The following is a 288,358-nucleotide window of genomic DNA, read 5'->3' as shown; positions in this document are numbered from 1 at the left end:
TGACTAGATACCTTCCCTCTGGCCTTATACTGCTAAATTAGGGACGACTAGCGCAGATAGCCCTCGTGTAGCTTTGCGCGAAATTTAAAAAAACAAACAAACTTTCGCGACTTTATAAGCAAGAGATATTAATTAAAGTAGAAATGGAATCTGCTAGAAGCCGCTTATTTAAGTTTGAATTTGTTATTGTTTTTGTGCAAAGTTACACGATGAGAGAATTACCTACGCCCTGTCCACCACAGAGAATCGAACCCTAGATGTTGGCGTTGTAAGTCTTTAAACTTACTGCCAGCTCACCACGAGCTCTTGAATTTAATAAACACCTGTGACGTTATCAGAATAAATACTGCTTTATGGAGTTCGGTTGCTTAAAAACTAGCTTGTAGTCCATAAAAAATTCCGTTGACTTTATAGTCCATGAGAACGAAAGAACGAAACCTCGGCAGGGGTTTAGTTTAGAGAGAGAGAAGTCTGAGAAATTCTCTCCCCAACATCAGGAACGCTGTAGTTCATCTTCGTCCCTGCTAGTGGAAGTTTATTTATCAATAGTGGGGTTTTTCCTGTATTTTAATTTGACATTGTTTGGGGAAATGAAGTGAGGTGGGACAATATGAGAATGATGGGTGAGCGAGATAAAGGCGGCACAAGGGAAGTAAGCCAGGCTGGAGCCCGTAGTCCAAAAAGCCGGACGGCAGACGAGACGAAACATCAACTCAAACGGCACTATTCGGGGCCGGGAAAGAATGTTTCCTTGGCTTGGATCTAAAGATCCAATGCCTCAGTCTATGGAAAACTGTAGTCGCCTTTATGGTCCACAAACAACAGTCTTTCATATTTCAATACATGTTTCATTGAATATATTTTCAAAACATCAAAATCGCAAATTTAAGAGTTTTTAAAAATATTTATCTCTGTAAGTTGTTTGTTGTCATCGATTTGAGAATGGTTTGCTTTGAATTTCGCGCTAAGCACGAGGGCTATCTGTGCTAGCCTTCCCTAATTTAGCAGTGTAAGACTAGAGGGTAAGCAGCTAGTCATCACCACCCACCGCCAACTCTTGGGCTACTCTTTTACCAACGAATAGTGAGATTGACCGTTACATTATAACACCCCCCCCCACGGCTGAAATTGAGAGCATGTTTGGTGCCACGGGAATTCGACCCTGCGACCCTCAGATTACGAGTCGAACACCTTATCCCTCCTGGCCGCTCTTACTCAGATTATGATCATAATTTCTTCACCTATTCGTACACATCAGGCCTCAGAAACAAGTGAGGTTTTTAATTTTTGACATCCACAGTTTATTAGCTACTTTTGTTCTCAACCCACTGACCGCTGTCCTTTTTAAAGATTGTACATCTAGCTATGGTGGTATCTGAAGAGATCTGATGATTTGACGAACGTCGAGTCTAAAGATTTAATCTTAAGCGTTCAACTAGAAAAGACAACTTATTTGTGTAGTAATACCTTCAATTTCTTAATATCCTGTGTCAGCAGTTAAAAGTGACGCATAGTGTCACCGAAAGCTGATCGTGATTTATTAACCAGCTTGATACATGAGCACACGCGAGGTTATTTGATATATTTGTGGAGAAGCACATCACATCGTAACGTGTAAATAAGGAACCTTAAACAATGACATTGTGTAACATAAACAAGCTTAAAGTATATAAGAAATACGAAAGCTATATTAGACTTTTTTACTTTCAAATTCCGTTAAAGTTTCGAATGCGATTTACTTTGTGAAGACATGATTAAAAACAGGTATTTTTGAGTTCGTTTGTTTGTTTGTTTTTGAGTTTTTCGCAAAGCTACACGAGGGCTATCTGCGCTAGACGTGCCTAATTTAGCTGAGTAAGACTAGATGGAAATCAACTAGTCCTCACCATCCACCGCCAAATCTTAGGCTACTCTTTTACCAACGAATAGTTGGATTGGCCGAAACATTAAAACGTCTCCACGGCTGAAAGGGTGAGCATGTTTGGTGTGAGGGGTATTCGAACCCGCGACTCTCAGATTAAGAGTAGAGATTTTCCAGTGAAAAACGAAATAAAACTAATTAAAATGAAAGTTTATGTATCGTGCTTAAAGCACGAAGACAATATGATAGGAAGTAAACCTGTGTTATTCATATTGTCAGGAGGACACGCCACACCAGAAAGAATTAAAGAAAATAGTGATGTTTATGGTAAGTGGTGGATCTCAAACTTCTATAGATAAGACAGAACCAGATTAACCCTAGATATAACAAACACTAGAATATTTATCTGTCGAACAATAGTTTGAAAACTCGGAAGTTGGACACAGCTCAGGTATCTAAAAATAAAAAAATATTTACTTTACCGATACGTAAAATAAGACGCATCTGTACAAGTTTACATACGAACTAACATGATATACACATGTATTCGTACTTTGCAAGTATTAAAGAGCACATATACAGTTAAATTATTAAGAACCGTTAAGGTTATACATAGAAGCTTTCCATTCCACAGTGGTGTGTCTGCAGACTTTACACTGCTAGAAACCGGGTTTCAATGCCCCCGGTTCGAAGAAAATATAGCATGTACAATTACTTTTAAAAGAGTGAATTGTAGAATATGTATCTATTTAAAGAATGAAAATAATTAACATAATGTTGTATGGCAATAAATACAATTGCAATATGCACAATGTTATTTTGGGCAATAATATTTTAATATATACTCTTCAAAAAAAGAAAGGCAAAATTTGAGACACATTGCTAACAAGTTTATTCCTGGTAGTTCTATATGACATGTGTGAAACTTTGCATATTCACTGCTGAGCATCCAAAGTCTGCAAAGGCGAAGTCCACGCTCACTGGGTGAATTTTAACGTCACTCAACGTCAATAACGAGTATGCCCCTCGTGAGCATCAATAACTGCTTGGCATCTCCTGCCCATGGAAGCGATGAGATGACGAATCACATCATGTGGAATGGCTGTCCACTCAGCCTGCAAAGCTGCTGCAAGCTGAAATAGAGTCTGCAGTTGAGGTTGTCGCCGTCGCAGACGTCGGTCCAACTCGTCCCAAAGATGTTCGATGGGGTTTAAATCTGGTGATCTCGAGGGCTAGGGAAGAACGTTGATGTTGTGGTGTCTCAAGAAGACAGTGGTGAGTCGGGCTGTGTGAGGACGGGCGTTGTCATGTTGAAAAACGTCGTTGACGTTCACATGGGTTGCACATGGGACCTAAGAATCTCGTCGACGGTTGCGTACGGTCTGATCGGAAATCCTACGCAGCCCTGGTATGGTTGAGGCAGTAGACGTCGCAGTGGTGGTTCTATCCCGAAGGTGACGTAACCGGATGTTGCGATCTTGTGCGGGCGTGGTCACACGAGGTCTGCCAGATCGTGGACGGTCACGAATTGATCCATGTTGTTGGTGACGATTCCATCGCCTTGTGATGGTGCTTGGGTGGACATTCACAGCTCTGGCAACATCTGATCGAGAATCGCCTGCTTCCAAACGACCAATGGCGTTGTTGCGTTGTGCTTCAGTCAGTCTTGGCGTAACTGTATTGCGTGTCGGTGGCTTAACACTGAGCTATGGAAACCGAGAACCCGTCACTTTTATAGGGATTTTGCACATGTTGCACTTGCAGAACATGCAGATCTCTCAAACAAATTTATTGGACACGAATGCGTTTTGGCGAAAAATCCGATGTTTTTCTCCGTTTTCAAAGTGCACAACTTTTATTGTCATTTTGGTTTGACAATCAGTGCCTTAACACGTGTAACATCACATACTCTGAGCTTGTAACGTTATTACATATATTTCTCTTTAAAATAACAAAAATATCCCTTTTGCGTTTCTTGTTTTGAAGAGTATAATTTTCATGCACATTGTGGTAATAAAATTGTTTTATTGTTTAATCACTGTATTCCAAGAAATATAAATCACGAACCACAATAGTGGTTCATAATAGGGATTGTCCATTTGTTCTGCTTCTTTTTAGGGGCTGTTCTTTGATCAAGATTTCGAGGTGTTGAACGGTGTGCCTTTTTGTCATGAAATTTCTCCTTTTTCTTTGTAAAAGCATCTCAGCGAAAAATTTGATGTACTTCTGTTTTTCGGATTTATTTCTAGCTTCCTCTCATTGTATCTTGCCTCATAACTTACTGAATAAGTCTATATCTTTGTTACTCTTTCAAAGATTGTAAAGGAATGACAAACTTAGTATACTAGCACAATAATAACTGCATCACGTTCAGAGGTTATAAACATATCATTGGTATAAATATGATTACAAACCATTGTTTCTTATATGAAGCCCGGCATGGCCAGGTGATTAAGATACTCGACTCATAATCTGAGGGTCGTGGGTTCGAATCCCCATCTCACAAAACATGCTCGCTATTTCAGCCGTGAAGGCGTTATAATGAGACTGTCAATCCCACTATTCTTTGGTAAAAGAGTAGTCCAAGAGTTGGCGGTGGGTGCTGATGACTGGCTGCCTTCTCTCTAATCTTACACTGCTAAATTAGGGACAGGTAGTGCAGATAGCTCTCGTGTAGCTTTGCGCGAAATTCAAAACAAACAAAGAAATCTTGTTCTTTCTCTCTGTAATTTACTTCCTGACGTTCCATTTTCTTTCTGCGTGATAAGTCACTTTTTCTTCAGGCAATTTTTAACATCGTGATTCCCGATGTTTTTCGTCACTTTATACTCAGACTGAAGTAAAAATAAAAACTTACGAAAGATCCAAAGATAGACTTACTACAAATAAAGAACTCCCGAAGAAGAACTTGCGATTCCTTCTATCACAGAACAATTTAATTATTGTCGTGACGCGGATTCTCCAGTGGAAAAAAAAATCACTTTTCTTCTTAAATATCACCTTGATTCTCCACGAATTTAAATTCTGAGGTAAATTCACTTTATCACAGCTTTAGAAGTTTTATTACAAAAAATCAATTTAATGATTAAATGTACAAAATTAATGTACATTACTGGAAAGGAAAGAAGTTTCATGTTTCCATTAAACTGTTCAGTGCCTAAGACGAGATAACTCGTCCAAGCCGATCTATAACACAGTGCCATGGACGAGTTAATGCGTTCTCAATAATACCTAACTTCAACGCTAGATGTCAGCACCATACATGCATTTGACCTACTTACAAATTGTTTCACTTTCGAACTAAAATGGCGTCACGAAAAAGTTACAAAATGAAGAAGCATTAAAGTTGTATTAAGCAGCTCAAATACGTGGCAGTCAACAGGTTAAAGAAGCGATTTAGGGGGAAAGGGTTATAAAATAAGATCCTATTATTTTTTAAATTTTTGTCAGACTTCATTTATAACATATTTTATAATATAAAGCTATTATTGTCTTATTTCTTGAAAAGAAAGTGAATACATGCATTAAATATTATTTTATAAGAGACCCAATTATAATAAAACTTTGTTAGGAAGTTTCATTCAGAACCGACTCTAACTATGGGGGGAAGTTCTGTTGGCAGAAGGATATTAGCCTGTTATACATATATATATATATATACATTACATGGCCAAAAGTTTGAGGACACCTTTTCTAATTAGTGGGTTCGGCTATTTCAGCCACAACCATTGCTAACAGGTGCATAAAATCAAACATACAGCCATGTAATCTCCATAGACAAATATTGGTAGTAGAATTACTGGTATTGAAGAGCTCAGTGACTTTCAACATGGCACTGTCATAGGATGTCACCTTTCCAGTAAGTCAGTTCGTCAAATGTTTGCCCTGCTAAAGCTTTCCTGGTCAACTGTAAGTTCTGTTATTGTGAAGTGGAAATGTTTAGGAGCAACAACAACTCAGCCACGAAGCGGTAGGCCACACAAGCTCACAGAACAGGACCGCCAAGTGCTGAAGCGCGCGTAGCACGTAAAATTCGTCTGTCCACAGTTGCAACACTCACTACCGAGATCCAAACTGCCTCTGGAAGTAAGGTCAACACAAGAATTGTTCGTCGGGATCTTCATGAAATAGGTTTCCATGGCCGAGCACCCGCACTGAAGCCTAAGATCACCATGCACAATGCCAAGCATCGGCTGGAGTGGTGCTAAGCACACCGACATTGGACTCTGAAGCAGTAGAAACAGGTTATCTGCAGTGCTGAGTTAGGCTTCACTATCTGGCAGTCTGACGGAAGAATCTGGGTTTGGTGGATGCCAGGAGAACGCCACCTGCCTTAATGCATAGTGCCAACTGTAAAGTTTTGTGGAGGAGGAATAATGGTCTGGGGCTGTTTGTAATGGTTTGGGCTAGGCTCTTTAGTTCCAGTGAATGGAAATTTCAATGCTACAGCATACAATGACATTCTAGAGAATTGTGATTTTCCAATTTTGTGGCAACAGTTTGGAAAAGCCCCTTTTCTGTTTCAGCATGACAAAAAACCCGCGCACAAACCATAAAGACATGAGTTGCCGAAGTTGATGTGGAAGAACTTGACTGGCTTGCACAGAGCCCTGACCTCAACCCCATCGAACACCTTGGGATGAATTGGAACGCCGTCTGCGAGCTAGGCCTTCTCGCCCGACATCAGTGCCCGACCTCACTAATACTCTTTTGGCTGAATAAGAGAGAATTCCCACAACCATGTTCCAAAGTCTAGTGAAAAGCCTTCCCAGAAGAGTAGTGGCTGTTGTAACGGCAAAGGGGAGACCAGCTCCGTATTAATGCCCATGGTTTTTGAAATGAGATGTTCAACAAGAACATATGGGCGTGATGGTCGGTTGTCCACCTACTTTTGGCCATGTAGTGCATGCACATATTTATAAAATAATTAGTTTCATATAAGACAAGAAGCAGACAATGTATATTATTACAATGAGCTCATAATTGTTAATTAACACGTGTTTGACTTTGTAAAGTGTGAAGAATGTCACTAAGAGGAAATGTGACAGTTAAACCATAACCGTCTTATTATAACCAGCAGAAAGAGGAGTAAGAGTAAGAGAAAATATAACCATAAGAAATATTAAAAGATCTTTATTCATATCTTATAATATTATGACACATTGACTTATATTTACATTGAATATACAGGCATATAAATTGGAAACTGCATTTGTCTACTTACATATACTGCTTTACAACTATAAAATAATATATATATTGTTTGTTTGTTTTTGAATTTCGCGTAAGGCTATACGAGGGCTATCTGCGCTAGCCGTCCATAATTTAGCAGTGTAAGACTAGAAGGAAGGCAGCTAGTCATCACCACCCACCGCCAACTCTTGGGCTACTCTTTTACCAACGAATAGTGGGATTGATCGAACAATATAACGCCCCTCACGGCTGAAATGGCCAGCATGTTTAGTGCGACGGGGATTCGAACTCGCGACCCTCAGATTGCGAGTCGAACGCCTTAACCCGCCTTAATGTTATTGAATGAAGAATTTTTATTTTTTGTGATAGACCCTTAAGAATATAGGACCACAACTTTCAGGAACTTCCTGCGAACTTGAAATCACGAAATTGAAGAACTCATGCGAGCTAGTTGAGTTTAATTTATATCCATATGGCTCGAAATGTTTTACAATATAATATAAATATACAATGCCTGTTTGAACAAACACAACAATCTATCGTTACAAACGTAATTATAATAATCCCCTCGATCATACATTTTATCTTTATTATTTTCGTGATGTCACTGTCTATTTTAATTGGTTTTTTTTCTGAAAATAGGTCCCAGTTTAATAGGTTTGCCACTTAATTAATGTACAAGTTTGTTCCACTCAGTGAATTCACGTGTAAATGGCATTTGATTATAATTAGGGAAATTCAGCTTAATCAAAGAAGTCGTTGGCTATTGGCTGGTTTATATCCTCAATTTCTGAGCTTTTATTATAAACAATGTGATTTTTGTACTAATATATAGATTTTTATTGTTATTATTTTAAAAGTAAAGGTGAAATGTATGGCTGTAACAAGTTAGACAATGGAATTTCAAATCTTTCATTAGTCTGAATAGTCGTGCACAATTTTCTTTATACGTTTGCACAACAAAAAGTCACATCAGACTGGCTGATATATATTTATTATAAGGCCCGGCATGACCAGGTGATTAAGGCACTTAACTCCTAATTTGAGGGTCGCTGGTTCGAATCTCTGACACACCAAACATGCTCGCCCTTTCAACCGTGGGGGCATTATAATGTGACAGTCAATTCCACTATTCGTTGGTAAAATAGTAGCCCAAGAGTTGGTTGTGGGTGATGACAACTAGCTGCCTTCCCTCTAGTCTTACACTACTAAATTAGGAACAGCTAGCGCAGATAGCCATCGTGTAGCTTTGCGCAAAATTTAAACAAAAAACAAATTATTTATATATGAATGGGGTAACATTGGCTTTTCAGTGTTTATCGACTCTCTCAAAGCACAGAAACAAAACTCTAAACCCGAAAATGTTGAACAGACAAGGCCTAGTTGTTAGCATGCCTGGACTTTGAATCCAAGGGTTCATGACTCACGTCCCGTTGTCGAAGTTCTGGGTTGTGAATGCGCTTTGGTCACGTAGATGTGACATAACAAGTTGTCAGTTAGTAATGGGGGCTATATGCCTTCCCTCTAGTCCATCAGTTCAAAATTAGGGACGTCTATGCACATTTCACCTTTGTGTAACTTTTGGCGAATGTTCTGAAGAAACAGTTTTTCCAGAGTTCCGTTTTCAGGTAAATTCTTGTTCATTATCAAAATTGTTACGTGCAAAATATTTTGAATTTATTTTAATGTTTAACTAATAAATTCCATGAAACGTTAACAAATAACACAGTTGCGCAGCGATATGTCTGTAGACTTTCAACGCTAGAAACCAGGTTGCGAAATCCGTGATGGGCAGAGCACAGTTAGCCCATTGCGTAGCTTTGTGCTTAACTTAAAAAAAAAAACAAGTATCGTTCTAATATTCTAATAATAATAATAATGAACTTGACATGGTCTAGTGATCAACGTTCCGGACTGTGGGTCCAAGGTTCCAAGTTAGCTTTTTTTCGTAGTTCATTGCTATTATTATGTTGTAATAACAACGGTCAAATCTTATTCTTTGATTAGGACAGTTCAAGACTTGGTAGTGGGTCCTGGTAACTAGTTCTCAAGTTCAAAATCAAAGATGGATATTTCTTATATTCCTTGAACAATGTTTCACGAATATCAAAAACGAACAATAACAATCGTCAGTTGTTATGTAGCCTTGCATGCTGATATTGTAGATTTTTATAATAAAGAATGAACTGATTTTTTTCCGATAGAGAAAGTAGAAAAAGAGCCTTAAAAGTAATTAAATATTTTAATTGTTTTTATCACATGATAGGAGGACCCGGCATGGCCAAGCGTGTTAAGGCGTGCGACTCGTAATCCGAGGGTCGCAGGTTCGCATTCCCGTCGCGCTAAACATGCTCGCCCTTTCAGCCGTGGGGGCGTTATAATGTGACGATCAATCCCACTATTCGTTGGTAAAAGAGTAGCCCAAGAGTTGGCGGTGGGTGGTGATGACTAGCTGCATTCCCTCTAGTCTTACACTACTAAATTACGGACGGCTAGAACAGGTAGCCCTCGAGTAGCTTTGTGCAAAATTCAAAAACAAACAAACGATAGGAAGCTATACTTCCAATTTACTGTTTTTCAATGATTGCTGTGTAAAATAGAACCCATAATATAATGTTATCTTCATGGAAAAATGTATTTAAAACTGTATCCAACCTAAGTGAGAAATGTAAATAAAATTCTATAGATGTTATAAACCAGACGTAATAGCTTTGTATGAATTAACCACCAACCACTTAACCGTGTGTTTAACAGAAGTTTAGTTAGAAACAATTAGTTAAATATTTTACACCCTCCTACGAAAGTAATAACGAATGTAAGGCTATCTATATATTATACGTTTTATTTTTACTCACGTTTAAGTAAGATGACTTTTGGTTTAAGGTTTCCATTCAGTGAAAATCAAATTATTTCTGAGCCAAATAACATACAACACACAAACACGTGGTTGGGTTTTTAGACTCGCGTTGCACTTATTGTGGGTTTAAATCCAGTCCTCAACCTTTCCTCGTCCTTTCAACCATAAAAATATAATGCTGTGTCGTTCAATTTCACTTTTCTTTGGTAAGAAAGTATCCCGAAATCTGACTTTGGGTGGAGTTGATTCGCTGTCTTCCCTCTAGTCAAGTACTCCTAAATTAAATATGGTTATAGTAGACAGCCTTTGAGTTGCTTTCTGCAAAGTTCAACTAAAACAAACAAAACATTTTTGAGATTCTAAATATATATACAGACACACACACGTTTAGACATTTCTTTAAAAGAAAACTTCGAATTTTATGAACCATTTATATTAAGATAATGTATTTAAAGTACATCAGTATAAATCACTTTTAAAGAAACAGTCTTCAGTACATTTATTTGGCTTAGAATATTTTTACTTTGTCAGCAGGGTAGCTATCGTTAATAAGTGTCATCCAAGGCCTTCATTGGCTTGAATTTCGCGCAAAGCTACTCGAGGGCTACCTGCGCTAGCCGTTCCTAATTTAGCATTGTAAGACTAGAGGGAAGGAAACTAGTCATCACTACCCACCGCCAACACTTGGGTTACTCTTTTACCAACGAATAGCGGGATTGACCATAACATTATAACGCCCCTATGGTTGAGAGAGCGAGCATGTTTGGTGCGACGGGGATTCGAACCCGGTCCAGGGCGTTCATTGACAGAAATATAATATTGTAGAACGTTTAACCGCAGTTTAAGAAGATGTTAAGAGTAATTCAGCTCCAAAGCACATGCAGTTTACGAAGCCTGGGCCAATTCATCAACATGCAGCCCGCGGTACTAAAAAAGCGATTAGATCATCAGTGCTTCGAAGGAAAGGGAGATTTATGTAACTTTTAGTTGCTTAGATCCATATGCATGAGGTATCGAAAATTGAGCTAATGTTGATCACTTTTCGGTGATATCTCTCTCTCTCTCTCACACACACACACACGTACGTACACATATATATGCATATATATATATATATATATTGTTTGTGTGCATGTATATATGTGTGTCATTTCATAGACATAACCAACATCTAAAGCCCTGATATGACTTAGAAGAAATTTCAGGATAGTCAATTCTAAAGGTCACAGACTCTGGCAATAACTGTTTAAACAATTGTCGCTGAATTCGGCAATCTTCACAACTGGTTCTATCTCCGCGTCTTTACATTAAAGTTTAATATGAGGACGCGGAAATAGAACCATTTTCACTAACTTAAAATTAACTCAATTTCTTTTTTTCAGCAAACCCCCATATGAACAAACCGTTGAAAAGTAGATGTTGAATGTCGAGTGTTCCAGGAAATGTAGACAGAGAATTTTTTTTGTCTTTGTGGAACACTGTGGCAAACCAGTATGACTAAATTGGACCCGTAGCTATTAATAAGCAATTTAATGTTAAGCATCACCACGAGACAAAACACCAGAAATACAGTGATTTGTATAGACAAATAAGAAAGGATAAAAATGATAAACCGAGGAAACGTTTGGAAACACAAAGTTTGGTATTTACAAAACAAAGTACAGAACTGGAGAGAAATACGCACGTGCCGCCTATTCTGTAAGCTCATTAATAGCTAAACATATGAAACCTTTCAGTGAGGGAGGAATTGTTAAGGAGTGTTTGATGACAATGGTAGACATTGCATGTCCAGATAAAAGGGATTTATATTCTAATAATAGTCTCTCTGCACGAGGGGTTAAGAAATGTCTGCTGATGTTAAACAAATCCAACGTGTCCATCGTGACAGGCTCCAGTACTTTTCAATTGCATTCGATGAAAGTGCATATTTAAAAGATACTGCAAAGCTCACAGTACTTTTGCACAGTATCAGCTTACGTTTTCATACTGTTGAAGAATTCGTTCACCTAGTGTCCATTAAGGACACTACTACTGTAGAGACCTTCTACACTGTATGAAAGACATGAATTTAGCTCTCTCAAGGTTAATTTCTTTGACTACAGACGGTCCACCAGCAATGGCAGGTGGAAAGAAAGGTGTTGTGACACTTCCTGAAAAACACGTGAAAGAAGATGAAATTCAAAGCAAAACTGTCAAATTGCACTGCACCATTCATCAGGAACCACTGTGTGCTAAATCTTCAGAAGTGCAAGAAGTAATGGAAGTCGTAGCGAAAGCAGTAAACTTCATACTGTCTCGAGGATTGAATCATCGACAGTTTCAACGACTCTTATTGGAAGCAAAGGCAGATTATTCCGATTTATTGTAGTTCTGTGATGTTTGCTAGCTCAGCCGAGGTGCCACGTTAAAAAGAGTTTATGAGCTCCGAGAAGAGACTGTTGTATTTCTGGAAAGTAAAGATACGAATACCTCAGAGTTTCGTGATCTTGAGTGGCGCTTGGATCGTTGCATTTTTAGTGGATACAACTTCCTACTTAAATAAACAAAACATGCTCGCCCTTTCAGCCGTGGTGGGCGTTATAATGTGACCATCAATCCCACTATTCGTTGATAAAAGAGTAGCCCACGAGTTAGCGGTCGGTGGTGATGACAAGCTGCCTTCCATTCTAGTCTTACACTGCTAAATTAGGGACGGCTAGCGCAGATAGACCTCGAGTAGCTCTGCGCGAAATTCAAAACAAACCAAACCGAACTGTTCATCTTAATTTAAAATATAAATACCATTTTTCTAATTAAAATGTAATTAAGTAGTTAGATGTTAGACTACATAATGCGGAATACCTTAGGCACCAATAATTTATCATGACAAACGCACAGACATTTTGTATTTGGGATTTTCATGTTGAGATCAGTGACAGTTGTATTAGAAACATTATAAATCATTGATTTTTAACAGTTGATATATTGTTATCTCAACATCATCACTCGTGATGCACTATGAAAAAAGATGACGAATCCATTCAAGATTCTGTTATTGTTGAAGGAAGACACCTTTCAAAGGAAGAGCTTTATCAACACATGGACGTATTATTTGCTTTTTAGCAGCTTAGTGCGTATTACACGTTTCTTATTTCACTGCCTGTGCTTCCAGTTTTTGTTTTCAAATAATATTTTGAGAATAACAAAGTCGAAAGTGATATTCAATTTAAAATAAGTTAGTTTCGGGTATAAGTGTTATGTTCTTAATGCTTTTCAAAACAAATATCGATTTTTAAACAGCTATGTTTAATACAACTTTTATCGTAACGTTTTATAAGAAAATAAAACTTGAAGGTAATAAAAATATATTTATTTATATGTAATTCTCATATTTCACGTTTACTCTCGAACTCAGAGAACACTATCTTGAGAATATTTTACAGAATGAAGGTATGAGATGTACGGGTAGGCTGTTCTTTAAACAAACATAAAAATGCATTACTCGTCTATAACATCCCAATCTCACTAAACATGCTCACCCTTTCAGCCGAGGGGAGTTATAATGTGACGGTCAATCCCACTATTCGTTGATAAAAGAGTAGCCCAAGAGTTGGCGGTGGGTGGTGATGACTAGCTGCCTTCCCTTCTAGACTTACACTGGTAAAATACGGGCGGCTAGTACAGGTAGCCCTCGGCTAGGTTTGCGCGAAATTCGAAAACCAGGACAAAACATCTTTAATAAATATATGATTAATTTGAAAAATAAGAAGTTTCACTTATCTCGAAATACGATGGTCATAATATTAGTTGAGCATTTATATCTCAAGTGGTTATGTTCAGATCGCTGAAACATCTTGGTTTGGTTTGTTTTGAATTTCGCGCAAAGCTACACGAGTGCTATCTGCGCTAGCCGTCTCTAATTTAGTAGTGTAAGACTAGAGGGAAGGCTGCTAGTCATCACCACTCACCGCCAACTCTTGGGCTACTCTTTTACTAAAGAATAGTGCGATTGACAGTCATGTTATAACGCCCCCATGGCTGAAAGGGCGAGTATGTTTGGTGTAACGGGGATTCGAACCCGCAACCCTCAGCCATGCCGGGCTTCATATAAGAAACAATGGTTGCTAATCATATTTATACCAATGATATGTTTATAATCTCCGAACTTGATGCAGTTATTATTGTGTTTGTATATTTGGTTTCTCATTTCTTCACAATCTTTGTTCATCTTCTTACTAAGGTACCTTTAAACACAAAAAAAAATATAGGTATACTAGAAATCTCTAATTCTCGGTGTCAATTTGTTAGCTGTATTTGAAGTAGAGTTTGTTTGTTTTTGGAATTTCGCACAAAGCTACTCGAGGGCTATCTGTGCTAGCCGTCCCTAATTTTGCAGTGTAAGACTCGAGATAGTCATCACCACCCACCGCCAACTCTTGGGCTACTCTTTTACCAACGAATAGTGGGATTGACCGTAACATTATACGCCCCCACGGCTGGGAGGGCAAGCATGTTTAGCGCGACGCGGGCGCGAACCCGCGACCTTCGGATTACCAGTCACACGCCTTACGCGCTTGGCCATGCCAGGCTTGAAGTAGAGAAAAAGCGGGAAATATTTGCATAACTTATTTAAATGTTTTAGCCAAATAGTTATTCACAGTCAGTTTCCATGAACCAAGTGACGCGTGAATCAAAATACACGTGCTATGTAGCACGAGGAAAAGTTGATAATCAAAGTTAACAGGGTAAAAAGATAGAACAAGAAAGTAAGATGTGGATAAAAATTAAAATTAAGGAGAATTAAATTACGATAAAACCAAAAAATTAAAATTATGAAAACAAAAGAACATATTCTGAATATGAATAGAGAGAAATAAGACAAGTGTTAGATTCAACAGTAATGATATTGGTATTGAAGTATTCTTGGTACCTTTTGAAACAAATTCTAATTTCTATTTTTAATTGTTTCATTAAACCTTGCGAGTAGGAGATTATCACTGTTGATAAATAATTTATAGTTTTTAATGCAATATATTTTAGCTTAAAGAAATGCTCTTTTCTCAAAATCATTGTACTACAAGTTAATTTGCAATTTTTAGGTTGAGGAATAATTCGTGAGCGATTTTAAATAATTTCATTCAAGCATTACATGCTTTGTTTGTTTGTTTGTTTTGGAATTTCGCGTAAAGCTACTCGAGGGCTATCTGCGCTAGCCGTCCCTAATTTAGCAGTGTAAGACTAGAGGGAAGGTAGCTAGTCATCACCACCCACCGCCAACTCTTGGGCTACTCTTTTACCAACGAATAGTGGGATTATACGCCCCCACGGCTGGGAGGGCGAGCATGTTTAGCGCGACGCGGGCGTGAACCTGCGACCCTCGGATTACGAGTCGCACGCCTTACGCGCTTGGCCATGCCGGGCCTGCATTACATGCTAGACTATACAATACTTCAATGCATGAACACATTACACCCAAAACATTTATTATGATACTTTATTTCATGTAATACCTAGGTATATAGTATGCATTGTTTTAAACGAAATTGCAAGAAATTAAATGCGAAAAGCAGATGGTGTCGAAAATGCTCGATTTTGTCCACTTGACATTCCATTTAATGAGCTGAAAATGAAAGCAAAAATTAAAGACATATGAAAATCAAACACACCATCTATTAGAGCAAAAAATTATCTACCAAATGACATGAAATATTTTGCGAAAGCGTTTCATTTATGAATATATTTTGTTAACTTGAAAAAACGCTCACGAATTATTCCTCAACCCAATATATACATGTAGAGGCGATTAACTGTAAGAAAATTAGTAGCAGTCTTTTGGCGTGTAATTTCTTTTTGTTTTAAATTACGTTGGTAAAATTCATTAAATGTATAACCTCGTGAATGAAGTGTCATAAACAATAGTATCAGATTTTTATGGTCAAATATCTTATAAAAATTTCTTTACAAAACTAAACATTCAAAAAAAAATTCAATATAGTACGTTACTTAACATGTGACGTCATAAAAATATATCTCTACTCTGTAGTAACAATAATGAAATGCAGAGTCTACTCCACGTTTTGTTTTTATTTATACTTACAATTTTTCCAAAAAAAAAAACAGAGCGTAGATAACCCTCGTGTAGCTTTGCGCGAAATTCAAAACAAACCAAACCAAAACAACAATTTCATTTTGTAACCGTTTCAGTTATTCCCTGGAATTTAATTAACGTTTCAGCACAAGTCATTTAGAAAATGGACTATTGCAGAAATGATTGCAGAACATATAATAAGCACAACTAAACATTTGCCCTATTTTCTATCAACCTATCTAACTAGTCATCCATCCACACTTGTGGCTCATATCATTTTAATTTCCTCGGAATATTAATCAGAATAGCTCTAAACGAGTTCAACAAATGTTCGTACACCTATATTTCATTATTTGTTTGTTTTTTGGTACAAAGTTAAAATAGGCAATCCTTGATCTTCTCAACACAGGTATCGAAACCCGATTTTTAACGTTATCAGCCTGAAGACATGGGGGCTCTATATATTTCCAGCTCTTCTCCTCTAATCTCATATTCATCTTGATACGTCTACGGATTTACAACGCTAAAATTAGGGGTTCGATTGCCCTCGGTGGCTACTATTTATCAGCAAATAGCAGGTTTGGCCCTCGTTATAACGCTGCCACGGCTAAAAGGATAAACATCTTAGGTGACGATGCTCGAACCCTCGACTTGTACATTACGAGTTGAGCACGCTAAGTAACAGCTATGAAAGACCAAATTTAGGCTTTGATACAAACATTTCTACCCCAAAGAACATGCAACAATAATGTATTAATTAGTAAAAGTCAAATTACTTCGACACGAAATGTATTTTAAACCTTCCAAATAAGTTTAGAACAAAAAATTTGAGTTTAATTACGAATAATTAAAATAAAAAAAATCAGATTAGTTAATCAGTCATTCAATATGAAATTAATGAAACTGAAGTAAAGCTCGAGTCCCCTCGGTGGACTCAGCAGATAGCCCAATGTGTCTTTGCTGTAAAAAAAACACACACACTTATCTCGATAGATAGATATCTGCTTCTTAGCAGGGTCTTGTCCTAGCCTCAAGATTCGAATATTTTTGGACACATTCGTCTTAGTGTCTCGTGTGTACTTCCTCGCGCAATACCAAGCGCACTTTATTGTATTATTGGAGTCTTAAAATATATAAAACCGTGGAGCTCTTTACGGACGCTTAAGCCTCGTTAATTAATGCAATTTTTATACATTTAAAGTTTCCATAGTCAATACACAGACTTTTAACGATAGTTTGTTTTCAGTTAAGGATAAAGCTACACATTAGGCTATCTGGGCTCTGTTCATCACAGGTATCGAAACCCAGTTTATAGCGCTGAAAGACCGCAGAGATACCGCTGTGCCACTGGTATTTGCCTCCTATATCTGCAGGAAAATAGTTTTTCTCGTTTAAGTAGTAAAGAACAACATTAATAAGAGGGCTTATGTTAGTTTGATATCTTCAAGTATCAAAAACAGTTAGTCTGAAATGGTGTTAAGATTTTTCTTGTAGAATTCAAACACACAGATACACGCTTATTTCTGTTAATAAATTAATATCAAATATTAACAACATTATAAGTAAGTGAAAGAATACATGTGCTACTAAAATGTAATTAAAGAGTCATTTATACCTTTGCGGTTAACGGAGATCAAACAAAAACTTTTATCAGGAGATTTATTAAATGATTAATAGTTTTCAGATTATTATAAGGCTTAATTAATTTTAAGAAGGCAATGTATCAAGATAATTAATTTTTGGATTAAAGAGGTCAATTAGAGTTTTTACATATTAATCACTAATTAAATGTTAATAAACAGATAATAATGAAAACTAAAATGCTCTCGTGTCCAATCAATCTTATATTAGAGCTAAGAATATATATAAAACTTAGACTTTATTTAGACTTAACACAGCCTTAATATGTTTAATTAACACGAAGGGACCATCATTGATTTAAATAACTGAAAAAAGAAGTGAAATTTGAAATATAAAACGTAATTATTTTATAGTGGATATTAATTTTGTCTGTTTGTTTGTTTTCACGCGCAAAGCTACATAATGGACTACTTATGCTGTCCCCACAATGAATTTAGAAACCCAGTTTTCAGCGTTATAAGGCCCGGCATGACCAGATGGTTAAGGCACTCGACTCGTAATCCGAGAGTCTCGGGCTCGAATCCCCGTCACACTAAATATGCTCACCCTTTCAGCTGTGGGGAGCGTTATATAGTGACGGTCAATCCCACTGTTAGTTGGTAAAAGAGTAGCCCAGGAGTTGATGGTAGGTGATGATGACTAGCTGCCTTCCCTCTAGTCTTACACTGCAAAAGTAGAGACGGCTAGCGCAGATAGCCCTCGAGTAGCTATGTGCGAAATTCAAAAAACCAAAAACAAACAAACTCAGCATCATAAATCTCTAGACTTACGACTGAGCCATTGTGTGTGTGGGGGGGGGCGAAGGTTGGCATAGACGTTAGTAAACACTCATTAAGAAATTATAGTAAAAAACCCAGCTATCATTCGCACCATGTCTTCTAATTTATCCACACTTTTGTTACGAATCGATAAATTTGACAAGTAAATGTATGTTTACATTTATATCGTTATTGTAGTAATGTAGATGTTCTCGCCAAAGATTTTAAAGAAATTTCGATATAAGTATAAGAACTGACACAAGTTTATGAAACTAGAATAACCCATCATTAACACCTAATTCAGGCTTAGATACATGTTCGATCCTTTTGTTAAAGTAAAATGGAAGCCATTTGCACGATTTATTTTAATCCTCTTAATGACATCAACAGATTATCAGTAGCACAGCAGTATGTCTCCGAACTTACACCGCTAGAAACTGGGTTTAGATACCCGTGGTAGGCAGAACACAAATAGCCCTTTGTGTAGCTTAGGGTTACGTATCATAAAAAAGTTAAGAGTTCATATTTACTGCGATGAACATAACAGGTGTGGTTTTACTAGAAAAACTGTCAAACAGACCAAACAAACAAGAAATGAAAAAGTAAAATGAAAGAGGCGCATATATTGATCCCAGCCTAGGTAATTTATGAAGTTACCAGAGAAAATCGAGGAAAATAAAATATTGTAAAGTTCATTATATATATGTATCTTTCCTATTTCACGAAAGCAAGAAAAAGTTGTTGGGTTAAAAGTCACGGGAAAATTTAATTATTGAAAACTCTGTCGAAAATATGTGTTCTGAAATACGCATTCGTTTTGAATCGACTAGAAAATAAACTCGTTGTACAAGTAATAATCTTTCCGAAAGCCTAACCAGATATGTGAGTAATTGAAACACTAATGCGTATCTAATCGTCTGTGAATAAAGTAAAAAGTTTGTAAGTGAGATTAAAGCGAAACGCGTAAAGAAGCTACGTAACGTTGTAATAAAAATTATGTTGTACTTATGTACACTGGTATTACATGACTCGAATAAAATTAAAATGTTGTACTTATGTACACTGGTATTACATGACTCGAATAAAATTAAAATGTTGTACTTATGTACACTGGTATTACATGACTCGAATAAAATTAAAATGTTGTACTTATGTACACTGGTATTACATGACTCGAATAAAATTAAAATGTTGTACTTATGTACACTGGTATTACATGACTCGAATAAAATTAAAATGTTGTACTTATGTACACTGGTATTACATGACTCGAATAAAATTAAAATGAAAACCCATTTGTGTATGTTTTGAATTCTGCGCAAAGATACACGAAGGCTCTCTGGGCTAACGGTCCCTAATTTAGCAGTATAAGACTAGAGAGAAGTCAGCTAGTCATCACCAACTGTTGGGCTACTTTTTACCAACGAATAGTGGGATTGACCGTAACATTTTATAACCCTACGGCTGAAAGGGCGAGCATGCTTAGTGTAACGGGGATTCGAACCCGCGACCATCGATTTACGATTCAAGCACTTTAACCACCTGGCCATGCCTGGTCTTACAGTTTGTCAAAATCAAAATATATCCTAGCGTCTTAAATGACTTTGTCGTTATGGGTACACGTGCAGCAAGTTTACCATATCTGTCCAATTATTAAATCATATTCTGCATCGTGAGCTTTGAGTGGTTGTTTATTGTTAAGCATAAAGATACATAATTGGCTACTTGTGCTATGGCCTCTGCGGGTATCAAAAACCGGGTTTTAGCGTGATAAAACCTTAGACTTACCATTACCCTGAAGCTAGCTCTCACTGTTTGTCAGTAGTGGGAATTGATTATTCTGGTAACATAAATATTTTCCGCACTTGAATTTCACGTGAGAATTAAAACCTCTTTAAGTTTATTGTACAATATTCATATCATAAATTATCAGAAACGTTTACTATATAAGGCTCGTCTGCAATACGTTTCACATCGTAACGATACCGCAGGGTTTCCTTTCTGAAAGTTAATAATTGTAATTACCTAAATTAAAGTCGCGTGTTCATCTTTTTCGCTAAAAAAAGAATAAAATAAACGATTTTCAACCGAATATAACGTTGGGGAAAAATAAAATATTTATTGGAGAAGTTTATTGAAACGTAAAGTAATATAATCAAAATTAATATTGATCGGTGAGCACTGTGCCTTCGAAAACCTTGGTATGGTTTTATTTAGTAATGAAATAATGAACTGTATTACTAAAAACCAAAGACATTATAGAAATATAGAAGAAATAGTCATAAAAACTTTTGTAACTGTAAAATTGAAAACAAAGATTTCCAGAAAAACGTGTTGATTTTTCTTGAATCACTGAGCTCTTAAGGTTTATCGTCGTAACATTGAACTAAACTGAACAAATGGTTTGGAGTGACGTTGCATGATTTTGTCGATCTAATTGGCTAGCCTGTCCATTCTCTCTATCTCTCTCTTAGTCCAGGTTTTGGTTTCTTTTTCTTGTATAAGCTTGGGTTGGAAGTTTCTAAGTCTAACGATCAAGATTGAAGCTTATTTACTTGAAAAGGGGGGTGGGAAGCCGTCTGGAGAAGTCACCTGTTTTAATCACTTGCACCACTGTAAAGTAGTGTTTTGTCTGCCAGTTAGTCATTATGCAATAAAGTGACGTCATATAAGAACATTAATGATGCTGAACGTTGCAATTTATATTGTCGTAGCATCTGTAAAACGTGCGCATTCCATGAATCACGAGAAGAATTATGCACACTGTAGATTACAACACAACATAATATATGAATTTAAAAAGCAAGAACTAAAAATATTCGTTTGTTTGTTTTGCTATTATGTACAAAGCTGCATAAAGAGTTATCTGTGCTCTGCCCACCACGGGTATCGAAACTCGGTTTCTAACACTGTAAGTCCGCAGATATACTACTATGCCACTGGGGAGTCAAAAACGTTTATTACACTTAATTTTGATGTAATCCTGATCGATAACTTTTTCTGGTACCCTCCAGGCTACATTTAATAACTTACTGCACACAGTCTATATTTATAATAAACTAGTCTATTTAAGGACTAACTCTTATATTACGATAGTATTTAGGTGAAGTTTTGAAATACTTAAATACATTATTCGCATTTCTTTGCCTTCTTCTCTGTTATTTACGTTCAACTGAAATTAAAACGAAAACAAAATGTAGTTTCCTTTAGATCTACTGTACCAAATTACAGCCAAAAAGCGTAAACCAATAACAGTTGAAGATACGAACAACCAGACTCCACGTCTCAAGTGAGACCTTGATTTGAACATCTAGTCCTATGGTAAAGCTTTGGTTTTCAGAAGTGATAAGTCAGATTCGAATCCGTATGACACATCAAATTATTTCAGGCACTTTAGGCTATAGGTACGTTATAAGAGTGGCAGTCAATCCTTTAGTTTGGACAGTGAGTGAGCATTAGGGTGCTACTGACTGTGTATGTCTTTCTCCTAGTCAGTATTTCAGAATTAGAGCAGATGGTCTTGGTAGCTTTGCTGTAAATACAAACCACAGATCCAGTTACTTTATATATTCTCCATTATTTCATAAGCCTTATCCTTCCAATTCATCTGATTTAAAAACATTGGTTACCTTGAGGTTTTATCAGCAAAGTCGTCTCGAGAGGAGTAAAATATTGCAGCCACAGTGCAATAGGTCATTGCATTCTTTCAGTAGTGCAATGAATCCAATCAGATTTTCATTCTTTTTTTCCTTAAAATATTGTTTGCGTTGCTTGGAACCAGTGCCACTAGCAACTGTTTTTTTTTATTTGTAATTTTATAACCCATAACCTGTGACGCTTCAAGAAGTCGGTTAACACTGACCTATCAGCATCGCTTCACTCGCATCTCAGCGGAAAATAAAATACTGTTCGTTTCTGATTGTCCCTCGGTTTTAGAGCCATCGGGTACTAGGTGGTACTTCTACAATTACACTACCCAGGTATATCACTATCCAATAGCAGGTATAATTCGATCTGCAGTAGTGGTTTACATTTTCCACTCATTATACTAATGGTCTTAATATGATCTGCGTTTCTTTAGCAATTATGTTTCCTTTTTGTGCGTCCTTAATGAGACTGCGCAAACCAAAATGTTAAAAACATCAACTGTTCGAAAGAATTTTGTTACTCGGATTATTACTAGTTGCAAAAAAAAAATATCTTTATGTCTTTCTAACTATATCATTCAAATATGTTCCCATAGGATATGCAGAGCCCCTATAAATATATGAAAAAAACAAGCTGCGAAACATTCACTGTGTGGCAAGGAGAAAAAGAATGTTTGTTTCCAACCATATCTCTGTTTGTCAATTTTAAGCCTAGAAAGTTTGAGCAAACATTTATTTGCAAATAATATACCAGCATAATGTTAGTTTTAAAAACAAATCTACATAGATGAAATGAAGCTTTCTAATCGTGAAATGTTCTATAATTAGAAGATTTTAGTTATCAGCAAAGTAAATATACCACCTATTAATAGCAAAAAATAACTTACTTTAATCAATAATACATAGACAGTTATAATTAAAGAGCCTGAACAAAGATAACAACAAAAAAAGAAACGGTTTTATTTGCTTGTACCACGTTGAAATGTGTCGTTTATGACACGAAATAACTTTGAAGATTTTATCAGCGAAATCGTGTTTGTTTATAAGCTGGGTATCTTGAAGTGAGCGTATAAAAGAGAAAATAGACAAACAATGAAAAGTATTAAACGGTTTGTGTAAAATATTTTTATCTTTTACCATTCAGCGTCACAGAAATGAACAAATAATAGCAGATGATTAATGTAATATAATTACGTTTGAAGCAGCTTCTATCTGAAATGATTGAAACAGGTAATGAAATAAAGCCATCCCGCCAGCTCAGTTTTTTTTTCTTTTCATGATCTTCAATAAAATATGAGAAATAAAGTGATAATTATTAAATCAGAGAGTGCGTTGTTTCCAAGTTTAATCAGAAAAAAGGTTGAAGAATGAAACGTGGACGTAATTGTTATCACTCTGTTCTAGTGTAGAATGGTCTGAAAATATAAGATTGGTTAAATTCGAACAAAAACTGAAAAAAAAAAAAACGTTGTTTGATTTACTGATTTCTTTAACTGCAAAACGAAACAAAATTTTTTGATCAAATAAAGGAATGATTTTTTTTGTAAACCTAAAGAGAAATATTTAGTCGTCATAAGAACGTCGAATATAATAGGGTTTTTTATTACTGTTGCTTCTTCTGTTTGAGAACAACAAACTTGGATGTTGTGTCCTGTTTTTACAAATGAACAGTAACTCCTCTTGTTATCAACTGATGTTCAAAGTAACACCCACACAATCATGAAGCAAAATAATAACTTATGTTACAAAACTGATACTCCAACCCACGCATGGGGGAGTCTTAATCTTGGATGATTATTCAGTTAAACTAATAAACTAATTCCTCAAAACCATTCGTAGAACAATTTAACCGTAGATTATTGTTAAGCTATGTGTATTACAAGTTCCAAGAAACAGTAATTTTAGTTTCGTACAACAAAATATTAGACTATTAGAATTCACCCCTAATAAATTTGGTCATTCATTAAAAACATGCTTTTTTAAATACTTGTAATTAGATCAAACTTTTATTAATTTATTTCTCTTTAAGCAAGTCTCGCGTACGCTAAGCCTTGTTTTCATACTTTAAAGGGCCTGGCATGGCCTAGCGCGTTAAGGCGTGCGCTTCGTAATCTGAGGGTCGCGGGTTCGCGCCCGCGTCGCGCCAAACATGCTCGCCCTCCCAGCCGTGGGAGCGTTATAATGTGACGGTCAATTCCACTATTCGTTGGTAAAAGAGTAGCCCAAGAGTTGGCGGTGGGTGGTGATGACTAGCTGCCTTCCCTCTAGTCTTACACTGCTAAATTAGGGACGACTGGCACAGATAGCCCTCGAGTAGCTTTGTGCGAAATTCCTAAAAACAAACAAACATACTTTAAAACCAATAAAATATTTAATCAGAAATAGAGAGAAAAATTTTCTCAGAAACATACAGTATGAATTACAAAAAAATAATTATAAGAACCATAAAGATAAACCGAGTTGAAGTAGAGAAGTTGTTTTATTCGTGTTCGTTAAACGTATTATTTTCGGAGACCATTTAAAACTTAAGTTATGTGAAGGGGTAACTGTAGAGATTTTAAGATATTTAAAAAGGAAAGACGAAAATTGCTAATATAAACGCAAATAAAATTACTGAATGTTCTTTACATTGTCTAAAGCTGAACATTAACTTAGCAAATTGATAATGTTCTTTTTTTTCGTGAATTATTATCAGCTATTTTTTTTTCTATTGCGATCTAATAAAACGTTATAATAATGAAAAGAAATATTAATTTTCATCCTGAATGAATACGGAACAGTCTAATGTTCGTTCCTCGCGACTGGATCCTTTCATAAGAATAACAGAAACTAATGAAGTTTACCGAACAAAGGTAATACCATTTTATATACGCTGAAAATCTTTTGAAGTTGGGATTGATATATCTAATTACTTCGTCAAAAATATAAGGGAGCTCTGATTAATCATTCATATGGAATTGATTACTTAAGTGAAGAACGCTGAGAACAAATAATTTCTCATTAAATGACATGTTGCATAATAAAAACATACATTTTTCATTAATAGAATGCAAGTCTAATCAGAACTTTATTAATGAAATACAACAGTCCTGTAAGAAAGTAAATAAGTCATCTAGACCTTACTAGGACTCTGGTTTAATGAGATTCTTTTTAAAGACAAAAGTAGAAAGGTTAATAGGATATAAAAACACTAAAAGAAATAATAAACATGGCTCTTCACTAGGCAAATCCTACCTAAAACCAGCAAAATACTAGAAATGTAAAATCATTATAATATAATATTTAGGTTTTGTTATTTAAGTAGAAGCCTAAAATAAAGCACGTATTACGAAGTACCATTTTCATGATATTAACGTTTAATACTCGAAAAGAGTAAACCACGAGCTGGCGAAGGATTAGTTTGTTTTGAATTTCGCGCAAAGCTGCATGAGGGCTATCCAGAGTTAGCCGTCCATAATTTTGTAGTGTAAAACTAGAGGGAAGGCAGCTAGTCATCACCACTCACCGCCAACTCTTAGCCCACTCTTTCACTAGCGAATAGTGGGATTGACCGTCACATTATAAAGTCCCCACGGTTGAAAGGGCGAGCACGTTTGGTGTGGCGGAGATTCGAACCCGCAACCATCGGATTACGAGTCGAATGCCTTAACCCTCTTGGCTATGCCGGGCCTGTTGGCGAAGAAGACTGTTTCCTTTGGTTTGTCACTTTAATATTAAAGATGGCTAGCAGCAGACAAACTTTAAACTTGTTTTACCTTTATTGTATATTGAATCTAAGCCGAAACCAATTAGTTCAAAAACTTGTCTGTAATTTAAATTTTGAATTTATGAACCGAATAGTAACACAGATGCAGTTGCCAACTGCTTAGTAACTCTTACAAAAGACTGCAGTAACTTTCCATAATGACAAAATAAATTCGTTTCTCTGAAAAGCTTTCAGATACAGTATATTAAAAACGCAAATTACCAAACACGCTTTTCTTACGTGAACATTTCAATTTGCGGTTAACTGACGAAAACATTACTTTCATAATAATGATTAAACATATATCATTCCTCCTAATTGTTTTAATTGACAGAAGTGACGGTTACCAGTAAAATGTTAACCTCATTAATTAAAGAGATTTTCAATCCTAAAAAACATAATTCATTATCTTTTGTGTCATTATGCTCTATATTTTCTGTGCATTCAGCTGGGAACAACCAGCTAGTTTACTTTGAATTTTGCGCAAAGCTACACGAACTAACGAATCCTAATTTAGCAGTAAAATACTAGATGGAAGGCAGCTTTTGCGCTATTCTTTTACAATCCAATTTTGGTAGTGACCGTTGCTTTATAACGAAAGCTCCAGGCCTAAAAGGGCGAGCATATGTGGTGCGACAGGGATTCGAACGCGCGACTCTTACAATGCGATTCGAGTACCCTAATCACCTTGCCAATAACTAGTCACTTTTTAAATCATCAGAATTCTCTGGTGGGAAATAGTATCCTCCTAAAATATGTGATATATTAGCCTAGCTAGAAAATTTCTCAAAGGGTATGTTAAATACACGTCACTAACCAAAGGTAGCGATTTTTGTTATTACCATACCTCTATCTCCCATCCCCATGTGGCACAGCAGTATGTCTATGGAGTTAGACTGCTAGAAACCGAGTTTCGATACCCGTGGTGAGCAGAACACAAATAGCCCTTTTTGTATCTATGTACTTAAATACCAAATAACAACAACAACCATAGCTCTGAAAGTAAGACAATTTCCCCTTCCTTCTGGAATAGCTATTCCACTTATTTTCCGTGATATAAAAAATGAATTTTGCATTTACATGCTATTGTGTCCTATTCTAAGGTGTGTACGAACTATATTGGATACCAAAGCTGGTATCGAATATTTCATCAAACATGATAATTTGTTTTACGAATTCGAAAACTACACGGTTTAAAGATTAATGTGTTTTTTTTATTAGGTAAAAATAAACAAGCTATCATTAGGTTCAGGAGGTTTGTAGTTAAGCACAAAGGTGTGCCAACCACGAGAATCAAAACCATGTTTTTACCGTGGTAAGTTTATAGAGACACCGTTTAGCCACGTTTAGAAGTTAAAATTCCTTCAAGGTATAAGACTGGACAACTAACAGCTATAGCTTTATCTCCATTGTGTTCAGAATTTATGCAGCTTACGCAAACAACAATGTACGTACGCTGGCAAAATTCAATGCATATCTAAAACATTGGATTATCTGTTGTGTCCACTTCGGGGAATCGAATCCTGTGTTTTAACGTTTTAATTCCCTAAACTTAATCCTGGACCTGGCATTGCCAGGTGGAGAGGGCGCTCGACTAGTAATCTGAGGGTCGTGGATGCGAATCCACGTTACATCAAACAAGCTCGTCCCTTTTAACCTGAAAAAATTATAAAGTGACGGTCAATCTCAGTATTTGTTAGTAAAAAGAGTATCCTATGAGTTAGTAATAGGTGGTGATTACTACCTGCCTTCCCTTTAGTCTTATACTGCTAAACTATGGACAGCTAGCGTAGATAGCACTCGTGTAGCTTTTCGCGAAATTCGAAACATACAAATAAACAAACAAACTTACCGTAGGACAAGAAAAAATTATTTTGTTTATGTGTTGTTGTTAAAAGCAGAAAATTTATGTTTCTATGTCTGAGACTTGCCGTGTGCGTAATATCCAGGCAGACAACTAGATAGATATTTCTCAAATGTATATTTCTTTTTACTTTCCAGGTGGTGATAAATGTGGTCATATTAGCTGCATTTTAACTGACGAATATATTTTTTTTCTGTTAACGTAACTAATTCTTTCAGAAATGCATTGCTATTTTTTGTATCCCGGTTTATGGTAGCCCTAAGTTACAAACACACGACTTCCATTTTCTTATATTCTATGAGATATTCGAGTCATTCGAGAGTAAATGGTACTCAGATTACATGTGCATTACATTGAGGATATCCTACGAATACAATTTGAACATTGAAGAAAAAAGTAATCCTTCCTCTGTAATTCGTATGTACCTTTAACCAAATATAACCATATGAACGTATGCACGCTCTTCACCCGATACAACCTCCTGTAGCGCATGTCCTTTTCCATGGAAATTCTTTGTCAGAATCCCATTTTCTTTTTATATATTTGATTAGTTTTTCCAGTAAATCAGGTTAGACTAAAAGTGGCCTGGTATTCGAAGCCAGCGCGGCTTCAAGATACATGTAATTACTATATCTGACAAGCCAATCGTCTTACAGGGTTGACCACACAGAGCGAGTAATTTCCAGGCAGACCTTTTTTCTAAGATTGCTGGCTAGTGGATGCTTTTATGTCGAGATAAAGACCTAGCATCCTGTCAGGTACGGCTGGAAATAAAAAGCTCGGATAATATATTAACGCATTTTTCAATAATATATGATAAAAGACATATATTATAAGACGAATAAGAATGGGAGAGCCTCTTCTGTATTGATGTAAAATTAGCTAGGGTATTCGTTCAGTGAAAGAGGAAGACACCGTGGCCTCGAGGGGAGACATATGAGGAGTTAGATTCGAAGATTTTCTCCCGCATTCTAACTCCCCTTGGGATCCTAAGGGTGCATACCAGCAGTTCGTCAGTTATAAGCAGACTCCCACACACACATATTTATCAAATAAAGGTTTAGATTAGTAACCTAACATTTAATATTTAAATTTATGACAGGTGGCTGCAAATTAACCAAATATGCCAGTATCATGTACAGCTAAAGACATGCTTGATTTTTTACTAGGAGCATGATGAAGTAAAATGTGGACCAAAATAATTTATCCTATACAGCTTTAGTCCATAACGAATCTTGAAATAGGACGCTTTTATCTTGTAACCTAAAGCTATAAGAAAAATGTTTGGTTTATAGCAAAGCCACATTGGGCTATTTGTCTATTTGTTGTATTTACCACAGGGAATTGAATTCCAGATTTAAGTAAACGTACCGCTGAACCACAGGAGGGGGTGACGACAGAAGAAAGACTTGATAATATATTTACGCGTTATATTTTCTTGTTTTAGATGAAGCGTAATCGACATAATGAATATAGACACAAAATGGCGGTGTTTGGTTGTCATTTGCACATTTTATCGTGCTTGAGAATTAGACTTAAGTAAATATTGTTCTTTAGTTTGTTTGTTTGTTTTTTGAATTTCGCGCAAAGCTACACGAGGGCTATCTGCGCTAGCCATCCCTAATTTGGCAGTGTAAGACTAGTGGGGAGGCTGCTAGTCATCACCACTCACCGTAAACTCTTGGGCTTCTCTTTTACCAACGAATAATGGGATTGACAATCACATTATAACGCCCCCCGGCTGAAAAGGCAAGTGCCTTGATCACATGGTTATGCCAAGCCAATTATGTTAAAGAAGGGAAAAGAAATGAATGTTCATACGCTAGAGGAACTCAAGAGGGAGTGAGGGAATTCGTTCACATCCCCTTCCAACTCTCCTCATTACGGGCTTGTAAAGATGAGCAAAGCAAATACAGACTGAATGCATTTTTCAAGTTTTGAACATATTAAGATTACAGTTTTGTTACCTATTATAAAAGAAGAATCCTTGATGAAATTTAGAGGAAAATATCCCTAAAAAGATCTCTAGTTATAAGGCTGAAATATTCTCTGTATGAAATTCTATCACGAAGTTCGATTAATGATTAGGACATAATGAAAGCATTTGATTGGTGCTTCGAAGTAAATTAATCATTTTGTTCTTAATTTCACCAATGACTTCAAACTTTCAAGATAAATATATATATATGTATATACAATATCCTACGCATATACAAGTTATATGTAATACTTTCTGTGTAATCAAAAAAGTTTTAAAATGAAAGAAATGTTCAAAACCGTTCAGTTTTGACTACAGAATAACATACTTGTTAAAATATAATCTTTTGCAACTCCACCAGAATCACGTCTCAGCTTCCTTCTTCCAAAATCTGGACTTTTTGGATAAAATAGGTACGAATTAATTAGTACGTCACAAAGTTCTATGGCACTCTTCTCAAATGAGGGCTGAAAAAAAAAAGAACATGAGAAACTGTTTCTTTAATGAACACACTTCCTAGCAATAGCTGCAGGGATAAACCGAACTTGGTTATTGTCCACATACGTGATTACTGGAACACCAATCATTTTTATCATTTTATTTCATTAGTCTGGTTTTCTCCAACCCATGTTTTTTATGTGAGGTAAATGTATTGGACAGGAAAAGCAGAAGTCAGTCCTCTTTTCTGTATTACTTTATTTTATTAAAGACGAAAAGTAGAAGTCAGTCCTCTTCTCAGTATTACTTTATTTTATTGGAGAGGAAAAGTAGAAGTCAGTCCTCTTCTCAATAGTATTTTATTTTATTGGAGAGGAAAAGCAGAAGTCAGTCCTCTTCTCAGTATTACTTTGAGTTATTGGACAGGAAAAGCAGAAGTCAGTCCTCTTCTCAGTATTACTTTGATTTATTGGACAGGAAAAGCAGAAGTCAGCCCTCTTCTCAGTATTACTTTATTTTATTGGACAAGAAAAGTGGAAGTCCGTCCTCTTCTCAGTATTACTTTATTTTATTGGACAGGAAAATTAGAAATCAGGCCTATTCTCAGTATTACTTTATTTTATTGGACAGGAAAATTAGAAGTCAGTCCTCTTCTCAATATTACTTTGTGGATTATTTAATGGTTTTAGTATTCATTGATATGACAGAAGAGTATTATAAATAATCATATGGATAGGTGGTTCTTGTTTTCTAACATTTTCAGTAATATGGGAAAGTAAAATAAATAAGAAAAGAAGACTTACATATGAATATCAATGTAAGAAAGAATATAAACAATCTGGAAAAAAGTGTATTGTTTTTACGTATAATTAAGTACAATACGCGAGTTAATTGTTTAATTGAATAAGAAAGGTAAACACTTCTTCTTTCGGATACTATTTCAAAAAACAAAGTAAAATCTTATCAGGTTTACAGAGACATTATTGAATAAATAATAATTAAACATTTTGTGCTCAACACACAAAGAAAAAATTAATGAATTTTATTCACATGTTTATGGAGTGTTGTAAGATTCACGTCGTTTGAAAGTAAGCGAGTTCTATTATTTTGTGAAATAAACAATTAGATACACTGCATGGTATATATTAATTAATAACAGATACGGCCCGGCCTGGTCAGGTGGTTAAGGCACTCGACTCGTAATCCGAGAGTTGTAGGTTCGAATCCCCGTTGCACCAAACGTGCTCGCCATTTCAGCCGTAAGGGCCTAATAATGTGACGGTAAATCCCCACTATTCGCTGGTAAAAGAGTAGCCCAAGAGTTGGCGGTAAGTAGTGATGACTAGCTGCCTTCCCTCTACTCCTACACTGCAAAATTAGGGACGGCTAGCGCAGATAGCCCTCGTGTAACTTTGCGTAAGGTTCAAAACAAACCAAACCAATAACAAATATATAATGTAACGAACACAAAGTTTGCAAAATCACTGCAAGGAATGAAAATTATAAAGAACAGAATATATTTTAGTTAAAGATTCGTTGGAGTAATGAATAACAAACAGGAAAATACAACGTCTCACATAGTTCGGGTATGATTTTGTTATTACATGGAATCAAAATAACGAATTTCAATATTAAAAAAAATATATGACTATTAACATTCATATAGATACTGCTGGGAAAATGTACCTAACAAGATAAAGAACCTCATACTGTGTAGCCTTAATGAACGAAGTTCGGTTCAATTCTTACTTTGTGCGGAATTTGATTATTTACTTCGAGAAAAATATAACGATAGAAAGTAATACCAATATCCGTAAATGTTAATGTCCTAGTGACATTATCTATTTATTTTCATGCTCAACGGCGAGGATAGTAGGACTAGGGGATATAAATATAATTTTGGGCAAAATAGGAGTCATCCTCAACCAAGACGGTTTTACTTTTCTAATAGGGTGGTTGGTCTCTGAAATGGGCTGCCTTGGGATGTTGTGAAGGCAGTAAGTATAGGTGAATTTAAGAAAAAGTTTAGTAATTACATGAATACTAAGAGATGGCTTTAAGATGTTTTCTATCTATTTATTTTTCGTCTATTTATTTAATATTTTTACCTTAGCTCAAGGATGGGACAACCGAGATGAACCAGTAGGTCCTTGTTCTCCCTGAATATTACGTTAACTTTAATGTCTAATATACAAAAACAAAGACTTCACATTTCACTTATTACCACTCAAAAAAGCATACCAGAAATCCATTTTTCCGGCCGTATGAGGGACATTTTTTTATTTAATATTGAGATCAAGCAGTCATTGATCTATATCCATGACTTGTAAAATGTTTACCTTGAAGATGGCTTATGGCAAAATGGCTTTTTGTTTCTTAAGAGTTTGGGTGATTATCACTGATTAAATACGAAAATAAGGATAATATTAGGTCATCTCACAAGTAATATTCGAAAACTTAATAGAGAAAGTGCATAATCATTTCTGTCTTTGTAGAAGACTTTAATGACTAAAATGTGTAGTAGGACGTGTATAAAATGTTCAGGCAAATAAAAGAAACTAACTCAACTCCACCTATTCAGATCATTAATCAAGTAAACCCTTATGAAGATGGATGTGTCCGAGAAGCACATTAGACATATAATGCTTAATGAGTTTAAAAAAGATAATGGTGCAGCAGAACCTACACGTAACATTCAAGGTGTTTATGGTGTGGAATCTCTCATTGAAAGAAATGTCGAAGGTGGTTTCAGAAGTTCAGATCAAGTGACTACAGCTTAAGTGATGCGCCACGTTCAGATCGTCCTGTTGAGTTTAATGATGACTTGCTGCTGGCTGCACTTGATGAAGATTGTGCTGTAACAGTTGAAGTACTAGCACATAAGCTTAAGTCAACCTATTCAACAGTTCACCGCCACCTGCAGCAGTTTGAAAAGGTGTCAAAACATTAAAAATGGATCTCTCATGACTTGACAGAAGCCAATCTTGGAGCAAGAGTAGACATTTGCACTTCTCTGCACTCTCATGAATGTAACTCATCTTTTTTGAACAGGTTAGTGACTGGAGATGAAAAATGGATATTTTTTAAATATGTTAAGCGCCGCAGACAATGGCTCAGTGCAGATAAACTGTTTAAAGCACATCCCAAAATGGACCTCCACCTTGAGAAAGTCTTGTTAAGCGTTTGGTGGGATATTGTTGGTGTGATACACATTGAGATGCTGGTGTCTTGCCGCACAACCTGTCGAATCCTCCTGCTCAACGCCGGCGAAATGTTCTTGGGCTGACCACTTGAAATCCTCGTTCCGCATCCCTCAGGGTCTTGTAAAAAATTTGCAACAGCAGTTTTACTACACCCAATCTCACCAGCGATGACACGTTGAGAGAGACCTTGCTTTTACAGCTCGACAATTCTGCCACGTTCAAACTCTGTCAACTTTTTAACCTTTACCATGTTTTTACCCAATGTAACACAGGAGATGTCAGTGGGAGATGTTGACAACGATAATGCTTGAACACAAATGACTAAATTTCGTTACGTGTTTACCGATTAACGCATCGTTTCAGTATGGTCTTAAACTTTTGACCAACTAGTATTTAGGCTAATTTCATAGTGTTCACATTTTCACTATTAAATGCTAAAAAAGTTTTTTATTTTTATTTTTCGTTTTCTTATTTTAATCTTTCGAAGCTCTACTCAAATAAGTGGTTGAGTCTAACAACGCAAAACGCAAATTTTTTATTTATGTTCATTGACCTTAAGATTTTGGCCAGCAGTGTATGTACATAAAAGTAAAAGCTAACGAGAGAACTCTACAGATTTTACTTTCAACACCATTTGTTTGTTGAAAGTTAAACACAAGGCTACACAATGGGTTATCTCCGCTCTGCCCACCATGGGTATCGAAACACGGTTTTTAGCATGGTGAGTCCGCAGACATGTCACTATGAAGCTCTTAACACGACAATAATAGTACAATCAGAGATGTAACCTCTGGCACGAAAATAAAATCCAACACGTAGCAACACAGATAAAAAAATTTATGTATTTATACGAGAAGAAAATATGTATTAAGTGAATTGTTCAGAACAGTAACAATTACGTATTATTACTGTAGAAATTCATCTAAATATGTATTAAGTGAATTGTTCAGAACAGTAACAATTACATATTATTACTGTAGAAATTCATCTAAATATGTATTAAGTGAATTGTTCAGAACAGTAACAATTACATATTATTACTGTAGAAATTCATCTAAATATGTATTAAGTGAATTGTTCAGAACAGTAACAATTACATATTATTACTGTAGAAATTCATCTAAATATGTATTAAGTGAATTGTTCAGAACAGTAACAATTACATATTATTACTGTAGAAATTCATCTAAATATGTATTAAGTGAATTGTTCAGAACAGTAACAATTACATATTATTACTGTAGAAATTCATCTAAATATGTATTAAGTGAATTGTTCAGAACAGTAACAATTACATATTATTACTGTAGAAATTCATCTAAATATGTATTAAGTGAATTGTTCAGAACAGTAACAATTACGTATTATTACTGTAGAAATTCATCTAAATATGTATTAAGTGAATTGTTCAGAACAGTAACAATTACATATTATCACTGTAGAAATTCATCTAAATATGTATTAAGTGAATTTTTCAGAACAGTAACAATTACATATTATCACTGTAGAAATTCATCTAAATATGTATTAAGTGAATTGTTCAGAACAATAACAATTACATATTATTACTGTAGAAATTCATCTAAATATGTATTAAGTGAATTGTTCAGAACAGTAACAATTACATATTATTACTGTAGAAATTCATCTAAATATGTATTAAGTGAATTGTTCAGAACAGTAACAATTACATATTATTACTGTAGAAATTCATCTAAATATGTATTAAGTGAATTGTTCAGAACAGTAACAATTACATATTATTACTGTAGAAATTCATCTAAATATGTATTAAGTGAATTGTTCAGAACAGTAACAATTACATATTATTACTGTAGAAATTCATCTAAATATGTATTAAGTGAATTGTTCAGAACAGTAACAATTACATATTATTACTGTAGAAATTCATCTAAATATGTATTAAGTGAATTGTTCAGAACAGTAACAATTACATATTATTACTGTAGAAATTCATCTAAATATGCATTAAGTGAATTGTTCAGAATAGTAACAATTACGTATTATTACTGTGTAATTATTTGTCACTACTGTATAAATTCATCTTTCGTTTATAGGCACAGAATTGTACTTCTACAAAAAAAAAAATATTACTAGTAAAGATAAGCCTAACATAATTCCTGTTATTAAAGATTAACCGAAAACTTTCGCTAACTATGGTAGAAAAATGCACTTGAAAAAACAATGGATAAAACTGTTGCATGGTATAGTATAAAGAAAAATATGTAGACTGTGCCCTCTGAAAAAATAATCAAATAGAATATAATAATTTTTTATTTTAAATTGTGTGACTTCAAACAAATGAAGATTCGTTTTAATTTGTTAACACACTTGTAACTTCAACACTGTTCTATATGTTTTGATTTTAAACACACACCCATTATCAGGACACTTGACTCGCAATATACAGGTCTCGGGTTCGAATTCTTTTACCGGACATGCTCACTTTTGCAGCTGTGGGAGCGTTGTAATGGGATGGTCACTATTAGTTGATACAGAGTAACCTAGGAGTTGGCGGTAAGTGTTGTTGACTAGCTGCCTTCCCTCTAGTCTTTCACTACAAAATTAATTACGACTAGCACAAGTAGCCCTCGAGTACCTTGGAACGAAATTCATAATTAAACAAACAAATACACACAAATTATTTAAAATGTTGCTGTTATTTGATTTTCTTGCTACACAATGAACTGTGGGTGATCTACCTGTAGTGGGGATCGAATCTCATATTTCAGAGTCACGAGTCTTAAAACTTATCGCTAACTCACAAGTAGACAATGATAGTACAAAATAACTGATAAACTTCTTGTCCGTTGTAAAGCACGAAACTACACGATAGGCCACCTTTTCTCTTTCCAGTGCTGGTATCGAAATCCACATTTTAGAGTTATAAGTCCACTGACTTACCGCTGAGCCACAGAAGGGCAGTAATTGATTGTACCGAACGCAATTACAAATAACAATGCCAGTTTTTTTTTTCTCTATTAATTTGATAGGTAGCCCAGGTGGTATGATTTCTATTCAGCAAGCAATTTCTAAATGGACGGATGAGGTAATTTATATGCGGTAATAAGATACTGTACTTGTACTTTTCATATAAAAACTAATCTTAACGAGAAATCCCTCCAGGCTCTCAAGATAAGAGTTACAAAAAAAATATGTTCTCCAATTCGTTGTATCATCATCAGACCTCCTGATCATTAAACTTCAGACCATCTAGTTCTTGGGAGATAGATTTCTCATTTCATATAAATAGGATTAGGGAACTCACGATAAGATGAATTTAACCTTGTTCTGATTACAACACATTTTTCTTTGGCGTAACTTTAACTCGACAGCTGTGAAAAAAAAATGCTAGTTTGAAAATAATTTAACAGTAAGAAGTTTTCGAAATTTATGAATATTGTGAAATAAAATCGAACATTTTTTTTCTGAAGCCAAGATATATCAATGCTTGTTATAATAAAATCTACATATCTGAATTTGTGCAATTCTTAGAAGTACGAGATTATATAATAAATGTAAGAAACTGAGTTCAAGTACAATGCAAGTCGCTTTGCAAATTTCGCTTTTCTTGTTTGTTAAATGCAAGTCTGTACAATGAGATATCTGTGATATGCCCACTGCTGGTAACCAAATCAGCTATTTAGTTTTAGAAATCTTTAGACTTACCGTTGAGCTACTAGGGATTCTATTTTATTACGTGTAAGAATTCTAATTTTACTTTCCTCCCGCATAAAATCTAACTCTTAATAACTGACCTCATTCTGAAATTTTTTTTTACAATTTTGACATAGGTGCCAGAGTGAATAGGTAAAACTGTAGTTCAAATGTCGTTCGTTGCTATGTATATTAGTTCTCAGTCATTACAAAATTGCACGTTTTTAACAATGCTGCAAAATGGGTCAACCACAGAGATCTTGTTCATTTCCAAACCAATCAACGTTACATGAGCTGAGAAAAAAGTATAAATATAAAAGAATATTAACCTCAGATTCCAGTTTCTAATACAGTTACTTAATCCTATATATCATAAGCTAATGACATGTTTACTATTTTGTATATACTAGCGATAGACATTCCTAATAAGGAGTGTCAGACTAGGAAAAGAGTTACGTCATCCCAAGAGTTCGTTAGAAATAATTTTATCATTGTTTCAATTTAATTTCTTTCAAACCACGAAATAAATATTTACGAGCACATTTTAATAGCTTCTATGCTTGGTATATTTTTAAGAACGGTCAAAGAGCACAAATGAACTAGCCATTAATTTAATAAGAACAACTAATCAGTTACTTAATTGTAAAGTTCTGTTTTACTGGTTCATAGCTATCGCCTGTTAAAGACCTTTCCTGTCTTATTACATAATGTACACACTTCCAACCCCTCAGGGATTTCTGTTCGATTGATTGTTGATGTTGTTGAGCGTTTTTATTATTATTTTGTTCTGTAAAAAAATATCCTTAACTTCCCCCTTCTTGTTTTGTGTTTATTCTGTTTTTAGCTGGACAATTAGTCAAAGTTCCCAGTTTTTGTTCTTTTTACTCATTTACGCATTTCAGTTGTGTATTATTTATTTATTTCGATCCCCTTTGGGACAGCGGTAAGTCTACAGATTTTCAACGCAAAACACAGGAGTTTGTTTCCCCTCGGTGGACATAGCAGGTAGTCCGACGTGACTTTGCTATAAGAAAAACATATTTGTTTTGTTTCTGCTGTTCCCTGAGGCGTCACACAATATCATAAGAACAACTCTTGTACATTTTGTTACTTCCCAGATGACCTCTGAAAATAAATCTTCAAACCTTTCGTGGATTACAAATAACGACGTTTTTTTTACATGAATCCGTGAGAATACTTACCAAATATTTCCAGTTTATCTCTTGTACCGTATTTGTATTTTTATGTCATTTTAACCTCCTTATGCTCTCGTAAGCTTCTTGACCTCTGACCTTCGTCTTTCAATTCTTCTTCAGTGTTTATTACTCAGAATTTTTTTTATTTCATGAAGTTTTTTATAAATATTTGTTTTCTGTTAAAAAAAACTAGTGGAAACTGTGGTTTGGGCGTTATAGTGAATTACCAGGAAATATTTTTCAGTGAAGGGTTTCAGTTTATCATAAAAAATACTATAAAATCACAGTATCACAAAATTCATCATCAAGAGAATGAAATATGCAAGATGGTTTTCAAGTGGGTGCATAAAAATGATACCAAGTTATGTTGTGGTGAAAGAGAGACGATTTAAACAGCCTATGACAATATATGATAAAAAGAGTAAATACTTTTGAAGAAAAGATACATAAAGAATGCAGAAGAAGAGAGATTGGTCAAGGATAGTTGTAAATTAAAGTAGAAAGTTGGGATTGGTTAAGAATAGTTATAAATTAAAGTAGAAAGTTGGGATTGGTCAAGGATAGTTGTAAATTAAAGTAGAAAGTTGGGATTGGTCAAGGATAGTTGTAAGTTAAAGTAAAAAGTTGGGATTGGTCAAGATAGTTGTAAATTAAAGTAAAAAGTTGGGATTGGTCAAGGATAGTTGTAAATTAAAGTAGAAAGTTGGAAATCTTTAAATGTTTGTTAATTGCAAGGTAAGTTTTGTATTTCACAACCAAATCAACAAAATGGGTAAATATTCAAGAAATTAGTTTAAACACGAGATAGAAAAAATAAATAAAAAACGAGAGAAGGAGAATATGTTTGCCTTATAGCAAAGCCACATGGAGTTATCTACCGATCGCACCGCGGGGAATCGAACACCTAATTTGAGGGTTGTAAATCCGTAGACTTACCGCTGTACTAAGGGGAAAGCAGATGGATAGACCAGTAAGTATAATAATTAAAATAATAATATTTTCTAAATAGATATTCGAGTAGAAACTTGACAATAGGAAATATGTGACGAGGAAGGATACTTGGTGACAGTAAGGATGATGCTTGTAAACACGAGACAGGATAATGGAGTAAGATATAAGAGATGGTGTAAAGTGATAAAGAGAGAGAATGGGATCAACAAGATATTTATGGAGGATAAAACTGGAGCGAGCAGAACAGATAAACATAGCAACATTTCGATGACACGGTTAGATAAATGGTTACAAATATTAGTTAAATGAAATAAAAAAATTAGTATCGACTGTGTAGGACAAGAGCTGGAAACGATGGAGCACGTGACATGACAGCTGAGGAAAAAACAAATAAGGAAGTAAGAAGTGTGATAAAGAAAGAAATAATACAAGACGTAAAACAAATATCTGACGAAGATGTAAAAGATACAAGGTGTCTTAGAGGAAAACAATGAAATGATGAACTATACATATATATCACATCTGTATTTTATTATTAATAGTTCATTTTATATCATTTGATCTCGAGCAGTGTTATGCTTGAGTTTCAACTTCATTTATTATTTATTAGATAAAATTAATCTATTATATAACTGCCTTATTATTTAACGTAAAATATTGTTTAATATAAAGGTAAGGGATGGCAGGTCCTCACCAACCTTATAAATCTATATAAAGGAATTTTTTACCTTCAATAAAGTGGTCCAGTATACTCAAAAAAGTTTTTATAATAATCTTGTCTGAAATGATAAAATATCCGTTTTTTACAGAAGGACACTTTCTCCGAACAAAATTTAAATGTAAGTCTTTCCTTCGTGTTTTTTGACAAAGGTTTCCAACTTTGTGCAAGTAAAGAGGAATTGGAATAATTGAATTTATTAACATTTGAACATCTCCAATTACTTTCGTCGTAATAGGCTCAGAGGAACACCTAGGAAAGCCTAACAGTTCGAACCACACCCTCTCTAAGTATAAAACGTAAAAAGAAAAGCTCTTTACGCTATCATAAATGCTATTACTAATTATGTTGGTTTGGTTTGTTTTGTTTTGTGTGTTTCTTTTAAATTTCGCGCTGAGCTACACTAGGGCTATTTCCGTTGGTCATTTCTAATTTAGCAGTGAAGAACTAGAGGGAAAACAAACAGTCATCATCAACCACCGCCAACTCTTGGGCAAATCTTTTACTAATGAATGTATTGGGATTGAGCCTTACATTATAACTCCTCCCCGGCTGAAAGGGTGAGTGTATTTAGTGTGAAGGGGATTCGAACTCACGAGTCGAGCGCCTTGGCTACCTGGCCATGCTGGTCCCAGGTCGCAGGTTCGAATCCCCGTCACACCAAACATTTTCGCCATTTCATGGGGACCTTATAATATGACAGCCAATCCTACTATTTGTTGGTAAAAGAGTAGCCCAAGAGTTGGCGGTGGGTGATGATGACTAGCTGCCTTCTCTCTAGTCTTACACTGCTAAATTAGGAACAGCTAACGCAGATAGCCCTCGTGTAGCTTTGCGTGAAAAACAAAATAAACAAACAAATCTAACCACTGGCTATGCCGGGGCAAATAATTAAGAACTTACAGACATTATTAGGCCTAACTGAATGTTTTTCATATGGTTTAGTGCCTTTACAAAATCTTTTTAGAATACATTTATTGCGGCCATTATTTAGGTGCTAAACACGTGTTATTTAGTTTAGTCCTTTTAGCATTAAAATATTTATAATCACCAGGATTGTACACATATAAAGTAATTTATCTCAACTGTTAACCTATTCATTTGTATAAATAGAGTTTAACGTTGTGTTATCGTACAATTGTTATGTGTTATAAAAGTTTTATTTTTTTAATTTGAACAGGGCGTGGCTATTATTGTCAGTACGAATATATACGGTTCGAGTTACCCTGCTGCAAAAATGCATTCCGCAGACTGAGACCATGGGTGTGAAACAAAGATATGACAGTGAAGTTTAACTATTTTATTACGCACCAGAAACAAACAAAACATACAAGCATTTTATTTAACCTGTCCACCGCTGGGACAACGATAAGACTTCGGAATTACAACGCCAAAATCAGGAGTTCAATTCCACTCAGTAGACACAGCAGATATCCCAATGCGGTTTTGCTATCAGAAAAGCAAACACACTTTAATACGCGTAAGTAAGATATAACGTGCGATAATTTCAAAGTTATTTGAGTTTGTTTTTTTCACTCCGATTGACAAATTAGTTGAAATACACAAGAACTCGAAACAGGCAAAATGAGCGTCCACAGTGGCAGACACGACCTGGTGGTTAGCGCGTTCGACTCGTAACCTGAGGATCGGGGATTCGAATCCTCGTCACACCAACCATGTTCTCCCTTTCAGCCGTGAGGGCATTATAATGTAAAGTTATTTCCATTATTCATTGGTAAAAGAGTAGTTGCCCAACAGTTGGCAGTGGGTGGTGATGACTAGCTGCCTTCCCTCTAGTCTTACACTGCTCAATTAGGAACGGCTAGTGCAGATAGCCCTCGTGTAGTCTTGCACGAAATTCAAAACGAAAAACAGTGGTTGGCACGACCTGATGGTTAGAGCACTCGACTCGCAATATGCGGTTTCGAATTCCATCACCGAACATGCTCACTCATCCAGCCGTGGAGGTCAATGTAATGGTACGGTCGATCCCGCTATTCACTATTTTTAGCGAAAGAGTGGCCTAAGATATGGCCTTCGAGAGAGTTAATTAGTTTCTATTCTATCACTTCAGTATAGGGAACGGGTAATCTAGATAGTCCTGGAATAGTTTCATGCGAAGTTCGATAAAGAAACATAAAAATCCGTTCAGATGTTCTATTAAAAAAAAGAGCAAATACATAGCACTCAGATAAAGTAACTTTAAAATTGGAATTAAACTGTTCAACTCGAATAATACCAATTTACACACGTGGAATAAATGGCCGGGTCAAAGTCCAAATAAAGTATATTTGACTGTCACTTTTATTACACGCTCACAGTTTAAACTACAAAGTCTCAAGTCCTAGCGACATCCAGATCAAAACATTATAATGCCGCTAGCAAATCAAAAGGGAGATTGAATGGAGATTAAAATTCCCAAAAGAAGCGGGTACCCCTTGCGTCTCTTTTATTTCCTTTTAAAATAAATTTGCTCGAATTCATTTCTAGTTACTAATTTAACTTTTCTCATCTCACGGGAGCTACTGATTGATTAAAATGCGTCGTCAGTGTCACAATTTCCTTTTCCCAAGAAAGCATAAAAGTGGTTAATTTGTGTATAACAGCCAATTCTGTGCGTTGCGTTTACAAATTTCGTTAGGAGACCACATTTTACTCTCAACGTGTCATTTTCGGGCCTAATAATTACTTACTCAAGTTTAAACTTGTCACTTACGAGTTACGCACAGCAAATGTTCCTGCCACGTACCTTCCCAACAAAGTACGCAAAAACATCTACACGTGAACTTAGTTGCACCTTACGTCTTATTGTAATTTACGTGTAATTTAAAAAGTAGATTCCGTTTCATTGTTTTTTATATGATTAATGAATTTCTAGGCGCATTCTAATACTTTTGAATACCAAGCTTTATATATTTTCTTCTCCTAAACTGAGAAAACGATGCAAGTGAAAAAACTCATTATAATATTTATGAACGTGTGTTCAATATAAAGGAAGACACTCTGCACCACATTTATTTTAATGAAGTAAAAACTCTTATGAAGCCATTTTAGATTTTTGAATGTTAATACTTCAAACTAAAGATGTCAACATAGAAGACGTGAAAACTACTCACTGGATCTTAGGATCTTTTAAAACTGTTATTAGCCCGGCATGGCCGGATGGTTAGGGCGCTCGACTCGTAATCTGGGGGTCGCAGCTTCGAATCCCTATAACACCAAATATATTCGCCCTTTCAGCCTCGATGCGTTGTAATGTGACGGTAAACCCCACTATTCGTTGGTAAAAGAGTAGCCCAAGAGTTGGCGGTGGGTGGTGATGACTAAATGCCTTCCCTTCAGTCTTACACTGCTAAATTATGAACGGTTAGCGCAGACAGCTCTCTTGTAATTTTGCGTGAAATTAAACAAACAAACAAAACTGTTATTCTGAATTTATTAACATCCGAATAAAGATACTCTTTGTGATGCCTTTATTGACCAAGCTTCAAATTTTGACAAACGTAATTTAATAAAATGTAAAGAGTGTTACTTCATTCAATATTGTTCTGAACTCGAGAGCGAGTTTCTCTTTTATATTTTTATTTGTCTTTATATATTTCCTTTTGAGCAGGGCGTGGCCTATCAGTGTAGCAGGCTCCGTTGGAAATCGAATTTCTTAAGTTTTATTAGGTTAAGAGCCACACAAGGCTATTAGCTGAATGGCTTCTTTCTGGTCGTTACTTCAAAAACCATAAGGTGACCGTTTTAGGTCACCAAATGGAGATCAAACTAAAAATATCAGTACAAATATCAGTACAAATAACAGTACAAATATCAATACAAATATCAGTACAAATATCAGTACAATTATCAGTACAAATATCAGTACAATTATCAGTACAAATAACAGTACAAATATCAATACAAATATCAGTACAAATAACAGTACAAATAACCACTTACTACATAGTTCTGAATAGTTCAAACTGCGTTTGTTCAAAATAACTGTTTGCACGGCAAATTAGTGATCAATTAATATTTTCATTATTCGAGTCTTTTTTTTTGAACGCAAAGTGACTTTTCTTAGAATACAATTTAACTGTATTTGATTTAATGGGAAAAAACATGTATATATGTATATATATATTTACATGTTCATGAGATTATTTCGTTCTCTCATAACATATTATGCCCAGCATGGCCAGGTGGTTAAGGCATTCGACCGTGGATCGAGGGTTCGAATCCACAGTCACACCAAACATGTTCGCCTCTTCACCCATGGGGGGAGTTTTAATGTGACAGTCAATCCCACTATAAGTTGGTAAAAGAGTAGCCCAAGAGTTGGCGGTGAGTAGTGATGACTTGCTGCCTTCCCTCTAGTCTTACACTGCTAAATTAGGGACGGGTAGCGCAGATAGCCCTCGTGTAACTTTGCGCGATATTCAAAACAAAACAAACCACACTACTCATGATAGATTAGGGAAATTTACGACTGAAACTCACTTGTGTGCATTATACCCAGAATAAAAATCTGATATGTGTTTATATTGAGATGTTTCCATAAACGAGCTAAATCTTTACTAACATTTCGTAAACAGTCGGTGGAAACGAGGTGTGGATCTTTTTTCATTAGAGCAGACAGTAGTTACTTCTGTTATTTTGGCCTAACTAAGCGTCAAAAGCATTTTTTGATTACCAGATGGGTGTGTTTTCTTATAGCAAAGCCACATCGGGCTATCTGCTGAGCCCACCGAGGGGAATCGAACCCCTCATTTTAGCGTTGTAAATCCGAAGACATACCGCTGTACTAGCGGGGGACATTACTAGATGGAACGTTTTGTTTTTTGAGCAGCTAGAAACAGTTTCTCAGGTTAATTTGTTCGTATTTCACGAAACTGTTTCGGAATTTTAAATAAATCCTCAACTGTGTGTTTCTTCCTTTTACTAGAAACAGGTTTAACGGATGCTCATGTAAAATAACATCGAAGTAACCATGGTGAATTTGACAAGAAAAGCTCTTGAACTAGGAACAAACATAAGTCAGCCAATATCATACATTATAATTCTATACTATGTTTTTTACACAGAAAATAAAATTGCCTCCAAAGGAACAATTATGATGAAGCCAGAAAGAAGCGAGAGCTATTTGAGAACGTGACGTTGAAGAACTGAAGGTCGGCTACATGCGTCTATACTGCTCATAAGTAAGAGGTTCTATTTTTAAAGATCCTGGTTTTCAGAGATATAGAGTGGATTCTGCCATCATCCCTAAACTTTTGATTCTTAATGGATTCTTGTTTGGGTTCATGCAATGTATGCATGTATGTTTTCTTATATTTCTATTACTGTTGTTTTTGTACTCGTGGGTTGGTTGTATAAGTTTGGTTTTTTTATTCTATGTTAGGCAACTAGAAATAGCATCACAGAGAAAAGAAAAAAACACATAAGTTCCACTGTCTTAAATCTTGAAGGAAATCTGTCATCTTTTGTACATTATTCGTTGTTCGGATGAACTGTTTGTTTTGTTTGTTTCATTTTGCGACGTACTTTGAGCTTATATATATTCGCATGTATGTGGTATACATTTAGACATCTCGTTGATTATTTTCGTACTTGGTGAACAATGAAGAAGACACTTAGGCTGATGTGCTACGTAACTTTCGTGATGCGAGAAGTTTTACGAAGAAGAATAAATAGTAAAAAAAAAATAACAAATAAAATCGGAATGAATAGTAAGAAGTTCAGTAGACTTCCCTTAGGCCTGGCATGGCCAAGCGCGTAAGGCGTGCGACTCGTAATCTGAGGGTCGAGGGTTCGCGCTCGCGTCGCGCTAAACATGCTCGCCCTCCCAGCCGTGGAGGTGTATAATGTGACGGTCAATCCCACTATTCGTTGGTAAAAGATTAGCCCAAGAGTTGGCGGTGGGTGGTGATGACTAGCTGCCTTCCCTCTAGTCTTACACTACTAAATTAGAGACGGCTAGCACAGATAGCCCTCGAGTAGCTTTGTGCGAAATTCCAAAACAAACAAACAAACAAACAAAGACTTCCCTTATACAAGATAAAGATACGTACTATGGCAACGATTTTGCAAGTGCCATCTGGTGGTGAGATATTGACTCACTTAAAATTTAAAAAAAAAAAGTTTCGGTACTGATTTTCTTTGCTACATTTGTCGTGGTATGCTTAGACACTTTGCAATGAATGGTGATGCCATGTATCATTTAGAACGTCTGTGAACAGGTATGTAAAAACAAAAGGATTTTGCAGGCTAACAATTTATTGTAAGGTTAGTATATTAGTTCAAAACATGTTTACACAAAGTTGTTCCATTGCTTACTCAAGAGAGTCTAAAATCAGACTTTAATAGAATAAAAGTAAATGAAAATTATTAGTTTTGGCTCAGTGTGTAATAATCTATTATAATGTTCAGTCATTCTAAAAAGAAAAAAAATAGAAACTAATTTAGGCTTACTTCATATTTGTTTGTTTTTAATTTTCTAGCAAACATACACGAGGGCTATCTGCGCTAGCCGTCCCTAATTTAGCAGTGTAAGACTAGAGAGAAAGCAGCTAGTCATCACCACCCACCGCCAACTCTTGGGCTACTCTTTTACCAATGAATAGTGGGATTGACAGTCATAGTATAACGTCCCCTCTACTGAAAGGGCAAACATGTTTGGTGTGGCGAGGATTCGAACCCGCGATTCTCGGATTACAATTCGAGTGCCTTAACCACCTGGCCATGCCGGGCCCATTTGTTTGTGACATGGTTGTTAAAATTGACTGAGGCCAATCCAATCAGTGTCAGTGTGGATAAACTAACAGATAAAATATGGAGCTTCAATGAAAAGCGTTTAGTATTAATTTAAGAAGTTTTATAGGTAACGTCAATGAAAACTGAAAATTCTTAACACGAAACTGATCCAGTGAAAACTTTGTAAGTTCATATTCTTACCTAAAAATACTTTACTAAACATTCAATAGAATATATATACACGCTGCTATATTCATCATTTCATACACAAATATAGCTTCAGGCGTTTGGTACAGTGTATGTGTACATATATTACTGTAATAATACCTTTATACGTTACCAAAAACAAGTCAGCTTAAATATCTGTTTATTTTCTTATCATATAAAGTTCATACACTTCGCGACTAAAGTGTATTAAGCTACAAACGCCCTATTTTTATTTTTGTAATGCATGTTATTGCATTTACGAAACAGTCCTCCGCCGGGACAGCAGTAAGTCTACGGATTTACAACGCTAAGATTAGGGGTTTGATTCCTCTCGGTGGACACAGTATATAGCCCGATGTGGCTCTGCTAAAAGAAAAACACACATACACACATTTAAAATACGCTTTGTATAATTATACGTGTAGGTATACAGGTTTGAGAAAACACGGTTAACTATTTAGAAGCTGTATTTTGATTATGTAAAAACAATTATTGCTCGTTACAAATCTGTCATAGCCAACAAATATATATATATATTTTATGTTTTATTTTATTGGTTCAACCCCTCGTGCTGTACGACATTGACATACTGTTTACAGAAATAGAAATAACCTTCAGAAATAGTTACTTGTGTGTAATGCTACAATAATTATCTCAATGCACTTCTAAGGTTTCAGTGCATTTCTCCGTTCTTACATTAGCAGAAGGTATTTTCACAGTTGACATCGCATGACATTTTATTCCTTCTAAAGAATTTATACGTAAAAGCTGAACCGCATCACGTACTCGACGTGACCCAGATGTATAGTGTGAGGGTAAAACGAACTTAACATCACTGACGCAATCTGATCTGTTTAAAGCTTTGCCCTTGGTCGTAATTACGTTGCACTTCTAGTCTTAATGTAAAATTTGATCGCATAAACGTTGTACTAAAAGCATGTCTAAGAGTATTTTTCTTAAGTGCGGTTATAAATACCGGACAAAAGCACAAACGTTCACAAATACACGACTATAAATACGTTGAAAACAAAATTGCATTACCGCGTGTTCAAATTAAAATGGAATATAATAAAATAAGACAATCAAGACTTAATTAAATAAAAATAATTTACTTGTACAAAGCTATAAGCTGAGCTTCAGTAATTATATATATAAATCTATAGCGTTTGTGAAGGGGTACTTCTGAACTTAAAAGGACCACTTCAGATGTAACTTCTGTTTTCCTAAATTAGTTTCTCTTTTAATGAGTTGTCTTCGGCCTTAACAGTTTTTCATTTATCGAAAAAAGGAAAGTAAAGTGGACTCAAGTATCATCTACTTCAGAAGTACTTACGTCCTTTGTTCCTAATGGCAAACGAATCGACTGCAGAAAACAAACACCTCGACCTTATAAAGACCATCGGCTAATATTCATTAATTTCACAGGAGAATAGAATTCCTTATGTGTTCTGAATTTCGCCTCTAGCTAGATATAGATTTATGTTGATAACTTGCAAACAAGGTCAGCCATATTGAAAATCGTTTGTTTGTTTTTGAATTTCGCACAAAGCTACTTGAGGGCTATCTGTGCTAGCCGTCCTTAATTTAGCAGTGTAAGACTAGAGGGAAGGCAGCTAGTCATCACTACCCACCGCCAAATCTTGGGCTACTCTTTTACCAACGAATAGTGGGATTGACTGTAACATTATAACGCACCTAACGCAAATCTCTAAACTTTAAATCCTTAGTTAAGAACGACAGCTATCGAGTCATACTCGGCGATATTATTTTACTTTTGCAATTGAATTAAACAACTTGTGAATGTTTTTGCAGTTAAACGCAATTAGTCAAAAACAGCGTGTTCTGGTCAACGCACATGCCAGTAAAAATAAGACACAACTTCGTCTAAATAAATAACTACTTCTCATTGCAAGCGCAGCAAGCCAGGTTTTAAATTTGTCCGTTCTTGGTATTGAAGACAGACATTATTGTGAATGGCAAAGATGTTTTCCTTAGAAAGACTTGATTTATACTTTTCATAACTGCTGAATTTTGTTCATTCCATATTTTTACTCGCTCCCTTCAACGACTGAATTATTCGATGTATGACAACCCGGCAACGAGGTATTTATTCTCTCTGTTTCTTTAACTTATTTTCTGTTTGAGAATTATCCAGTCAAATGAATCTCTGACTACATTAATACTGTGCGCGTTAAGACGCATAGCTCAGTGAAACAGCTAATTGCGCCCTGAAAAATAGGGCCGGAGGATGAAGTTTTCAGTACTCTTCCCACCTCAACAAAATGTGCTGTTGCCATGGAAAAGCTGGTGCCGTGGATTAACTGTAATCCTCTTTCTAAGATTGTAATATTTCCAGCCAGAAGATTACCAGTTAAAAGGAGTGATGATTGGCTAGATTAATCTGTTCCCTCGTGCTCAACCGTCGGACATAATTTGAAACACGAGAAAATAAAAGAAAAAGAGAAATGGAGAAATTTTATCGGCTGGTTGGTCTAATGGGAATGGCTAGTTTTAACGAGATTAAGGCTAAAAAGTAACTTAGGCGCATCTAAACTAAGCGATTTTGTTTTCTTTATACAATGCTTTTGCAGCTAATAAAAACAGTTTGTATTATAATTAGTAAATACATTTTCTGATGCGAAATATGTTACAAACGTCTACGTGGCACACCATATTGTCAAATAATTTTTTAATGAGGTATCGTGGTTTTCATTAGTACAACTATTGTGAAACGTTTTCTTTATGATGGTTGGCGGGAACAGCACAACAACGTCACGTACGGTACATGTAGGCCATATTTTTTTTTTGTATAGCATACTACAACTTTTATCTACTACTTATAGTTAGGGATGGTTGTAAGTGTTAGAAGCAACCAGGAACTGAGAGAAAAAAAACCAAAAAATATTAAAATTCAGCAAGTAAACAATTAGCAGCAAGAACCATCTTCAAGAACACTACTGTTTTTACTTTACAGAACACCATTGTTGTTGTTGTTTTGAATTATGCACAAAGCTACTCAATGGGCTATCTGTGCTCTGCCCACCACGGGTATCGAAACCCGTTTTTTAGTGTTGTAAGTCCGCAGACATGCCGCTGAGTTACTGGGGGCCCAGGACACCATTCACGTTACGATTTTCAATGGCCCGGCATGGCCAAGCGTGTTAAGGCGAGCGACTCGTAATCTGAGGGTCGTGGGTTCGCATCCCCGTCGCGCCACACATGCTCGTCCTTTCAGCCGTGGGGGCGTTATTATGTGACGGTTAATACCACTATTCGTTGGTAAAAGAGTAGCCCATGAGTTGGCGGTGGGTGGTGATGACTAGTTGCCTTCCCTCTAGTCTTACACTGCTAAATTAGGAACGGTTAGCGCAGATAGTCCTCGAGTAGCTTTGCGCGAAATTCAAAAACAAACAAAGATTTGCCCCTCATTCCCATGGAAAGAGAAAATAAAAAAATACTTGCTTCATGCTATGCGGCAGTATGTGCGTTATAAGAGTGACGGTCAAATCCCACTGTTTGTTTAGAGTAGCTCAAATTTTGTAGTGACTAATGTTGACTAGCTGTTTTCTTTCTAGTCTATAAATTCAAATAGCTCTGAGCTCCCCAGTGGCTCAGCGGTGTCTCTGCGGACTTACCACGCTAAAATCCGGATTTCGATACCCGTGGTGGGCAGAGCACAGATCGCCCATAGTGTAGCTTTGTGCACAACTAACTCTCAGTGCTTGCGCAAAGTTAAAAAAAGCTGTTTCGGCGATGTAGTGTTTTTAATTACTTGCTAAGCTTATTTCTATGTAAAATAGATTTTTCAAAGTAATCCAGGAAACTTTCAGAATAATCGCATTTAAAAAAATATATATATTTTTTTTTTTTTTTTATGTGATAAATTACAAAATATAATCACTTGAAATTTCGACATTACTTAAAGTTTAAAATATAATATTTATAAAATTCACCGTATAAGACATCTATTTGTGCTTATTAAGGAAATATGAGAATTATTATCAACTGTACAGAGGATTTCATTTTAACATTTCTTCATACTCTGAAGTTGTCGTATTTTCTGTATTGCGATATTTTTTTTTTCAGCTTTGCTCGGCATGAACTACGGAAATAAATAAAAACCACAACCTAACAGAGAGTGAAGCAAAATTAACATGAACTATACTTATACAATTAAGAGGTGTTTATTTATAAAGACACAATGCAAAAAAAATCACATTTTATGTTTGGTTTTTTTATCACAAAGCTACACAATGTGTTACCTGCCCAATGAGGGACACGAACCACGGATTTTTACTTTGTAAGTCTATGCCCGGTCTGCTGACCTCCATCGCGAGGCGTCACTTTAAGTCTTTGGTGCTTCTTACAAAACTGATTCCAACTCATGGAGATTCTCATCAAACGTTCACTTACGATCCACAATCTCCAGAAACAATGGTATATATCACGTAATACAATTTTGAGATCTTTCTTTAGACAGAAAACAACCAAAACATTCGAAATTTTAACGTCCCAAACAACGGATCTCTGAATCAGAATCTTTCCGAACCAATCCAAAACAAAAATCGTCTCCAAGCAAATATGTTTGAGAGATTTCAATCACACTGCACGACAAAGTTTTTGCTTCTTGAACACTGTTGTTCCTTACAGATTTTTGGCTGCTGATCACGGAAATCACATCCAAATTTGCCCATCATGTACCGTTTATTCGAAATCTTCAGTTTCACCAGGACATTTCTACAATGGAAAAACAACATCAGAGCAACTAGAATCCGTCAATGCTTGTTGACTTCTGTTGGACACTGCAACGCGATGCACCGGACATTGAATACAAACAAAAATCAGGAACAAAACACTCTTAATTATGTTGAACTTAATAACCGATTAGAAACATAAACGCAATTAAATACGTTATTACCGGTAAACAGTTAACTGTCTATTTCTCAGAGTTCCTACGTGATGAAGCAAAACCAAAACTATATTTGCACACACACACCAGGTACCTGTCACAATCAGCAAAAACTTTTCAAAAAAATTTTTGTGCAGTGTTATCATTTTCTTATTGTCAGCGTTATTTAGAAAGACGTATTGAATTGTCACTAGAACACAAACAACTTGTCTGTTTACTTTGATTTTCTTCGTTTGCTTATGTAAGTCAGTTATTAATGCTGGATTTGTTTAAAAGAAAATGTTTGTACTGACAGAAAGAGAAGGGACACGTGTCATAACATAATTCAATCGGGCGTGGCCCGGTGATTAACGTGTTCGTATTGTAAGTTTGCTAGTTTGTTTTGAATTTCGCGCAAAGCTACACGAGAGCTATCTGTGCTAGCCGTCCCTAATTTAGCAGTGTAAGACTAGAGGGAATGCAGCTAGTCATCACCACCCACCGCCAACTCTTGGGCTACTCTTTTATCAGCGAATAGTGGGATTGACCGTCACATTATAACGTTCCAACGGCTGAAAGGGCGAGCATGTCTGGTGCGAAGGGGATTCGAGCTCGCGACCCTCGGATTACGAGTCGATTACGAGCCATCCCGGGCCCGTATTGTGAGTACAAGAGTTCATGGCTCATTGCAACGTTAACTTAAGAGACTTTGGGTGTTTTGTAGGAACAAATCCTCTAATTCTATCAGACAAGAAAGGCCCAAAAAACTGACAGTAGCTGTTGTTTATTAGCTTCTATCGGCTCAACATTGGGATACGATTATACGCAAACCGTCACTAATTTTTAATTCTGTAATAAACCCGTAAAATCCACGACCAACTTATTTGTAAAGGTTAATCAACCGGTTAAATGTACATTTTCGCGACGTTTCTTTATGTTGCAATCTCTACCAGCTCGTAAATTGTGTCATACTCTAAAGGTGTTTTATGAAACAAAGTTTGGAAAACAACAAACGTGTTTTTCTTTAAACATTTTTAAACTTTTTGTATAAAAAAATGCAACAGAACCTATCGTATATAAGCAGGAATGCACGCGAAACTGTCATCACAATCAATATTTTTTCATCTTTTTTACTCAATTTCCGCTGGGTTCTCTTTGGTTCTTATTTTAACGGACGCAGTCTCCAGTAATCCCATATGACACGAAGGAACGAGATATCGTTATAGGGATCCTGAAACCTTGTACATGTCGTAACAAAAATGAAGACTGCTATGCTATTGATGTCTTTTTAGAAACGTCATTCTATGGTCATGTGATATTCACTGCTGTCGCTAAGGAATTTCAGTAGTTCTTTAAATTATAAGGTCACGACAATATATCACCATCTTACAGCAGGTTACTTGTAAAATCTGGCAGAAATTGTTCTCACGGGAAATATACTTTGCTTTCACTTGATCACCAAGTGATTTTGACAAAAGAATTCTAACCTATTGAAAGGTTAACGTTCACTGAAAAACTTACTCGGAAAATAAAAGCAATGAACGTGAAAAACGTGAAATCTATTATGTCTAAGCAATAGAAACATTTTCTGTGTTTTGTTTTTGTTTGTTTTAAGACATTGATTTCTAAAATCTTCTTTCAAGAAAGATTAACAGTATTATAAGTTGTGTGCTTAAATATCTACAGAAACTGGTTTCAACACTCTTATCTTGTACTAATTTTTAATTCAAGTATAAAAATGAACAATGCTCATATTTTGTACGTGTAACAGAAAAACTTTCTGCGAACGAACTTGTTTGTACATTAGAATATAAATGTTGTTTGTGTATAAGCGAACACATAATTGTATATAAATATGTCAACATCATTAGTGTAACAATGCTACAACTCTCTCGATTTTGTCCTTCGATGAGTTGGTAGTAATTGTGCAAGATAGCATTCTAACATTTGAGGTTCGATTTTCCGCGATGTTAACATGTGTTAAGAGAAATTATGTTAAGCCACTACCCTTTCAATTCTCACTGTGTATTTTGGCTTTCTTTATCTAGGAAATTTTTAAGTGCATGACGAACATAGTTTGATAGATTCACAACGTGTTGTTCTTGTCTGCGTTAACCTTTTCAGGTTTTAGTTTTTTCCTTTTTTATTGGTTCAAATGATTTAAACAGTTGCTTAAAAATTGGAAATTATAAATATTATACACTCATTCTACTTAGTTTATATATTTCTAATTCAAAATAAGAGGCGTGTAAGTGTCACTTCAGATCTTTCATCTCCCACAAATCATGTTCTAAGAGGCCTTTCGTACGATACCAGAACTCGTTAATTGGTTTGGAAAACGAAAGACAAAATGTTCTTTGGAACTGGAAATAAGTTTTCATTTCTAATATTTCCTATGACACTGGCCGTTTCGTTCAAGAATGATAAACAACTTTGACGTAACGGCGCTTGTTAATCGGTTAATAAAAATTTAACAGAATTAATGACACGTGGTTCGAGTTAAGTAAAAAACAAACTTTTGTTACCTGTGTGCATATTAATCGTATAGTAAAGTTGAACCACAGCTGACGAAAATATTTTACACGTACAAAAACAGCTAAGTTACAATAAAGGAGCTAGCCACATAAAAACGTGACATCACAGACAAAAAGACAGTTATTGAAAAGATCAAATCCTGTAAACATGTGATGTAAAATAGGGTTAGTTGAAATGAATATGAAAAGTACTTTATCTCTTCTTTATTACTACTAAAATAAGCAGCAACATAAATGTGAAAGCAAGGTCAGCTCTTTTCCTATACCACTTTATAATTCTCTCATTTCAGACTCTCTATGTGCTACTAGATTCTTAAGCCACTAGTTTTGAGCTTCTACCTGTAGTGAGCAAATCACCGTTAAAATTAACAACAAATATTTATGTATGTGTGAAAACATTCACATTTCTTTGTTCAGGTTAGTATTAGGTTGTCCAGAAATAAATGTCGTTTTTGAACTGCGAAGTTTGGAAAAGTATAAACCAGTGTTGTAAAAAATGCTTTAATCAAAGTAAGCACCATTTGCTTTAACACGCTTTTGCCAACGTGTAACGATACTGTTTATGCCCCTGTTATAGAAATCAGAGTTTCTATGGTCGATGAGCTCCCTGAAAGCTTCTTCTGCAGCTCTATAGTTTTGAAAGAGTTTGTTGTTCAAAAAGTTGTCAAAGTGTTTGAAATAATGAAATACCGTAGGGGAAAGGTCTGGTGAATAAAGTGGATGAGGCAGAACTCGATTCCCAATTCGTTCAATTTATGGAGCGTCATCCTTGACAGGTCTCATAACGTTGATTTTGTTGATCTTCAGTCAGCTCATGCGGAACCCACTTATCTAACTTTTTCGTCTTTCCAATCGCACTCAGGTGGTTAGCAGTGCTTGATTTGCTTGTCCCTAGCTTTTCTGCACACTCACGTGCTGTTATACAAGTGTCTGTCTCAACTGCTTCCCATAATGTGTTTTCATCTAAGGATGGCTTCCTTCCACGACCTTCGTGGTCTTCAAGACGTTCATCTCCATACCGAAACCTTTGGAACCAACGCTGAACTGTACGTTCAGTAACAGATATATCGCCAAATGCCTGGTTGTTATTCCGTATAGTTTCGGAAGCTTTTCGTCCAAGTTTGAAGTCGTAGAGGAAAGTCAGACGAAAGTCTTTTTGTCCATGCTGCCTTGGGAGTTGTGTAACTTAATCTGAGTAGAGTTGAAACAGCAGACAACTAGGACACCTTGTAAGCGAGAAACGTTGTATTAAACCAACCAACCAACAATAAGTTACTCAATATTCAGCTTCTAGATATCATTGTAAATATTCTGACATTTATTTCTGGACAACTTAATACCTACCAATAAAAGACCGAGTGTTTTGTGTGCATGTAGTCTAACAACTAATTAAACGAAAACAAAATATTAAATGCTTACATTTTGAGCTTTTTATCTGAGTGTTGCAGTTTGTGAACTTGATCGGTTATTTATAAAGAACAAGGTAAGTAAGGCAGGTAAGTATGATCATTTATAAACAACTGAGTCCATAATCAAGGTAAGTGTGACCATTTTTGCACAACTGAATCCATAATAAAGGTAAGTGTGATAATTTATGCACAACTGAATCGATAATAAAGGTAAGTGTGATAATTTATAAACAACTGAATCTTTAATAAAGGTAAGTGTGGTCATTTATACACAATTGAATGTATAAACACTTGCATAATTATGCACAACTGAATCGTTAATAAAGGTAAACGACTTCACCTTTATAAACAGACGGATCTTCTTTATCGTTTGTGAAAACATTTATACACAATTCAATGTACTAAATTGAATATTAAACATGTGCGCGCTACACCGTTTTTCTTCTATTAAACACACTGTACTATATTGAATTCTTAAACACACTGTAATACATTGAATATTAAACACACTGTACTACATTGAATATTAAACACACTGTACTATATTGAATATTAAACACACTGTACTATATTGAATATTAAACACACTGTAATATATTGAATATTAAACACACTGTACTACATTGAATATTAAACACACTGTAATATATTGAATATTAAACACACTGTACTATATTGAATATTAAACACACTGTAATATATTGAATATTAAACACACTGTAATGTATTGAATATTAAACACTGTAATATATTGAATATTAAACACACTGTAATATATTGAATATTAAACACACTGTAATACATTGAATATTAAACACACTGTACTACATTGAATATTAAATACACTGTAATATATTGAATATTAAACACACTGTACTATATTGAATATTAAACACACTGTACTACATTGAATATTAAACACACTGTAATATATTGAATATTAAACACACTGTACTACATATATTAAACACACTGAATATTAAACACACTGTACTATTGATATTAAACACACTGTAATATATTGAATATTAAACACACTGTACATTGATATTAAACACACTGTACTACATTGAATATTAAACACACTGTAATATATTGAATATTAAACACACTGTACTATATTGAATATTAAACACACTGTAATATATTGAATATTAAACACACTGTACTACATTGAATATTAAACACACTGTAATATATTGAATATTAAACACACTGTAATATATTGAATATTAAACACACTATTATTAATATATTATTAAACACACTGTAATATATTGAATATTAAACACACTGTAATATATTTAATATTAAACACACTGTAATATATTGAATATTAAACACACTGTACTACATTGAATATTAAACACACTGTAATATATTGAATATTAAACACACTGTACTATATTGAATATTAAACACACTGTACTATATTGAATATTAAACACACTGTAATATATTGAATATTAAACACTGTAATATATTGAATATTAAACAAACTGTAATATATTGAATATTAAACACACTGTAATATATTGAACAGCTTTGAGTGAGTCTATAGATATTCGTTTTAAATACGATTTTCAATTATTTTAGAAAAGAAACGTGTCGCTGAAACTTTCCCACTTGCAGTAAATTTCATCGTTTCGAACAGCTTTAGCAAAAACTACCCGTAGTGTTGGAATCCTCGTGGCGGTGAAGTCTCTATGGTGATCTACGTACACGTTAACAACTCACTACAGTCCATCAGAAAATGTATTGCTTAAATATACATTCAGAAAACAAGTATTTATATATATGAACTTATACCCAGGAGAATCACTCTAACACAAGTATCCATGAGTTAAGTTAAAACAGCTTTCTGCCATTGATTTAATTATTCAGTGTGCCTCTCAGTTACAGAGATCTGTAGAGAAATGTTTCAGATGCTGTATTCGTTGAAAGCGATGCTGCAGAAAGTCGTTTCGTGAATATTGAAAACTTCCCATCACAGGTAGGCCTAAGACGCTATAAAAAAATTCCCATCACAATTAGGCCTAAGACGCTATAAAAAATTCCCATCACAGGTAGGCCTAAGACGCTATCAAAAATATAAACTTAATATTTGATGTAAGTAGCAATGACAGAGTAAGTTTTAGGCTTTGTCGATAATGTAATCACCCAATAGGTTCAACTTGTAGATAGTTCTGAATAAAGATTTTTGTGTCACTAAAATATCTAGAATTCTTGCTTATCTTCTTTATGGTTTTATTCTCTCTGTCTTGGTAAATGAAGAAAAACAGTAAAAGTTGTTTTCCGAAACGCAGGGTGTTTAGGTGTTTACTAGACATCAGATATCACTAAAATACTGATGCTCATTACTCGAATCCTTCCGTAAGCACAAAGGGTGACACAAAATGTTCGTTCAGAATCGCTTCGTTTTTCGGTAACTTTAAAGTTGTTAGAGGCGTGCTTGTTTTCCATCTATTTCACGTAAATAATATGATTCCTTGTTTCAAACATGCAGTAACTTCTTTTGTTTGATGCAGGTCACACAGAAGTTGTGGACTATTATACAAACATATAAGGATTTCCTATACAAGTCGCACAGAAATTGTGTGTTATTATACAAACATATAGGAATTTCCTATCTTACTCACACAAAAGTTGGGGGTGATTGCATAAACATACAGGGGTTTCCTATACAAGTCACACAGAAGTTGTGGGTTATTGTACAAACATATAAGGATTACCTATACAAGTCACACAGATAACATTTACGTACCTGTCCCTCGAGCGTTGGGGTCTGTTATTCATTTCCCCTAAATTCAAAGCTTCCTTGTACAAACTATCCAACGTTATGATTTCTTAGTCAGACACATATTAAAACTTCTTACATAGATCATGCAGATTTTGTACTTGACTAAACATAACTACATTAAACAAATACAAAGGTTTTAATTACTGTTATGTTTCGGCTTCTCAACCCGATAGCTGTTCGTGACCCAGATACAAAACAAGATAGTCAACAGCGTTCTGCACTCTTCGTCTTTCCAGGTAATAGTCTACCTCAGGTGCACGTGCTTTCTTACTTAATGTCATTAGAACACTTAATGTTGCCTTTTCCTCGTGGCTGTTTTTGTTTTGTTCTTTCATTTAAATACACATGTGGCGAATATCTGAGCTAACGGATCCACCTTAAAGGTTAAGTGCATCATTTTAACTCGAAGATTAACCATGAAAGCTTCCAATGGAAGAATATAGTCATCCTGGACCTAACACGATAAAACACACTAATACACAAACATGGAACCAAAGTAGAACATTGGATTCTTTGAGGTTACCAGCTTCAATATTAAAAATGCTCTGAAAGGCATTTTGCTAATAATAATGGTGATTTGTTATTTGATATTATTTTACTGATATAGGAATAATTGAGTTATAATTATGTTCTCGTCTAATGTAATTAATCAGTTTAAATACGATATTGGTGTTTTTAGTTTTAATTGCTACACATGTATTATGTTGTGACTTGTCTGTGTTTGTTGGCGTAAGGAATATTTAAAAACATACAGTGTGAATACAACAGTTTAATAACATAACGTTTCTGAGCGCTCAGTTTGTGTTTGTTCCTGACTCGAATGTTGACGTTGAGTTATCTGGTATATTTTAAAATCAAAACGTGCGATTGAGAACGAACGTCGTTTTCCAAGATATACCCAACATTCTGATTTGAATGCATATGTTTTCTTAATACTATACGATACAACTGTAATATAAATTAAAACTAATTCAGCTCGTCATTGCGGAACTTGATAGAAACACTTAATATATTTGACTCATAATCATAAATATGCAAAAACATGTGCAAACAACTCTGTGCCTATCTAATATTCTGATTTTATTTTCCACAACGCGGCCACACTGATAATAAAATCGGGCCATTGTGTCGTCATAAAACCGCTTCAGATATGTTTAACCTCCGCTAGGACCCATAGATCATCGGAAAAGTGGGCATTAAGCTTATGCTAAGCACGCGAAAGTCTGTTTAGAGAATGGAGAAACTGGAGTACACGACTCCTTTCCATTCGTGTGGCCATTCTTTATCATTGGCTGTGGAAGACAATAAAGTGTATTTGATATATTTATGAATGTTTTCGCTCCCTTCAACGAAAAGAAAAAGATATTTTAATGACTGACTTCGGTTGTTAAAGAGTTCTTAGAATTGTTTTAAAACTATGACAGTACGGTAATTGAAAACGAAAACATGCTGGTGGCTTTAAATCACTCAGTCTTGGATTATTGTGAAATGAAAGGTTTAGCTGTTTCACACACCTCTAGACTTGAAGCTATAATAAATACATTGTGTTCGTTACGTGGATTCTTCGGGCGTTATAAACTTAAAAAAGTATGTTTATCCTTCTAATTATTATTTCTTCGTCTTTGTTTCACCCCACCTTACATTTATATATTTTTCAAACAAACTTTTTAGAAAAAGTAATATTTTATTGTGTAATTAATAGATATTTCTTGGACTTTTAAGATATAATCAAAATTAATAGCGTTGATAAACCTAGTAAAAGGTTTGTCTGTTTGTTTTTGAAATTCGCACAAAGCTACGTAAGGACTATCTGCGCTAGTTCTCACTAATTTAGCAGTGTAAGACTAGACAGAAGGCACATAGTCATCACCACCCACCGCCAACCCTTTGGCTACTCATTATACCAACGAATAGTGAGACTGACCGTCACATTATAACAAGCCCAAGGCTGAAAGGACGAGCATCTTTGGTGCGATGGGGATTCGAACCTGCGACCCACGGATTACGAGTCGAATGCCTTAACCCACCTGGCCATACCGGGTACCTAGTAAAAGGAAGGTTCGTTTCGAATTAACAGTAAAGCTACTGAAGGGACTACCTGTGCTCTGCTCATTATGAGTATCGAAACCAGGTTTCTAGCGGTGTGAATCTGCAGGTATACCGTTATGCCACTGGGAGCTAAAAGGAAGGAAAACTGGAACTTCTTGTGATGTTAGAAATAGTGATCATAATACATTTGCTGTTTTAAAGATGTTTTTTTTTAATTCTACCTAAAACCATCAACATTGTTGAAATTACTTTTTCGAACTGTGGTTTAGCTATTAAGAAAAAAACATTTTCTCTTACTAAAGTTACCTGACAATTCAATATTAACGGTAGTTATATATTATAGTTGATTTAATTGAGCATTTCAACAGTACACAAGGTAAACAGAACAAAGAGAAACTCTCAGTTACATTAACTCTTGTTAACTTGGTCGGTTGGTTGGCACAAAGTAGCCAGGCTATCTGCGCCACTCTTGTTAACTTAAACCTGTTACAGTTCAAAACATTTTGGACTTATTTCAGTTTTACGAAATGTGCTCTTTTAAAAAATGTCATATCTCTCGTTACACGTTCAGATTTTATTTTATAATTTACGTCCAACGTAATAATTAGATATGAGAAGTAAGATAATATCATAGTGAACGTCATATGTAACGAAATAATCAAATCCGAACAGTGTTTCTAAATTCGAAATGGTCATGTGTGTTAGTAATGTCCTTAAGCTCGTTAGTTTTATTCCACACTACAAAACTTTGAGATTACAGGCACTTTCTAGGTTATTTTGCATATCTCTTTTTCAAATCATACCCACTTCATTAATGTTGTTATTATACAAAATAACTTTAAAACAACATTTATCTTCGTTTTATTTAGTAACATGTCCTATCTTCAAGAAAGTGCGTAATTGATTTAGATATATTTTAGCATAACATTTACGATAAGCGTTATTTGTTATTTTTGAATTTCGCGCAAAGCTACTCAAGGGCTATCTGCGCTAGCTGTCCCTAATTTAGTGGTGTAAGATGAGAGGGAAGGCAGCTAGTCATCAACACCCACCGCAAACTCTTGGGCTATTCTTTTACCAACGAATAGTGGGATTAACCGTAACATTATAACGCCCCCACGCATGTTTTGGTGCGACGGGGATTCGAACCCACGACCATCGGATCGCGAGTCGAACGCCTTAACCCACCTGGCAATGCCGGGCTACAGCAAGTGTTTGTTTGTTTTGTTTATTTAAATTTCGCGCAAAGCTACTCGAGGGTTATCTGCGCTAGCCGTCCCTAATTTAGCAGTGTAAGACTAGAGGGAAGGCAGCTAGTCATCACCATCCACCGCCAATTCTTGGGCTACTCTTTTACCAACGAATAGTGGGATTGACCGTCACATTATAACGTCTCCACGGCTGAAAGGGCGGGCATGTTTGGCGTGACCGGGATTCGAACCCGCGACCCTCGAATTACGAGTCAAACGCCTAGCCATGCCGGGCCTTTACGGTAAGTGAGTATATACATATAAATCAGATGGTTCTTAAAACGTATGTCTATGCACCTCCCACCCAAAGAACACTTAATTAACCCTATTTTATGAGCAGGTGAGAGCAGTGTGTTTGCTTATTTGTGAATTTACTCTAACTGATGTGTCAAATTAGTCAAATATTGTTCTGGAAATAGCATTATATTCAAGAAATACGTTTATTTAGAATAAAGTTGGTAGCATAATTATCCTGTATTATTAATCAGTACTACGTCGTCTTCCTTGAAAAATTCTAATCTCACTAATGTAGCTGAAGGTAACTTCTAAACAACGTAGATAAACTGATGTCTGAACAAATTGGTTCTTTCCCTTGCGAATGTCCAAGTTAACTTGGTTAGTAGCCATGTATCTTCATTGTAGTACCAATGATTTTTATAAATCATGATTCATTGTAACTACGAGTCAGAAAAAGCAAACTAGAAGAAAAATGGGGAGTTGGAAGCGAGGAAAATTGGGGGGATCCGACTACTCGCAACTTATTACCTTTAGGAGTTAAACACGATGAAGACTCAGGAGGTTTAATGATACGTCACTTCACACCTTAGTGGTATGTGTTCTCTCATATATCAGGTCCACATTTGAAGCCTACACCAGCAGAATACTCAGAAAATGGTAAAAGACAATAAGAAAAGAGAACTGCTTAACACAAGATTTTGACGTCGTTTATAAAGCATGACAGAAAAGGTATAAAAATATAGAAAAAAAACAACATACGAGGAAAACAATACAGCCACTGCCAAGATAAATTTTGATGAGAATCTGCACGTTGCCAAAGTAACAATCAAAGATGTGAGCAAACAATAGAAAAGTGTTACACACCAACATTGCTTTCATACTAATTGGTGATTCTTGCCAGGATGGTGGCTGGGTTAGAACTACTACTGACAAATGAGATCTAGATGTGTTTATATTTTTTGTCAACTAAAGTGTGAATGATCATCAGAATGTCGATGTAGTTGCATACATTGTACGTACAACAGTTAAGTACATTTTTTTTATATCAACAGCAATTATTGGATTGGTTTGTTTTTAAATTTCGCGCAGAGCTACACGAGGGCCGTCTGCGCTAGCCATTCCTAATTTAGCAGTGTGAGACCAGAGGGAAGGCAGCTAGTCATCACCACCCACCGTCAACTCTTGGGCTACTCTTTTACCAACGAACAGTAAGTAGGATTGACCGTCACTTTATAACGCCCCCACGGCTGAAAGGGCGATCATGTTTGGTGTGACGGGGATTCGAACCCGCGGCCTTCGTATTACGAGTCGAGTTCTTTAACCACCTGGCAATGCCAGGTCCAATAGCAATGAATATACAAATCAACAAACATGTTGACGTAATAAGTACAAGGTCCAATGTGTAAATATCATTCTTTCAGTTTGACGTAACAGAACGTGTTTAAAACGATCTTGTCGGGTTTGGTTTTGTTTGCTGTTTGTTTTTAAAAAAAAAAAAAAAAAACTTTATTAATTTTGACATGGTGTTTGTTAGTTTGTCATGAGCTTAAAATACTATTATTATTTTTGTCATGACTGTTTATTCATATATACATTAACATACATTACTTTTCATATTTCTTCAATACAATAAACAAACCAGTAGTTGTTAAATATGAAAAGTTTGTTTCCGAATACGTATCTCTTTTCAGAAAATGTTCAAATTATTGCTATTAATTAGAAAAGCAAATGTAGACAGTAACTCAGACTTTTTACAAACATATTCAGAAATTTCACCGAAACGGTTAGTAGTAGTTTCGTATCACCGTCATTGCAATTTTGGTCCACTTCCCAATGTCTTATACCTATCTTGAGTACGTGGCTTAAACTTTGCAACCATTATATGGCAAAAACTTGGTAGACTCATTACTGGAGCCTTTTCAATATCCCAGCAACAATTTGTGCTTGACCAGCTGGTTAGGGAACGCTCGAGTCGCAATCTAAGGATTGCAAGTTCGAATCCATAACCCACCAAACGTGTTCGCCACTTCAGCCATGAGGGTTTTACAATGTTACAGTCAATTCCACTAATCGGTGATAAAAGAGTTAGCAGTGGGTGATGGTGAATTCATTCTAGTCTTTCAGTGTTAAATTAGGAAACGTTAGTGCTGATGGTCCTCGTGTAGCTTTACGCATAGTTAAAAACAAACAAACATTTTCCTTATATCTCCGCAATATTTTATTTTGAATATTATTTAATTTTGTATCATTTCTTATGTCTGTTTTCTATCGTGGCATTTACTTTTTGCATTTTTTATTTCTTTTATAGATAATCTATATTTCGTTTTCGAAACTTCTATCTTTCCTGTTTTTTTCCCATTATCTACATCTCACGATCTATCTTTCTTCCTGTTGAGTCTTTCCTTTATCTTATTTTCTTTAGTATCTTTTATGTCAGTTTTTTTTTATATTTCTCTGTAATTATTTTCTGTAACCTATGTAATATTTAAACTCTGCTCGTTATTGCCGCTTTGCAGTTCTTGCGAACTTTTGCTTACGAAATAGGCTTAATTATTAATACAGCATCCTTTTGTTTTGTTTTTCTGATAAAAAAGCCAAATCAGTCTAACTGCTGCGTCCACCTAGGGAAATAGAACCTCTGATAATAGCGTTGTAAACCTGAAGACTTACCGCTCTCTCACAGATGGCCAGGTGGTTAAGGCACTCGACTTGTAATCTGAGAGTCGCAGGTTCGAATCTCCACCACACCAAACATCCTCGCCCTTTCAGCCATGAGAGCGTTAAAATGTTGCGGTCAATCTCACTATTCGTCGGTAAAAGAGTAGCCCAAGAGTTGGCTGTGGGTGGTGATGACTAGCTGCCTTCCCTCTAGTCTTACACTGCTAAATTAGGGACGGCTAACGCAGATAGCCCTCGTGTAGCTTTGCGTGAAATTAAAACAACAAACAAATAAACAAACAGATGTGTCTCTAGCTGGTACAGCGGTAAGTCTGCGGATTTACAATGCTAAATCACGGGTTCGATTCCTCTCTGTGGACTCGGCAGATAGCCCGATGTTGCTCTGCTATAAGAAAATACATACACACTCACAGATGGACATATAAAGAGAGCCCGAAAATGAATATATCAAAAGTAAAGTTGAATAACGTTATTGTTATTGGCGATAACAATAAAAAAACTGAATATAAATAAACATAGTAGGCTTGTAAGTTTTAGTTTTAATAATTAATGAACTTCTACGAGTCTTCCATCATTCGCTATAATTGTTTTCTAATTCTGCGTTCAAATTCCGAGAAAACATTTTCCAACACATAAGTAGGAATGGATAAGATAACATCATGAATCGAATGTGTCAGTTCTTCAAAGTTTTTTGGGGCCTGGCATGGCCAGGTCGTTAAAGCACTCGACGCGTAATCTGAGGGTCGCGGGTTCGAATTCCCGTCTCACCAAACATACTCGCCCTTTCAGCCGTGGGTGAGTTATAATGTGACGGTTAATCACACTATTTGTTGGTAAAAGAGTAGCCCAAAAGTTGTTGTTGGTGGTGATGACTAGTTGCCTTCCCTCTAGTTTTACATTGCTAAATTAGGGACGACTAGCGCAGATAACCCTCGTGTTGCTTTGCGTGAAATTAAAAAAATATATATATTCTTGTTATATTCATTTTTGGTCACTATAATTTCAAGCTGTAAAAGTAATTGCCAATAATATTGTTTTAATTAAGCGCTACCTGTATTCTGTGTGTGAATTTCTTCATTTATTTACAGATACTTAAAATTCACTCTGTTGGGTTTTAAAGCTTGCCCCCAGTACCAAGGGTTTGAAATCCTAGTTAGATCTGGTGTTTATTACTAGATACGTAAATTAGTTTATCCATTTTGATTAGACAGTTCGGTTCTTTTGTACTAGATGTGTTTGACGGGTATCACGTGTTACGGAGGTTTAACCTCGGAGTCATTGAGACGCCTCGCACGGCCATCAGTACGTTCAGAGGTAGAAGTATCTAACATTTTACGCGGGTAATATAGACAGGTCACTTAACTTTTTAATTACTTTAAATACAGAACACTCCCTTTACGTTCTGAAATGTTTCTTACGCAAAGCACAAGTCACCCTTCTAGTAGTAATTAAAGGTGGAAGAAATGATAAATGATCAAAACATTTAATTTATTATTTAAATAATTCATTAAACCTGCTTGATTAATGACCTCAATAAGACATAATAAACGGTATTCCTTGAGTAAATTTACATGGTAAATAGTGTTTTTCTTCCAGCAAGTATAACAATACTTACCAGGTACCGAGTTAGAATAAAATTATTCTATCTACTGTTTGGATGAACAAGTTATATTGAAAGAGTGTTCCAAGTTGTCCAATCACACATAACAAATTAGGACAGAGGGTATGCTAATTTCTTTAATGAGTTCTTTACCTTAAAAAAATAATGGCACCGTGAACTTTATAATTATAATAGAACTAGTCATACAAAATGTTACAATATTCAAAAATGCGCAGAACAAGTTTAATCGACATTTTTAAGACAGGCAATACGAAATGTTTACTCACGTTATAAATTATAATAATTAAGGCTTTAGTTTTATGTCTTAAGGATACGTGCGCAACGTTAGGTTTTGGTTTCAGTTTTTGCTACTGTTGTATATCTGATGATGTTATTCTTAACGAAATTAAAACAGTAATGAAATTAGAAATCAATGTTTTGGTTGTATTTCGTTTTTTTCTGCTATTTCAAATATAATGTTTAAAAATACGTAGTCTGGGTTTTACAACCATGTCGTAATAGCAATAACATTATGGATATACGTAAATTACGCACATTTTCACTCTCTTTTTTTTTTTTAATGGATCAAAGGTGTCCTTGTTGCTAGCTTGCTAGGCTGCGTATCGAAAGGTTTAGTGTTCAAAATGTGATATTGTTGAGCATGTTTCGAATCAAAAGAATCAAACCGCGTCTTTGTGGCGCTGGATGCTACTGACTGGTTGATCATTGTGTTATAAGTAGCTCAGTTTTAGAGACAGCTACACCTAAACCATAGAAGCCAGTGATGTTGTCATTCAGCCAATGTTCTAATAAATTGTTGTTTACGTTGAAAATTTAATGGATAAATGAAAAAAAAAATGGTACTAAACCTGTTATTTGGTACTTTAGAAAATGTTCTGCGCGTTGTTTATAATTTAATCATAGTCACCTTACCAAACATTAGACTATTGTTAATACTTTTGTTGCTAGGAGATGTTACGTGTAATACAGGTTATCACAGAATGTACCTTTTACAGGTAAGCTACATCAACTGTTTTCCTTTTCCTGCATTAAATCAAAAGTTGGAGTTCTTATAATCTGTAGGTGGCGTGCTCGTATATAGAAGAAAAAAAAACAAGTCTATTTCCCATTTATTTCCAAAAGCCACTTGTTAACAGTTTATTGGTTACTGGTAGATGTTCCAATAAAACACGTGTTTTCTATTTCTACTAAATCGCATGAATAAATCCAATTTGCAGTGCAAAAAGGTATTCTGCGAAAACTTTTAATATGAAATATTACACTATTTTCTGAAATGCATTCTTGATTTGTGTGACCTATTTGTAACTAGCAGTATTGATTAGCTTGGAAGATCGACCATCCAGGCTTCTAAGAGCACAAACTTATTTCACAATCTGGAAATTGTTTTAGAGCTTTAAACAACTACCAAAATATTCTCTGAAATATGCCAGGTTTCTACAATACCTCGCTTACTATAAAATAATTTGACATTTTTAGAAACCATAAAACTATTTTTATACACAATAATGGTCCCTTTCAATTTGTTGCTTGGCATTTTAATCTATGTAGACATTGAGGGAAGAGATAGAAGGTGACTTCTAACAGACTAATCTACTCTTACTCTGTGAGCGTGACGACGTTTCAGTATATTAGTTTGTTTCGGATAGTTGTGCAAAGCTACAGCCTTTGTGTCTGCACTTGTCGTCTGTTATTTGAATTGACAGTATACCTAGAGTTTCGCACCTCCACCCATCTATTTGGCTGCTTTATTAGAATAACAGGGCATGACCGTTACTCTTATAAAGCGTGGCTTCAACTTTTGGAACGTAGTTTTAGGGCTGCGAGACATAATTCCAGAGTCCTCCCAACGAGCTGCTAGGCCACGCTCACCCGACGTTTCGGACTAACAATCATTTAGAAATTTCCTACTTTCCTTATGACGTTACTTTGAAGTCATTGTTCAATGAATAAATTTTGTCGTTGTTTCTTTCAGCCTTTAGAGCGTTATAATGTGACGGTTAATCCTACTGTTCATTGGTAAAAGAATAGCCCAAGAGTTGGAGGTGAGTGGTGATGACTAGCTGTCTTCCCTTTAGTCTTACGCTGCTAAACTAGGGATGGCTATCGTAGATAACTCTCGTGTAGCTTTGCGCGAAGTTCAAAACAAAACAAACCAATCGCACACCAGAGATATTGTCAAAACATTGTATCATATAGATTGAACCACATTAACAACATTATGATTATTGTTAAAATACTCAGCCAGATAATGTTACATAGCAACACTGTGGAAAGCTATGATAATAATGTTATTATGAAAGTGTTTTCAAATTGGTTTGTTCCAAGTTTTCTGGAAAACTTTCACTGCAACACTGGTTCATTTATTGTTTTTTGTTTTCTTATTTCTTATAATCAAGTGATATTTGATGGCGCATATGAAGTTTTTTCCAAATCCACTGATTCAATTTACGAAAAATGAGCGATGTAAATCTGTCTTAATAGTTGGTGTTAGTTTTCAAATTGTTTAGCTCGGAGCTTTTATTTTCATTACTGTACTTCGTTAAAAGTTTGCAGGAAAAAAACAACAACTCAAATCAAAACTGAAGACCGTTTCAATTTTAAGTTCAAACAGAATAAGTATCTACACTGTGTTATTAGACCCGTCAATAACGACTATCGTGCCCCTAGTGGCACAGTTGTATGTTTGGGGACTCACACCGTTATAAACTGAATTTTCGATACCCCTGGGGCCCGGCATGGCCAGGTGGGTTAAGGCGTTCGACTCGTAATCTGAGGGTCGCGGGTTTGCATCCAGGTCGCGCCAAACATGCTCGCCCTTTCAGCCGTGGGGGCGTTATAATGTTACGGTCAATCCCACTATTCGTTGGTAAAAAGAGTAGCCCAAGAGTTGGCGGTGGGTGGTGATGACTAGCTGCCTTCCCTCTGGTCTTACACTGCTAAATTAGGGACGGTTAGCACAGATAGCCCTCGAGTAGCTTTGTGCGAAATTCACAAAACAAACAAACAAAGAAATCTTTCGTATCCCTGTCTGTCTTTCGAGTCTTGGTAGTGAGGGGAGGTCTCGTTGGCATTCAATATAACAGATACAGTGTTGTTGACGTGTTGCTATACATTCTTCCTTATTTTCACTCACAATCACTAATTAATAAATCCAAATGTAAAAGTTTCTTCATAATTACCCTGTCGATTCCTTTGTAATTGGGGTAGTTAGGGCGCTTGACTTGCAATCTGAGAGTCACGAGCTCAAATTCCAGTCTTTTTCACTCGTGGGGACATTCTAATATTGCTGTTAGCCCCACTCTTCATTGGTGAAATAGCAGCCCAAGAGTTGGCGATGACCAGCTGCCTTTTTTCTAGCCCTTTACCGCTAAATTAAGGACGGCTAACGCAGAAAAAATTCATGTAACTTTGTGCGAATACAAAGCAAACATTTTTTTATTTCGCGCAAAGCTACACGAGGGATAGCGTCCCTAATTTAGCAATGCAAGACTAGAAGGAAGGCAGCTAGTCATCACCACCCACCGCCAACTCGTTGGCTAGACTTTTATCAACGATTAGTGGGATTGACCGTACATTATAACGCCCCAACCGCTGATAGGGCGAGATGTTTAGTGCGACGGAGATAACGATTCGAACGCTTTAACCCACCTGGCCATACCGGGCTCAAAGCAAATAAAGAAACAAATCCTTACAATTCTGAAGAACCTGTTCTAGTTCTGGTAGTTTCCACAGTTCAAATAAGTATATAACTTGAATGTGTTTACACAGTGGAATATATCACATGAAGCGCTAATGTATTTTTTACTAGAACGTTACGATGAAATACTGTTATTTTTATAAGAGTGTAAAAACATGGAAGAGCTTGCTTGTATTTTGGCCTTCTTAGGTTTCTTCATATCAAGAGGATATCCTTTTAAATACTGTATTAAAAAAACTTTAAACAAATAACCATTCAATAAATGTGAACGTTGCGTCTTAAACAGCTCTTTGATCAATACAATCAAATGTTTATAGATTAAAGGATTATTTATCAATGTCAACGTCTTAATCCCTGTTTAATTTTTACTCTTACCTAAGTAAACAAAGTCTACAACTACAATACAAAATAAAACGACCACTTTCATAAATGTAATTCCTCCAAATGCATTCGAAGGTACATATAACTACGAAGCTTTTGTTGTTTATGAAAAGAACGAAACGTCTAATGTGTCCTTCTAGCGTAACAAAGCTTCAATTATTCTACATATCAGTACGATAAACACGCGACATCTCCTAAGAGTGTTGAACACTAAACCAATAAATGAATGTTCTTATTTTTGAATGGAATATCTTAGAAACATTCGAATTTTTGTTGGTATTTTCTTTGAACCCACGAGCTTTTCAATGGAACCAATTCCTCTAACATGATTTGACTAAACCAGGATTTGATACGTAACTGTTGTTGGAAATATTCAGAAACTTAAAACTGGGTTTCGTTACGCTTTTTTTCATCAGAAACAACAGACACAGTTTTTATTACGGATTTAATTGAATGATCGGTTTAATTTTTCTTAAATGAACAAATAAGTGAATGTTGAAGCAACCTCTCTTCTTTTACGAATAATCATCTCAATATACGTATGATATTGAACGCCTGAATGGTTTATATCAGTCATAAAGGGAAAGTTCTCGTTACAAATCTTTCTTTGGTTTGTTTTAGCGCAAAGTTTTATAATGGATTATCTGCGTTTTGTCCTCTTTTTAAAATTGAGCCCCGCATTTTAACGCTAAAAGCTCATAAAGTTGGCACTGATCATGGGGGACCAATAGCCAGCAAAAACAAAGTAATATGAGGCGACTGACAAATAAATTACTAATGGCCTTTTGTTTTTCGCCCAATTTAAAAAAAAATCACTTTGAAAACCATTGATAATATTGGTATTATTAAAGCAGATAATAAAAATAAATTGCCAAAGTAACCAGTATTTGACAACAATAATGGTAAAAGCGAAAATTATTTGACAGCAATAATAGTATAAAACCTATACATTTCTAGGTTCAGGTTACTTCCACCAGAAAAGTTTATTAGTTGGAAATGTAACAATTTTAAGACGGCTCTTCTTAAAGTTTTAGACATATTGGATCTAGCTTTCAGTCATAAAACGAAATTTTTGTTTCTTGTTAATAAACACCAGTAAAATATGTAATGATTTATTCTTGATCGAACCATATTTTTCTGCTTACAACAGTATATATATATATATATATTTTGGTTTGTTTTGAATTTCGCGCAAAGCTACACGAGGACTATCTTCGCTAGTCGTCCATAATTTTCGAGTGTGAGACTAAAGGGAAGGCAGCTAGTCATCACTACCCATTGCCAACTATTGGGCTACTTTTTTACCAACGGATAATGGGATTGACCGTCACATTATAACGTTCCCACGGCTGAAAGGGGCAGGCATGTTTAGTGTTACGGGGATTCGAACCCGCGACCTTCCGATTACGATTTGGGTGCCTTAATCACTTGGCCATGCCGGGCATTTATATATATATATATATAATTATTTTTAAAAAAATTATCTAAAAAATAATGAACAAGGATCGTCAAAAATGTTCAGAAACAAGTTAAGATAAACTTGAAAATATTATATTTCGAAGCCTATAATTAGGAATTTTAAAAAGTTAAGAAACAAGACTGAAAATACTCCCTACAAATCTCCATATTTGTTTTGCAACAGTTTAATGTTGCGTTGACTATTTTTTCATCCAACCCACACACTGAACTTATTAAAAATAAACAACAAATGTACAATTAAGATTAAACACATGTACTGATATGCAACCACAACAAACAATATCTAAAGTTATTCTCAAAGGACCATCTTGAAGGCAAAGATTGTACTATCACAGTTTCAATGAGCGACTACCATCAATGTCACAATGTAATGTAACAAAAGACGAGCAGTAACAAAGTAATCTCATTAGAACGTAATAATGTTTCTTGTAAGGCGATGCAACACAGAATAATGTAATGTAAACAGCTTCAGTAATGTGCTTACCTTGTAGGTATACATGACATATATGTATGTTTTTCAACAGCCTCTTGTGCACAAGTGTTTGCTAGAATAAAACGACACTAATAATGCATGCAAAATAAATAACAGCGACATACTTAGCGTAAGTAGCCAATTATCGATAACATTTACAGCGCTACCTTAACATAAACTATTTAAAAATAGCAATAGCCACATGAAATAGTGGTGTATGCATTTTAGTAAATGCTGAATACACGCTCACAATTTCAGCTAAGTATAAGAAATAGTAAAAAGAATCAGCACCATCGCCTGAGTAGAAAATTCTACTATGGTAATCGTCTAGTGTTAAAAAAGTTTACCGGAATATAGTCTAGGAAATCCATGTAGAAACAGCAAGCTTGAGTAATGATGAACAATAACGGCCAGCTTAACGATGTGCGACAACAAAATCAGGAACCTTTCACGTGGCAGTTTCCAATTAATGCTCTAAATAATGCACGAGTTGTAGTTTACAACTAACGTACACTCTAGGAAAACACAGGACTTTTTTTTTATAGCAGAAAGTGAAGGACTTAGAAAATTTAGCATCCTGGAAAAATTAAGGAGGTCGAATCAACTTCTTGTGTGATCCACACTAAAATATATATTATTTGTAATAATTTTATAGTTCTAATAAGGATTTGTAACTTGAACAAGCTGTAAGTAGTGGACCTCTAACTTTGTTTATCTTTTTCTGGTCCATATTTGTAATTATCCTGTATATTGACTTTTTTAATGGACACTAATGGGTAAGTATATGCTTAGAGTAAGATACAATACGCACTAAATGGAAAAGCAGCCTTTTCAAATAAAAAGAGTACATCTTAAATAGAGCTTCGTGTAAACATACGTTTAACACACCTCGAATACAAAAACAACCTCTCAGAATAATATCGTATCTGTTATGTATTTATAACCACGTACATCAGCTTTAAATGGAACATAATCATCTTTTAAGTTGGTCATGGACACTCAGCGCTTCATATAGTAAATCTGTTTAGGTTTTGATGCAAAATACCCAAACAGTCTTACTGTACAGTTAAGAAATAGTAATAATATGAATTAATGAGCATAGTTAGATTTTTTTCTATAATCGTATTATTCCAGTGGCTCAGCGGTATGTCTGCGGACTTACAACGCTGAAAACCGAGTTTCAATACTCGTGGTGGGCAGAGCACAGATAGTCCCTTGTGGAGCTTTGTGCTTCATTCAAAACAACAACTACAACAACAAGACAGAAAAAAAAATAGATGAATTGCAAGAGGTGTGCTTACAAAGGTTTAAACGCACTTTATAAAAAATATTTGCTTATGATAATGTAGTGGCGCATCGGTGTAAATGCAAGTTACGCGATATGTTTGAGCACTTATGATAAATTTCTGAACATTCCATATTGTATTGTTGCGTTTGGTTTTAGAGGCCCAGTATGGCCGCGAGGGCGTTATAATGTGCAGTCAATCCCATTTGTTGATAAAAAAGTAGCTCAAGAGTTGGCGTTGGACGGTGATGACTAACTGCCTTCCATTTGGTCTTACACTGCAAAATTAGGGACGACTAGATCAGATAGCCCACAAACATGCTCGCCCTTTCAGCTGTGAAGGCGTTAAAACGCAACGGTCAATCCCACTATTCGTTGGTAAAAGAGTAGCCCAAGAGTTGGCGGTGGGTGGTGATGACTAGCTGCCTTCCCTCTAGTCTTACACTGCTAAATTAGGGACGGCTAGCACAGATAGCCCTCGAGTAGCTTTGTGCGAAATTCAAAAACAAATAAAAAACAAACAGAAAGCCCATTGTGTAGCTTTTTGCTTAATTCAAAACAATAACTATAATCGTAAAATCACTTGTTTATAATCATTGTTTTGGTGGTGTTAAATATTAAAAAGGAAGGTTTTGAGCGTTGTTTCCAAAATATATGTTTTTTAAGAGAGTTTTGCCCAAATATTCTATTAAGGTTTTGAGTAAATTCCTGTGCGATCTCTATCATTAACAACCATCTGGACATTTCTTATTTTGTTTTTCGGTCATACAGTAGTTATTTAGTGAGTTAAATATCACGGAAACCAAATACATTTGTATCTAGAAAATTTTGTAGGGATCGCCAGTTATGTTATTAATGACAGAATTTTCTAATATCGCGTGAGCAAAACACATCCAACGTATATATCATGAAAATATTACATTTATGGCTCCACCTATTGGAATATTCGATAACTTTTACAATAATATGATGTAAATATATGCATTTTGTCTGCTTCATTCGTGTGCGAAATCTCATGCATTTTGAGTAGTTCCAAATCGATAGAATTTTACTGTAAGCCAAGCTTCGCCTCTCTAATATATGGAAAACTTCCTGTCTTGTATGATAACATAAATAAATCATAAAAAGTTTTCATATACCACTTCAAATATTAATTGATGAAGAGCTTCATCGACATTGGACGGACTGATTGATTCGATTTTAAAAGCGTGCCGAAGAAAATGAAACAGATATTAAAACTCTAAAACTTCTTATGAGGTATAGGTTTTTTTCCACATATTTTGCATATATTTACTTGTCAAAATCGAAAGTCCACGATGCAAGAACAAGGTATAATAATTTAACATTTCGTATCATCTAATTTTCAATTTCCAGTTTCAATTTTCTGCTCCCCGCTAGTACAGCGGTAAGTCTCCTAATTTACAACGCTAAAATCAGGTGTTCGATTCCCCTGCGTGGGCTCAGCAGATAGCCCGATGTGGTTTTGGTATAAGAAAAACACACATTCACTTTTCTTGCTATCCATTCAAGGGCCGATCATGGAAGCGTTGTTGAAATAGTTGTTGTATTTTTAATATTATTTGTTAGTTTGAAAATACGATGCTCGAAAATGAAAGACTAGAATTGAAAATGCATTCACCCAACATTTACGAAATATTTCATTCTTTTACTTTTACTACGTAAGACAAATAATAACATTTATCAATCTCACGATTTTAATAATATTGATGAAACCTGAGCATTTAGTTAAACATTATTTGCATCCTGATGGTTCAGCGATAACTATGTGGACTTACAGCGCTAAAAAATCGGATTTCGATATCCGTGGTGGATAGAAAACAGTTATCAGTTGTGTGGGTTTAGACTTAACAACAAAAACTCATTGTTTGTTTGTTTTTGAATTTCGCGCAAAGCTACTCGAAGGCTATCTACGCTAGCCGTCCCTAATTTTGCAGTGTAAGACCAGAGGGAAGGCAGTTAGTCATCACCACCAACCGCCAATTCTTGGGCTATTCTTTTATCAACGAATAGTGGGATTAACCGTCACATTATAATGCCCCCATGGCTGAAAAGACGAGTATGTTTGGTGTGACGGGGATTCGAACCAGCGACCCTCCAATTACGAGGCGAGTGCCTTAACCACCTGGCCATGGCGGGCCGAACTCATTCTTTATGGGGTTTTTTACGGTCACTAATAACCATTTACTATCATCTTGTAATAAAGTTTTCTTAAGCATGTTCGGCAACTGCTTCTTAGAATTTTAAAATTATATTTTCGGGTGTTATTGACAACTAACAGAAGAATTTGTTTTTAATCTGATTTTTCGAAAGGAAACTAAACTATTATTGAAACTGCCAAAGTTCTCGAGATCTCGCCACTCGCTTTATTTCAATGAGATTTATTGCTACGCTTTCAGAATTACTTACAACGTATTTGAATTTATTTTTATCCGCATTTTCATTAAATGAGACGGACTATGTGGTGTTTCTCCTTGAGTTAGTGCAAGGAAAGAAAACAGACCATAAGTAGTATTTTTTTTGTCTTATATATATATATATTTCTTATCAAAATTGAGGGTAAAAATAGTTTTTTCTTCAACTCTGTAATTATGTAGTTTCATAAAGTTTCGATGGTTTTGAGTACCAGTTGTGTTTCATTGTCCGTCAGTAACTGATTGCTTATAGAATATCTAATCTTTTCTTTTAAAAAGGAAGACGAATACTGAAATTCAGTTATGTCAGGAGTTTCAGTTCCATTAACGAAATGTTAGACCTTGATTAGTTCGCTGCTGTAGCTTAATACCAAGTTTTGATTTGCTAAAAATAATCTATATTCAAACTTCATGTAAAACATTCTACAATGTTCATTTAGGGAAGAACATCTTTGTCTTGTGGAAGTTGGGGTTTAAAATAACGTAAACAATAAAATGGATAATTCGTTCAAAGACTTCCTATTTTACAGGAATACAATTTTGTGTAAGTATTACTTATTCGATACCCGTGGTGGGCAAAGCACAGATAGCCCATTGTGTAACTATGTGCTTAAGTACAGATTATTAATTATAGTCCACGAAACTCATTTCGACAAGCTCTCAACAACTCCTAAACACTCAAAGTTCTTTAAATGTGTTTAACCCTCGGGATAGATAACCCTCTTTTTTTTATCTAATGTTCAATTTATTTCTTGTCTAAAAAAAAACACAAAGATTAACAACCTCCATCGAAGAATATACAGAAAAATAAAACCCTCTGGCCTACATATCCGAAAGATGTTTTGCTTTGAGAAATATTAGACAAGCATTGGATTCCGATATACCTTATCTTTGCCTTTAATGGTGCTTAAAGAGATAGAGTCATCCTTCTGTCGAACGTTACTTGTATATATATATATTGTTCGTGTTTCTGACATCCGGCTGTAAAGTACAAAGTCTCTTCAACTACTTTCACCAAAAGAAAAAAAATTAAAATAAATAGATCACTTTTCTTGTTTACTCGTGTGTGTGAGTATATGATGCTTCCGTCGGCTACCTGCCACAAGTTTACAGTTGACAGTTCGGATAATCTTCGTATTTGGACTCTTGGTAGAACATTGTGCTAAAATGGTGCCGCCAGGTTTTCGATAATGCTCACTTCACACACACACACACGAAGTAAATATATAAAAAAGAAACTAAGCAAGTTTTACAAAAATAAGTTATAGCAAAACTATCCACCATGTTATAATTCTTTTTGTTGTATACAAAAACAAAACTAATTCGGTGAGTACTTACAATATAATGTTTGTTTCAGAGCAAAGCCACATCGGAGAACCTGCTGTGTCATTTGCAAGAACTCGAACCCCGGATTTTAACGTTCTGAGTCTGTGTACTTACTGCTGTCCCATTGGGAGGCCTCACGTTATAAATCTGATACCTTTAGCTGACATAGTTAATAGCTGTTACTCGTCAACGTCCAGTTATTAATTGTTGTGTTATAGTTACTAATTACCAATTATTTTACTTCAATACATATTTTTCTTTTGCAGCTTCCGCGCCTGCTCCTCAAATTTTAATAATTATAATGCTGATATAAGGATCTTAAGATCCTACGCTCGTAACACCTACACGAGAATACATATTTAAATAAAACCTCATTAACAAAAGGTTTTAATGCACAAATCTACGACCAAGGTCATTATTATACAGCACTGAACGTTGCATCAATACACGTAATTTAATCAGACCATTCCGATTTATAATTATAATACTGATGCAAAGTTTGTTTGTTTTGGAATTTCGCACAAAGCAACTCGAGGGCTATCTGTGCTAGCCGTCCCTAATATAGCAGTGTAAGACTAGAGGGAAGGCAGCTAGTCATCACCACCCACCGCCAACTCTTGGGCTACTCTTTTACCAACGAATAGTGGGATTGACCGTAACATTATAACACCCCCACGGCTGGGAGGGCGAGCATGTTTTGGCGCGACTCGGGCGCGAATCCGCGACCCTTAGATTACGAAGCGCACGCCTTAACGCGCTAGGCCATGCCAGGCCCCCTGATGCAAGGAGATAAACAGCCTACGACTGAAATAATAATATGTTTTACAATACCCCATATTAAATGTCTCAGAAAACTGTTATAAAACATCGAATCAATATTTCATATTGTAAGTGTAGAAAAGGCGCCAATTTCAACGGATTCTCTTCCCTTCTTTTTCTTTCATTGTTTCAAATATTATACTTCGTTCTACCTCCGCTTTTGTTTCTTTGTATTTATACACTCGTTTTAAAAGACGTCCTATGAAAGGAACACAACATTAGGTGTTCAGTCACTTGGAACTAAAATGTCACATGAGGTGAGTAAGAATAAGGTATTACGAAATAAGTTTACTTTTACTGCTTTTTCTTTTATGTTTTTATTTGCTACATTGGCAAATATCCTGTCCTCATCTGTGGCTCTTTCTTTCTATAAGAAACACTACTCCCTAAAACTGATATTTACCTCCTTTCTCCTATTCGTTCCAGTTGTTGCGCTTCAATGAATGTCTCCCAATTGTTGAACTTCATTGATCGTCGTCCAATTGTTAAGCTTCAGTGACTGTCGTCTAATTGTTGATATCAGTGACTGTCGTCAAGTTGTTGAACTTCATTGGTCGTCGTCCAATTGTTGAGCTTCAGTGACTGTCGTCTAATTCTTGATATCAGTGACTGTCGTCAAGTTGTTGAACTTCATTGGTCGTCGTCCAATTGTTGAGCTTCAGTGACTGTCGTCTAATTGTTGATAACAGTGACTGTCGTCAAGTTGTTGAACTTCATTGGTCGTCGTCCAATTGTTGAGCTTCAGTGACTGTCGTCAAGTTGTTGAACTTCATTGGTCGTCGTCCAATTGTTGAGCTTCAGTGACTGTCGTCTAATTGTTGATATCAGTGACTGTCGTCAAGTTGTTGAACTTCATTGGTCGTCGTCCAATTGTTGAGCTTCAGTGACTGTCGTCTAATTGTTGATATCAGTGACTGTCGTCAAGTTGTTGAACTTCATTGGTCGTCGTCCAATTGTTGAACTTCAGTGACTGTCGTCAAGTTGTTGAACTTCATTGATCGTCGTCCAATTGTTGAGCTTCAGTGACTGTCGTCAAATTGTTGAACTTCATTGATCGTCGTCCAATTGTTAAGCTTCAGTGACTGTCGTCAAATTGTTGATATCAGTGACTGTCGTCAAGTTGTTGAACTTCATTGATCGTCGTCCAATTGTTGAGCTTCAGTGACTGTCGTCAAGTTGTTGAACTTCATTGATTGTCGTCTAATTGTTGAACTTCAGTGACTGTCGTCAAGTTGTTGAACTTCATTGATCGTCGTCCAATTGTTGAACTTCAATGACTGTCGTCAAGTTGTTGAACTTCATTGATCGTCGTCCAGTTGTTGCATTTCAGTGACTGTCGTCAAATTGTTGAACTTCATTGATCGTCGTCCAATTGTTAAGCTTCAGTGACTGTCGTCTAATTGTTGATATCAGTGACTGTCGTCAAGTTGTTGAACTTCATTGGTCGTCGTCCAATTGTTGAGCTTCAGTGACTGTCGTCAAGTTGTTGAACTTCTTTGATCGTCGTCCAATTGTTGAACTTCAGTGACTGTCGTCAAGTTGTTGAACTTCATTGATTGTCGTCTAATTGTTGAACTTCAGTGACTGTCGTCAAGTTGTTGAACTTCATTGATCGTCGTCCAATTGTTGAACTTCAGTGACTGTAGTCAAGTTGTTGAACTTCATTGATCGTCGTCCAATTGTTGAGCTTCAGTGACTGTCGTCAAATTGTTGAACTACATTGATCGTCGTCCAATTGTTGAACTTCAGTGACTGTCGTCAAGTTGTTGAACTTCATTGATCGTCGTCCAATTGTTGAACTTCAGTGACTGTAGTCAAGTTGTTGAACTTCATTGATCGTCGTCCAATTGTTAAGCTTCAGTGACTGTCGTCTAATTGTTGATATCAGTGACTGTCGTCAAGTTGTTGAACTTCATTGGTCGTCGTCCAATTGTTGAGCTTCAGTGACTGTCGTCTAATTGTTGATATCAGTGACTGTCGTCAAGTTGTTGAACTTCATTGGTCGTCGTCCAATTGTTGAGCTTCAGTGACTGTCGTCTAATTGTTGATATCAGTGACTGTCGTCAAGTTGTTGAACTTCATTGGTCGTCGTCCAATTGTTGAACTTCAGTGACTGTCGTCAAGTTGTTGAACTTCATTGATCGTCGTCCAATTGTTGAGCTTCAGTGACTGTCGTCAAATTGTTGAACTTCATTGATCGTCGTCCAATTGTTAAGCTTCAGTGACTGTCGTCAAATTGTTGATATCAGTGACTGTCGTCAAGTTGTTGAACTTCATTGATCGTCGTCCAATTGTTGAGCTTCAGTGACTGTCGTCAAGTTGTCGAACTTCTTTGATTGTCGTCCAATTGTTGAACTTCAGTGACTGTCGTCAAGTTGTTGAACTTCATTGATTGTCGTCTAATTGTTGAACTTCAGTGACTGTCGTCAAGTTGTTGAACTTCATTGATCGTCGTCCAATTGTTGAACTTCAATGACTGTCGTCAAGTTGTTGAACTTCATTGATCGTCGTCCAGTTGTTGCATTTCAGTGACTGTCGTCAAATTGTTGAACTTCATTGATCGTCGTCCAATTGTTAAGCTTCAGTGACTGTCGTCTAATTGTTGATATCAGTGACTGTCGTCAAGTTGTTGAACTTCATTGGTCGTCGTCCAATTGTTGAGCTTCAGTGACTGTCGTCAAGTTGTTGAACTTCTTTGATCGTCGTCCAATTGTTGAACTTCAGTGACTGTCGTCAAGTTGTTGAACTTCATTGATTGTCGTCTAATTGTTGAACTTCAGTGACTGTCGTCAAGTTGTTGAACTTCATTGATCGTCGTCCAATTGTTGAACTTCAGTGACTGTAGTCAAGTTGTTGAACTTCATTGATCGTCGTCCAATTGTTGAGCTTCAGTGACTGTCGTCAAATTGTTGAACTACATTGATCGTCGTCCAACTGTTGAACTTCAGTGACTGTCGTCAAGTTGTTGAACTTCATTGATCGTCGTCCAATTGTTGAACTTCAGTGACTGTCGTCAAATTGTTGAACTTCATTGATCGTCGTCCAATTGTTGAACTTCAGTGACTGTCGTCAAGTTGTTGAACTTCATTGATCGTCGTCCAATTGTTGAACTTCAGTGACTGTCGTCAAATTGTTGAACTTCATTGATCGTCGTCCAATTGTTGAACTTCAGTGACTGTCGTCAAGTTGTTGAACTTCATTGATCGTCGTCCAATTGTTGAACTTCAGTGACTGTCGTCAAGTTGTTGAACTTCATTGATCGTCGTCCAATTGTTGAACTTCAGTGACTGTCGTCAAGTTGTTGAACTTCATTGGTCGTCGTCCAATTGTTGAGCTTCAGTGACTGTCGTCAAGTTGTTGAACTTCATTGATCGTCGTCCAATTGTTGAACTTCATTGGTCGTCGTCCAATTGTTGAGCTTCAGTGACTGTCGTCAAGTTGTTGAACTTCATTGGTCGTCGTCCAATTGTTGAGCTTCAGTGACTGTCGTCAAGTTGTTGAACTTCATTGGTCGTCGTCCAATTGTTGAGCTTCAGTGACTGTCGTCAAGTTGTTGAACTTCATTGGTCGTCGTCCAATTGTTGAGCTTCAGTGACTGTCGTCAAATTGTTGAACTTCATTGATCGTCGTCCAATTGTTGAACTTCAGTGACTGTCGTCAAGTTGTTGAACTTCATTGATCGTCGTCCAATTGTTGCATTTCAGTGACTGTCGTCAAGTTGTTGAACTTCATTGATTGTCGTCCAATTGTTGAACTTCAGTGACTGTAGTCAAGTTGTTGAACTTCATTGATCGTCGTCCAATTGTTGAGCTTCAATAACCGTAGTCAAGTTGTTGAACTTCATTCGCATAGTATCTTCTTTAAGCCTGGATTTTTAGATTTCTGTTTAAAACAAGAAGAAAAATATATTTCTAATTCAGTAACTTTCCTTTCAGAATCAAACCAGGCTTGAAATTACACCGAATTCAAGTAAAAATTAGTTTTATCAAGTTACTTTGTTGTGTGATTGTTTTATGATATTTTACGTTTATAAACTAACCACACTTGAATATTCTCAAATTTCAAATGGCAAGTGCAGTAGGTCACCACAAGAAACAGGAGTTATACTGTGTTTATAATTTATTATGTTGGAAGAATCAAAGTCCTAGAGTTATCTAAAGCATTACCTTTTCAATGTCTGAGAACCATTCTTTTACTATTTGTAGTTCGCATGACTTCTGTCTACCAAACAAATACTTTATTAAACACCTAAACTGTAAGTACTTATTCTAACTAAATACTTATGCGTGATTGGCTGTTGAATATATGCATGTGATTGGTTAACTGTCTATCTCTTTCATTCCATGATCACGGGCTTGGAATGGTCTGGGTGGTCAGCGTATCAGACTATAGATCATGGGGTTAAGGGTCGCTTCCCTTTGCTGGAAACCAGGGATCTGTACTTTGAAATTGTGGGTGTATTACAAGAGTAAAAGTTAAATTCTATTATTCGATTAGCATAGCCCAAGTAATGAATACAGAATTCGGATCCGCTCTTCTATAGCTATGCGTGAATAACCGAAACAAACGAACCTTTTATCTGTTTTCTATCAAGAAACTCGCCATATCTCGAAATAACCTTATGATGATCCTTTTTCCGAAATCTCACAGAATAATAGTTATCCAATATAGACATTCAGTACTTAAGCAGCAATTATAAAATCTCTGGGATTGCCATATCTTAAGTTTGAAAAAATAAAATACAGACTTGTTATACATTTACGCATGCAAAAAAAAAAATATTAAAAAATCAAAAGATATGTAATACGATATACTGAATTAGCTTGAACGTAAAAACTCGAAATTGCACCTTTAATGTCCTGTTTGTATGACGTAAGTTACAAACCTACTCTGCTATGACCCTAATTAAAAAAAAATGAAAAGAAGGCCAAAACCTCACGTAGTAATAATGTAAAAGTATATAAGTTCCTTGAATGATGTGTTTAGAAAAATTTAAAGTATGAACATGAATGTATAGTCTCAATGAACAATCAGTGCGCTAAGGGTTAATGAAACACAACAGCACAATCAACGAAACGTTATCTGATACATCTAGAAATGTCAAATGTAATTTTGAGAAAATGTATTAACGTTCTGTTATCACATCTTCGTGAAAGAGTTCCTATGTAAGTAAGTGTAAGAGACCCTTGTGTCAAGATATATACTTGAACTGGTCTTTCTGCCACGTGGTCAGCAACATACTTGTCATTCCCTTCTAGTAATACATCTATATCACATTTGACATACTGACGTTCCAGTTGTAAATACTCAAAATATCTCAGAGATGTTATTATTGATATTAAACAATTGATTTTAATCAGGCGTCCTTTGTTGCAAGAACTGAAAGTAACCAACGAAACCCTCACTACGTTACGTGATGTTGAATGAAATTAATACCATGTATATGTATATATATATAGAGAGAGAGAGATTAGATGACCGTTTCGATAAAAAAAAAAAAAACACAAGAGGTCTATAGAACTCTTAAATGTCTTTTTTTCTAGATTGCTTATGCATAGAGGTGCTTATTACCACAAAAGTCACACAAAATATAAAGAAAAACACCATCTGATATTACTATTAATTCCACTAGTTACTGCGAGAGTCAACTATGAAATTTACATAGGGTTTGGTTCGTTCTTTGCAATGAAAGTTCTAAGTGACAAGAAGACATAAAAAAACTCAACATTGTGCAATGTGCTAACATCACTGTTAGCAAATGGTTTGAAACCAAGTGGGGAACTGAGACTACAAATTTTACTTTGAGCTGTTTAAATCGGTAACTAACATACTGGTGGTCAACATTCAAACATCATGTGTTTTGTTATTTTATTGAGAAAACTGTTCATCTCAATCACGAGTGATTTATTCGGAAGATTTCAATTATCCAGCACATAAAGTTGCACAAGTTTACAAAAACTGGACGATTTTGTGTGCTTGTCGTTAAGCACAAAGGTGAACACTGCTTATTTGTGACGTGTTCATCGCAGGTATAGTACCCTGAATTTTATATTTACACTTAAGCCCTTAAACTTAATGCTGAGCCACCTAGCACTAAAACATGGCAACACCAGCTGATTTTGTTTCTAATAATACTTGTGTATTAATAAAATACAACAAAATTATTTTTAAAAAATATGTATTTTCTCTTTTTCGGCTCCTTACAAATAAAAAAACACATTTGTGTGTAATTTAGGTACCAAATAACTTGCTGTCAAATAGAAATGCATACGTGTTGCTTAGTTACGAAGTTTTATTCTTCGCTAATGTTTATTTTGTATTACATTGTGAAATGTTTTTCAAATAAATCAGGTTAAAACTGTGGATATTTCTGTCTTATCACTTTTATTAAAGTGAATTCTTTCTTCAGAACTTTCAGTTCTGATGTTCTTTTATTAAATTCCCTTGATAACTAGAGATATGAAGATTTCGTGTGTTCAAAGCTCATGTTTGGAAAATAAATTATTTTTTTTTGTATTTTTTGTTTGATACATCTGGAAGTATTTATTCGTTATCGGTATAACATTAATAAGGCCCGGCATGGCCAGGTGGTTCAGGCACTCGACTTGTAATTTGAGGGTCTCGGGTTTGAATCCCCGTCACCCCAAACATGCTCGCCCTTTCAGCCGTGTGGGAGTTGTAATGTTACGATCAATCCCACTATTCATTGGTAAAAGAGTAGCCCAAGAGTTAGCAGTGGGTTGTGATGACTAGCTGCCTTCCTTCTTGTCTTACACTGCTAAATTAGGGATGGCTAGTGCAAATAGCTTTCCTGTAGCTTTGCGCCGAGCCAACGTTTGAGTAAAGAAACACATTATATCAATATAATAAAAGGTGGGTGAAAGGTTTATTGATGTTGAAACATACTACATGTTTCGACAGAACTTTGGTCTGTCGTCTTCAGATATGATTAATTGTGAGCAATCCAAATGTGACAAAACTGGTGCCAGCAGGTGAAAGGATATAGGTAGAGGTGGAGTCTAGTCAAAAGTTTTCCTATGCTTATAAATCGTTGTTTATTTTGAGCCTCCGTGTGATTGATGCTCGAATACAATCAGGAAAACGTATCAGTGTATGAAGAATATTCTTCCAAAAGTTTGTTATTGCGTCATTGTAGTACAGAGGAGAGTACAAGGTGCAAAAATAAGTCTGTGAATGACATATTTGTAGCACTAAATTTCGATGGGTGGTTATTGGTTTGTGTGTCATTGTTACCCATTGGTCACATAAACTTTGAAACAGAGTTAGCGCGTGCCCTCCGGCAACTGAAATTTAAACCACTTAAAAATGGTTGTGCTGCTGACTTTGAATCTTCTGCAGGAATACCAGAGCTGACACTAAATATGTCACGTGTTGATGTTTATACCTTGATCCATACAGTTCCATTGTTTTCTGTACTGACACTCTTGTAGCCTTCAGAATATGTATTGTGAAAACCTGGAATTGCTGAAAATGTTACTAGATACTTTTAATACGCTTTTAATAAAACTTTCGTTTGCGTAAATGTTATTATTTATTAGGGTTTCTGGGGCTTTTTTTAATGTTTAAAAGTATTCGAAGCGTTCTTGGACTACCAAGCAAGTATTGTACATTTTGTGCTAACAACAAATTCTAGAAGGCATTAAAAATCAGTTCCAATTGTCATGAGGTCACACTAATCATTCACCAGATCAGAATTTTGTTTTGGTCAAAGACAACTTAATTTTAACTCAAATTTTTTGATATACTCAAGTCAAATTCTGTTTTGGAAGTCAAATTACTGGAGCTAACATTACACTTAAACCATTTTATTTTTTTCAGTTGTTTAAAGAAGCCATTGTTTATTCGGTTTTTGTTATTGTTTTTGTTTTGGTAGACTTTGTTTTCAAATAAACAAACAAGACTTGTAATGGCGTCACCATGAGAAAACCTTTTTGTTTGGATGTTCAAATGAGATGAACAATGAGAGCCCATATATCATTGCGAGGAAAGGAAAACAATCGTTTATAAGGAAGCCCTGATTTTAAACAGGTTCTTAGTTTATTTTCAAAAATCAAACCTAAGATTACTGTTTTTCCATAAAATCCCAAAATATTTTAACCTATCGAAATGTGGAACGAAGAATCAGTTTGTTTGTTTGTTTTTGAATTTCGCACAAAGCTACTCGAGGGCTATCTGTGCTAGCTGTCCCTAATGTAGCAGTCTAAGACTAGAGGGAAGGCAGCTAGTCATCACCACCCACCGCCAACTGTTGAACTACTCTTTTACCAACGAATAGTGGGATTGACCGTAACATAATAACGCCCCCACGGCTGAAAGGGCGAGCATGTTTAGCGCGACGGGGATGCGAACCCGCGACCCTCGGATTACGAGTCGCACGCCTTAACACGCTTGGCCATGCCGGGCCTGAAGAATCAGAGAGATCAGAGTCTATTGTTTTTTTTTTCCTAAAAGCTGTGTAACATTGCTGGTGGGCTTATAAAATTATAATTACAACCGTTATATTAAAAAGCAGATGACTATTTAGTACATCTGCTTGTATTTAAGCAACATTTTTTAAATATAAATTCAGTTTAATTAGAAGTGTATTCTGTACTAATAAATCAAATTAACCTGTTAAAAAGAGCTCTTTCGTTCGATAATGACAATGACGGAAACTGTTGTCATGGGAACGTGGAATTTTGTGTTCGTCTTCTTTCATGACACCATTTTTGTGTGTGTATGAGACTCTTCTACTTTGTAATTATGTTGTAAATCTATGCGTTTAGAATAGCAATGACGTCAATACCTCGTGGATGGAAGGCGTTGAGGTGGAGTTTTAGAATATGCAAATGATTGTGAAACATTCAGTCAGATAAATGAATTTTATATAAGACTTTCCCTCACTATTAAAATAAGTTAAAGTTGACTCAGTCATGTTCTTACTATATAAAAAGGTAATAAAGTAATATATACTTAAACGCATAGTGAATATTATAGAATGATATACATATCAGTTAGGTAATATATAGCAGCATAATAACGAAAATTACCGAAAATAACACGTAAATTGACCATTGTTTGAAAAATGATCTATAAAACCAAAACTTAAGACGAATAAACACGTTTATTAACAAATATTCTAAGGTTTTGATTCTTTCATACTGTAAACCTTAAAACATGAATCTTGAGAAAACTTATTGTATATTAAAACCAAACAGATTAACAACAATGAAATTTTACTTTTTCAAATTTATAAAATTCTCAACAAACACATATATCTACCTTAAAAAAACGTAACGAAATGTGAAAGGTTTCAGTTTTGTTTTTAAGACTTTGGGCCTTTCTGTATTTTATAATGAATACTCGTGAATTCATTGATAAAGAGGCCCGACATGGCCAGGTGGGTTAAGACGTTCAACACGTAATCTGAGGGTCGCGAGTTCGAGTCCCCGTCGCACCAAATATGCTCGCCCTTTTAGCCGTGTGGCCGTTATAATGTAACGGTCAATCCCACTATTCGTTGGTAAAAGAGTAGCCCAAGAGTTGGCGGTGGGTGGTGATGACTAGCTGCCTTCCCTCTGGTCTTACACTGATAAGTTAGGAATGGCTAGCGCAGATAGCCCTCGTGTAGCTTGGCGCGAAATTAAAAAAAATCAATAAAGCTGTCACGACATCTATAGCCAAATAAAGAAAAAAAAAACGTTTAAATTTAAACAGCCAGAAAAAACTAGGGTTAAAAATGCTTTTTTTGCATGTACGTTTTCTGATTTGTTCTATTGTTCTCAGTTTTAACCGTATAAACAAATGTTTGCGATACCGTGTCATAAAATAGATTAGAGATAGATTGCTCTTACCAACTGACCTTTGACACCATCTATTAGCCGAAATAATTTTGTCACTACTTGCACTGTTTTCAGAGTTTTATATGTATTTCACGTTATGTATTTCTTTAGGCATATACAACGGCTGAGTACTTTTTATTTTAATGTCCAGTCTTGTCGTACCTGACGACCATTATTTTGACAATAGGCCTGCAGCGTAATTTCTATTGTAAAAAGTTCCATCGTGCGGCTGTCATGTTCAAACCATCTCTTCCATTTGGATGTTATCGGAAACTTATTTACAACAGAAATGCAAAGATTTCAATATTACGATCACACAAAAATTATTAGATGCTTTGTCCGAAAACTTAGCAGGCATGTCTTCATAGGAAATAACATTAATGCCCGTTTCATTCCCCAGTTGCCAGAGATATGCGTTGGTTGAACTTACATGTCATATAAATAACCTGTGTGCTCACAACTTATGTTTCTTGTCTAGGCGGAAATTGTTTTTTGTTTGTTTGTTTGTTTTGTTTTTGTTGTTGTTGTTGTTGTCTTTCGTACGTCTTTTCCCATTTATCTTCGTACTAGTATATTCTTATGTGGACTTCTGGACACTGCTTTACCACAGCTGGGTTACAAGCTGTTTCCTGATGTTTTTAAACACCTAGAATATCTCCGTCTTGATAATTATAAATCCACAGTTTGGATGCATAAATATAGTCTGAATATATGCGTATTGTGCTTCAGAAAGGGATAATATAAATCCTTCTCATTACAGTAGTATCACAGTACCTATGCAATACTAAACAAAGTCAAGATATAGTTATGATATGTTCCATTACACTGCGGCTTTATGTCGACTGAAATCATTACACGACCTGTTGTTTTACACATTTAAAATTATTTTAATACAACGTACTCAACCCTCTATAGTTCGAAGTAAGCTGTTTTAAGTTTGTGGGTTATGTCTGTTCTAATTTCATGTTTTAGTTCAGTAGCAGTTGTCGATACATGCTTTGAACTCAATGGTTATATGTATAAAATAATTATCAAAAGTCTGGAATAACATACATGATTTTATTGTGAAATGTCTGAGCAATCGTTTACAGTACGGAAGTTTCAATCTATCCCTTTTTTCTTTTCTTTTTTTCTGGCTATACCTAAAGGTCGTTTTGATAAAAACTAGGTTTCTTTTACCTGGTATCCCTTGGTTATAATAAATAGAAACAATAACTTAGAAACACATTGTTTTAACTTTCTCATTACATTACTTTGTTTTCCAAGTCATTGATTGTTTTATAAAAAGATTGGATCAGCTGCGCTAACAAACATGTTATTTTAATATATATGTATCATATCAAAACTTGTTTTACAAATATGCCAATAGGGAGAGTAGTTTATTTTGCAAATGCATTTCACGGCTTTTTTATTATTATCATTTATTTATATCTAATAAGAATAAATTTATTAAGCTTTTCTGTAAGTGTTGCAAAATATACTTAAATGGCTTGATAAACGTAGTGCTGGAAAACAAATGTTTTATTAGGTTTAATTCATAAACCATAAAGTATTTTCATTAATACAGTGACCCCGTAATTTGAGGGTCGCGGGTTCGAATCCCCGTCACGCCCAACATGCTCGGCCTTTCAACCGTGGAGTTGTAATATTGTGTAATCAATTTCACTATTAGTTAGTTAAAAGAGTAGCCCAAGAGTTGGCGATGAGCGGTGATGACTAACTGCCTTCTTTCTTGTCTTACACTACTAAATTAGGGACTGCTTGTGCAGATAGCCCTCGTGCAGCTTTGCGCGAAATTGAATAACTGTTTGTTGTTAATTATACGCGATATTAAATACTTTTCAAACATTTGATTTGTTAATATTTTATGTGCTATATTTACTTATTGCTTAACTACTAGACAAATATAAGAAATGTGTATTAAACAACCAGCGACATCTGTGCATGTTAGAGTTGATATGAAATGGCCCGCAATCTTTCGTTGGACTGTATCTCAGAACGACTGGTATAGGTATCAACATTTTCACTAATAAAGCAAAGAACAGCGTTTCGACCTTCCTAGGTCATCTTAAGGTTAACAAAGAGAGAGTTTGCAACTCACTGGTGCCGGGCACATGTCTTAAGAACGAGTTTATAAACGGGTACGGGATTATAGAGGGCGTTGCAATTAGTTACTTGTTTGTTCGTTTTGAATTTCACGTATGCCAGGCCTCGTTGCAATTAGATGTTAGATTATTGTTTGTTTTTGTTGTTGTTTTTCTTAATTTCGCGCATAGCTACATGAGGGCTATCTGCGCTAGCCGTCCTAAGTTAGTAGTGTAAGAGTAGAGGGAAGGCAGCTGGTCATCACCACCCACCGCCAACTATTGAGCTACTCTTTTATTAACGAATAGTGGTATTGACCGTCACCTTATAACGCCTCCAAGACTGAAAGGGCGAGCATGTTTGGTGTGACGAGGATTCGAACCCGCGACCCTCAGCTTACGAGTCAAACTCCTTAATCCACCTGGCCATGCCGGGCCTCTGTTAGGTTATTAATTAGCATAGGTATAAAGATATTCCTTTATATTGGTTTAATTTTAGTTTTAGCTGTTGTATAAGTAGGACTTTTTTGATTTTGTGTTTGTTTACCTTCTTAGTATCTGGGTGTTTTCTATAGTTATGTTGTATTTATTTGATTTGCAGTAATTGAAAACGTGTGAAGGTTTTTTTTGTGTTTGTGTTCTTTGAATCTGGTTTCCGTTTATCTACTTGTTTCTTCAATACAGAAATTGTTACATTGTATTTTATAAATAATGCTGGTGTGTTTGTCATGTATTTTTTTCCTAGTATGGACTTAAGTTCTGTACCTGGTTTTTGAATAAGTCTGGTGTTTACTGGTATGTTATGTTTTATTGTACTTTTCTAAAAATATTGGTTATATTTTCACTGATATCGTGAACATATGGTATGTAGCAGTGTAAGATTTAACAGTTTCTTGTATCTTGGAATTTATTATTGTTTGTTTGTTGCTGTTCTCGGTGTGTGCGTATAATTTTTTCCACGGGGTTTGGATAAAATTTATTGATGTTGATGAAGTGCTGTTTTATTTTGTTGATTTCATCGTTAATTTTATCAGGTGAACATAGTTTTGTGACTGTGTTTATTTGGTTTTTTAATGTGTTGAGTTTTTGTTTTGTTTCATATGCTGAGTCCCAGGGAATGTATAATCCAGTAGAGGTGATTTTTCTGTGGATTTCTGTTTTGAATTCTGTATCGGTTTTTGTGATCTTGAGATTAAGAAATGCTGTTTGATTAATTTTTCCTGTTAACAGGTGAACTTAATGTTGGGGTGTATAGAGTTAACATGGCTGAAAAACGAAGTGTGAGTTCTGTAGATGTAAATCTAGTAATTGTATCATCAACATACCTGTTCCAGTATAGTGGTGGGTGTAAGGCTGAATTCATCGCTTTAGTTTCAATCTGTGCCATAAAAATGTTGGATAGAACTGGTGACACGAGATTCCATATACTTAGGCCATTTATTTGTAAGTAATTTTGATTATTGAACATAAAGTTAGTTTTGGACCTGATCATCAGGGCTTTATGATTTAGTTGATTAAGAATAGATTTAAAGTTAAAAGAGTTCTTGAAAAAGGGGCCGGCTGATGTTACATATTTAGAAAATGCCCACGCTGTATATTTACCGAGGTTGTAGTTAAATGATTCATGGGACCTATTCTAACCAATCATTCCTTCGATTTCTAAAGCTTTCAGCTCCCAATCAAATTAAGCTTTATAATGTCAAACAACAAAACTCAAAGCCAATATGTTAAACTAATGGGACTCGCCATGTTTCTCACGTGGACAACTCTACATTGGATGCTCAAGAATAGATCAAGAACAGCCTATATACTGTTCCAAGTGAAGGGGGAAAATCGTGGTTTATAAGAAAGCTTGGATTTGAAACTGCTTTGTAGTTTATTTTCAAATATCAAACATAAAGTTTGTTGTTGTTTCTTTATAAATTCACAAAATATTTCTTAAGTCCCTCTGTTTCCATATTCCGATAGTTAAGTATTTTTTTCGAAAACCGAGGCAATGCCGAGTAACTAAAGATATTAGTAAGTTATAGAATTGTTTGTTGTTTTTTTTTAATTTCGCGCAAAACTACACGAAAGCTACCTGCACTAGCCGTCCCTAATTTCGCAGACTAGAGGGAAAGCAGCTAGTCATCATCACCCACTGACTTTTTAGATATTAAAGTCTGAACTCGATGGTTATTATTTGTTTACTCTGTAGTATAATTATTATCATCGAGATTTTTATTTATTAAGCGTTGACTGCATTGAGTTATCACTGATATTTTACACCCACTGTGGCAATGGGTCGTTATTTGGGTAGCTTGTTCCAACGACCATCTATAGATAACAAAATAAAATAACCTATATTTGTCACCGACGCAAGAAATATATCTGGTTATGGTACCTTTTTTTGAACTCATCTAATCACAATTAAACAGGAAATACACAGGCCTCGTATTTTTAGTGAAGAAAATACAAATACATATCAGTGAACGAATTTGTAAGGTAGTTTTTTAGGGTATTTATTTTTATATTACATCTTAAAACTTTTTTTTTTTTTTACTTTTCATCCGCGGCATCAAAAGATCAAGCACTGCGCCATGAAGTTAGCATTTTCTGAACACAAAAACAATCAGATTGGTTACCACTAGATGTCACTAACTCCTTTATGCTGATCCATTATTACATCTATTTTGCAAATAGCTCTTGCTTCCTCATTAGAAACACACCCTCCCCAAACCCTCACACTGTCTCCCCCATGCTTCAAAGTAGGTGTTATGCACTGAGATAAGTATATTTCACCTTTCTTCCACCGGACGTACAACGTACGCTTCAAACCAAATATTCCAAGCTTGGACTTATCCGTTCATAACACTTTTCTAATAATCAACGGTCCAATGTTTGTACCTTTTAAGAAATTTCTGTCCTTGACAATATCTGGAGATTGAAGTAGATATTTTTTAAAGTGCTACAGGGCCAAATATTTCATTCTCGTCTTCTTCATATTGTAAATCTGGACACTCTTCTGTCATTTGGTACATTTGGTTGTTTATCTCATGCTTGAGATCAGTACCAGTCTTCCTTCTGTCCTGAAGGCTGCATAAATGAAGATACTTAACATCCGTACCATTGAGGTTAGGTGTTCTGCCTTTTCTTTTTCTGTTTTCACATTTACCTGTCTTGGTATCACAACCTAGAGTATATTGTACAGTGTTTGAGAAAGCATTTCAAGTCTGTACACATTTGTTGGAGAGTCGAACCAGCATTACATAAACCTTTTATGCCAACTCTATGCTCTACTGATAATTCCCTACTCTGTGTTTTTTAGCCGTGACATAACATATACAGTTAGCATATACCAGTATCATATGCTAACTCCTTGTTAGCTTCTTTCTATATAATTAAGACACTGCATGGGCTACAATGACAGTTATTTCAAATCCTAAATTTGATCAGTATGTTAATTCAAGCAGAACCCTTACGACACGACATTGGTACAAGTATATGGGAATTCTAAAAAATGACAAGTATTCTCCCCCTGTCTCATTCAATTGTCAACAGAGATCAGTGAAGTATTATGATTACACTTTTGAAACTTATATTATATAATAGCATGGAAGGATTAGCCCAATGAAATGGAAAGAATGAGAAAACATTCTCTTATTCTAATACTTTTGCACAGAACTGTATATAAACATGTGTATGTGAGTGTGGTAAAGATTTATTTCCTTTTTTCACCAAAGGTGAAATTGAAAAGAGAATGCGTGACATAGAAGCCTAAAGCATTGTTTAAAAGAGAAAGATATTTAATATATGTATACAGTCATTAAACTAGAACAACACTATTAAACATGTAAACGGAAGAGGCGTATACTGATCTCCACCATCATTAAAATGATGCAATAAATATTAGATGCACTACTAAATAACGTCAGTAGTTTAACAATAACTTTATTATTAGCACGATTTGTACAAATTAAGTTTATATTACCTGTCTGATAAAAAGTAACACATCATAATTTGTGAGAAACAACAGTTTGGTACAATGAAACCTATTGTAAGTAAGCAAGTAACACAGATATTATAGAGCATTAAAGCAACAAACAGCAAAAAAAGATAAAGGAAAACACATTTATAAACTATAAATATACAGAATCTTAATAAGTATACCTTAGTTATTTCTTAAGTCTTCATATCACCAGGAATTCTTTTATAATTTTACTTACTAGGTTTATTATTCTTTAAAAGAAATGGTTACTAAATTCATTCTTGAAAAATATCACTGAAACATGTTATCAATTTGACTAAATAAACGACCTAAGTTAGGTTAGATTTGTTAAAAGAGAACTGAGATATTTTATCAGAGGTTCATTTGTTCCTTGTTACTTTATAATTTTGATTTCTTCAGGTGTTCTGTGCAATGCACCCAATTCTGAAATAAACATTTATTTTTGACTTGTGATGAAGATGATAAAAGAGGGGTGTGTGAATTTTAAGCTGTAAAATATCATCTAATTTCTGAAAAATCTTAAGTTGTTTCTATAATATAACAGCTGATAAAACATGTCAGTTAGCAATGAAGACAAATTATTAACTATTTCATATGGATATATACTGGTGATTTTAAACATAAATAAAGATTACTGAATTTGTCATGGGATAAATTAATCAACTTTTATATTTCTGGGCCAACTTAAACGAATCTATAACTTATGGAATAATTCTTTCATTCTTTGTAACTTTATTTTTGAAGAAAATAAATAATTCTACATATATATTTGTCTTCTATACACGATTTCATTAATAGAGCCTTCATTAAAGGCCTCAGATGGAGTTTTTACAAACCTGTTTTACACGTTGATATTATTTAATAGCCTCATCTTTTGTTACTTAAAGTAATTGATAATGAAACAACATGATTATAAGGAAAAGGCAGATGTCAACATTTTAACCTATTTCAGGTTAGAAGTTAAAACATAAAGGAAATACATTGAATTAACTTCAGTTATATGTAGATAATTATCTATATTATTATTATATTGTAATGATATTCTGATGAAGACAACAACTGAATTGTTATTGTAACATTTGGTCCACATATTTCTCTTTAGAATGTTAACGCTACATTGGAACCAACAGGGGAATAAAAAGCATTTAAATACCAAAATAACTTTACACTGAGTTAAAATTCTTATTTTGTCTTACATTTGCACAACTTATTTTATATAAAATCTTTTCTTTTCCTTGTGCTTCATGGTTTTCATTTTCACAAATAATTAAAGAAGAAAAAATGTTATGTAAATACCATTGAATATTTCTTAAAACCTTCTGTGGTTTCCATTGCAATCAGAATGTTAAAGTGATAATAAAGATTTATTGAAAATATTTACATGGTTAAATTCAAAGCACACCAGCTGATGCTGATTAATCAGAAAAAAACAAACAAACTACAAACAGTAAATAAATGCTAGAAGAAAAAATAGCTTAGAATATGTAAATGTCATCCTAAAGTAAATGGAATTTTGAATATATATATAAACAACACATAAAATACTACTAAATAATAAATTATATATATCTTATTAATTCCTTTAAATAGGATCCCTGGTATTTATTCTTGGTTTCAAACTAAAACAAAAGCACGATTTTCAACGAGAAACTATTTTTAAAAAGTCACCAAGTAAGCAGGTTTATTTCATCAGGTTATGAGGCAATACTTTTCACATTCGATAAGAAAAAACAAATATTCAATTATGATCTTATACAAGTGGCACAGCCAGTACATCAAAGTGGGAGAGGTGACATTTTTTCTAAAAACGCATTTACCTTCTGAAAAGTCAGAAAACCATAAACATTTAAAATATGTAGAATACCAAGGTTGTCCTTTGACCCCTCTTTTTCAAATACTTGTCCTCCAACTTATCTTTTGCTTAACAACAATATTCTTGTCTTTAATTGGAGAAGGAAAAAAAACGTTCAACCTTCAGATTACAAAACCATTTCTACTTGTCATAGAACCAACTAAATGAACTTACATGACCTAATGTTAAGCAATATCACTGCCACAACCAGCACCAAATTATGAAACTCACACTGTCACCTAACATAATACAGATAAGTAAAGAACAGGATTCAGATTTTGTCAACATAATATTTAAACTATGTCCAAACACAGTATATCACCAGGCTTAGTATAGTGGAATATCCAATCATTGCAGTTTCCTTGATAACAACATTTCTTATAAGTTAAAAGAAGTTGACCATTGTAACCTGACATTTGATAGTTCAAACATTCATTTACTGTCTTCTGGAGAATAAAAAATCTGTTAATGTCAATTTAAATATATTTAATGAAACATGATAATTTTGCAAACTTTTTTAATTTTTTGTATTTTCAATCAGAAGAATACACTGAGCAACCACATAAACTAAATTGTCAAGTCAGAGACCCCAAAGGTTGAGGAACAGTCATCCCTAGCTTAAAACTGCTAATCAGGGAGGGCAATCAGTCAGTAGACCTCACTGCTTATTATGTGGCTACTGTTAACCAAATAGGAGAAAGAATTGACTGTCAAAAGTTGTAATGTCCTCACGGTTGAAAGTGCAAAGCATGTCCAGTTGTGTCATGGCTTGAAACTTCTACCTTCTAAGCTGCAGCCCTAAACATTAACCATTATGTTTTGCATGATCACATAGCACAGAAATTAAATTTGTTTTCCAGTCTTTTAATTGTGCCACAAACTTAAAATGATGAATAAAAACTCTTTTCCGAAGACTCAGATGATACAAGAGAATCCTCTACAAATAATACAAATAAGTACATAAGTGTACAAGGCAGGGAGCCAAAGCAGTAGCAGCCTCCCATAGCAATTTGGAGAATTTTTCAGTTTTCATTTGGAGGAAATTAGAAGCAGGAAATATGGTGATTTGGGCAATTTTTACCTTCATTTGTGAAAAACTGGTATCAAAAATTGTAAACCCCCTCTGAAAAATTCCCTATATGCCTATGAGTAAGTACAGTATGAAATTAAGACCAGTTCTATTAACAATAAAATAAAAATGTTATACAAAGTAAAGACTTATTATTGAAATGATCAAAAACTGTTCAGGAAATTAATCTTTTTACAGTATCACCACCTATTAAGTGTTCATAAAAGGTAATAGATATCTGAAAGAAAACATTTCTGAGAGGTTATGTCACTTTTTATACTGTTTTCCATTAAACTTAAGCACCAGCCAGTTTTAAAGACTATATTATATATTTACATGTTTAGATATTCTGGTGTGTATTTAAATACAATTTAAGAATCAGTTAACAACAACAACAATAAAACATTTCATACCTTTAAATGTTTTTTTTTTTAAATTTCCAGGAAAAATGCAATAATAAAAACATTCTACTAATCTTAATGGGTATCAGTTGATTAGTTGACCAAGTTTTCAATTCAAAGTTTACAGAAAATGGCACATTCTTTGTTTAATTATCACTTTCACAAAACCCATTTTACAATTAAACAAACAAGCAATGAGAACTTTTTCACAAACAAAAGAATTAATATCTTATTTTGTACATAACTAATATAACTAATTGTTTCTCTTTATAGACTTACAACAATAAAACACAGAATGTTCACTTCACAAATGTGGTGTTCTAACACAATATATATGTATTACTGTATAGTAAATGTACAATCTATTCATAGAGCACAAATAACTTTAAAAAGAGCTAAATATCTTAAAGTGTAAAAAACAAAATAATCAGTAATTATTCAAATTACATCTTTAACGCAACTGGCCTGAAATAATCATATATATTTTGAAGCAGCTTCTCCCATGTACAATAATCAAATTTTGGGTGTTGTCCAACATACATATTACACATAAACTTCACCAAATATTATAAACATTATAAAATGTACGAGATCTGTAATCCACTGGACAAACTGAAATGTATGCAGCTTATATAAGGCATTGTCAAGAAAAAGAACATTAACGATTATAAGCAAAACGTTTAAATACAACCAGTCATAAACTTAAAAATTTCTTACGAACAAACTACACATTATCTCATTTTCTTTGTACAAAATACAGAACTCAAGATAATAATAAAAGGCTTATGTGACAGGTCCAACAATAGGTTCTAGTCCAGTTTATGAGGCATGTATCACAAAAACTCACTCTTTTTGGTATGAAAACTACTGCAGGTCCTTTTAGTTGGTCAAATATATTCTAGCATCTGTTTCATACTAAGGAGAACCTTTTAAAAGTTTTCTCTGAACAACCTGAAGTGTTCATACATGCATAAACACATGAATCCTTTGTTGTTGTTTTTTTTTTTAAAACAAGTAATGAAGGCCCATGACTAGTTTGAAAGTATACATTTGAAATAAATGAGAAATAAGACCCTCTTTTTGAAACTTGCCTTTGTGAACAAGAACAAAAAGGGACAATATGGAATGGCATGGTTAGGTGGTCCACAATAGGGAGTCAAACTTTTGTTTCAGGACCTTCTGTTCCATGTTTGAAAGAATCTCTAAGACGTGCAAGTTGAAGAGCACAAATATGGCCAAATGATTTATTGTACCATTCTGGTGACCTTCCTCTGGAAAGATAAAAAATAATTTTATTCTACCAAGTAATTCAAAGTAAAAACTTACAAAATTTATTTATAGGTTAAAAGGTAATATATAATTATCTTTATAATATTCACTGTTTATGTTTTTTTAATTTTTAATAAAAAGAAAAGTTAACAAAGTTCACACATACATGGTAATTTTTATGGTAATATTTTTTATACACTGTGCTTTATTTTAAAAACTAAAATCTAATGACTGTTTTATAGACAGTTTAACTAAAAAATGAGGGCTTAATGAAGATGAAAAATGTTGAAAAGTTAAGCTCTTACAGATTACTGAGAGTTATTTATATTATTATTTGTAGTATTTTGGTTTAAATAACACAATAGTAACTTGATATAATAATTTTCATAAATAAAAGTAAGACCATAAAAGTTTCACCTTCAAATTTAGTGGTGTAAATTTCACAATTACATTACAATAGAATTACTACATGTAACAGTACTTTAGGCTTAGGTATATTCAACTTGCAGATCAATCATAAATACAATTCTAAAAACTTGTTTATTGATTCTTGATGTCTTTAATTCAGCTTACACTATTATAGATATAGAGAAGTTGTAAATTAGGCTAGATACATTTTATTATTAACATTATGTATTTTGTTAGTTCTAATAAATTATTAAGTTCTGTTTCTAAGTTCCATACGATTAAAAATAAACTTTAGTGTGAAAATAAAGTAGTGATCAAAACCTAATCTTGGTTCTTAAAACATTAGAGTTAACAGTAACAGTGTTAATAATATGCTGCCGTTATTTGATATTAAGCACTTATTATCAGGCTAGAAGTATAAACATAATGGTCACGACTAGTGCAGGAGTTAAGCATTCACAGTGTGTTAGGTGTTATGGGTGCAATGTGTGGATTTTATTTGGGAACTTGGGGCTGCCATTAACTTTTAAGGAAATTAGTGATGAAAATATGCAATTTTTATGTAGAATTTGAAGGTTGAAGGACAACATGAAGACTATCCTAATCAAAGTAGAGGCAATAGATAAAGAAAAGCATAGGCTGTAGGAAATGGCAGAAGGATTTCAGGAGGAACTTAACCTTTTACATGCAAAGGATACATCAGCTGACAATGACATTCAGGAAGTTAGAAAGAGTATTATTAGGACTAAAATTAGTGGATTTAATTGTAATAAGCCTATTCTGTTGAGCAACAAATTTCAGCCTTTGGCTTCTGTAGATGACGAACTACTGTAGGGAAAGAAACCAAAAGGGTCAGAGAAAGATGTAGATGATAAGGATGTTATAGGTGATTCCTTGTTAAGGTATGTTAATAGAATAGTCTGTAGGGTAAAAAGGGAGAAAAGGATCAGATTATGCTACCCAGAGGTACAGATGGAAGATATAACTAACAGAGCAAGATATATAATAAAGGGGGCTAGCAGAGATGCAGCTTTTGTTGTGCATGCAAAGGCTAATGATGTAGAGAGAGGTAAGTCAGAGGAGCTAATTAATATGTACAAAAGGCATTAAATAAAAAGCTATAAAACGTAATTTTGTCAGAGATACTGCCCAAAATTAACTGTGGGGAAAAAAGTTAAAAGTAGGTCACAAGAACTAAATACTAGGCTTAGACTGGTGTGTAAAGTTGAGCAGGTAGGTTGGTTAAACTTGTGCAATTGGTTCAGTGGAGGAAAGGATATTTTTGAAATGGATGGTTTACACTTGTATAGAGTAGGGACTGGTTTATTTGCTAAGACTATTAATTCAGCTGTAAGGGAAGTTTCAAGCTAAGACTAGGCAGTGGTGAAAGGCAGGAAATTTTTTTTTTAATTTTGTGCAAAGCTATATGAGGGCTATCTGCACTAGCTGTCCCTAACTTAGCAGTGTAAGACTAGAGGAAATGCAGCTAGTCATCACCACCCACTGCCAACTCTTGGGCTACTCTTTTACCAACAAATAGTGGGATTAACTGTAACATAATAACACCCCATGACTAAAAGGGCGAGCATGTTTAGTGCGACAGAGATTCGAACCCGAGACCCTTAAATTATGAGTCAATTGCCTTAACCACCTGGCCAGGAAAAACTAAATACAAAAAGAATAAGAGACAGAGAAATGTTTAGCATAGGATATGAGTACAGAGATGGTTATAGGAGTAGGCTTAATTATTACTATCCTAATGCTAGAAATAAGAAATAATACAGATGACTTCAGAGCATTAGTAGGAATGAAAGATTTTGATGTAATTGGAATAACTAAAACACAGTTAAACATATGTGATTTTGATAAGAGAAGTTTATTTGAAATACAAGGTTACAGTTTATTTGATAGGAGTAGAGTATTAAAGAGAGAAGGAAAAGTAGGTTTATATGTAAAATGCTAGTTACATCCTGTTGAAGTTGAGGATATTAAAGATAAACAAATAGTTGATATAAGCAATACTGATGAAACTTCACAATGAGATTAAGATTTCAGCTCTTAATGAAGTCATAATTATGTGTGCTTTTAATTTCAAGCATATAGACTTGGAAATGCTAGAGTCAAACCATGAGGGAAAAGTTTTTGAGGTTGGCTTTCTTCACCAATCAGTCAAGGAACCTACTATAAACAACACTATTTGAGATGTAACTTCAAATTCAGAAATGAATAAAAAGGGAAGAAATTAGGAAACATCTGGGTAGAAGTGTTCATTACTGTACGAGGTTCAATGTTTTGCTTCTTATGAAGATAAGGAATAATTATATTTGGGTTACAAATTGCAATAAAAGCAAATTTTGAAAGAATGCGACAAAAATTACGTGATGTGAATTAGGCAGCTGAGTCATTTGGAGACACTGAGTAGATATGGAAAACTTTAAAAGATAAATTTTTAGATATTTAAGGCAATTATATTCCTTATGGAAAGAAAAGGGTAGCTGCAAGTGAAAAACCTGGTTGACTCACAAAGAGTTTTAACAAATAAAATTACAGAGAAGCAGCATAAATTTAAGAAATTTAAATTGACTGGTATAAGAAGAGAGTTATAGAATATCAAGAAAGTTGGTGAAACAGGAAATTAGGATGTATGAGAAAATGTTGGCTGATAATGTAAAAATTAAAGTTTTCTTTAAATACATTAAGTGTAAACAAAATGTTAGAATGGGGGTAGGACCCTTGACCAATGATAAACAAAAGCTGGTATCCGATGATTATGAGGTGGCTGGAACTTCCCATATTTTTCTTAACCAGTTCAAAATTAATACAGCCATTTTGTTTGATCTCATTTCCATCTATCAAGTGTTCAAGATGTGGAATACTGCTTAAATCTTCAATAGTAAAAAAAAACCAAAAAAAAAGTAAAATTTAAGAAAATGATAAGGCTCTTAGGACAAATAATATTTCCCCAATGGTTCTGGAGGAATTTAAATATTGGATATTCGAGTCACTTACAACTATTTAAACCACTTATAGGATTCCTTAAATAGTGGTCAGGTACTAGATGGTTGAAAGTTAGGTAGTGTAGCTTCCATTTTCAAGGGAAGTGATAAAAATTGTTCCAGTAATTATTGACCCATTAATCTTACATCAGTTGTGGAAAAAAGTTTTGGAAAGTCTGTTAAAAGATACTTTGCAAAGTCACTTAACAAAGTTTAGAATTTTATTGGACAATCAACATGGTTTCACTCTTTTTCAAGAATTTCAGAAAGCATCTGACAAAGTTCCACATAAAAAAAGTGTCTCTATGGGTGTGGTGTATAAATTAGCAAATTGGAAGGAAAAGTGGCTAGATGAAAGAAAGCAGAGGGTTGTTATAAATGGAGTTCAGTCAAACTGGATTAATGTCACAAGTGGGATACCTCAGGGCTCAGTCTTAGGACCTTTGCTCTTTTTGATTTACATTTATGACATAGACGAAGGAACAGTCAATAAGTTACTTAAATTTAGAGATGATATTAAGGTCTTGGGTGTTGCTAGCTGTGAAGAGGATAATGTTGATTTAAACAAATAAATGGCAGATGAGTTTTAGTTATAATAAATGCAAGATAATGCATCTGGCTTATCATAATTTGAATTATAAGTACATATTGGATGGGAATAACCTTAACAGCATAATAAAAGAAAGAGATATTGGTGTAACAGTCAATCAGTCTCCAAAATCACCTGAACAGTTTGCTGTTGCTAGTGGTACAGCAAATAAGATATTAGGTTGTATCTACAGAAATACTGAATACAAGTCTTATAATTTCATTGTACAGGTCACAGGTTAAACCAAATTTGGAATACTGTATTCAGGCTTGGACTTCTTACCTTAGGAAGGACGTTGAATTATTGGAAAGGGTTCAGATAAGGGTTACTAGAATGGTGCACGAGATGGAGGGATTGTCACATGAGGAGATAATGAAATCTCTCAAATTCTTTTCTCTTGAATAAAGAAGGGTTAGGGATTATCCGATTGAGGTCTTTAAGATCGTAAAGGGAGTAGATAGTGTTGATGCATCACATTTTTCCACAGTTAACAGTGAGAACAGTAAGACAAGGGTACACATCTAGTAGGGCTGGAAAACATAAGTTTAAATTTTGGCAGGTTAGGAGTCATCTTCAGCTTGGACAGTTTTATTTTTCTCACAGGGTTGTTGCCCTTTGGTACGAGTTGCTTTAAGATGTTTTGAAACAGTAAATATAAACATTTTTAAGAAAAAGCTTCACAAGTGTATGAATGATAACTGCTGGCTTTAAAGTGTGCTTGTTGTTTTAAGTTAACTTAGTTCGGAGTGTAGAACAGCCGAGAATAGGTCCCATGCTGTCACAAAACGTTGTGTTATGATCAGTGCAACTCTACTGAGCACCAAAATGAATAGTGATGAGAATTTTTACCTAATTAGCATTTTACATCCGTATTTCAAAAGGCTGAAATGACTGTATTTTTTAAAAGCTTGCCTTAAATCATTTACTTGTGTACATTTTTAACTGTCATGTATATTCCAGAGATTTATGTAACATTTGAGCAGGTCTATCACACTACATTATTCTTTATGACGAGGTTACATTTTTAAAATACTTTTCATTTATAATAATTCCATTGAATTGGTAAAGAGTCTAAACAGAGTGAGTTTCCAAGATTTAAAGTTACTGGAATATAATACTTGTTTTTCTAGTTAGATTATTTAACACTTTCTTTACTTTTAGCAACACATTTTTTTATGCACAATCCTTACAATATACAATATTGACACATCCTGGCTGTAAAAGCTAGAGATTTCTTTAAACTTTCATATTAAAATTCCAATAGATTAAAACAAATCTCACCGAGTATCAACTCGACTAATACGAGTCACACGAGATTTGCCTGCCCCACAAGGTTCGATCAAGAAATGTGAGGCAAGCACAATTCCTCGCACACTTCCTTGTAAACAAGGGGCATCGGGATGATCAACGGACATTTCCACCAGTGTACAAGGACCCTTGGGAACATCTGTTACCCAGGACCTAAATAAAAATCATTTACATTATTAAAATAAATTTTGTATTCTTAATTCAATCAAATAATTTTGTAAATATTGTCAAATTTATTATGTAAGAATGGAAATGTTGCTAGTATCTACTTTTACAAGATAAGAGTGAGTCACTGTGTGACTTGTGAGAAACTCCTATATCTTTGTTATTAATATTTTAATACAAAAGAGTGCAAAATATGTTCTTATAAATACATTAACTTCATTTCAAATGAAGTCTTTAATATATATTCTTTATACCACAACAATAATTTGTCATGAGTAAAAAAAAATTACATTGTAATTTTACTGTAAAAATTATCAAAAACAGGACATAATATTTGCTCAAATATACATCACAAATATGGTGTATTAAAATGATTTTAGATCTTTGCCATATCCAGTCATGCACTACCTGATGATTGTGCATCTTGACAATAGCCCTGCAATTTAGCTTGCATTGCAAAAGGTTCTGTTTTAAGACTGTTATGTCCAAAACACACCTTTCCATAATCCATTTAGTGTACAGTTATGACAGTTTCCCAGTGCCTATTTCCACAGTAAAATCACAGATAAATTTACAGGTGCTGAATCTGATGTTTTGACCAGTGTGTCTCCATATGGAATATTATAAATACCCTTTTCATTCTCCAGTTATTTGAGATATGCAACAACTGAAAGGATGTGTTGTAGAAACAACTTTTGTTGCTTTTATAAATGGAGATCCTTCCCAATTATGTTGATTGACAAATATTGCCTGGGACACATGAACAGTTTTTGCTCATAACCTTTGTGCAAAAGTAATTCCGTTTGTTACAAAGTGATAAACTTTTCTCACCATGTCTGGAGTGTAACTTGTGGGTCCTCTTTCTGATGCCAAAGTTGATACACAATATTTTGTTTTCTAATGCCATTATGTACAAATAACATTACTATTTTGTTAATTTTAAATTTCATTTTTGAACACACTGTTACATACCTGTCCAAAAGCAATTAATTGTTAGTAACCTAACACTTTCTAAAGAAACATCAAAGAATGTTCAAATACAGTTTTGATACAATGTATTTTACCATAACGTTATATCGACTGTGATAATCATGTGGCTTTTTGATTTACATATTCAAAATTACTTTAATATAACTCAATCATCTGTATGCATTTGTGCACGTGTAAATAAATCTGCTTTGCATTAGTTTTACATTTGTTTCCTTTAATATTCTTTTTACATTATACTGACAAACCTCCACTGTTTTTTTAATGCCACACTGTACCTGATATTACAAGTTGTTTATTTCACATGCACTTCTTTTCCTCAATGGTCTGAGCTTTTTATTATGTATTGAACAAATATTTATAATGTTTAATACCATTGAATTATTTAATAAAACTATTTAACATAAATCACAGACAAGCTACATTCTTTTAGAAATAACTATTATTCTCAAAATAAATTCAAAAGTAATTGCTTGGTGATTTATTGAAGTTTCTTAAAAACCTCGTTAACTTAAACTGTAGGACTTCCGAGATAAAAGAAAAAAAAAGTCCAAGTGTGACTGCTAATGTTTTGCGACTGCTAATTTTTTTATGTAATTTGGTATCAAAATGAAACATTATATTCTTAGGGTTTTTTAACTCTGGAAATTTGAAAATTAACTGATATCAAGTATTTGTAACACTAACCTGAGAACACAATAATCTCTAGGAGGATGAGGAGTGAATGAATTGCAGACATACTGAAATATCTCAGACTGGTTGTCTAGTCTAGAAACAATTCTCCATTTTGCTAGCGTGTCATCCCAAACATTTCTGTGTTTAAACAACAATAAGGTAATCAATACACACACACACACACACACACATTATATGTGGTTTAATACTACAATTTTTTTTTAGAGAAACATAAAACAATTTACTGAATACTTCTTAGGATTAGATTTATAGAGTCAGTTTTTCTGTTATGTTTGAAATGTATTCAAGTTGTTCCTACCTGTCTCTCATTAACCTATTCAATAATTCAACTGGAGGAGCTTCCACTTCAACTGACAGTTTCCATAGCCTCAATGGATGACCATCATCCACTTTTTTATATGAAACTTCCACAGAATCATGCTGAGGAAGTACAATCCAGCCCTTGAACTTATCACGTGCTTCCTGTAAAAATGAAAACAAGTTTATAAAGATTGTATTTCATCAAGAAACAATTATGTTAAATGAATCAAGTAATGAAATTACTGTCAAAATTATATTGTATCTTAACTTGACCAATTTTTTCATATAAAAGGTATTTGTTGGTGCAAGAGAACTAATTTCAAATGGATATTTTTAGTGTAATCTCATCTCAACAGTTCACTTTCTCTAAAGAAATTGAAAAACAGAACTACACAAACCTTTTGCAATGCTTGAAGATACATTTCAACATGGGTTTTCCAGTTATAGTTCTTGGAATTATAAAGAATCTTATCTTAACTTGACCAATTTTTTTCATATAAAAGATATTTGTTGATGCAAGAGAACTAATTTCAAATGGATATTTTTAGTGTAATCTCATCTCAACAGTTCACTTTCTCTAAAGAAAATGAAAAACAGGACTACACAAACCTTTTGCAATCCTTGAAGATACATTTCAATATGGGTTTTCCAGTTATAATTCTTGGAATTAGTGAGGCTTCCAAGTTCTTCTAATGTCGGAGGTTCCCATTGGTCAGCATTAGCTCGTCTAAGGGTTTCCTCTGTTACCTACATAAACATACATTATTGATGATGTAAAGATAAACTACTTTGGTCTCTTTGTTGAAATGGGTATGAAAAAAATAGTTCATTTCTGTATAATAGTCTTTTTTTATGATTTTAGCTCCCTGTTTTACATTTTTTTATTTATTGTTGAGGACTACTTTAATTATTTTACTAGTATGATAAAAAAATGTTCAAAATAAATTTCACAGCAGTTTGTTACAGATTAAGAATGTTAAGTCTGGAAAAATGAAAACTGAATAATTATTAATGCTCTCAATGTAAACAAACAATATCCACTGATAAATGAAATCAATACAAAGAAACAAGAAAATTACAATGCTGGATTAAATGTGAAGATAATGTCACTAAAAATAAAGAAACACTGAAGTAAATAACACAGTCACACATTAAGGCACTTAGTTTTCAATACAAATACATCTTTCTTGAGTTGTTAAGCCTTTCTGAGAATTTTTGACAAGCATATTTTTGAGAATTTTCAAACCTAATTATCTACTAAATATTTCACATATTTATAGATATAGACAGAAGTTTGAGTCTGTTTTATATAAATTCACTGAAAGACGTAATTATTATTTTACGTAAAGTCACTGTCAAACATCCAATCAACTTCAAGAGAAAATAGAACTTTAAGAGATTATTAGTTTTGGGCTTGCCTCAAATTTCATCATTTTCAGACAGTGTCTAACCTTTCAATATCCCTTGGTGGTGTACTGCATTCTAGTTTCTTCACATGAAAGAAAACACCCTAACTACTAGACCTCTACTTTTTAACTGATAATGAATCCAAACTTACAAAGCTGTATACTTCAGCCCCAACTAACAAACTTAGTATTCTCTATTCCTTCAAAATAAAGTAATAAACGTACTGTGATGAGTTTTGAGGCACCTTCTAAGTATTATAAAAGTTCAACACATGAAATAGAAGTAGTATAATTACTCTATTAGCAGTACTTCAGCGGAAGATAAGATTGTAACTGCATCAATAGGTTTCCTGGATTTGCGTAGCCTACACGATTTATTTCCCATATCAACTGTAGATAGCAGTACTGACACAATACATTAGTGCTCATTTTAAATTTTAAGTTGACTGCTATGACGAGGTTCCCTTAGAGGCTTATAGACTAAAAACATTTAGCTGAAAATGTAAAAAATTTATAGTAAAGCTTTCTCTTTAAATAATATGAAGATGAGAAAAATTGATTTTTGAGAAATAATATATTAATTATGATGAGATACTTGTTTTAATGAATTCTCCTTTTTCTTTCCACTCAATAATTCAGTGATTAAATTCTACCTATCGCTGATCACTACATAAATAAATAAAATCATTGAAAAATAAAGCATTCTGAATTATTCAAGTTACTGATGAACATTTTATCAATATTCCATCCTGAACAGTTGTTAGATGGAAATAAGATCAAACAAAATGAGCACATTAACTCTGAGCTCCTTAACCTGTTCAGTGCAGTGGACAAGATAACTAGTCCAAGCTGATCGGTAACACAGTGCCACGGACGAGTTAATTCGTTCTCAATAATACCTAACTTCAACGCTAGATGTCAGCACTACATATGCATTTGACCTACTTACAAATTGTTTCACTTTCGATCCAAAATGGCGTCACGGGAAAAGTTACAAAATCGAAAACCCGACACAGGAGCTACCGTAGCAGCTGAAATACTTGGCAGTCAACAGGTTAAGGAAAATTGGGAAATTTAAAGAATGAGGAGGCACATGAACCACATATATTCTCGATGGTTTAAGGATATGTGCTAATATTTTTATATAAGTCCGTGAATAGTGGGTAGGTGCCAGAAGATTGGAAGTTAGCTAGCATAACTGCTCTTTTCAAGGGAGGCGGTCAAAATTATCCAGGTAATTAGAGGCCTATCAGTCTTATACTAGTGGTTGGAATAACTTTTAAAGTTGGATGAAAAATGTTTCATAAGGTCATTTAACAAAGGTTAGAATTTTTAACACAGTGTCTCTAGGGAAAATTACTATCTTAATAATTTTTGACAATTTTTTAAAAAGTTTATGTGCTTATGTAGATGATGTTATGGATTTTGTTTTGGTGAATATGAAAATTTTCAGACAGTGCTAAAAAACCATCTGCTGTTTAGACGTAGGGCGTAAGTTGGCTCATTTGGTAAAACAATACCTGAATGAAAAAAACAGAGATTTGTAATTAATTAAATTCAGTAAAACTGGTTTAAGGTAACAACTGAGGTATTTCAGAATTCATTCTTAAGACCTTTGTTCTTTTTCATTAAGATCAAAGACATAAGTGAAGGAATGATTAATAAATTATTTAAATTTGCTGGTAATATTAAAGTCTTAGGTGTGGCTGGATGTGAGGACAATCCTGCTGGTTTATGAAAGGATTGGATTACTTATATAGGTGGGGAATAAATGGCAGATGACTTTTAATACAAATAAATGCAAGGTGATGCATGTGGTTTGCCATGATTGTAATTAGAAGAATAAGTGATGGGAGGCACTGGAACAGTATAAAAAGAAAAAGGAACTTAAGTGTTCTGACTGAAAAAGTACTTAATATTCAAGCAGTGTACTATTACTAGTGGTAGGAGGCAAGCAGGATTTGAGGTTGTAGCTACAGAAATTTTAAATATATGCTTAAAGAGGAAATAATTTTATTACATAGGTCAATATATAGGATTTATTTTTTGAGCACTATATTCAGTCTTTGGCTCCTTATCTTCGGAAGGACATCAAATTATTGGAAATTGTTATGGAGATGACTACAACAATAAGACAGATTAAGATCTCTGAAACTGGTTTCTCTTTAAAAAAGAATTAGAGAGGATCCAATTGAGGATCATTTTAAAAGAACTGATAGTGTCAATACGTCATCTTTTTCTGAACATACTGGTGAAGATGGTAGGACTAGATGACACAAATACAAATTTTAACTAGGTCATGTTCAGCTGAGGCAGCTTTATTTTGTTAACTGTTTGTTGGAACTTTGGACTGTTTTACCTTCAGATGTGGTGATGCAGTAACTTTAATGGTGTTTAAGAGAGGATTTGATAAGTATATAAATATGTGCTCGCTGTTTTTAAGTGATGTCATTTTTTTACAGTTTATTGGATGAGAGAGCCCTTGTTATTTTTACATTTTATGCAATATTATATTAAAACAAAATCTTACAGAAAATAGTTGCTTGCAGTTTGTAATCATGAAGCTTAGGCATTCATGTGCAGCTCGGTTCTCATTAATCTCCCGCTGGTCTGGAACTCCTACAGTTTTTCTCCGTCTTGGGCTGGCACTAGCACTTCTCGGAATGGTGAGGTGAAACAGCGATGGTGCAAAACATACAGCGAGGTTTGTTGCTGTCATCTGCAGGTACAAACAAGTCATCTGAATATACATCTAATTCGATGTAATATAATAATTTAAATTTAGCTATTTTTGTTGTTGTTTTTAAGAAAGCTTGAAATAAGATGCACAATCCTCCACTTTCTTTCATCAGCAGAAGGTTTAGAATATAGTAACATCAACCTATTAGGGAAGTGTAGATTATATCCAAGGTTATTTGTAATAGAAGTTTCCAAGACTCTATTTTCATTTTCAAGGAAATTTTTTTTAAATTCTAGTATATATAGCTCATGAATTTTTCAAATATTTTCCATATCATAATTCTTATCCTAAGTACCTTAATATGTTCAAATGCACTTCATTTTGTTTCTTTACCTATACATACTCTATTTCATGGGTTCTCATTTGCCATTTCCTTACATTAAGTAACATTAAGTAAATTCTTATTTACCTGGTTTTCATCACAACACAGAGAAACCTCTTGAAGAAATGTGAGCAAAGACTGGAGTACCTCACGATTTTCATCAGGCATCAACAGAATAGCAGCTTGTACTGCTTCTTTCTGATTCTCAGTTGGAATATCTGCAGAACACAATGAAAGTTAAACCTCAACAGGTTTTATCTTTATCTTTGAAAGGTAAAGATTAAAGTAATAAATACTATTCATAAAGTTTCATTTAAATTTGTTCAAGTTTGGTTTGGTTTGAATTTCAAGGGCTATCTGCACTAGCCATCCTTAACTTAGCAGTGTAAGACTTAGAAGAAAGGCAGCTAGTCATCACTACCCACTGCCAACCCTTGGGCTTCTCTTTTACCAACGAATAGTGGGATTGACCATCACATTATAGTGCCCCCACAGCCAAAAGGGCAAGCATATCTGGTATGATTGGGTTGCAAAAACTTGTGTAAACACATACTTTAGAAATGAGTAAATGCAGCACAACTGTCAGCTTGAGAGTTACACTCTGGTGGCTCTAGTCAGTCTTAGTGTAGTATTGCAAGCTAAGAGACTCAGGTTTCAGTCTTGGTTTGGGCAGACTTTCTTAGCAGTCTGCTTCATTATACTGGCACTCAAATAATATTTGTTTCGCATCCCCCTTGAGACAACTTTAGCAGAACAGAATGAAACCAGTTGTGTACATATTTGGTTCAACAGTTGGTCTTGTGTGCTGTGTCAGTGTGTGGAATAAAAGTATGGCATTCTTTTATTGTGTGATAGTAGTTGTGCTTTACTGAAAATTCAACTATAAGTCTTAGAAGTAGAGGGGGGGGGATATTAATGGTTGCATAGGATTCTAATCCTGGTGGATCAGTTCATGTTAAAGCACTGACCAGAATAGATTTCTTATCATCATGATTCATTACAATACTATGACAACTTTAATATATAACATAAACGAATAAGAATACTCAAAGATCTGCTTTACTTTGAAACTGTATTTCTCTATGTTCCTTTTTTTAATAATTTTATTTCTTGCCAGACAAAAAAAAATAATAACCAAACAGAAGGGAGTTTTTATCTCACCATGTTATACCATATATAGTCTGCATATTTTGTTTTTTCTTTCCTTTTTTAGAAATAAGATGACACAAGAATTAGATAAAACTTATTAACATCCAGCTGTACCTAGAGATACATACTGGTGAGAAACTAAGAAACAAAGGAATTATATCTACAGTAATGCCATCTAGTGATAGTTGTAAACAACCTTATTAAATTTTTAGCCATATATAGTGCCCCCACTTTTTCCTTTCTTTTACAAAAACTCTGAATAGTTTGGTGAGGGTTTAATACTTATATTTTATTAATCTGAAGAACAAATTGCTAATAATCACTTCACAAAATAAGTTTTTGTACATATAACTGAACATAAAACAGTCAACTACAATTATATACTCTTCAAAAAAAGAAACGCAAAAGGGATATTTTTGTTATTTTAAAGAGAAATATATGTAATAACGTTACAAGTTCAGAGTATGTGATGTTACACGTGTTAAGGCACTGATTGTCAGACCAAAATGACAATAAAAGTTGTGCACTTTGAAAACGGAGGAAAACATCGGATTTTTCGCCAAAAGGCATGCGTGTCCAAATAAATTTGTTTGAGAGATCTGCATGTTCTGCAAGTGCAACATGTACAAAATCCCTATAAAATTGACGGGGTTCTTGGTTTCCATAGCTCAGTGTTAAGCCACCGACACGCAATACAGTTACGCCAAGACTTACTGAAGCACAACGAAACAACGCCATGGTCGAATTACAAGCAGGCGAATCTCGATCAGATGTTGCCAGAGCTGTGAATGTCCACCCAAGCACCATCACAAGGCGATGGAATCGTCACCAACAACATGGATCAACTCGTGACCGTCCACGATCTGGCAGACCTCGTGTGACCACGCCCGCACAAGATCGCTACATCCGGTTACGTCACCTTCGGGATAGGACCACCATTGCGACGTCTACTGCCTCAACCATATCAGGGCTGCGTAGGATTTTCGATCAGATTGTACGCAACTGTCTACGAGATTCTTAGGCCCCATGTGCAACCCATCATGGTGAACGTCAACGACGTTTTTCAACATGACAACGCCCGTCCTCACACAGCCCGACTCACCACTGTCTTCTTGAGACACCACAACATCAACGTTCTTCCCTAGCCCTCCAGATCACCAGATTTAAACCCCATCGAACACCTTTGAGACGAGTTGGACCGACGTCTGCGACGGCGACAACCTCAACCGCAGACACTACCTCTGCTTGCAGCAGCTTTGCAGCCTGAGTAGACAGCCATTCCACAGGATGTGATTCGTCATCTCATCGCTTCCATGGGCAGGAGATGCCAAGCAGTTATTGGTGCTCACGGGGACATACTCGTTATTGACGTTGAGTGACATTAAACTTCACCTAGTGAGCGTGGGTTCGCCTTTGCAGACTTTGGATGTTCAGCAGTGAATGTGCAAAGTTTCACACATGTCATACAGAACTACCCGGAAATAACTTGTTAACAATTTGTTTCATATTTTGCCTTTTGCGTTTCTTTTTTTGAAGAGTATATTAGTAATGACTTAAACATGCAGAGGAAAACTACAAAAATTAAACAAACAACTAGATGAAAACACAAACTTACACTGGAAGATACTGATGAAGGTTTCTGATAGCTTATTGGTTAACAAAGCATCTGGAAGTTCTCTGAAGTATTGCTTCAACATGTCTGCAACATCATAGGGCTGCTGTTCTTCATAACTTATGTTTTCTGGATTGGATTCATTCAAGTTTCTCAACTTCTGAATTCGTGATCGAACTCCAGACTTTCGAAAAAGACCAACAGAACTTACTGCTGTCTTCTGAAGGTAGCGCATAGCAGCTTGAATAGAAGGAGGAAGAGGATGGCCAGTCTTTTGAAGAATCAAAAGCAATGGTACTCCAAACACTACCTTATCTGTACCAAATTACATCCGAACACATTAGTTAATAAAAGGGCACACTGGATTTGAGCTAACTTAAAATTAATAATTAGTAAAAGCCTCTGACTTTCCAAAAACAATTTAACAGTTTTATTTGTTTAAATTTTTTTTTAAACCATAGCATTACATAACTCAAACACTCATCAATTCTTTTTTGGTTGACTATTATGATCCTGTATACAAAGTATAAGGATAGATTAAAATCCATCTTAACTATTAATGCAGTGACAAGTTTAAAGTACCTTTGTAGTCTGGGGTACGGATCTTTTTGATAAATTTTGGCACTCCCCAGTTCCACCCGGTTCGGCTTGTAGGATTGTACTTTTCCATCAGAGATGTCATTTTAAGAAGAGCTAACTTTCTTAATTTCATTAACTGGGATGCTGATAAGCTACTAATTTGAATGCCATGTGATGTCACTGTCTGAATGTTAATAGAACTCTGACGTCGAATTGAAGGGAACCAATGCCATCTTGTTTGTGATGCTGAATTACATCTGATAATCGATAGAAGAAAACAGTTTGTCAAAAAATAACATTTAATCAATCTGGATTATGCACTTAGGAAACTTAATACATCAAAACATCCATCATGTTCGTTGCTTTAGAAACACTTTTGCAATATTTAAAAACTTGCAAAAAAATATTAGATTTAAATACTAACTGATTATCCACAGAATCTAAATTTATTCTTCAACAATTTAAAACCAAAAGTTTATAAGTGAAAATAATTAAATGAACTTGACTTAAATAAAACAAAGCATGCATAAGCAACTGTATTGGAGATATTTTCCTTGTCTATTTTTTCATTTCCTGAATATAAATGTTCTGAAAACATTATTATTCTAACACATTAGAATATCTAATAATATAAAAAATATGCATCTCGAAACTATAAACATTTTTTTGCTAGATTTTTATGTACTTCATAAATACATTATTATTTTATTATAAGCCATCTTAGCTCGTTCAACTTACAAAGAACTTCTTGTCAGAGATGAGCCAACACCAGAATCTCGTCTTTCTCTTGTGCTCAATGTTGATCTCTCAGCTTCATCCTGAGAGCTGAGTGCTTCAGTATCTAAATCCTCTGAAATGAATAATTTATAGAATATACCCTGGGCATTCTTGTTCATTATTTATCTAATTTAATAAAGGTGCTAAAAATACAAGTCTTTCCTATTTATTGAAATTTTAGGATCATTATACCAAATTCCAAACTTTGGTATTTCCCTGTAAACAGTTAAATAATTTAAATGGTAAAACATTATTCTGAAAATGACAGAAGAAAGATGAAAATCAACAGAATAGGCTAATAATTACATAATGTCTCAATGTATATAATGCTATGAAGCAATACGAACTGAATGTTTGAAGAAAACATTTTAACAAATAGAACACATAAAGTCAAGTAGCTTTACTTGATGAAAGCAAATAAGACCATGTCAAACAAAATATTTTACCTTCTACACCTGTTGAAGTATGTTGGATAAACTAATACAATGTATTTACATAAATATTTCACTTTTTTACTTTTCAAAAGTCTCAAACATGTATAGTATTTGAAATATTAATTTATAACATTTTAAAGAAAATACAAAACACTGAAAATAGTTCATAAAACTATTAGATGTGTTTTTCTTGTCAATATCTTATTTCAGTAAAGTTTTACTAAAGAAGTCTTAAATTTATAGATGAAGCAAAATATTAAACAAAATGTTAGTGAAGTGCAGTATACCTCTCAGCTTGTTGTTTGACTGTTCGACTGAGGTTGTCCGACTGAAAATAATGGTTGGAGGAGATATATTGGTAATCCGCATGGCCTGTTCTTCACGTCCTTTTAGTTCAGAGACCTCTGATGGCAATTGCTGAGCTAATTTAGTGAAAGAGTTACAGTCACTGTCCTCTTTACTAATGTTTTTATTATCAATATTAGATCTGTTTTTTTCCAATTTTTCATTGTTGTCTTCTGTGAGAAAGATATTCTCATCTTGATTATTTTGTCTGGCAGGATGCTTTTCATTTATATCTTTTGCAACATTGCTGTTTGCATCTTTGTCATGATGCCACAGCTTTGGTGTAGATGATTCTGAAGTACTAGCAACATGCAGGTCAGTCTCCTGAAGTCTTTGCCTCCTTTTTCTGCATTGCACTTGAGATGTGATATGTTGACTTTCTTCAGAACCTTCTCCTTGAAGAGAGCCTTGGTCAGATGCAGAGTCTTGTGGAGATTTGTGATAAGGAAGTTGTGGAGAAGGTGCCAAACTACTTGGTGAGCTACCATTGGGTTCACTGCCTTGTGATGAATCATTGGCCACCTCATTTGAGATAAGTTGCTCACCAATCACTAAACCTTCACGACTCTTCTTTTTACGCTTTCCTTTAAGACTTTCAATTCTTCGTAATAAAGCCTTTGCACTATCTTTAAATCTTTCACTTCCACTACGACGAAGACTTTCTAGGCTATTTTCAGAAAAATCTGATGACTTCTCAGAACCACAACTAGTTGACCCTCCTGAACCAGATGTAAAATGATCTTCATCCAATGGGACACACAAGAAATCACTGGTTATATGTTCTTCAAAGTTAGATAAATAGGCCGCTCTTGGACTATCAGGGCTACTCTGGTGATCATCCACAAATACACTATCATGGCTACTTGTGAAGAGGTCATTGTCTGGGAAAAATTGTTCTGTAGGAGATGAGTGTTTCAGATGTTTATTGACAGCAATGCTAACTTCCAGGGGTGAAGGAATTCGAGACCATCTACGACTAGTACGCTGAAATTGCCAGTTCTCACTAAGTGCACATTGTTCTTCATCACTTTCTTCTGGAGGCTGAATCTAAGAACAGCATCAAAATGTTGTAATTCAAACAAACATGAACACAATATTCAAATGAACACATTGTGATTTTCATATAAATGTGCTGAGACTGTATACAGTGTAGATATACTTCACAACACAGTCATTTTCTACAAACTTGTTTTTGACAATACATCAGACAATTATGATAACAAACAAACTGTTGTCTAAAGCAGTTCTTCCCTCAACCACAATTAACAGGAAAACGATATGGGATATTTCCATTTTCTTTTGATCAGTGTGAAAGCTCAGTCATAATAAACACATTATGTATTAGATATATTGAGATCAAACTGCATTTTAAATATTTTAAACACAAATATGTTTTATCTTTCTGTTTTCTGGGCAGTAATATCTGTTCAAATCACAAGTATTTTTTCAAACAGTGATCAATGTAATGTACACAAACACTACGGAGTTAATCTTTTATAAATCAGAAATCAAAACCCAACATTCATCAATTGATTACTGAATGAAAATTCTGAATATTCAATAATTTGATTGTTTCTTATTCAGATAAGTATTAAGATACCCTGCATTAAAAACTAAATGCATTAAAAATATTGACAGTCCTATAAAGAGGATTGAATTATACACTTATACATTGGCATAAAAAATTACTGAATTAGATCTGACTTCTTTGCAACAAACATATATACCAATGTACTAACTAACTCATTTAGATCAGACTTTTTTGCAAGAAACTTACAGATTTCCGTGGCAGATTTTCTACCTTCATTTTTGCACACTTGTTCAAAATATTTAGCCGTCTGTAAAAAAAAAAACAATCAACTGTATTAAGATGAATTCACTGCTAACAAACTTTAATCTTATTACCTGTCTTTAAATTTGAAATATCTAATGTTAACTGCAAGGGTATCCAGCTGATGAAACATTGCATTCTAATCTTTACAAGTAAGAACACCCCCCCCACTGGTACAGCAGTGAGTCTACAGATTTACAATGCTAAAATCAGGGGTTTGAGTCCCCTCATCAGATAGCCCGATGTGGCTTTGCTATAAGAAAACACTCACACAAGTAAGAACATATGAAAAGTATATTAAAATACCTATAGTTATTACTAGATGGATTTTTAGTTTTGGCCTGAATAGGTAGCTTGCTCTGATCAGAAATTAATATTAGTAACAATATAATATGTTACAATGAATCCCTGCTAATTCAGATCCACTGGCTTAACACCTACAACAAACTTCTGGTGATTTCCTGGGAAATAATAACAGTAATAACAACCGACTAGGAATAACATGGTATACTAAGAGAATTTATACGTTATGTGTCTTAGAGGAAAAAAACTGTTAACTTTGGTTGGTAAAATTATATCAGTCCTTTCAACTATGTTTGAGGATGTGTACAATAACTACAATAATATAAAAACATAAGCTCTGGAATAAATAAACTATTATTCAAATAATTAATGGTTAAAAATAAAAGGTGAGAGGTCATAACAACAATAATTAGGTCATTTAACCTTGCATAAATATTTAAAGTAGCAAGACAAGTAAGCAAGTCTGATTATAAATAAACCCACAGAAAGTTTAGTTAAATTAGTTTGACCATCACGAGTATTTCATTAGAAGTTGTTGAGATGATCAGATGATCATATTATAAAATAACTTACCTGATTAATGCTTGAATTGAATCAGGATCAAGGAATTTATGATCTTCCTGGACACTACTGATATTAATTGAAAAATGTCCATCTGTTAACAAAAAGGCAGAAGTTAAAATAAGTTATCTCATATTTTTAAACTTCAAATAATTAAATATTTTGACAACATTACCTTTTATAAGTTACCATGTTTAGATACAGCTATTATTTTATTTGCCTCACCCTGAAATTCTACCCAATTACATGTATAGAATCCATGTATTTCTGAAAGCTGAAATACTCAGTAGAAATTTCTCACCATAAGCTTCATAAATCAAAACTACAATGCTATACATATTAATTAATATCAAATGTTGATTGATATAATTTGTACACAATTTGTAACACTATCTGGACTATGAAGTAATGTTAGAAAAAATTAATTAAATTTTATAGCAATTTAAATTTTAGAAAAACATCCAGAAAACATGACAATGTCCTCATAATAATTATACAATTAAAAATAAACTACAAAAAAAGCGTCAACGGTTCAGTGAGACCATCTTTCGGTTGACTTAGTTTTAGTTTTATTAAACTAATATAAAATAACTAAAAATAAAAAGAAATATAAAAGAACTTTGTAAAATGTACCTGAACTGCAAAACATCTGTATTAACAAATGTAGAATTTGTGATCTATCACAGTTAGTTGTTATTTAATGAAATGCTACAAGTAAACTTTGGTTTTGAAAATGTTAGGGCATTCCATATCATTGCTACAATTAATATACATCAATCCTTCCTCTTAAAGAACTTGTGAAGATTCTGGTAAATTAGTTACATATCCACAATCTCATATTACTGGAAATGTACTATAATTAACACACTAGATTAAGTTTTCATGCAATTTATGGATTTACAACGTTGGGTATCATAGAATTACATAACCATTACGTACCTCGCAAGAATTTTAGTTTCGCTTTTATTTACATAACAAGACAACCTTAAAGACAAAGCAGTCACTTTTGCATTTATATTGTTAGTGGATTGTTGATGTATAGTACCAAAAAATTAAGTGCATGAAACTAAGCTGTATTAACGATTGTAATTTTTCCCAAACATGCGTTGTTATTTTTCTACTTAAGGTATTAACAATATTCCTTTTTTTACTCTTTTACTTGAAAATATTAGCAGGTACAACCTATAATTACTCAGGGGCCAGATATTTTATATTAATTTAATAAAACTAAATCTAAGTCAACCAAAAGATTGTCTCACTGAACCGTTGAGGCGTTTTTGTTGTTTATTTTTAATTGTATAATTATTATTATTATTAGTTTTTGGGTTGATAGTTAACAGTTACATATATGTATGTAATTTTAAATTTTCTTATAAAGAAAAATAAAACGTTAATTTATAAAACTACTATTTCTCCAGCTTAGGTGTTTAATAATAAAATTTAAATTCTTAAAAAGACAAATAGATATACATGAAATTACCCAATAATTATGTCACAGAAATAGTAGTTATGTAAATGAAGAATGAATCAATTATTTTTTTATCCTTACAGTAAAACACAGTTCTTCAATCTGATGTCACACAGTAACATATTTTAGTACAAATTTGACAAGTTTACCTTACTTTATACAAACATTTCCATGAGCGGCATTAATGTCTGAATCTGCCAAGGGCAATAAATTACATTTTCCCTTAAGGTCCCGTTTTCATATCTGGGGAGCAACAGGAATAGTAAGATCACGTCAATGTAAGACTTACCCACAGTAACCATAACTTCCATGGCAGATTATACGCACTTTTTCAAATTAGTTTGTTCAGTTGAAATGTCATACAACCACTGACTGGCACGAGCTGCGTTTTCGTTTATAAATCCAGTCAGCGGTATATTATTGTCTGAAAACTTCCTTCGCAAGCGCGCCTCTACAGGTTGTCCTGGCAACCGACAACTAGAGGACTTTTCTAAAAGCAGTAAGAGTAAAGTTGGAAAGAAAACTAAGTTGGACACAAATGCAATTGCCAAAGTAGGCGGAAACTAATAAACTGTACAGGGTATATCCCACCAGAAAATTTTTATAATTGATGTACCAATTTAATCCCATCTTGATGTGTGTGCGCCACAATATAATGGGCATTAGAGATTAAAAAAAAGTGAAATTAAAGTGGTCAGCATTTATGATCTGCTTTTTTTTTCTCTAATTACAACCATCAGATTCAATTTCTTTAAGCTGAGTCATTATTTTGGCCAATAAACTTAATATAAATTATAGAGATGAAACTAAGGGAGGGGCTGTCCCTCTTCCAAAAACTAAATATACCAAAAAAGATGCTCAACTCCCAAAAGTTAGTTGAAAATGTACTTTCGAGTACGACATATAATTAGTTATTTACAAATTACTGTGTGTTGGTTATGTGCACAGATTCCGTGTTGGTGTTGAATAAAATTGAAAACTATTCATTAACACCAAACACGTGTACGTGTACTTGATTTATGTGATTTGAAAATTAACTTGCGTTAAAATTGAATAATACGTCGAACAATAGCCAAGTTTGTGTTTATTGGCGGTTATTTTCTTACCTATTATTTAGTATTGATATCTTTGTCGATTATATGGTTTTAAGTGTATGTTTCTTTTGACTAGCTTGCATTAAACTATACTAATCTTGTAATTTTAGAAACACAGGTTCACAACAATGATAATTTTCTGTTTCTTTCTGAATTCCACTCAAATCTCTTGAGAACTATATGCACTAGCGGTCTCTAATTTTGAAGTGATAGACTGGAGGAAAAGTAGTTATTCAACACCACCCACCGCCAACTCTTGGGCTACTCTTTTACTAATAAATATTGGAATTGACTATCACAATTTAGCGCTCTCACGGCTAAATGGATGGGACTCGAGCCTGTACCCTTCAGGTTGCGAGTCGAGTGTCCTAACTTCCAAGTCAAACCAGTCTGATGGTGATCACTATGTCGTAGCTGTCACACAGTTTTTAAAGAAATATTACGGCTCACAAAATTACTAACCTCCAGTAACACAGCTAGAAACCGGGTTTCGATACAAGTGATGGGCAGATAAGCCATTTTATAGATTTGTGTCTAACTTACAAATAAAACTACAACTTCCGAGCCCTGCATGTAATAAAAACAAAAGGCAAAAATCTATAAACAGAGAGAAAAAAATTCCTAAGGTACAAAAATCCTCCTTCCAAATTACAAGTTAAGAAATAAACTAAAGTTGGATATCTTGTTAAAACATACCTATTATGATAGCTTAACCATTGAAAGAGGTAAAAATATACACACTAAAAGCAGCCATATTTTAATAAATAGGCATTCGTCGTAAAGCAATAGAACATCAACAGTGTTTTGTTGATGTTGTTTCTATGACGTCAGAATGCCCTTGAAGATTAAATCTAAGGGCTGTAAGTTCTGTAGAAGATTAGATCTGTATAGATGCCTTTAGATAATTCTTAAGTGAAAATGTAACAATATTTGATCCATTGTTGGATTTTACTGTAACTTTTCATTGTCTACGTTAAAAGTGTAGCGCTTGCTTTATTATGAAATTCTTATAATCTTCTTGGGAAGATGGAAGAAGGTGAAAGGTTGGGATATTTTTCTTCTGTCCTTCAGAATTGGCGTCTCTGGTAAATAAGATCTGACTTTTTTTTCATTATACAGTGACCCGGCATGGCCACGTGGTTAAAACGCTCGGCTCGTAATCCGAGGATCACGGGTTCGAATCTCTATCACACCACACATGCTCGCCCTTTCAGCCGTGGGTATTATAAAGTGACGGTCAATCCCACTATTCGTTGGTAAAAGAGTAGTCCAAGAGGTGGCGGTGGGTGGTGATGGTAACTACCTTCCTTCTAGTCTTACTGCTAAATTAGGAACGGCTAGCGCAGATAGCCCTCGTGTAGCTTTGTGCGATATTCCAAACCCAAATATTTTGCCACAGATATGGGAAATACATTCTTGATTATCAAAATGTGAAAGGAAATGAATTAATAAAAAAAGACGAGACGCGCATTGAAAATTAGAATATTATTGGTATTTCCAGCTAGCTCTTGTGTATAGCTTTGTGCGAGTATCCGATAAAAGCAGTTTAGGCCTTTTGTGCTAGTAACGATTTTACCTTTCCTTTCAAATATTAGCAAAGTGTTTTTGTGTAGTGTTTTTCTGTATGAATTGTATTCCAAAATAAAAACATATTGAATTAAAACAATAAAATATTAGTCCTATTTCTTCCGGTTCTTATTTATTTCCTTGCGCGTTAAGGCGTGCGCTTCGTAATCTGAGGGTCGCGGGTTCGCGCCTGAGTCGCGCCAAACATGCTCGCCCTCCCAGCCGTGGGGACGTTATAATGTTACGGTCAATCGCACTATTCGTTGGTAAAAGAGTAGCCCAAGAGTTGGCGGTGGGTGGTGATGACTAGCTGCCTTCCCTCTAGTCTTACACTGCTAAATTAGGGACGGCTAGCACAGATAGCCCTCGAGTAGCTTTGCGCGAAATTTAAAACAAACAAACTTATTTATTTCGCTACAAGTCGCTGTTTTTATCATTTCACTTAGGGTATTCAATATTAGAAGTAAAATAAATTAATATCCCTTAACTAACTGTCATTTATTATATTGTGTGTATAGTAACCTATTTCTGTTATATTTATAGAAATCAGATAAGTGATATATAGCTTTTCTAAGGTTTAATAAACGTCTTTCTAAGACAACTGAATTCAAGTCACATTGAACCATGGTATTAAACTGAATATATTGAATATTTATCTATAGTTGATATACATCACTAATTGGAATTTTTCTTTCTTTTAAAGATTGCCTTAGGATGATCTTCACGTTTCGTCCACGTGCGTGCTGTTTGTTATCTCCTGCAACGTGACTCTGTCCCACATATGTAAACATCAAATGGATGAATACATCAATATAATAAGGCTATTTCGAGGTCTTCAACCTAAATGTTCATTGTTACCTGCACGCTTTGGAGAAATTCATATACTAGTGTGAAAGAAAGTGGAGGATTTCGTCACGCGCCTCCACGCTGTGTCAGTGTTTGAAACGATCACACCTACTGGGCTTTTTATGTCAATATAACATAGAAATTACCTACCAGCCGATCTCATCAAAATAGGTAAAACAGACAAAAACAATATCTCTTAAATGGTATAATCAAAGACAAGAAAAATATCACGTTATGCTTTAAAAAAAAGTAAATAAAAATAATTAAATTAATGTTTGCCTCTATTTCATTAACAAAGCAGAAATGTCTTTATCAATAGCATGTATCTACCTTTTGTCTCGGAACTCTTAAAACTTAAATCGTACGAAGAATGAAAATGTCCGATGTATGGATGATCATCTGTCTGCTTTACACTGTAATGTGACACAAGGGTCACATGCTGACAGCTGCTCTGAATTCCGAACTGGCAGGCCAGAGGGAAGACAGTTAGATAAAAGTACCTATTGTCAACTCTTGAGACACTTTTGTCTGATCTAATTACGAGAAAACCATTATTACAGGAACATGTCACGAACGTTGAATCCTCGGATTCATATTCTAGACAAGTTGATCATGAGGTTGCGCCAACCCGTATAGCAGCTTCAATGGATTTCGGCTTCGTACTTCAAATCTAGAAGCTAGTAACAAAAACGCCTCCCAGTGGCACAGAGGTATATATGCAGACTTACAACGCTAGAATCCGGGTTTCGATACCCCTTGTGGGCAAATCACAGAAGATAGCCCATTGTGTAGCATTGTGCTTAACTGCAAACAGAAGTTACAACAATATTTTTAAGAAACTGTCATAACATCCAGAATATTATTCCTTAGTCATCAGATGATATCTTCAAACAAAACAACATTATGCTATCACTCAGATTCTCAGTGCTTATATATATTAAGCTCCCTGATAAAGCAGTTACAGGAAGATGTTGGATTTCAATCGATACATTTAACATTGTTCTTAATAAAATTTTAAAATTACAACTAAAAGACATATCTCAGTTATTTTAAGTTGAATTCAGGGATGGCATAAAACAGATCCAGTGTATTTGCTCTTTTACTTTTTATCCGGGTCCGGCTGAGGCACTCGACTCATAATCTGAGAGTCCCGGGTTCGAATCCCCATCGCACCAAACATGCTCGCCCTTTTAGCCGTGAGGGCGTTATAATGTTCGATCAATCCCACAATTCGTTGGTGAAACAGTAACCCCAGAGTTGACGGTGGGTGGTGATGACTAGCTGTCTTCCCTTTAGTTTTACACTGCTAAATTAGAGATGGATAGCGCAGACAGCCCTCGTGTAGCTTTGCGCGAAATTCAAAGACAAGCAAACAAACAATTTTTATCCGAAAGACAATTCTGTGCAATGCACATTTTCATCTCTTATAATTCAGCATTTAAACCGCGAATAAAATTAGCGTCCTATTAATACGCTCTGCGTAAAAACAGATCCACCAAATTCGGGCCTGTATTCCATTAAACAGAAAATATAGGGTGAGTCAGAAGCAAACCTCCAGTAAAGATAAACTCCACATTGGTTTGTTTGTTTTGTTTTTTAATTTCGCGCAAAGCTACTCGAGGGCTATCTGTGCTAGCCGTCCCTAATTTAGCAGTGTAAAGCTAGAGGGAAGGCAGGTAGTCATCACCACCCACCGCCAACTCTTGGGCTACTCTTTTACCAACGAATAGTGGGATTGACCGTCACATTATAACGTCCCCACGGCTGGGAGGGCGAGCGACCGGGATTCGAACTCGCGACCCTCGGATTACGAGTCGAACGCCTCAACACGCTTGTTCATGCCGGACCCCTCCACATTGGTTACAAAAGTCTTGTCGTGAAAGGGCCCGGTAACAAACAAACGCGCACAGAGTTGTAAATACGTTGTGTGGTTGTATTCTGTGACGTCTTTGAAAATTAGTTGTATACTGTTTAGCGCTACAATTGGCTTCGTCTACAACAAGTGTTGGAGACCACGTCTTCTTGCCTGTTGAAATAGAGGCGTACATACAATGATTTATGTTTTTTCTGTTAGAACAAAAATACATTCAGCTATCTGCTGCTTCCACTGCGGATAATCGAATTTCAAATACTAGCGTTGTAAGTCCACGAACTTAACGTTGTCCCACCGCGGGACAAATAAAAGGATGCTTTGATATTATTTTACAGACAAGTAAAGAATGTTGCACATAAAATTACAGATAAAGTTATTCAGGACTAGTTCAATATACGTAATTTATACATGTGTTTATTAACTGTAATCTTAACAGTTAATAAGTTAATCTTAAGAGGATAATTCTGTAATTTTCATAACAACACAATCTGCGAAAATGAAAAACAAAACAAGTTAACCGAATACGTAGGAGGACACATTCACAAGTTCGCTTAACATTTATAATAAAAGCTATGAAAACTCCCATATGCGCGTGGAGGATCTGATAATATAACATCGAAAAATACTACAATAACACTGGTTAAATATCATGTCCTTTTGCGAGAACTGGGTTTTAAAGTAAGCAAAATAACCGTTGAGTCAATGCGAAAACTTTATATCTACAAACCAGTTAAGCCTTCAAATATTTGAACAGTTTTACACAGATAAGTACAGCGCAGGTAAGAAGTCAATATGCTGATAAATTACAGTCCAAATTGCTATTATTAGGAAGTGCATGAATGAACCTACTGTTATATGAGTTTTCAGTTAGATGTTCAAAATTAACTAATTAACGGAAACTTAAAAGGATATACCAACATACCTTCGTAAATCTGGGAATACTGCGGAAACCCGGCTGCTCTGAGCCAATTGCAAGCCTCCATTGCCTCCAACTCTGAAAGAAAAAAAAAAAAAGAAACCAACATATTGCAAAGTTACACGATACTTGGATTCTTAGAAGTTCTAAAAATATTGTCCAAACTAGGTTCGTTATGAAGGAAGAACGTACAGCAAGATGAAGGGAAAATGATACTTAGCATACGAAGACATCTGTAAACCAGAAATTGATTTAGATTATCATGAGACTAGGAATCGTAACTTTATTCGTAACAGAGACGTTGATCGTATCGTTAATGTTTTAATATTAATCAAGCAAGGATATGAAAAAAAAGAAAAAAAAACAGAATTCGAAAGCACGAGCGTGTTTCTTTTTTTAATTTCGCGCAAAGCTACACGAAGGTTCTCTGCACTAACCGTCCCTAATTTAGTACCAAGGAATAGTGGGATTAATCGTAACATTATAACGCCCCAGCGGCTGAAAGAGCGAGCATATCTGGTGGGACGGGGATTCGAACCCACGACCCTTAGGTTTCGAGTCGAGCATCTTAACCCTGAGAGTGCAGCATGTAGCATTTTTAAGTCATGTAACTGACTTAATAAATGAACAATTTATTTTCAGCTGACCATGAGCTATGCTACCTAGAATAACCAAATTTATTTCATATCAACATGGGCGTATTTAGGTAGGGGATCAGCTCCAGGGCCTATGGTCCTAATGGGGTCCTATTGATAATTTTATTCTATGTAAAATTACATGGGATATAAAACCCACAAAATTTATAAGTCCCTGGGACCACACAACCTGAAATCCGCTACCGAATATCAACGTATTTTAGCACTAACTAGAATCAGAACTGCTACGAGGGCTCATTCGGTTCTTTGAACCAAAGAGCGTAGTTGACTGTCACTTTTTTAACATAACTGAAAATGTCGAGGCATTATATTTCGAACACCACTTCCTTCGATTCGCAGCCCGATAATCTAACCATTACACTTAGCCTGGCCCTTTAATTTGAAATTGACAAGTATGCATTCTCAAGAAACGGTAAACAATATTTGTTTTTTAACAGATTATGCATGCTGCTTTTATATCATCGTAAGCTTGTTATCTGGAAACAAAATGATATGATATTAAGTTGTTCTAAAGTTTCCATTCATCATATGTGAAAGCTTGGAAAATGGATATCTTATACAACTGTACAGATGTAATCTCCCACTTTGTGGAGTGTGTGTTTTTTTCTTATAGCAAAGCCACATCGGGCTATCTGCCGAATTTACCGAGGGGAATCAAGCCCTTGACTCCACTTATGGAGCTTTAAAAGTTCTCTAACCAAACCAGGGTTCATTTACTTTAAAAAGAAACCTCAATTACGGGTAAATCCGCCCACCATGGCCAGGTGGTTAAGGCACTCGACTCGTAATCCGAGGGTCGCGAGTTCGAATCCCCGTCACACCAAACATGCTCGCCCTTTCAGCTGTGGGGGAATTATAATGTGACGGTCAATCCCACTATTCGTTAGTAAAGGAGTAGCCCAAGATTTGGAGGTGGACGGTGATGACAAACTGGCTTCTCTTTAGTCTTAAAGTGCTAAATTAGGGACGGCTAGCACGGATAGCCCTCGAGTAGCTATGTGCGAAATTCAAAAACAAACAAACAAACTTGGAATGCGCAAAGCTACATAATGGGCTATCAGATACTGTGCCCACCACGGGTACCGAAACCCAATTTTTAACCTTATAAAGATTCAGGCTTAACGCTGTTTGCATAACACCAATTTCTCTGCACTTGTCTTCTCGTTATCTGACTACTTGGAATACATATTTTAATTCATTAGACTCATTCGAAATGACTTCTTTTTATTTAGCACCGCGTGAATAAGCGTGTGGCCCGGCATGGCCTAGCGCGTTAAGGCGTGCGCTAAGGGTCGCGGTTTCGACCCCAGCCGTGGAGGCGTTATAATGTGACGATCAATCCCACTATTCGTTGGTACAAGAGTAGCCCAAGAGTTGGCGGTGGGTGGTGATGACTAGTTGCCTTCCCTCTAGTCTTACACTGCTAAATTAGGGACGGCTAGCGCAGATAGCCCTCGAGTAGCTTTGTGCGAAATTCAAAAACAAACAAACAAACAAATTAATTTTGCATTGCTAGATTAGTGTACGGATTTGGCACTAATCAAAATCTCCTAGGCTGTGAAAGCAGTGGGATAGCACGTTGATTTCGATACCAAAACAAAATAACAATGCATCCTAATTAATATAAGAAAAACAACATCATAATTTAGTCGCCTTAGTTACCTGATCCATTTCAAATTATGATCTTATAACTAAGTTGCTGGGATATGAAGCCAATATTAAGAATCTCTTTACATTAACTGAACTTATGTATCCTTGCGTTTGTTTTATTAGAATTTAAGCACAAAGCTACACAATGGGCTCTCTGTGCTCTGCCCACAGCGGGCATCCAAATTCAGTTTCTAGCGTTGCAACTCCACAGACATACCACTGTGCCAATGGGGGATGGGTGGCTGTATTGTTGTGCAAACTATCTATCTATCTTTCTCTATCATTTTCTTCTTCTCTTTCTCTCTCTGATACACACACAGACACACATATATATACCTAACATGTTACTGATTGATTAAACAGTATTTAGCAAAGCTCAGACGTATAACATTAAATGTTTACTAACATTTGCATTAATTACATTATTGTATGTCTTCCATTAGTTATGAATAAACTGTTCTGACGCCAAATGACAAACCAAATTAACGTTTATTAGAGTTAATAATGAATAATAATAATAAAATATATATATATATTCGCTTTCAGTAGTTCGCTCGCCTAATTCATGTTTCATAATGCGTTCAATTACGATGTATGAAAACAGAGTAAATGAAAACGTTTGTACGCCATCTAGTCTCTCTTTTCATCAATATACTTCTATTGACGTCATCAATGTTTTTATTTTATTCAAATATTAGGAAAACTAATTGCGCCAGTCTGTTAATTGCTGAACAGAGTCGATATTTTTAATTTTCGTTTCGACATTGTTGACGAGTGAAACGCATAAAAACATGTTTTCTATTTTTTTAATATTATTTTACGGTTTATCGGTAAGCCTTTTTCGCTGATCTGATGGCACGATTTTATTATCCAATCCAAACCTTTCGAGTTTACAGCAGTGTCATCAGATAGTTGATAAATTAGTTATTATTATAACGTGATTTAACAGTCTATTTAATGCTCTGATTTTTATACCAGTTTCGTCAAATCTTTGATTTAACGATTTATTGATAAATATTTTCGTTCTTACAATGATGCGATTTCAGTAGTTTGAACATGATGCCAGTTTCGTCAAAGCTTTGAGTTATAAAAATAACCGAACTTCATGCGTTTTATGGAGGTATGATAAAATTTGTAAACGTCTTCTAAGCAAAGATATCTTTGAAAATTCTTAAATTCGAAATCACTTGTCTTCTTTAGTCAGGCCCGGCATGGCCAAGCGTGTTAAGGCGTTCGACTAGTAATCCGAGGGTTGCGAGTTCGAATCCCGGTCGTACCAAACATGCCCGCCCTTTCATTCGTGGGGGCGTTATAATGTGACGATCAATCCCACTATTCGTTGGTAAAGTAGTCCAAGAGTTGGCGGTGGGTAGTGATGACTAGCTGCCTTCCCTCTAGTCTTACACTGCTAAATTAGAAACGGCTAGCACAGATAGCCCTCGAGTAGCTTTGCGCGAAATTCGAAAACAAACAAACAAGATGTTTGTTTTTCTTATAGCAAAACGACATCGGGCTATCTGCTGAGTTCACGAAGGGCAATCGTACCTCTGATATTAGGGTTGCAAATCCGTACCAGCGGGGAACAAGTAGATGTAAGTTCATGTATATATGACGTTTGCGGAAACATTTGGTGACATGTCACGTTCACATAACGCGCTTTACTTCAGCAACGCGTGCTCAAGTGCAATCGCTGAATAAAGGTCACGTGACGGTCTGAGACTCGTTTATATGCAGCATAAATCAACTCTTCTGACGTACAAACATAACAATTTGCATGAACACAATAATTCTATTTCCTTCCACGGTTCCTCTGTGACGTTAGTAACTGTCAAAGTCAAAATAATGCTTTTCTTTTAAAGTTACTTAAAAATATAAAACACTGTTGAGGGTTTCACAATAGATGCGGAACCAACACTAAGAAACTGAACTCTATAGACACATCCTCTAATCTATTATAGGCCGATTCCCATAACGTTTACATTGTTTATTTTACAAAGACGAGACCTCCGAGTGAAAGTTTGCATGTGACAGTTAACGTCTGACGCGCCCCAAATACTTGGTTTTAAAGACACGTTCAGCTGAAGAATGAACCATAAAACAAGGTGGTACAGCGAATATTCCATTTCCTCACAGAATCTTTTATGATTAGCTTGTTTTGATTTTAATTTTAAAAATCTAATCCATTCTTGCTTCAGAGAAGGTTTACGCACAATAGAGTAAACGGGATTGGTTTGATGTGTTTTGAATTTTGCGCAAAGCTACTCGATGGCTATTTGCGCTGGCTATCCCTAATTTAGCGGTGTAAGACTAGAGGGAAGGCAGCTAGTCATTACCACCCACCGCCAACTCTGGGCCTACTATTTTACCAACAAATAGTTGAATTCGTCATCACATTATAACGCCCCCACGGCTAAAAAAGCGAGTATGTTTGGTGAAACAGAGATTCGAACCTGCGTCCCTCGGATTACAAGTCGAGTTTTTCAACTACCAGGCAATGCCAGACCCAAGTACATAGGAAATTAGTTGTTAAATTTTTGCGTGCGTTGCTTAGAATCCTACAAAGGGAAAACGGCAATTGAAATTATCAATAATTCAAGGCCTGCTTCGCTAAATAAACAACTAAATCACTTAAGTGGTTGTACCCAGAGAGCATCCGATGTGACAAAAACAAGAACAAAAAACTAAAACGGACTGAAAAGTAAGAGACGAGAAACATAAGAAATACACACCGTAACGCGTGACGTGTTATTAGTTACATGTAGGTTGTTTTGAAGTTATGTATAATTGTTTTCTTTATGAAATTTATTTTTTAGTTAAGAAATAATATTTCATTATTTATCTCATCCTTGTGTGGTACTTGCATGTCTTAAATGTCTATTCTAAAAATGTGTAGAAGATTCTCGAGCCTAAGAATCAATAATGTACTATACGTGTATGTAAACTACCAGTGGTTGCCAGTATTGTTACCAACTGAACTTTCGAGAACCTTGCCTTAAAGCTTATAAAAGGTAAAAAAACGGAACGCGGAGAGACAGTTTAGTATTTTTAGTTTGCCATAGTTGTGTACTATAAACCTCGGAAGCTATAACTGTGATTAACTTATCAATCGGGAAATGTAGATAATTGACCAGGAACATTTATAGATTTCGAACGTTACAAACCATTTAACTTCATAGAACTTACTTCGGGCGTTAGTATTTCAACGAAGACATTAGATATCTTCAACGGAGAAAAGCCAGCTGGAAACGGCGTGAAGCCAGCCAGAAATAGACACCTAGCTAATTTATCAACTCAGAATTAATTTGCTCATCGTAAACCATCCATAAAATAGTCAATTCCAGACCACATAGGAGACTTAATATTGTTTGTAAATACCTTTGTACATAAACCATTATTTGTAATAACTATTGATAATAACCCTTATTATAAATTGTATTGTTTTTGTATATTAAAAATATATTTGTATTAAAAATGAAAATTGCGTGCATGAATCTTGTTGACAAATATTACAAATTTGATACAATCGACGTTTAATTAACTTCTAAATTGCAGTTAAAATCTTCGGTTATTTCAAACTGTAATACGTAACGTCATAAATCAAAGACTCGTTCGAGATAAACTGTAACAACTGTCATTTTTCTTGTTTTAACTTATCCATGGCTCCAAAGTGCAGAAAGCGAATTTTTTTCTTTGACGATAATGGAGGAACGAATCGGGAAAGTTCTCATCCATAGTACGAAACGCTAACCACTTGATGTCGATTTGTTTATCATCACCTCTTCATAAACTGGTAGTTCATCCAGTTTTTGTTAAGTCCATATGTAACATAACAATTGTCCCCGCAGCCATATCTTATATTAATACAACTAATTAAAATAGGGGGAAACAATGTATTTCTTGTATTTCGTAGAAAAATGAATAACCTAAAACTGTTCAAGTAGGAGAAAATAACTCAACTTTTATTTCAATTTTTTTTTATTATAATAAGATAAAAATGTTGAGCTATGCAAAGTTATCTAACTTAAGTACATCAGAACTAAGTTATGAGCTATTCCTCTCAAAATGTCCAAAAACTGTGGTTTTATAGGTGAAATTCAGTATTTTGTAAAATATTGCTTTATGAAATTAAGAACATATATTATTAAATATTGATTATTAGCTACGATTTTATGCTATATTAACTGGTATGATATACATCCAAATTTTAATTGAAGTACCTTTTAAGACACTAAAACTTCGTGACATGCGTAGTAAAGAATAGCAGTGGCAAAAGACAGCTTTAGATAATACTTTCTTTTATAAAATTTAATATATGTGTTATGTTTCTTTTTTAGTCATTTATGTTAATATAAGAAAATATGGATGTGGTAATTTTTCTACGAGGGCAGTTGTTCTACATCCATGACTAAAACTGAACAATGGGCTATCTGTGTTACGTTTATGACGGATATCGAAACCCCCGATTTTGTAGCATTATAAGCCCACCAAACTTATCTCAGAGCAGCCAGGAGTACTAGTAGATTAAACTGACGTTGTTATAACGATTTTGTTTGTTTGTTTGTTTTGGAATTTCGCACAAAGCTACTCGAAGGCTATCTGTGCTAGCCGTCCCTAATTTAGCAGTGTAAGACTAGAGGGAAGGCAGCTAGTCATCACCACCCACCGCCAACTCTTGGGTTACTCTTTTACCAACGAATAGTGAGATTGACCGTCACATTATAATGCTCCCACGGCTGAAAGGGCGAGCATGTTTGGCGCGACGGGGATTCGAACTCGCAACCCTCCAATTACGAGTCGAACGCCTTACGCGCTTGGCCATGCCAGGCCAGGGAAAAGTCAGTGAGGTCATTATGATGTATAAGCGGATAGTAGTACCAATCATTGTCACCAGAGAGCAAACAGCTGGAATGCCAGAGAGCTCCGTGAAGAGCTTCCAGAAGACGTATCGTGTATTTAAAATAATTTTCTTCGGAGGACAAGTAATTGAAGAGATTGACAATTATTTGTCCTCCGGATAATTAAGGGTCCTTTTAAGGGCCATCAAATCTTGAGATAGAAAATGGCATGACTATACGTATCACTGTTGGTTTGAAAACTTTAATGGACTGCAAAGGACAATTGAAATAAAAGTAGACGACGTTTCGGCTTCTAAATTAAGAATAAGGCTTCTGTTTAAAAGTCGAAACGTCGTTTCTTTTGTTTCAACAGGTAGTTCCAGTCCATTTAACTTTACATGCATTATTTGTCTACTCTGCCTCAAGTTCCTCAGAAACAAGATACCACTGTTAATATAATATTCGCTCTTATGCGATTGTTACAAAGATTTTGAATTAACATTAAAGGTACTTCACGTTTTAAAATACATAGTGGTGGTTAAAATAATTATATTAAACATAACAAACTGACAATTATAATGTATCCACGATAACGAATCCCCACTCACATAATTATTACAACATTAAAATAATTCACTTTTATCAAGTTATTTCAATAGATTGACCTTTACAAAACAAAAAACCTGAACCACTGTGACCAACCTTGAACTCATACAAGAAAACTACACAAATATCAATTTTATCCACGGTAGTGAAAAACAAGGTAAATGTGATTTAGTTTCTGATATAAGTTTGTTTGTTTTGAATTTCGCGAAAAGCTGCAGGAGGGCTATCTGCGCTAGCCGTCCCTAATTTAGTAGTGTAAGACTATAGAAAAGACAACTAGTCATCACCACCTACCGCCAACTTTTTGGCTACTCTTTTATCAACGAACAGTGGGATTGACCGTACTTTAAAGCGCCCCCAAGACTGAAAAGGCGAACATGTTTGGGATAATCAGGATTCGAACCCACGAGTCAAGCACATTAACCACCTAGCTATTCTGGGCCTTCTGAAATAAGAAAAATGAAGTGAACTTGAAACAAACCAGACAACATACTATATTAAACAAACCAGACAACATACTATATTAAACAAACCAGACAACATACTAAATTAAACAAACCAGACAACATACTAAATTAAACAAACCAGACAACATACTATATTAAACGAACAAGACAACATACTATATTAAACGAACAAGACAACATACTATATTAAACGAACAAGACAACATACTATATTAAACAAACCAGACAACATACTATATTAAACAAACCAGACAACATACTATATTAAACGAACCAGACAACATACTATATTAAACGAACCAGACAACATACCAGATTAAACGAACCAGACAACATACTATATTAAACAAACTAGACAACATACTATATTAAACGAACCAGACAACATACTATATTAAACGAATCAGACAACATACTATATTAAACGAATCAGACAGCATACTATATTATTCTGACAAAATTACGAGAATGCTTCTCGTTCAGCAACTGAAAACAGAGTTTCAGATTTGCACATGAAAATCTCACAGCTCATAGCCAACAGCATGATTCTACAGATTTAAAGGTTGTACTGCTATATTTGTGAAATAATGAAAAGTCAGATTTATCGTAAATAAAAAGGCTTGTTTCAATTATAAACAAAGTTTGTATATAAACTGTTGAAGCTGTGAATAAATGTGAAAAAAAGTTTATGACAGGAAGTAACATAAGGAAAGTTGGTTGTAAGATGTTTTCAAACATTTAAATACTTATGATTCAGATGTTTAAAACTCAGAAAGTTTGACTTTCTTAAGTTAGAATAAATGACATTTATGTATATTATGAACTAACCCTGATTATGCTGTTAGATCAGGTTGTTGTCTATGGATAAAGGCTAGCCTTTTCTCATTTGCAAACGCCCAAAATATACTGTTTCAAAGCGTAACTGTATTCTAGGAACAAACCGTCAGAAGTACAGCAACAGATAGTGTCATTTACATATTATGAAATATTGTTTACAAATGTGTTACATTTCTAGCTGTAATTGGTCAACGGAAAATCGTGCATATAGAATATTGTTAAGAAAAGGTTACATTTAGGCAATATTTAGTAATACTATAACATTTTGTAATGAGTTTTAAAACTAAGGGATAAAATGAAAATGTTCTAACATTTAAGAGTAGATTACGTAGATAATAACAAATTGTAAAGTACAAGTTGAAATACTATCCATGAAAAATACATCGTGAATTATTGTACTGTATTCAGTACGGTATCTAAAGTTTGAATGCTATAAGTTAATACCAACAAGATATTTGTAAAATAGATACCTCCAAGACTAGATATGTAAATAAACCGTTATTTTATACTGTATTCTCTATCTTCGGTTTGAGTGATGCGTACTATAAAAATCCAGATGTTTGTAAAATAGATAACTCCATGACTAGATATGTAAATAAACCGTTAATTTAAACTGTATTGTCTATTTTTAATTTGAGTGATGCGTACTATAAGTATCCAGAGTTAAAATTTATAAGATAATACTAAAAACAGTATTTTAAAGGACTACGCAGATCGTACGTTAAACTATTATACGTATGTAAATCATGAATTACACTGCATATTTAATGAAACTGTTATGCACAAAATATCATTTTACGTATTCAAACACATTTACTTATTATAGAATAAATCGATAACAAATTTATTAAATAAATAGTAACGATAACTAACATTGTGCCAGAATGTTTTGTATTAGAGGTAAAATGACGTATTAGAACATATGGTCAAATTAGATATTTAGCCCCCAAGTGGCACAGTGGTATGTCTGCGGACTTACACACTAAAAACCGGGTTTTGTTACCCGTGGTGGACAGAGCACAGATAGCACATTGTGTAGCTTTGTGCTTAATTCTAAACAAACAAACAATTATATATTTAACATTCTGGAGACACTCCGAACGCCCCCTAGCGGTGGAACGATGGGCCCCCTGACAATACTTCTTGGTACTATTCACCTATCATGTTATGGTGACCTCACAACCATCCCTCCTTCATCATTTGGATACAGAAATGAATCACATACTACAGATGTCATATCAGTGTGTGTTTGTTTTGGTTTGAATTTCACGCTAAGCTACTGGAGGGCTATGTTCACTAGCCGTACTCGATAAGACCAAAGTACCCCAAGACTTAGCGGTGGCTATTATTGATTGGTTGTCTCTTTATTGTTGTGTCCAAAGAATGAGAACCTTTACTCCCGCGCAGCATTTGTATAGTCAGTCCTACGAGAAAATTTGAAAAGAAGCAAACATTAGTGGTGATGATGAAGGCGGTAGAGTATTCACTGTCTTTCAGACATCTGTCGATGTATAAACATTTCCACGTTTGATAATATTAACATTGACCGTCTCAAAAAAAAATATATACTTTTTTTCTATTCGATTTTACTATTTTGGTGAAACTACTATCTTATGGGTCTAGCTCTTGCTTTTCTTTTGTAATAACCATAAGTAAAAACGTCCGGGAACTTCTTTGTTTATTCTTTGTTTTCGATGTGAGCGTAATATGAAGAAAATAAATAGAATCTAGTTTTATATACATATCTGGTTTGCTTGTTAATATTTACGCACAAAGTTACACAATGAGCTCTCCGTGCTTTGCTCACCAGGAGTATCAAAAGTCTATTTTTAGCATTGTAAGCCTACAAACTCACCGCTGAGCACCCCCCCATACCCGTTACATAAAAGTAAATAATTCTTAATTACTTACCTTAGCAAAAAGTATCCCCACTTTGCTGCCCGGCGATGCCAGGTAGGTTAAGGCGTTTGACTCGTAATCCGAGCATCGCGTGTTCGAATCCCCGTCGCACCAAATATGCTCGCCCTCCCAGCCGTGGGGGCGTTATAATATGACGGCCAATCCCACTATTCATTGGTGAAAGAGTAGTCCAAGTAGTTGGCGGTGAGTTGCTTTCCTTCTAGTCTTACATTGCAAAATTAGGAACGGCTAGCGCAGAGAGCCCTTATGTAGCTTATCGCGAAATTCAAAAACAAACAAACAAATCGCTGGTACGTTTAAAACCCCCTTCATGGTTCCCCGGAAGCCCCGTGTACCAACCAAGCTCGTAAATTATTCCCAGTTACGTTTATAGTTACCGCAAAAACAAGTCCCATTCGGACACCTGCCAAGTAAGAACACAGTTTGAAATATTGAGTATCCGGATTCCCAATGGAAGGGGCAGGAACATAATTCATATATCAGAATCTGGCTCAATGACTCTAAAAACCCTCTTCTACCTTCCTAGCTTATCTGGTGACCTTCCAAACGTATTGTAGCCTTCCTTGGTGATGATGGTGGGGGTACGTCGAATGGACTAGCAGTTTAGGACACCTAGGACTATTGAAGTTAGGGGTCCGCTTACCATGTATGGTTCTTCAAACTCCGGAACTGTGGGTGAAGTTTGCGGATAAATAAATGAAAAAGTTGACACACAAAATGAATTCATGCAGAACTAAACTGGTTTGAAACACGCTGTTAATAGAAAAGATATGTCTAGGAAGTTGCGTTTTTGGAGTAGAAGGGGAAAGGGGCATTTCAAACTTCCAGTGCAGATTACCATTGGCAGCTCGAAATGTCTTCCAAGAAATTTTTGACAAGCAAGTGAAGTTCAACTCTCTCTTGCTGCTGACATATCAAATTGCGCATGTCACGACTTTTTAGAAAGTCACATTAATATTCGAATTAAACTACTTTATTATCATTACACAAGAGTAAATTTGAAATCAAAACGTAATTAATAAATCAAATTTTAATACAACTAAAACATTGCGTAGCTTCTTTAAATAGTGCCTGAGAGTTTATAAAAATACTTTTATTTAATGCAACGGTAGATGGCAGCACACATAACTATTACATGGTAACAAACTTTTAGAAAAGTGTTGTGAAAACTGTATACAAACTAACAATGAACAATGCACATAAATGAGATATTTTGTCTCAACTTAAGACGTACCTCTAATAAAAGTTTAAGTTCGTTTCAATCTAAGCTTTCGAACACAACACTTATTGTTATAATTGAAAATTATTTTAAAATTCTCTAAGCAAATAACAATTATATTATTTCTCGGAAACTGTCATACTTCGCGTTACTTTTAAGGAGCCATGGCCCGGCATGGCCAAGCGTGTTGAGGCGTGCGACTCGTAATCTGAGGGTCGCGGGTTCGCATCCCCGTCGCGCCAAACATGCTCGCCCTTTCAGCCGTGGGGGCGTTATAATGTGACGGTCAATCCCACTATTCGTTGGTAAAAGAGTAGCCCAAGAGTTGGCGGTGGGTGGTGATGACTAGCTGCCTTCCCTCTAGTCTTACACTGCTAAATTAGGGATGGCTAGCACAGATAGCCCTCGAGTAGCTTTGTGCAAAATTCAAAAACAAACAATAAGGAGCCATATTTAAGTGACGAGATGAGATATCCCAGTGGTTCAGCGGTGAATTTATGGATTTATAAGTCCGTAATACAGGTTCAAGTTGTACATAGAACACAAGTAGCAAATTTAGCGGCTTTGTGCTAAAAAAACAACAACTCTAAAGTGACAATACCAAATGATTCAATATGTTCCTAAGGAAAAGTCGACTGTGTTGAGTTAACACTATATTACAGAAAGCAGAACAGCGATGAAGAAGGGCTGTACCCTAATGGTACCTTTACTGGCGAAACTATGGTTGTTAATGAAATTGGTTTCGTGAAAGGTACAACTGTCTATATTTTCCTTAATTGTGTAATGATGAATTAACAATATATTACTTAAGCTGGTACGTAATACGTTCGGTTACAATGTTGAACTAACACTATATTACTTATAATTATACATGATACGTTCGGTTACAATGTTGGACTAACACTATATTACTTATAATTATACATGATACGCTCGGTTACAATGTTGAATTAACATTATATTACTTGAAATGATACATAATATGTGTGGTTACAGTGTTAAATTAGTACTATATTACTTATAATGATGCATAATATGTTCGGTTACAATGTTGGACTAACACTATATTACTTATAATTATACATGATACGTTCGGTTACAATGTTGGACTAACACTATATTACTTATAATTATACATGATACGTTCGGTTACAATGTTGGACTAACACTATATTACTTATAATTATACATGATACGCTCGGTTACAATGTTGAATTAACATTATATTACTTGAAATGATACATAATATGTGTGGTTACAGTGTTAAATTAGCACTATATTACTTATAATGATGCATAATATGTTCGGTTACAATGTTGGACTAACACTATATTACTTATAATTATACATGATACGTTCGGTTACAATGTTGGACTAACACTATATTACTTATAATTATACATGATACGCTCGGTTACAATGTTGAATTAACATTATATTACTTGAAATGATACATAATATGTGTGGTTACAGTGTTAAATTAGCACTATATTACTTATAATGATGCATAATATGTTCGGTTACAATGTTGGACTAACACTATATTACTTATAATTATACATGATACGTTCGGTTACAATGTTGAATTAACATTATATTACTTGAAATGATACATAATATGTGTGGTTACAGTGTTAAATTAGCACTATATTACTTCAAATGATACATAATATGTTCGGTTACAATGTTGGATTAACACTATATTACTTAAAATGATACGTAATATGTTCTGTTACAATGTTGAATTGATAATACAATATTACCTGAAGAGGTACATGATTTATTCAGGGCCACTGACAATTATACTGGAATGTCTAATTCACTTATGAAGACACCTCAGTGAAAATGCGCAAATTTGTAGAAAATCTTAGCTGTTTAAAAGTGAAATATTATAATAAAAAATAAATGGTGATTTTTTCTTTACTTTCTTTTTGCCAACTGATAGTGTTAACAAAATTATTTAGGATAACATAATGCTAATTTAAAATATTTAATAGTTTTTCGGGATCATGTATTAAAGCGACAAGATTATATGTCTTGCTTCAAAATTTGTTTTCGATGTCCTTAGTCACTATGCAAAGTCATAATATATATTTCTACTACTAACTTGCATATAACGTAAAACAAAACGAGGAGATGTTATAATTAGTCTCATATCGTAAATTATACCATTTCTTGTCAACTGGACCAAAGTACTGCTCTCTGAGCTACAAGCGTGCCCAGAAAACTTCAAAGGCTTGTCTACACTACTTCCTGGGCATGCCTACGCATTGTTTATCTTTCTTTCTCTCTCTTTTTTATTTTACTAACAAGATAATGACCGATTAGCCATGGTAGCCGTTCTAAATTATGAATTCATCAGTAACTGTCTGTTATCTTAATGGAGTCCGGGTGTGGCTTTAGCATGTTTGGATTGGGAGGTGTCGGACAAAAGTCGACGTGGTGGGTGTTGGTAACTAATTGTTTTCTAGTCCTATCAGCTCAAAATTATCTCTGGCTTTGCATGAACATTCTGAAAGAAACAGGCCGTCTAATAGCTTGTCGAATAACTTCTTTTTTTTTTTGAACCAAAAATAAAACAACACAAAAGTTTTTTTCAATGTTTTTGAATTAGTTTAAATTATTCAAACACGAAAAATGAACGTTGTGTTGCTGACTCGGCCCATTATGAACCTTTGATAAACCAACGTAGAAAAACTATTATATTAAATCATTTCAAAATCATGGAAGAACGGAAGTATATTGGATTTAAGAGACAATTTCTAAAAGTTAGTAAACGTAATGGTGGTATATTGCTTAGGTTTGGGGACACAGAGAAAAAATAACTTTTTTTACAGTTATATATTAAACCACTTAAAGTTGGTTAACGAAAGCCAACAATAAATCCCCCCATAATTGACCGTCATTAGAACTTGAAAACCAAGATATATTTGCTTACATTTAATCATCTCGAACGGTTGGAAGTCGTCACTTCACAATGTTACTTTTCAAATGTACGTTTAACACGATTGATTACTGAGCAAACGACGGTCAGAGAACATTACGGTTTCTAAAATGAAAATCGCGCGCACACGCTCACAATAAAGAAACGACGCTCAAAGCGCACAAGTAAGTCTTAAAAACAAGTGTTATTGCTCATGCTTCATGAGAGCTAAACACGTTTTAAAGGGCTCGTGAATTACTTTAATTTTAACAACGTGTGTAATATTACTCAGTTTGTTAAATATACAAACCGGTGACCCATAAGGATGTCCTCTATTTTTGTCTTTAATTTCAGGCTGAAGGGCAATAAAGGTACATTTGTTTGTTTGTTAAGTGCAAAGCTATACCTTAGACTTTCTGTGTTGTGTCCACCGCAGGTATCGAACCCTGATACTTAGCGTTATAGAAGCCCTCGAATTTGTAGTATAAGAGTATTAGAAGATAAGAAATTGGCTAATGTTAATCTCATGATTAAAAGAGGTGATAAACATTGTCCAGGCACTTATAGGACACTTAGTCTTAAGTGTTAAAATGTTAAAGAGACAATATGGTTTCACTAAGTTAAGTGATATGAACCTGACTTTTCTATTTTCTTATTTATTCCGAAGGATGATGAATCTTACATTAACTGATATTTTTTTTATTTATCGTTTTCTATTCTTTATATTTCACCAATGCTCAAAACCACGTGATATTTTTGTTTTAGAGAAAAACAAAAACTAGACTCGAAACAAGAATGAAAAACTAAAAACAAAGGAACTAATGACAGAGAAAGCCTTTAGTATGTCATCCTTGTGTTCAGTTAATGATGATACATCTTTCTGTGGTATGTCATCCTTGTGTTCAGTTAATGATACATCTTTCTGTGGTATGCCTTCCTTGTGTTCAGTTAATCATGATACATCTTTCTGTGGTATGTCTTCCTTGTTTACAGTTAGTGATGATACATCTTTGTGTGGTATGTCTTCCTTGTTTAAGTTAATGATGATACATCTTTCTGTGGTATGTCTTCCTTGTTTTCAGTTAATGACGATACATCTTTGTGTGGTATGTCTTCCTTGTTTAAGTTAATGACGATACATCTTTGTGTGGTATGTCTTCCTTGTTTAAGTTAATGATGATACATCTTTCTGTGGTATGTCTTCCTTGTTTACAGTTAATGATGATACATCTTTCTGTGGTATGTCTTCCTTGTTTACAGTTAATGATGATACATCTTTCTGTGGTATGTCTTCCTTGTTTTCAGTTCATGATGATACATCTTTCTGTGGTATGTCTTCCTTGTTTTCAGTTCATGATGATACATCTTTCTGTGGTATGTCTTCCTTGTTTTCAGTTCATGATGATACATCTTTCTGTGGTATGTCTTCCTTGTTTTCAGTTCATGATGATACATCTTTCTCTGGTATGTCTTCCATGGTTTAATCTTTTATGGTAGAATACCTTTGATATATCTTAGCCTCACTAAAGTTGTTCCTTCTGACGTTTTCCTATTTTATGACTCGTACAAATATACTGAACCATCGAAATATTGGACTATTCGTAAAATTAAAGAACAAAAATTCACGTTAGCTAAAAAATAATAATATTGTGCTTTTCTTTTCCTAGATTGATACAGAAGAATGAGAAACACAGCGTTGATCATATTTGGTCTTCAAAAAATATGGAAATGTGTCATCTTTAATAACGGACACGGACCATTTTTGGCAGGATAATGAGTAATAATATTCTACATGTGTCCACCAAGTTTCATCAAAGTTCAATCATTTATGACTGAGTCGTAGAGCAAAAATACAGTAAAAAATTGATCCCCATGTTAACAAATAGGGATTTTTTTCAATTTCGTAACCTTGTTGTGACAATGACCCTGGCTCTGAAACTAATCACATCTAAGTTGGGTCATAGTCCAAATGCATACCAACTTTCGTCCAAAGCATTAAGTCGTTTTCGAAAAATTTGTTGACAAACAAACACACACATACGCAGGGGTAATAACCTAACCTCCGTCACCTTCAATGGCGAAGGCTGATAGAAGCGACTGGTCTTGTTGTGTGTGTGTTTTCTTATAGCGAAGCTAAATCAGGCTATCTGCTGAGTTCATGGAGGGGAATCGAACCGCTGATATTAGCTGTGTAATTCCATAGACTTACCGCCGTACTAGCAGGGGACAACTAGTCTTTAAGACCATGATATAATTACTTTAAAAGCAACCAAATGTTCCTGAAATCAAGGTTTTGGAACGAAAAACAGCCATTAGGCCTAACTTTTCCCAGAAGTTACAGTATAAGTGTTACATATAATGTTCGTTTTATCTCCTTGAATATAAAGACAAAGTTCAAAGAAAAATCAGCGTTTTTCAGTGCTTTCTTTTGACTGAATTATTCGAAGTTAAATCTTTGCTGTTTAATCTAATAATGTAAAGAAAGCGGTAGCTACAGTTCGCTTTTCATAAGTAGGGTTGACGCAGAAAAAATAGCCTTTTCATTTGGAAAGTTAGTTCAAAAAGCCCTTGACCTCCTGCTGTGTATTTACATATCCAACTGAACTATATCCTTCTTTCTAACACGCTACTTAATACTTCCAACGTTTTACTGTTTCGGACTGGACAGCTGTATGTCTAGATAAACATAGAGACTGAATGTCACACGTGTTTATTACATTACATACTAGAACACGTATATTCATAAATCCACGCATACTTTGTAAAATATAATAGGATTAAGCGAAACGATACTTCCCAGTTGTAAAGATATTTAAGGTCCGGTTTAGTTTTCGTTTATCTTAGGAATTGATGAGAATCGTTGAACGTTCTTTATTATGGACCCGGCATGGCCAGGTGGGTTAAGGCGTTCGACTCATAATCCGAGAGTCGCGGGTTGGAATCCCCGTCGTACCAAACATTTTCGCACTTTCAGCCGTGGGGGCGTTATAATGTAACGGTTAATCCCACTATTCGTTGGTAAAAGAGTAGCCCAAGAGTTGGCGATGGGTGGTGATGACTAGCTGCCTTCCCTCTAGTCTTACACTGCTAAATTAGGGACGGCTAGCACAGATAGCCCTCGAGTAGCTTTGCGCGAAATTAAAACAAACAAACAAACAAACAATCTTTATTATGAAACTATCTGTTGATTTCTTTAGTTTTTGAACCTGAATAATCTCTATTCATTTTCGGATGTGATACATCAGCATGAACTATAGATCATTCTATAGTTTATGTACATCAAAAAGTATAAACAAACAACTTTAAAGGCTAAAACAGAAAAACATTATACATAACATGTAGGCGGAACAAAGTGATATCTTGTTTACAAGTGCTTTCTCTGAGGAGAATTTGGATCTGTGCCAGATGTACAGCTGTTTAGTTTAGAGTCCTGTGGGAATGCTAAGAAAGGGGGATTTTAATAGGGATATACATATATATGTTTTTAAAATGACTTTTATTTTCTTTTAATTGACATACAAAAAAGTTAATTTCTGAATAGCATCTATCGGAACCATTTCAGTATTCTCATGTTTTACATCGAATTATTCAGTGTAAAATTATTCTCAGTCACTCTTGAATTCAAATAGAAGTTCCTTTATAACGTTTATATATTGCTATTTGTTCAATAAGGACAAACTTGTTATATAAATATGCGTTTTATTATTTCTGTTATTTCAAATTTCGATACTGAATATTCAGCCACATGGCATGTTATTACGTCTCAGGAGGGAAGAATGACATTTATATATATATATAAGATATTTAAATAGATGGTAAACCTTTAGATTTTGGTCAGTAAAATGTTTAAAGATTGCTTCCAGAGTAACTCTTACAACTAAGTAACTTTGCTTTCCACTAAGAAATAACAAGGAAAAGGCGTTTCTTTCTACTGAATATACATAAATATATAATACATAAAAATGGTTTTATAACACTTATAATATTTATTTCGAAACTCAATGCGTTATTGAAAAGTTGCAATAACAACAACAATTTTAACTGCAAATTTTTAACTTTTAAGTTACATAGTAACCGATAGATGGCAGTTGGCCAAAGACAAAGTACAAAATACGGCGTGAAATATTGAAATTTTCTCGCAATGATGTGTAACTGCTTTAAAGTCAAGGATAAACACCAAGGATGTTACATAAAATACAAATTTCATAGATCGTCCTTGAGAATCAGATCATTTTTTCTTTCTTTCTCTCTCTGTGTCTTGAGAATCTTTGTCAGTAAGAATACAGGACGTTACGTAGAGAAAGCGTCCTTGCGCGTATGAGTCAGATATAGATTAGGCCTGTCGACCGTGCTTCAGCTTGCTTAACTTCAATAGTAAAAACAAAACTCGTAAGTATCTTGTGGTTGGTAATCAAATGAAGACGCAAAAGTGCTGAGAACTGATGGTTCTGACTAAGAAACCGAAAAACTGAGAGAAAATAGGTCAAACAGATATTTAATATGATAAAAATAAGCGTATATTAAGCAGAATAATAGAAGCCCGAGTGCAAGGTTTAGGTCACTAAGTTTACAGGATAAAAAGTGTCGTAAATTCTAAGAACAGAGCAATTTCGCAACTAAGGGAAACAAAAGTGGAAAAACATAATTGTAAAATGACTTTGGTTTGTAGCTAAGTCATAAGTCGGGGAAAAACATCTTGAGAACTTAAAAAAAAAAAAAATCGTCCATACATGACGTTGCAATAACCACTCAGGAACCAGAGGGTCATTGTGTAGTCATGCCACCTTCATATTTTCTTTAATTATTTCGCCTTAACAGCACGATAAATTTGAATTTCGTTAATACAAAAGTTCAGTAAGCTACATTGAAACGGTTCTGAAATCTCGTCACATTGTTATAATCAATGAAGCAACGTCCTGTCATACTTTGTCTGGCGACCGTGCATTTTGACAACAGCTCTGCAGCGTATTTTACATCGTTGCATGACGTCATGTTTAAAGCATTCCACTCTAACATACAGCTTTCCATATGTCTATCGTACAAAGACTACAGTTTCTTAGCGCTCATTTCAACACTCCGATCGCACAGAAATCTACAGGTACTGTTCCCTGCGAGTTGGCCAGCTTGTCTTCGTATATATAACCCTTTTATTCCTTAGCTACTTAAGATATATTGCTCCCTAATGAATATCCTTCTTGATTCCATTAAGTACTGCTGTTACCACTGACTTTTGTGTTCGGGGATTCCCACCTGTCATGAGACAATATATATTTGCTTATCACGGCTAAGTAGAACTTGTGTATCTCTGTGTGAGTTTTCCATGTGCCACAAGCTGATCATTACTCCTTTCTATTTCTCAATGACAAGGAACATTCCCGCCTGGGAAATTTTAAATTCCCGGTATGAGCGCATCGTTATAACCTGAGTGATATTTTGCATCAGAAATTGCAGTCACGTACTCACTCTAAATATAATCGAAGGCATCAAACGTAACCCAAAACAATGTCAAAATGTAGTTCTGATACAGTCTGTTCCACCGTGATTTTATGTGGATTGTGGTTGTCAAGTGACTTTCATATTCAAACTAATTTTCATATAACGTATTCAACCCTCTATAATCTGTTAGGCGCAATACAGCTACTTGCGAAACACGCTTACTTATTTGTTTGTTTGTTTGTTTTGAATTTCTCGCAAAGTTACTCGAGGACTACTTGCGCTACCCGTCCCTAATTTAGAAGTAATAGACTAACTGAGAGGCAGCTAGTTAACATCACCCACCGCCAACTCTTTGGCTATTCTCTTTTACTAACGAATAGTGAAATTGATCGTAACATAATAATGCCTCCACGGCTGAAAGATCGAGCATGTTCGATGACAAGGATTCGAACGCGAACCCACGACCTGCAGATTATGAGTCTAGCGCCCTAACCAAAACATAGATAAATAAATTGTTTATAAATAATTTATTCTATCTAACGTATATTTACATGATTACCCGACATAAAACAAAATATACATTTTTTTATATGGATCTTTCCGAAATAGTGACGTTAATTTCGGTTAGTTCTGGTTTTGTACACTTAACTCTAAACACAGAATCTGCGGTCAAAATATCTGAAAAAACAACAACAAAACTCACAGAAAATCGCGAATATTTTAAATAAATTCTCCTATCGGTCTAATGTTGGGAAATGCAGTTAGATTATTTACTTCTTAAAATACCACGAGCTATTTGTAACATCATTTGTACGTTCTGCTATCGATTGCTTATCTACCTAAATTTCAAAGATCCCACAGACCACATAAATTACGTCTCGGTTGCGATTTTGTTTTCTTTTGATGCAGCTTGTATTGATACTGATGAAAACATATAAGATAATAATATGACAGCTCGATATTTTTAGAATTTAACGTATATAGAACAAATAGAGTTGCCAATTTCGCAGCAATAATTTACTCTGAGAAATTATAAGTTGCTTGTGTGACCTTTTTCTACGGCTGCATGGCGTGCATCTGTATGTTTGTGTTAGCTCACGTTAGCTAGCGCTGCTGCTAAACAATTGCTACATTTTCCTTTCCAGAAATTGAAACATGTTATTCCTTCAGACATATGAGCTGTTGAATATCGTGGTAAGTCTCCTGGGAGAGGGTTGACACGTGTGATTCTAATTCACGTTCTGCCCAGGTAGATAACACAACCAAATCCGTGGGGATCTACCAACCTTCTGAATGATACAGGGATTGCGATGACGTTTTACGGTTTCCAAGGTAACAAGCATTCTGATAATAAACATCAGGGGATTAGATGAACATTAAAATTATGGAAGGTTTGCTTAAGCGAGCAAGTGTTTTCTCGTACTTTCGAAAATTGTTTTTAGTCAAACAAAGTGAAAACACGTGCGAATACGTTGTTTATTCCGAGTTTAATTTGTTCAACCTATAACGCAACATCAAGTAGAATATGCTTTTTTTTTTGTATATTACATTGGTGAGGATTGCATTGACTATTTCTTTAAATAGTTTGTTTTTTTTTATTTCGCGCAAAACTACTCGAGGGCTATCTGCGCTATCCGTCTCTAATTTAGCAGTGTAAAACTAGAGGGAAGGCAGCTTTAGCTTTATGCATCAGTTTCATGTATACACACCAAAAACCTTGCTTCCTGGCTTATGGAACTGAACATCTTGAACATAGTTTTCCTATACCTATCAACTAGCCTATAAGTTCAATTATACTTTTTAAGGCACTTCGTGGATTATCGAACTGTGTCGTACGTTTAGTTCTCTAACATCTGTATAGACTGATGTGTCATTAGTTCCAGTTTCACACTTGAATGAACTCATTTATTCAGTACAAGTTACAGAAAGATGTTTCTTAATTTATTCAACGTACTTTTAGTTAAGTAGACTGAAACGAGATGTAACAAAAAAGGATGAGTCACTTAAGACTTTTGATAAAACGCCAAATACAAAAACACGAACATACCATAACCGACTGAAAATCCTTTAATTAATGTAATTGCATGTTAAACAAACCAGTAACCAGATTTCGCCACTGAAACGTATTCTAATGGTGTTCAGACCGAATTTTATGAAGATCAAAGTTTAAATATAATTATAGGGAAATAGAGCATCCAAACAACAAAGAAACCAAACTCGAAACGTTTCATTAATCACTCCTGGAAAGGAAACAAAAACTGCCTGAAAAAAAATTACATAAACTCTATAAATCCAACGCGCGACCCTCAGATTTGGGGTTGAGCGCCCTAACCACCTGGACATACTGAATCAATTTGTCAAACAAATACATATATAATAGAAATACTGAGAAAAACCATAGTTATTTCCAACATTTCCTTCGTCACCTTGTATTACGTCATTACAGGAAGGTCGAAATGTTCTCTGCGTATCAATAAAAGTGTTAACACCCATACCAGCCGATCTGATATACGTTTTTATGCCATGTGTAGTCAGACCATTGTGCATTTAGAACATGAAACTATAAATATCTTAGAAAGGAAGAAAGTGTAACAACAATAGAAGTTCTATTAGAATAGCAAATGACTAGTTTTAAATAACATTTATATTTTCTATAACGCTGCTAATATATGTTATTTCACGAAACTAAGTGTCACGGTATTCAAACTGTCTGTACTCTAGTGTGTCACTCCAAAGAAGATGTCTTTTGAAAATCACTTAACGCTTACATTTAACATAATTCGTAAAGATTAAACATGTATACGGCTCGTACCAGGAATCGAGACTCCTCACCTTTAGAAAGTATGAAGTATCCTTACGCTATCTAAAAAATGACTGCCTCTTAACCTCAGATGTTGAAAATAAAAAAAACAGAAAATTTGTGGGATATGTTTAACAGTTGAAACTCTCAGGGTACGTACTTTGAAACCTGTTGATTAATAATGAAGGACACAGCTGCTCGTTTTCTTTCTGATTTTACAATTTTCCTTTCATTAAATTTGAGTTGTTTACAAGCTGAAGAATTAGGTAATAAGTAACAGAAAAAATATAAAGTTTTACTGAAAAAGTTATATATTTATTTAAGAGGTTCTACATGCTATACGAGTGAAATATGAGGCCTTTGAGGCAAAGAAAAGTATTTTTAATCTAAAATGGAAGTCACTTTACTCTCGTCCTAGTTTCTTTGTTTGTTTTGTAATTTCGCGCAAAGCTACACGAGGGCTATCTGAGCTAGCCGTCCCTAATTTAGCAGTGTAAAACTAGAGGGAAGGTCATCACCACCCACCGCCAACTCTTGGGCTACTCTTTTACCAACGAATTGTGGGATTGATCGTAACATTATACCGCCCCCACGGCTGAAAGGGCGAGCATGTTTGGTGCGACAGGGATACGAACCCGCAACCTTCAGGTTACGAGACGAACGCCTTAACCCACCTGGCCATGTCGAGCCCCCTCGTACTAGTTAAAAAAAAGAATCGACAATTTTATGAACAAATATTAATAAAAAAACAGTTAATTGAAAAATTTTATTTTGCATGTGCAAAAGCCTTGTAATGTTTACTAAAATTCTGCCAAATTTTGTGAAGACATAGTTAATATATTAGAAGTTACCATTACGTAAACTCTAACTGGTACAAATGGTTATGAGTTAGGTCCGGCGGGCCTAAACAGTGCCCGTATATTTAAACTGATAGCTGTTAAAAACTGTTAACAGCTTTTGGCACTACACTAATTTTATATATTATTCACCTCATAATTTTAATTGAATCGAATACTATGACCAGTGAGACAAAACACTACGCCATTAGTTTCAGAAAAATAAAAACACAACAAAAAACATACATTAATTGATTTTTGAATAAGTAACAATATAGAAAAGACTTCAACTTAACACATGTTAAGTGTATCATTAAAAAAGGCACTGAAACCTGAACAAAACAGAATTCAGACTTACATTTGAAAATAACTATATTTAGGTATTATATTTGTTTAGTGGATGGGCCAGCTATTGTGTGTTATCATTTTTTATGCTTGTTTATACATAAATTAATATACATTTTATTTTTTGACAAACGAACTCCAATGAAACCAAGAAAATAGCTACGTAAATGTAGGTAAGCTATACATATGGATGAAAGATACTAATACCAACTTTTAATTACAGATACTTGCATTAAACAACACAAAAATATCTGCGTCAATAATCTCTAGGTTTGCTTGTTGTTCTTTTTAAGTGCAAAGCTCTGTAATGGGCTATCTGCGTTCTGACAATCGTGGAGAATCGAGCACTGGACTTTAATGCTATAATTTTGCAAGCTTACCGCTGACCTACTCGGGGACCGCTAATTTTGAATTTACAGACCAGGATAGATTTAGCTAGTCAAGAGCACTCGTCACCAAATTTTGGACAATCCCAATCGAATAGTGAAATTTTAACATCACTCTAAAAATACATCATAGCTTGGAACAGAATACGAACCTTGGACTCTCCAATTCAAAACCGGACACTCCAACCAATTTCATAAAACAAAGTCCGCTGATAACCTATTGCAAGCGATTTCCAATGTTCATCACACTTCACTGTTAATGTACGTGTGAAATGTGCAAATATACTTGTGAGCACTGTTGGCTGTTGCGGCAACAACTTACGAGTGTTGCATACAACACACTCACGAGCAACCTGAAGTATATGCGGTACTTTATAACGCAAAGTAAAATGACACAGAACAAAAGAAGTAAATAAACCATGGCTGCTTACTTGCATACAAAACGTAAAAACTAGATTGAACTATAGCAGTATTTGTCGAAACTATTATTTTTGGGGGGTATCTTTAAACACCTCACAAACACGCTTAAAATATAAACAAAATGAAGGGAGAAAGTCTTTGAATCCTTGACGTTTGTGTTTAATTTCTTCCATATATTCTTTATGGCAATAATAACAGTAATTGTTATACGAGGTAACATTATTTTTGGCTACTTATATTTAATTATAATACTGTAATTGAAGGAAGCAAGAAAAATGTTTGAACTGCTGAATTCAGAGCATAAAGACCTTTACAAAGATCATACATTAAAAAAGAATTTTGAATACAATGTGAGTTGACTAACAATAGCTCAATCGGTACCGTCATACCGTGACATGATTCTTATACAAAGGAACTTTTCAGCTAAAGGTGAATAATGCTGTTATGGTAGCCACAAAATGAACGATTAATATGCGAACGTTATTATCTGAAATCGTTACACCTATAGGGTGAAAACCATTTATCAAATCCCTTTAATAGCATACATGGTTGAAACAGAAATGACTGGTTGAACACTCAGCGTGATCCCAAATAAACCAAACAACTATTCTTTGATTTTTCTCTCACATGCGAGCATAAAACTATCTTCCAATGGAGATCTCCAATCGTGTAAACACAAGAATGTATACATATACCCATAAAACAGACCTACTGTTCTGCATATAAATAAGCAAAACAGAATAAATTTTATGATTCGTTTCATAAGTTTAAAGCAGGAGAAATTAAAGGTCGTGTTTTTTTTTTAATTTTTCATGACTCACGTAGTAACCGTCTTGGATTTCAAAATGACCACTATGCATTATATATTTTTAAATTTATTTTCCTCTGTATCTAATTCTAAGATGCTTGAAAAGGACGTTTTGATGTCTATTCAACTATTTTCCAAGTCATGTAATTCAAAAGTGACACTCGCCGCGCCAGAATTCTTTGAAATAGATTGATCAAGATTCCTTACTTTGCAACTCACACAATATTAAAAAGAAAATTAAATATTTTATCGCTGGGATAAAGGGATAAAGAATATTAAATTTCAGTAATATTTAGGCCTAGCATGGCCAAGTGTGTTAAGGCGTCCGAGGGTCTTAATCTACTAAATTATGGACGGCTCGCGCAGATAGCCATCGTGTAGCTTTGCGCCAAATTCAAAAGACATACAAATGTTTATTTGTGGCTTTTTCTCCACATATTCCGCTTATAATTACCAGATTTTGTGCTGTATTTTTGTGCAGATAGTTCGCTTAATAATATATTCGTCTGATATACGCGTTTCCAGTTTTATGTTGATATACCATAAGTGTTAAAAAGCACATATCGTGTACGTCACAGTAATCTTCATAGCTTTATGACGTAAAATCTGGAATATGCATTTCTGCGAATAATTTATTTTATATTTTACAAAACCATTAAAAAGTGGCAATTATTACTTTTTCAAGTTTTTGGTAATTATGCAAAATTCAGTGTCATAAAAACTCGGAAGTGAAAGTAAAAATAATTAAAAAAATATGGCGGTTAGTTTACAAGCGAAAGTAAACATGAAAGTTCGTAACAACAACAAAATCCATCTACGTATAATACCTGTAGATAGCAGCACGACCAAGTTAAAGTTTTAGCGTGATTGGTTGTTGTTAAGCGCATAGCTACTCTATGGGCTAAATGTGCTCTGCCCACCTGGAATATAAGCCCTCTGAGATGCCGCTGAGCTGAGATAGACGTTTTTGAATGAATACGGTTTCAGGTCTTAGGTCTTAAATGTTAGCCCCAAATATTAAGAACACGTTTTCTATAGTTTTATATATATATATATATAACGTAGATCATTTTGAGACATACACGTTTATCCTTATCACAAATTAATTATTATAATTATCTTCATCTAGCCCCTTGTGGCCAGTCATTAATGTCTTTCAACATCTTTACCATTGTTATCTTTAGATTGGTTATTCACGCATTTTATATAAAATTAACACGTTTCCATGTTGAGAATCAGAAAACAATTGAATAAAATAGAAAAAGAAATAATTTTACAATCGAGACAAACGATAAAGGGTTTAATTAGCTGTTATTTTAACAGCTTTACGTAATCACCTAAAAATTAAAAACAACATAAAAGTGTTTCCTTTTGTACAATACATACCACATCTCAGAAAGAAAATTGTTGTAAGATTGTTTGTTTGTTTTGAATTTCGCGCAAAGCTACTCGAGGACTATCTGCGCTAACCGTCCCTAATTTAGCAGTGTGAGACTAGAGGGAAGGCGGCTAGTCATCACCACCCACCGCCAACTCTTGGGCTACTCTTTTACCAACGAATAGTGGGATTGACCGTCACGTAATGACGCCCCCCACGGCTGAAAGGGCGAGCATGTTTGGTGCGACCGGGATTCGAACCCGCAACCCTCGGATTACGAGTCGAACGCCTTAAGACACTTGGACATTGTTTTAAGAAACACCAGGTTTTGAGAAGATCAGTTGAACAAACTAGTGACTAGTTATTTCGTCTTATGTTATGCCAGTATAAATGAATTCAATGCTATTTTGTCTATTTAAACTATTCTGAAGTGATAGAGTCTCTAGAGTGGGAAACAGCTACGTAACACCACCTACAGTTAACTTTTGGGTTTACCCTTGTTACACTAAATAGTGGGATTTGACCATTACTCTGGTAAGCTTTTCCCCATCGCACCAAACATGCGCTCCCTTTCAGCGTGGGGGCGTTATAATGTGTCGGTCAATACCATTATTCGTTCTTAAAAGAGTAATCTAAGAGCTGGCAGTCGGTGGCAATGACTAGCTGCTAAATTAGGGACGGCTAGCTCAGATATCCTTCGTGTAGCTTTGCGCGAAATTAAAAAAAACAAACAAGCAAACTGGTAAGGTTCCCATGGCAATCGCGAGATACAAGCTACTGGACCTCAGGTCCACAATTTGGCAGTATAACCAGTTAATAATTATACTCATAACTGAAAAAAAAAATTCCTTTATCAAAGTTCAAGTTGCTTTTTAGTCAGTAATTTGATACGTAGATCACATCTCACCGACACTGGAGATAAAATGCACTGTCCAGAACTTTCGCTGCTTAAACTATTTTAAGCCTTTAAAAGATGGTCATGCTTTCAACTTAAGTGGAAGCGTTCGGCAAAATGTTATCCTACTTTTACTTAATTCATTACATAGCTGCGAGTTCTGACAACAATGTAGAACTTAGAATAATTAGATTCATCGTCTACTTGCAATACGAAATTTCTCATATATCAAAAAATACAAACGTTTGAAACCAAAAATGTGATGCATTATTTGAATGTTGAAAAAACGTCTTTTATGTGACTAGAAACCAGCCGTCCAATCAAGTATCGGTTGTGATTTAATCTTCATAAGTACAAAACGTAACAACACTTCAGTTATCAGCATAATAAAGAACTACAATTATAACTGAATATTACAGTGCTTGTATCTGAAGACATGCTGTCTTAGCTGCAGTCGAACTTCGCGTTATTTTTAATCACTAACGTTTTCAACGAAATATCCTCAAGAAATTGAGCATCGTATTAAGTTAGCTGCTCATAAATTATACAGTATTAATCTCGATTTTTTTTACGAGATCGTGGCTCTGAATAGAAAATGAATTTTATTGTTTTTCATTGTTTAATTTTTGTCATTAGACATTTTGCAGTTAAAAGGTAATATTAAGCTTCAAAAACATTGCTATTTTTCGTTTTCGTTTAAGACTCGAGTAATCTAGAGAAGTAAATGCATTCATGCATATAACATATAACATATACATACAAGAAAAAGCTTCATAAAATGTTATTCAAATCTCCTACTGTTTTAACTGAATGTTGTGAAACTAAAAGAAAATTGCCCCAACAAACTCTCTCGTTGTTGAATTTCTTGTTGAAATTTTACAGCTACGTAGGAACAAAATGAGGTGTTGTTTTTATACTTAGACGTATTTGCAATCGTGAAGTCGTTTGGTTCTAGATCCAAAGAAAATTTGAAACTTCAACCTGAACTATACAAGGATGCAGTCAGCTACCCCGATGTGAGTATTTCTGACTACGAGCGATTATCTGTTATAACTTGGTCAATACTGTAACTATAGAGATAAAGGTTACCAAGATCTCTAAACTAATCCCTGTTTTATTTAACGTCATAATTCAAAATGTACAGGTGTCTCCGAGTTTATAGATTAGTCTAAACAGACATGCTTTATTAGACGTTAAGCTTTCTTTTCTGTGTCGCCACAGATGACCCAAAACATGCCTTATTCAACTGAACGGGTAAATAGATAAACATGGACAAGAAAATAAATAGAGATTAGTTTTATTTTTATATAAATGGCGTATATGCGTGTCCTTCTGTGTTGTAATTAACGCAGACCCTTTCGATACCACACTTTTCTATTCCACTCTCATCTCTGAGCATCTTACAGATATAAAAGGCTGATATGCCTAAAGCGAACACTTAAAGGAATAAATATATCTCTATATGTGCAAGGCAACATCAGTCAGAATTATGTCATCAAAGCTTTAGGAATTCCACTAAAGTTTAACTCTGAGATGAGCATCAACCTAATGTTATGACCAGCGCCCTCTCTAGGCTGTACACATCATCAGAAATTGTCAACACGTTGATTGCCTTAATGGCCCGAGCATTTGATAGGTCCAGAGTCCAAATAACCACCTGGTAGCATTATTCAATGACCTTGTGGTTCAGTAGGGTTGATGGTCTAAACGTACCACCATAGAAAAAAACAAACAAACTGGTTACGCACATTGCCTTAATACCGGTACACACGAACAAAATTCATTCCGAACAAGGATTGATTAAAAACAAATCGAGGGAATATTGGTTACAACATGTAAATGTAACCAACTTTCCATTCATTTCAGAATCACATTGAAGAATACAGGACAACTGACCCAACAATACATACATTCTTCAGGTATTCGTTATCAGTATACATTGAGAGAAGACCTCAGCATGAGAGTTGAAACGTAAGTTGATTTGATGAGCATTGTAAACTCTAAAGTTTTACTTAATTATACTGTAGTTATATCTTTCTTGCTGTAAAATGTTCTGTCTTGACTTGATAGAGTTTCATAACAGAACCTCAACTGATTCTTATGGGATATCAAGTCTTTTCATACAATTTGGTCAAAATCTAATTCAATTAGTTTCCAACATAATTTGTTTACAATTAAAATTACACGTAGAGAAAGAAATCTGGTACAGCGTGTGAAAGTTTTAGCAGGATAATATAACCCTCCAAAACAAAGTTTTGATTATGTTTTCTATTAAAAGAAAAGTAATCTTTCTTTATTGAGCACTGAAAAACAAATTAACAGAGCATACAATACGCAAGAGCACCTATGAAATAACGCATGCATTAATAGTTGAGATATCAAACCACTGGGAACTACTTTTTGACGCGTAAAGAAGCATAAGCTACTTGCCACAAAAACAATGCTTATTGGTCAAACCTTGAACAACCTAATTCTGACTTGATATTCAGACACCATCTTGGGTCCGGTATGGTCAGGTAGTTAGCGAACTCAACACGTAATCTGAAGATCGCGGGTTCGATTCCCTTTCCCACCAAACATGCTTACAATTTCAGTCGTGGAGGCGTTATAATTATTCGGTCAATCCCACTATTTGTTGGTAAAAGAGTAGCCCAAGAGCTGAGAGTGGGTGGTGATGACTAGCTTCCTTCCATCTAGTCTTACACTGCTAAATTAGGGACAGGTAGCACAGATAGCCTTTGTGTAACTTTGTGCAAAATTCAAAAACAAACAAACAGATATCATTGCTACAAAATCTATCTGACTGAAGTGCTTATAAGGGTAATACTTTCATCATAAGTTCGAAATAGGAAAAACAAAATGTTCAGAACAAACATCAAGACAAGGTGTGTCGTTGAAAAGACGTAATGGCGATTTGTTTTCAACTATGTACTTTTGTATTATGCGTAAGACACATACTCTAAACTGGAATAAAAATCGCCAAAAATAAGTTTTAAACACTAAAAATTCACTGCATCATGTGGAAAATAATAGATTCGAACACAAATCTGTGTAATATTAATTTATAAAATTCATTTGTAGGATGACTAATACACCCACATCCACTCAGCGATCTTGTCTTATAATGTATATATTATATATATATTAAGGAAGCATTTAAGTCGATAGACATTACAATTAATTTCTACATGTACTAAACAACATGTTTGTAACATATATGTGTGTCTTGTATAAAAATCGTCTATAATGTTAACAAAATATAATTCCAGTATACATTCCATCTTTTCCTGTCCTCCCCCTAGTGGCACAGTGGTATGTCTGAGGACTCATACTGCTAGAAACCAAGTTTCGATACCTGCGGTGGGCAGAGCACAGATAGCCCTTTAAGTAGCTTTATGCTTGATAACAAAAGCAACCATCTTTTTCTGTCCTCTCCCTAGTAGAACAGTGGTATGTTTGCGGACTTATACTGCTAAAAACCGGGTTTCGATACCTTTGTGTAGCTTTACGCTTGATAACAAAAACAACCACATTTTCCTGTACTGTCACAAATAATATTACATGTTCAACACGATTTAACAAAATGTGTCTTAGAATCGTAGATGACTTTTATAGAAGCCATGGTTTCTTTAATGATGCACTGTTTCTAAAATTACCAATTGTTTAAAAGTTTAGTTTTATTTATTTTGTTAACAAAATTATTTAATTCGTATATTGAAGGCCCAGAAGGATCTACCCAATCATTAGTGCAAGTATCAGACTGGAGAGGAGGGTCCATGGACTGAAGTGGACAATAAGGTTCTTGGACCAAACAGAAGTGCATCCATGAAGAATGCTTTTGAATTATGAAACCCTTACAAAAGATACAATTTTTATTAATCCTTTTAAAGAAAATCAAAAATAGATATTAAAATCAATGTATTAACACATTTTCCTCTCAAGTCGGTTGCTCCAATGACCAGTTTCTTCCTGAAACAATTCACCCTACAGATGTCCTTCTAGACAGATAGGCAAACAGACAGATGGCTCTCAATAGCGCAAGGTCTGTATAGTCAATTTATTCAAGGATAACAAGAAACACTTGGTTTTACACATGAACTCGTGCAGCTGTGAACACAAGCTAGGAGAGAATTCTGGGAAATATTACTACTTAGTCAAGTCAAGGTCGGTTTCCGATGACTTTGTACGAGCAGAAGGTTACTTGTATAGTAAACGACAACATTACGATATCCCAGATGACCAATACACGACATCCCTGGGAAAATGAACATGTGTGTACGTTATCTTATGTTTACCAAAATATCCATATTGGTTGTCAAAACTGAATATTACGCCCATGTAAGATAACATTATTAACATATGCTCTTATGGTAACGAGGAATTTCTGTTCCTTTCCAACTAACAGGCTGTCAAAGTGTCATAGAGCGAGTGTACATTACACGTTCCGACTCAACGACACCGTTCATTGGACTGGGCTCGTTTTTTAAACTGGGTGATTTCGTACTTAGCTAGCAATGAAAGTAAAATTCTGTTTAATGTTCCACTGCAATAACGGGTTTTATTACCCATGTTCTGTTCACTCACGCACCCTCTGCAAATTAAATTACTAAATGCTGACTGTTTGTTTTGTTGTTTTTTTAATTAAGCACAAAGCTACACCATGGGCTATCTGTGCTCTGCCCACCACGGGTATCAAAACCCAGTTTTTAGCGTTGTAAGTCCGCAAACATACCACTGAGCCACCAGGGGGCAGATGCTGATTGAATGATAATTAACTATTATATTCTTTCTCAATAAAAAAACAACAATAAACAAATAGAAGTAAAACCTTATAGTTTACTTTTTTTCCACAAGACAAATTCTTTTTAAGTTTAAAATATTTCGGCTCCAACAAATAATCACTAATATAATGAACAGTAGTAAATTAAGCGAATCCTTTTTCACTTTGCATGGCCAAGCGTGTTAAGGCGTGCGACTCATAATCTGAGGGTCGCGGGTTCGCATCCCCGTCGCGCCGTGGGGGCGTTATAATGTGACGGTCAATCCCACTATTCGTTGGTAAAAGAGTAGCCCAAGAGTTGGCGGTGGGTGGTGATAAGTAGCTGCCTTTCCTCTAGTCTTACACTGCTAAATTAGGGACGTCTAGCACAGATAGCCCTTGTGTAGTTTTGTGCGAAATTCAAAAACAACCAAACCTTTTTCACTTCACTTTTTTCTTTTCCCAATTTCGTTTTATAATTTCTTAATATTTTTTTTATTTTATTATTACATCTTTTATAAAATTTTGTTTGAAAATCAAATACTTAGAGCAAGACGTAATAGCAATATTATTACTAATAATATAGTACCAGGATTTTCACAGTAATAAATCTACTCCCCCCCTTCACACAGAAACGCAGGTGGGAGTGTCAAACGCGTTCAGTGAAGTGCTCTGGTTCGAACCGAGGTTGAATTATCCTTTACATATTCCCATTATGATAACTTAGTAAAGCACAAGCAAAATAGCGTGTTTTAGACCATAGGAAGAAATTCAATCATTTGTAAACCTTTTAAAAACTGTTGTTCAACGTAATCGAGCAATCACCAATACGCACAGTCAAAATGGATATATATGAATATATTTATACACAAAACGGTAAAACCTTGTACATTACTTATGGTAATATAGTTCTTAAAAATGGAAATATAACACAGGCTACTAAAAATGTGTTAGCAGTTATACGTCTTGCTGTAAGAATGATCCAATGTGCGTGTGTTAGCATCCATCAGCCAGACTTGGTTGGTTCGATTATCATAGTATTATATATTGGTGACTGGAAACCGTCCAGCGGTGTTCTTTTGACGAAAAACCACCTTAAAATAAAAATGTATGTAAGAATGGCTCAGTGATACGTCCGATGCTGTATTTCGTTGTATAATTTTTGTCCAAGAAGAAGATAAAAATTCCCTGAAATTTGTAGTCCTTTCTTTAAATAGAATTCTGGCTTGGATCCTACAAAGTTGGCTGGCTCGATTATAATTATCGCAATATTTTGTGTGTTAAGTGAAAACTAATCGACTATGTACATGGGCTCTTTTGTGTTGAGGCTTTTGCTTGAAAAGGTAAATAATGAAAACAAGATCCTGAAATAGGGCACATTTCTATTTATCTTTGCCTATGAATTTAAAAGCAGAATAATCTAATAATTTAAATGAGTTTGTTAATTACTGCTTTTACGAAAAAATATTGTTATTTTTTAATTTCGCGCAAAGCTACTCAAGGGCTATCTGCGCTAGCCGTCCCTAATTTAGCAGTGTAAGACTAGAGGAAAGGCAGCTAGTCATCACCACCCACCGCCAACTCTCGAGCTACTCTTTTACCAACGAATAATGGGATATACCGTTACATTATAACGCCCCCACGGCTGAAAGGGCGAGTATGTTTGACGCGATGGGTATTCGAACCCGCGACTCTCGGATTAACACACTTGGCCATGCCGAGCCCTTTGTAAAACAAGGAAAAAAACACATTATAGTTCTTTATTTCCTCAGTAGGTGTCTTCAGCTAGTCTAAACAGAAACTCTCAATATAATTAAGGCCAACCTTATCACTTTTTAATTATTACAAACAGCAATAACAAAGAAGTGTACAACTACAAAAATAACCAGTGAATGAATAAGGACAAAATGGTCCGAGTAAAGTTTGTTTGTCTTAAATCTCGCACAATGATACACAAGGACTATCTGCGCTAGCCGTCTCTAATTTAGCAGTGTAACAGCAGAGAGAGGCAGCTAATCATCCTCACCCACCACCAAGTTTTGGGCTACTTTTTTATTAATGAACAATGGGATTGACAGCAACATTATAACACTCCACGGCTGAAAGAGTAAGCATATCGAACTCGCCACACGCAGATTACGAGTAGAGTGTTTTAACCACCTGGCCTACCAGCTAATGACTTTCAGCCATTTCAGCCGGACGAACAAATTATCAAATATTAAGCAACCATGTAGCCAAAAGTAACCACAGAAAATCCCAGTACTTCCTCTCCCACAGAGAATCCCAGTACTTCCTCTCCCACAGAAAATCCCAGTACTTCCTCTCCCACAGAGAATCCCAGTACTTCCTCTCCTACAGAGAATCCCAGTACTTCCTCTCCCACAGAAAATCCCAGTACTTCCTCTCCTACAGAGAATCCCAGTACTTCCTCTCCCACAGAAAATCCCAGTACTTCCTCTCCCACAGAGAATCCCAGTACTTCCTCTCCTACAGAAAATCCTAGTACTTCCTCTGTAGCTTTACCTTACCTGAAAGACGGTTCCTTCGTATCCACGACCACAATCGCTCAGCCCTTCCACGACTTTTCCCCGTCACTCGTTCACTAAAACTGCGGACAAACTTTCGATTAGTCAACGTAGTCACTGTTTCGCCCATCCAAGACGCGGATGTTTGACTAGGAGAGTCAGGCGGTTCTTCGAGCTCCGATTCAATCATATTCAATTATCGGGTTGAGTGTCTGTCGGAGTGCTTGTAGTATAACTAATCAAGGAGCAATGGAACTGCCTCTTTTCATACTTCAGTATTTAGCAACTCGACTACCATTAACACTGTCTCCAAGATACGAACCCATACTAGCCTTTATGTCTCATGTAACAAATGGTGTTTCACTCCAATAGGTGCGTCAAGTGGCTCATCAGTCTAACACTTAATACGTTCACATAAACTAATCTTTAAGCAACTGAGTGATGTCGGAGGAAACCGTAAAGCCTGTAATTAATTATATTGTAATTAATGACGATAATCTGTTTTCCTTCAGAGTAGACACTTCTTCCGCTGAAATTTCTGTATATTATGTTTACCTCACGAGTTCCTCGGTAATATATTTCTTCCTTGGAACTTCTGAAAATTCTCTTCGGATCCTAGAAACACGTGTAAGCAAAATTTTATCGAGAATGCGTTTTCCCTCTTAACGTTCTCTTACTTGTTCGGAATCGAATGTGACTTGTTTTTTGTTTTGTTTCTTTCAAATCATTGAGACACTACAGGGTATGTCGCGTTTGAATTATTCTGTGAGTGACCCGCGCGTGTACACGTGGCGGCCTTTTCCTGTCTGCTTCCGTGCGCGCGACTAGCTAACTTTAAATACCAGCACGAACAGTGTATGTAGACTTTCACGGTGCACGCGCATCTTCGCGAATAATCTTAAAACGCACGCACTCACGAGCGTGCGACCTATCGAGGAAACTTTCTGAGAGCGAACTGAGAGCCGTCGTGTTCCTTTTGCACAAACTCAGACAAGCGATGTGACAGATCTTTGAACCACAGGAGAAATGGAAGTAGATAGATGGCACATAAAAATAAATGTTAACGGAGGCTTTCAAAGTCAGACACAAAACAAGAACACTTAACTAAATTCTAAAAGCGCATTACGCGCCATTAAACTTAATAAATGAAGCGCGTGCTTAAAGATTTCTGTAACTTTCGTTACAAACAGAACCTTTATTTACACTTTTCAAAAGACAAACTATAGAAGCTAAGCCTCATTTGATCGCTGAAATGATGGAACTATATCTTCGTGTTATAAACAAGAAATTTGGTAACTCACACTAATTCCTTAATGTTATTACTACTGGATCAACACAAGACCGATATGCATTTACATTTATTCGATATCGAAACTTCATTAGTCCCAGTAACTATTTCAATACAGAGAAAATGTTTAAGATTTCTTCCAGTTATCATTAACCTTGTTTTTCATTGATCGAAATTCAACCCGAACGACTAAAACTCAACACTTCATAAACGATTTACTCTCTGCTGTTGTCTACTTGTTTGTTTGTTTTTGAATTTCGCGCAAAGCTACACGAGAGGTATCTGCTCTTGCCGTCCCTAATTTCGCAGTGTAAGACTAGAGGGAAGGCAGCTAGTCATCACCACCCACGGCCAACTCTTGGGCTACTCTTTTACCAACGAATAATGGGATTAACCGTCACATTATTACGCCCCCACGAATAAAAGGGAGAGCATGATTGGTGCGACGGTGATTCGAACCCGCGACCCTCAGATTAGGAGTCGAACGCCTTAACCACCTGGTCACGCCGGGCCTCTTTTGTCTACTACATAAGTTCTTTCACTAGAGAAACAAATGCTAGTACAATATTGATTTATTACCCAAAGTAAAGGTAAGTTATAATTCGTTTGTATATAAAGCCATTATTGAAAATTGTGTTGGTTCACCTTTGGCACCGAAAATTAAAAAAAAAAAATAAATTAAAACATATCCCAGCCAACGTGCCTAAATATTTTTGTTTTCTTGAGATGAATCAATAATGAACAATAATAACAAAAGACACAAACAAGTGAAAGGTGCGCTAGTCAGTTAAAAACAAACTGTTGCGCTGAAAAGCAAAATAACATTTACTTAAATCTTACAAGTGGTTTTATTTCGGTTACGGGGGATCACTCCGCGACTGCAAATAGTGACAATATCAAGTAGCGTAAACACGTATATAAACCTACCCCACTCATAACAAGTGAAGTCCTACATTCTCCAGATACAAGGAGTAACAGATGTTTGACTTTAACGTGGCCACGTTCTACAACACTCCGGTAACATGTATGTTTTTTTATTTGATGATTCTGGATATTAAATATTTATGAGTAGGTGTAACTGTATCCTTGGCCTCCTTCGCTATAATACTCATAAAGAAGTAGTAATAATCTTGTAAAAAGCAGCTGTTATAAGAGAGACTTCAATGATAAACTGTATGATGTATAAACCATTTGAAGAGGATAAAACTGTGTCACTCTACACTTTTACTACTGGGAGTGTTTTAGCCTTGAACTAAGAGCTCATTGAATGACAAACAAAAAGCAACAATAACAAAAAATAAAAATTAGTATTGAGTTGAACTTCTTGGTAAAAAAATTCGAAATTGATATATAATAAAAATGTTGCTTGTCCCAATCGTGAATATTTGTGTACAGCCCATACACTTGCAAAATTTTTGACTGATTTTAAACGGAATACATGAAACGTCACACATCCCCTAGAGGGAGGACATTTCTGAAAAACATATCTGATTCGAAGAACTCAAATTTAAAATATAATTTCCAGTCCCCGTCACACCAAACATTTTCGCCCTTTCAGCTGTGGGGACGTTATAATGTGACGGTCATTTTCACTGTTCGTTGGTTAAAGAGTAGCCTAAGAGTTAACGTGACGGTCATTTCCACTGTTCGTTGGTTAAAGAGTAGCCTAAGAGTTGATGGTGACTGGTAAAGATTAGTTGTCTTTCCTCTAGTGTTTCACTGCTAAATTAGGGACTGCTAGCGCAGATAGCCCTCGTGTAGTTTTGCGTTAAAATTCAAACTAAAACAAACCAAAAGACCTTTTGCAATTAAAAGAAAGAGAGATTAAGTTAAATATAGCACAATGTATTTTGTTTGACAAGTAGCAACTCACGATGCAAAACGCTTGCGAGTTCATAGGGTTTTTTTTTTTTTGCTGGTTAGACTCGTGCAAGAATTTAAATAAATTTCTAATAAATCAGATTTTTTTATATATTTGCTCTAGTTATATCATATTATATATAATGAGTGTTTTTATGAGAATACTTCGTTTGGTTTACTTTGAATTTCGCGCAAAGCTACTCGAGGGCTATCTGCGCTAGCCGTCCCTAATTTAGCAGTGTAAGACTAGAGGGAAAGCAACTAGTCATCACCGCCCACCGCCAACTCTTAGGTTACTTTTTTACCAACGAATAGTTGAATTGACTGTCACGTTAGAACGGCTGAAAGGGCGAGCATGTTTGGTGTGACGGAGATTCGAACCCGCAATCCTCGGATTACGAGTTGAGTGCCTTATCCACCTGACCATACCGGGTCTATGAGAATACTAATGCTCATACATTAATTTTCTATATAATATTTGGATTTTTAATCATTAAAGTCGGTGTACGTATAAATTTCTATATCATAACACTTTAGTTTCTGTTGTAGAAAATACAGAAGCCAATTTTCTCAAACTTATGATAAACCAAAAATCTGCCAAATGTCTAATATATAATTATTACCGATTTCGTGTCATGGTGAATAATTTTAATTTGTGTGATTCACGTTTCTAGACCTGCACTCAAATTTACTTCTTTTGTGGAAAGAACACGAAATCTGTACCAGCGACATGTCGTTATTTTAACATTAATACTTATTGTTTGTGTCATTATTTTAACATTAATACTTATTGTTTGTGTCGTTATTTTAACATTAATACTTATTGTTTGTGTCATTATTTTAACATTAATACTTATTGTTTGTGTCGTTATTTTAACATTAATACTTATTGTTTGTGTCATTATTTTAACATTAATACTTATTGTTTGTGTCGTTATTTTAACATTGATACTTATTGTTTGTGTCATTATTTTAACGTTAATACTCATTGTTTGTGTCGTTATTTTAACATTAATACTTATTGTTTGTGTCGTTATTTTAACATTGATACTTATTGTTTGTGTCATTATTTTAACGTTAATACTTATTGTTTGTGTCATTATTTTAACATTAATACTTATTGTTTGTGTCGTTATTTTAACATTAATACTTATTGTTTGTGTCATTATTTTAACATTAATACTCATTGTTTGTTATTACAAATTATGTTTTAAAATCAAGTTAACTGCAATTTTTTTTTCAACTCCACATTACTCTCAACTTGTCCATTACGGCTCGATTGTGTTATATTAGGAGGAAAGTGGACAAAAAAATGTACATTCCTAGTTGATTTGTCTCTATTGGATTTCCACTATTTCACTGGTTTTTCAAAATGTAGCTTTTAAGGAAGGTATCATACTGTATGTATACATTGCTTTTCACATAACTGTTTGTCAATCGTTGTCCGTCCCAACTTATGAGTTCTGGCACTGAAGAAAAAAACTTATCGGACAACGATTTGTGGGAAACGAAACATAGATCTGGAATCCTATTGTTACAAGACTTTGATTTCGAGCGGTTTGGTTTGGTTTTTTTTAATTCCGCGTAAAGCTACACGAGGGCTATCTCCGCTAGTCGTCCCTAATTTTGCAGTGTAAGACTGGAGGGAAGGCAGTTAGACATCACCACTCACCACCAACTCTTGGACTACTCTTTTACCAACGAATAGTGGGATTGACCGTAACATTATAACGTCCCCACTCACGGCTGAAAGGGCGAGCGTGCCGGGCCTTATTTCGAGCAGCAATTGACAAATTAAGAGAAATTTGGAAGTAAAAAAAAAAACAGCTGTTTTTGTAACAATGTTCAAGCCTTTTGTTTTTATTATCTCGATCATTTTCGGCGTTTTAACTTCTACTTTTTAAAAAATAATATTCCGAAATTAGTAACAAAATTGGTCCATTTTTTTTATTTCCTACATCCCTATATCGTTTCCAGTTTAAAAAAAAAGACATTTATAGTTGTTCATATACAATATATAACAATCCAACGTAATCCACACGACTATTACAATAATATAGTTAACGTTTGATAAAACAATTAACATACCGTTTATTTCATTTTTTTTAATAACCGACAACAAATATTCTGTTGAAGCTTGCCCTTAATCTGTATACCTTTAAGTGTAGTATAATTGCTAAGACTGTTTTGTACATTATGTGTGCATTGCTGTGTATTTATATATATTATAAAACACGCTAAGTAATGTTTGTTGGAGTTGTGATTTTAATGTCAATTGCTTTTAGTATTATTATTACACTTATTATGAATTTTCTCCAAATTGAAGAATAAAGATCTCCGTATTTAATTCAACAACAAAAGTATTCAATAAAGTGTTCGTAACTGTAACAATATGAAGTAAAAGAACATGACGAAGCAAACATAAGAAGTGAAATACGTGTTCATGATTAAACGTGTTTTTCCCTACAGTGAGCAACAACGTTACAAAAGAAATATCTTCGTCTATCTCTTTCTGACCATATAAAATTTACTAGAATGTTATATATTAATCTTTCATAGCCAGGTTAACATAACGTCAGATCAAACAAAGATGTTTCACTTCTTATCCAATCATTATTGGCTAACATTTAAACCTTAGCATAATATTTGGTGAGTTATAGTTTTGTTAAAATATTTTAATATGGCTTTAAAATGAAAACCGTCTCGGTTAAAGTGGGTTTTATCAAATGTTTTTTTAATGACACTTTAACCAAGCGCCACAAAGTTTACCTCCTGGCTGTTAAGTGTTTTAACTCTTACAAAATACAAAAGCAAAGTTACAATCGTAGTGAACTATTGTAATGTGGATGGGTAATTTACATTAGATAGTTCACCTGTGACTGATGTATTAAATGTAGTTCACCCGTGACTGATGTATTAAATGTAGTTCACCCGTGACTGATGTATTAAATGTAGTTCACCTGTGACTGATGTATTAAATGTAGTTCACCTGTGACTGATGTATTAAATGTAGTTCACCTGTGACTGATGTATTAAATGTAGTTCACCCGTGACTGATGTATTAAATGTAGTTCACCCGTGACTGATGTATTAAATGTAGTTCACCTGTGACTGATGTATTAAATGTAGTTCACCTGTGACTGATGTATTAAATGTAGTTCACCTGTGACTGATGTATTAAATGTAGTTCACCCGTGACTGATGTATTAAATGTAGTTCACCTGTGACTGATGTATTAAATGTAGTTCACCTGTGACTGATGTATTAAATGTAGTTCACCTGTGACTGATGTATTAAATGTAGTTCACCTGTGACTGATGTATTAAATGTAGTTCACCCGTGACTGATGTATTAAATGTAGTTCACCCGTGATGTATTAAATGTAGTTCACCTGTGACTGATGTATTAAATGTAGTTCACCTGTGACTGATGTATTAAATGTAGTTCACCTGTGACTGATGTATTAAATGTAGTTCACCTGTGACTGATGTATTAAATGTAGTTCACCTGTGACTGATGTATTAAATGTAGTTCACCTGTGACTGATGTATTAAATGTAGTTCACCCGTGACTGATGTATTAAATGTAGTTCACCCGTGACTGATGTATTAAATGTAGTTCACCTGTGACTGATGTATTAAATGTAGTTCACCTGTGACTGATGTATTAAATGTAGTTCACCTGTGACTGATGTATTAAATGTAGTTCACCCGTGACTGATGTATTAAATGTAGTTCACCCGTGACTGATGTATTAAATGTAGTTCACCTGTGACTGATGTATTAAATGTAGTTCACCTGTGACTGATGTATTAAATGTAGTTCACCTGTGACTGATGTATTAAATGTAGTTCACCCGTGACTGATGTATTAAATGTAGTTCACCTGTGACTGATGTATTAAATGTAGTTCACCTGTGACTGATGTATTAAATGTAGTTCACCTGTGACTGATGTATTAAATGTAGTTCACCCGTGACTGATGTATTAAATGTAGTTCACCCGTGACTGATGTATTAAATGTAGTTCACCCGTGACTGATGTATTAAATGTAGTTCACCCGTGACTGATGTATTAAATGTAGTTCACCTGTGACTGATGTATTAAATGTAGTTCACCCGTGACTGATGTATTAAATGTAGTTCACCTGTGACTGATGTATTAAATGTAGTTCACCTGTGACTGATGTATTAAATGTAGTTCACCCGTGACTGATGTATTAAATGTAGTTCACCCGTGACTGATGTATTAAATGTAGTTCACCTGTGACTGATGTATTAAATGTAGTTCACCCGTGACTGATGTATTAAATGTAGTTCACCTGTGACTGATGTATTAAATGTAGTTCACCTGTGACTGATGTATTAAATGTAGTTCACCTGTGACTGATGTATTAAATGTAGATCACCTGTGACTGATGTATTAAATGTAGTTCACCTGTGACTGATGTATTAAATGTAGTTCACCCGTGACTGATGTATTAAATGTAGTTCACCCGTGACTGATGTATTAAATGTAGTTCACCTGTGACTGATGTATTAAATGTAGTTCACCTGTGACTGATGTATTAAATGTAGATCACCTGTGACTGATGTATTAACTGTAGTTCACCTGTGACTGATGTATTAAATGTAGTTCACCCGTGACTGATGTATTAAATGTAGATCACCTGTGACTGATGTATTAACTGTAGTTCACCTGTGACTGATGTATTAAATGTAGTTCACCTGTGACTGATGTATTAAATGTAGTTCACCCGTGACTGATGTATTAAATGTAGTTCACCTGTGACTGATGTATTAAATGTAGTTCACCTGTGACTGATGTATTAAATGTAGATCACCTGTGACTGATGTATTAACTGTAGTTCACCTGTGACTGATGTATTAAATGTAGTTCACCCGTGACTGATGTATTAAATGTAGTTCACCCGTGACTGATGTATTAAATGTAGATCACCCGTGACTGATGTATTAAATGTAGTTCACCCGTGACTGATGTATTAAATGTAGATCACCCGTGACTGATGTATTAAATGTAGTTCACCCGTGACTGATGTATTAAATGTAGTTCACCTGTGACTGATGTATTAAATGTAGTTCACCTGTGACTGATGTATTAAATGTGTTATATCACACCACACTTCCATTTCCAGTGAACGTTTTTCATGCTGCTCAGTTTTTGACAAGAAATGGTTAGTTTACTTCAAACGTGTTAGAAACAATGATACTTGGAGAATGGTAACATCCCAGAAACGGAACTGTGTGAGATAAACAAATTTGCACTGGAATAGAGCAAAATGCATCGAAGTGATACCAGCAGTGTCGAATTAACTATAATGTACAGCAATAAAACGTTGTAACAGCAGTACCTGAATTGATATTAATGTAGAACAATAAAACGTGGTTACGACAGTGTCGAACTTATTACTAATATAGAACATGAGATATTGATATCGTATACAAAGGTACAGATAAAATACGTCTAACGATTCGGTACTGTTTTACATAACTGACAGTTGATCAAAGGAGCAAAACTACAGTAAGTTACAACTTTGTTTTATTGCCACAAGACATCAGTAATATAACTTGTACGAGTCATTAATGTTTACTAAGTGTTAAAAGTGTTACTACTGTTTACTAAGTGTTATAAGAGCCTCCAAAAACCTGGTAACTTGCATGAAAACAGAAATGATACATAATAAAAATCACATCAAATCGATTAAATCGAACACTAGAAAAACAAAGAGAGATTCAAAGATGAGATTACAAAACTGGACTCAAATAAGTCAATGTAAGTTGATGAAAAGTTGTGTTCGTGGACGACTGCTCATCGGGGTATGTTCACTTCATGTATCAATACTAAAGGGTATCCCTAGATCTATGTAGGACAAGCTTTACTACACACGTTTTGTACAATAAAATTCAATGATTTAAAATCGTTCTTGGTATTCGTAATGGTTTTGAAGAAGCAACACTCTTCATTTTACAACTAGGTGTACTGTCGCTTCATAAAGCCCCAAAACTAAAGTCGCAACATTGAAAATCCCGCAGAAATTTCATACAATAAATTTAGAGCTTCGGGTGTTCCACTACAGTATCCAATACGAGTCACCAGTGGAAGTTTTGAACTGTACAGTTCTAAATGTATTTACTTTTAGCATCTAGAATCTATTTAGCAGGCATGATCGTATTGACAATAGGTTTTTGTTACTCTATTATTGATGCTACTCAGCATTTGTTATCTTTAACTTTGCACCATGTCCTTAAAGCAATAACATTTTATTAAATATTCTATAAAATACAGGTCTTATATATCTCGAATAGAGTGCATCAGAACTCTCTAGGACAGAATGCAATTAAAAATGGCCACTACCTTTGCATTACTACACAAACTCAACAAAAGATTTTCTTCCAACAGCCACCATAAGAGCCGTTTCTTGAGCTATACCTACTTCGCATTCTGATCCGTTACCTTTCAACTCTGCTTTACGAACTTAGAACAACATATAAACAAATAACTGAAATATGGTAAGAGAAAGTAACCCCCTACCGCCACTACTTTTCCACTACCTCTTCCTACTGAGTCACCCTAACCATAGCACACTATTTACCATGTTTTAAACATATACACACTGAATTCTTAAAGCTTAAACAAAACTTTTGATGAGATATGCATTCTCAAGACAGCTGGTATGGGTATTAAGACATTTCTCAAGACAGCTGGTATGGATATTAAGACATTAATTAAAATAAAGTACAGCACAACGTTAACAAAAATGACCTGAGAAGATCGAAACGTTGTGCTGTACTTTATTTTAATTAATGTTTTAACACCCACATCAGCCGTATTGAGAATACATATCTCATCAAGCGAGTTTTTCGTCATTAAGAATTTTGATGAGATAATAATGAATATTCTCACAATATACTATGTTTTAAATAAATTGTGTGGAAGTTAGGAGTTTTGTATTATTTGTCATAGTTCATACACCCCAAACAAAGGACGAGTACTTTAGTTCGTAAAGAATAATCAGCAAATATAAAAATATAACCTTAGTTGTCCGTACAACCGTACTGTCTCCAAAAATACGCCTAAGGATAATTTCTTTTCAGGCACACCGTAATATTATACTAAGAGTAAAAAAAACAAAAACCTAATCGTTTCGATAACGGTCAGGCATGGCCAGGTGGTTAAAGCGCTCGACTCGTATGTAATTCGAGGGTCGAGGATTCGAATCCCCGTCGCATGAAATATGCTCGCCCTTTCAGTCGTGGGGACGTTGTAACGTGACGATCAATCCCACTATTCATTGGTAAAACAGTAGCCTAAGAATTGCCGGTGGGTGGTGATGACTAGTTACCTTTCCTCTGATCTTCCACTATTAAATTAGGGACAGATAGCGCATATAGCCCTCGTGTAACTTTGCGTGAAATTAAAAAAAAAAACGAACAGTTTCGATAACAGAGTTACCATCTTAGACACTATCACATCATGGTAACTGTGTTACTACAACTAGCCGGCTGCAACTAATAATAAATATTTTACTTTCTATTGCGTTTTTTCTCTCACTAAACACCCAATGAAATGAATGTGAAACAAGTTCAATGACCATCCTTCCATTCCAAACAAACAAACAAAGGCTGTTTCCTACATATAAAAAGCCAGTAACTGAGTAATATGAGTTGACGAAACAACTAACAACAACGATTTTTTCAGTTTATGCTTTAATTGGTAAAAGTATCAGTATAATCCAAAGAAGCAAGCCAAAGGTTGAGGTGATAGATATACTGACGTAATAGAAAGGAGTTTCGGTAGAGACGAAGGTAACCAGAGAGAATGTTTAAAAATTATGTAGCAGATGTTGCTGAGATTATAGATTTCACTGAAGTGAGCAACAAGTTATGATTTCCAAAAATAACGTACCAACAAAGCAGATGGCAGATAACAGATTTTGTTACATTATACAGCCCGTCTGGAGGGGAAGAACTCTGCAATGTAAGATACATGTAACAGCACGTGTTTCTATAGGACACTCTATTGAGCTCTAGAAAACCAGAACATCTAACGTTTTTGTATCTATCTAAAACTCTAGAAGAAAATTACAAGCACATTTATTCTTTCAGTGACCCGAAAAACGGGTGAAACATAAACACTTAAGATCCTATGAACAGAAAAACTATTTTCACCAGATGAACCAACTTTTTGTTTGCTTTTTGAATTTCGCACAAAGCTACACGAGGGCTATCTGCGCTACCCGTCCCCTAAGTTAGCAGTGTAAGACTAGAGGAAAGACAGTTAATCATCACCACCCACCGCCAAATCTTGGGCTACCAATAGTGGGATTGACAGTTACATTATAAAGCCTCCACGGCTGAAAGGGAGGGCATGTTTGGTGTGACGGAATTTGAACCCGCAACTCTCAGATTACGAGTCCAGTGCCTTAACCACCTGGCCATGCCGGGTCCTTTACAATATCTTAGAACATTATTACTTGATTTCCTGAAGGAGTGGTTTAAATATATTATCAGTCATTTCCTGTAAGCAAAACATATATTTTTTTAAAAGTCAGAGTAAAGTAATTGCTTTCTGAAAGAACTAGACTTAATAAAATTTCTCATAAAATATTGAAGAATAAAAAAGGTTTAAATGATGGGATAGATTTCGATATAAATAGTGCAATTAAAACCAATCAAATATAATTATATGATTCAGGAAAGACACAATAAAACATTGAGCCAAAATTATCGTTAATTCAATGTCGAAAAACAATAAGGTCACATTATAGAAAACAATAAGGTCACATTATAGAAAAACAATAAGGTCACATTATTGAAAAACAATCTTTTCTTAAACCAAACAAATTCTGGTTACTCATCCTATATCAAGTTTAAGCAGTTTTATGTCTCTTTTATTTTTATATTTTTTTTTTCTTAAATACAGTGATTTCATTATTTTAGAAAAAAAAAAACATTAAATGTTCTTTGTAATTTTTGTAAAGCTGGTATAATTCGAAAGCGTACAGAAGAAGGATAAAGTTACATGTGTATTCCTGATACTTAAAATGTCAACAAGCATTTGTAGCACAATTTCAAGAAATACGACATTTAAGGTATTAAGATTACCTTATACTGTATCGAAATAGTTAACGTTGAAATATCATATCATTGAACTGAATTGAAATACGGCACGGTAATCGACCAGGAAGGTATACGTTACTCAGCATTATTAAAAATAACATTATAAAAACTTCGTTCCAGAAGTTTAATAACAATGGAACGGGAATCAGATTACATCGTCCGAAACGTTCCCATGGTTTAGTCTGTGATTTCTTCTTTGAAAATCAGACTAACTACTTGCTATATTTTCAGAAGTAGTAACATAAAACACACCTAGGATAAGTGTGTTATAATAACTACTTTCAATGTAATTCCAATTTTTTTCAAAAAATTTACTAACACGAGAAAAGCTGTTGTCTGAAACGCAGTGATTCCAAACTCTTTTCAACCAATGACCGACATTTCACGAACCGCTCAATGCAATATTAACTTATAATGTACTGTTATATAAATCATTGTACAATAACATATTACATTTAAAAACTCACCATTTTACGGACAACTGAAATCTTCTCGCTGATAGGCGGGTGGAAACCTCTGGTAACTTTTAACAATATATTTCTAGCATATAACAATATATTCCATTAGTCTACACTTTTAAGGCAAAAAAAGTCGTTCAAAGCACAAAATTACCTGATAACTCCTTGACAGACTGAGACCGAGGAGAATTGAAAACCTACATGAAAAATAAAAACAAATTACTGATAGCTAATAGCAATTTAAAACAAGAATATAACAGAAATATAACATACATACAATGATGTTTATTATATATATAATAAATAACCTATAAAACGTATGTGTTTAATTCTAAAAACCCATGAGTGAGAAGAAAGAAGAATATGATATCATATGTCCACTGCTATTTCCTGTTTCGAACAGGCCTTTCCCTTAGTACCAGGGTCTATAATGGCGCCTGGGATTCAACAAACGTAGAAGAGGTAAAGGCATTGCATATATCATCAGTTTTCAAAATAATAACAAATAAGTTGTCTAATTCACTAAGAAATGTAAATTTAATATGATAAATAATGTTTATCTAGGGACTGAATAGATTGGTGAGTTATGGATCGTATGGTCGATGTTCGAGCCAGTATGCTGCTGAACGTATAATACACTTTCTTTTGGCTGTGGGTATCTTATAAATGTCACAGTAAAGCCTAAACAAAGCAAGTGTGGTGGCGGGTGTTGCTTACTTACTGCTTAATAGTTGAACATTGTGAAAAAGTATGTCTAAGTTATAACTTCCTTCATTTGTATCTTTAGTCCACATGACGCTTTATGTGCCATTCACGTTTAACACCTCAAATTCCAGATTCACTAAATATAATGTGACAACTGTGTTACAACTTTGTTCAAAATAAAATACTAACAACATTCATATCACTTAGAAACATTTTCCTTTACTTTGTTCATTTCTTGTTGAGCACAAACTACACAATGGTTTATTTGTGCCGTTCCCACCGCGGTGACTGAACCTGAAATTTTAACGTTATATATTACCACGCCTACGGTTGAGCCACATTAAACTTAAGTCGGGCAACACTATTTAACGGACAAAGATACAGAGTACTCTAGAATTATAAATATCCACGCAACTGTTTTATAGAAGATATAATTTTTCCAAACGTGTTGTGTTAGGCCTACAGTAAAGTCGATTGGCCGATATTAAACAGCATCTGCTCGCTAAAAGGGTTTAATATTGGAGAACCGCCATAATGAACTGAGTGTAGCACACACACGTATTTACTTATTTATGCTACTGAAATAGTGCAATAAAAATCGTCAGTGATCTGTATTATTTTGAATATTATGTTAAGTCAGACAGATTATCTCTTGGAGTTTTAACATCAGCCTTTTTCTATATGTGTTTTGTTTCTTCTGAAATATAGAAAACTACAACATTATCTCTGTCCACATTATTTGCATTTAACGCTGTGACGCAATAACACTCTAAGCTGGGTTACATCTGTGCTGTGCTGCCGAACCTTCTGTTACCTTGACGTTTTCTAAATTCGGACTTCACCAGATGGCGTGCAGTTCAGAAATCACTTTAGGTGAAAGGACTGGTTTCTACATTACCACTACGTTTCCTCAAGTGAATTATGTATGTTGTGTCCATTGTACGACACAATGGTAAAAACGAGATGCTTACAAAACTAGTTTCCATAGGACAAGATCTAACTTTCTCTGTAAAAGAAGTTAAAAAGCTCTTCTCCTCTGATAATAAAGTGTACTCTTCTATCACTAATATATTTCGAAACAAGATTGTATTTCGTTAACTGTGAAAACTGTGCTTTTAGAGAGCAAAGTCCTACACTCTATCTCAGGGGAAATGTATCGAACACGACACAAATTACTTATTAAATGCAGTTTCAGTAAACAACTTCTTATATAAAGCAAATCTAGTACAACAATGATTAATTGATTGTTTGGAATTGAGCACAAAGCTACACAATGGGCTATCTATGTTCTGCCCACCACGGGTATCGAAACTCGATTTCTAGCGGTGTAAGTCCGCAGACATACTGCTGTGCCACTGAGGGCATAGAACAATGAATCCTTATTAAAAAGGGTAGTAATTACTTCTGCTACAGAACGTTGAGAGAAGCTACATTTTCTTCCCTTTGTGTTTATTTGTTTGTTTGTCAGCACGATTTCTCGAAAACGGCTGAATGGATTTAGATTACTCTTGGTATACAGTTCGATTACAATCCAACTTAAAATTGAGTAGTTTTTGGAGGATCAAGATCATAGCAAGATAACGAAATTTTTTTTTTTTAATCCCTATTTGGGAACTGATTTTTCACACTATTTTTGCTGAATAACTCAGTCAAAAATGATCAAATCTTGATAAAACTTGGTGAACATGTGTAGATTATTCTTCATTGCTCCGCTAGAAATGGTCATTGCAATGATAACAAGAAACGTGCGGAAAAGATCTGAGTACTTTTTGAGGAACAAATATAATCAACGCTTGGTAGCGGAGATATACTTTCTAGTGTGTGTGTGTGTTTTCTCATGGCATAGTCACATCGGGCTACCTGCTGAATCCACCGAGAGTGGTGAGCGGCTTTCCACTTACTTACTGGACATAGTTTGTAACATAGAAATCCCTGTATAAAGAAAACCTTGAACAACACCTGATTAATATGAATATTACACGTGCACTTTACTTTGAAATCAACACAATAATCTGTTATACTTTGAGAGCTTTTCATTTGCTTACTTTTAACATTTTAATAAACTTCCGCGCTTATGGTTGTACACTGTTTTACAGAAGCTATTCTTGAATCTTTATAGTTTTGTAAATTAGTAAACATATTGATAGTCCAGTATGTTATGAACTTCATTATTGTCTTGTATTTTGCTTCATCTTATAATTATATATTTTTGTCTAAAACATTAATTTACACAAAATACGAATTTATTTGCTGTATTAAAATACCTGTAGAGATAAACAAGTTCAACAGTGGTTTATAAACCGTTTACTGTGCAGAAAACGATGACACATACTATACAAAATCAGCGATGTCTGAAAGTTTCAACGTACATAAAAGTATGTTTACAATATTGCGTGTTCCCCTTTGGCACAGCGGTAAGTCTACGGATTTACAACGCTTAAATTAGGGGTTCGATACCCCTCGGTGAATTCAGTTGATAGCCAGATGTGTCTTTACTATAAGAAAACACACACTCACACAATATTGTTTACAAAACTGAACACAGTTATAGAAATGATTAGAAACATTTACGTGTCTGTTTATTGTAACATTTAAAAATACATGGGTGTAAGTTACGAATATGATAGAAATTCGTAATCACACGTAGCACCAAGTAGTAAACATTTCACTGCAATCCATTAAAATTAAATATTGAGTGGACTGTAGTAGATTGCAATGAATCCACACTACTTAGATAATTCAATATTGTAGATTCATATATCAGTACGTATATATTCATGTCTTTTTTACTGTGTAGCGAGCGTCTCTTGATCACTTAGTTCAAGTATCGTAAATTACAAAAGATTTAAATATCTGATTTTTTTAGTTTTATATTGAAGAAAGGTTCTTTTCATCCAAATGGCTGTTTACACCATAGAGCGTAATGATCAAAATATTAAACTGCATTTCTAATTAAACGATCTATTAACGCACGTAAACTAGTGATATTACTCAAACAGTTGTATTCAACAAATCACTACTTGACTGATCTCTTAACGCACGTAAACTACTGATATTACTCAGACAGTTATATTCAACAAATCCCTACTTGACTGATCTCTTAACGCACGTAAACTACTGATATTACTCAGACAGTTATATTCAACAAATCCCTACTTGACTGATCTCTTAACGCACGTAAACTACTGATATTACTCAGACAGTTATATTCAACAAATTCTAAGAAACTGTAATATTTCGTTTCATTTATTAATGTATACAGACATTCATATCTGAGACAACGAAATGAAGACAAACAAAATTTTAAAAGATTAGAAAATTTCTGTTTCACTTTTATTGTTACAAATGACTGTAAGTTTGAGAATGGACATGTTTAACTTGAAAATATTCTAATCCATCTGTGCAGTGTCATTACAATGGAACGGTTATGTTTTGGTGTGTATACAGATTAATAATAATAGTTTCACTCGGTGGCTGTTCGTTAAGTGCTTATGACGCTAAAATTTGGATTTCGATCCCAACGACGGATTCAACACAGAGAGCCAAATGTACAGCCTTGCGCTTAAATAAACCCTAAATGTTTAAATAACTTTTATATGTCATGACATTCGTGGTTTACTCAACTCTTTACTGGACTCTTTTAACATCTTAACACAAACTCCCTCTCGCATTGGAATACATTCACTGAAATGTCCTTCTGTTCAGGTTATATTGCTGGCTATTGTATTACTTCATTAAAAGCATAAACCTGAAGATATCGATACAAACTTATATTTAGAGATTTTTACTACACACAAAATGAATTTGTTTGTTTGTTTCGGAATTTCGCGCAAAGCTACACGAGGGCTATCTGCGCTAGCCGTCCCTAATTTAGCAGTGTAAGACTAGAGGGAAGGCAGCTAGTTATCACCACCCACCGCCACCTCTTGGGCTACTCTTTTACCAACGAATAGTGAGATTGGCCGTCACATTATAACGCCCCCACAGCTGAAAAGGCATGCATGTTTGGTGTAACGGGGATTCGAACCCGCGACCCTCAGATTACAAGTCGAACGCCTTAACCCACCTGGCCCTGCAGGGTCCACAAAATGGAACTGGGAATGATACGCTGGACACATACTGGAGGGTTTTCCCAGTCTAGCTCTGATTTCAACAGCTTTTTCTCCACAGATTAGTACAGACATATTATCTCAAGATATAAATGTCATGGCTTAATAACTTCAGATAACTTACACAGATTTGGGCTGTGTGTAATTTTACGGTATTAATCGAATGACATCGTTGGTTTCTTAAGATACAACTGGTACAAACGTTTCCCCTTATTTATATTTAACGTTGGTACTTTTACAGTTGCCACAAAACAGGTCAATTTTTCCTTTTTTTTTTCTACAAATTACCCACTTTATATTTTTAAACAATTTGTCCTATTATGTAACACGAAGACTTTAATATCATATTACAAAGATAATCTCTTATTTTAGCTTCACTCTCAATTTAAATGCGAATTATTTTCATGAGGTATAACATCAACCTTCACACAGTGTAACAATGAAGGAAGTTACAATGGTACATAAATAACAGTTTGAAAAAGTTGTGCATAGAGACGGGTATATTCCACAAACAAAAACAAAGGTCACAACATTTTTAGTTGGGTAAATAAAATAGGTTACACATTTCTTAACACTCACAGCATAAATCAGCCAAAACACAGTTTTTGTTTCTTTTTTTTTACAGCCTTTTATCACCTTATTATATCAGAATAACCGAATTACAAGTAAACCTGATCACAATGAAGTATCGAAAGTTGTGTATTGTAAAACCACTGACTCGAAGGATCGTTTTTTCAAAGCTTTAAACTGGATTGTGACGTAATACATTTTAACTAATAAAGTATTATTGTTAAACAACATACATACATGTTTTTCTTTTATTATCTGTAACTGCACTGGGTACCCACTATTGATATGACTTACTAGCTGGTGAGGTTGGCCTGGTGGGTTAAGGCGTTCGACTCGTAATTGGAGGGTCGCGAGTTCGAATCCCCGTCGCGCCAAACATGCTCGCCCTTTCAGCCGTGGGAGCATTATAATGTGACGGTCAATCCCACTATTCGTTGGTAAAAGAGTAACCCAAGAGTTGGCGGTGGGTGGTGATGACTAACTGCCTTCCCTCTAGTCTTACACTGCTAAATTAGAGATGGCTAGCGCAGATAGCCCTCCTGCACGTTTGCCCGAAATTCAAAACAAACGAACAAGCTAATAAGGTTACACGGGGCAACTATCAAAACACATCGTGACTATTTGTTTTCTGTCTTACACATTTTCCAATTAATCGATAACGGATTTTCAATCAGACATGTTGAAAAACAGCATTTCGCATTTACCGTTACCTGACTAGTCAGAACGATTTCTATACAGTACTGTATCCATATATACGATTAAGCTGAAAATCATTATCAAACTACAGCCCATCAGTGATAAGAATATACATAGTAGATAGTGCTGATAATTTTCCTCGCAGGTTATGCAGCTTGTGAATTAATCGATACTGTAACATATTGACAGTTAGTACTTGAAAAAGACTTGCGCAGTCATGGCAACTAGCAAAGTTACCCTAGTGGGCATTATTTTGTAACTTGATGAAAAAGATTTGACACGTTTCTTTTGATCTGCTCATATCTGTTTTCTTTTTTTTTTTAATAACGAGCAAATAAATTGTTACTGTTCTATAGATCCGAGGTTTCGTGGTGAGCGTTCCACAACTTTCTTGAAGATGCCCTTTCAAAACAACAACAACAAAAATGGTTGGGTCATTTTCCCTCTAGCCTGTCCTTCGAAATTAAGAACAGCTCGCGCCAACACCATTCATGTATGCAAAATTATTTATCGACGTCTAGTTTAGATATATCAATTCGTTGTGAAAATCTAAACTTAATAAATATTGCATTCTACCCCGACCCCTGCACACATTAATTCGGTAAAATGAATGTAAAAATATAAATGATATTTATTCGCTCACAGAAGTAAGCACCGTAATTAAAAATCAGTTTCTTCACGTAGAAATAAAAGATCGAATCACAAATGTTTGTTTATAGGTACGTCCAATAGTTTATCTTGTTATCTGGTGTTAATTAATTGGAGTCCAGGATACCAGCTATTCAAATATTCGCTGCATTAAATAAAGTGGTTGATAATGCTGAACGTGTTGTAACAAGACAGGAAAACCAGGATGTTAGGTGACATTTGTTTTCGAATGCATCTCCTTGTAATAAAGGATAAACATCACAAAGTTAACACTCTAATTTTAGAAACGATTTCCCCAAAACGCCGGGATTATATATATATGAATATGTAATAAACATTTCGCTTTGCATAGCACGACGATTTGTAAATATCTAAGTTTACGTTATGCCTATAGATATGCATTTATTCAAATTTTCCCAAGTAATCTGCCAAATAACGACTTCTACGTTTACCGAAAATAAATTGAACAAATAACATAATTATTTAAGACGCAACGAGGTGTCATTTAGAGGAAGCTTTAAAAGAAAATGTACGTCAACGCGATCATATGAACGAAAAATCGTTACTTACCTACAATGCTTGTCATTTTGTCTACAAAATAGAAAACCACTTTCAGCAAGTGCTTTTAATTTCTATATAACTGTGTTAAATCCGTATGGTTCTAATATATGTTAAGCCTGAAGGACAGACAGTTCAACAGATGATAAATAAAAATACAGTAGCTGCAAGAACCTGAGAACCAACCAAAACAAAAATGTATAAAAATAAAGTCAGGGTTCTAGGTCACTGTTAATTTTTTTTTTAATTTTCCAAAAACGAGATAGTTTGTTTGTTTTTTAATTTCGCGCAAAGCTACTCGAGGGCTTTCTGCGCTAGTCGTCCCTAATTTCGCAGTGTAAGACTAGAGGGAAGGCAGCTAGTCATCACCACCCACCTCCAACTCTTGGGCTACACTTTTACCAACGAATAGTTGGATTAACCGTCACATTATAACGCTCCCACGGCTGAAAGGGCGAGCATGTTTAGCGCGACTGGGATTCGAACCCGCGACCCTCGGATTACGAGTCGAACGCTTTAACGCGTTTGGCTATACCGGGCCAAAACGAGATAGAAACTCCCAAATTTTTGATTAGAGATATCTAGATGGTTGTTTGGTCCTCGTAATCTGAGGGTCGCGGGTTCGCATCCCCGTCGCGCTAAACATGCTCGCCTTTTCAGCCGTGGGGGCGTTATAATGTGACAGTCAATCCCACTATTCGTTGGTAAAAGAGTAGCCCAAGAGTTGGCGGTGGGTGGTGATGACTAGCTGCTTTCTCTAGTCTTACACTACTAAATTAGGGACAGCTAGCCCAGATAGCCCTCGTGTAGAATTGCGCGAAATTAAAAAGAAAATAAAACGATAAGATCTACACCAAGAAAATTCACCAAACGATGTAAGAGTTACATTTTATTGCCTATGTGCCCTATTTGTGCCCTATTTTAACAGATAACATTTTTATCACGATACATTTTACTATCTTCACTTAGTATTTTTAACTCACTTTGATTTGACTGCCCCCTACGTGAAACGCAGCTGTTTTTGGATAATTTGTTGTTTTTTTTATAAATATTTATACGATATTTTTATAGGATATCCTTCACACAATACCTTACAGTCTTTAATTTCTGACGCACGATGATACTTTTGTGTGCTTCGAATTTTGTTTAATACCGTATATTTTAATATATTTATTACTTTCATATGTATTAGTTAAATGTAAAAAAAATGTTCCTGATTAAAATTCAAGAAAAGCATTTTTATCAAATATTAAACTCCTCATTCACGACTCAATTAAATGAACAAAATCTTTTGTTATTGAATATTATTAGAAGCATATTGGGAAAAGTAACATTATGTGGCTCTGTCTTGGAAGATCTGTCATCATATGTTTCCCTCAGGTTGAGAGAAAGCCTAACTTGGAACATGAGTTAATTTATGCAAACTCGGCGCAAATAAATTACGTTTAAAGATTATAACAGGATTATCAAATTGGAAAAGAAAATAATTATTGTATATGCTGTACGTGTGCTAATTGAACTCCTAAACTTTGGTACTTACGCTTATAATTTAGCTTTAAACAAACTCTTATGTTTAGGTGAATATTCTAAAGCAGAAATAATGCGTGGATTTGTTATCGTAACTAAGAACAATATGTTTCAATGTGCATCGGCTCCTAGTCTCTAATTTTCTTGGAAACTCATAACTGTATAAGGTTCTAAAACAGTAACATGTTTATATGTAGGAGGCCGAAAGGTAACAAATAGAGTTAAGTACTCCAACGTAGAGAAGTCCCCGTATAATTCTGCATATCAATTATCTACTCTGAATCTTAACCAACAACTATCAACTCACTGCAGACGGCCGGCCGGCCTATTGTAAACCTAGTTATTCACCAGTAGCACTTTGTTGTCTGACAAAAGTGCCAGCGAAATGACCGAAGGCTGGCAAAGAAAAGTATGTTAAAGTAGAGAAAAGTCTATACGTAAGCATATAAATTAAACAACAACGAAAGCTGAATTATTATTGGTTATTTATTCATAATTGTCACGACAAGTAGAATAAAAATAATTAATTTAGTCTCGAAATAAGCGCGTTTAGAACTTCATTAATAGTTATCATAACTCTTTGTGATATGCATTTAGTTATTACTGTATTCACTCGTTGAATAGGTTTAATGCAAGCCTGCAGGGCATCGCTATATTATATAGACTACGTTACAGAGTACCCCATTAAAAATTTACTTTCGAGACCTAAATTTACAATTTAAAATTACATTTACCAGGATACCCTCTTACTCGATGAACTGAGTTAATCTATTCATTAAGGAAGCAATCTAATGTGTATTTTAAAAAAATCTCCAAAGGAACATTGCAATATAAGGAACAAAATCATTCTAATTTCTCTAAGCTAAGATAGGCCAGCAACCAGAATACCTTTTGAAATATGCAGGACTTTTATGCTAGGAAATCTAATACATGTTTGTTTGTTTAACCAATTGATAGAGCAGCATATTATTCATTCCTTAGGCACGAATCCGTTTCAACTTTCAGGCTTAGCTGAAGAGCAGTACAATAGTAAATGTTTTATTGCACTTCGCATGTTTTCTGAAGAAACAACAATTCACTGCTAAATTAGGGACGGCTAGTGCAGATAGCTCTCCCGTAGCTTTGTGCCAAATTTCAAACAAACCAAATCTTCAAATTGAAATTCTTTCAGGCATAAAGAAATTATATTAATCTATAAGACTTTGGGCGTTGTCAAATACATCAATCAAAAGTGTTTGACCTCCTGAGTCCAAAACTGTAATTAAACTTCAAATCGGTGAAGAGATGACAGAGCTGTGAGGTAAAAGGTCAAGTGTGTACTTATAAAATAAACAATAACTCGGATTATTCAATGAGCCAACATGCCACGGCTAGAAACTCTTATTTAACTCCAATCTGTTTACTGAAAATACTCCTACACAATTCCAATCTGTTTACTGAAAATACTCCTGTTTAATTCCAGTATGTTTACTGAAAATACTCCAGTTTAATTCCAATATGTTTACTGAAAATACTCCTGTTTAATTCCAATATGTTTACTGAAAATACTCCTGTTTAATTCCAATCTGTTTACTGAAAATACTCCTGTTTAATTCCAATATGTTTACTGAAAATACTCCTGTTTAATTCCAATCTGTTTACTGAAAATACTCCTGTTTAATTCCATTCTATCCACTGAAATAAAACTCATGTTTAACTTTCTTACACTATGCCCGAACATATTTTAATATCTTTCATTTATAGTGTTATTGATTTTGCACTCAACACAAAATGAAATAGGAAAACGACAGGTCAGTGAGTGACAAGAAAAACGTATTAGCAGTAATGGTTTCACCCGAATAACCTACAATCTTTCTAAGAGACTAAATAAACTTAAAATAAATTGCAGTGCTCAAGCTGACCCATTTAGTAAACTCTGAATCAATCAAATTTTGGTTGTGGAATAGTTCCAAAATGCTATTAGATAAATACAAGAGATTTTCCGATACACGTGGACAAATTATTCCTTCACGTCATATGTTCTCCAATGATAAAAAAAAAATGTTTAAAAAGCCGTGTTTATATTATTATTATTCTATCGGCAAACTAAGGCATTAATTACATAATTAGTTCAAAATTAAACTCTTCAAACTTTAATAACAAAGTGCTCCTATATTATATATGTTTTTGTTTTTTTTTTGTTCTTGAATTTCGCGCAAAGCTACTCGAGGGCTATCTGCGCTAGCGGTCCCTAATTTTGCAGTGTAAAATTAGAGAGAAATCAGCTAGTCATTACCACCCACCGCCAACTCTTGGGCTACTCTTTTACCAACGAATAGTGAGATTGACCGTCACATTATAACTCTCCCACGGCTGAAAAGGCGAGCATGTTTGGTGGGACGGGGATTCGAACCCGCGACCCTCAGATTACGAGACGAACGCCATGCCGGACCTTATATATATAAGTTAATACCAGATGAAAATTAAAACTAGTTTGCACAACATCAAAGTAAAGCCGAACTGTTACGGTAAGGTCCGAAACTTCTCCAAATTCGAGTTTGACGAGATCAAAAGCATTAGTAAACAACTGATATAAGGGGTTAGAGTATGAGACCGAATTAATACGAGTATGACAAGCATAGTAATTCATTTCTGATATAAGTAGGGCACGTGATCAGATTTGGTCTCACGTTACAAAATTCAAAAAATACATTAAATATTCCACATGACAAGATATTAATTGTAATCAAGTGACCAAAGAGTTAAATGATCCATTTATTATTCGAAACAAAACACCTGTTATTCAATTCTCCGACTCGTTAATGTGTATCTCGCTACTGGAACAACGAATTTTGCATAAAATAACAATAACGGTCACGAGACTGGTGATGAGGCAAGTGTTAGTGTTATTGCATGTTGTATAACAGTTAAATACCGCGTGTAAAAATAGTTCGACTCATTTATATATATATACGTACAAGTACGAAAGTACACGCATGCGTATAGTTACAAAATATAAAACTTGCCGAACCTTTTTTTTTGTTTTAATCGGGTTTGTTTCTTTATTTGAAATCGAGTACAATGCTCTACCCACCACGGGTATCGAAAACCGGTTCCTTGCATTGTTTGTCCACAAACACGTCGCTATGAGAAAAACTCATAGTAAACAGTTATGAGAGAACGGCAAGTATTATAATTAATTGGTCGGTGAAAATTTGTTTGTTTGATGCTATCGAGATAAAACTGTTGCCTTGTACGGTTCTATTCGAAAAAATAGTAAAGAATTATATGGAAATTAGGTTTTAAATCCACGTTTCTGATAAACGTTTAATGTTTATTTCAATCTTAATTTTACAATGAATAAATAAAAACAACGACTTCTTATTGTCATTGGGGACAAACGTTAGGTCCTTCACTCCCCAAAATATTCAATTTGAAACCCATATTTTAAGAATAAATATACTGTGTTAAGTTATCATAAATAGTAGCTCAAAATTCAATCTCTTACTTTGTATTGAGTTATTAAAGGTTTCGGTGGCTCGACATTAATAACCGACTTTCGATTCCTGTAATCAACGTAATGCAGATGTCCCCTGGTGCATTTTTGCGCTTAACAGAAGACAAGCGTATTTAAATTAGGCTAAAAATTGGGAAAACAAGAGATCATCAAACCTTATGGATATGTTGATGGTCAAATAATATCTTTAAAAAATATTTTTAAAAAATGGTTCAAGCTAGTGGCTTGTGCAAAACCTGCTACGTCGGTAAATAACCATTAGTCAACGAATGAATTTGTTTTACTTCAATGAATGAAATGGGTTTTGTAAACGCTGTTTTATTTTCAGCTTGCAACTTTTTCCAAATGTTGTTTTCATCTACAAGGTCAGACAGTTTTCTCATGTCCAAGCTCCAAGAAGGACTTTGTTTGTTTTTGAATTTCTGCGCAAGCCGTCCTTAATTTATTAGTGTAGTGTAAGACTAGAGGGAAGGCAGCTAGTCATCACCACCCACCGCCAACCCTTGGGCTACACTTTTACCAACAAATAATGGGATTGCCCGTTACATTATAACGCCCACACGGCTGAAAGAACGAGCATGTTTGGTGCAACGGGGATTCGAACCCGTGACCATCGGATTCCGAGCCGAATGCCTAAATCACCTGGACTTTGTTTCATCAGTTATTGATAATTAATAACCGCTTATACATATTTCATTCATGAATAGCAAATTAATTCACGACAGTAAGTATACTGAAATACCTTCCTACTCAACAAAAGTTTATATGAACAAAATATAACTAAGTACTTTTAAACCTAACTAAAAACAGTGGCAATGTTTAGAACACCCGTCAGGGAAACATTATTTATCTTCGAACAACAAATACTTTTTTTTTCATGGTTCCACTAAAAACAGATATTTTAAGAAATTTTCGTTATATCATTTTAGTAATAAGAAAAGTCTCAGAAAATCAGATGTGGAGAAGGATAACGTAATATATATTGATACAAAGTGTGGTTTGTTTTTCTTTGTTTGTTTCTGAATTTCGGACAAAGCTACTCGAGGGCTATCTGTGCTAGCCTTCCCTAATTTAGCAGTGTAAGACTAGAGGCAGCTAGTCATCATCACCCACCGCCAACTTTTGGGCTACTCTTTTACCAACAAATAGTGGGATTGACCGTCACATTATAACGTCCCCACGCTCGAAAGGGCAAGCATGTTTGGCGCGCCGAGGATGCGAACCCGCGACCCTCAGATTACGAGTCGCACGCCTTATAACGCTTGGCCATGCCGGGCCCCACAAAGTTTTCATTATTGAATAAAGATACAGTGACTTGAGAAACAAAGACATTATTAGCATTCAACTTACCTGAGGTGGTGTAACTAGAAAAGACTGATGAAAAAAAGAATTAAAAAATGATACGTTATCTTCTTACGTCACTGTCTAACAACTGGGCATCATCTTTTACCTTATTATTTATACGATGGTCGAAAGTGCAATAAAGTGCAATGGCCAGTTCTTAAATGACAAAGTGACTAAACAAAGTACAATCTTTACACTAAATACAGCGTGACCAAACAAAGTACAATCTTTAAAGACAGCGTGACTAAACAAAGTACTGTCTTTAAATACAGTGTGACTAAAGAAAGTACAATCTTTAAAGACAGCGTGACTAAACAAAGTACAATGTTTAAATACAGCGTGACTGAGCAAAGTACAATCTTTAAAGACAGAGTGACTAAACAAAGTACTGTCTTTAAATACAGCGTGACTGAGCAAAGTACAATCTTTAAAGACAAAGTGACTCAGCAAAGTACAATCTTTACACTAAAGACAGCGTGACTGAACAAAGTATGAGCCTTGCGTTAAAGACAGCGTGACTGAACAAAGTACAATCCTTGCATTAAGGGCAGCGTGACTGATAAAAGTAGAGTATTTACACTAAAGACAGCGTGACCAAACAAAATATGATCCTTGCGTTAAAGACAATGTGACTAAACAAAGTACAATCTTTACACTAAATACTGTGTGACTAAACAAAGTAACATTCTTGCACTAAAGACAGCGTGACTGAACAAAGGACATTTTGACATTCTATCGTTTGCTATAGACGTTAAAACAAAAGTAACACGAATTATTTCAATCCATTACTGATCAAAATATCTACGGCGTTTTGTAAGTTCACCATGGTAACGATATGTAAATAACCCACTATGTTTAACCTACGCCGTCTTCACACAACTGTATACGCTACACTGTCTATAGCTTTGCTGTTCACTGTCATAATTTCTGTTCAAACATTTATGGAAGCTGTAAACACTATTGAGTTCTATCATTCAGACGAGTATACCTGAGTCTGTAAAACCATGAACACTATTCAGTGATATCTAAAAAGTAAATATACCCTATTTAGTAATGTTACAAAGCAGTGAACACTTCATCAGTACCATTTGATATGTTTTGTTCCATTCATTTAAGGCCCGGCATGGCCAGGTGGTTCAGGCACTCGATTCGTAATCTGAGGGTCGCGGGATCGAATCCCTGTCACACAAAACATGCTCGTCCTTTCAGTCGTGGGAGCGTTATAGCGTTACGATCAATCCCACTATTCATTGGTAAAAGAGTGGCTCAAGAGCTGGTGGCGGGTGGCGATAATTAGCTACCTTCTCTTTAGCCTTACACTGCTAAATTAGGGACGGCTAGCGCAGATAGCTCTCGTGTAGCTTTGGGCGAAATTTCAAAAAAACAAACCATTCAGTTATTCTGTACAGCATTACTCTATGTTGTTCTTCACGTTTCTGTGCTATCTCCTTCATCTGAACCAAAGTCCTTAGTCAGTGTGAAGTTCGTGTTTCCACAACTTTATAATCCCACAGAATAGTGGCAGATAAAAGCAAAGCCTTATCACTCGTTGGAGCTTCGATTCAAATCAAATTGTTACTTTAATATATATATCTGCGTGTGCTTTAAAACTGTGTCTCTCTCTCTTTTCAAACGTTTGGACACAGCTTCTGTCTTCAATGAACAAACGTTTATTTTGTGTAACGTCCTGCTACACTTAAAATTAATACTCATCAAATAAAGTGTGTTTTGTTAGGCTCTCAAAGTGCCATTTTTAATGTAACCGCATTTTAATTGTCGCTTTGATTACTATGTTTCACTTCTACAGTACAGAGTTAATTTCATTACGCGTATGTTTCCAAATACGAGAACACGTGAACTGCATGTTTCTTTTCATCTCTTTCCTTTCTGTAATAAGAATACTTTTTTTTTAAATATACAGTTGATGAGAAAATCACAGTTTAGAATTAGCGCCAACAACAACAACAACAACAGTTCGTTTATCTTAATATTTGTTAATAATTTACTGTACGAGTAGCTGGTCTTTTCGAAAAAGCCTAGTTAGTATGTTTCCGCTTTCTTACAAAAGGATGCAGTGAGTTTTTTTTTTTTTAATTCACTTATTCACTGAAACTGCCAAAAGTGTTTATTAGCACCATGGCTCGAACTAGTGATTCTCCGTCTGATATCAACACTGACCACCAGGACGCGCTCGACAGCAGTACAGTGTGAAAATAAGAAAGTTTTATGAGCGAATAACAACACCTGTATTAGTTCTTGAAGCATTGGTAACCCATTATTCTAACACCGTAACGATAAAGTGTTCGAAACTATAGTCTCTACAAGGCTTGAGTTAAAATCCAGGTGTTTGGAATGTAATGTAAATACACGAGGAGACATATTAGTCTAACATTTTCACTAACAACTGTTTCATACCGCTGTCAATATAAGGATTGAGCTAAACTCTGCAAGCAGTTTGGAATATACTATGAATACGCAAAGAAACACATTTAATAAATTACAAATGGCCGATGTATTAAAAAATAACATTTACTCATCAGTTGTTCTATCACGTATGATTACATAGCTTTAAAATCCTTCAGGAAGATAAGGTATGAAAAGGAAATACGACGTAAGATCATTAACAGATTATCCGTTTATAAACACATGTGTATGTTTATATACCACCCAGACAGATGTGATTCATATTCGATAAATATCTGAACGAGATTATTTAAAAACAAATACGTCTATTTCCATATCTGTAAACTGCTTCGTCCATAGAAGGAGAAAATGATAAAAACGATAAAAATTTGTCGTAATAAGATTGTATGTGCATGACTCACTTTGGACGTTACCAAGAAGCGTGAAAGTTTGTTTGTTTTTTGAATTTCGCGCAAAGCTACTAGAGGGCTATCTGCGTTAGCCGTCCCCAATTTAGCAGTGTAAGACTAGAGGGAAGGCAGCTAGTCATCGCCACCCACCGCCAACTCTTGGGCTACTCTTTTACCAATGAACAGTGGGATTGATCGTCACATTATAACGCTTCCACAGCTGAAAGGACGAGCGTGTTTGGTGTGACGGGGATTCGAACCCGTGACTCTGGATTACGAGTCGAGTGTCTTAACCACCTGGCCATAAGCGTAAAAGAGTTATTAAGTCACTAATCGTGTTCTGCTGGCTGAAAACGTTTGAGTGCCAGAAGAAAGAAAAGAAAAAAAGGTCAGTTGTCCAGTGACAAGACTTATTTTTAAGCAACATTTAAAATCATGTCAGATGTGAAACGAAAAATGGGACATGACAATAACTGGTTGACTTCAGTTATGCGAAGCCTGACAGTGAAAGACTTTTTAAAACCTATTTAATATTTAAAAAAAAAACAGAAGAAATTTCAGAGTGGAAATTTGTTTTCAAGTCATTGTTTTGCGTGAAGAAACACATTAAATCTTCAGGAAACTGAGTCATGCCATTAGCTGTATAGAATAAATGACGTTTCAAATAATTACTAACAGCTACAGAACATTACGCTTCGGGAAAAGTCGCGTGCATAAATACAATAAATTCTTGAGAAGTACTCAGTTGTTGGTTTAACGTAAAACATGGAAAATATAACAAGAATATTGCGATTGAAAGGTTCTTATGTAAATGTGTTTTTTTTCCCAGAATGTAGCTGTATATATATATATCTTACGATAATAGGTTTGTTTATTTTTAGCAAGCTAACACAAGTAAGGGCTCGTGAGATTATACTATGTATGAAAATACGTCATTTTCTTCCTGCACGTGATTAATGACATTCACACATCAATCCGAACCATATTTAGCTCAAGAAGTAAAATGAAAACTACAAAGATATTTTATGTTGACCTCAACTCACATGTTACCCAGGAAGAGTGTTGTCCAGTGATGGGTTTAGTTTTAAAAAAAGGAAATATTCATTGTGACGTAACTAAAAACTACATAACTACTCAAAATCCTCAAATTGGGCAAGTTTTCTAAATTCGATACGTATAAAAGCAAACATGCAAAGTAGGCGTATTTAATCTATAGATTTTAATTTTACAGAATCCTCTTGCAGTATAAGAAATAATTGTAAGTTTATTATTGTAGTTTCTCTGCTCTCCCCATTTTACAAACCATTTGGGTAATTCCTAATTTCTTGGAACAAACATTTGCGTTACTTATACGAAATCACTGACAAACATTTGCGTTACTTACACAAAATCACTGACAAACATCTGCGTTACTGACACAAAATCACTGACAAACATTTGCGTTACTTACACAAAATCACTGACAAACATCTGCGTTACTTACACAAAATCAGTGACAAACATCTGCGTTACTGATACGAAATCACTGACAAACATTTTCGTTACTTACACAAAATCACTGACAAACATCTGCGTTACTTACACAAAATCACTACTTATCTACAATATTCTGTGTAGACACTTCACCTCTAACGTTCTTCTTATGGAAACTATTTCAATAAAGTTTACACACAGTTCAAGTATACTGAACCAGTACGTACTTCGAAACGATGAATAACATATCACTCAGATCATACTAGTTCCCACAATCTGCATCCGCGAATAGTTTCAAATAAATATAGAAAACGGAAACTTAAGTTGTGAATTAACACTATACAAACGTAGGTAACCAACAGCAGCTATCATTAACTCCCAAACAATCCAAATCGCACAGCGTAAAACTTAAAGCACGTTGAAAGGGTGCGAAACCGTAAACTCTCAGATTCATATTCCGTCACGTTAGGCACTAGACCTCACCAGGCCTAACACTTTGGCAACAAAATTACACGTTAAGCCTAATTTAAACGCATGCATTTAAGTTATAGTTTAACTGTACATAATTATGAATCTATTGATAAAAACATAAGACGACTTCCAGAAATGTATATATATTAACTCTCAGTTGCTTTGAACTAAATTAATGCTATACATTTTACAACATTATTTGGTAATACTTTACATAAATATTTAAATACTGACTATTAAATCTTTGTAGCATATATACAGATAAGTTCCTTTTCCAAAACTATTCAATTTCTATAAGAGCTTAAGTTATACAGATCTCTGACAGCGAATGTTAAACTCCTTGTATTTTGGGAATTTTCATGTTTCAATCTCGAATGTTTTCTCTAGGAAACAGGGCAGTAATTTTGTTGATTTAACATCAAAGACCCGACATCTCTCTAAAGGACGGATGTTTGTTAGCTACGTCTAAATTTAGCTGACACGCGAGAACTTTCATAAGATGCAGTAAACCCAGTGTGGGATGTTCCTTCATCACGCCCCTGTCGACAGACAAGACAGGTACACGTGCTAATAATATTACAGTAATTACTTACGTTTGCTACAAATCAATAGCGCTTCCACTACAGTTGTTTTAAGTTTGTTCTGTTTATTAAATGTACATGACATAATTTTGCAGACTCATGTCACTTGGAAACAAGCCTTAGGTGTCCCAGAAATGCCATCATACGACTAAGGCTGGTGTACTGTTATATATACTTGTTACTGTTGTGAATACTGTTTTATATAAGTTCTGCATACGCTTATAAAACTTTCTATGTACAGTTTTATACTTTCTCAGGTCTTAAGACGAATTCCAGAAAGGAGATAAAGAAATTTCACTTCTCTGGTGCGACAGCGGTAAGTCTACGAATTTATAACGCTATAATGAAGGGTTCGATTCCCCTCAGTGGGGCCCGGCATGGACAAGCGTATTAAGGCATGTGACTCGTAATCTGAGGGTCGCGGATTCGCATCCCCGTCGCGCCAAACATGCCCGCCCTTTCCGCCGTGGGGGCGTTATAATGTTACGGTCAATCCCACTATTCGTTGGTAAAAGAGTAGCCCAAGAGTTGGTGGTGGGTGGTGATGACTAGCTGCCTTCCCTCTAGTCTTACATTGCTAAATTAGGGACGGCTAGTACAGATAGCCCTCGAGTAGCTTTGTGCGAAATTTAAAACAAACAAACAAACAAACTCCTCAGTGGACACAACAGATATCCCGATGTGGCTTTGTTATAAAACAAGCAAAGAAATTACACTTAATATCATAGCATTTTTATTGATTTTTGGATAGCAATTTATCCAAAATTGTGTAGGGCCAAATTATTCATCAATGTAGTTTTTAAGTTTTAGTGTTCTTAAATCAAAGAAAAAAAGGTTTTCCTTTTGTTTTTCCGAAGGTGCAAAATAGATATATATTTCTATATAGGTATTAAATCGTCAACGTTCTTAAATTCAATAAAAAAAATTTTCCCAGGTGCATATTCTTACCAGGTATAAATATGTTTATGGATATTATATTTACGAAAACTTCTTAAGTGTTAACGTTCTTAAATCTAAAAAAATAATTTTTTTCGTGTAATATAAGAGTACAATAGTATGCAAAACCTGCAACCCAAAGATGTTATTTTCAATTTAAAGTATTGGTTGTCTGCATTCTATTCCCCGCTGGTGCAGCGGTAAGTCAACGGTTTTGTTTTGAATTTGCGCAAAGCTACTCAAGGGCTATCTGCGTTAGTTTTGTTTTTTTTTGAAATTCGCACAAAGCTACTCGAGGGCTATCTGTGCTAGCCGTCCCTAATTTAGCAGTGTAAGACTAGAGGGAAAGCAGCTAGTCATCACCACCCACCGCCGACTCTTGGGCTACTATTTTACCAACGGATAATGGGATTGACCGTCAATTTAAAACGCCCCCCACGGTTGAAAGGGCGAGCATGTTTGGTGCGACGGGGATTCGAACCCGCGACCGTCAGATTTATAACTCCAAAATCATGCCTTTGCTTTCCCTATAACAAAACACACACATTATGCGTTCTAACATTAGTGGCGTAATTTATTCGACACATCGAGCAGAGTTGGTGATTTAGAACAACTGAAGTAATTAATTACAGGTTCCTGATCATTTTCTTTTCTTTTAAAGATGAATGAAGCTGAAGTTAGTAGGAGACCAATTGTATGGAAATGTGATAAAGAAAATATGGAAATAAAATTAAGTCGACATCTAGTGTTCGTTTTGTAAATTATTTTCGCACTGAATGGATGTTTCTATTTGTTGAAAATTATCTAGAGACGAAGTGAGAATGTTTAGAAAACTTAATAGTTGTGAAAAGTAGTACTTTTAGACTCTCGAGAATAGAAAGAATCGATTAAATAAATCCACCTTTTCTGTTACAGCACAGTAAATAAACATTTCCATAACTCAAATGATGCCCGACTTTTCTAAGAACTCCATACAATTTCCACGACACGCTTACGAAAACAGCTTTCACTCCTCTTCTCCAAGGTAAACAAAGTGAGATTTCCGAGATTGTCCTACGCGAAATCTAAGTACACGCATAAATTCTGGAACCCGAAGTTAAAACATGTATATCTATAAACTGTATACACTGTAAGTAGATTCTGTTAAAATAAGAACAAACATTCGAATATGTGAGTTAGGCTTTTTTGGATGTTATTCGCTTTCTAAAACTAATATGGACAAAAATACAGTTAACGTTGCTAGAAGAACCATTTTGATGTAGTCGAGCAAGATCATTGGTCACAAGGAGGAGATTTTCATGTGACCTTCCAACGCATTTATCCAACATGATGGGAATCATACTTTGCAACCTCTTGGAACTGAGCTTCCAAACATGATATTAAATTCATTGACTAGCTACATACTTGTATAGATTACGTTCTAAACGATGACCAATAGTTCTAAGTCAGTGGTGCAAATATTATTATCTAAATAACAATTGGTTTGGTTTGAATTTCGCGGAAAGCTACACGAGGGCTATCTGCGCTAGCCAGGGGCGTAGCCAATGAGGGGGGGTGAGGTTAAAACACCCCCATGGACCCAAACGTTTTAGACAAGTTCAATTGTCCCCTGTGAAGTTTCGTAAAGATTCGTGTACAGCAAGTTTTGTCAGAACTAGAGAAATACAATCGAATATCTATGAAAGGCTCAAACGTCTGTTCGTTCTTGCCAGGACATCTACAACACAGTTTGGTTCAACTTTAATATCACGGTGAATGTATAATAAGGCCAGGCCATTTAATCGATCTTCAGTGGTGGAATTTCTCAAATACGTTTTGAGTCTTCTGAGAGTTGAAAACGAACGCTTCACTGAGCTCGTTAACACAGGCAGCTTGACAAATACTTTCAACAGTCTAGAAATGACTGGGAACATTTCTGTATTGCACATTGCATATGCATCTTTGACATTTTTTGGTCTGTTGTTCGTAAGTGATTTGTACCAACCCTAAGTTCACCTACTGCCGCTAGTGAAGTGCTGTCAATGTCAGCCTTGTATATATTGACCAACTCTTTAATTTTGTCACATTGTTGTGCTGTAGGTTCTGACCGTTCTGTGATACATCCTGATGGCAGTAGACACATGAAGTTTGTAAGGAGAGTTTTGTGACTGGACAGACGGTCACATATTTGTGAAAGAAAGTGATCAGCAAATGGTACAAATACAACAATACGAAAGTACTCCTCAGGTCTAGTGGTTTGTGGGTTAACACGGTACATCTGTTTTTAGCCTGCCTTGACATTATGATGTCAATTTGAAGCTAACTACTCAGAGTTTGAGTCTCACAGAAAATGCTGTTAAATTCATTCACAGTATTATTTCTCAGTGAATGGATTAAATCTTCCACTATTTCTGCGTGATGCATCGCAGCACCTAAATCAATGTTTTGTTGCTGCAGTAAGTTACACAGAGGTAAACTAAAGGAAAACAATTAAGCAATGGTAAGTAGAGTGATGATGAATTCTGGCTGTGTTATAGAACACAACAATTGATTGGCTTGCGTGGCAGAATCTCTGTCTTGCCAACTTGATATGGCCTCAAGGGCATCTGCAACTGCATGGATTAATTCTAGAAAGACAATGTCTGAGTCATGCCTCTCAACCCACAGGGTGGGGCAGAGACCTTTCAAACCTTTTTTTCGATTCAGGTGCTTTATTCTCCACCGAAAGAGCCAAAACTTGCTTTCGTTTGGGTGTATTGAGAAAGTTTTCAATGCTAGAAATTACTCTCATACAATTTCGCACAGGTTGGAACTTCTTTACAAGCATCAGTAATTGCTAAGTTTAGGGAATGGGCACTGCAGTGTACATACTCGTAGGATGCAAGTGGGAATTTATCAGTTATGTGTCTCTGGACACCATTGAATTTCCCATTCATAGAGGCAGCACCGTCGTATCCTTGTCCTCGCAGGTAAGCAACATCAATACCATATTTCGTCAGATCGGTTATGACAACATCAGCCAAGTTCCTGCCTGTCACATCATAAACAGGTATAAATTGCAAAAACGCTTCTCTCATTGCAACAGAGTTGTCATTGGCATGCAAATATCTAAAACACAGCAAAAATTCTTCAATGCCTGAAATATCTGTTGTTTCATCAGCTAGTATTGAGAAACACTTTGCAGCATTAACCCTGTTGACCAAAGCATCAATAACATGAGTATTACAGGTATTGATGATTTCATTTTGAATTTGAGGACTCAGATACGTAGCATTCCTCTTTCTACTCTTAAGGGTTGCTGAAAGCTTGATATCACCCTTTGCCCTGTGGCGCAAAATTGCCCGAAAATTCTCATCATTATTGATGGGCTCCTCATCAGTTTCACCAATAAACATTGGACCAGAATCATATTTTCCCCTCAAAGATAAACCATGTCTCCCACACAGCAATACAGTATCAATAATAGGCATTCCAGTTCTGTTCAATTTCTTGCTTGTAAGTTGCATCAAGCTGCAAGTGTACAGATGAACTTGTGTTTACGACCTGTATAAAATTGTTAGCTTTTTCTTTGCTGTCTTGGTGGTACTGTTTCAATTCATGTGCTTTGAAGTCTTCAACAGTCTTCTTCCAGTTTGTGTATGGAAATTTCAGTAGTTGTCCCAATTTCTGGCTTCCAACACCAGCACCATCAGTAGCAAAAAGACAGAAGTACTTGCAGAAAGCATTCTTTGCATGTTGGCTGTAGAATAGCCATATCCACTGTGGAAGCCAACGATGCTGAGTGTTTGTATGCTTTTTAATACAAAATTAATATAATGAGGAGTCGACTTACCTGTTTACCAATGCTAACATCATCAGAAATGTAATTTCCAATGTCCCAGACTGGACCTGAGGTGGTAGTGGCAGCACTGGTAGAAGGTCACGGTGATGGCTCTGACAATTCAGTTGATAATTCTGATTCAACCTGATTGGCTGCAGCAGATTGACCAGGTTCAGCCTCCTGAATGGGTTTAAAGAACCCATGCACTGTCTTTTGGTTTTTGAGGCTTGACAAAGAGAATGATTGTTTATCGCAACTTCTGTTTGTTACCGCACATTCACAGTACCATTGGCGTCATCTATAGTGAATCATTCACTATAGATAGCGCCAATGGTACTAGGTTAGTACAATGGTGCTGTCAGCCTGCCACGGTGCCACCTACTGTTTATTTGTGAAGTTAATTCTTGAAATCCAGGAAATCTGAACATACACTGTCCATGATATTTGAATACAGATTATAGACACCATACATATATTTTGCACTCTCCTGAGTGGCTCTGTATTTTATATGTTGATGACAGGACTGTAGGCCTACTTTGATGGGCCTGATAACTTTAAGTTATATATTATATATATATGACTCTATATTTATTTGTGATTAAACAAATAAGACAAACACCTCAGTGTGCCATTCTGAAATTTGCCAAAAGGTGGTTTCAGAATGCATAATTCAGGCTTTTTTTTATGTTTTTATTAAAAAATTTCCCGGGGACATGCCCCGGACCCCCTAGCATGGCTTCGCGCCTGCGGTGCTTGCATCAAGCACTCAAACTAAACCCTCCAATGGCCATTTCTGGCTACGTCCCTGGCGCTAGCCGTCCCTAATTTAGCAGTATAAGACAAGAGGGAAGGCATCTAGTCATCACCACCCACCGCCAACTCTTGGGCTACCCTTTTACGAACGGATAGTGGGATTGACCATCACATTATAACGCCCCCACGGCTGAAAGAGCAAAGATGTTTGGTGTGACGGGGATTCGAACCCGCGACCCTCAGATAACCAGTCGAACGCCTTAACCACCTGGTCATGCTGGGCCAAACTGATAATTAATCAGTATCGTTCAAGGTAAGTGAACGGATAATCGGTGCTGTTCAGGATAAATATACTGATATTCGGGGTTGATCGGGATTAGTGTATGGGTAACCGATGTTGTATATAGAGCTATAAATAATACTGAAATCCTTACGTTGATTGACAATATTGTATTTTTGCGCCATAACTTACACTGGGAGCATAAGAAAAGACTGAATGTGTTCCTAAAGAACAATTGGCGGGCATTTCAAACTCCATTTAATTATCATGGAACAAGAATTATATAAACCACACTTTCCAGTCAACATTAAAAACAGCAAAACTAACAATACATATGACTACAATACCTAACTACTCACCAAAAAAAATCAAACTAAATGAACCTGAACAAGCAATCAAAAATACGAAAAACAAAGCACCGGGAAATGATAGAATACAAACAATTATTCTCAAAAAAGGCACTCCAAAATTATTTGACCACCTATTAGCCATATTTAACTTATCTCTATACTCTGGATACATCCCAGTTTCTTGGAAGCAAGCTAATATTTTAATGTTCCACAAAGAAGGAAAACCAGCCAATAAACCAAACAGTTATCGACCGATCAGCCTGACCAGCTGTGTAGGCAAAATTCTCGAGAGAATAATAAGCAATAGACTCTCCACATTTTTGGAGATTAATTCAAAATTACCAGAAGAACAAAACGGATTTAGAAAATATAGACAAACAACAGATCACTTAATTAGGCTAACTGAAACAATAACAAACAGCTTTAATAAAAAAAGAATGCACTGTCGCCTGCTTCCTCGATATCGAGAAAACATTCGACACTGTATGGCACAATGGTCTTCGGTTCTGTATGTATAAAATGGGACTACCGCGAGGAATTATTCGCTGGTTATCTAACTTTTTGGAAAATAGAAAATGTAGAATAAACATAGAGGGAACTTTCTCGGAGTTCTTTACTCCAGAAGCTGGAGTCCCTCAAGGAGGGATGGTTAGTCCTATTCTCTTCATCATGTATGTAAATAATATGTCACTCAAAGACCCAAACCATGGATACGCGTCTCAGTTCGCTGATGATGTAGCAATTTGGAAAAGTGCACCTACACCAGAAATAGCAACCACTAACTTACAACAACAACTAAATAGATTATGTGAATATTGTGAAAAATATAGAATTAAAATAAACACAGCGAAGACATAATTAGTAATATTTTCAGAATCAACGAAACATCAAAAAGTTCAACCTCAGATCTACATGAACGGAAAGCTTCTCTAAACTGATACATCTGTAAAATGTTTAGGGTTAACATATGATTCGAAACTTACATGGATATAACATGTAAATAACATAAAAACTAAAATTTGGCGAAGAATAAACTATGCTAGGAGTCTAACTGGTAAAAACTACAGAACAACACCAGAAAACATCAGTAAAATATACAAGACATACATAAGACCTGTAATATACTATGCAGCTGCTGCATGGATCAATGTAAGTGTAAAACAAATACAAACCAAACTCCAAACATTACAGAATACACTAATTACATCAGCATACAGAGTACCTAAGACCACTTCATCAAAGTTCATGTACAATTATTCAAATACACAAACAATACCAGATAGACTTCTACAGAAAACAATAAAATATTTTGATAAAAATTGGCGACAAAATGAGTTGTTATGTGAACTAGACAGGTATTACATATATAATGAAGAGAGACCTAAACATCTTTCTCCGTTAAATATATACATTAGATTATTAAGACAAAATCATTTAAAATAATAATAATGGTAGTAGTAGTAGAATACAGATAAAATAAAACAGGCCACCTACGTTCCAGACTTATTAATTAATAATAACAAATAAATCAAAGAACAATATAAATGGACATTGTCCTGAAAAGGACCTGACTAAATTTATGATATCACTCCAGCCATTCTGTATTTAAATCGAAATATATATTAATCTGGCCACTCCAACAAAGTCATGGAAGGAGGAAGAAGTCTAGTGTACCTGACCCTACTGGGTATACAAATAAATACACCCAAATACCAGAGAGAAAGAGAGAACAAGAGTAAGAGAAACACATACTGAGAAACAATAATCCAAAGATCAAATATGAACATTTCAAAATAGAAATAAAAAATAATAATATTTTTCAATATCTAAAACGTAATTTAAATGAAGATCATTGAGCCACTGGTTTACATTTAAACATGTGTGTTCTATTCAATGGAGCACACATTAAATACTGCAAGAAGATGATAAACAATCTAGTCGGGACATGAACCTAGGACTTCTGAGGAAAGAGACCAATGCTCTAATACTGAGCTATCCAGAACAATAAGGTGCATTCCGTTACAAATATACCAAAATTATCGAGATAACTAGTTCTTTGGAGAAAGGACTTGGGCTCAGTTGTTGGCCCCGGAATCTCTTTACACCTATCACACTTTTCATGTGAAGTTAAACGTTTTCTCACACTAATTAATGCGTATATTTACTTTTAATACTACCAAAGGTGCTTTATACGAAACCTTATTGATAAAGTTTTGCAAAAAATATAGCTACAAGTTCCTGCTTAATAAAGGCGCGAATTTACAGGGTGTCCCAGAAGTCTGGACCGTAAGAGAAAATACACATTTCATTTTTAACCTATTTATTATTCAAACTACATACCATAAACAACCCTATACAAATCAATTTTTGGTACACTGTGCCATCAGGGTATTTTTTTTTATTGAAATTCATACGACGGACATTATAAATGTGTTTGTTTCACTTTAAGAATACAATGTGTGTCTTCCATATGGGTAAAGATTTATGGGACACCCTTTTTCAGCCACAGGCAAATGACGTCAAAAAACACGTTTTACAGTAAAATCTGGCATGCTGGGAGTTTTCGTAACATTAGTAGGGCAATATTGCAAAGGGCGTAACGCTTCCTCCAAAGGGCGGCACTCTATCACTAAATCATGCACATAACCACTGCCTAGGTAACTTTTATAATAACATGATAAAATAACAGGTTTTACCACCAAAATCGGTGAATGTATAACCTATCTATAAATATAGTTCTTAAAAATACCGTTCACGTGACGTAGAAAACGCAACTATGTTCCCCAATGTCTTGTCCTCTGGAAGAACAGCGTTGAGTTTACGGACTTACAGCACTAAAATCCGAGGTTCGATTCACTGCAAACAAACAAATCGAATGTCTTCAAGCGATACATTTAAGTTCAAACATAAAGGGTGAAAGGTCTCGCCATTGGAACTCAAGAACAATACAGAATTTCCACGGGTTCAGTCAAACTCCAGAGGCAATTACAAAACCACGTACAAAACAAATCGAAGTAAGAAACGTTTTATTTCCACAGTTCAGTGTAGAACAACAAACAGTTCAAAACAGAAAGAGGCCTTGCATGGCCAGGTGGTTATGGCGCTCGACTCGCAAACTCCATCCCACAAAACATGCTCGCCTCTCATCGCTGGCGTTATAATGGGAGGGTCAATCACACCATTCTTTGGAAAAAGGTAGCCAAAGAGTTGTCGGTGGGTGATGTCTTTCACTGCTAAATCAGGGACGGCTAGCGCAGATATCCCTCGTGTACACGCACATTTAAAGAACTTATGTTCACGTACGTGTAACATTTAGCTCGAGAGAAACTAGAGACCTACGTGCATTTTGTAGAAACTGTTCACCTATGTTTTTATGGAATATGTGCTGGCGTTTGTTCATTTTTTTCTCTCTCACTATGATCACATTTAATTGTATAAAAAAAAACAGGATACAATTCACATGAAAATTTTGCCTTAAAATAAAACGTAAAGAATCACTTGAGTAACTTTGGTTTCAACTGATTATATTCTGATTTATTACTTTCGTACAGTCAACAACAGTGTGGTTAAATCACCGAAGCTCTTAGATTCTAGTGCAACAACAGACAATTATTTAAACAGTTACGGGCATGGCATGGCCAGGTGGTTAAGATACTCGACTCATTACCTGAGGGTCGCGGATTCGAATCCCCGTCACACCAAACATCCTCGCCCTTTCAGCCGTGGGGCGTTATAATGTGATGGCCAATCCCACTATTCGTTGGTAAAAGAGTAGCCCAAGAGTAGGTGATGGGTGGTAATGACTATCTATCTTCCCTATAATCTTGCACTGCTAAATTAGGGACAGCTAGCGCACATAACCCTCGTGTAGCTTTGCGTGAAATTAAAAAAAAAACTAAACAGTTACGAACACTTTGAGTTTTTCATACCCAAATCTCGACAACAAAGAGCACTTTAAGTCTTGCCCATATAATAAGTGGCGTAATTGATAATTTATGCATTCATTTGTACATGTCAGTGTGTTTGTACACGTTTACATCACAAAAAGGTGGCGCAAACAAACCCGTTGTGCTATAAAAGATGAACTAATTACAAAAAGGAAGTAACGTCATGTATTTTCTGGGAAATACCTGTCTCTAACCCATTTGTAAAGACATGCGTGAACAAATGAAAGCTGGCAAAGCAGTGAAACCAACAATAGGCGTAATACACTGCGCTATTCTGTGGTAATTCACTGGACTCATGACGCTAAAATTCGGATATCAATACCATTGATGGGCACAGAGCGAAGAGCCCATTGTGTAGTATTGTGCTTAACATCAAACAAACAAATCAAATCTGTAATTTGACGAATTAAGATTGATACAAAAACTAAATAAAAACCAGTGTGCTCTGTTTTTCGTTTTTATTTAATCAGATACGTTAGGCCTAGTGATGCACGGTGTATTATATGAAATAAATAAAATATAGCATCAGGGCTTTTCTCTCCTCAGTATTCCAACATAACAACGTCTGAACAGACACGAATCTTATCTCCTCCCCCCCTCCAAACAAAAGGTAATCCAATGAACTCTGACGCAGCAATGAAAGCAGTTTATGAATTAATAAATATTATTCATAAAACGTAGTGGTCAAAGGTTAAATTTCGGGGTAATAATTTAAGAGTTTAAGAGCGTGTGAAATGTCAGGACACGCTTTGATCCCTGTTCAATGCTTATAGTTATGGGAAGGGTCGATAACCCTGTTTTTTCTTTCTTATGCTTCAATTCCGCGTTATCTTGATTTTCTATAGTGAATAATCTATTCATAATCGATCTCATGACAAACATATACGCCTCGCTAACTTTTTCTTCTCTTAAAGAAATGACAATCGTCATGTGTAGTAGCGCCACGTCTTCCTTACTGATCAATTCGTGTAGTTTAGATTTATAAAAAGTTATACTGATGGCAGCCATGTTATATGATCCCGGTTTAAAAAAATATCGTACTTTCTTTATTGATAGTGAAATTTATTTACTTAAAAAGTCAAAAGTCAAAACAAAGTGTCTTCCAAACTATCGGTTTCTCATTTTAAATCGGTATAGTGTAATATTCTTTTCGACCGTGGGTTTTAATCGGGTGTTTTTTTTTCAGTTTCAAAATGGTACAGTTCTTCAGTCGTGCACACATTTTCTTAGATGAACAAAGTTTACAAACTCGGGTTTCCGTTTCTCAATCATTAGAACATTACTTATTATTGCGTTAATATCAGTTCATTACAGTGCATGCTGGGTAACAACGTTTTAAATTATTTTTCTGCATTTGATTTAGCTGATGTAATAACTATTACTAACTCTAGATGGCGTTACAAGTAGCAGTTCAACAACAAATTTAGGATGAGCTTGCTAAAGATTCCTGTATGAATAATGAATATCACTAGATAGCGGAAAATAAATAATTTACATAAAGACAACTTACAGGTAAGCAGTGTTGAGCCCCTGCAAGGTTAATGTAATTATTTTACTTCAGCTATTCAGTTAAACCATATATTTTGTTACTGCACCAGTCGGTGTAGTAGACCCATTAAATCTGATAAATATATACTGGTAAACAGTCAAGTTAAAACAACCCTCGAGAGTATATCTTTATATATATATATATGTTTCTAAGTACATAATTATAGAGATTTAAAGGCAGTTATATACATAGAAATAGAAAAACGTCCTGCACGAGAAACAAAACAGGTTTAAAACCACTTCTCACAAAACAAAAGAAAGCAATAACAACAAAAATTACAAACAAATGTGTAACCATTTTTGTATTGCTTGGATTTTCTCGACAATCAGATATAATTTTCTAAACCTTTTTAACCTTTCGATATCCTTGACTTTACAAACTTACCGAAAATTTTATTTCTACAGACTAACAAAAAATGTTCAAACATAATGGTGCACTTCTAAACAATCGTGCAACAAAGGAAACACAGATGAAAAACGATATTTATCAAACTTGTGGCTGAAACAATGCTTGAGCGATATTTTATTATAATACCACTACCAAGCAAGCTCAGTACATACTTTTAGCCTGTTTGTAACTTTCAGAAAGTGTTCATATAATATCATGTTTCACAGACTCAGTGTACCAAACGTCTAATGAATAGAATAGATTAAAAGCCATTTAACTTTGATCGATTGCACGCTATATTAGTTTCCTTTCTATTTCACATTATTTATGTATGTGTGTTAATAGGAAGACTGATTCTATGACTTTGAACCCTTTTAATGAACGGATAATTTTGTTTGTAGTTTGAAAACATTAACTGTTTAATATCTGTATAAATCCATAATCCAACGTGCATATCAAAGATTTTTCTCTTCCACATAACAGAGTACGTCTCAAACATGTATTCAATACAACAATTAGCATACATGGTTTAAGTAAAACCTTTTGGACATGTTTTTAACGATGAATATTCCTAAAATGAGGGCCTGGGTAACCCGAGGGTCGCGAATTCAAATATTCTTCACACCAAACACGCCCGCCCTTTCAGCCGTGGGGACAATACAGTGTTACGATCAATCCCACTATTCGTTGGGAAGAGAGTTGCTCAAGAGTTGATGGTGGGTGGTGATGACTAACTGCCTTCCCTCTAGTTTTACATTGCTAAATGAAAGATGGCTAGTACGGATAGCCCTCGTGTAGCTTTGCGCGAAATTCCAAAAAAAAAAAAAAAAATCATATAGTGTGTCCACCCAAGTCCACACCTTATGTCGCATGTCTGTCACAGCTTGAAATAGAACTTGATCTACCACTTATATAATTATCATAAGACTGGAATATAGTGATAAAGCACGAGTTCCTAACACTCACTCTAACACTGTTTCAAGTTTTCTTACTTGTAACTAATTGTTCTCTGGTCTCAGTGTAAAGTTTTAAAAATGAACTTAAAGAAACATTGCGCAGTTTGTTTGTTTTTTTGTTTAAATTAATCTTAGCCCAGCATGGCTAGCTGTTCGGTAGTAAAAGAATAGCCCAAGAGATGGCGGTGGGTGGTGATGACTAGCTGCTTTTCCTTTCTCTTACACTGCTAAACTAAGGACGGCTAGAGCAGATAAGCCTCGTATAGCTTTACGCGAAATTCGAAAACCAAACGAACATAATAAATCTAGCTTTATTTCCGGGATTGTACGGTATATCGACATACCAAAATAAATATTTTTGCATTTGTTGTTTGTTTTTTAATGACAAAGAAAAGCAACGCTACTGACAAACTTTTAATTTATTTTAAACTAGTTAGTATATGATGTTCATTTTTTCTAATATTTCCTGACATACGAATAATATATCTGACTGTATGTTCCATATTCCTCCAATAGAAATCTGTTAAAACCTTACCGTGTTTTCTTCGAGCGTCGTATCCTGGAGGCACCTGACGTCATCAGGAGAAGCAGGGGCACTAGGCGACTTCCTTGGCTCCAAATAATTAGTCCGTAATTGTAACAATGGCGCTGAACACGACTTAAAATTATTTTCCCGAAGAAACTGTTTAGTACGAGGCGAAGGTGGTGTCGCGAATTCGTCATTCTCTTTACAAGCTTTCCGTTTCACAGAAGTAGCAGTTCGTCCTGACGTTTCGCTACTGTCTTCCGTTTGCTGAACAGGTGTTAATAAAGTTTGGATCTTAGCAGAGGATCTATTGTCCTCTATTGGCTCCCAGGTTTTCAAGTCTCTACTCTTTTCAGACAAGTTTGAAATAGTGACGTCATTCACATTTTGTACTGCCTTGAACGTATGTTCCTCACGAGAAGTTATTTTAGCAGTCTCGGTCAACGTGCGCTGTTCAACGTTGTTTGTTGCTTCTCTGTCTTCATCTTGGGTTGAATAACGCACGTCAATTCCATCCTGATGACCAACTGACATACTAAATGAATGTTGGGCAGCAGACAATTTATCAAAGGAATAGTTCTCTTCCACAGTGGCGCGTGACAGGTCATCGCTTCCACGCTCTGAATGGGAGGAGCATTCCGAAAGAGATAAACTACTACAACTTCCTTTTCTCCAAACCCCAACAAGCCTGATTGAATTTCTGATTCATCATTAGAGTGACCGTCAATGCTTTTCGTTGGCGAAGAACTTGAAATATTGTCCAGGACCCCTGAAGTATTGAAGGATGACACTGAAGGCAGACTTTCCTTTGAGCAGTAGTTTGAACCTGCTAATGTTTGAGGTAGTGTCCCACGCTCAGTAGAATCGCCCTCAGTCACCCACCTGCAGGTGAAAACGGTTCTAATGAATTGATTACGTAAAGAAATAGTTCCCTAATTGGACGACCAACTAAAAAATATATAAACTACACACTTGATGAAAAATTTTTAAGCTAGGCTATTGTTGCATTGTTTTTAATTGGAGCAAAGTCATATTGAACCATGTGCTCCGTCCATCATTGGAATCGAACCCCGGTTTTTAGCGCCTTGAGTTCGTAAACTTACCACTGTTCCGCCAGGGGTCATCATGCCACTGACTGAGATCAACTCGTAATGAATACAACGTATCACAGAATGATAACAGAAAAGATTTAAAAAGCTTTTAACAACATTGTCTTCCGGTGAGTCAGAGGTAAATTTACGGTGTTACATCGCTAAAATTGTAAGTTCAATGCCCCATCTTAGACAGATAGCCTAATTTAACTTTTCTGTAAAATAAACAAAAAACACAAAAATGTTATATTTTTGGATAAAATTATACCTTATTGAATCATATTTATCAATTTCTGAACATAGTTTTATAATAATAAAATAATTTAATTTACTAAAAGTGTTTTCCTTTTTTTAATATCCTCTCATGAAACGATAAGCAGTCCTCTCAACAGATGTCTTAAAATAACTATTATCGGCACATATCGACATGAGGTTTAATGTTAGTCTCATTTTCTTAACACTATGCTAAAGCTTTGAATGAATGTATTGACTTTGATTAATGAAATTCGACTATGTTGCCTCTAACCTTCCAGATAAGCATGACATTTTCTCCGTCATCGCTTCAAAAGAAGGAAATTCTTGTCCTGATGAAGGTTTATTTACAACTTTAATTCCCTTAGCGTTGTTTCTTGACGGGTAACCAGGTGGAGTTTGATGTAGACATGTGTCCATTTTACTCTCTATGTCTTCTAAACCCTCTCCACTCTGTTCTACCTTTAAAAGGCACTGTAAATACAAACAGACAGATTCGTGATGACGAGAAACCTACTTTAAATAAAAATGTATCTCAGAACGGCTGGTACGGGTATTAACACTTTAACCAAAATAAAGCAGAAAACAACGTTTCGACCTTCTTTGGTCATCTTCAGGTTAACCTGAGATAGAAACAGGAAGATTGTGATTCATTACAAAAACAGGAAGATTCTCTAAGCGTACTGATAGGGTCTACCATATTCACCAATATGTAAATGCATGTACAACTACTAACACTAATAGGATTTTGTTTATGTTTATTTGAATCCAGTGGATTTTTTTGTAGAGACGTAAAAGGGTTAAGAATACGTGTAACGAGATACAAAGAGCTACAAAAGCACACAGTCTTACCAATAAAGACATCCAATCAAAATAAACCAAATCCTGCGACATGTAACCGATAGAGTTTCGAATTGTTTTACTAAAGAAACGAAACTGAATTTATTTCTAATCGATTCATAAAAATATAGAGATTATCATTTGTGAAACTTTTAATCCGACTAGATCGAATCTACTTACATATACCCCTGTTGTGGGGAAATTAGTTAAATCAAAATTATACCTTCGTTGTTTACTATGAGTTTATCCAACATGCATTTTAACGTCAAGAGTGTTTGTGGTGACAGAAGTTCCTGCTTACAACGATCCCACGTCTCAAACAAATCAGCAGATTTAACGTTAGCGTTGTTATCATGTTACTTGAATACAACTTACGTTGAAATATATGTATATATAGTAGTATGTTTTTAACGAGTTGTTGTTTCTGAAAAGAGTTGATGGCATTCACAAAAATGTCGTTTTCCATTCAAGAGGAAAATCTCTTTCACTAGAAGTTCGTACTTCTTAAGAAAAGGTAGTTCACACTTACATCCCATAGTTTGTGATTCTCAACCAATAGGAAAGCCACTTTTCTAAATTATTTTGTTTCTCAAACAATGCCTCATAGTCTTGTCGGTTTTATAAGAAATATTATATGAATAAACAATAGAATGAATAGCAGTCAAATAAAGACACCACAATTTTATTTGGTTGTCCTTTTTCATAGAAATTTCAATTCGTGGAGCGCCATGAGAATTAAAACTAGAAAGTGAAATCAGAAAGCAGCATAAGAGAACTCGTGATAAAAACGCTTGAATTATATATATGTACAAGCGAAATTGGCCTGGAAAATTGGTGACTTATTTAGGCTTAGCAAAATAGTGTTAATTAAATTGGCCTAACTGAATTCAAGATCAAATTATAACCACTTTTCAAACATTGTTTCTTCCATGTAGTTGACTCATTTGGAGAACCGTGTGTTAAGACAACAGTTTTAATAGAATCTTACTGACTTATTCAGTAAGCTAAGTTTTTAAATAAGAGCGTGAAATTCTGGTATGAATTTGCTTTGTGTTTACTGCTAACACATTTACTTATCAAAATCACTAAGAATACTGTCCTTGTTATCACTTATAATACACTTGGTGAAGACATTTTCAATTAATTTCCTATCATTCATCGTTTCAAATAAACAACGTAAACAAATGTTTTCCTTAAAGTTTCTCGTCATATCTGACTTAACATTGTTTCAATAGATAAGTGTTTTAGATGTCAAGATCAGAACTTAGTTTGAATATGTTCGATGTTCCAAAAAGAAATATGTATACATACGTGTGTGTGTGTGTGTGTGTTATTTTAAAAAAACTAAGTCTATATAGAACAATTTCACATCTACTTACTGTTGTGGTGGATTTTGAATCTTCGACCACCGAATGTATGTCTGAACATTGATGTAATTTAAGTGGTAAACATCTTTCACTGTTCTTCAACGTACGCCTTTTCTCGTTAAAGTCATTATTAGCAGTTTCTATCTCAGCAGATGCAAAATGAAAAGTAGCTTCCGATGTTACTGGCTCGGTAACCCTGTGCTGATTATGCACGTTTAGGTATGTTGATGTTAGATCTTTTTTCTCTCTTGTGACCCACTGATCCGTCGTTTCGTTTCCGTAATTCAAAATGTCTTCTTTATTCTGAAAAGAATCTGTAGCCTTTTTGCTCAAATACGTCTGGCAGAAGTTCTGTTTGGAACCTGGTAGAAGATCATCGCCTTCTTCTTCTTCGGTAAGCACATCTGGGGCAAGGTCATCAGAAGAAGAGTCAAGGGCATCAGAAAATGTAAGAGATTCATCTTCAACAGATTCTTGTTCTGCAGACTTCCAGCTGTCAGTGGTTGAAGTTTTACCCAAACTTATCTGGTCCTCATCATTGGTCAAATCCAGCTCCAATTCATTCATATGATTTTTCGAATAGAAGATAGCAGTTTCTCTGGTATTCTTCATTTCGGGAAAAGAAATGCTTTTAATATTCATCTTACGGAACAAACAACCATCTACTGCTGTGTGAGAATGAATCGTAGTTTTATTATTGACATGCTTCGTTTCTTCTTTGGGATACAAAGGCTTGTTCTCTTCGAGAACAATTTCCCCAGACACATCACTGTCACTCTTCGATCTTTGTTCTTTTTTTCCTTTCCGATCTTTTACTGTTGAATCATTACTGTCATGTGTTTTGTCTATTGCAGTTAAAAAATTCCATAGCGATGACACATCGAGTTCATTGGAAACTCCAGCTTTCTTACAATCAGTGGTGTTTTGTTTCGTATCACAAAAAATATTATGATGGTTCGGACCTGGGATTGCTTTTACCTGAAACTTGGTCTTCCCTTGAGTATTTACAGGATTGTCAAAGTCATCTTCTGTGACTAGTTGAATAGCATTACTTTTCTCATCTGAATTCGTCTTTGCTTGTTCTTCGCGATCAAGTTTTTTCTTTGTACCTATGATTTCTACCAGATGCTTAGAGTCTACTTCAAGTCGAAGATTTTCATCTGGAGTGGAAGAAAACTTATTAGGCGATTCTTTATTTTCCAGACATGTTTGAACACCAATCTCAGCTCGCAACTTTGGTGGAGGATGGTTGCTCTGTATCTTCTCTCCATCTGTGCTTCTTTGAACAAAGTAATCACTATCGTTGGTTTGAACAGCAGTTTCACATTTGAGTTTTTCTCCGTAAATGTCTGAGGGTATATTGTCCACAATAAAAGTGTTTTGGCTACAGGAAGGTTCACGCAAAGGACACGATAATCTTCGAGTTCTTGTAAGTGGAGGAAATGCTTGTAAAACGCCAATTCTTCCCAAACTGTCAGGATAGGAGAGCTGCCTTGTCACTCTCGGTTTACCCAAACATTTGTTTCTGAAATTGTACTTGATGCTATATTTGCACACGTTGTTTTTATGAGATGTGGAATAGCAAGGTTCCGTCGCATACATTTCATCGTAATTAAAGCTTATCCCATGTTCTTTTTCTGCGTTACTTTTGAATGAATCGTACTTGGTGACAAATAATTCCAATGGACTAAAAGGTACAGAACTGTTGTCATCATGGTCGTTACTTGAAAACGTTTCGTCAATTTCTTTAACCAGATTATTTGCCCAAACAGACAATACCTCCACGCTGTCTGTGGTGGGTGGACTGGGAATTAGCTGTTGTTGTTTTCTCGCAGGAACAGATAATAATCTGCTTTGTGTGTTTGGATATACATGTGTTAACCTATTGTTTCCTACGATATCCTCACATTGATAAGGATTATTTGAAGAATAACCTATTTCACTGAGATCGGTTAACTCCAGACTATTGTATCTTTTACTCGCATGAAACTTTCCAACATCAGGGTAAAAAACCTCATCATCATCATCATGATCACCTGAAACTATCTTCTTGCAAACACTAGGATGAAAATTATGTTTTTCATCCAGTGTACAAGACAGTTCTGGACTACGATATGGATGCTCAGGACTTGAAGGACAAGACAGCTTTCTTCCACATTTGCCATATCCAGCGACTGGATCAATCCCAGGAATGAGTAATTTCGTAAAAGGAATGTCCGAAACTTCACGAATAGCCTTCCTTTCAGGGACTTCGTTCTTAGAATCGCAGTTCTCAGTTCCACCTTCGCACAGTTCGAGGTCTTCAAAGGCTCTTCCAATTTCTTCCTGAATTTGAAGATAAATAAAGTATTTGAATGTGTGTCGAAAGTTTGAAAAAAACAAGAAAAAATGGGTGGACAAGATAAAAAAGGGGTGGACAAGATAAATAAAGTATTTGAATGTGTGTCGAAAGTTTGAAAAAACAAGAAAAAATAGGTGGACAAGATAAATAAAGTATTTGAATATGTGTCGAAAGTTTGAAAGAAAACAAGAAAAAATGGGTGGGCAAGATAAAAAATGGATGGACAAAATAAAAAAGGGGTGAACACGATAAAAATGGGTAAACAAGATAAAAAAGAGGTGGAAGAAGTAGTAAAATTGTATAAAACAAGCAGTGGTTGTACTGTTTGATGACGCTTCCAACGTGTTCATCACCAACATTCTGGGTTCACAAGTGTACGTCGTGTAATAGGAACACATAATCAAGTGTTGTAATATTCCCTTTAAATTATTACGATTATGTTTCAGAAGCGACCATTAAAGAAAGAAAAAGAGTTATTAATTTATTCCCACTATTACCTGCTTTCTTTAATATAAAGTTTAGATTTTGAAAGATAGCTTTAAAAGGGTTAAAATTAATATCTTGTTACTAATTAAATGCATGTAGAGATTGATACTGTAGGATATCTTGTTTGCTGCAATTGTGGGAGCGTATTTGGGAAACTGCTTATTTAAACACGACATAAACATGTGTTTTTGCACGTGTACAAAACGTGTTGTCACAGTAATAGTAAATCACATCCTACGCTGTTTGACGATGCTGAATGAAAACAGAACGGGCACAGGAATTTCTATAATAAACAAAAGAAACAGGCTTTGTGTTTCAAGTTGAGTGAGGCAGTATCGTTTCTCATACTCGTGGTCTCTTTTGTACTAACATCATGAAACTAAATTTGAAGATAATTCCTAAACTTTTCTATGATACTTTGCACACTACTTAAACAGAATCGGTTCGAACAAGTAGCAAATGTATTGTGTATCTCAGACTTTAACCTGTAGTTATTGACTGCTTTAACTTTTAGTCTGTTTGTTTGTTTTATTATAGCACAGCCATATCGGGCTATCTGCTGAGTCAACCTAGGGGAATCGAATCCCTGACTTAGCGTTGTAAATCCGTTATCGACTGCTTTGACTTTTAGTGTGGGCCCGGCATGGCCAAGCGTGTTAAGGCGTTCGACTCGTAATCCGAGGGTCGCGGGTTCGAATCCCGGTTGCACCAAACATGCTCGCCCTTTCAGCTGTGAGGGCGTTATAATGTGACGGTCAATCCCACTATTCGTTGGTAAAAGAGTAGCTCAAGAGTTGGCGGTGAGTGGTGATGACTAGCTGCCTTCCCTCTAGTCTTACATTGCTAAATTAGAGACGGCTAGCACAGATAGCCCTCGAGTAGCTTTGTGCTTAATTCAAAACAACAACAACAACTCAATTTCATAACATTTTGTTCACTTTTAAACAAAAAGACAAGACAGATTTATAAACTAACTGTGCTGTTAATACGGTATAGAAACAACTAAACACTATGAACTTAACGGTCAGTTTCCTGTAATCAAGTCAACGTCCCAATCTCTGAAGAATCTTATCAAACATTTTAAGCTATTTAAACATCTAGTGGAATGAATGTCTCAAATATTTGATTTTGCTACAATAAAACAAAGTTGAAGGCAAAACAGTTAATTAGTAACCTAAATTTTAGGCAAAATAATATTTCAGTGTACTGAGATAACTATGACTGGACATTTTCTTACAACACAACAAGGGTAGTTCTGAATTTCAGTTTGTTTGTTTTCTGTTTATTTCTTTCCATCGATAAATCTAAATACAAAAGGTGTAAGAAATTAAAGTTTTTCTCACATTTCATGTTTTTTTTTAACTTCAAGTAAAGAGTACCTAGTATTAAAGACTCGGCATGGCCAGGTGGGTTAAGGCGTTCGACTCGTCATCTGAAGGTCGTGGGTTCGAATCCCCGTGGCACCAAACATGCTCGCCCTTTCAGCCGTGGGGGCGTTATAATGTGACAGTCAATCCCACTATTCGTTGGTAAAAGAGTAGCCCAAGAGTTGGCGGTGGGTGGTGATGACTAGCTGCCTTCCCTCTAGTCTTACACTGCTAAATTAGGGACGGCTAGCGCAGATACCCCTCGAGTAGCTTTACGCGAAATTCAGAACAAACAAACAAACAAACCTCGTATTAAAAATGAAAAGCAGCCAAATAGTGGTATGAACAACCAACTTTCACTCGTTAAATTTTTAAGTATTTCTGTTTTGCTAAGAAAGACACATTTCAGCGACTGTACTAACATCATAAAGGTCAATGTATTGTTAAACTGAATAATCGTTTATAATCTGCTAGTTGAGCAGTTTATTGTATTTTACGAAAAGAATACAAGTTTGAAACGAAAGGCCGTCGCCCTTGACCACCTATGAAAGACCCTAAAGCTCAGCAGGGGAAGAAGAAACCGTTTAGTCCACCGCCTTAGTCCTCGAGAGATTGGTATCAAGAAAGGAAAGGACAACACAGACCGCCATAAAACCCTAAGTTGCGAATACATTAAAACAAGGGAACAACTTGGATATGATCAAAACAGGACAAACAAGAAAAACGTTCTTGACATTTATTACGTGATCGCAGATCCAGATATGAAGTGTAAAAGAAACTTGGTAACGTAGTTCGAGAATTAGAGGTTCAGAAACGCAAAACCAATGTCAACGCAAAATAACTTCCAGTTTGTGTGTTCCAATCGATTACAGTTAATAGATCACGATTAGTTCCCATTTGTGGTTCATTATCTTAGAGCTTACATTTAATTGGATTCCTACTACATCACATCAATTCCCATTTGTGGTTCATTATCTTAGAGCTTACATTTAACTGGATTCCTACTAGATCACATCAGTTCCCATTTGCGGCTCATTATGTTAGAGATTACATTTAACTGGCTTCCTACTGGATCACATCAGTTCCCACGTGTGGCTCATAATGTTAGAGCTTACATTTAGCTGGTTTACTACTAGATCACACCAGTTCCCACGTGTGGCTCATAATGTTAGAGCTTACATTTAGCTGGCTTACTACTAGATCACATCAGTTCCCACGTGTGGCTCATAATGTTAGAGCTTACATTTAGCTGGCTTACTACTAGATCACATTAGTTCCCACGTGTGGCTCATAATGTTAGAGCTTACATTTAGCTGGCTTACTACTAGATCACATCAGTTCCCACGTGTGGCTCATAATGTTAGAGCTTACATTTAGCTGGCTTACTACTAGATCACATTAGTTCCCACGTGTGGCTCATAATGTTAGAGCTTACATTTAGCTGGCTTACTACTAGATCACATCAGTTCCCACGTGTGGTTCATAATGTTAGAGCTTACATTTAGGGTTAAAATACACAATAAACATAGCATGTGGTAATCACAATAAGTGAAAATGAAATACATATATATAAGTATATATACTTATGTATTTACCTATTATTATTATTACTCATTACGGTAGGAAGCAATTTTTAGGTAGTCAGACCATTGCCACAGCTGAAGAATGTGACACATGATGTGGGAAAAGCATGTCATTTCTAGGAAGACATGCCTCTAGAACATTGTTGAAAATATAATACTATAACATTGAATCTTGAGCCATTTAAATTATAAATAGTGCATTGACACGACAAAATATATTGAATTAAGAAACCAAGTTTTAATACCTAAGTTATAGCTACACCTGCCATCCAGGACCCGGCATGGCCAAGCGTGTTAAAGCACTCGACTCGTAATCCGAGGGTTGCAGGTTCGAATCCCTGTCGCACCAAACATGTTCGCCCTTTCAGCCGTGGGGGCATTACCATGTGACGGTAAATCTCACTATTCGTTGGTAAAAGAGTACCCCAAGAGTGGGCGGTGGGTGGTGATGACTAGTTGCCTTCCCTCTAGTCTTACACTGCTAAATTAGAGACGGCTAGCGCAGATAGCCCTCGAGTAGCTTTGCGCAAAATTAAAAAAAAAAATCCATGAAAAAGTGGTCAGACCATGGTCTAACTGGCCCTGTTACTAAGTTTCTATAAATCCATATTCAAATTGCACTGATCACAAATAGTTATTTATAGAATTCAAAAATAAATGTTTTATAATAAATTTTGTACAAGATATAAAATTCAAACTTTTTAGAGACAAAAGAAAACTAAATTTTTTAATAGTCGAGTCGTAATTACGGCCATTAGCTACGTTAACTTTCAGTGTGTAATATAACAACACGGAAGCAACTGAGAGATTTCCCAAAATACACGAAGGTGATAAAGATCGAAGAAATGAACACATTTCAAAAACCGGAGTAATTAGTCAATCTGGACGTACAATTCTGGATGTAATTAATTCCATGTGTACCCAGCAGTTTTATTACTTTCATAGCGATTTAACTTAATATTAATAGACTCGTTTCTTGCTACATGTACTGTATTAATTATCGTTCTTTGTCAGTTCGTAATGTGAATAACAAACATGGTAACATGGGGCAACTCTTAGTGAGCAGTTCGTAATGTGAATAACAAACATGGGAACATGGGGCAACTCTTAGTGTGCAGTTCGTAATGTGAATAACAAACATGGAAACATGGGGCAACTCTTAGTGTGCAGTTCGTAATGTGAATAACAAACATGGGAACATGGAGCAACTCTTAGTGTGCAGTTCGTAATCTGATTAACAAACATGGAAACATGGGGCAACTCTTAGTGTGCAGTTCGTAATGTGAATAACAAACATGGGAACATGGGGCAACTCTTAGTGTGCAGTTCGTAATCTGATTAACAAACATGGAAACATGGGGCAACTCTTAATGTGCAGTTCGTAATGTGAATAACAAACATGGGAACATGGGGCAACTCTTAGTGTGGATGGTATGTGAATGAAAAAAACAAACTGAAAGCCTGGAATCAGTCTGTACAGTAGATGTGCCTCTTTATAAGAGATCCAAGTAGTAATATATAATAACAGCTGTTATAGACGAAGACGTTAAACCTTGGAAGAATTCAGAGTGCACGGAAGAATAAGATTAGTTGTTACTACAAATGTAAAGTAAATTATTTAGGGCAATTTCATCAAGAAAATGAGAAAAATCTACATTTCGTCAGTCTGTACTAAAACCTCGAGTTTGTAACTATATCTCGTCAGTCTAAAGTAAAACCTCGAGTTTGTAATTATATTTCGTCAGTCTGTATTAAAACCTCGAGTTTGTAACTATATTTCGTCAGTCTGTAGTAAAACCTTGAGTTTGTAACTATATCTCGTCAGTCTGTAGTAAAACCTCGAGTTTGTAACTATATTTCGTCAGTCTGTAGTAAAACCTCGAGTTTGTAACTATATTTCGTCAGTCTGTACTATAACCTTGAGTCTGATAACTTCGCTTAAAACACAGCAGTCACATGCAATCATAGTAGCTTTATTAAAGTATTAACTGAACCAGTAAACGATCCTTCTATTTGTAACACAAAGAAAACGTGTTAAAGAAAGCATACTTTAAATTAGTACATTGGTTTCTAAATGAATAGATTAATTAAGGATCTCATTGTCTGATAACTTAACAAAATCCGTTTGATTCAAATGACCATTTCAATGATTTGTTTATACAGATATATGCTTGTTAATAATCGCATTTTTAATATAATACTTAAACCGTTAATAAAGTTTATATAATTAATTTTAGGCGATTTTCAAATAGTGTGTACAAACATCATAAGCTTCAAACTCCCTTGAAACTAAAACCAGCCATCGGTTTTGTTTTTCTAGCGCTTTAAACAGCAATTTTGTAAACATGGTGATTTTTGGTCATCGGGATGAAGTGATGATAAATCTGATGGTTTCAAACCAGAGTACAAAGTGCATCAAGTTTGTTTACGTTATCAACAGCGTCGTATTATTCGGTTTCATTTTATTACATTCCACTTTAAATAAATCATCAATAAAACAGATCATTTGGAATGTATTTTTGAATAATGTAGGTGAAAAATCGACCCATAAAATAATACAGGAAGATAAATCATCTGAAAATTACAAACCAAGTTACAGAGTGTTTTTGATCAGCTCATAATGTGATTCTAAGAGCATATGAGTGAAAATAAATAAGAATATAACAATATGTCAACCACACTACACTTGCTACAACCAGCGGCACGGTTTCGTTTGATTTCAATTTCGCGCAAAACTACACGAGGGCTATCTGCGCTAGTCGTCACTAATTTAGCAGTGTAAGACCAGAGGGAAGACAGCTTGTCATCGCTACCTACCGCCAACTCTTGGACTACTCTTTTACCAACGAATAGTGAGATTGACCGTCACATTATAACGCCCCCACCGCTGAAAGGGCGAGCATGTTTGTTTGATGAGGATTCGAACCGTGATCCTCGAATTACGAGTCGAGTGCCTCAACACCCTAACAGCGCTGGGCCGCTAATGGTACGGAACCAACCCCTAAACTAAAATAGTTTGTTTTGTTTTTATACAATAATCCTATCAAGCGAGCAAGTTTCCTGAAGTCAACTTATAAAGTCAGGGAGTCTTCTAGAATCAATTTATTAGTCACGATAGGTTTCTACGTTTAGCCCATAAAATAAGCTAGCCCTTGGAAATATATCCCCCCAAAATAAATCACTTCATTATGATCATAAATCGCTGCTTGCTAACTTACTTCTATATTAGCATAACGTATTTCTTTACTCAAATAATAAACGTGTAAAATAAAACTGATTGGAATGGATTACTGCTCTAAACAATCATCACAGCAAAGAGCATTCTTGGATAACTAGTAGAGACCCACAAAATGTTTGTGGTAACACTAGTATCTTTATTGTAACAATACTTCTCTAAATACGAAATGTCTAGAATAACACACACACAAAATTATTGCAGACACCAAAATCTGTAAGTCCACATGTCTTAGGCTTATGATTATTTAAGCCTTTATTAACTACGGCTTATATTCAATAAAGAGATATTTTTAATACTATAACTTGTATAAGTTTTTTGCGTTTAGTTAGGACTAAACTTTACCGTATTTAATACTAACAATAAATATACTTATAATATTATCCTGCGACCTAACTTTGTACTTTTCTAAAAACTTTGATTTGCTTTTAATGTGTGTGTGTGTTTTGTTATAGCAAAGCCACATCGGGCTATCTTCTGAGCCCGTCGACAGGAATCGAATCCCCGATTTTAGCATTGTAAATCCGTAGACTTACCGCTGTTCCAGCAAGGGAACTTTTTAATAGGTAATTCTACAAAATGTCTACTGCAGTATATTTACATTTACTTTTTGTCTGCATTCATTGAAATGAAATGAGTAATATCTCTTAAAGACTCCTTGTAATTAGTGGCTATATCTTGAAAATATGGTAGTGATTACCCAAATTAAACTTCACTAATGTTTTTAGTTTCAAAGCATCATAAATATGTTACATTGGATTTAAAACAATGACAAAGAAGAAAGAAAGTTCAACATCTACAATAACATGCATAACGTCAATAGACATATTACAAATGTTAAAAATTCAGTTTCTCACACACACACACTACTTATATGTACAAGAAAGGACACACTCGAGAAAAGTGGCCACAATATGGGATTGGCATATCCAATACGTAATCAGTTTTGATTGAAATTCATGTTGATATTTTCTGCAATGTTTTGAATTTCTATTTCTGCTTCTCAAATTAAGATGATACGTAACCCAGTTTATTTGAGCAATTGTGTGTGTGTGTTTCTTTTGAAAACCACTAGACATATGGGAGGTGCCCATGTGCTTTCATCATGTTTCATTAAGACCATAATAAAGATGAATAAAAGTTAGCACTAAAATAACATAATACGACTCGGAAACTTTACAACCATGATTTGACAAAGTCAGTAAACAGCAGCCTACATTATCACCCAGCATTTACCCACACTACCGCCTTGCAACATCAAAATTGCCCAGAAGGAGCTCACACAACAAACTTTGTGTGGCAACTTCTTAGGAAATCTTCCACTTGGAAGTCATTTGTATAGTAGACCACCTTGGGTGACCCAAAGAACACCAAGTTCTGACATAAACCACAGGGCTCCTCCAAACACACTTTCTAGGTCACTACCTATTCTTTTATATCCTACTGAGACTTGACACCTCTCAAATAGAACGTTCTCTTAAGGAATGTGAAATCACCTAAACATAACCACACCGTTATCGAACGCCTGGCGGTCTGTTTCGTAAGGATAATGAAGAATCTACGAATAGGGTCTATCAAACACACTTTAAGGACTTGGAATCAGCAGAAGTACAAAGATATGTTCACAGGCATAATATTTATTTGTCAGTCGCCATCTTTATTTTGTTTACGTTTAACGGGGAACACATGATATACAGCTAGTTACAAAATTTAGCATTTTGACAGTAGCTAGTTGTATATATACATAAACTGAAGGAAGTGTTTAAGCTTTATTGAGCATACAAAAGTTAATAAAATGTTGACAGCGTTATTTTTATAACACACATAAAAGAAAAATGGTTGCATTATAGTCCTTTATTTCTTCAAGGTCCTCTGAAACCAATCTTCTAAAATAATATGAAACCTTTCACAAGAGTGCATACTAATGACATCACATCCGGACTCCCTCTGGCGGTTCGTTTGAAGTAAACTGGATAAAGGAAACAGCCAATTATGTCATTAACGCTACGTCGTGGCACCCCACATGGGAGGAGATACTGTCGTTCTGATGTCAAGGCACTATCACATGCCACCATTTATCATTAAATGTATTTCTTTTCACGACTTAGTGAACCATTGGAAACTGGAAAGCATAAATTCGTGGTCTTTCAAGTGACCGAAATATGAAAATTTGGTATCCAAATATAAAATCCAATAACTTTGTTTTTAGCTCAGAAACATACCTTGGTTTCATTAAACATTAAAGAGGGATACTGGAACGTATTAATCACAAACTGTCCAATAATCTGAGTAGTTCTTCAAGCCCAGTGTGTTTATAAAATCTGTAAAGACGATCATTTCCAAAAAAATTAATTAATTAATCTTGTGCTCTTCGTTTACAATTTAGAAGTAAACGAAACTTCGATCCTCACAGTGCAAAATTATTTATACGATCGCTTGAAAAATCGGTAATTGAGAAATATTGTGACTCAATTATCAATGTCATTCTATACGAAATTAATTCACACTGTTGATAAAAAGTTGCACGTCTTTACTGATGTGCCTATCCACGTTTCATATTTTCAGTTACGTAGTTGCGTTGCATCAATTTTTTTTTCATTGATGACCGTAATCACACACAAATGACGGCACATTTTCCAACTCTTTCAATGTCAGTGCTGCCACCACCACAAACAATAACATCTTAGCGTAAAACCCTATGCTATATATTAGTGATTGTCACGACAACCTAGGCCTAAAAATGCTTTCATTATAGAACTTGTTTTATATATTTCTTGTTAAAGGTGTAGGAGCTATAGATCTTGTCCATCCGTTTCTTTTGCACAATAGACATGCTCAGACATGCTCAGACTTGCTCAAGTGGTATAACAAATTTTTAGTAATACTGTTCAGGATAAACATCGCTAAATACGAACATTTTGAATATTCGACATCAAATATATTTGTCCTCCGTATGATGTAGCTTTCAAGTGTTAACATGTTCTCTTACAATATGTGGCTAGGAGTAATTCAGATTGGATATTTCAATCTCATGCGCTCGTGAAAGAGCCCGTGTCAGATATTCCTAACATACAGATATAACACTTTCTAACTTGACAACTTAACAGGAAGAGAGAGGAGAAACCGGCCAGCAGTGTCCGCCGCCACAAATACTTTGTCCGAATTTTCAAATGAATAAATGAATTGATTGACACTCATAATTATAAATGCTTACAGTGTTCAGCGGAATCGCGTCTCGAACTCTGGACCCTATCAATGTGCAGTCGAACATGCTATAGCCGTTAAACTACGGTTCCAAACAACGGAAGAAAATGCCAGTTACCATCCGTCAATCAGCTATTTCTTATCACAAGTGAACGAATAGTCCTAGATTATTTTACATCTGTTAATAATTACTTTTATGTTTGTATTATTCATGTTCTCACACCCCCAGTGGCATAGTCTGCGGACTTAAATGCTAAAGACTGGGCTTCGATACCAGCGGTAGGAGCACAGCTAGTCCATTGTGTAGCTTTGTGCTTAACTACAAACAATTATTCATTTTCTTTTATCATATTTCTTGATCCTAAATTTGCGACTCAACTAGACCGAGATCCCTTTAATGTGGTGATACGTTTTCACACCTTAACCGTAAGCATTAATTTTTCATCTTGGATTATTGTATCCTTCAAACGCGGACTTAAAAGAGAGACCAAAACCAGCGAAAATACTAAGACTGACTCTGGTACAACTTTCAAGATGGTTGTAAAACGTGACGTATTTTGAAGATGTTCGAGAGCACACGGTAGATGTAATTAATGTTTGAAAATACTCCACAGGTAACGTGCTGTGACGTCGCGCATCATGATAGAAGATCCGTTATAGCAGTGTTCTTTACTGGCTCAAATTATTGTATATGAAGGTATTAATTAAATATCTGAGCATAAACAACAACCAGAAGTTTCTGAATAATAAAAAAGTTATAATAAAGTATACAACCTTTACAAAGTGATTCGGCAAAGAGAACAATGGATCTATTTCCAGATGACATTCTTTAACATCTTTATCACAGTTTTCAAGATCCAGTTATGTAGGAGCAGGATTTGCTTCAGAAGAAACTTTTTTGTTTAACTTTTGGGTTGCTTTTTGTTTGTTTGTTTTTATAACTTTCTTTCCTTGAATATCCTACTGTGTTCACATCCATATCGACTGCATTTATTGTTTTTCAAAATACCTTATAATTTAGCAGTCGCATCAAACATGCTGGCCCTTTCAGCTACGGCGGCGTAATAATGTGACGGTCAATCCAACTATTCGTTGGTAAAAGAGTAGCCCAAGAGTTGGCGGTAGGTGGTAATAACTAGCTGCCTTCCCTCTAGCCTTACATTGCTAAATTAGGGACGGCTAGCACAGATATCCCTGGTGTAGCTTTGCGCGAAATTCAAAACCAAACAAACATTTAGCAGTTGTAAACGTAGGCAATCTTACCTGTTGGGCAATGGCCCGGGGCCCCACATATGGAAAAGTCCCAGATGCTCTATGCCTTTTAATCTACTTCTGGATTTTCTTATCATTATGGGGCCTCATATACTGAATTCTGACTGAGGTTCAAGAAAAACTAAGGCCATCCCTGGTTGTGAGTGACATAGGGAAATAGAATCGTCTTCTGATGCTTTTATAGAGCCCTAACTTCATTTACTACACTTTAAACAGGAAACGCCAGAGACAAAAAAAAGCAACTGACAGGATGTTTGTTCAGAAAATTGAAAATATTGGTCAAAGAAAAGCAGAATAACTCTATAGTGAAAAACGTGACTATCATTTTGTCTTTATGCGCAGGACGGAATTCCTATATAAAGCACATATAATGGATGATACATACTCCAAAATGTATCACTAATCTAGGCCTTGTTAAGTTGCTAATTTAGAGTTAAGATTACAAATATTTATATAAGGATAAAAATTAAAATAATTTACTGAAAAAATCCAACTTTGATGTAATAAATATAGGACTTGAAAACTAGATTTTTTACTAACACTAATCTATCAATCTGAGTTTATTAGATTTGTTGTTGTTTTTTGCCGAAAATATTTGATACAAACTTTGCGTGTTTAGATTTTAATGTACTTAAAATAACTTCTGAATAAAAATAAATTAATAAGAAAGAGTATATAATAACGTATCTATTACATCCAGTAATGACGAGGCCTTCCATCCAATACTGGGGCTCTTCAGGCGGATAGGATACGACCGACATGGTAACGGTTGAAAAGCTTGTTTGTTTTTTAATTTCGCGCAAACCTACCCGAGGGATTACCAGTCCCTAATTTAGCAGTATAAAGCTAGAGGGAAGGCAGCTAGTCATTACCACCCACCAGAACGTTTTTATGTGACGGTCAAACCCACTATTCGTTGGTAAAAGAACAGCCCAAGAGTTGGCGGTGGGTGGTAATGACTAGCTACCTTCCCTCTAGTCTTACACTGCTAACTTAGGGACGGCTAGCGCAGATAGCCCTTGAGTAGCTTTTCACGAAATTTAGAACAGTCCTTTTGGATTCAGGTGTGGTAAAAAATACTGCAGTCAACATAACATGTCGATACAAATCATAAAGTACCAATATTAACACAACATTTTCAAGCTCCAGGTGTTTAACTTAGTTCGTGATAGGTGGGAACATTGACTCGTAAAATACTATTACTTTAGGCTGTACTAACGGGCTCCAATACACAAAACTATGCACATAATTTTGTCTACAAACCTGTTCGCCAGGTATGATTGCTAATTATCAAGCATGGCTGTAACGAACTGTTAAGGGTTACTTTGGTGTGGGTATATTAATAACTATTTTATGGTTAAATAGCTAGTAAAAGGGTAAGTAATTTAAATATCATATATTTGGAATATGAATATTGATCATAGCACTACCAGTTGCGTCGAGTAAGCAAAAATGTTTTTAATCGCGAAATCAGAAACGTTTTTTGGTTTGTTTGGAATTTCGCGCAAAGCTACACGATGGCTATCTGCGCTAGCCGTCCTTAATGTTTCAGTGTAAGACTAAATGGAAGGGAGCCAGTCATCACCACGCATCACTAACTCTTGGGCTACTCTTTTACAAACGAATAATGGGATTCACCGTCACATTATAACGCCTCGACGGCTGAAAGGGCGAGCATGTTTGGTGTGACGGGGATTCGAACACTTCGTAGGAAATCTTGTTTCTCTTTTAAATCTACAGATAATAATTGTGAATTATTTTCATAAATGTTCCTTAAAAACTGTTTACATTTAGACCCTCAGATAACCAGTCGAACGCCTTAACCGATCTGGCCATGCCGGACCAATATCGGAAATGACAAACCTGTGTTTATACACTATCCAAAGTAACTGTCCATCCCTGGTCTAAAGAAAGAAGAATCTAAAAATTGGCAAAGAATTATGACAGACATATCCAATGGATTTCCTGATATACGTTAGATATCAGCAGATATATATATATATATATGAAATAATTGGTTATTATATGACAATGTATTTGAGGGTCACCGGATATATATTTGAGTTAAATTATTATTAAATGACAGGGAATTTTATAGTCATCGGATATATATGTGGGATAATTCGCAATTAAATATCAGTGTATTTAATAGTCACTATATACATTGGAAATAATCCATAATTAAATAATACTGTATTTGAGAGTGAAACTATTATTTAGTGTGTGAAAGTAATAGAATAAACATTTCGTTCAAAAGCAAATAATATTATTTATTTGTCGTATTAAACGTATAGTTTATCCTACTTGTAATTAAGATTTTGTTATGAGATACTGAAAGGAAAATTCAGACTTGGTTCAGTTTCCAATTAACAGTAATTATTATCTAGTTCAAGACTGAAAGACTGTCCTTCACTCACCTGCGCTTGTTCAAGATACCTCTCTAGCTCCCAGTAGGGGTCGCTCACAGGTTGCACTGCCGCCATAATCTGTATAAAGCGTCCATCCGCTGTCAACTTCTGTTAGAACCAATAGGAATGGTACTACCACGAAAGCTGTTAATCTTTACAGCCTGCAACAGATTGTAAACAAACAGTGAGGAAGGAAGTTAAAAATAGAAACAAATTTTGTGTTTTGTAGATTTTGTGTGACAACTAAAGAAGCATTAGTTCATGTTGATATAAAGGCCAGGAACGTTTTGTGTCAACGTCATTGGATTGTTAACGGCCACATTAAATGATGTTTATGATAGTAAGTGCTATCCTTAACTCTTTCAAGATCGTGGCGCATTTTCGTTTAAATGTTATCTTGTCTTTTTCCCAAATCGTGGCGCATTTTCCTTTAAATGTTATCTAGTCTTTTTCCCAAAGCGTGGTGCATTTTCCTTTAAATGTTATCTTGTCTTTTTCCCAAATCGTGGCGCATTTTCCTGTGCGTAAAATGAAGTTTCACGATGCGTTCAAACTTAGGTCACGTGCTCTTAAATAATGTAAGAGCTAATCAGCGACCCTAATAGACTTACTGGCCCACGTTCCGACGTCAACAGCCAAGTGTGTTCCATATGCTTGTTCAGATGGTCGTATCGAGTATCAGAGCTTCGCGTTCTCATGTTGGTTCCCGGTTGCCACTTGCCAAGAAAAGCGGCTGGCCAGATACAGAGGTCGCAGTGTAGTCCTTGTTTAAAATCTCTGTAGAGGTGTTTTTTTCTCTCAAGGGAAGAGTGAACGAAGGAAAGAAATACGCTGTATTATCTGGTAAAAGTCATGCCTAGTCATGTCATGACGATATAATCGACGATCAAACTCAGTAGCTCTTCTTATGTGATAGTCTTATCAAAATCTAATCAAAGCCGAAATATAATAGCTTCAGGTGTAGTTCAGTTTTTAAAATAAACTTAATAATTGTCGAATCTTTATTAAACAATATGCTTCACTAACTTTGTCATTGTCTATGTACGATATACTATGCATACAACCATACCGAAGGAACGTGCGATAGAGTGTATGAACACAAACATACCCAAGTGTTTGTGTTTATTTCAACTACTCCTTAGGGAAATTTATATTTTACATGAAATAACTCAAATTATAAGATATATGAAGGTGGGGCTAATTAATTATCGTCTAACACATTAGCCAAAGGAGCAAAATAATCAGTTATCAAAAGCTCTGAATAAACGTATGCTAGCTCTATTTATCAGTACTATGTTTGTTTGTTTTTGAATTTCGCGCAAAGATACTCGAGGGCTATCTGCGCTAGCCGTCCCTAATTTAGCAGTGTAAGACTAGAGGGAAGGCAGCTAGTCATCACCACCCACCAGACTCCTCTTTTACCAACGAATAGTGAGATTAACCGTCACATTATAACGCCCCCACGGCTGAAAGAGCGAGCATGTTTGGTGCGACCGGGATTCAAACCCGCGACCCTCAGATTACAAGTCGAACGCCTTAACACGCTTGACCATGCCGGGCCATCATCAGTACTAAAGAAAATAGGTTGTGAATTAATAAAGCTAATTCTGTATATTACACTTACAAGAGCTACACAGTGTTATAAATAGTTAAACAAGAAAACCAGAACATATAAGGACCAGAATGAATTGAATTAAAACATGGGTACCGTGGCAACAGTATTTTTAACCCTAAACTCCATTATATCACACGAGGATCTAGCTTAGTTCTAAGTCCATTTATTAAGATATATGAAACTAATTCTAACTATTGTAAAACCATAAATCACAAGTAGAAAGTCAAACGTTTTATTTTACAAGAATTATTGTGAATAGTTAATGAAACTAACTTTGAAGAGAAATGGCGATTGCCATGATGGAAACCCTGCAAAAACAATTTGTGTACATATACGTTCAACCACTGCGACACCTGTTACAGTGTGATCTGTAACGAGTTTTAACTTCATAACGGGTAAACAATGTGAATTTTACCAAGTGTTAACCTTAACGCCACTACTATACACCTAATAGATAACTATAACAAAAATCGCATCGAAAAAAAAATAAACAAAGCATGTCAAAATTGCACCAATTGTAGAAAGTCTTAAATGTAACATTTAAAAAAAATAACCAATCAAAAGTATTATTAGATATACACCGTCTCTCCAGATATCCAGGTTTTTTTAACAAACAAACTGTCTTAATAACAAGCCCAAATACAAGTTTCCTGGTTCAACTTCACATCCAATCACTTCCTAGTGGCTTAGCAGTAAATCAAAGATTTATATAAAGTTAAAAATTGGATTTCGATACCTGTTCTGAACAGAAAACAGATAGTCTATTGTGTAGCTTTGGGCTTAACGTCAAACAAACGAATATATTCACTTTTCGCACCATGTTATGGACGTTGTGGTTAATCCATTAATATTAATTAACACAGAAATATATTACCTATCAATACAGTTAATGATGTAATTTATCCAGTTCAATTTTATATTTGGCATAATATATATATATATACATATAGGTAAAATACGGAAATCTTGTTAGGAATGTATAGCTTGATTACTATAGTGCCTTCTATAGTCATGTATGTATACATTAGTTGACATAAAAGATTCTAAACCAAATTTCTATCAGATTATTTCACGTCACTTGTTTTGTACCTTTAGCCAAACGTGTCAAAGTGCAATATAGTGTTTCAACGTTTTAAGGAACTTCCGTTAGATAAGATAAAATAGTTTAAAACGAATGATAAATGTACATAAACAATAATTTACCAAATTGAGTAATATGAAGTAAAAACTTTTAAAAACATAACAATCTTACTTGCTAAGTATGATCCAGTAATCGAGAAAAAAAATTGGAAGGAGGGAATAAGAAAGAAAACCAAGGTTAAATAACACATGCATAACGATTGGCCATCTCAACTACTTAAATAACACATGTATAACGATTGGCTGTCTCAACTACTTAAATAACACATGTATAACGATTGGCCATCTCTGCCACCAAACAAGCACCCTTACACAAACCTGGTACTTGTCGTTTGATCACTTTTCTGTAGTTCATGTTCAAACTGGAATCTTCACCACAAAACGTCCTGTTGAAACCTCTGTTCCAAACAGAAAATTCATCATTGTAATGTAGGTGGTAGAACAAAACTATCTGACTTAGCCTCAATCCAGACAGAAAACAATGTATGCGACCCTTAGTCAGCCACGTGTTTACATGAGAGAAGATGCTGCCCCAAGTATTTTTCTTATGGGTGGAGGGCACACAGTTCGTGTTATTTACACATTCTCTTCAGACTTTTGTTTATAATGATATTCATTTACACGCGCCCTCTATTTTTCTGCAATCATACAAAGTTTGTTCTAATGACTATCGACATTTGTAACACAATAATGCATAATTGTTAAGCCTCGTTGATATAAATAAATTACAGTCAGTTATCCAAGGTTAAGGAAAAGTGTTCATTTCCAGTTCCAATGCAGCTAACTTATTATTATTTTGCCTTTTCAGAAAATTATTTTAAACGTAGGCGTTTAATTTTCAAATTAGCTGACGAAACATCAGTAAACGTCTTCAGATAACCAAAACGTCATATATAACTTTATTGGAAGGCCATAAATTCCAAGAAGAATCTACTTGACATAGCTTATGGATTTCAAATAGTGATTTGAATAACAAAATCCACTTCACGAACAGAGAAACTTACTCAGTGAATTATAATCACATACAATTTACCTAAGTTTAATACTTTTATCTATCAGATAAAAATAAAACTATCAAAGTACAACCTCCAAAGTCTTACGTTATTTGTAGAATAAATTTGAACGGAAACATTAGCTCTACTTCAGTAAAGATCTTTACTATATCTGAACATAAAATCCCATAACAATTCTCTATGTATTATAATTTAGTTTTAATACTTGAGGAATTCACCTACATTATAGCAAAAGTTTATCTTCTCATCTTTATAAACAGTATTTTTCCTAAAAAAAAAAAAAGAATCGCAATGTGAGAGAAATATATAACCAGGTGAAGTCCGTGGGGTTAAAATGCAAAAAAAAACCTTCATTTTGTAATAGAGTTTATATTAATTAATTAATATAAAGATACGTGAATTTGAAGCTTCAATGTCCTTGGTCAGTCATAAAGACCACCAGATGAATTCTTAAAGCCACTTATAATTTGTAGGGTTAAAACTATACATTTAAAGATACCTCTATCTTGGGTATCGATATGAATTTTATCTATACGATTCTAAAAGAGGAAAGTCATTTGTTTTTTACATAAGTTTACGACTGGTGATATAGAATCGTCAATGTCTAGTTGGAGCATGTGAGGTCTCTTAACCTGGACAGAACTTAACCATTTTTTAACTTCGAACACTTTCTTTCAAACCTCTTAAAGGGAACGCTTGCACTTCGCTTCTTTGTGGGTATTTTGGTATGTAAAGTCAGGTGCACAAGACCTCTTCCTCCAACGATTTGTTTAACTATTTGTTTGTTTTGAATTTCATGCAAAGCTACTCGAGAACTATCTGCGCTAGCCGTCCCTAATTTAGCAGTGTAAGACTAGAGGGAAGGCAGTTAGTCATCACCACCTACCCTCAACACTTGGGCTACTCTTTTATAAAGGAATAGCGGGATTCACCGTAACATTATAACGCCCCAACGGCTGAAAGGGTGAGTATGTTTGGTGTGACTGGGATTCGAACCCGCGACACTTAGATGACGAGTCGAACGCCTTAACCACCTCACCATGCGGCCGCTTGTTTAAGTGAGTTAACTTTTCTTATTTATTTCAAAAATACAAAAACTATGTTCCGGTTTTCGAATCTACCTAATTTCATTCTTTAAGCAAATTAAAACATATAATGTAATTCTTATGTAAGTGCTACTTCGAACGGCGTTTTAGTCGCCTCTGTGTGCTAACAAAAAGTTTGTCACAAACTTGCACACTAAGCTTGTGTATGCGCAGTGTCTCGAATCACAAATTATAGAATTATAAGCCCTAACTATTATTCCAGAACCATAAAGGATTATACGCAAGACACATTCTTTCCAACTACTAACTACTGTTGTCCACTAAAAAACTTCAAAACTAAGTTAACTGAAACCAATCCTACCTTACCAAGGACCAAATGTGAATACCTTATCAGGTTGTTGTTGTTGTTGTTTTTGGAATTTCGCACAAAGCTACTCGAGGGCTATCTGTGCTAGCCGTCCCTAATTTAGCAGTGCAAGACTAGAGGGAAGGCAGCTAGTCATCACCACCCACCGCCAACTCTTGGGCTACTCTTTTACCAACGAATAGTGGGATTGACCGTCACATTATAACGCCCCCACGGCTGGGAGGGCGAGCATGTTTGGCACGACTCGGGTGCGAACCTGCGACAGACGACTCTAAATCACGTACACCCTAACTCATAGAAAGTGATGCAAAAATACATTTATACTTTTAAAGTCATTCGATATGATTTGTTTAATATTGAAACGGTCAAAGTGTCCATAATTCAACTTGAGCTATTTTATTTTTATTATTACTTTAATCTCGAAATACACCCAAATGAAAACATGATAAAAGGAAAAAAAAAAAAATTCTCTTTCATTCTATATTTCTGTCCTTCGAAACTAACTTAAAAACGATACTTTTTAATACCACTGGAAGTATATGTCAAGTAAGAAAACATAGTAACCTGATCTCTCTGGCCTGTCTCTCTCTCTCTCTCTTCTAACTTTCATGGGAAATACATAACAACTTGAACGTTACTACTTACTTAAGAAAAAACATGTGGTAGACTCGTATCACAACATACAGAGCGTAGTTGTTTTTTTCTGTATTCTGGTACAGAACCGAAAACTCTGACGGTTTCAAAACTTAATAATACATAATGTTTGAATTCGAAACAAATGGGGTAGTTCAGATTTGGGAAATGTATTGAAACTGAGATAATACCACAAAGACACGCGGGCTCTTACATCAACCAAGGGACTCGTCACTTGGTGAGAAGTGGTTTGATAAAATGCATTAGACGTAGGATAAACACTCCAGCAAATCGAACAGGCGCCAATCGCCTGCTTTGTTTTGGTTATTTCTCATCCGCCTTTTGTGATAGCAACTGTTATTTCGTGATTTAACTATATGTATAAAGAATGTACATACACCCTACAAATAGAAAAGGAAACATTCATTCACAACAAGTTGGTACGTGTTGTACCCACAAACACAGCGATAAACGTCCCGTATTCTTGGTGTGAACAACAGAGCCCTCCATTCACAGTCTAACGTGCCAACCACTGGGGGGCGCTCGACCCGAAGAATGCTTTAATTATATATAATTATATTAAATCAACTTTAAAGCTTGGAAAGACTCGTTCATTGGAACATTTTGCTTTATATAACGTGACGTAAGACATAATTTTAAACAGATTTTATGCATCAAATCCCACGACTTGCAGGTAAGCGAATAAAATCTTCAAACACATATTACATAAATATTTCGCGTTTATGCTTTATCAGATAAAGCACATTTAGAAACTATCGCCACAAGAACTAAAACAACAAGTTTATAGTGTAAATGTGACAGTGACTTAAGTTTAACGAATTTTTTTTTTCATAAAATGTTAACATGTATACAAATGTTACTGATAATTTATTTTATATTAAATTGCACACATATATATATTTAAAACCGTAATTAGAAAATCAAATCTGCTTCGCATTTTCAACAGATACATAATTCAGAGGAAACCCTCACAGTCATGGATACATAATCCAGAGGAAACCCTCACAGTCATGTATGTATAATTCAGAGGAAACTCTCACAGTCTTGTATATATAATTCAGATGAAACTCTCACAGTCATGTATGTATAATTCAGAGGAAACTCTCACAGTCTTGTATATATAATTCAAATGAAACTCTCACAGGCATGTATACATAATCCAGAGGAAACCCTCACAGTCATGTATGTATAATTCAGAGGAAACCCTCACAGTCATGTATACATAATCCAGAGAAAACCCTCACAGTCATGTATGTATAGTTCAGAGGAAACCCTCACAGTCATGTATACATAATCCAGAGGAAACCCTCACAGTCATGTATGTATAGTTCAGAGGAAACCCTCACAGTCATGTATCCATAATTTAGAGGAAACCCTCACAGTCTTGTTTCTACTTCTTTTTTTGATCCACTTCCTGTTCTTGATACTCTAGCTTTCGATATGAAATATAAATTATGTAAGTTATAACTTGTTTGTAAACTTTGCACGAAATTCAAAACTAACCAAACCAAACTTGGTTTTATATTTACTCTAACAGACGATACAGGCTTTTGCCTTGATATGGTGGAAACTACAATTTACAACACACAAATGATGCAAATAAGTTAGGTTTCGTTGTTGCTCGGAGCGGTGCTGAACATTAGGCTATCTGTGCTCTACCCACCATGGTTATCGAAACCAGATTTTTTAGAATCTTGACTCTGTACCAATGGGAAGCATAAATAAGTAAGGAGTAATTTTATTTCTTTAATTTTTTTAACGCATGTCAGTAGGTGTCGCGTTTCAAATCCCTTCCTTGACAACGTCATTAAAATTAACTGATGTCGCTTATTTTAGCACAGAAACCTAACACGAGTTTCCTGTAAGGGCAGACTGACAGTTCAGTTTTCTCTACAGTTTTAAAAATAAACACGCTTAGTTATTAACTGGGTCTTAATTAATCCCAGTAGCAGTATAACAGAAATATAGTTACTTCGATTAACTATAAATTAATATACTTTGATTCATAAGTGTGAATCAACTCAGAGTGAAAGAAATGACTCCCAAACGTAAACAAAGAAAACTTTGGGAGAATGGAAAGGAAAAAAAGACATCTATTTCATTATGATCACTGACCTTTCATTATGACCTGTCTTTTTTCTTTCTTCCTGTTTTTTTTTTTTCTGTCTAAATGCGGTATCAAAAGGAAAGTCTTGAAAATCTCACAGGAATATCTTCTTATAAATAATGGCCTGCCATCTAGAATATAAATAAATTAGAACGATCATTAAATATTCAAACAAACAAAAGATAATAGATGATTAGATAACTTGAAAAACGTCATTTTATTAGCCCTTGGACTAAACTATATCTAAAATATATTAATTACTGTAATTAAGATATATTTAATTACTAGATTTTGTTTTGTTTTTACTTTAAAATTAAACAGAAACAATTCAAATAATTATCAATAATTTTCTTTATCTTAAGAGTTTTCCAACTGCGCAGAAGTGACATTTTGTTCAACTATTGCTACCGTAAAAAAAAAAAAAAGCGGTTTTTCTCTGTACGTTGTTTTCCAAAATAATCAGATAAACACGAAATCCCTCAAGTCACTGTTTAGATCTCTATCTATCTGTCTTTCTGAACCACTGACTCGTTTTTAATGGTAAAGAAAAGTTCATGCCCTTCCCTCTGTCTAGTAGTTATAAATAGAAAGACTGTGGTCAGCTTATCTCCCATAAGATAAAAGACAAGAGTCAGGGTAATTACAAACTGTGCCTCCCACTTTCTTCTAATCACCGAAGAGCGACGAGTGACTGGCACCAAGACATGACCCCCCCCCGAATAATGTTGGATTATTTTTCTGAGATTAATCGTCGTTTTGGTAGTTAATCGTTAGTTTATAACAGAGCAAACAACCGCCCCCAACAATGTAAAACAATCTCTTCCAAGATGTTACGAGACTTATAATTTTACATACGTTGTATGGGTGTGGGTGGGTGTATATTTGTGAGCATGAAACACAAGCATGCATTCTGTTTGTGTGAACTTCTTTTCAAAAGGAAACATATATATGTTTTTATGTTATCGTAGCAGAAACCACAAACTTGTACCTTTTTGTGTGATAACAAATATGTTAAATAGCGCTTTCAAATTACATGTTAACAGGGTCAAAATCGGTACAAAAATATCATGTTGTTCACAAACAAGCAGTGCAAATTTCATTACGGAATCAGTGTGCAAATATCGAACACAAGTAAATCTCGTCTATTCTCAATTAATATTTAGTAACCTATAGCATACAATGAAAAGAAACTTCGATACCAGATTACACTCATATATTTCACTAGCAAGGAAGATCACCTTCTTCAAGTACAAACTTAATCAGGCTTTAACTACTCCAATTATCAGATAGGAGGTCAGTAACACTACTTCCTATCTCTGCCTGGATTGTTGTGCAGGACAACAAGTAGAAGTGCTTAATAGAACGATCTGCAATAGAAGTAGCACTCGATATAACTAGATGCCACTCCTGAAGAAGGATCATTATACCTAGATCGTAAACAGCTACATGAAGAATAGCACGTGGTTGTAACTAGGCTACCAGTTTTGAAAAACAGTTACCATTAAACCATACTATATTTGTGTTTTTTTTTCCTTCATCAAGACACGAATTTCGTTGAATAAAAAATAATGTATAGGCCTAATCCATATTTTCGTTCTTTACTTCGCTGCAACTGTTGTTTGATTGGTTGGTTTGGCGTTTTAATGGCGCAAAGCAACTAGGCTAACTGCGATCCCTACAACAGACTTGTTAAACTCACAGTACATCAGTTCTGTTTTGAAGAGGGAGAAGGAAAAAAAGTAGGCCTTAAAAATACATTAGATTAATGGTGGAGGGCAAAGGATTGCCCACCAAAATCAAACACAATAGCGCAGAATCTTTAAGCCTAACTGTAAACAATCGCATGAAAAATAGCATGTGGTTGTAACTAAGATACAACTATTGAAAAACATTTGTTCCGTCAGACAAGAATCCTTGTATTCAACTGCGCAGAATCAGATAAGAAAAGAAAGTGAACAGTTTTTAAGGAACATTTGTGAAAATAATTCACAATAATTATCTGTAGATTTAAAAGGGAAACAAGATTTCCGACGAAGTGTTCGAATCCCGTCACACCAAACATGTTCGCCTTTTCAGCCGTGAGGGTGATATAGTGTGATGGTCAATCCCACAATTCGCTGGTAAAAGAGTAGCTCAAGAGTTGACGATGTGTGGTGGTGACTAGCTGCCTTCCCTCTAGTTTTACAGTGCTAAGTTAGAGACAGCTAACTCAGATAGCTCTCGTGTACCTTTGCGCGAAATTCAAAACAAACCAAACAAACCGACAAAAGTCAGATACGCGACTTCAGGACAGAATTGGCGATGGAGAATTTAAAACATGAAGTAAGCAAAACAAATACTATGTTAGTGGCAAAGATTTAAACCTAGCATTTTACATAACCGTAGACAAGACTTATGGTCGGTAATAGCGGGGTCAGGATCCCTAAAATGTCATTGCCCCTTCCCCCAGGTAAGACCGTCCATTAATATAATTTTAGACTTATTTTAGACGTTGTCTTATTAAGAATCTCCCATCAAAAAGGGCCACCCGCTAGTACAGCGGTAAGTCTCCGGATTTACAACGCTAAAATCAGAGGTTCGATTCTCCTTGGTGGGCTCAGAAGATAGCTCGATGTGGCTTTACTATATGAAAAAATACACCCATAAAAAAAAAATACTTAAAGCTGGTACTAACAAAACTTAACAAAAACATTAACTTTATAACAATATGTTTGATGAAGGTAAAAACTAAAATGTTGAGTAATAAAGCTGGAAAAATTTTTATTACGCGTTTGGTGTTATTAAAAACATAACGATTCTATCGATTCACGATGAAATTCAAGATTGGTTTGTTTTGAATTTCGCGCAAATCTACTCGAGGGCTATCTCCGCTAGCCGTCCCTAATTTAGCAGTGTAAGACTAGAGAGAAGGCAGCTAGTCATCACCACCCACCGCCAACTCTTGGGATAGTGGGATTGACCGTCACATTATAACGCCCCCACGGCTGAAAGGGCGAGCATGTTTGGCGCGACCGGGATGCGAACCCGCGACCCTCAGATTACGAGTCGCACGCCTTAACACGCTTGGCCATACAAGTCCAATACGAAAGAAGTAAAAGTGGCTGAAATGAAAAGCTTGTATGAACGTATAACGCTAGAAACTGGGTTTAAATACCCGTGGTAAACACAGCATAGATAGTCCATTGTTTAGTTTGATGCTTAACTAAAATCAAACAGAAAAACAGATTTGTAATATCGTATGGATTTGAAGTATCCGAAGTAAAGCTTGTGAACATCAAGATAGCATGTTTCTGCTAAATATTTATTCTTACAAAAGAAGTAATTTTTGATATATAATAACTCTATATTTGGCTATCTTTGTAATGGATGGAATAAAAACAAAATATCTTGTTTTCTGATTATATCAGAGACTGTAACAGGAAATTATAGCATTGAATACGATAAATGTTTCTTTATTTTTAAATTAGGCACAAAGCTACACGTTGAGCTATTTCTCCACAAGGAGTATCAATTGTTTGTTTGGTTTTTTAATTTCGCGCAAAGCTACTCGAGGACTATCTGCGCTAGCCGTCCCTAATTTAGCAGTGGAAGAATAGAGGGAAGGCAGCTAGTGATCACCACCCACCGCCAATTCTTGGGCTACCCTTTACCATTGAATAGTGGGATTAACCGTCACATTATAACGTCCCACGGCTAAAAGGGTGAGCATGATTGGTGCGACGGGGATTCGATCCCGCGAATTACGAGTCGAGAGCCCTGCCCATGCCGGGTGGTAATACGAGACTTAATTTATGACTTGCGTGTTCTGGTCATGAAAGGCTCAACAGAACTATAGATGTGGCTCGTCTGTTTTAATGATATACATGAATGGCGAGGTTGGCATACAATAATAAAAGAAGTTTTACTCCTCTAATGAGGTTATTATAAGATATGCAGTCTTATCTGAATAGAGCGCAACCACCAGCTCTTTATCTTACTACCTTGGCCCGGTTTTGCCAGGTGGGTTAAGGCGTTCGACTCGTAATCCAAAGGTTGCTGGCTCGAATCCCCCTCACACCATACATGCTCTCCCTTTCAGCCGTGGGGCGTGATAATGTGCGGTCAATCCCACTATTCGTTAGTGAAAAGAGTAGCCCGGTGGGTGGTGATAACTAGCTGCCTTCCCTCTAGTCTTACACTGCTAAATTAGGGACGGCTAGCGCAGATAGCCCTCGAGTAGTTTTGCGCGAAATTCAAAATCAAACAAACAAATATTACTACCTGCTAACCTTTAATTAATAGTTTGAACCAATCGCACCAAAAGAACACCCGTTAACAAAAACACTCACGTGTTGGCAAACTCAAAACTGGAGATTATCAAATGAGTTTCATTTACATCTGACCTACTTTCAAACTTAAGAACACGATGAGGTTTTTTTTCCCTACATAAACAAAGAACAAAATGTATCATTAAAGAAATAATAACTCAGTTTGGTTTACTTATTTCCCAACTTGAAAGGGTCAACAAATAATCACATTCTCGTGCTTTGTTGTTATTAAACAAAGACGTGCACAACGGACTGCAGAACACCATCGACTCTCGTGCTTGTAATTGAATTTTTTTGCATCCACATCAAACAACTTTAGCTACAGTTGTATACCAGTAATTAATATAATTATACAGAAGTCAGGTTCTTTTAGAGCTGCAGTGTTCTGCTACCTTATTAACTAAGTTCGTGTGTAACTAAATTAATACCTTAAATGTATATTCTAGTCCAAATACGCTGAAACTCATGCTTAGGTATTTCACAGAATTAGGCCGTAGATAGACATGCACACAAAAAAAAGCAACACGCAATCACAATTCCAGTTATTAAGTGCAAATTGTGAAACAATTCCATTACTGAGTTCCTTACTGCCAGGACAGTACGCCTGGATATTTCAGGCGTTATCTTTAAAGACATAAAAAAAAAAAAACAGGTTTACTGACTTGTACAATTAAAGTTCATAACGTATATCGTCTTATAGATCGGTTCACACACATAAATCAGCAACAAGAGCGAAAATTACAATGTCTTCTACACACTGGTCTGCTTGCGTGAATTAACCTATATTACAGAATGTGACCAACAGCCATTTTCTGTTTAGGATCCTAACATGTTAGTAATGCACGTATTATTTACTGGAATATCTTGTATGACTCTCAGTATAATTGAAATATTGTGAATAGAAAGTTTTCATGTTACAATGTGACATTTTCGTTGGTTGAGCTCCAACGTCCTCAGGAGTTAATATATTCTCTGAGGATCTTTTATACAACAATAGAATTGTCCGAGATCATAGAAATTGAAGAACAATAACAATATTAATCCTAATATAACTTTAACATTAATGTTTGTTACCTTCTAATTGTGGTCCAAGTTATGTCGTGATCCTTGAATATATACATTGTCCTCTTTTGTACCTGTGGTCATGGTAACAGAATTACAATCCAACAGTACAAAACGTATGCGTTGAATATTACACAGGAACACAAAAAGAGCTAACGAATCACAAGCCGTTACTGTTGTCATGCTGATGACCACGTGCAGATAATTGGCCATTATAACATCACAAGCCGTTACTGTTGTCATGCTGATGACCACGTGCAGTTAATTGGCCATTATAACATCACAAGCCGTTACTGTTGTCATGCTGATGACCACGTGTAATTAATTTGCCATTATAACATCACAAGCCGTTACTGTTGTCATGCTGATGACCACGTGCAGATAATTGGCCATTATAACATCACAAGCCGTTACTGTTGTCATGCTGATGACCACGTGCAGTTAATTGGCTATTATAACATCACAAGCCGTTACTGTTGTCATGCTGATGACCACGTGCAATTAATTGGCCATTATAACATCACAAGCCGTTACTGTTGTCATGCTGATGACCACGTGCAATTAATTGGCCATTATAACATCACAAGCCGTTACTGTTGTCATACTGATGACCACATGCAGTTAATTGGCCATTATAACATCACAAGCCGTTACTGTTGTCATGCTGATGACCACGTGTAATTAATTTGCCATTATAACATCACAAGCCGTTACTGTTGTCATGCTGATGACCACGTGCAGTTAATTGGCCATTATAACATCACAAGCCGTTACTGTTGTCATGCTGATGACCACGTGTAATTAATTTGCCATTATAACAGTTCGTAAACAATGAATTTTTGATTATTGTTCCAAGCTTATTGCTTCATATTTGTGTACAAGATGTTAGGGGGCACCAGAAAGTTTATACACGTTAAGTGTTGGTTGTTACTGTTGTTTTTATTACTATGAATTAATCGTATCAATTTAGATTGTACCTTCTGCAGATTTTTATTGTCTTTTAGTTTCATTTTGACACAAAGTTTCAGGTACTATCATTGAACATGATGAAGAACTCATCATGATCTCTGGGCCTTGTATCATAAATAACAAAACACAGAAATCTATAAAATACAAATATCGAACATATGGCTCAAGCCTATTTATAAAGTTGATGATAAATAAAGCTAATTGTTCATGTGAAACAACAGACTCACATAATTTGAAAAAGTCTTCCCCCCTAAAAAAAACGACATCACAAAAGCACAGAATAAGACAATATTAATAGGGTACTTGTAACATATATAAATGCGCATGTTAGAAAAGTGTTTGTATCTCTTAAAATTTCACACAAGGCTACGTGAAGGACTTTCCGGGAGTAATTGTTCCTAATTTTGGAATGAAAAAATAAATTAGAGGAACTTAGTTGTTTGTCTCTTTGTTTAAATTTCACGCAAAACTACACGAGAGCTATCTGCAGAAGCTGTCCCTAATTTAGGAATGTAAGACAAAAAGGAAGGCAGATAGTCATCACCACCCACCGCCAACTCTTGGGTTTCAATCCCACTTTACCAACGAATAGTGGGATTGAAAGTCACATTATAACGCCCCCATGGGTGAAATGACTAGCATGTTTGGTGCGACAGGTATTCGAACTCGCGACCTTCAAATTATGAGTAGAGCGCTTTAACCAACTGGCCATGCCTAGCCAAAATTAGAGAAAATGGTTTGATTGTCTTTCTTATAACGTACCTATGGCATCAAAGTGTGGATTGCTTCTTGCGCTAAGAAGAACACGAGCCATGAAAAGACATATCCGTAATCTGAGCACGCAAACCACACTCCACCTTATAAGAAGTGAATGAATCAATCATCTTACTTCACGTGAAGTCTTTGAATATTTACATCTGCAAATCTACTTCTACAGTAACATATCATAGCAAACAGTCGAAAAAACAAAACGAAGCGATTCTTCTTATCTCTTATGTTGTTGCTAGTACCGTTATTAATTTCTCTGGCTATCAGTGATGGCGACACTATAAACTATAAAAAAGTTTATAAATCCTTAGCATTCCGGTAAGGGGAAAAACTTTCAAAGCTTTTTTAAGTTTTTGATGAATTTTCTGTCCACAAACTATTACAACAGAAAAATATAGTTTGCTAAAGTAATTTTATTACTTTGTTAACTAGTTTAAATGCATACTACAAGCTAATAAACTGTAACAAAAACATGACATGTTGATGTGCTATAGGAACGGTAAAGAAACGTAAAATAAAACAAGTCTTATGAAAACAGCACTACAACAAGCGATATAGAACCAAATGTGTATTATTTGCCTACGCCAGTTTCTTTTTACCGCTAATTAGCGCGCTCGAGGGTTCAAAACCCTTGTCACCAAACATGTTCGCCTTTATAGCCGAGGTAGCGTTATAATCTGAAGGTCAACCTTACTAATCTCTGGTAAATAAGTGGCCCAAGAGTTGGCGGTGGATGATGTCATCTACCCGCCTTCTCTCTAATCTTTCATTGGTAAATTACCGTGTTTCTCCGATAATAAGACCTACCCATAAAATAAGACCTAGTGTGATTTTTGGGGATAGTTTTAATATAAGCCCTAGTTAAGAGTGGCAGGAAGAGGAAAGAAATTAAAAAAATTAATTTATTAATTAGTTTAATAGTTAGTTAATTAGTTTGTTTAAGTATTAATCAGTTAGTTTAATAGTTTAATAATAGTTTATTTTAAATGGTTAGTTTAATAGTTTTACTTTGTAACTTCATTTTTTTAATATATCAAAATAAGACATCCCCCGAAAATAAGCCCTAGTGTCATATTTTGAAGTGAAAATTAATATAAGCCCTGTCTTATTTTCGGAGAAACACGGTAGATAGGCCTAGCGCAGATGGTGCTGGAGTAGCTTTAAGCAAAATGCGAACCAAACTTTTTCCAGCAGAATTTTGCGCTTATTTCTTTAACACTAGTTTACAAAAAAACAGAGTAGTGTGAAATACTTCTCACAGATCTCATAATCACGTTAAATAATAATATTTAAAAATAACATATATATAAATATAGTACTGGGAAACCTTAGAATAAGATGAGTGGTTTGTTTCTGAATTTCGCACAAAGCTACACAAGGGCTATCTGCGTTAGCCATCCCTAATTTCGTTGTGTAAGACTAGAAGGAAAGCAGCTAGTCATCGCCACACACCGCAAGCTCTTGGGCTACTCTTTTACTAACGAATAGCGGGATTGACCGTCACATTATAACGCCCCCATGGCTGAAAGGGCGAACATGTTTGGTGCGACGGGGATTCGGACCCACAACCTTCAGATTACGAGTCTAGTGCCTTACCATCTGGCCATGCTGTGCCACAGGATGAGTGTAAGAAATTAAAAGCTATTCTCGTTAATGCGTTTTTGCTTGTTTCACCAATAAACTTTTCATTGTCTATCTTAAGACATATTTTTTTCTAAAATAATATAAAATATATCTTAAAACTGCTTGTTCTAAGGGGAGATGGATAACAATAACCCAACCACAGGTACAATGACAACCATAAGGAAAGTTTGGACATGGTCCAGTGAGGGGATATATTTTTCTTTCTTTCTTCTTGTATGTTATACCCAATACCTCATTTGCCATATTAAAAGTTGAGAATAATTTTTGATTTCTTTCTAATTTATTATCAAGTTACATATTTACACCTGAAGAGTAACACGTTTAACAAATAAGTGCGATTACAACTGGATACAACTTAATGATGGTTGCAGCAGGCTAATTGGTCGAAACGACAAATAATTTTCTCTTTTCCTTAGAGTAATTTTAATTATTAATTAGAAATTCACATTCACGAGTTTTGTTTCCTTAACACGCCTATTAAATATGACTAATTATAGACTTCAGTGTAGCCTAAATCAGTATTAAAATCTGTATATGTAAGCCTCACATAGGCCTTTGTATGTCTGAGACAAAACTGTTTTTTGAAATGAAATATCAAATATATAAGTAATGTACGTGGTTCATTTTACTGAGGGCCTACGGGTGCGAGAGTTTTCTTCGTTCAAAATAGATGGCGCAGACATATACACATTTCTCTGAATCAAGCCAAAAAATATCACCTATCATTCGGTTAAGATATCACGAGTTTACTTGTACAATATCTTTAGTCCCTTGAGTCATATAGAGTTACAACTAAAGTTTTTTGTTGTTGTTTTTTTCTGTTACAGTGAATGTTATAGCTGAAAACCTAGAAAAAAAATAAATTATGTATGTTGGAAAACTTCTGTGAAGGCAATATGGTGTAAACAAAATCTCTCTCACGCCTACGGGTACAATTAATCTAAAACATTTTATAATTTTTTAAAAGTAATTTCGTAACATTATTTGTTTATAAAACAATGACAAGATTAATTGAACTGTAAACTTACATTCAAGATCATTTTGATGAATAATTAAGAACCATGTTGCTATGCGATACACGAGTGAATTTTTCTAAAAGTTATCCCACACTGGAGAGTTATGTGTGGATTTTTCTAAGGGCTAATCCAAACCGTAGAAAGATGTGCAAGTTGTGACAAAGAATATATCCCAATGGAAAACTAAGTGTGAATTTGCGTATGTAAATGTGCCTATGGACTAATCCATACTAGAGAATTACATGCGAATTTTAACAAGGAGTAACTTAAATTGGAGAGACACGTATGAATCCTTCTGAGAACTAATCCATACTGGAGAGAATATCCCGTACTGTCAAATTTTAGAGCATGCACATCTGCTCAAAAATTCTAAACAAACAAGTCATAAAGCGTTTCGATAACACAAAATTACTGGGTATAGAATTTCCAAACATTATTACCCAGTGGATAAAAGTCAATTTAAGAAATTTATTTGACATAACGTTCCTCTTTCCTTTTCTTTCTCTTGTGAAAATAATTCCCTGTGAAACAATTTTAATAACTTAGTTTTATATGGACTACCTCTCGTGATTCCAGAGAACCACATGAAAAGAAAATTGTGTTTGCTCCAGGCAGAGATTCTTTCTTCTTATTTTAATTTTTTATTTTTACTTACATCAGTATTACATATACAATAAAGTACAATGAAAAACCCGTAGTCATTATCTGCTTGCTCCAATATGCGATTTGTTTGAGGATAGGCTGCTATATTCTAAAAACAAATGTCATTATTTTGGGGGTACTCAAATAATAGTAAGGTAAAAAGTATAGTCTCTCTACACGAATAATCCCCGAAATTACGTTTCCTATTGTTGTCGTTCCTCTGTATCTCCTATTATTTTTGTAATTTAGTACATTTCAAAGTCTAAATCTGTTGGAGTGAGAACCACAAGATAAATTATATAATTATTGTTGAAAGCATAGCTTTAAAAGTCTTCTGCCGCATATAACGTCATTGAAATGTTAACACGTCTGTTATCTCCGCTCTAAAGTCCTATTCATATTAGTACTCTCAGTTACTCGAATCTTTCATACTAGGCGAGACACTTAACCAGTATTTTGCGATGGTTGCTCGACCTAGATGAGTAACCAGATTTGTTTATCCTGTTTAAGCACACCACAGTAGTGTTCTGTTATCCCCCACCAAACCAAAAACACTGCACTTGATGCACAAAAGTGTAGTGTCTGATCTGGCTAAAAAGACGTGGCCTCCACTTCAGATGAAACATGGGTAAATAAACTAAAATATAATGAATCTGGTAAAAAACATCTTACAGGGTAGTTCAGACATTGAAGTTGACACTTTTATTTCAACTCATCTTTCTCAGATCCTGTTTGTTTGTTTTTGAATTTCGCGCAAAGCTACTCGAGGACTACCTGTACTAGCCGTCCTTAATTTAGCAGTGCAAGACTAGAAGGAAGGCAGCTAGTCATCACCACCCATCGCCAACTGTTGGGCTACTATTTTACCAACGAATAGTGGGATTGATCGTGACATTGTAACACTCCCACGGGTGAAAGGACGAGCATGTTTGGTGTGACGGGGATTCGAACCTGCGACCCTCAAATCACTAATCGAGTGTCTTATCCATCTGGCCATGTTGGGCCTCCGCTTTAGTTGAAAAAATCATTCTATGAAACAAAACGAATATCTTGTAAGATATTCCTCAATGACGTTGTGGACAGTATGCTGAAGTCCAGGTAAGCAAAGGACAAAGTTCAGAACGTTACTCATTTGAGAGGTGTAAGCAGGACTGTCCATGTGAAATTCTAACGCTACATTTCTGTACCCACCGCCAACTCTTGGGCTACTCTTTTACCAACGAATAGTGGAATTGATCTCACATTATAACGCCCCCACAGCTGAAAGGGCGAGCATATTTTGTGCGACGGGGATTCGAATCCGCGACCTTCAGATTACGAGTCGAACGCCTTAAACCACCTGGCCATGCCGGGCCCTCAGATCCTGTGAACCTGAGTTAGAGGTTTAACAGTAACATACTCAACTAGATACAAGTTGTACCTTGTTACTAGGCCAGGTGGGTTAAGGCGTTCGACTCGTTATCTGAGGGTCGCGAGTTCGAATCCCCTTTGCACCAAACATGCTCACCCTTTCAGCTATGGGGACGTTATAATATAACGGTCAATCCCACTATTGGTTGGCAAGAGAGTCGCCCAAGTGTTAGCAGTGGGTGGTGATGACTAGCTGCCTTCCCTCTAGTCTTACACTTTTAAATTAGGGAGAGGTAGAGCAGATAGCCTTCGCGTAGCTTTGCGTGAAATTTGAAAAAAAAAATTGTTACTGACTCGCTACATTACGTTTGCTGACTTATCAATATCATTAGATGCGCTGGTTTTCTTTGTTTAATTTGTTGTTGTTGTTTTTACCCTAAAAATCTCGACTTAAATGTTGTATTAAATTTGAGTAACTGTAATACCTTATTTACACTATCATCTATAAAAGATATCTGTTGCAATAGTTTCAAAAAGTTTATGGTAGACTACTAGTTTCACAACTAAGTTGCATTCTGTGTTGTTTGCAAGGACTATCCTACGTCCAGCATAAGCCTTTTGTTGTTTTCAAAAGTGGGAAAAAAGGCACCATTTCCAACACCACTCCCAAAAAGAGGGCGGTATGACAACGTAGTTAGAGATCTCGACTCGTAATCCAAGGGTCGCGAGTTCGAATCTCTGTCCCATCAAACATGTTCGACGTTTCAGCTGTAGAGACGGTACAATGTGATGGCAGTCCCACTATTCATTGATAAAAGAATAGCCCAATAGTTAGCGGTGGGTGGTGATGACTAGCTGCCTTCCCTCTAGCCTTACACTGCTAAATTAAGGACGGCTAACGCAGATAGTCCTCGTGTAGCTTTGCGCGAAATTCAAAACAATCCTTCCTCTCTCTCCCCCCCCTCCAAAAATTGAGGACTTAAATGGCTTAAATTTTGTTGTTGTTTTTTTGTACTTTGTATTATTACTGGTGTGTCTTTTACCAATTTCAATATACCACGTAGTCCATTTTTAATAGTCTCTATCAACGCGCGTTCGTGGTCTTCCAAAACAGACATATCAGAATGCATTCTTAGGTTTAATCAAAATCGTAAAATACTGGCATTTCTTAATTAAAGCTGTAATGTTATGCAATAAAAACAATTACGTATAGTAAATCCAACAAACATATATATACATTTATTATCATTGTGAGTTACTGTTTCAGCACAAAAGGTTATCTGCGTTTTGTCTATCACGGGGAAACTGAACCAGAATATCATTAACCTATCGCTGACTCACTGGAGGACAACTGTCCACTCTTATCGTCGCATTTTATGTTAGAATTTTGTAAAGATGGTTGAAAAGTTTCTGTACGAACCTTCCAAATCAGGTTTTGCATTCCCCACCATCCACTTTTACTGAAACCCCACATAACTTTATGGGCTGTTTTAGGTCTAAATAACAAAACCGTGAATAGTACTATTTAATTAGCCCTAGAGTTCTGTTGTTACGAAGATGGAACAGCAGAAAGTCTTTGGATTTACAACGCTAAAATCAGGGATTCATGCCCCTTGGTGGACACAGCAGATAGCCCGATGTGGCTTTGCTATAAGAAAAACATACACACGCGCGAATATGGAGAACTGGACCTACAACAGGTGTCTCTGTCAGCTTCGGAGCCAGTCTGGAAATAGAACCAGCAAACAGAGGCCATTGCTAAATTCAACATTAATCATAGCTCAATCTAATTGTGTGGTGAGTTACACGATCAAGGATGGCATTAGAAACATTCTAGTTTTATACAGCGATGCTGGGTTTTATGTTAAGTAGATTTTCCAGTGGATAATACTGTGGATTAGTCAGTTAAATAGCGCTAAAATGTCATGTTTAATTTCAGTAACAGTTACAAGGAATTTTAATACAAAGATAATCAACAGCCATTTTGATTCTTCTACCGCACTCGCTTTATAATTTGTAATGTCATTACAATTTTTTCATTCAATGTGCCTGGTTATAACATGTTGCGGGATCGAAGAATACAGGGTTCGAGACGTAATGCCATTTAGCATCCTCTGTACTTTCAGCTCTGAACACGTTACGAGTGCGAGTTCAGCATTTCCCGATAGTAATGACGCGAGGCAAGAATATGTCTGTGTGTGTTTTTCCTTATAGCAAAGCCACATCGGGCTGTCTGCTGAGCGCACTGAGGGGAATCGAACCCCTGATTTTAGCGTGCAAGACACGAATGCAAAAAAATACGAATTTCTCGATTTTAAATATTCTGCTTCGTTTCAATTATAATAGTATATATCTAACGATCTAATGTAACACAATGATAACTTAAGTTTAAAAAATAAGGCACACCACACCTAGTATATTTTTCATCCGCAGAAAAAACAAGTGCCTAACTAAATTCTATGTACATGCAGTTAGCAACAACTACAAAGTCCATTGACATCGTATTTATCCTATTTTTGTTTTCTTTTTCTTTTAGGAGAAAGCCACGTTGGTCTATCCGCTATATCTACTGCGCGGGAATCGAACTACAATTTTCAACGTTGTAAGCTACAAACTTGTTGTTTCATTTTTTTTCAGTAGTTGTTTTGCGGAATGAAATTTCTTGTTGCACTGATCTTGTTGCACTGACTTATTCAGAGACTGAATAGACGCTTCATTCTCTACTTCGCAGTAGCTTCCGAAATTCGCAACCTCTCGTTGGGTCAGCAATAAACTTCTGAACTTATGTGTTAAAATCAGCGCACATCTCATATATATACACACGCACAAGTCAAAACTTAACGGGCCCGGCATGGCCAGGTGGGTCAAGGAGTGCGGCTCGTAATGTGGGGATCGCTGGTTCGCATCCTCGTCACACCAAACATGATCGCCTTTTCAGCCGTGGGGTCGTTATAATGTAACAGTCAATCACACTATTCGTTGGTAAAAAGTAGCCCAAGAGTTGGCGGTGAGTGGTGATGACTAGCTGCCTTCCCTCTAGTCTTGCACTGCTAAATTAGGGACGGCTAGCGAGTAGCTTTGCGCGGTGTTTGTTTTTTTAATTTCGCACAAAGTTACATGAGGGCTATCTACGCTAGCCGTCCCTAATTTAGCAGCGTAAAACTAGAGAGAAGGCAGCTAGTCATCACCACCCACCGCCAACTCTTGGGCTACTCTTTTACCAACGACTAATAGGATTGACCATCACATAATAACGCCTCCACGGCTGAAAGGGCGAGCATGTTTGGTGCGACCGGGATTCGAACTCGCGATCCTCAGAGTATGAGTCGAACGCCTTAACCCCATTGGCCGTGCCGGACCTATATTTACGTACTTACAAAGAAAATTAATCTGAAGAATTTTGAAAACTATGAAACTAGAAGTTATAACTATATGAAAAATAGTAATTGAAATTGACTGTTACATTATAACGCCCCCACGGCTGAATTGGCGAGCATGTTTGGTGCGATTGGGATTCGAACCTGTGACTCTCGGATTACGAGTCGAACGCCTAAACACGCCTGACCATGCCGGGACCTAATTTTTTTGGAGAGTGGGCGTCCATAAATAATAGAAGTAATTAATAATTCAGTAACTTTTATTTTCCAGGGTAAGGATCTGTGAACATGTTCAACAAATAAATAGGAGAAAGTAAACAAATACAATTCGTTGTCGAATAATATATACATAGACTCCACAGAATCAAATGATCAGCATACACACGAGGCTATTGTAACAAATGAGAAATTTACATAAATAAATGTAACTGTTTTTTTTAACCACTTCAAAAAACAAATAATTCTCACTGTTTTACGTGAGAAGAGTCACATAGCCAAGGCCATTAAGTTCACGGGGTTGAGAATCGAGTAAAACCTGATTGGTTTACATTTCATTACCACCTTTCGGAAGTTGGAGTGGCGCAGTCTAGAAAACGTTTCGATACAGGTGTGACGTCAGTCCGTGTGTGTGTAATTTTTTTTTAATGACATAATAGCTAGACGCACACGATACCTCTCCAATTTGTTCCGCCACAGGAGAAGGCCAGCGTAATAAAACAATTACGACCGTGGATAAAATTACATCGTGATACAAAAAATGCATCTGTAATTACACCTTTAACTTAACTCCCTATAATAATATTAGATAAGACACTTGCCCTCAAACCAAACCGGTAAACACCGATTTTTATCACACTAATTCTATTGCTATAATACGAAAATCGGTTTATTTCTTGAAAATATTTACGTAGTGTTTGTTTTTTTTAATTTCGCACAAAGCTACATGAGGGCTATCTACGCTAGCCGTCCCTAATTTAGCAGCGTAAAACTAGAGTGAAGGCAGCTAGTCATCACCACCCACCGCCAACTCTTGGGCTACTCTTTTACCAACGACTAATAGGATTGACCATCACATAATAACGCCTCCACGGCTGAAAGGGCGAGCATGTTTGGTGCGACCGGGATTCGAACTCGCGATCCTCAGAGTACGAGTCGAACGCCTTAACCCCATTGGCCGCGCCGGACCTATATTTACGTACTTACAAAGAAAATTAATCTGAAGAATTTTGAAAACTATGAAACTAGAAGTTATAACTATATGAAAAATAGTAATTGAAATTCTCAGTTAAAAATTTTTAAAAATAGATGGAAAAAAAATAGAAAAATAGATGCAATTTTCTTCCGAATAATTCCAGTTCTTCCAGTTTTCAACATCACATGTGACGTTACTCAAAACTTGAACCATCAGAACACACTTAAGACATTTCTTTCTCGATCATATCTCCCGGCAATATCACCCCTACATAACGATTGACCTGAAGTTTATGCTTGCTATCTGAGTTCTACAGGGGTATGGGGAAGTGAATGTAAAACATTCTTTCTAACCAGTAGTGTTAAAAAAAAAAAAAAAAAAAAACACGCGTACGCACACAAGAGAATCGTCTGGTATTATTCATGTATTATTCGTTATTTATACGCGGATGTATTGGAATTATGTTGCTAACAAAATTTGCAAGCATTTTCATAACGAAATGAGCACTGTGAAAACTGTTTTATTATATCTAATATCACTTGTTCATGTGAAACCGAATCAATATAAGACGAGAACTCAATGTAGTGGTTGTCGGTTGAGCTTGATTTGAAACTCGATGATATCATTTGTTAATTTCGAAACAGATCTTAAAGATGTTAGTTTGAAAGAACTGTTTATTTGTTTTAGACTTTTTCACGTAACCCAATGCTACACGAGGGCTATCTACACTAGCCGTCCCTAATTTAGCAGTGTATTTGTAAAGGGAAAGCAGATAGTCATCATCACCCACCGCCAACTCTTGGGCTATCTGCACTAGCCGTCCCTAATTTAACAGTGTATGAGTAAAGGGAAGGCAGATAGTCATCACCACCCACCGCCAACTCTTGGGCTACTCTTTTACAAACGAATAATGGGATTGACCGTCACTTATAACGTCCCCATGGCTGAAAGGCCGTGCATGTTTGGCGTGACTGGAATATTGTTATTTCTGTCAGTGTTGCATTAGAGTAACCTGTAAATTTTAGATTATACGAACTAATAAAACTTGAGACTATCGCTAGAAAACCGGATATAGAAAAGCGATTTTCTTTATTGGATATAGGGATGAAATAATAATAAAAATGTTTATTATTTGTCTCGACAGGTGTTCAAATTCATATACAGATATTCTTATATGTAAATTTATTTTAGATGTCCAGCCTGATTCCAAGAAAGAGAAACAACAACACAGGTATAACTATCAATAACGTTGGTAATTCAGTTTCTATGACTGAGAAAATAGAAATAATATAGAAATAGAGGTCAATAGGTGACAATAAATACTGATCAGGACCACTTCTACCATACATTTACAGGTCAATGAAGGAATGAAATCGAAGTTCTTAAAATTTTACTAAACCGTCGGACTAATGTACTTTGAGACCATCGTTAGATAACTGAAAGACAAAATCACGTGGCTTCCATAGGATCAGCAATTTAAACGCGTCAATCTGTCTTCCATATCAGTTCTTTGAAAGATATGTTAAAGCCAAATAGCCTTGTTTTTCTTACAGAAAGCGTTGTGGTGTTAAACACGGGGCTAACGTGAAACTTTTTTTTTGTTTTAACTATTGGAATACAAACCTCGGAACAAACTTGATCTATCAGTTGTTATGAGCCAACTGAAGTGTTTCAAGGTCTTTATAACTAACCATAAACAAGTGGGTTACACTTAAAAAAGAACGTGAATAGACAGACTTGATTACAAGTTTAGGCATAATATTTCTTGGCTGCAGTATTTACAAGCATCTAGCCGATAACATGCCCTATGTTACTGGAATTTGTAATATAAAATTTTCCATACAATTAGTTCATAAAGATGAAAAATCCATACAATAATAATAATTTATATAAAGACTTCGTCCGGCATGGCCAAGCGTGTTAAGGCGTTCGAGTCGTAATCCCAGGGTGGCATGTTCGAATCCCTGTCACATCAAACATGTTCGCCCTTTCGTTATAATGTTCCGGTTAATCCCACTATTCGTTGGTAAAAGAGTAGCCCAAATTTGGCGGTGGGTGGTGATGACTAGCTGCCTTCCCTCTTGTCTTACACTGCTAAATTAGGGACGGCTAACGCAGATAGCTCTCGAGTAGCTCGGATTACGAGTCGAGTGCCCTAACCCACCTGGTCATGCCAGGCCGCTGAATTGAGGTTTAGATGTTTGTTATGAATATAACTTATTTTAATTTTTCAACTGACTTTATAAAGACTGATGACATGAATATCTGGACATGACTTCATATCCGATGAAAGTATCGTCATTCAAGACGCTGTTTCGGGCTACATCTTCAATATTTTAACTGAAATGTTAACTAGAGTGCTCATGGCATTGGGATAAATCGAGTTTGTTGGAGTGGGCCTAGAAATTTCTAAAGTTGTCGTCACGAAAATCTTGTAAATTAGAGAAATATCGAGAGATGAAAGTATACTACGAATACGAGAATTGGGAAAATGTTGTAATCAATACCTTACTTTAAGTTAGCAGTAAATTATCTTCTGTTACTAGTAAAGTCAGTTATTTGAATCCATGTTTGCGTGTATTTTCAGTTGCTTCGTTAGTCTGCCTTGAAATTATACAAGTTACTTCTTACAATAGTTACAGTGCAATTAGCGAGGTATTTTCTTAGGCCTACAAGTACCAACAGTATAAAAGTAAAGGCAACTTGTAGAAACGTTAAGGAAAAATTTAGTTTGTTATGGGCCAGACTTCAAATTATTTAAAGATACCAGCTAACAGAAGGAAGAAACTACAACAGTATAAATGGTAAAATAATCGCATTAAACATTTTTCTCTATATAAACGAAAACTGTTTAGTTTGCTACCCTCAGTATAGGCTTAAATAAGTTTTCTAATTCATACACTTATCTTTATTAATCGATAAATGATAACCTTTCATAGATTGAACCAAATCTGACGTTTGTGAGAAATATCTTACATGAAAAAATACCAAATCTGACGTTTGTGAAAAATATCTTACATGAAAAAATGGCAACTTTACATATGAACAGATTAATAATAAACTAAAGAGTAAAATAATGGCTAATTAACGTTAGAAGGCACTCCATGGTAGTACAGCGGTATGTCTCCGGATTTACACGCTAAAATCAGCGGTTCCATTCCCCTCAGTGAGCTGAGAGATTGTTCTCCAGGTTGGGGGTTGTGCAGTAGGCTAACAACCTACTCACTTAAAAAATCAGCTTATTACAGTAACCGCAGCATTTGGGGCCCTTCAGGAATCAGGTGGCATTTTATTTTTTTTTTATTATTATTGTTGTAAAGCAACCACAACACCGGTATCTCGGGAGAAGATCTCAATCAGGGTCTATACAGACTGTAATTTGTTATTATTATATTAGCTGTTATTAAATCTTTATTTCCCTTCCGTTATTTTATTGGTTTTGTTTTTCAAACAATTTATGGTTAATGCATAAGTTACCCATTTATTTGCTGTCTCAGTTTCAACTGCTAAAGCTAATATGCTATATTGTTTTGTTTTTAAATATTTAAAGTAAAAGAATGTGAAATAACACAACAGCGGATGGAATATATATTTGTAATTTGTCCTATTAATAATTTGAGTTGTTGAACGGATGCTATTTACTTATAAATTTTAAAATACGCCCCTTGACTATTCATTTTAACCCCCCGATATTTTGATACAAATTGAGTTAAATTGAACTATATTTGTTTAGAGCATCATCGAAATTTAGGTCTTAAGTAGACCTGGGAGGGTCATGCCTTTTGACCTTTTTCTTCCTCCTATTATTTTAGTTTGAGACTTGTAATCTTTTTCCTTTCTTTTCTGTTTATCTTGTCCTTTTCAGGACAACGTCCGTGAATGTTAACCTATAGCTGGTGTAGGTGAAATTCTGGAATATGAAGACTTTCAGTTTTATTTGATTTCAGATTCTTTATTAATTGATTATATGGTGTTTAGGCTCATGAACTGTATTATTGTAACGATATTTAGTGTTTCAAATTCCTGCCGAAAGCGATTTTCTTTAAGGACAACCACTTTTTACACAATAAAACCGACATTCAAAAACACCGTGAATGATTGAAGACTTTAGATTCAATGACTACATTAAAGTGTAAATCTTGTATTTTAACCTACGTGTATTCCAAGAATCATTCCGACAAACCAAAAGTTAAAAATAAAGATGAGGCTGCATCATAACATGACATCACCGCCATTTTATTAACAAATTAGCATAAAGTACTCTGTTTCTGTTGTAAAAAAAAGGTTGTTGTTGTTTCATGAAATAATTTTCTACTTGTAGTTGATGAATCTTTTTAAAAGTTACAGTGATGACCAACAGATGGCTTGATCTGAAAGGATCGTTTCTAAATTGCAGAATGTAGCAAAGAAAACAAAAACCGAATTGTAACATTAACGCAAACTGCAAAGCAACTACAAATTAAAAAAAAGACAAAATAACATTTGTAAGCATATAGATGTTTACTTGTTACACGAGATTATGATCCTAGTTCGATTTTTTAAAAACTCGCTGCATTCTTAAAAACGGATCTGTTAAATTTCTATTTTTCGAAATCCTTCTACCTGTTTATTATGGACTGTTATTTCTTCTTCGTTGAAATTACAATCCAAGTGAAATGTCACTGGAATGCTTCTAGGATGCCTTAAATGTTACCTTGCTAGAAATTTATATGACACTCGGTTATAGTTATCATGCGTAAGTTCACATTTCAAGTGACAATTATTAACGAGAGGATAAAAACCATTTAAGTCTATCAAAAACTTATAAATGGTTGATTCATTTAAAGTACGTGTGTTTTAGCCTTAAAATTGTCCACTTGAGTCTTCCGCTTCTATTAAAAAAAAACTTAGTGAACTGCGTGCGGCCGAAACAGTAAAAATAACAGTCCATTTCCCTATTAGGCCTCATTAACCAGTTGCCTTAAGCCATTCAAATGATGAATGTATAAGTTTGAAAATCCTAGCTGGTGAATCACGACATAATTATTTCATCTCAGTTCGAGATAACTACAAAACGCGGAAAAAGTAGATTTTCAACTGCAATTATATAACATATATAGTTTTATTTTTCTCGCCTGAAACCAAGGCTCTAAGAACTGTAATTGATTCAAGATGTCCGCTTGCGTGATCACTGCATCAGTTTTTACCTCGAAAACTTAGAGAAGCATTTTATGTTAGTTCATGTTGTGTGTTTGTGAATTTGTTGGGTTTTTTTGTTTGTTTACCAAAATTCCACTCACGTTTTGGAACCAGAAGGACCAAAGATGGCAGGCACATTCGGAGTGGCCAGGGTGGTGTCCTTATGCGTAAGAAGATAGAAAGAGGCCTAAAACGCACTCAACAAGAGTGCTTAGGTATAATTCTCTCGAATCTAGCATCGGATTTTGTGTTACAGGCTCCTCTCGTAATGCCGGAAGCACCATATTACCAACTATGTCCACATTCTCCCTCGAGAGCTAGTGATATATCAAATGTGGCGCACCTGCTTAGGTACCACAGGCGTGTCTTAACGAGGTTTACTTTCGGGTAGTGACCCCTTGAGATAGGTGTAGAAGTAACTGGGAGTGACCAGTGAGTATGGCTGGTGCATTGAGGACTCTGTGAATCGTGAAACTCACTGGTTACCAATAAACCATTCTACATTGACAACTTGTTCAGGCCCGATATGACCAGATTATTTGGGTGCTTGACTCGTAATCTGAGGGTCGCGGGCTCGAATTCCCCGTCGCACCAAATATGCCCGCCCTTTCAGCCGTGTGGGAGTTATAATGTGACGGTCAATCTCACTAATCGTTGGTAAAAGAGTAACCTAAGAGTTGGAGGTGGACGATGATGACTAGCTGCCTTCCCTCTCTCTAGTTTTACACTGCTATGAACGGCTAGCGTAAATAGCCCTCGTGTAGCTTTGCGTGAAATTCAAAAACAAACAAACCAATTATTCAACAAAATTGAGAACTTAGAAATTAAATAAAAGCCCTAAAACTCGATTGCTTTAGAAAAGTGGACTTTTCTTCTTCAAGGGCAAACTGTGAATGGTGGTGTAAATAAGTGGGTGATAGAGTGAGTTTAGTAACATCATGAAGGTCATCGATTTTCCAGGAAATGTTTCTCTCTCTATGTGCTATTGTAAGCGTCTCATTTCCGGTACAATGTAGGCGATAGCAAGAGTGTATGTAAAAAGGTGTTAAGTATATTTCATTTTGAAATGGCTAAATATATGTATGTTTAAAACTATACTTAGGTATTTAGGTAAAATAAAGGTGACACCTGGAGACTGACTGATAAAAGATATGCTACACTAATCAATTTAGAAAAACAGGTATGAAAAATTATCTTAAACAAATAGTAAGTTTTAGAAAATTCAGCTTTTATATTACATGAAAAAGAAGCAAACAATAAAATATTTTTTTATATTGATGACAGAGATGAACCAATGAACGGAGACTTCTGATTCCAGCAATCCAATAAGCTTCTTCCATTTCTCTATCTGCTTTAGTTTTGAGTCCTGTTTCAATGCCAATGAGAGAGTACCATAATTAATAGAATGAGCTGATTGATTAAAGTGGTGAGCAACAGGGAGATCTTTTCCGGTGTTAACAGAAGATTTATGGTTGATGAAACGTTCTCTAAGAGTTGTTGTTTATGTCCTACATATTGGTGATTGCATTTTTTTTTTACACAGTATAAGATAAACGGTGTCTTGTGTTTCATAGATTATTTCTTTCTTTAGATATTTCAAAATTTCTTTGATTATGCTTGTCAGAAAATAGGTCCGTGGTTTTTATGAATTTGCAGGTTTAACAACGAGCTTTATTGCATGGACAACAACCACTTTCGGTTGGGATGTAATTCACTTTTGTGTGAGCAAAGATGTCTTTTAGAGTCCTGCTTTCACGGAAAAATACAAATAGAACTTTAGGAAATATCTGTTTAAGATGATCGTTAAGCTGTGGAAAACAAAAATTTTCTGTTTTTCTCAGAATTCGTGAAACGTTTCTGAGTTTAAACTGATAGGTAATAATAAGAGAAATTCTATTTGAAAAACTAATGTTACCCTGACTTAGTATGTTTTTCCACTGAGTGTTGTCAGCGTTTTTAATTTGTTTGGTTTATTTTAGAACCTTAGCGTGTTTTCTGTTTCATCTGAACATATTTCCTTTATTCTCAGAGCTTTACTGTAGGGAATGTTTCATTTAGTGTGAGAGGGGTGACAGTTTTTTACAGTCAAGGTATTGTGGTCTGTCTGTCGGTTTTTTATACGAGTCAGAACTTCGAATTCAGTCCCTGAACATTGAAAATAATTGTTTTCACTATGACCGTTTTCTATATAATTTTGCAGCTTATTATTTTATATAAATGCATTTTTTGAAACCTTTGGACGAATTTTGTTTTGTTTTTTATGTGGTCGTTTCTACTTTTGTTTTGGCTTTAAATAAACAGTTTACTTTCAACAGTTTTCTATATATATTCAGTAGTATAAACAAAATTCCATTACCAACCAGACTAAATACTTATAAGCTATCATGTAATCGCAGTAAAGGTTCTTTGTTTACATTAGTTGTCTAACAATGCTCTGATATCAATATTACTTACATGCAACGCAATTAAAATTTTAAAAAAATGATTCATGGTTCGAGTCCCCTTTCACTATGAGAGTAATTACTATGTCTCACTATTCGGAGAAAGAAGAGCTGTTCAAGAGTTGGCGGCGAGTGCTATTGATTAACTTCCTTCCTTCTTGTCTGTGATTTAAAATATGGGAATGGCTAATTTTTTATGTATCATGGTGCAAAAGTTATAAAAACAAACAGAAAACACGCTGTTTTTTTGTGGCATGCTAGCCAATATAGGAAAATAATAGGGTTGGAAGAGACTTTCCTGCTAAACTGTTCGCTCTTTTACAGAATTGTCTTCGAATTCGAAAATTATAGTCACCAAAGATATGTTTTCATTACTTTAATTAGATTGTATTTTTCCATTTTCCGCTTTAAACCAATTAGGCCTTACATAACCTAATTTTCTCTCTTTACGTATAAATAAATAAATATATATGGTAAAGTTTCATTGTTTATGTGTGTGTTTTTTTCATAGCAAAGCCACATGGGATATCTGTAAACTCGCCGCTGTGCCAGCAGGCGACTATATGGTAAGAAAAAGAATATCTCGAATTATCTACACACACAAAATTTTGCTTTCTGAACATTTATATTGCGTACTATTCATATTAGGGCAGATCAGAACGATATGTTTACTACCAATAATTTTAGCCCGGCATGGCCAGGTGGTTAAGGTACTCGACTCGTACTCCGAGTGGTCGCAAGTTCGAATTCCCGTCGCATCAAATATTATGCTCGCCCTTTCAGCCGTGGGGGCGTTATAATGTGATGGTCAATCCTACTATTCGCTGGTAAAAGAGTAGCCTAAGAGTTGGCGATGAGTGATGATGATTAGCTGCCTTCCTTCTAGCCTTACACTGCAAAATTAAAGACGGCTAGCGCAGATAGCCCTCGTGTATCTTTGCGCGAAATTCTAAACAAACCAAAACCAATACTTTTCTCAAACACAGAAAGCGAGAAAATATTTATCGGTGCTTGACGTAGAAACATCACAGCGTAAAGTTAAAGCATGGCTTCACTTTAAATCATGTTTCAAAACAAAGGTGTTAGTGTATATTTTACTGCAGTGTTCTTGTTTCAGAAAAGCGGAGGGAAGATTGGTTTTATAAAGTTAGCGGAAATCTTCCGTTTTTTTAGTGTGTGTGTGTGTTTTGGGTTTTTTTTTTTTTGCTCGTTCAAAGTTCATGTGTCAATCCAGAAATAAAACATGTTTACTTCCTACATTAGGCTTTAAGCCGACCAGCTGCACTGACGAGAAGACCAACATCTATTGCATCCACATTCGTCTTATATTTCCTGCAGGAAGATCAGGCACTTGATAAGAAAAAGCCCCAGGGCAGATCACGAAACATCACAACCACGTGCACAGTGTTAAGTTGTCCCCCTCTTCCCCGTAACTCTCTTTTCATCGAATTCTGTGGACTGCATCATCTCCAAAGAAAATTGATGTCTCCGCGTTGACTGGACGTTTATTTCTGTATTAAGACTTTGCCGTCAGTTGGTGTTTCCATGGAGAAAGGCAGACCACCATTACCATTGATTTCTCCAATCACCTCGTACATAAACCCGAGAACTTCTGGGACATGTACTCATTCGTGTGTGTGTCGGGTGACTAAGAAACTATGACGACGTTTAAGGTTTGGAAGACCTTCCTCATACACAATTTATTGATGTATTAATTTCATTAAGATGATCAAAATGATTTTAAGCCCAAATGTTTTTACGAAAACCGTTATTTGGAAAGTCGACTGAATATATTAAATAAAAGTTCTCTAATAAAAATGAATAAGACGTTCTATTCTTATTCCATACTAGACTAAATAAAACAATGAAATAAGAACAGAGGTTTCAGTTATAAATAATTTATAAGTGGACCCTAAATCTTTATTGCGAATAGTATATCGATATGAGGAACTTGCGTTACTAGGTCATTAGCAATAAATTACTACCAGGGGGTGGAATATCTTTTACATGTTTTTTATTACCCAGGGGAAGATTTTATACCCCCTTTTATTATCAGAACGAAGATCGTATGATCTTGAGAATGTTTAGTTGATTATTGTGACAAGTTTGAAATGTTTTTAGCATGTTTTATGCCATAGGTGACTCAAATTTCGGATCGTAATTTATCAATATCTTCCAATATCACTCTTTGAAATATTTAGGTCAAAAATAGATAAATAGCAACAATCTCAAACTATGATTCTGAAAACACTGAATTATTTGCTGTAAGTTTCAGCCAAACTCACACCAGTAAGACAGTGACAATGAATCGTTGTTTCTTGCTTAGGGATAATAAAATGATGATAATTTCTATGTTTTTTGTTTAAACTACCTTTGGCAAGAAAGTTTGAACGTAAAAATGAACGTAATTCTGTCAAGTAAACACAGATTTTAATATAAAATTTAATTCTACAACTATGTATCACGAGAATTATGACACGGGGTTAATGGTATATGTGATATAGTTCGGTTTACTTCTGATAATGTGTGTACACATACGGTCTGGTGCATGCAACTTGATGGTATGTGTTGGTTTACGTATGTCGTATATTTGATTCTAAAACTATGTGTCCCGGAGTTATGTCACGTGGTTCATGGCATGTCATGCACTTCAGTTTATTTCGGTTTACTTCTGATAATGTGTGTACACGTACTGTCTGGTGCATGCAATTCGATAGCATGTGCTGATTTACGAATGTCTTATATTCAATTCTACAACTATGTGTCAAGAGGTTATAACACAGAATTCGTGTTGGTGAGGTTTATTTTACTTCGAATACAACATGTACTAGTTATGTCTGGTGAACACAAGTTGGAATGCATATCTTGGTTCACCAGTGGCATAGCATAAATGGATAGTATTTGACTGCGGACTGCTTCCCTCTCGCTGCAAAACATTCGCTTATGACTGGTGAGTCTCGGATTACACGTATGAAAAGCACTGTGTGTTTGGTAAACGCTGGGACGTATTTTGATACGGGACTTGTAAAAACTAAAATACTGTGATTGGTTATTTTGAATTTCGCGCAAAGCTACACGAAGGCTATCTGCACTATCCATCCCTAATTTAATAGTGTAAAACTAGAGGGAAGGCAGCTAGTCAACACAACCCACCGCCAACTCTTTGGCTATTCATTTACCAACAGATAGTGAAATTGACCGCCATTTATAACGTCCGCACGGCTGAAAGGGCGAGCATGTTTATTGTAACGGGGATTCGAACCCGCATTCTTCACATTACGATTCGAGCACCGTAACCACCTGGCCATGCCGGGCCCAAACATCCTTCTCGCTCTTGGTATATGTTATAACAATGGTAAGTTCCACAGTATTTCAACGCTAATAACTGTTACATTTGGCTATAAGTTTGTGCGCAACGTCATAAGATTGAGAAACTTAAGAAAGTGTTTAATACCGGTAATTGCTGTATTTTTATATCGACTGTATTTTTAAAATTCGTTACTCGTTTTATGAATTATAAATGTAGAATTTTTATGTTATAATCAGCTTATATTTTTATGCATCTGGTAACTCCCAAACACTGTAAAAAAATACCTTATAACTTATAGTATTATCCATATAAGTTTAGCCTGTTCATGTCATGTGAATTTCGGATTATCTGTCTTATCGACGTGTTTATCTGGTAACTGATGTATGGCTTACGTGTTTTGCTGGTGTTTGTGTTCTCAGTATTAAAACATAGCTGGAATAGTTTGGGAAATGATTTTGTGCGAGATATGCCACAGGAACTTAATGTTAATATGCAGGAAAAACGCATATATATATATATATGTGTGTGTCCTAGATTGTTAAACACAGTAAAGTATACACCCGCAAATATGAATGTTTTCTCTGATGTTGTCACTTATTAAATACACTCACATAATTTTATATGTATATATATACTTCCTGACTTCTAATTATTCATATTTCATTAATTACTTTTAATATACGTTAATTGTTTGGATTCAGTCGTGTTACTCCACACGCTTCCTGATTAAGTATAACATATTGAGAAACTACAAGAATTACAATAACTATGCTTCACTAATGTTGGCGCTGTTGTCTGGTGCTCAGAATTTGAGTGACAAAATATTATAAAACCTGAGTTGAGTAAAAACTAACATAAAGCTTAAGTTTTGGAAAACTGTCAAGAATTGTGAGTTCTGCGAAAACTATCTTGAAGTGTGACTTGCGTCAAAACTACAGGGTGGCCCGTAAGTCCCTGGTTGGTTTTTGATTTTTGGAATTTCGCGCAAAGCTACTCGAGGGCTATCTACGCTAGCCGTCCCTAATTTAGCAGTGTAAGACTAGAGGGAAGGCAGCTAGTCATCACCACTCACCGCCAACTCTTGGGCTACTCTTTTACCAACGAATAGTGGGATTGACCGTAACATTATAACGCCCCCACGGCTGAAAGGGCGAGCATGTTTGGCGCGACGGAGATGCGAACCCACGACCCTCAGATTACGAGTTGCACGCCTTAACACGCTTGGCCATGCCGGGCCTCCGTAAGTCCCTGCCCATCCATATGTTATTATGTTATACTCAATTACGCATGTATTATAAATTTATTTTTTCAGAGAAATATGGCCGATATAAGCTCATTTACACTTGAAGAGCGTATTGTGACAAGTACGTGGGTACATGAGCGCAATTAGAATGAGGGACAGCACACAGATACACTGGATACACAAGATATATGGATGGGTAGGGACTTACGGGCCACCCTGTATATTGAAGCCTGAATTGTGTGAAAGATGCCACAAAACCTGTTTTTTTCTGTATGTATATATTTATATATTTATAAATATATTGGTGTTTTTTGTTGTTGCCTTTGATTGTAGATTTTGTGAGTGCAAAAACACTTGACGAATCACGGAACGCCTACAAAAGAAGTTCTAAAGAAAATTCATTAGTGCGATAAAATATGATACTGTTTTTCTCCCTACATTTTTTATCAGTGTACCTACAGATACGGCAACCCCTTATCATAATATGTAGTTTTACAATAAGGGGCAGGAAGTGTCTAACTGACTCGATCAAGTACATCGAAATCAAGTAATAAAAATACTTGAAACACCAAGGTCAATTTTTGTTTCTAGTACTGTATTTCCAATGACCCTTAATCTTTCGTTTGAACCTTGGTCATATTACTTATGAAAGTTGTATTTCAAAAATGGCTACCCTTCTCTCAGTCGGTAGTACTATATAATCTAGATTACCGCCTCTTCTGACGCAACAACAGTTTGGTTTGACGTCACATATGCCCCTCGTGAAAGAATAATAATAAATAAATAAAAATGTAAGTAATATTTGACTATTACTATTAGCTACCTAACTACAGCATGAACGGCCGAGTTATTACCAAGGTCACATCAGAGAAATGCTGACAACAATGCCCACAATTACACTTCCATATCACCATTGTTGTTACTTTAAAAAAAACAAACAGAAAGAATATAAACAGCTCTATTAATAAAAATACCATTCGTGGATCGACAGGGTGAACGAAACTGGGCCTAATGCCATGTTTCAACTGCAATGGTTTGATTATTGAGTTAAATAAATTACTTGCCGTTATCCAGCAACTTGGCATAGTTCTTCTATGAACCAAATAGCAGTTCATTCGCTAATCCGGCTAGTGTGCGCCATCAAGTCTAGCAAAACACGCTACGCATCTAAGAGCAGTCTATATGAAAGGATGCTGTACTGTGATTTATCTCGCTTAATATGCATGTGTTTGAACGAGATAAAGTAGCTCGATTACTTTAAGTTTTACTCACTGTGCCTAAAGGTGTAAGGTGTCTGCCCACCACGAGTATTGAAACCCGTTTTTTAACTTTGTAAGTACGTAAACATGCCGCTATGCCACTGGGGTGAAAGGGGGCGGAAAGTGTCAAACTACTTAGAGGATTATTTTATATTGCGTAACGTTTTAAAACAAGAGCGTAACAAAGCAAGTCTCGTAACAGGTGGAAATGGAATACAATTAGAAACGTCATACTACGAAACGCAAATTCTTTACGTTTTAGCCTGATTAATTAATAATACATCTAAAAACTTCGGGGGGCGTTGTTTTCTCTCAAGTTTGAGCATTACTACAGTTCAGTTGTTATATAAAAATATACTCTTTTATACTTACTAGAGTTTAACGAAAGACGAATTTCTCTGATACTTCAACGTTGGTGTGTTGCTCCGTAAGTCAAGTACCCGAACTCCACTCCGATTTAGAACGTTACTGTAGCACTCTCTAACAAATAAAGACTTACACTTCTATGAAAGAAAAAGACCAGTTGATCTAAATTTTCAATTTTTAACCTAGGATGCTTGTCCACTCCTCGGGCTAGAAATCTATTAACTACGCGAGGCACGCGCGTTTCAGCCTAGAAGTTAGTGTTCGTAACACGGCAGTAAGGTTTTATTTTCTAAGAAAAGTTTCTTGAAAAGAATGACTAAACACTAGCAAGTACACCCATTCAAACTTGGGACACCCAGCTGTGGATAGCCCACTACATTGGTACGTATACCCTACTGAACATTGTGTACGTGAAGTCGAGGTGATTAGACCCTTACGCTAAGTGGAAAGTCTTACGTCAACCAATAACGAGAGGCAAAGATCAAATAGGACGAGTCTATATTTGTCAATAAGGGAGAGAAAGGAGCTACATATGAACGAAAACAAGACTGATGTTATTTATGATATAAGTTTTTATAAGTCAGTTCAGAATAACTTTTGTTTCATTTACACAACACTACACCAACGTGCTGCCCCCTACTGGCACAGTGGTGAGTCTAAAGGCTTATTAACACTAAAAACCGCGTTTTAATGCTCGCGATGGGCACGGGTGAAATCGTGTGTTCAAGCCCTATCTACATTTTATTTTCTGAAAGTGGGTGGTTCCTCGTCAACAAATTCAGAGATAGTTCATTTTATAACGTGCCAGAACTTAACTCTTCGAAGTAAAAACCAATAAAACATAATGACCATTAAACAAACTGAAATTAAATAAGTGTTCTTAACAAAGAAAGAGAGTATTTTTAACCTCAAGATTTATATAAATATACAGCAAAATGAACCTTAATTAAAGTTGCATTTTCACAATATGATTGTGTTTTCTCTCCCAGGATTGAGGGATGTTTGAAACTGTGTGGTCAATGACATCTTGTCAGCGATAATCGGATTTAATAAACTAGGATTGAGAATTTAGATCGAATTTGTAGACGTCATGGATTGAACGTAACACTCATTGAAAACAGCTTTCGTCATTCTCTATAGGAAAGTTTGAATGAACCGACGGAAAATGAACTTTGACATTAATCACGGAAATAATGTTATAGCAAATTGTTCACTATTTACTACTTTTTGATTTCTTGTACATCAAAAGGTCACATACATGTGTTTGTTTTTGAATTTCGCACAAAGCTACACGAGGGCTATCCGCGCTAGCCGTCCCTAATTTAGCAGTGTCAGACAAGAGGGAAGGCAGCTAGCTAGTCGTCACCACCCACCGCCAACTCTTGGGCTACTCTTTTACCAACGAATAGTGGGATTGATCGACACATTATGACGTCCCCACGGCTGAAAGGGCGAGTAAATTCGGTGCGACGGGGATTTGAGTTCGCGACCGTCAGATTACGAGTCGAACGCCTTAACCCACCTGGCCATGCCGGGCCGGACTTCAGTGAGCGCACACAACAGAAATTAGCAAGGACCACTTGCAGCATCATTTGTGGGTTTAAAAATAAACTAGCATTGGCGACACTTGAAGATCAGTTAATACTGATGAGACGTTACAGCGATCAGTATAAAAATATTCAAATGAAGCTTTAGTAAAACCTTACTGGCTTAACACATCTCGTAACTTGTATACAAAACGAATTATTAAAAATCCTGCATTTTTACCTAAAGTTTTTCAAGTTATAAGAGCTTCGATAATCAATTGTTTATTGAAATCTTCTCAACTGAAGACAACAACGAAAACGCTGTACGGTTGCCCTGCGGGTCTAATGTATTAAATACTTCTGTCTGACTTATGAACTAATATTTTTTTTAATCTAAATAAATCTCCAGATTGAAGAAAATCAATTTTATGTTCGTAGAAATACTGATTAAACAACTTTCAAGAAAACCCGTTACTGAAATCTTATTATTAAGCAACTCGTTCTACGTTATGTTACCAGAAAACTAACTTTAAAGGAAGTTTGATCAGAAATGGTGAGCAATCCTTTCGTCACACACTCACCACAGACGCACGAGCTTGGCAGCTGAACTTCCTCTCTTAACTCTGACTGATTTTCGTCATAACTAATATTAACTTTCCATCAAACCGAGTTACGTATGATAGGGGAATGCTGTAGGCTAGATAAAACACTATGGTCACCGTTACAGATTATTTTTACCTTCAAACGACTCTTTCCATTGGTTTAAATTATACATTAGGTTTATAGTACAATACAGAAACGACTTTCCTTAAAGCCGTTGTATGTATAGACATCAGTACTTGTGTACCAGCAAAACTATTTACGCCAGGCACTGTCTAACAAAACGATGTGCGTACAGGTTACTAGTTTGTATTAAAGTAGTGTAGCAAGAAAGACGATTGAAATGGATATCGTATTCTTTAAAATGACAAAATTAATAAAGTAATTGGCTTTAGGGAACCCTAAAAATTTAATTATGACCAAAGTTCGGAAAAAAAATGTAAAAACGTTGATCACTAACAAACAAACAATTTTACCAATTGTTTTGGCAAATTTGTTTGTTTGTTTTGGAATTTCACGCGAAGCTACACGAAAGCTATCTGCGCTAGCCTTCTCTAATTTAGCAGTGTAAGACTACAGGAAAGACAGCTAATCATCACCACCTACTGCCAACTCTTGAGCTACTCTTTTACCAACAAATAGTGGGATTTACCGTCACTTTTAACGCCCTTACGGCTGAAAGGGCAAACATGTTTGGTGCGACGGGGATTCGAATCTGCAACCCTCAAGTTACGAGTTGAACGCCTTAACCCATCTGGCCATGCCAGGCCACAAAAAAAAAAGACATACAGATAGGTAGCTTCAAGCTTCTCTGGACGCCATGTCATGTAGCTTCAGTCTTCATGATTTGCTATATGAGATAGCCTTAAGCTTCATTAGGCTCCAGTCATATAGCTTCAAGCTTCGTTCGACGCCATGTCATATAGCTTCAAGCTTCGTTTGACTCCATGTCATATAGCTTAAAACTTCATTAAGATTCATGTCATGTAGGTTCAAGCTTCGTTTGACTCCATGTCATATAGCTTAAAACTTCATTAAGATTCATGTCATGTAGGTTCAAGCTTCATTAAACTCCATGTCATATAGCTCCAAGTTTCATTAAGCTCCATGTCATGTAGTTTCAAGCTTCATTAAGCTCCATGTCATATGACTTCAAGCTTCATTAAGCTCTATGTCATATAGCTTCAAGCTTCATTAAGCTCCGTGTCATGTAGCTTCAACCTTCATAAAGCTTCATGTCATGTCGGTTTCTTCAAATTTGCAGCATCTTCTTCAAGTTGACCTTTTTGCTCCGTGTACAAAATCCAAGGTCGTCTGCTCTTGCACAAAAGAACTTACGAACCACAAAGTTGCAAAACTCAACCCCGATATAAGCAGACATTCATCACAACGAACAACATACGTACGGCTGTATAAACCTGAGTGGAATATATATTGTAGACAGGTCCAGTTACCCATCCACGAGTATTTTTCAGTGATAAAACTGACCTAACACTTCTGTGGTAAATAGGTATTTCTTTCCATTCCACTCTCGTCTCAGGTTCATCTCTTCTCGATTAACGAAAATCGATAACTCGTAAGATACGTGTTAATAATCACAGCCAGTAGCAATCGCCCGAGAGAAAGTTTTTATTGTATGTCCTAAACACGTAGATATAGATTGAAGTATAATTATTATGGAATACCATTCTTCCCATAAATATTATGTGGGGAGTATGCTGCGTTAGGTACTGTACACCATACATATAGGTATGAAATGTGAAAAAAATAGCAAAAGAAAAACACTATTAAATTACCTAATTTATTAAAAGTACTATTTCGTTTACGTGCAATAAGTGAACGCTACATCTTTACACGCAGGGACACTCAAAAGAAAAATCACGTCTTATGATGGTGTTACTGATGTTACAGATCTTTTATGACATTAAATTAAACATGATTCATTTATGTACATCAACATGCCTGCAAAATAAAAGTTCTTTTCATATGAAATCTGCGCTTTTGAGTACGGTTGATGTAAAATGTTTTTGGTTTTTTTTTCAGTATCACATTACAGTTTGTTTGTTTTTGAATTTCGCGCAAACCTACTCGAGGGCTATCTGTGCTAGCCGTCTCTAATTTAGCAGTGTAAGACTAGAGGGAAGGCAGCTAGTCATCACCACCCACCGCCAACTCTTGGGCTACTCTTTTAACAACGAATAGTGGGATTGACCGTAACATGATGACGCCCCCACTGCTGAAAGGGCGAGCATGTTTGGTGCGACCTGGATTCGAACCCGCGACCCTCGGATTACATGTCGAACGCCTTAACGCGCTTGGCCATGCCGGGCCCGTCACATTACTGAGATTTAAATATGTGTTTAATACAGCGAAAGATCACATTCCCGTCAAGAGTCATAAGATTCTAAACTTGAGAGATTAAGTGTTGATGGACTGTTTGTGTTATAATAGATATAATAGTTTATTTCCTATACTAGCACTTGCAAAATAATGGTTATTAATACAGTGTTTTTACCAGGTTTGAAGCCTTAACTCTCTCTTATAAACACAAATATTGTGTCTCACTGTGTAATTAATACACAGTTATGTGTTCTGGCTGTCAACGAGGTTACTTAAGATATTATGTAAATTGTATAATGAACTTAGGTAGCCAAAAAACAGTTATAAACGATAGCAAGTTGCTCAAATAGCATAACAATGTTCCATTCAGTTGAAAGCGTGTGTCATGTATTTATTATATAGAAAGCTTGAACATAAGCAAGCCTATAATTTCAAACAAAACGAAAATTAATTAAAATTCGATATTCCAGGAGGTTTGTTTGTTTGTAGTTAGACACAACGTTACACAATGGGATATCTATGCTGTGTCCACCAAGAATACTGAAACCTGAATTTTATTGTTGTAAGCCTTCAATTTTTACCGTTATGTCGTTGGTAAGGGGTTAACCATAGATGCGTCTAAAATATGTGAACTAACTCTCATAAACTACAGATTGTTTTTTTCACATTCCTCTAAATTCGTCCTTTACGAATTCGCAATCAAAATCACGTGAAAATAACATTTCAGGTCTAATTTTTGTTCTCCACAAGTCACTGTCCAGGAGATCTTTCGTCACTACCGGAACTTGTCCTTAGATTATATAATGAGAGAGAAAATATTATCCAAAGTGTTATTTATATCATACATGAAAATTTAGAGTTTAGACGCCAAAAAATGGCGAAGCATTAGAAACTAAGTCTGAACTAAGCGGTAAGTCTACGAGTTTACAACCCTGAAATCAGGGGTTCGATTTCTCTCTGTGGTCTCAGCACATAGCCTGCTGTGGCTTTGCTATAAGAAAACACGCATTTCTGTATTCTTATATGAACCACATTAAGGTAATAAGTCGGGAGGTTGTTCAAATTAACTTGAGAACACTGATTAAAAGAAGATAAGTTATTTTCAGAGAACATTAGGTACTTCTCTACTCATGAAAGTCGGGTTAAAGCGTCACATTTTCAAAGTTTTATATTTATACTTGTTATTATTTTTTTCATATATTTTGGAGGCACTGCATGGTCAGGTGGTTAAGGCACTCAACTTGTAATCTGAGGGTTGGGGGTTCGAATCCCTGTCACACCAAACATGCTCGCCCTTTCAATCATGGTTGCTTTATACTGAAACCGTGAATCCCACTATTCATTGGCGCAAGAGTTGGCGGCGGGTGGTGATAACTAGCTGCCTTCCCTTACGGCCCGGCATGATCAGGTGGTTATGGCACTCAACTCGTAATCTGAGAATTGTGGGTTCGAATCCCCGTCATACCAAACATGCTTGTCCTTGCAGCCGTGAGGACATTATAATGTGACGGTCAATCCCACTATTCGTTGGTAAAAGAGTAGCCCAACAGTTGGCGGTGGGTAATGATGACTAGTCTTCCTTCTAGTCTTACACTGTTAAATCAGGGACGTCTAGCGCAGGTAGCTCTCGTGTAGCTTTGCGCGAAATTCATAAAAAACAATCATATACTTTGAAGTTAGATAAATTTAATAAAGAAACCCTTTATACCGTAAAATATAACGTTGAATCACATATACTTCATTTTGTGATTTCTTTCACAGGGATTTAAAAAAAACTCGAAAGGATTTGGCAGGTCTTCGTTTAGCCAGCCGCTCACACTAGAGCTCTTAACATCACTTAAATGATATCTGAAGAGACTGTTGAAAATTCACTGACAACCAACGTTAAAGTGGACTCGTTGAGCGTTACATCTTTATGTCTTATAACTCTGTTTGCTTTGTCTTTGCTTTATATACTTTGTAAATGTAGGACGAATTTATTACAACCCCCCTCTTTTTTTTCCCCTTCCCTCTAGTTCGCTACATAACAAAGAGAGCTTTATTTAACAGGATGTTTGCATCCATTCTCAGAATACCTAACCCTGAAAACAGATTAATAATAATGTGATTATATATTAGAAAAAAAAAACTATGAACAAGTTTAAAATTTTCAAGAATATTTATAATGACAGAAGATAAATGTGTTGTAGTTTTTATGGTTGTTGTTTTGTTTTTCAGTTTGAGTAAATATTTTTTTTAGAAGCTGATAAACATATACTTCGAACAAGATGGCTTCTATCAGAGCCGAGTGACAAATGTATGAAATGATAGTCGCTCAATGTTTTTCACCAAAACAAATTCATGGATATACATTAAAAATCATGACCAACGTTAGAAGCTTTAGGAATTGAGTTAAAACTTTAGTATATCATTCATTATTAACATATTTCAATTACTAATTATTAACTGACTTTTGCCCTTAATGGCATCGCTAGTACAGCGATAAGTCTACGGATTTTCAACACTAAAATCATGGGTTTGACTTCCCTCGGTGTACTCAACAGATAGCCCCATGTGGCTTTGCTATAAGAAAACATACACACGGAAACCCCATTGTATAGCTTTGTATTTCGAACAAACAAAATCGAAATACTGATATGATTCAGCATCTAAGAATGCAAACCCTGCTAAATCAAGTAAAACAGAAATATGTGAGGATAAATATTCCGTACTGAATACAATTTAATGTTTGGTACTCAAGTATGTACTGCAATCAGTATTTCTTCTCTGGTTTATCTTTATTTCAAGTACGTTTATTCTCTTAATAACCACTTGGTGAAACAATGATAAGTTCACGAGCTTACAATGCTAAAATCCGGGATTCGATTCCCCACTGTGGTCATCGCAAAGAATTTAATGTTGCTTTTTTTCTAAAACAAATAAATAATTTCTTACAATAATTTTTATTTTTCAGTCATAAAACGCTAATATTTTAATTCAATAAGGCTTAGCTCTAAAACAAATAAATTCTTATAATAAATTTTACTTTTCAGTCGCAAAACACTAATATTTCATTTCAGTTTGTTTTCTTTTTGTTGTTTTTTGTTAACACAAAACTGCCAAACAGAGAATCTTTGCTTTGTTCATCACAGGGATTGAAAACCCGAAATCTAGCGGTATAAACTCTCAAACTTTCCGTTGAGCAACCAGAATAATTTTAACATTTTAATTAAATTTTAGTTTATGTTTATCCCTCTCGTAGAAGTTCTTAATACTATTTTATTGTCTTTTTTTACAGTAATGAATCACTAGGAACGCGGTAATACACAATGACCTGAAAACGTTTCACCCTATGCTCAAAACGCATCACATTTTATCACGAGTGAGCTATTCAACGGCAACGTTAAGGAATTACAATGAAACAAAGATAATAAACTTGGAAACCTTTCCAACTATTGCAGCGACAGAATAGCGGTTTTGTAGTTAATAGTTATTAAGAAATATCTGTAATTTGTTAACCTACGTCATTCAAGCTCTCCAAAAATATTGAAATGAAATTTTACTCTCAAATTTAAAACGAACTTGGTCGTATATTTAAGCGTCATTTTGTAACTGTCTTGGTTTGCATTTAAAATTATGATTTATTAGCACAATATCTTGTTAAACGTTTTTGAGGATTTTTATGGAAAGGTCCAACACGAAAATTGCAAGTTTTGGTCGTTCATTGGATTCACTTTGTGTGTGTGTTTGTGTTTTTCTAATAGCAAAGCCACATCGGGCTATCTGCTCAGCTCACCGAGGGGAATCGAACCCCTGATTTTAGCGTTATAAATCCGGAGACATACCGCTGTACTAGCGAGGGGCAGGATTCACTTTTTACGTTAAAAACTTTGTTCATCTGTTTTGTTGTTTGAAATTCGCGCAAAGCTACTCGAGGGCTATCTGCGCTAGCCGTCCCTAATTTAGCAATGTAAGACTAGAGGGAAGGCAGCTAGTCATCACCACCCACCGCCAACTCTTGGGCTACTCTTTGACCAATGAATAGTTGGACTGACCGTAACATGATGACGCCCCCACGGCTGAAAGGGCGAGCATGTTTGGTGCGACTTGGATTCGAACCCGCGACCCTCGGATTACGAGTCGAACGCCTTAACGCGCTTGGCCGTGCCGGGCCCATCACATTACTGAGATGTTTAATACAGCCAAAGATAACATTCCCGTCAACAGTCATAAGATTCTAAACTTGAGAGATACAGGGATAATAACAATAAAAAAAACCAAAAAAAAAACGTCAGTTTGTTTTGAATTTTGCGTAAAGCTACTCGGGGGTTATCTGCGCTAGCCGTCCATAATTTAACAGTGTAAGACTAGATGGAAGGCAAATAGTCATCACCACCTACCGCCAAATCTTGGGCTACTCTTTTACCAACGAATAGTGGGATTGACTGACACATTATAACGCCCCCACGGCTAAAGAGCGAGCATGTTTGGTGCGACAGGGATGTCGAAAGCCTTAACCCACCTGGCCATGTCGGGCCGCGAAACCCACTTGATGTAAAAATGTATTCTCAAGATGGCTGGTATGAATATAACCTGAAAATTAGTTAAGAAGGCCAAAACGTTGTTCTGTACTTTATTTTAATTGACGTGCTAATACTCATAACAGCCGTCTTAAGAATACATTGATATGCCAATACATACACCAAAATAAAGCCAAATATTGAGAAATTAGGGAAAACTTTATGTTACAAAATCATACGATTCATATGGATGAAATATTTTCTAAGCATCACCAATAGAAGCTTTAGCAATTATTTCGTCTGTCGGGCACATATTTCAACTGAGAATAATAAAAAAATAAAATAAAAAACAGGTTTATCGGAACATGGTTCTGGTGGTGCTGGGAGCTGACCTTGGCATTTAAAGGTTCTTAGACCTGATAGCTCATTTTCATGTGAAACCTTTTCCCGTAAAACTGCTCCAGCACGAACGTTTAGTACCGTGTTTCTCCGAAAATAAGACAGGGCTTATATTAATTTTCACTCCAAAATATGACACTAGGGCTTATTTTCGGGGATGTCCTATTTTGATATATTAAAAAAATGAAGTTACAAAGTAAAACTATTAAACTAACCATTTAAAATAAACTATTATCAAACTATTAAACTAACTGATTAATACTTAAACAAACTAATTAACTAACTATTAAACTAATTAATAGATTAATTTTTTTTATTTCTTTCCTCTTCCTGCCACTCTTAACTAGGGCTTATTTTAAGGGTAGGGCTTATATTAAAACTATCCCCAAAAATCACACTAGGTCTTTTTTTATGGGTAGGTCTTATTATCGGAGAAACACGGTATATAACATTTCAACACCAAAACGATATAAAAACTTTATACGTTGTTAATCGTTTTGACAATATACAAGTTGATGATACATTTCCAAGGTAGCTTTAACATTGTTTTTTCCAATTGGTTATGCTATCAAACGTGTTGCATGAAAAAAAAAAAACTGCTAGGTGCTAACATTTTCAATTTCTAAGACAGTGTGTACATCGCACGTGACAGAAGCGCAAAAAGAACGGTATTTTCTGAGTTTTGATAAACTCCAAAAGTAAACTAAGTTATTCATGGAAAAAATAGATAATTTTATCATTGGTTAGGCTTCAAATATTTGTCAGATGAAAGTAATGTTTTCGTGAAACTCACTTGTTTAGTTTTTTCAAAAACAATGTTTAAAACATTTAGCTAATTTTTTATTCAGTTTTCTTTAAAAATAAAACCAGTAGCATTTTCAAGTTTATGATTCCTTAAAATTCTGTAAGAGCTTAGTAAAACTTGTGTTTTGTTTTGTTTCATAACCGTTATTATAGAAAGTTGATAAAATAACGGCCCCCCAGTGGCTCAGCGGTATGTCTGTGGACTTACAAAGTTAAAAACTGGATTTCGATACCCGTGGTGGGCAGGGCACACATAGCCCATTGTGTAGCTTTGTGCTTAATTCAAAAGAACAACTAATTAAATTGCCTCCCGTGGTTCAGCGATATATCTGCGGACTTACAACGCTAAAAACCGGGTTTCGATATCTGTGGTGAGCAGAGCACAGATAGCCAACTGTGTAGCTTTGTGCTTAATTCTAAACAACAACAAATAATATAATGGACAGAATTTTTTTTGGGGGGTGGCATTTCGGAAGTGTCAAATATATTTGGTTCTGGACTCCAGAAAGTTTGTGTTTAGAAGGTAAATTATTTTAATTTTGAGCACTGATAATACGCTGAAATTGTAAAGTTTCACTGGATACTGAAGCAATTACATTTACAAAAGTTTAATCTACACTTTAACAGCTCAGCGTGCTAATTTATACTATTTCTTTGTACATTTCTGGTCAAAAAATCAATTGACATCCAACAAACGCATTCAGCGATAAGTGTGTCCATACGTGTCTTATTACTGGCTTAGTTAATGCTGTAAAGTTCAATAACCACAACAAGAACTAAGTTTTCTGTCCGTCTGACGTTGTAATGACGCTTATTAGTGCTGTTAATATAAGCATCATAGAGGCGTAAGTATAATCATTTATGTAAACAAAAACAAAACGAAACATGTCTCTTTCTATCTATCTGTCAAATATGCTATGTATTAAGCAAGTGATAGCGCATTTATTACTTGTTTGTTAAAAACAAAAAAATTAGCGAAATTGGTGGTAAAAGGTTAATAACCGAATAGGCGACCGTAATAGTTAAAGGCTTAATTTTAATATTGCTCGTCGCATACCTATATGTTCTGGTACTAAGTTGTTTATTATGTTGGAGAGCTGACTCCGCGAGGAGACAATGAGCTCACGTTAAGCATGGTCACATTAATGTAAATAAGCTCAAGATATTTATTTACTTTCAGTTTCACTATGTACATCCGCATACTTTCTTCACGAGACACGCGGTAAACAGCCACGACTACGGACTTGTGTAGCCAAAATCCGAGATCCGATTCCTTGGGACAGACACATCAGATAGCTCAACGTGGATGTATTATGAAACAGCCCCGACGTGGTTAGGGAGCTCGACTCGTACTCTAAGGGTCACAGGGTCGAATTCCCGTCACACCAAACATGATCGTTCTTTCAGCCGTGAGGGCGTTATAATGTTACAGTCAATAACACTATTAATTGGTAAAAGAGTAGCCCAAGAGTTGGCGGTGGGTGGTGATGACTAGTTACCTTCACTCTCTTCTTACGCTACTAAATTAGAGACGGCTAGCACAGATATTCCTCGTGTAGCTTTGCGCGAAATTCTAAAAACACAAACGAAACAAACAAACAAATAAACTTATTAAGAAAACACTCAGAACATTGATTACTATTGTTATATTACATTCAATTCCAGGTGTTAACAAGAAATACTAGGAACAATAGACACATACATAACAAAATATGAAAGATAAAAGCAAGTATTATATGAAATATCCTCCAGTTAAAACCGGGTTATCCTTGTTAACATTAAATCAGATGAAACTTTATCTCTCTTTTACTTGTTTCTTTGAATTTCATGCAAAGCTACACGAGGGTTATCTACGCTAACCGCCCCTAATTTAACGGTGTAAGACTAGAGGGAAGGTAGCTAGTCATCACCACCTACCGCCTACTCTTGGACTACTCTTTTTCTAACGAATAGTGCGATTGATCGTAACTTTATAACGCCCCCACGGCTGAAAGGATGAGCATATTTGGTGCGACTGGATTTCGAACGTGCGCCACTCGGATTACGAGTCTAGCACCTTAACCACTTGGCCACGCCGGGCCGACTGCATTAGTAATTCTATGGCTGAAGGCAAATAAGAACTTTCAAAGATATGTCAACCACGCTACATCGAGTGTGGTTTAAAAAGGTTATGAAGGTCTAACACTATCAGCTACCATCTGCAAAGTGATTTTCAATTTATGTTTTTTACTCTTTCATATAAATGCAGAACACATATAAAAAGTACTGGATAATCTGTAACAAATAATTAAGTGCATTTCTATATAATATCTACATCTTTATAAATCTAAGGGGAAAAAATGGCGTGAGCTTTTAGTCAAACGTCAAACCTGTGGTTTAGTTGTTGTTGTCAACATTCTAGTATTTCTTCTTATTCTGCAGTGTTGAGGTTTTATTTGAGTCTGAGATCCTCACAGAATCTTAACAAGACATAAAGATATGCCTGCTTCTTAAATGGAAAATAAAAACGTGAGAAAAAACAACTTTTAATAGGTTGTGTTAAAAATAACAAGCGTGCATCGGTTTTGCAAAATGAAACATTCGTATTTTGTGTATGTCGCTGTTCTGCCGTACTTGGTGTGTATTTTAAAAGTGAGGCTTATATAGAGGTAAATTCAGTGCCTAACCCAGGCAGCACAATTTGACAAGATGAATGCCACACTTCTCTCCTAGTTGCCTAGGCCTTTCTAATCACTCACTATTCACCAACTAGTGCGTGTAGGAAGAGGAGGACCTCGTCCTGTCAGTTTTTGTGGATAAGATTTCATCAATAGTCTGACTTCTTCCTCTCATCAACAAGGGGCCAATCTGAGAGAAGGAGGGTACAGTGCTTCCATTTTCGCACCTTGGCTAATAGGATAATAGTGGACACTCTTGAAAGATGGCCCCAGGAGGTTTCTATATAAGGATGCGAGTTTCAATGAAAGAAACATTATTCTTTCCTTCCTCTTACTGAATGAACGTTGCTGGGCTTTAAGGTGATTTGCAGGGTGTGTTAAAATATAAAACCCGGGTGAATGGCCTGAAAACATGTAACAGCTTCAAGTTGCACTCTGAGAAAAAACAAATTAAATCTCATCTCTAACACAAGCTATTTTGACTTATTCAGTTGTTGGTCTTTTTAATGTTGTGTACACTTGAACAAGTTTCCAAATTGAGCTTAGGGAATTATCATATCATAATTATACAATGTTTTGACGTTGTTTTTTTTCTGTCAAACCGCTCTACAAAACATTTATTTATTTGTTTTTTTGAATTTCGCGCAAAGCTACACGAGGGCTATCTGCGCTAGCCGTCCCTAATTTAGCAGTGTAAAATTAGAGAAAGGCAGTTAGTCATCACCTCCCACCGCCAAAATATGGGCTACTCTTTTATCAAAAAATAGTGGGATTGACCGTCACATATAACACCCCAACGGCTGAAAGGGCGAGCATGTTTGGTGTGACGGGGATTCGAACTCGCGACCCTCAGATTACGAGTCGAACGTTTTAACCCACCTGGTAAATGATAGAAGGCATCACGTAAAGCCTTGCTTTTGAGTTATCATAAAAATCTGAAGATGTTGAGATGAAGTTATTTCGTTAATACTAATGTTAATCAGCATGAATGAGTCCAGAATCAAAATAAACCGAGCTTATGTCTCATCCAACAGTAGTAATTATCATTGTTTCCTGGTCATGTATGTCCAGGTGGTTAGGGCGTTCGACTCGTAATTTGAGGGTCACAGGTTCGAATCCCCGTCATACCAAACATGCTCACCCTTTCAGTCGTGGTAAGGTTTAAAAAAATAAATAGAACGTCAGTAAGTATGTATGGTTTTATATATTAGTTATTATTTCTGTGTGTGAGTTTTAAATTGAGTTTGTTTTCAGACAAATCTGTACAGTGGAGTGTAAACGTTTTGCCCATCGCAATAATCGAACTCCGAATAACTCATGTTCTATAATTTCTAATGTGTAGTTTTGGTCTCTACAGCGTTAACTTTTTGAGGTCATTCGAACATATACGAAGATTGGAATTTCGTCATAGTAAACAAGCAACAAATAAATGTTTTAAATGAGAGTGTGTGTTTTGACATAAATGGTAATAAAATATCTTAAAATATTTAAGAAAAAGCGAAGGAAGCCTTTAAAATAAAAGCTTTTAGTTTACTAAAATAATTCGGTTTTCAGCCATATATCATTGTACTAGAAACGACAGTGTTATGACAAGAATGTTTTTAACTGGCGGGACTTAGGAGTTCTCTTCTCTAGGGTTTGGGTATCATACGTACCCTGGAGGGCTAGATGCTCTTTGCCCTCTTCCTCTTCTGTATTTTGATTAATGTTTGTTTTGAATTTCGCGTAAAGCTACACGAGGGCTATCTGTGATAGCCGTCCCTAATTTAGCAGTATAAGACTAGAGGGAAGGCAGCTAGTCATCACCACCCACCGCCAACTCTTGAGGTACTCTTTTACCAACGAATAGTGGGATTGGCCGTAACATTATAACGCCTCCACGGCTGAATAAATGGAATGCCAATTTTTTTACTTGTATTTTTAATGCTTCTTTCCCAATATCGTACTAGACTCATTTAGTTTGTAGTTTAATAAATTAAAATATTCTTGAACTCGGCAGTTCCTAAACTGTCATTTTAATAACGATATACTTAATTTTTAATTTGTAATTTTTCGAGCCCATTTCATATGTAGTTCCTAGTTTCTGTATTTTGACTTATCTCTTACAACAAAGTGTTCAATGTGTTTTATCATCTGTATTTTCTTGTCACTCGTTTGTCTCTGCGACATCCAACGCTCTGTATATTACATTTTCATTTAGCCTATCACTATATTTACGAAAAAAAAAAAACTGTTATGAGATGCGGAAGTTGTGGGTTGAATATAGTGGGTGATCAAATACGTTCTACTCCACTGAATGGTTTCCTAGAAGTTCTCGTGCTTTATAACATAAAGCACATTATTCGTATATTATGATCTATAGAACAACATTTCTATGTTAAATGCTTGATCCAGATGGCCCACAGCGGTTAAAAAAGAAAAAGATAATAAAGCATATTTTTATTATCGTGTTTACTTACTATACATATGAATGACATTCTATTAGTTTTTTTTATAAAGATTGAAAAAATGAAAATAAAATTTCTTTTCATAGCTTTAATTAGGGTATTTAATTTCTCGTATTGACTGGTTAAAAAAAACATTCATCAAATGACTCATTAACGTGATTAATAGTAAATCGTAATGGAATTGTATTTCGCATAAAAATACAAATATATGTACCATAATATTTCTTCACGCATATATTACACAGAAAATAATTGAACTGACTCCACCTTGTACAAAGGACAACTTCCAGAACTCAGATTTCCAAATAGGTTCTAAATACGTCCTGTGAAATGCAGTGGGTTTCTGAGAAGTGCGCTAACCGTCCCCAGATCTTTTAATTGCATATAACAAAAGTCCGTTTTTAAACTCTTGCTGTGCGTTTTTAGCTAACGTAATTTAATGTTTTGTCCTTTCTACCAATGTGAATACGTAATCACTTGTAATATTATTGTGATTTGTTTTTTTATAAACATGAAAAAAATAGAATAATTTATCAATGAACACGGACCCGGCATGACCAAGTGATTTAGCATTAAGTGCTCGCAATACGTTATATCTAAGCAAACCAGTGACCCTAATTTCTTCATTTTAACACCCAATGAAAGTTACGCAACTGTATATAACTTCAGATTTCCTCCAACATTCGCATTCAGAATAATAAAAAAAGAAAACTTCAAGTAATATGGAAGTCTTGTCGCTGTCAAAGATACGATATCGAATTACCAATTGTGCATTTTTATTTCATGACAAACAACATTATTAGTAATACGTTTGTCATTTCAGAGCTATGATCACGCGCTTGATAAACACCTGCATGTTACGAGGTTTGTTGTCGGGCAAGTAACTCTTTTTACACGTGTAATTGGTATCATGATTATCCCCGCGAGGGGGGTAGAGCAACAACGCAAATAACTCCTCATGCAGCGTTGCGTTTAACAACAAAATAATCAATCAATAATTAATGATTAATAAACAGGGAATAATGTAGGTTAGAAATTAATAAACAGGGAATAATGTAGATTAGAATAGAGACAAATGACCATCGAAGTTCGAAAGTATTAAATTTAACCTTCTTATGGTGTGTGTCCGATTATAATTAGATGCGTCAATGAGCATTATTTTACTTCAATATTTGTTGTTGTTGTCCATTTTAAGACAAAACTAGACAATAAGCTTGTTGCACTCTGTCCACTGCAGGTAAGTTTGTTTGTTTTGAATTTTCGCGGCAAAGCTACACGAGAGTTATCTGCGCTAGCCATCCCTCATTTAGCAGTATGAGATTAGAGGGAAGGCAGTTAGTAATCAATACCCACCGCCTACTCTGTTACCAACGAATAGTAGGATTGACTATTACATTATAACGCATGTTTGGTGTAACGAGGATTCGAACCCGCGACCCTCGGATTATGAGTCGAGCACCTTAACAACCTCGCAATGTCAGGCCTTCACTACAGGGCATCGAATCCTATATTTTAGCTTTATACGACTGTCACTTAACGTTGACACAGTGGAGAACTTTATTGGAATATAAGATTTATAGGATTGTTTGTGTTTTTGGAATTTCGCACAAAGCTACTCGAGGGCTATCTGTGCTAGCCGTCCATAATTTAGCAGTGTAAGACTAGAGGGAAGGCATCTAGTCATCACCACCCACCGCCAACTCCTTGGCTACTTTTTTACCAACGAATAGTGGGATTGACCGTCACATTATAACGCTCCCACGACTGAAAGAGCGAGCACGTTTGGTGCGACGGTGATTCGAACCCGCGACCCTCAGATTACGAGTCGCACGCCTTAACCCACCTGGCCATGCCGGGCCCCGTGAGAGACAAAGTACAAGAGACATTCGCAGGTTTTGGCTTTTCTTAATTTATTTTAAGTCTTGTAAACTATAAGAAATGAAATAAAACAACAATAAACCGTCTGTAGCGGCTTCACCCAAAATATGTGGTGGTTCTTTCTTTATGTTTGTTTGTCAGCTAATAATTCGACCTTCAATTTAACAACTCACAGACTCGTGTATGCTTTCAAAACATGCTTGATTATATGATATAAAATATTTCTGGCTCTTTCCCAAGAACGACTCCAGCTTCAAAAGCGATATCAGCTCAAATTCTCAGCACAGAGAGGTTATTTAGATTCACTGTAGCTGAAGTGGATAACTTACATCAGAGGCGAGGTTATGGTGTGATATCAAAACCTCATCTCACTAGAAGCAAACATTTAAACCATCTTATTTATCGACAGTCCATGTACATGTTATTTTAAGTATGAGATTCTGATTTTTGAAGGATAATGAATTACCAGGAAAAAAACACACGAGTGAATAACACGGAAAAAACCAACCAACAACAATACGTTACTGTAAGGAATGGGCTGAGAATCATTACAACTATAGTACCGATACCAATGACTTGTCATTAATGAATTTTACGCCTTTACAATATAAAAAAAAACAAACATTTAGTGAGATTTTAAACAGCGTTAGAAGTTTCAGTAAAGCAATTGAACTGATGGAATTAGAACGTAGTAATGATGAAACGTCTTTACGTAGAATTCATTCTTTGTATATGGTGGGTTAATCGCAGTTTTTAGTTTGCTATGTTTTGTTTTGAATTTCGCGAAAAGCTACGCGAGAGCTATCTGCGCTAGCTGTCCATAATTTAGCAGTATGAGACTGCAGGGAATGCAGCTAGTCGTCACCACCCACTGTAAAGTTTTGGACTACTCTTCTACCAACGAATAGTGGGATTGACCATAACATAATAACTTTCACACGGCTGAAAGGGCGAGCATGTTTGATAAAACAGAGATTTGAACTATTAACCCTCAGATTACAAATCGAATACTATAAGTGTATCTGTTTACCTAGAAACAATTTTTGAAGTGCAAGTTAAAATCGGTTTGATTTGGTTTGAATTTCGAGCAAAACTACGCGAGGCCTATCTGCGCTAGCCGTCCATAATTTAAAAGCGTAAGACCAGAGGAAAGGCAACTAGTCATCACCACTCACTGCCAACTTTTGGGCTGATTTTAACCAACGAATAGCGGGATTGACTGTCACGTTATAACGCCACCACGGATGAAAGAGCGAGCATGTTTGGTGTAACAGGGATTCGAACCCGCGACTGTTGGATTACGAGTCGAGTGCCTTAACGACCTGGCTATGTCGGGCCAGCGCAAAATAAACTGAAATAAAGCAACAATAAAAGAGATATCTGTTTAATTGTATTAACTCGAGGTAACATTTTTTTATATTTTTTATTACAAATGACTTTGATTAGACAATTTCAGCGTACGAGCACTTAATTATAAGTTTGTTTCCGATGTTTACTGAGTAATATAATTCATTATTTTTTTGTATACACTTATTTATATCCATTTAAGTTCACGCAATTACACCTGCCGAATTAAAAAAAAAAGTCAGTTTCTTCCCATGCTAGTCTTGTCACGTGATTACCATAACATCGGAAGTGATGCATCCCAGTTAATTATAAGCAGTGTCATGTGCTACGCTATAACGGATAATTTACGACCACCACATCTACTCGTTTTGGTTAATTTACTGTTTCCTTGAGTAAGCGATCCTTTATTAAAATATAAGATAACCAGTCTAGCTCTCTTTTATTTTTTATAATATTTTGTGTTTGTTTTTGAATTTCGCACAAAGCTGCTCGAGGGCAATCTGTGCTAATTTAGTAGTGTAAGACCAGAGGGAAAGCAGCTAGTAATCACCACCCACCGCCAACTCTTGGGCTACTCTTTTACCAGCGAATAGTGGGATTTACTGTCATATTATAACGCTCCCACGGCTGAAAGGGCGAGCATGTTTGGCGCGACGGGGATGCGAACCCGCGACCCTCAGATTACGAGTCGCACGCCTTAACACGCTTGGCCACGCTGGGCCTTTTTATAATATTAATATTTCCTTTAGTCTAGTCGCTTAATACGATTAAGTTAAACAGTGTTCACATACACATATTGGTTTTCGGTGCTTACAAGATAATCACGTGAAACCATTACTCACAGAGAATCTCACTTGAACATACACATTGTTCGTGATCAGAATACACACCAACAGTTGAAAACTGAACCGTATAATTTTTTAGGTAAGAAGCGTATTATTTGCACGGATCCATCAATTTGGTTTAGTAATTTGTCATTGTGTTAACTGTTTAGCTGTTACGCGTTTCAACGAAAATAGTTGAAGGAACATTAGTATTGTAATGATTGACCTCAAGCTATCTGTCTGATATAAGTTGGCTTAAAGGGAAATTTGACGTTATAACCATTGTCTCTAGGGTGTGTGTTTTCTTATAGCAAAGCTACATTGGGCTATCTGCTGAGCCCACCGAGGGGAATCGAACCCTTGATTGTAGCGTTGCAAATCCGTAGACTTACCGCTGCACTAGCAGGTGACTGTCTCTAGGGGGAATGGATCAAAGTTGGAATCTAAAGGACATTAATACTGTTTTTAAAACTGACTTGAATTTATGCGTCTAGAAAGGCATGTAAGTTTTTTGTGTCAATTAAACTGTTAATTAAACGAATAAGAGTTATTGTTCAAGGCAGGCACAAACAAACAAAAACGTGTATATTTCGGAGCGGAACTTGAATCTTCAACCTGAAAGTACCTCATATGCACCTGGACTAAGCGGTCGGATCACGGACATGATAATTTTCTGGAGCTAACCTGAATTTTGAATTACTTACTACAGGGCGTGCGACCAGCCATCGAGACACGTCGCTACGAGGGGCTTTGTCCGACTCTTTGACCCTGATAATTTGGCTTGGTGTCACCTTTATAATGTCATCACGGTTGAAAGTGCAGAACGTGCTCAGTAGCGCGACATCTCGAACCCTGGACTGCTCAATCACAGCCTGGGGCATCTAGAGTCACGGAAGTTACTTCATCTAAGTTACAAGGTGGAGTAACATTAATATGATTCTATATACAGGATCGAAGTGTTGGACAAATCTGGAAGTATTGCTACAGCTCTCCGCTAGGTGGTCTCAGGAGAGAGCCCGATGTGGTTTTGCTATAAGAAAACACACACACACACACAGCTCTCCCAAATACTGTAATTCCATTATTCTTATGCTTCTCACCAGAACTAACCACTCTTACAACATACTAAAAACAGTACATTCGTATCTCTTTTTAATTAACAGAAATAGACATTTCAAAAGAAAGTGAAAAAACTGCTGTTCTTGAATTACTGGCAAAGACTGGTTGAATTACTGATAAAGACTGATCTCAAATTTATTCGAGATTTAAAAGTTGGAAATGAAAACTGATAAATAAATAAATCATTAATTATTGTGACAAAATGTGTTCTGAAACAACTTGTCAAATATAACTGTCGCAGGTAGTCGTAAGTGAAAAAAAATTCGTTTGACAAACAATAAAAACGCTTTAAAATATTATTCAAAAAATTCACGCAATAACAAGTACTGTATTGCAGATGCAAAATAAAAATTGTGTTGTTTGCTCTGTATTCATTTATTTGGAATTTCGCACAAAGCTACACGAGAGCTATCTGCGCTAGCCGTCCCTAATTTAGCAGTGTAAGACTAGAGGGAAGGCAGCTAGTCATCACCACTCACCGCAAACTCTTGAGCTACGTTTTTTTCTTACAAACGAATAGTGGGATTCACCGTCACATAATAACACCCCCACAGTTGAATGGGCGAGCATGTTTGGTGCGACGGGGATTCATAATAACACCCCCACAGTTGAATGGGCGAGCATGTTTGGTGCGACGGGGATTCGAACCTGCGACCCTGCGACTCTGATTACGAGTCGAGCGCCTTAACCACCTGGCCATGCCGGGCAAAGACTAGAGGGAGTGCAACTAGTTATCACCACCCACCACCAACATTTGAGCTACTCTTTTATCAAGTAATAGTGGAATTGACCGTCACCTCAACGGCTGAAAGGGCGAGCATGTTTGATGTGACTGAGATTCGAACCCATGACCCTCAGATTACGAGTGTCTCAACCACATGTTCATTTCTGACTTGCTGTGTATCGCAGAATCGTATTTTCACATATTGTTTCTTCGTCATGCACATTTGACATGGTACGTTATAGGCAACGTTTTTGTACACGTTGGCTGAACAGAAGAAAAAAGTTGTTGTCAGCAAAATATTTGGGGCAAATGATAGCCCGGCCCTCAGTCTAATTATTGGGGCAGGTGCCCTTGTCTCGCCCCTCCCTCGTTACGGTGTCTATGTTTTCAATCAATTAATATCATAAAAAATTAAAATTTTATAAAGATAAGTCGGGGTGATAGCATAACGAGCTGTAGTAAGACAGAAAGTTTAAATGTTACAAAACACATTGAAAGAAGAAAGTCAAAAATACGTAACTTAAAAGATTTTATCCCTACTTTGACTCAGACTAACATAATTATAGTGATTTGTCTGAATAGAGATAAAGTTTCTTAATTATAATTAGTTCAGATTTTTTTTAAATTTTCTTCTTTAAATACTTTAGTCACATTTTCGTGTACCAGCAATACAATATTACTCATTAGGATCTCTAACAAACTACCCTCAAATCTGATTATATATCCAAAGTGGCATATTGTTTGTTATATATGCGTGTGTGTGTGTGTGTGTATATATATATATATATATATACACATATTACTAACACTTTTGATACAGGAAAGGAATTATTAGGCCCCAGATGAAAGATTTCTGTGGAAGAATTAGAGTATTCAAGGTTCGTTATTTTTTCTGTGCGCTTATTTGGAAAAGTCAATTACTTACTTACTTGCATAGGTCAAAATTCGTTGAAATAGTGAAATTTTGATTTACTCTATAAAGAGGTATATAACCAATTAGATGGCTGTATGAGTATGATAAGCTTTAGGTTTGCTTAGCCAGTGCTGTGAAATAGGTTGTTATAGGTAGTTCTAAATAGACAATCTGTATGGCCGTCGCCATCTTGTTTCACCGCGATCCCTACTGTTAGGTACTACCGTACTTAGTGATATTAATATTTTGACTTTTTTGGTCAGCAGTTCAAGATTAAGCTGAGTAGATGCTTAAAATGTGTAAATAAGTTACTAAAATGTAAATAAAAGAAAGCCATTATTGAAGTAATAATGCTATGCAATAATGTTTATCGAGGTCCGGCATGGCCAGGTGGGTTAAAACGTTCGACTCGTAATCTGAGGGTCGCGGGTTCGAATCTCCGTTGCACCAAACATGCTCGCCCTTTCAGCCGTTGGGGCGTTATAATGTGACGGTCAATCCCGCTATTCGTTGGTGAAAGGGTAGCCCAAGAGCTGGCAGTGGGCGGTGATGACTAGCTACCTCCCCTCTAGTCTTACACTGCTAAATTAGGGACGGCTAGTGCAGATAGCCCTTGTGGAGCTTCGCACGAAATTCAAAACAATCAAACAATGTTTATCGAATATTGCTTGAATGATGTTAACACTTATAGAGCTGTTGCACAAAGTGATGACTAATATAATTTCGTCATGATGCTCAGTGACGTGTACGTCAATGTTGGGTGTTACCTTTTCCTTGCGAACTCATCCTTCCAGAAAATAGTGATTCTGATAACGTTGGATAAATGATTAGGACCGAATAGTATGTTATACAAACCACACACATACACAAAAACTAATGTCAATATTTTTAAGTTATGACATTCCATAACAATGCATTCTGATTTTGTTTTTTGTTTTTTAATTTCGCGCAAAGCTACACGAGAGCTATCTGCGCTAGACGTCCCTAATTTTGCAGTGTAAGACTAGATAAATGAAGAAAAAAACAAAAGACTGACCCTATAGCATAAGTAATTGCAAATATTTCTTTCTTCTGTATATATAGATATGTAATTTAATTTATAAGTATTTCAATTTGTTCTCTGTTTTCTTCTATATTTTTGGCCCCCCGCTAGTACAGCGGTATGTCTCCGGATTTACAGCGCTAAAATCAGGGGTTCGATTCCCCTCGGTGGGCTGAGCAGATAGCCTTTGTGGCTTTGCTAAAAGAAAAACACAAACACATTCTATATTTTGGAGGGGAAGAAATGCATGAATACTTTTAGTTCGTCTTACTGTATAAAGTCATGAGTAAAATATGAAAATAATTTTTTACGCGGATTAGTTTTTTTTTTAAGTCATTATTTCCCCTAGGTCATCCCTTGACAACGTTCGTGGAGGTCGATTGGAGATTTCCATCATAAGTTTTAAAGCTTTGTTAGCAGATCTATGAAGGGAATTTGAAATGAGGATCTTGGATGGACCATTCCCACTAGACCAACAGAGAATTAAAATTTATACATAATAGACGGTGTGAAGGGAAAATTCTTCTTAGCTCCGGGATCAACTTCTTGGACTTTTATGGGAGATTGCTAAGCTTTTCCCCTCGGTGGTTTTTTTTTAGTATTGTGTAAGAAAGTCATAGGGTAGCAACACGTAAAGTTGATGCATTAAAAAGTGAGTATATATGTCTGGATTATTCAGAGCTAGATCTTATATTGTTACTTTAACAAAGGTTCAAGATTACGTCGAACTCTCTACCTTCTTGTTACCTACAGCGTGTTTTATCAAAAGAATTACTTATCAAATGGGTATAGAATGCTTTAAAGACCAGTGAAAAACCACATTTGTTGCCAAGCAGAAACTACAGTTGTTGCAAAGATATGTTAGCAAGTCTTATAATTCTGTGCCTGTGCAAATTATCCAATCAATACTAAGAAATGAAACTTAATATGAATT

At 35.4% G+C, this 288,358-nt stretch overlaps 2 protein-coding genes across 4 annotated transcripts; one reads left to right on the top strand and one right to left on the bottom strand.

Annotated features, from left to right (window-relative positions):
- The first annotated feature begins 11,973 nt into the window (after positions 1-11,973).
- Positions 11,974-12,279, top strand: LOC143228599 (general transcription factor II-I repeat domain-containing protein 2B-like). Its single transcript, XM_076459824.1, has one exon. The coding sequence runs from the start codon at positions 11,974-11,976 to the stop codon at positions 12,277-12,279; it is 306 nt and encodes a 101-aa protein (XP_076315939.1).
- An 81,655-nt stretch (positions 12,280-93,934) lies between these two features.
- Positions 93,935-264,708, bottom strand: LOC143231073 (stAR-related lipid transfer protein 13-like). Of its 3 annotated transcripts, XM_076465607.1 has the most exons (21): positions 264,312-264,708; positions 234,190-234,312; positions 226,249-226,400; positions 210,356-212,668; positions 208,411-208,610; positions 206,803-207,675; positions 174,474-174,516; positions 125,881-125,952; positions 118,124-118,205; positions 117,194-117,254; positions 115,359-116,463; positions 114,599-114,710; positions 113,864-114,117; positions 113,285-113,596; positions 110,608-110,738; positions 109,989-110,177; positions 106,662-106,799; positions 106,051-106,214; positions 105,744-105,869; positions 103,878-104,057; positions 93,935-98,605 (listed from the first exon to the last, which is right to left on the bottom strand). In XM_076465607.1, the coding sequence occupies exons 6-21, from the start codon at positions 207,325-207,327 to the stop codon at positions 98,491-98,493; spliced, it is 3,609 nt and encodes a 1,202-aa protein (XP_076321722.1). In that variant the 5' UTR covers positions 207,328-207,675; positions 208,411-208,610; positions 210,356-212,668; positions 226,249-226,400; positions 234,190-234,312; positions 264,312-264,708; the 3' UTR covers positions 93,935-98,490. The 3 variants fall into 3 exon arrangements, 2 of the variants coding, with proteins under 2 accessions (XP_076321722.1, XP_076321723.1); XM_076465608.1 differs by lacking the exons at positions 174,474-174,516; positions 206,803-207,675; positions 208,411-208,610; ... (2 more) ...; positions 234,190-234,312; positions 264,312-264,708 and adding an exon at positions 161,579-162,745; XR_013016766.1 differs by lacking the exons at positions 93,935-98,605; positions 103,878-104,057; positions 105,744-105,869; ... (11 more) ...; positions 234,190-234,312; positions 264,312-264,708 and adding an exon at positions 229,313-229,436.
- Between the last annotated feature and the right edge of the window lie 23,650 nt (positions 264,709-288,358).

This window comes from Tachypleus tridentatus, chromosome 10 (genome assembly GCF_004210375.1).
Source record: "Tachypleus tridentatus isolate NWPU-2018 chromosome 10, ASM421037v1, whole genome shotgun sequence".
NCBI lineage: Eukaryota > Metazoa > Arthropoda > Merostomata > Xiphosura > Limulidae > Tachypleus > Tachypleus tridentatus.
This window is presented reverse-complemented; position numbering and strand designations above follow the sequence as displayed.

Coding starts and splice junctions, on each gene's coding strand:
- LOC143228599 (XM_076459824.1), top strand. CDS start 11,974: ATGAATTTAGCTCTCTCAAGGTTAATTTCTTTGACTACAGACGGTCCA.
- LOC143231073 (XM_076465607.1), bottom strand. CDS start 207,327: ATGTCAGTTGGTCATCAGGATGGAATTGACGTGCGTTATTCAACCCAA. Junction 106,215..106,661: donor ATCTTCAAGGATTGCAAAAG/GTTTGTGTAGTC, acceptor TCATTTTTACAG/GAAGCACGTGATAAGTTCAA. Junction 98,606..103,877: donor ATTAGTCGAGTTGATACTCG/GTGAGATTTGTT, acceptor TTATCTTTCCAG/AGGAAGGTCACCAGAATGGT.